General features: G+C 45.3%; 8 protein-coding genes across 20 annotated transcripts; 4 read left to right on the top strand and 4 right to left on the bottom strand.

Moving 5' to 3' along the window:
• The first annotated feature begins 14,528 nt into the window (after positions 1-14,528).
• On the top strand, positions 14,529-34,129 carry LARP4 (La ribonucleoprotein 4). Of its 5 annotated transcripts, none has more exons than XM_075725099.1 (16): positions 14,529-14,557; positions 20,285-20,432; positions 22,048-22,206; positions 22,551-22,626; positions 23,174-23,310; positions 24,077-24,180; positions 25,219-25,329; positions 25,723-25,776; positions 26,431-26,640; positions 27,136-27,239; positions 30,920-31,153; positions 31,951-31,999; positions 32,198-32,356; positions 32,937-33,058; positions 33,342-33,510; positions 33,738-34,129. In XM_075725099.1, the coding sequence occupies exons 1-16, from the start codon at positions 14,540-14,542 to the stop codon at positions 34,071-34,073; spliced, it is 2,190 nt and encodes a 729-aa protein (XP_075581214.1). In that variant the 5' UTR covers positions 14,529-14,539; the 3' UTR covers positions 34,074-34,129. The 5 variants fall into 5 exon arrangements, with proteins under 5 accessions (XP_075581214.1, XP_075581216.1, XP_075581217.1 ...); XM_075725100.1 differs by lacking the exon at positions 14,529-14,557 and adding an exon at positions 20,027-20,085; XM_075725101.1 differs by lacking the exons at positions 32,937-33,058; positions 33,738-34,129 and having other exon boundaries at positions 33,342-33,402.
• A 43,578-nt stretch (positions 34,130-77,707) lies between these two features.
• DIP2B (disco interacting protein 2 homolog B) lies at positions 77,708-108,042 on the top strand. Of its 2 annotated transcripts, none has more exons than XM_075725098.1 (36): positions 77,708-77,844; positions 79,201-79,326; positions 81,025-81,237; positions 83,590-83,733; positions 84,553-84,672; positions 85,280-85,477; positions 85,723-85,814; positions 86,318-86,410; positions 87,902-88,025; positions 88,556-88,665; positions 89,409-89,511; positions 90,548-90,612; positions 90,885-90,978; positions 91,533-91,652; positions 92,450-92,564; positions 93,197-93,336; positions 93,554-93,690; positions 93,993-94,073; positions 94,543-94,670; positions 95,455-95,569; positions 96,553-96,754; positions 97,163-97,272; positions 97,413-97,493; positions 98,030-98,153; positions 99,209-99,330; positions 99,958-100,069; positions 100,541-100,650; positions 101,305-101,435; positions 102,021-102,189; positions 103,235-103,405; positions 103,937-103,998; positions 104,109-104,166; positions 104,771-104,845; positions 105,444-105,621; positions 105,806-105,929; positions 106,425-108,042. In XM_075725098.1, exons 1-36 carry the CDS (start codon positions 77,739-77,741, stop codon positions 106,675-106,677), a joined length of 4,506 nt encoding a protein of 1,501 aa, XP_075581213.1. In that variant the 5' UTR covers positions 77,708-77,738; the 3' UTR covers positions 106,678-108,042. The 2 variants fall into 2 exon arrangements, with proteins under 2 accessions (XP_075581213.1, XP_009490852.1); XM_009492577.2 differs by having other exon boundaries at positions 86,318-86,428.
• A 9,718-nt stretch (positions 108,043-117,760) lies between these two features.
• On the top strand, positions 117,761-128,451 carry ATF1 (activating transcription factor 1). Of its 4 annotated transcripts, XM_009482443.2 has the most exons (7): positions 117,761-118,030; positions 119,998-120,126; positions 121,882-121,982; positions 123,546-123,676; positions 124,578-124,757; positions 124,860-125,019; positions 125,417-128,451. In XM_009482443.2, the coding sequence occupies exons 1-7, from the start codon at positions 117,920-117,922 to the stop codon at positions 125,559-125,561; spliced, it is 957 nt and encodes a 318-aa protein (XP_009480718.1). In that variant the 5' UTR covers positions 117,761-117,919; the 3' UTR covers positions 125,562-128,451. The 4 variants fall into 4 exon arrangements, with proteins under 4 accessions (XP_009480718.1, XP_009480719.1, XP_075581031.1 ...); XM_009482444.2 differs by lacking the exon at positions 119,998-120,126; XM_075724916.1 differs by lacking the exons at positions 119,998-120,126; positions 124,578-124,757.
• A 686-nt stretch (positions 128,452-129,137) lies between these two features.
• On the bottom strand, positions 129,138-133,544 carry TMPRSS12 (transmembrane serine protease 12). The gene is made up of 5 exons (XM_075724892.1): positions 133,451-133,544; positions 132,771-132,969; positions 131,376-131,647; positions 130,436-130,578; positions 129,138-129,374 (listed from the first exon to the last, which is right to left on the bottom strand). The coding sequence occupies exons 1-5, from the start codon at positions 133,542-133,544 to the stop codon at positions 129,138-129,140; spliced, it is 945 nt and encodes a 314-aa protein (XP_075581007.1).
• An 819-nt stretch (positions 133,545-134,363) lies between these two features.
• On the bottom strand, positions 134,364-136,062 carry LOC104024148 (thiol S-methyltransferase TMT1A). Its single transcript, XM_009480355.1, has 2 exons — positions 135,559-136,062; positions 134,364-134,600 (listed from the first exon to the last, which is right to left on the bottom strand). The coding sequence occupies exons 1-2, from the start codon at positions 136,060-136,062 to the stop codon at positions 134,364-134,366; spliced, it is 741 nt and encodes a 246-aa protein (XP_009478630.1).
• Positions 136,063-138,307: 2,245 nt separating this feature from the next.
• LOC104026892 (thiol S-methyltransferase TMT1A-like) lies at positions 138,308-140,696 on the bottom strand. The gene is given in 3 exon segments (XM_009480356.2): positions 138,308-138,544; positions 140,203-140,339; positions 140,342-140,696. Coding segments are annotated over 3 exon segments (729 nt in total).
• Positions 140,697-155,273: 14,577 nt separating this feature from the next.
• On the top strand, positions 155,274-200,027 carry SCN8A (sodium voltage-gated channel alpha subunit 8). Of its 5 annotated transcripts, none has more exons than XM_009491699.2 (26): positions 155,274-155,549; positions 163,238-163,356; positions 164,840-164,929; positions 165,146-165,274; positions 167,481-167,572; positions 171,491-171,712; positions 172,472-172,535; positions 173,195-173,336; positions 174,033-174,239; positions 174,817-175,104; positions 175,496-175,855; positions 177,679-177,814; positions 179,765-180,003; positions 180,399-180,572; positions 181,494-181,850; positions 183,000-183,470; positions 183,862-183,979; positions 184,662-184,816; positions 185,794-185,967; positions 190,010-190,132; positions 193,468-193,752; positions 194,872-194,925; positions 195,902-196,039; positions 196,750-196,854; positions 197,659-197,929; positions 198,854-200,027. In XM_009491699.2, exons 1-26 carry the CDS (start codon positions 155,274-155,276, stop codon positions 199,999-200,001), a joined length of 5,937 nt encoding a protein of 1,978 aa, XP_009489974.2. In that variant the 3' UTR covers positions 200,002-200,027. The 5 variants fall into 5 exon arrangements, with proteins under 5 accessions (XP_009489974.2, XP_075581121.1, XP_009489975.2 ...); XM_075725006.1 differs by having other exon boundaries at positions 175,496-175,888; XM_009491700.2 differs by lacking the exon at positions 167,481-167,572 and adding an exon at positions 167,252-167,343.
• A 7,485-nt stretch (positions 200,028-207,512) lies between these two features.
• Positions 207,513-208,196, bottom strand: TMDD1 (transmembrane and death domain 1). Its single transcript, XM_075724908.1, has one exon. It carries the CDS (start codon positions 208,194-208,196, stop codon positions 207,513-207,515), a length of 684 nt encoding a protein of 227 aa, XP_075581023.1.
• Positions 208,197-214,721: the final 6,525 nt, after the last annotated feature.

The following is a 214,721-nucleotide window of genomic DNA, read 5'->3' as shown; positions in this document are numbered from 1 at the left end:
TAAGACAACTTGATATAAACAGTCAATCAAATGTAGGAAAGACCACGTTTCTGAAAACCTCACAGGCATATAATGCAACTGCTTAAACATGACAAAGACTCAGGATTCTGCAACGCCTCAGCCCAAAAGAATCCAGCTGCAGCAAGCGGAGCCTCACTGATTTTGAGTTGCAAGTCTCAGCAATTTCCAGAGCTGCAAGGGGAGCTCTGGGTCTGTGAAGTGCCCAGTTGGTGCTGGAACCAGAGGAACCTCTAGTGCTGCACCCTGCCACTGTGTAGAAATAAACAGGCAGCAGATGAACACGTTGCCATCTTGGTGGATATAGTCAGGAAGAACGGGACTTTCTCTAACATTCACCTGATGTAATGGAGAGAATGGCACACCGTGCCAGTACATGTTTTTTCAAGATAGTGATTTAGATGGTGCTTTTAGATGTACAGGTTGAACTATGGTGGCAAACTAGAAAAGTTATGCTATTGTTGTCGTGATGTTGAAACACACTGAAACTACTTATCAATGTTTCATTTCCAGTTGCAGCTTATTGCGGCTTCAGACTCCCATCTCCCACTTAAGGCAGTCTCTGAAATGCATCCATTGCCCCTTCCAACTGGCAAGAGAAACTCAGACTGCAGAGTTACTGTCTGAAATTGATGCTTTCTTGAAAACATTCTGCATCTCCAAGTCACCCTCTTCTGTGAACTGCGAGGTGGGGGAGTCCCCATCCCTGGAGGGGTTCAAAAAACGGGCAGAGGTGGCACTTTGGGACATGGTTTAGTGGGCACGGTGGTGTTGGCATGACAGTTGGGCTGATGATCTTAGAGATCCTTTCCAACCTTAATGATTCCTGGTTTTTACTTTCATTAAAAAATAATCCAGCCGCCAAGCCAGGAAAGATGAAATTAATTATTACTCTACCCTTAATTGGTTTAGTGGTGGACTTGGTAGTGTAGGTTAATGGTTGGACTGGATGATCTTAAAGGTCTTTTCCAACCTAAACGATTCGATGAACTTTTGTCCACACTGGACTAAGAGAAGGATACTCTCCATTTGGCTGGCTTAAAAATTATTACCAGTCTTTATCAACTGCACAAATGATCATCCACAAAGAAAAAGGATTTAATTAGAATATAAAAGGAGCGCTCGATTTTCTCCCTTTTTAAAAAGCATATTGCACATGCAAATAAATAAACATTTTGGTGATTACAGGATGTAGCCCCTAGTGTCGATGCCCAGTAGCAAACATTTAGCATACAGATTTAATAAAGCCACAGAATACATATACAGAGATTATAGATATAATTTACTCCTGAAAAATATAAGCCCACGTTAAAAAAGAATTCTGAATCAGCCATGCAATGCTACAGTTTAAACTTTGTTTTATGATTACTCTTGAGCCAAAAGGAGATCACCTGAAGCCCCCCTTCGCAGTTTAAATTGCCTTTCACAGAACAGAGTCGGTTTTGCCCAGGAAACAGTAGCAGGGCATTCACTGGAAGCCTCCCTTGGCAGAGCAACAGGTTGCTCACTGACACACACCTTACACAGAAGGACAGGTTCAGTAAAATACCAAGAAAACAAAATCTAGTTTAATTGTGCAGAAAATAAGCCCAGTTGTGCTGCCCAAGCATTCCATGGCACCTTGCAGTGATCCCTGTTTGTGGGTGCATTTTCTGTTGGGTTTTTGTTCCGTTTCCCTACCATTTTCTCCATTAAAGCCACAGGTACATGAAGGCAATCAGGCCTGTTTTAGTAAAAATCTCTTTATAAAGGCAGTAGCTACTGCTAGGATGTTCAAATGGAAAGTTAAGAAGCATATTTGGAATCTCAGTTGCTAGAAAAGACATAAAACAGAACACTAAGATGTCCTGAAACTTGCACTCCTACATTTTTAATGCTGTTCCACATTCTTAGCACTTTCCCATACATTTATAGTTTCGTCGTGTTCAACTTTTTTGCTGCTCCTTCTGAATAATTTACTCCAAGTCATTTCAGGAAATAGTCCTTTACTGTACGTATTAAAATTTAAACGAGATTGTGAGCATTCTGCACATTGCAGTAGACGGGTTATGCTGAAGATAGCATGGCGTCCGGAGGAGGGCACAGGGAATCTGGAGTTAAGGAAGGGAAGGACTGTGATTTAGCCACTGTAATGCACCACATCTCCCTCCAACAACTTGAACTAGGACTTTTAACAGCAGAATAAAAATCCGTGTGTCTGGAAAGGTCCCGAAAGATAAACTTTTTATTAACACCCGCCCCAACGTAGAACTGGTTGACTTATGGATGGTTACAGAGCGTCTGCGGAACGGGGCACCTGCTGAAACGGCGCCGTGGTGAAGAGCAGCTCGGGCACCGGAGCCGGACACGGAGCCGGCGCCAGCGGGCAGGCAGGGACCGGGGCAGGGGCCGGGGCTGGGGCCGGGGCAGGGGCCGGGGCAGGGGCCGGGGCTGGGACCGGGGCAGGGGCCGGGGCTGGGACCGGGGCTGGGACCGGGGCAGGGGCCGGGGCAGGGGCCGGGGCTGGGACCGGGGCAGGGGCCGGGGCTGGGACCGGGGCAGGGGCCGGGGCTGGGACCGGGGCAGGGGCCGGGGCTGGGACCGGGGCAGGGGCCGGGGCTGGGGCCGGGGCTGGGGCAGGGGCCGGGGCTGGGGCAGGGGCCGGGGCAGGGGCCGGGGCCCGGGCAGGGACAGGGCCCGGGGCAGGGACAGGGCCCGGGGCCGGGGCCGGGGCAGCGGCGGGCGCGCACCCCTGGCCCCGGGGCCCCCGCCGCCCCCCGCAGGCGCCCCGAAACACCTTTTCCCGAGCAGAACCCGCGCCAAGCCGGGCGGCAGCGGCGTGGCAGGGCAGGGCTGCTCCCGCCCCCCGCCCCGCAGCAGGCGCCGGGCTGAGCGGCGCAGCCCCCGCCGGCCCGGGACACCCCGCCGGCAGCGTGCCGCCGCCAGCCCAGCCCCCGCGGCCGCAGAGCGTGCGAGCCCGCAGAGCCCTGCTGCCCGCCGCGGGCGCTGCCGGGCACCGGAGGGGCGCGCTCAAGCCCGCCTCTGGGGCGGGTAACGGGCTCCCGGCAGCGGCGCGGCGCGGCCCCGCACGGCTCGCACCCCGCCGCCGGGCTGCCGCGGCCCAGCGCCCGGCAGAGCCCCCCGCAGCGCGTCCCGCTCTGGGCAGCCCCGGCGCCGCTGGCGGCAGCGCGCCCCCCGCCGGCCCGGCGGTCCTGCCCCCCCCTCCCACCGCCCCACGCACCTGCGGCGGCCGGGAGGCGGGTCCCGCGCGCACACCTGTCGCGGCTGAGGCGGCGACTGCACCTCCGCGCCGCGGCGGCGCCGGGCAGCCGCGCCGGCCACGCCCCCCGACCCGCCCCCGTCTCGGGCCACGCCCCCGCCTCGGGCCACGCCCCCTCGCCGGGGGTCTTCCCCAGCGCATGCGCAGGGGGCTTCGCGCCTTTTGGTGCTGAGGGCGGCGGGTGCGGGCGGCTGCTCGATGGCCTCCTCCCGTGTGAGGGAGCGGGGCCTTGTGCCCTTCCCGGCCCCCGCTCTGGGCTGCTCCCCGCGCAGGTGTGCCCTGGCGGGCGGTATGTACAGCCCCGAGCGCCGCAAGGGCGCGTTGGGGCTCTGGGGGCCCACGGGCTCCTCCTGAGCCTGGGGAGGCCAGGGTGGAACGAAGGGCCTCAAGCCACGGCTTGCCACCTCTTCCAGAAACGAGCCCGTGCTGCGTGGTCACTGGTGGCTGGAAGGCGCCAGGTTGTAAGCAAGCTGTGTGCCGAGAGGAAGGAGTGCCTGCGCGAAGCGCTGGGGTCTGCCACAGACACGGTTTGTTTCAAGAAAAAGGGTTTCCAGCAGCCAAACTAGATAACCCGCATTCCTGAGATACTGGGAAGTTTCTGTATCTTCTTTAGCATGACACAAGTGCCCGCTCTCTAGCCAGCGCAGCGGCAGCAGCTCCTCAAGATGTACTTTCAGGAATAGCTTTAGGTGTTTCTTTCTTTTTCTGTCCATGTTATTCTTCGTAATGTGTAAAGTACTGAATTTCTGAGTTAAAAAAAAAAAAAAGTATGTAATTAGTGCTAGCAGTCTCCTCACTGCTGCTGTGAATCAGGCTGAGAGTTTAACATGGCCTTTGTCATACCCACAATTTGCTTTCACTTTAAGCTGTCCCAAATTCCCAGTCGTCTTGTTCTGTGCTTGCGGAGCAGCTCGTGAGCCTCCACCGGATCTGCTGACCATTAAGACAGGAAGTGACTAGTTAAAATTAATGTGCTGGTATTACTTTTAGGGTAATCTCAGCATTGACACATGAAATTTACTCATTCCAGTAAAAAAGCCTGAATTATGGCCCAGAAAATACATACGCTTCATAAATTACAGGCTTCATAGCTGAAACAAACAGCGATCTGCGTACTGGAGGGCTGAAGGTATGTCCAGGTGGAGCAGATGTGACACTGTTGTTAGAGCATGTCAGATAAACTTATATGTGCTGTTATTAAATGCATGACTTGTACAGGAAATTGCATGTTTATCTAGGTTATGTGAGCAGGACCTTCCAAGCTTGATTCAGTTGCCTACGCAGAGGTATCTGCTGCCATTTCGGACATTTCGGACGGGGCTGGCTGGTGCGACACAGCACCACTGCAGGCTCGTACCCTCTGGCCTGGCTTCTCCCCTTCTACGGGTGATGGGCAGGCCGAGGGGCATCTCAAATGACACCGGACGCCAATGTTTAGGCACTTTTAGCAAGCCATTCCCGCTTTACCGATGTGCAGCCTCATCCATAGAAATGCTGTAGGGATTTGTTTTGACTAAGGGTTATACAGAAAATATTATTTCAATAGGCTTAAGAAAGATTTTCAAAGTGAGACGTCGTCATCCTTGATGAATGCGTACTTACAAAACTGGTCATTTAAAGAGTTGCATGCATACGATGGAGTAGTTCTTTGGAAACGTTGAGAGTACGAAATATACTGCGGTAGTGCCTGTAAGTTTAATTAACCAAGTATCAAGGATAAAATGATGCATCTTGCTACTTAGGTACATTACAGCAGCTCGCTGAGTGCTAATCAAAATTAGTGATGAATAATAACATAGAAAAAAAAAGTCAAACTGTGTATCAAAGATAGTCTGAAGCCTCAGCTGCGGTGCGTACGCCACACGTGCAGGTCCCTCTCCCCAGCAGCATCTGGCTGTGCTGGTTTCAGGAGAGCTCTGTGTGGCAAAGGGCTCTGCCCGGAGGATTAGCGTCTAAATGAGGCCACGCTGTAACGTGAGGCGTTGCACACAACAGCAAGGATGGGCTGAGAGGCAGATGGGAGTAGCAGTTAGAAGACACCACGTTGCCTTAATTAATTGTGTGTAAGGTTTTCGGGATTTAATTTAGGATGTTAAAAACATCCTCCTGGTCCAGACCAGTGACACCTCTAGCCCAGTAGCCTGTCTCCAGTGGTGGCAACAGGAGATGCTGTTTGGGCAAGCATGTGAGCCAGCGGATTTGCTGCTGTCCATTTCCCTCTTCAGCATCCCGAATGTACTAGAGATGTTCCAGGGTGCGTCTTTGCTCTCTTAGCAGCCATTTATGGACCTGTTGCTTGTGAATTTATGTAATCGCTTTTAAACTTGTTGAAATTGCCTCCGTAGTCTTCTGTCATGCCAGGTCCCAGACTTGTGTCAAAAAATACTTTATTCTGTTTTAAACTAATCTTGTAGTTTCAAAGTGTGCCTCCTTGTTCTTCTGTAGCAGGATTCCGTGAATGTCAAGCCTGCATTCACTTCTTCTACCACCTTCATGACTTTGTAAACCTCACTGAGATCCTTCTCAGCTGCCTTCTCCATTGAAGTGTCCCAGCCTTCTTGGTTGCTCCTTATTAGGGCAGCTCATCCCTCCCCTCCTCTGGACCCTCTGTAACTCCATCACATGCTTCTTGAGCAGTTGAGGCTGGAACTGCACTCCAGATGCAAGTGCACTGAGGATTTCTGTAACAGCAAACAGAGGGCTTTGGCCTCACCTCAGTTTTCTTCCTGAAAGCAGCCAACGTTCAGCTGGCTTTTTTGGCTGCTGTTGTGCCCTGAGCCAGCGGCTTCAGAGAACTGTCAATGATGATGCTGTGATCTCTTTCCTGAGTTGCAGCTGACAGCTCTGAGCTCAGCATTGATTTAAAATGTGTTTTCTGGTGTTTTGGTGGTTTGGTGAGAGGTGGTTGTGAGCTGCAGGTATAAAGGGTGACAAGTCAATAAGTTACGAACTACCTGTTCTGGGAAAATAATCTCAGGTGTAATTATTAACACATTTATGGTGCTTGTTTCTTTCCAGGGATGGCATCTTTCCTAGTGTTACTCTTAGAGCAGTAGAATGCAACTCTGCTAGTAGATTTATGCCGGGGAGGAGAATCCAAAGAATTATTTTCTGTCTTCTCGGTCCTCCCTTTTTGATATTTCATTTAAGTGTCTAGCTTTTGGTGTAGCAGCACTTCCTGAGGGAGTCTGCATTCTCTGACTGATTCTCTGATTGCTGGGGCTGCCAAACTTTCTACAGAAGGGGCGCAGCGCTAGCAGATAGGGCGAGGCAGCTGCTGAAGAAACGCTCAGTGGTATGGACAATGCTCAGACACCCACATGGCTTTTTTGTGTGGTTTTGAGATCTCCACCCAAACAGTGAACTTCATGTGACCCCTCCCAACAGCCCCACTGGTTTGTTTAATCAGTGATTAAACTGGAATTTTACTTCCATTTCCAAACATACTCTGTCAGTCCTTACATTCCCTTTTTGTTTTTTAATAAAGCCAAGGCACTACAAAAATACAACAATCATTAAAATACCATGGCATAACTTTACTAAGGAGGCATCACACATCTGTATTGGATGTGATGACTTTAGGGCTGAAGAGCAGGAGCTTTAAGCCCTACAGAAAGCTGCCATTGCAGAAAGTGAGAAGATATGACCTAGTATCTCTTAAACCTAAGCTACTGTACAAGTGCCCCTGTCAGGTCCTGAAGCCCCTTCTAAGCTCACGTTCGGGCAGAGAGTTTAGTTCTCCAGGATTGCTTCTTCCAATAGTGCGTGTGTCACCTCAGCCAAGAGGAGCAAACCTTAACTCTGCGAGTGAAATACAATAGAAAAATAAGTGTGGTGATATCCTACAAGATCAGCACATGTTTTTTCCGTGTTGTGTTCCTTTTTAAAATTACTTCTTGTTTTCTAACCATCAGTGAATGCAGAGCTGAATACCCCATAATGATTCCCTGAGCTCTTTCTTGAGTGGGAATAGCTAACTTAGACCTGCATCATTGTCTAATTATAGTTAGGCTTGCTTTGCCCCTGCATCCTCGTATTTGTCAGCATTTTGGTTTGCCTGCAGTTTGAATGCCCGCGTACTTGGTGTCGTGAGATCCTTCTCTGGTCTTTCCAGTCGGTTTGGATATCCCAAATAATTTTGTATTGTTGGTAAACTTTGACACTTTATTACTTACCTCTTTTTTCCAGCTCATTGATGCCTATATTGTACAATTCAGGTCTCAGCACAGATGCATGCTTTATTATAGCACTACACATCGGAGGCTTATAAAGCAAAAGCTGCTGTTACTTCACGGTGAAAGAATCCCAACCTCCCTCCAGTAGAGCAGCACCATTTCCTAGCAGTACCAACAGGACTGCCTCATCTCTCCCCCCGTGTGGTGCAAGCCCCTGTTTGTCTGCAGGTAACTGAAACCACGCAGTTGCTTACTGTGAGCTCTTTCATTCTCGGGCACTCACAGTTGCTTCTTTTTCTTGAATTACAGAATTCATTCTCACTCAGCCCTCTCGGGGACTGAGAAAGATATTGGATCTACCTGATGAACACAGTTATGGATTTCTTCCCTTTTGTACACATTTCAGGTTGTTGCAAAGGCAACGAATAGAAGGGATGAATAAATTCCCTGCAGGATGTACGTTCTCAGTGGGACAAAGCCAGAACTGCTGAACGGTTCTTGTAGAGCCCTTTCCTGGCAGCTTGCGGCTGTTCTTGGCATCAGCGGTTGGAGCGCTAGCCTTTGGAGCACGTAAACCTGGGTTCCATCCGAGAGGCTCCACTAAGCAGTCCTCTAACAAGTGAGTATTTCATAGCCACTAATCTAGTGATTTGGTTTTGGATCTTCCTAATTAGCACTCATTAGGTGACTCTTGCATTAATAGAAGTGCAGGAAGCACTTTACAATGGGCGAAGTGAGGAACAGGAATCTGAAAAGGCTATTGAGTAGCCAGTACCAGAGCTGGGACTAAAGCCTGGGGTCCTAGCCCAACCTTTTAGGCATTATATGCTCTTTCTTACCGAGACAGTCATGTAAAGATTTAAATGCCCTTGGGAAGAAGAATGAGAGATGGAGAAGGAGAGGAGAGCAAAAAGGCGGGCAGCTCTGCAGTGCTCCTTTGGAGATCACTGACAACAGTATTTCCCAAACAACTAATGAGCTTTTCCTTATTTATGGTGTCAATCTATCTTCCTGAGTTGGTGTTCTCAGTGAAGTGCAGGGCTAGGGAGATGAACTGGTTAATGCCATTGGTTTTATCCATGTCTTTCCTGGAGCTTATCAGATGTTGTGAGGCCCTTTGGACTTAATTGCCATTTGAAAGGCACGATTGCTGACCTGACTGCTGAGGTACTGTCACCAGCACAGCTCCTGGTGAAGCAAAATGTCTCCTGCCAGAAGCCGATGAGTCTCAGATGGCTTTTGCTAAATAGGGGACTTTTGGTGGAGTTAAACATTAACATCCTTCATGGCTCCCATCTGTTCAAGGTTCAAGAGGGAAGCCATGCTGAGTCAGCCTGGCAGCTGTATTTCCTATTCCAGCTCTCTCCTCCTTCTGCATGATTCACTTGTTCCTCCTCTGCCAGGAAGTCTTAGTCCTGGATGAGACAATAAGAAGGCGGCAGAGGGATACATCAGCTATCTTGCACCACATCATTGGAGATCAGCTCCCGATAACTTGATACCCTGGTGGGTTTCATGGCTGGCCTACAAGTAATCTTGGTGCAGCAGGAAGGGAGACCCTTCGGTGCCAAAAGACCCCCCTGAGCTGCAGAAGAATTTCCTTCAGGTGTTAGCAACGCCACACTCGTGGCACACAGCAGGGCCGTGCTCCTTCCAGGCAGCGCTGGACAATGGGCTGGGAATTCATGGGGCAGCTTATTCTTGCCTTGCTGTTCCCTGCATGGATTGCTTTTGTACGGGCACTTTAAATAAAAAGGTAAATCCTTTTAACTGTGGCAGTTTCAAGAGAGTGGCCTGGTAGCAGGGAAGGAGGGTAGGCAGCTGAGAAGAGCTGGTTTATTTAATATTATTGCCACAGTATATACACTCCAGCACTGCCAAGTCTTTGGGCGTAGCCAGCGTCTGACATGGGAAATTGATTGTTCAGCGCTGTTGCCTGGCTGCCTCTTGGAGCTGGAGCTCTGTGCCGTTTGCTTCGCGCTGAAGTGTGTTGGAATAAAACCTGGCAATTGCTGCTTATCAGCTCAGAGGCTGCCCGAGGCACCTATCCTGTGCTGGTGGGACTTAGTTTTGCCTGGAAAGCAAATCATTTACTTCAGCATCGATGAAAGTTTGTGAAAATGCAACTGCACAATCTCTGCTGAGCTCAGACCTAGAAACGGAGCCAGAAGTCTCGCTGGCTTTGGATAAAACTTCGCTGTGGTTACAGGCGTCATGGGATCATGTGATGGTGCAGCTGATCTTTCCAACATCCAGTGTTCTTGCTTTAGGCTTCTTTTCCCACACAATAACATATTTAGAGTTCAAAACATCATCTCCTTGCTAGGGTCGTCATTTATCGATACCAGAATTATTGGTCAAGAGTTGTTGAGAAAACTCCTCTGCCTGTGCTTGTGTTCCTGATTCTCCCAGGCCTCTTCCCAGCGTGCCAGCCCATCCACAGATCCTTCAGCATCCTCAGCTAAGGGATTTCTAAATAGCCACAGCTTCTCCCTCCAGCACAAAGGCACTCTCTTTCCTACTCAGGACAGCATGCCACGTCTATCTGCTCCTCAAGTGCTTGGGTTCTCAGTCCAGTGAATTAAGGGGGAAACCACGTCTGAGCTGGACTCTGAGCCCCTCTGAGACATGTTGACAGGGAAATGTATGCCTTGAAACAACTTGAAAAGAACTCTAGGGAGGGAGAAGAGCAGGAAAGTGTCAGTTGTGAGCTGCCGCCCTCTCCTGAGATCTCTCCTCCTGCGAAGAGCGTGGCCCTGGCTCTTCTGTGACCTCTTTCTTCCTGCCGGATAATGCAGGGTAATGGCAGGCAGAAAGTCAGCTGCTCTGCCACAGGGTTAGTCCTCCGGATAGATGAAAGGAAAGTGGTTTGGTGTCCAAATGAATGTCATGGCTTTAAAGAAGAATTAAAGCCAGATGTTTCCAACAGGCCTGCTGAGACCAGCCTTTTCTGACATATTTACCAAGCCACCAAGGAGGCCCAGCCAGTGTCTGCAGAGCTCCATGTTGGGAACACCCTGTAATCCCAAAGGCTCCTCTGCAGTTGCTGGAGGCACCCTGGCTGTCTGGAGGGACGGCACACAAGAGCTGAGGCAGAGATAGTGCTGCCAGCTCAATGTTTATTCCGTGTTTAAAAATATTTCTTCCTCGTTGATAATGGTGATGGTAGCAAGGGTATAGTAACCAGATCAGATTCAGCACCTTTGGACAAAACACCGGGGCCAAAAGGTGATCTAGCTGTGCTGGCATCAGTTCCAGCTGTGGGCTTGCAGGCACAAGGCAGTGTGTCGTGGTTTACGGAGTCTGGAACATTATCCCTGTCCCAGGGACTGACCTCGGACCCCCTCGGACAGGCTGGTGTTCAGCCGAACGGGCAGGTAAAGCTTTTGATGTGCAGGGACTTCATCAGAACTGGGGAAAATGCATTTTATTCTTGCATCATACTCGTGGTGTTTGTATTCAGTTGTGACTGAAGCTAAGGATCCATTCCAGTGTGGGTAGAACAGAGGTAAAATACTAGGAAAAAGGAAACTGAACCCTTGCCTCAGTGCAATCAGGGAGAGAGCAGCGTTTCCCAGTTTGCTAGGGAGTAGCCAAAACCTCAGGACTGCTGGGTGCACGGTTCCAACTCGCACCCAAAAGTAATTAATCTTTTTGCCAGCATAGCTGCTCCAGGCTTCTGACTACAATAGGTATTGCTCTTTTGCATTTGCCAGTGCCTGGTGGTTATAACATTCAACTTCTGGCCTCTTAAGGACAAATTCCTGATGCTGTGCCCTCAGCGCTACCTCGAGGTGGAGTTTCCTCTTGCGAAATCAGCGGGTGCTGAAAATGTCCGGTTGGCTCTGATGACTGGGAAAAGCTTAGCTTGCTGTTTCAGATGTACGTGTCACGGTCCTAATCTTCCTCCTGCCCCATTCCAACTGCTGGGATTCTTACTGCTCTAGAAGAGCAGGTGAGAGACCCTTGAGATCCAGTGTGCCACTGGATCACTGTCTTTTGCTGGGGAATAAATGCTAAATTCAGAAGGTGAACCCAAAGCAAGCAAAATTAAGTAGAGCAGAGGAAAGTTAGGTGGCAGGAAATCCCGTTTTTTACTGGCACCCGTTCATATCAGATAATTTGACCTATAAAAAAATAAATCCCTCTGTAGTCCAATTCCACAACACTGGGCAAATGACTGCCATAAAAAAAGGAGCTTTCTGCCATGCCCTTCATTTGTTTTCACGATATGACATCTCATTTCAGTGCGTGTGTCAATTCATTCCGCTCTGTAACATCATGGACAGAAGGCACAATTGTTTCTGCTGTGATTCCAAAACCAACTGTCGAGAGACGGCCTTTGGGAGGAGAGCAGTGAGCCGGACAGCAGGCTCCCTGGCAGCGCTGGATGGAGTTCAAGGAAAATTGTTTGCCTCGCCACCCTGCTGTAAGTTAACAGTAGATGGTGACTAACAGGAAAGAAACTTCGCTGTGGTGTAAACACAGAAGTGTTTGCATTTGCCTTCCAGATAAGTATTAATGTTATCTGATTGTAGCGTGTTCTGTTTCTTGAATTGTGTTGCTTCTGCATCACTCCCTTAGAAGACAGAGAATTATTGTTACAAAGCTTGAATTATTTACTAGCTCTATAGACTGGGCCTGTTTTTCCACCCCATCTGCACTTAAAGCCAATGAGGTTGTAAGTGTGTAAGGACTTTGCCAAAACGGGAACTGCCTTGACTGACGTTTGTGGCACTGACCACTCTACCAGCCGGGCGTTTCAATTAAATGGGGAGATCTTGTGGGAGTAGGGCAGAACCCACTTCAGGAAAATGATCTAATCTGAGCATTGCCGATAATTTACATGCTGTCAAGGCCTGGTTTCAGTATCCTGAGCTCCTGTAGGATATGCAGGTACTCAGCAGGCTTGAAAATGAGGCTCAGAACTATTTTGTGCTGCAATTTCTCTGTTGCTTTGGTATCTCGGTTTAAAGCGATGAGCGCACTAAAAATTAATGAGCAGATTTGGAGATAAAGAGGTCTGTAAAACAGGGATAATACTTAACGGCTTCACAGGGGGCATAAGGATTAATGAGTTAATGTTTGCAAAGTGCTTTGAAGATGAAAAGTGCTAAGTCTGATTACATCTGGTGGGTGAAGTAGATGAGAATGAAGAAGAGGTTCTCAATTCCATCGTGTAACTATGAGGTCTCGCTAAATGTCATAATAAATAACGATCTGAAGATGGTTTGCTCTCGTGCTGTCCCCAGCGGTTTGTAGTCGGGTAGCCCCTGGCAGGCGGTGCATTTCCAGAATGGATTCCACAGTCTGTAAATAGTCCCTTCTCATTTATTCTGCTCGAGGTTACTTAGTCGCTTCCTGCTACTTCAGCTTGCTTTTCTGTCATTCGTGCGTGTCTCGGAGATGCTGGTCAGTGAAAAGCCCGCAGAACCTGCCAGCTGGACCGTCAATTTGCGGTACAGCTTGTGCTTCCGTTTCTAATCTCTTCAACGGACCCTGATTATGTCGCTGGCTCTAACTTCACCCCCCCGATTTGCTAGACCATAATTGCAGGTAATCGTGTTAAGCGGGGTCTGGGTTCCCTCGCAGGGCAAGCGGCAGCGACCCGTGGCAACACCCGACCCACGAGGACCCCGAGGGCTGAAAACTGGCCTTCCGCCACAGCAAACCCACTGCAGGATGTACTCATGCTTTCACAGAATACTCCTTGATCACCTAAGACCCCAACACAACCCTTGTTCCCCTAAATCGGCTGGCGTAAGTTTTGTGGATCTTTCCCTGTTGCTCTCAAGCCAAATGGTTGCAAAGTTTGTTTCTCTCTGCAGGAATCCCCTCCGTGGCATCGCTCTCTGCTGCTGCCCGCCGTGGGTCTGCGTAATGCCAGTGAGCTGAGGCGCGCGCCAGCGGGATTCTGGTGTTCGGGGCTTTCAGAGGTGAGACCTGGCCCTTCCTCTGTCCGCCCGATGCTCCGGTCTCGCGTGCGTCACCTCTGCGATTGTGAACATTAAACGCGCAACGCAGGGAATGAACCATTTGGGCTGCGCTGGGCTCAGCCGAGTCCTTCCCGCGGGGATGGACCGATACCATGGCCTAGCCTTACACAGACGCCGCAGTGGGTTTCTGCCCTTTCTATATCGGTGCTGTCTGGAGGAAATCCTGTGTCCTGTGACGCTTTTCACAGGAGCCAAGGCTTCTCTGCTCTGCCCAGCATCTCCCCGCCCGCTCCCGGCGCTGGAAGCGCTGCCAGCCGCCCCGGCCCCAGGCGGGCGCCTGGTCTGTAAGCAGGCGGGGGGCGAGGGGTGCGCTGTGGCTGCTGGAGGGGGGCCAGCCCGGCCCTGGGTGCGCTGGCCAGGGGCTTGGCCACCGAAATCTTCGCCGCCCTTGCCTCACCTGCGGCCCGCGGCCGGGGGCGGTGCGAGGCGCGGGCTGCCGGGGGCAGCGCCGGGCGCTGGCCGGTTCCGCAGTGACCCCTACGGGCTGCCGCGGGGCCGGCCCCGGGAGGAGAAACCGGGGAGGGGGAACCGAAACGACCCCAAAACCCAAGCGCCGGCGCCGGGGGGGCGGCGGGCTCTGCTGCGGGGAGACCCGGCCCGCCGCTGGGCGGGGGCCCCGCCATCGTTTTGTGGAAGAAAATTTTGGGTTCTTCATTTTGGGTTCTTTCATTTCAAAAAAAAAAAAACCCCAAACAACAGCCAAACCTGGGCATTTGTTTAACCCCGCTCCCATCCCCCTCCCCCGCTGGGCCCCGGCGGAGCGGGCCAGCCCATTGCCCCCGCGGGGGCGCCCCCCCTCCCCGCGCCGTCCTGCAGCCGCCGCGCCCCCTGGCGGAGTGGTTCCGCCTTCCTTGCCCCCCCCCGCGCAGGGAATGGGCCGGGCCGGGCCGGCTCCGCCCGTGCCCCGGAAGCGCTCGGCGCGCTCCGGAAGAGGCGGTGGGCGGCGGAGGGAGGGAGGGGGCTGGGCCCTGGCGGCAGCAGCCGGAGGCGGAGCCCGGGCGTCCTTATCGCTGGCGCTGGCGCGGCCGCCGCCGGGCAGCGGGGAGCGCGGCGCGGATCACGGGCCCGCCGGCCTGGGCGCGGGCGGCAGGATGCTGCTCTTCGTGGAGGTGAGGCGCGGCGGGGCGGCGCGGGGCCGGGCCATGTGGCGGGAGGCCGCGCACGCCGCTCCGCGCCGCCGGCCGCGCCGGGGGGAGGGGACGGGGCTGACACAGCAAATCCGGGGGTGGCGGCGGCGGCGGCGGCCGTGGGCCCGGCGGGCGGGGGGGGCGGTGGGCCCGGCGCTCTGGAAGGTTCCGCCGGTGCCGGGGCCTCCGCGTGGGGGGTGAAAGGCACCGCCGTGACCTTCCGGGGGAGCCGCCGCGCCGCGGCCTGCCGTGAAGGTTACGCGCGGCGCGGGCCCTGGGGCGGCCGGGGCCGCCGCGCCGGCTCCGCTCGGCGGCGGGCGGGACTCGCGGGGCCTCCTGCGCCTCGGGGGGGCGGCGGGGAGCGGAGCGGCCCTGGCCCCGGCGGCGCGGGCCCGGCCCGGCGCCCCTCGGTAGCACACGGCCGGGCTGCACGCCGGCGCTTTCGACTGGGCCCGGGAGCGGCGGCGCGGCCGGTGCGCGGCGTCTGCGTTGCACGCGTTAATTAAATACCAGGGGTTGGTGATGGGGGGGGCGGTGATTAATGGCCGGCGGCGCGGCCCTGCCGTTCCCGAGCGCGCCGGGCCAGGGGCCGTGTGGGGGCGAGGAGCCGGGCTGCGAGCGCGGTCGGGCCGTCCCCAGGCGTGGAGGTCACCGGGGAGGGCGCGGGGGGGGGCGGAGGCGCCGGTGGGTCCCTCCCTGCGCCGCCCGGGCGCCCGGCGCGGTGGGCAGCGCCTCGGCCCGGGCCTGGGTCTGCGGCCCGGGCCGGGGCTTCGCCTCTTTTCACGGGATCCGGTGAAGCGGTTGCAGCGGTTGCAGCGGTTGCCGGACAAACGCAGGCAACTGCGCTGCCTCTTTAAACTTTGCAGTAAGTTTTGGCCCAAACGTGTACAAAGCCAACAGCTGCTGGGTTAATTAAGAAATGACTGAGGGAAGCCAGTCAATTGCTAACGGTGTATTCGGTTCAAGTGTGGTGGTGGTGGTCTTTCACACGAATACCGACATATATTCCGCTGTTACGAACCTCTAAATAAAAAGGTTTGGGAAACATCTTTTCTTTCTTAAACTAATTGTCTCAGTTCTGAACTGAATGGTACTTCCGCCGAGAGGAAAAAAAGATGTCACGAATGCAGAATGACAGCTCTTAAGATTCTGGTTTTACAGTATTTAACTTGAAGAGGAACTGTTAAGCTAATCGGAGCTGCAGCCCAATGACTGCAGCCAGGAGCTGCGAGCAGCCAACCTCATCCGAGGCTGAGTGTGCCAGAGAGGAGCTGAGCCTGCGAGCCGGAGGTGGCCCCTCCGAGCAGCGGGCGTGAGAGGCAGGTTCTGGAACCCGCAGCGGTGACCCGGAGCGGTTGTGTTGTGGATGGGGCTCAGGCTGCTCAAAGGGAGCTGAAGCAAATCGGGAGCCTGCGAAGCCAGGCAGCGTGCATCTGGGTGTTCAGTGAATCCTTTTAAAGCGCAAACTTGCCTTTGGTTGCTTTGTTTGATCTCCTCCTTTCTCTTCTGCTGATAGTGTTGTGAGTTAGTTTCTGTGATCTTCATTCGGGAAGCATCAATAATGTTTAATTTTGAGCTCTTGAGGACAATCTGGACTTTCTGAAGGAGCCTTTTCACTGCCAGGACAGGGAACTTCAGCTCTTAACCAGGTGCTCTGAAACACTGTAGTTGAATGCTTGAAAGCAGGCAGCAGCTTTTACCTCAGGATCTTTGGGGTTGCCTGAAAAATAAGGTGCAGAACAGGATTGCGTTAGAAGTCCTGAAGCTTTGGAGAGGATTAGCTGACTTGCTTTAGCTGTCAGTATTATATTTTAGACTTAACTGAAGCGTGCACGTGGTGATTGTGAATTGATTCCTTCACAGTGTGCACGGTGGAATTCTGTTCTCCTCGAATATCTTCTAGCTCAAAAAGACTTGCAGCAGTGAGGGAATGGTGTAAGGCTCATGCTATTTTTCATGCGTTAATGTTCAGGAGAGGTCTTGTTTTTCACTTGCAGTCAGGGCCAGCATGCTGTTAACAATAGATAACTAAAGAGCATTGGGAATATTGTTAAATGCATTGTGAAAAATGTAATTGATAACAACTTGCTGTGCCTGCTTTGGGTTTTGGTTAGTTGGGTACATGTTCTTAATTCAATATCTTAGTAATTTATTGGGAAGATTGAAATCTGTGCGTTTCAGGCGGGTGAAATGCTGCCCTAATTGTTGCCTGCGGTGTTTTCTAGCTAGAAAACCAGGACTGTGTGAAGCACTGAGTATTGCTGGCCCTCTTTTTTAGCAGGTGAGGCTTCCTGCTTCTCTCTAGGTGACAAACCCCCTGAGTTGTCACAGTTCACACAGAAGTGATGGACACCGTTGACGCAGATGAGGGTGGTACCATCTTCATACGGCACAACCATGCGTTTGCTTTCCCGAGGGATAAAGGAGGCACCCCTAGTTCTGGGGTGCTCGTACTGGCTAATGAAAAAGCCATGCTGCTTTTGGTGGAAGGAACTCTCTTGTGACCATTAAAGTTAATGTGTGGTTTGAGAATCACCTGGGACATTCAGAGTACTGAACTGCTGTTACGTGATATCCTGCAGTCAGTTCCAAAGGAGTTCTGCGTGTTGCGTTTGGTGTCACACCAGCTTTTTCTCTTTTTTTGGTTTGCTTCGCAGCCTGGATAAGCTTTGGAAAGGTGACAGGTAACGACGCCGGCATGTGTCAGAGTCCACTGCAGATGCGTGTTTCCCTACCTGTCATGTACCCCAGCCAGCACAAGGCTTCTCTTTGCCAATCTCCCATAGGTTTGCTGACCTTCGGGTTTTTTTCCCTCTGCTTACTTTTCCACTTCTGGAAAATGTTTAGCGTCTCACCTCGCAAGTTTTATTAAATTCTCTTCTAGATTTTTCACTTAGATTCCCTTTTAGAGAGTCTGTCTGCTCTGGGAAATCTGTCACAAGCTCAGTGTTAATATTTTGGTTGCAGGGTAATTAGAATTAATATCCAAGTAGAATGCTTTAACAGAAAATCTGAGTGCTTTCATTTTTGTTGGCTTAATTGAATCTGTTAAATGTAACTTAGACTGTTACAATAAGAAAAATATTCTTTGCCATCCTTTCAAAGTGAGATAGATGCTTCGATCCTCAGTTTCGAGGAATTGCTGGAGGAGAATCTTGGATCCACGTTTGCTGAAAGTAAGATAAACTAGAAGGCAGCTCTGCTGAGGAGGACAGCTTTGTCAGCTCATGGATACCAGCGAGTGTTCCTAACCTTTGTAACTCTGTAAAGCTTTAACCTCATCATGAAAGTTCCCGATAGCAGCTGGGAGGATTGTTGTGCAGCCAATCAAATGGGCTCAGTATTTGTTAGCCTCAGTTAAATAAGCAAGAATTGATATTTTGGCCTCCTCTTCAGGAGAGCTGCTTGCCAGACTGGAGTGGCGCTGCTCCTGGAGCACAGCAAGACTGTATTTTCAAAAAGCTTATGTAAATTAGGGACTTTTTATCCTCTCGGAGTCCATGGTGTCTTGCTATTAAGATGCATGACATCAGGACCAGGTCTTGCAGAATTGCATTACATGTCATTAAGTGTTTCTAGAACAAAGAGGAAGTAGCCCACGCTCTGTTTCAGGTATGTATTTCAGCCATTGTGTTAACAGGTCCCTTCATCACTTTAACAGCCTGAATCTATTTAGTTTCTTAGCACTTTTCGCTTGGACCTGTGATTTCTGAACTTGCGTGTTACCACGTGTCTTTCAGTCTTTGCCAAAGTGAGTAACATCATCTGCCATACTCAGAGCTGCTTTTTACTTCTGATCATCTCCAGAAGTGTAGTAATCTCCCTAAAGTGTTTCAGTTTCACTTTGTCATACTTATTCCTTAAAATTACTTTCAGCTTGAGCTAAATGCTAACCTCAAGATGCAAGGCAGTGTTTATTTTTATAAAATAATGAATCATCTCTGGGATGTTTTGTCTTTTTTACTTGGATGAAAAGTAAATTCAAGGAAATGGGATCTGCCAGTTTTCGGTTCTTGAGCAGGTGCCCACGCTGACAGGTACGCTGCTTCACGGGATGACCAGCAGTTGAGCTGAGCTTTGAACTTGCTGAACTGCACTGACAGTGAGAGTATGTGGGTGCAACAGGTTACCGGGTTTTTCTTCTAAGGTTGTTTTGTTGGAGAACAGCTACTCTGAAAACTAAGAAGGGAAATGCACATGTGTCCTTTCACGCTGAACTATTTCTAGCTCTTCTTTCTGTTTCCAGCTACGTTCTTCTGCTAAGATTAATGAAAGGGGGAAAACTCAGTTGCTGTGTGGATTAAATCAGTTGTGCATGGGGGATTTTGAATCCCAGAGGGCCTTGCAAAAATTGTGATCTTCGTTTTTCCTTCTCTCGTGATTGTCTTGAACCTCTCTGGTGTTTGAAGGCTTTTTGTTACTGAATTTGGGTTTGTCCTCACAGCAAATAGCTTTGGAACTAGATGTGACCTTGGCAGAGGAATTATCTCTAAAGCTATTGCAACTGCTTCCTTATCCTTTTGCTTTATGTTTGAGACCTAGTAGTAAGCCACTCCTTAATTTCAGAATCCAGGAGGCTGGCCTCTGAAATATCAAACTTCCTTATTCGTGAATTTGTGAGATATGAGCTAGGATTAGTGGTTTTCGCCTTTTAAATTCAAGCAGATGGCACGAATGAAGAGGACTATCGTTCAAGGTCTGAAGGAACCCATTTGGAGGAAACTGTATTAGTTGCTTGTAGGGTGTTAGGAATTCTTGGGAGGAGAATTTTTGCAAAAGCATAGTTTTCTTGTCTTCGTGGAAAGAGTTAGTTTTATCATGGTAGAGCAAAAGCCGTTACAATGCTTATCCTCTCTGCTGTTGCTGGATTATTGGACTCCTTACCCAAATGCCTTTGAGCTCACAGCTCTCAGAAAGGGACCTTGGAGGGCACCGTCTTTTGCCATAGAAATAAGCGTTTAGCTATGTCAGGTTCCAGGTTGGAATCCAGCAGTTTCTCGTCTGTCTCATTTTCTACCCTCTGACTCTAATTGTGGTCCTTGTTGCCCAGTCTCAAAGTGCGACGATCCTGTTGCCCCCTCCCAGCAGGCTGTGATGGTGTGTATGTTTGTCTTGGCACTTCAAAAACTTTAATCTCCTTAGTTACAGAAATTATTAGCGTATATTGACATATATAAGATGTAGGTAAACTCGTGGGGGAATCGGGTAGTACTCGGGTAAGTTCATGAGGAATCCTGGCATAGCATAGGTGGTGCTTGGTTAGTATAGATGTCACTGATTTAGGAAGTCATTAGTTTCTTCTCCTTGAAATATGTTTTTTTACCTTCCTTTCTAGGAAGGGGTCTGGAGGAGGGAAAATTTCCCTTTCTGGTGAAAGGGGACTGGAGCATTATGACAGTCAAGTCTTTAAAAGCTTATGAGTTACCAGAGTCCTTGACGGCTAGCCGCGTCCTCTGCTGACGTTGTCGGATGTCAATAAAGAGAGGTTGAAGGCAACACTTCTAATGGAGGTAGAAATGAAATACTTGGAAAATACCAAGGATTTTCCTGTTTTGATTAATGAAAAATCACATAGGTGTTTAATAGCTGGTTAGACACTTGAGATGTGGAACTCTATAGAAAATCACTAAATTCACCTATATTGTCTGGCTTGATTTCTAAAGCATTGTTGGATTATTTTTCCTAATAAAAGTGTTCTGGTCTCTTCAGCAGGTAACATCGAAAGGTGCTGGCTTAAACCCTAATGCAAAGGTGTGGCAAGAAGTACCCCAAGGGAGTGGCGAGGCTGTGCCACCAACAAATGGCGCAGAGCACTCGTGGCAAGAAACAGCGGCTGCGCAAGGGACTCCTACTGAGGGTGAGGTGTCACGGGCCCGTGTTTGAACGCTAGCCGTGATAACGTGCCTGGCTAGGCAGTGCTGAGGGGTCTCTGTAAGAGTTCAGCCGTGAGAAGCAACCTCTTGCTCTTGTCCTTGAGGTTGTTAGTGCTGATGTAGCAACAAGTATGAAATGAACGTGAGAAAGCAGTAGACAGTTTATAGAGATTATAGGTCTGACCAGTGAGCTTTGGTTTAGGGATTCAAGAAGGTGTCCAGAGCTGCGCTAGGACAGAATACTTCAGCAGGCAGCAGGATCCAAGGGGCCCAGTGATGACTGAGTAACGCGCTAAGAGGGAAGCAAGATGCTAAACGTGTAGAAATGGATTCATGACTTGTCTTGTTTGCCGTTGCTGCACTTTAGCATACGCTTGTCCCTGTGAACAGGAAGATAAGATCTGAGGGCCACCTACAATCCTGGTAGGTTGCTGAGGTGCTGCCAAGAACTGTTAGACAGTAGCGGTTGTACTGGAGTAGAAACTGCAAAGCATCTATGGTTAGCTCCCTTCAGGTTAGTCTGCATTCTGTTTCAGTCCCTGTTTTCCATCCTTACCACGTGGTAAGTCCTGCTGTCCAGAACTAAATATTCAAATGGTTTAACTCTTCTGATTTGGCTTAGAGTTGATACAAAGCCAATTGTATAGTTGAGGTTACTCAAAATACAGCAGAGGCCTGTTAAGTAGGAAGCAGAAGATTCCCTGAAAGAAGGTTTAGGAAAACTTAGGGATAAACAAGGGAGAGGATTCAGTTTGTGCGGCCCTGTCAAAAGTTTCTGGTAAGTCAAAAGCGAAGAGAGAGTACTGGGTTTGTGCATTGGCTGAGAGAAACTCATTTGTCTCTTCATAACAATATGAAGCAATCATGGCAGTGTTATGCTGCTGGAAAATTAAAGGCAATTTTTCCAAATACATTGTTCTTGCTTTTCAGCAATTCCTACTGTAAGTAGTTGAATAGTATCCCTTCTCAAAGTATATTTTTTAGCGGATTCATCATCAGTGTGGAAAAGATCTAGCGGAGTAGTTGATTTTTTTTTTTTTTTGAACAATCTCCTTTGCCCGACTGTCAGATTAAACCAAAATTGCGCTTGTTTCTATCTCAAGCAGCTGTGGTGAAGACTAAGCTGAGGTGTCCCAAACAAGAGATCAGCCAATTTCAATGTCATTCCACTGTGTTTTATAACAATCACTAGATGCTCCCGAGTCCTTTATATAAGTAAGAATCATGTGATGCATTGATGTGAGCTACTTTAGTGCTTTGTTTTTAGGAACCTCGTTTAAATATTTTAAATTTCAGGTGGAAAGCCTGATTTTTAGATCCTCTGCTGCTTCTGGGGATCTTACAATTTCACGATCCTGTTGTTTACTTCTCCCTGAGACCCTAGTGCAAACCAGAAGATCTTTCTGAAACTGGAGAGGTAGAAAGTGCTATCCAATACCAAGTAAATGCTGAAAGCCTAAGAAACATGGACTAACTCTAGACACTTTAGTTACGGCGTTCTTGAGTATTTGTTTTAATGTCGGTAGCCAAAATTTTTCAAATTAAAAATATTCTGAAGCTTATAGTAGGTTTTCTGTTGATGATGTGTTCTTTTGCCAGGTAACATAGAGATTTCAGAGGATAGCTGCAAGCAATATGAAGTGATGTATTCCCCGTCTTGTGAAGCCACAAGAAATGGCACAGGAGTTGATGAAGCATCTGCAAATGGAATTGTCCTAGCAACTGAAGATCTCGGATACCAAATCTATGAAGTGTCTGGTGAGTATTCAAGTCAGAACGCCACTGTCAGTATCTGTAGTCCTCTGAGGTCTGCTGCAGTTATTGTGTGACTTGTACATTCAGAGTAGGAACTTTGGAATGTTCCATTCAGTGCATGTTCAAGTAGATCCAAGCCAGCCATAGCGCTTGGCCAAGTAGTGAAAACTGTGGAATCTAAGTAATTTTGAGAATGTGTAGTATGGCGGCCTTTAAGCATGTCTCATGACCTTTTCCTCCTGGTCTTACGCAGAAGGATTCATTCTCTTATTGTACAATGAAACGTGTTCTTGCATTGTATTCTTACCATGAAGCTGAGATCTGATGGTGAATGTTGTAACTTTTAGGTGAAGGCAGCTCCACTGTGTCCACAGAAGACATTAGAGAATGTTTGAAAAAACAACTTGAATTCTGCTTTTCACGGTACAGTACAGTTAATTCAACTTTGTATAAACCCTTTATTAAAATAGTTGACACATTTTCCCCTTTTTTGGCTTGATGTGTGCTGTCATCTTCATAAAAATGTTAACTGTGAATGAGAGAGTTGGTTGTGATATGAAACAAGATTTGCTAAAATGCTGTAGAAACCCTGTGGCACCTTTCAGCTGTTTCAGTCCTGTCCATGCACCCTTGTCCTTTAATGAGAATTGAGTATGACTTCTGTGCTTCACAGTTGGAAGATGTTGAGATAATTTAGCTGTGTATTACCAGAAGAGGTCTCTTTGGCAATACCCTTTTTGCAGACTAACACGCAGAGCACTGTAACTTTCATTAAGCTATTTAATTATCTTCTCCTTTGTGTTGATCTGCTAGGATTTTTTTCCAGGAGAGAAAACCTGAGTATGTTTTGGCTAGAGTTTGCTGTGAATGGTATCAGTGAATATTTAAGCCTCCAGTTATCCTGTTGTTTTGAGGCTTCTGTAAGTAAAGTTCAGGACTTTTATAAAATAGTGAACTTCTGTCTTTTTAGTGAGAATCTTTCAAAGGATCTCTACCTGATGTCTCAAATGGATAGTGATCAGTTTGTTCCCATATGGACAATTGCCAACATGGAAGGTATTAAGAAGCTGACAACTGACATGGACCTTATTCTTGAAGTTTTGAGATGTAAGTCTGGGCGTTTGGTGTGTGTATTAGTAGAACAAAGAATCCTTCCTTGCTTTAGAGAAATGTATTAGTCTCCTAGCTGGTTATGGTGTATTGTTCTGGCAGATGGTGATGGGAACCTTGTTCTGCAGAGATGTTTGAATAGGTGGCTGTTCCAGACTCCTGAATTCTAGTTATCCTTTATAATAATCTGCCTAAATCTGCCCCTGGAGCAAGAGGCTACTCTAAGATACTGCTAGCGGTACAAGTCTTATTCTGGGAGTAAACCTAGTCTTCTGATTCAGTGCGAGAGTTTACTAGCAATGATAAAACTTGAAAAAGCTTATTAGAAAAAGTTCTTCTGACATACTGTCCTGTGCTGATTCTGCACATGGCTTCTTGTGGAAACAGTTGTAAGTGAACTTTTGAAGTCTTTATTCCGACTTGATTTCCTTCCTCTTATTTGAACTTTTCCTGTTAGGGCTCTGTCTAGGAATGGTTTATATCCTCTTACCGGAATTTGAGCTGGGAGAGAATTGAATTTGGGACTGAGCTTTTTAGATACCTGAGCTGTAGATGGAGGCAACATCAGGCAAACAGCTAAAATGTACTGAAATCTAATAGACCATAGCCAATAAAACAGTCCTTTACCCCGAACTCAAGAAATCTGGTTAAGCAGTCCATCACAGTTCTTTGTTACAAGTTGGATAATGGAGCCTAGTACTGCTGAGATGTTTTGCAGTGCACGATGTCCACTATTAAGCCGACTTTTGTATTTTAATTTTAGCTTCTCCTATGGTACAAGTGGATGAGAGGGGGGAGAAAGTTAGACCAAACCACAAACGATGTATTATCATTCTCCGTGAGATCCCTGAAACAACACCTATAGAGGTAAATAAATAGAAAAGCAAGAAATAAAAGCCCGTTGGTGTTTTTGGAAGGTACCTTCAACAGTGCTTCAAACAGCAACAGGAAGTGTTGCTTAAAAGGTCAACTGGTATTTAGTTTGATTAAACACAGATATTTTTCTTATAAACCATATAAGTAATTTTTTCTGCCTGGATGTATTGTCAAAAAAGCCAAAGGAAAAACTTACTGTCATTGTTGTCCCTTCCCATTATTTACTAATGTATTAAAATGCTCTTAAGTAAACTTTTTTCCACCAAAAACTGAGCTAGCTAGGCTTTTCTGGAAGGAAGTTTGAACAAGTCTCTTTCAGATCCAAAAATAAAATCAGTCCAGGGCATAGCTTGGAATTCAGGCTGAATTTCTGTCACAGCGGTAACTTTACTTGAAGTCAGATGGTTGTTTGGCAGCAAGAAACGTTACTAAACATTTCTCATTCATTGTGACCCAGTGTGAGCTGAGCTCATTATGTTCAGAGAAGGGAGGATAATAAAATTCCTACTGATATTTGGCTAACAGAATGATTTAGTTCTTTGTTTTTTAAAGTTGTAACACAGGGTGTTTGTCTACTAGCATTTTTAATTAGTTCTTTTAATGCAAACGCTGAAGAGCTGCTCTGCCCTCTCTTTAAAATCTGACTATTGCAAAGCTGTCAGGTTGCCTTGATTTAGAAATATTTCTTAGAATCATTCTTATCTAGATGACTTCTGATCTAAAACCATGGTTTTGCTACCTCTTTCATATAGAAATATCACCAGTTCTACACTCATCGTGATTTTCTTACCAGATGGGCCTGCTACTTTTTATTTGGGGAGCTCAGTCGGCTGGGCTGGTATTTTTGGGTTCAGAAACAGGTAGAGGATAATTTGGTGTCTGGCAGACCTGTCGAGGGAATAACAGAACATCCCTGACCAAGGGAAAATTGCAGCTGAGGAGCTGGAGTGTAAACTTTTGTTGCTTTAGTGTTCAGTTTACAGCTTAGAGCTAGGTCCCCTTAACTGCCTGACTTCTTCTCTCCCCTAGGAGGTTAAGGCTCTCTTTAAAAATGAAAACTGCCCCAAAGTGATAAGCTGTGAGTTTGCTCACAACAACAACTGGTACGTTACATTCCAGTCAGATACAGATGCGCAACAGGTAAGGCTGCCTTCAACTGTTAATGATGTCTCAATTTTGTTATTAATACTTTCCCTGCTCAGGAGAGTTGCACGCATGCTTCCTGCAGCTAAAAGAAATAAGAAATGTTTATTTACTGATCCCCCTTTTGTTATTTTAAGAGGTTATTGGCAAATTCTAGTTAATAGAGAAAAAAGCTGAGAGGTTGTATGGTTATAATTCCCTTGTCTGCCTCTTGCCTCAGTACTCTCTGGCCACAACTGACATCTTGTATCCTGAATTTGAAGTGTTAATGAATTTAGCTGGGCTAGCGGGGAAGCACATTGCTACGCATTCATGTTAAATCATGTAATATCCTTTGAGAAATACAATTTTATCAAGATATTCTAATGTTAATCTTTTTTGTATCCGCAGGCGTTTAAATACTTAAGGGAAGAAGTGAAAACCTTTCAGGGCAAGCCAGTAATGGTAAGGCTGCTTTATATGGCGTTTCTGTTTGAATTGAATTATATATTGTTTCTATTTGAATGATAGCGTGCATTTATGGGGGGGAACTAAGGAATTAGCAGTGAGATAGTTCATAACACTTGCTCTGTAGGCTGTTAATTTGAACGAGGTCATGGGTAGCTTTGCAAAATTACAGTTGAGTGGCTGCTGGTTATTCACAGTGCTGCTTCCCATGAGGTGTGAAATGCGTTCCTCTTTCCTCTTTCCTTCTCCAATTTCCCCAGAATCTGGGTCTGCAGAGCTCGGGAGAGGGACTCTTGCCATCATGCGTCTCTAGCTTGAGTTAGCTGCTCTACAAACAAGGCTGAAGCAAGCTGTCTGTACTGTGAGAGGAACTGTCAAAATCAGAGTCTGGGCAGTTACTGCTGTAGAAAGCAGCGTTTGTCTTAAACTTGACAGATTCTCTAGCTAAAGCAGCGTGTGTGCGCTTCCCTTTAGCACGCTGTAAGAATGTAATCTGTATTGATTTTTATCAGAGTTTTTATTTGTGAGCAGTAATCAACCTACTTCCTCTTCACATCCCTTCTGTTAGCATTTCAGTAGGCAAGAAAGATTTCATGTTCTGCTTCTCCTTTTCTCCCAACTAATGTCTGTGATGTGATTTGATACTTGCAGGCAAGGATAAAAGCCATCAACACATTTTTTGCTAAGAATGGTTATCGGGTAGTGGATTCCAGTGTCTACACTCAGCCAGTTCAAACACAAGCACAGTTTGCCTCGCCACTGTTTATGCAGCCTGTATATAGTCCTCAGCAGTACTCTATTTACAGCATTGTGCCTCAGACGTGGTCTCCAAATCCTGCACCTTACTTCGAAACACCACTGGTAAGTAACAGCTGATGAAAATGAGGGGAGGTAGCCCAAAACATCAGTAATAATTTGGTTAACAAATCGATAAGGTTAGTGGGCTTTTCAGCTGTCAAATGCACAGGTTTTCTAGTCAGATCCCTCTGTTCTATGATACTTCAGGCTATGTCATGGGCCTGATAAAGCAAGACTGTCAGAGAGGCTGCATGTCTCGCCATTGGCTGCCATTTATTTTAAGAAATTTTGGTGTGAAATTCCCTTATCCAGTAGCTAGTGTTACTGGAAGAGCTTTGTAGCTCTTCGGGAACGGGAGGACTCTGATGCTGAAGTAGGTGTGCAGACTGTTAACCTGGTGGGGCTTTCTCTTTAGCAGTGAGTTTACAACATACTAGGTATGGTAGCCCAGCATAAAAATACAAACAGACTAGATGAGTAACTGCCAAAGATGATCTCATAAAACTGCAAACGTTTTTCTTTTTAGTTCAGCCATTGAGACTGTTCTGTCTGTTGCAGGCCCCCTTTCCTAACGGTGGATTTGTGAATGGCTTTAATACACCAGGATCATATAAAACAAACGCTGCTTCTTTGAGTATAGGTCGCCCATTCCATAGAAATCGGTAAGATAGCTCTGTCAGTTGTTTGCTCTCTGAGAACTTACAGTATTGAGATCCTGAAGTGTTCCTTGCACTTGCAAAATGCAGTGCTTTCTGATGGGACTAGGTTACTTATTTTGTTTGTCGAGTATGTATGGTGTTTTTCAACTTGATTTATAAAATAAAATCAAGGTGGCAGCTTAAGATCCTAAAATAATGGACATATGTGCTGGAGAGAGCAAAGGTAACTCCTTTAACAGCCTCAGAGGAATTTCTGCAGACAAATAAATAACTTCCTCTTAAGGTAATACTTCTAATTATGTTTGTTATACACAGATTATAAACTCCTGCAGCACAAACGTAAGCTTTTCCTGTTGTGTGATTAGTCTTGCAGAGAGCCATTCAGTTTATGCAGCTGAGAGTTGCATGCCCTGACTGCTGTATGCTAAACCTGCTTGATGCTGAGTCTGTTACTGTAATCTATTTGCTTTATCCCCATCTTTCCTGATAACTGTAAGGACAAAGATTTAAACACTGGGGAGGAGGACACAGCTTTATATTTGCTGGAACAGTGCTCTCTGAATACAATGGAGTAGTAATCTGTTTGCGTGGGTGGAAATTGTTTTATTTGCAAGCTCTTTCACTGTATTCAGCATGTGGGCTGGTAGCATGGGAATTGCTTTTTATACTGTTTGAGAAATCGGTTGACGACTGCCAGTACCATAAGTGGTTTTGTGATGCAGTTAAGGTTTGTGGCTGTTGGCAGAAGGTGAACTTCGGAATCTGGTCTGCGGTGACTCGGCAGAGTCTTAATACAGGCTGTGGAGCTGGTAGTGTGACTCAACTTGGAAGACAGGGCAGCTGATTCAGTTACAGCCACTCAGCTCTCGACTAAGATCTTTTTATAAAGGGTTTGGTTCCCCCTCCCCCCCCCCCCCCGCCCCTCCCTTAAATTGTGCCCAAATTTAAAGCCTGTAAAACTCTTCACATGTATGGATCCTCTCAGAAGTATGGATGCTGAAGCTGTATGAGAATTGTATGGATCCAAAGATTAATATCTTGAAATGCCCACACGTTCACTGCTGCCTTCTAGAAAACATCTGTATAATCCTTCAGCTTTTAAAACTCTTTTGCTTATGTTAAGACTTTCATTTCTGAAACTTCGGTCGTTGTGAAGTTACAGCTTTAGGGTCAAGTGTGTACAGGTTCTGCTGGTCTGTCTCGGTTGTCTTATCTTTCCTGCCAATCTTGCTCAGCTGTTGTGCTAGTACAAAGCTCTGGTTTTGCGGTAATAAATGTTCATATTCTGGAAGCAGACATTAGTTATGCTTCAGCAGGATTCCTTTGCAAACAGGAGGCTGCTAAGGTAACAGTGAGGCACAGACTTGAAGGTTTGGCCCAGTGATGATCAAGTATCGCGCTAAGAGAGAACAGGTCTGACAGTCGATTGTCTGGGCAGCCTGCACTTCATGCTTTTCCTTCTTTTTGCTCTCTTACATCATCTCTCCTTCTCTCTGCTTTTTTTTCTTCCTTATCTTTCTTTGTCTTTTCTGCTTTGCTCTTCTGCCCAGACAAGATTGTGGCCTTCTCAATGACGGGTAAGATTATGAGATCTGAGGGCTGAATAATGACTTGAGAATCTTCCATTTTAGGAACAAATTGAACAAAATGGAAGAATTTAGTCAGCTTACCTCCTCGTCCCTATGGTCTTTTGCTGGTGAAAAACTTAACCTTAGTGGTGCCTTAAAACTGGTTCTTAATGCTTTTTGAAGCTGTGAAGTATGAATTCATCTTTGTTCAGCGTATCTTCTCTTGAACTGCAGAAGAGTTTGTTCGGAGAGGTTCATCCAGCTGCTGCTTTTGGGTTTCTGTCCTGGCTCATTAAACTTGGATTTGTTTTGTCATACAGGCAGTTAATAGTTAAGTATTGGATTTTTCTCTGTAGCTAAACATTTGTTTAAGCCCGTCATATTTATTTTGCCCTGATTTGTTGCGACATCCTTGTGAGAAAGGAGGATTGAGTCTTTGTAACAGAGAATCCTCAGTGCTAATATTGGTTAAATTGATATTTTTCTATCCAGCCATCTAAAATGTAACTTAAAATGTCTTTGGTAAAGCAGATTAATTTGACCGCGCAAAACTGGGCTGTTAAAAGGTGATTTTTGTTTTGCTTTCCGGTTACATATGAAATGCTGCAAAACTTCCAGCTGTAGCAAGGCTATGGAGAAGTCCATCAGATAGTGATGGAGTTGATTTTTAAATAGCACAGGATGATGGCTGAGCAGAGGGACGAATCTCCTGCTGCTACAGCCACATCACTTACTGCTGTTAGGATTTAGTGCTAACAAATAATAATTTATCATTCGTTGAATTCTCCTATTCTGCTTTCTTTTCCTCCCAACGTAAATTCTCTGGCCAAGTGGGAGAGAAGAAGTTTATTGGTGGAAGCTGGAAGGAAACTACCTCTTTGTTAGGCAGTCTAGGGACTGTGGCATCCACAACATGCCTTTCCATATTCGCTTAGCTTAGAGAAACCAAAAGCTGCATGATTTACGGTCTGTTGAAAGAAAGGACCCTTTTTCAGGCGGCAGGCTGCTCCTCGATTACTCTGTAAGAGACCATGTAGTCAAGTTAACTTCTCCTCCCGGACTGGAATAATACTTTGGCTGGCAGTGAGAGAATTTATTCTGATTGCATGGAATGTTATCATGAGATTGTTTTAAGAACAGTAAGCATGCAAAATCCTCCTTCTGTCCTGAAACTATGAGATGTGCAGGGTTGACCAGAGGAGAAAGATATAGTTTAAGGCGCTTGCCGAAGCTGGTTGGTGCTGCGTGGAAAAGACAGCAAGGTGCAGAAGTGGAAAATAGTCTAAGGCACCTGAATGCTGCTCCAGAAAACTGTTCCGTGTTATGGTAGGTCAGAGTTTTTCCTGGGTAATTCTGCATTTAAGACCCTGAGCCATAACTGGCAGAAACACTGAGCATGCACAGATGCATCTACGTTCAAAGGAAATAACAGCTTTAATGCTGAATAATCAGTAACTGGGTAAAATGTCTGGGGTGTTGTGAACTGCAGAGTCAGTCTTTGACAGCAGGCACAGTGAGGCTGAGATCCTGGCTTTTCAAGCTCCTGGGGGGGTGGGCTCAGCTACCCTAGCCTGATCTCCCTTGTTCTCTTCAGCCAATGTAGTCATCTTCTGCTCCTGGCTTCTTGTTTCAGTTCGGTTTTTTTGCCTGTGGCCAGATGAGTTTGTTCCTCAGGTTTGGCTTAGTTCTCCAGATCACTTTCCAGTACCCTGTGTCCATGCTGCAGGCCCAGACAAATGAAGAATCCCTCTTTGGGTCCTTGTGGCTCTTCTACCACCCTTAGGTTTTGGGGGTTTTCTGTTGGTCGGTCTGGCGTTTTTTTCCCCCTGCCCCTTTGGTATCCACTGGGCAGTGATCTCGATGTTTTCTTCAAATGGCAACACTTGACAGGAGGGGAGGTTGCAAGAAAACTAGAACAAAAGGAATAGATGGAGGTAAGGAAGAACAATTTCTTTGTTCTTGACAAACGTGTGTAGGAAACAGCTTCTCTGATGGAGTTCCAGTACTTACTGACCTCCTCCTTTCTTGTCAGCTACGAACTCACTGTAGTTGGTGGTAGTTTTGCATCTCGTTCTTTAAACTCTGGTTACACAGCTGCTGCTCTGTGTCCCGCAGCGTGAAGCCTCACTTCCGATCGGCTAACAGCTCGGAACACGGCGTGGAGGGGCCAGCTGCCGTCAGCACCATGCCAATGGGGGATGGACCACTGAACAGAACCAACTCAAGGAATTTTGTTATGGAGCGACATAACAGTACGTTAACTGGGCACCAAGACCAAGGTTATTCCCAGAAGGATTCTCCTACCGCACAGATGGAGCAGAACGGAGATTATGGCATTGGCAGGGGCAGGTAAAGAACTGTGTGTGCTGCTTTTTGCTGTAATGCAACAATGCAGTTGGGACATGGTGTTGGAGGTTCAAATGACTTGTGTGAGCCAAGCATCATCAACCGTTGGCACGATACATATTTCTGTAAAGACAGACCAGGAGAAAACTGACATTTAAATAAACCAGGTGTGATAAATACTTAAATGGAAGCATGAATACTGCCTGCTTGACTGTGCAGCTATTAGTTATTCTGACAAACACCTTGCAGTAAGATCGTGAGGTGTCTTTATTTCAAAATACCTGCCTGATTTGTCCCTAGAATTAAACAGTTGCTGAGGTAAAGTTGGTATTTGTATTGCTGTAGATAATTTAAGCAAGTCCTCGGTGGGGGAATTTGATGATCCTAAACATTGTAAGATCAACTGGTTTTACCTTTTGTCTGTTAATTCTGGGTGTAGACACTTAAAAATAAGTGACCAAGACAGATATGTGAGAAATCAGATGAATAAGTTTATTACTATAAAATTATAGGATACTATTCTATAATATTATAGTCTAATTGTCACTGTACTTGTTCAGATACAATGCTCTAGGGTACCTCCTCCACAGGAGAGAAAAGAGAAATTGTTTCCCGTATTGGCTATGTTCCAAGAGTGTAAGAGCTTTGACCCCTCCTGAAGATGGAGAACATCCCAGAACTGTATCTTGAGAAACATCAGTAGGCTGCTGTAAATCCCCTGCCGCAGGCTCCCCTTTGTGCAGATGAGTGTGCACTTCAGCGAGATGAATGCACTTACTGACTTTTTTTTGCCTTTAAAGGAGGAACGTTTTCCGAGGTCGGAGGAGACGAGAAGATGACCGGGTTTCAGTAAGTTTCACTTCCCTTATTGCAGGGAGTTGCACAGTGCAATGTGTTGCCTGCGCGTTTATTGGAGGAATGGCACAGTCCTTAAATTCTCAGATTACGTTGTGGGTATTCAGTGTTTCTAGGAAATTCCCTGACACTTGCTCAATGCTTTTAATGCTAGGTGTTACGGCTCTATTAACGGGTATTTTCCTTCTCTAGAGACCTCAGCCTTCAGCAGAAACAAAGACTCAGACACCAAAGTTTGACTTGCTAGCATCAAATTTCCCACCTTTGCCTGGCAGCACAGCAAAAATACCAGGAGAGCCTGTGCTGGAGAGCAGGATGTCCGATATCGTTAAAGGAGTCTGCAAAGAAAAGGTACCCCCTCTTTCTCTGGCATGCACACAGGAGCGTGCGTATGCTGCGTCTCCCTTCTTCCCTGCTTAAAGAATCCGTTTGTAGAGCTGCACGTTAGAATGGTTTAAGCCCGAACATCGCACTGTGTTTGTTAATACAATAGTGCATTTTCTGTCTTTCTGTTCATGGATTTCCTTGGCTTTTTGCGGGTATTTAGCTGAAGCTTCCGTAATTACACTATTGTAAGCTTGGTACTGTTTTGGAATGAGCAGGCAAATGAGGAGTGTTGGCTGTGGAAGGAGGAACAGTTTGTGTGTAGTGTAGGCAAGGGCCTTTTCCAGATGAATCGAGCCGGTGGGACTGCATTGATAACCTGGGTGATACAGCCTTACCTCTCGCTTTATCCGCTATTTCTTTTACCCATGTAAAGGATGATTTGCTTTAGAGGCGATGCTCCAAAAGAAGTAGAATTCCTGTAATCGGTACTTGAGCAGCTTTTGGAAATATCCCACTTTTCAGTTGTCTTGAACTGGCATATTGAGGAGCAATTTAAGCACATCTGCAATCTTTCCATATTTTGCAACTTATGCTTTCTGTACAGGAAAGCAAAGATTTGCTGCCCAGCTGTCCAGCTCCTGCTCAGGAAGAACAAACGCACAGCACTGTCCAAGAGCCTGTGACCAGTGTGGGTTCACCAAGTGAGACTGAAGCTGTGGTGTTAAGGTATGTGGATGGCTTGAATCAAGAATACTAAAATTTGCACGTTCTAGCAAAGACTCTAGCTGGCGTCCGGCAAGGTGGCAATAATGTTTGTTGTTTCTTCTCTGTCTGCGGTAGGCAGCTTCTCTAGAGGCCACTAGATGGAAATAACAAATTGTGGTGGCAACGGCTGTACCATCGTGTTCTGCAAAAAACACAGCTGTGACTTCAAAGAAAGAAAATACTTTCTCAAACGTTAATTTCTACGTTAGTAGGTTTTGATGTTAAATTGTTCTTGATTTAACAGCACAGTTCAGCCAGAGAGTAAAGCGGAAGAAGTGTCTGCTCAGAAAGATGTCACAAGCCACGCTTCCCCACCGGCGTCTGTCTCTCCTGTCAGCGCCGCGAAGCCGCCAAGGACAAATACCACTTCACCTTCGGCTAATGCAAGCGCAGCTCCTGCTTTGCTGCTGCAGGTAAGGCGCAGAGCGGGCAGTGAGCGGGGAGCACGGGGAGCTTTCTCTCGGATGTGCTGATGTAGCACCCGGGACCTTCTCGTGTGCAGTTTGCCACAGCTGCGGTGTAGTGGCTCGCTGTACGTGTTCTTGCTGTTGGGCCTTGACATTGTGCCTGGGATAGTCTGGAAGGGCACGGTGTGGTTACTCCGGTGTGTAAACCTTGCTCTTCTCCCTTGGTCCCAAAGGAGCCACGCAAGCTAAGTTATGCTGAAGTTTGCCAGAAGCCCCCAAAGGAGCCTCCTCCAGTCCCTGTTCAGCCTCTTAGGGAACATCGCACCAACATAGTTCCCCCTGCCAAAAATGAAGAAAACGGCACACCTGAGAAGGCTCCGGAGAAGGCTCATGACAAGGTTGAAGGTCGAATGAAGGATTATTCTGGGTTCCGAGGCAACGGGCCTCCCAGGGGAGCTGCTGGGAAAATCAGGGAACAGAGGCGCCAATTTGGACGCAGATCATCGCCTCAGGGAGCACCTCGACGTATCGGCAAGGAGCAGTACGTGCCACCCCGGTCACCAAAGTAACACTTGTCCAGCCAATTATTCTCTATTTAATTTGAGCTGTGGACTAATAAGCAGCAAAGGAGACTGTGAGGAAGAAGTATTCGTGAAGGGGAATACTGAACTGGAGCGTGGCTTGTGTGGAGAAGTTGTGGAGGGTCCCAAAATTCATCTCTAAAAGTGATTTCACAAATGCTGGAGGATTCCAATCAATATAAATATAGAGATTATAATTTTTGTATTTTTGTTTTTAATTTGCAGAGGGTTTCCTGCTTGAAATCAGTTTTGGGGTTGTGAACTAGCATTTTGACAAAGTGAAAGAATATGAATTGACAAATTAACCTGTCCCTCAGTGTAGGAGGAAAAGGATAAGAGAATATTATTTTTGAAAAAATGAGCATTTCTGTAAAATTAGAACTTTTTTTAACCTATTTAACATTTGGCTTGTCGGATGATGTGTCTGCCATTGATGGCCTTGCATTGCAGAGCACGTCTGCGGCTGAGGTGCTTGGTCGGCGTGTGAGTGGAGTGAGTGCAGCCAGATACTGTTGTCATGACTTAGTCACTGATGATAAAAACTGAATGTACTACTGTAGTAAACTTTGTGTTTCCAGCTTGAAGTGTAGTCTCTTGACCTTACTAATAATTCACTCAGCAAGCTTTTTAAACTATAGTTTTTACAGGATACTGGATTGTAGATCAGAGCACACGGACAGCAAAAATTGTCTTCTAGACGCAATGGGAAGGAGGCAGAAGGGAGCACGTCAGAATTTTTAATTTGCCCTTTTTCCTCGCCTCCTTTTGAGGGCAACTTCTTAGGTTTGTGGTTTGGTTTGGGTTTTTTTTTTTTCCCCCCCTTGTTTGTTACTTTCTCTAATCTCTTTATTACAGACTCTTGTGCGTTTCTCTTGGTATGTTTTCCCGAGGCAGGCCCCGTATAGGATCGGCGGGTGGCTACACAGTACGTGATGTTAGCTTTGCAGGTAAAGAGTCTGGAATTGCAGTTGCAGACATGGAATTCTGCCTTGCAGGAGGGAACTCTGGGCACGGAGTTCTGCGTGCCCCCCCAGGGTTAAAGCGATGCCTCCCCGAGTGGCTAGCAAATCGGAGGTGTGGCTGGGTTTTCTGTATGCTGACCTGTCTTTGTGTTCTGGAGTAGGGTATTGGATGCTGTATACTAGAAATCAGGGTTTATATCTACTGGGAACTCATTGTTTACAGCTGATGTAGTAGCAACTGACTGTTTTTAACTGTTTAAAGTGGAAGTAAAGGTAAAGAGTTAAACAAAGCCCCTCATGTTCGGAGAAGCTACTCGAAAGGTAGCGGCTTGCCTAGCTGTATGCTGACTAAATTCGCAACACTATTGTGTAGTAAGTGGTTATGCTTCAAGGTGATTACCATAATGACCGAAATAGGAAATTTCAGTGCATTAATCTGCCAAAATCAGCATGCCAGGGTTCAAAGTTCTGTATAAAGTGTTAGGGAAAAGTAGCTTCCAGCAGTAAGAATCACACCTCTTTTTTTCTTCTTTTTTTAGTGAATAGCAAGTGTACAAATTTAAAGTCGTAAGTTGTGAACACTGGAAAACTCAATTGTGATATATACCGTAAACATCTTAGTAATATATGCTAGTGTTGCCATTAGAATGAATGTAAGTGGCAGTTAAAATAACTGTGAAAATTTTCATCTTCTGATTTCTTAGCCAGATAGCCCGTGACGACTTCTTACTCAGTAGGCATTCTCTATCAACTGCTTTGAGAACACTCATATCTATTTTTATAAATATATATATAAAGCCAGAGTTGTCATTTCTCTAACTTATTATTCAGCTTGGCAATTGCTTTGATTTGATTCATAACACAATATAATGTATTTATGCAGTTAACTGTTCATTTCTACGCATGTTATATATATATACATATATATATAAAAAAAAAAACCCAAAATCATTATTCATTTTAAACTACCTGTACTGGGTTTGGGAGGGGTTTTTTTAATTTAGTAAAAAAAAATCGTTCATCACATCCACAGTTTAGGGATGCTTACAGAACCCTTCTCCATCTGTTTCAGTAATGCTACATTTGTTGGAATGATAGAGAAGTTTAAACATTTAAAAGCGTTAAAGTTCTGAAATGAAGTTAATTCAAAGTTAATTTTTAATCATTTTAAAGGCTATAAACAATAACTGCAGTCAAACTGGAAAAAACCAAACCCGTATGATGGTCACAGATATTCAGGCTAGGTGTGCACTGCCGTTGCGAAGCTGGGTAAGCGTGGGGATGCCAGGCGCTGCATTGCAAAGTTGAGTAAGCGTGGGGATGCCAGGCGCTGCCGTGTGCTGCTCCTGTTCAGAGGAAGAGTTCTTTGGGAAGAGGCTTGCGCAGCTCTGGATCTCTCTCCGTGGTAATTCTGACTGCGCTAATTCTGACCCGGCGTGCTAATTCTGACCCGCGCGGGCATCCGCTTTGTGCCGTGCATAAATAACCTTGGAGTGCTGAAAGCACTGACTTTGTAACAGCTGTGAAATGTAATTTCTTCATTTATTGGATGTGGAGAAAAAAAAAAGATAACTGCAGTTCAATCTTTCTTGTAAGGCGATTGGAAAAACTTGACCGTGGAAAGGATGCTTTGTACGTCCTGGGTGTGCGTTTCCCAGCAGCGGATTACGGCTTTTGCATAGTGTGTGCAAATAAGTCTAGAAACCTGTTGGCTTTTTCCAGCATATTCGAACTTTTATCAGATTAGGGCGCTCATTATTTATTTAATACCTGCGTGCAAGGATTTAAGGTTAGCATTACCCTTCTCCCCCTTCCCCCACTGCCATTTATAACTGCGGGTTTGGGGTTTTTTTTTTCCCTTTCTATTTTTTTGGGGTGTGGGGAATAACCAGTAAATCTAAAGGCTGTGAAAACCATAGTTTTGTGTGCGAGTTCTCCTGCAGTACTTGTATTGCATGCAAACACCTAACTTAGAGAGGCTAGCTGCTGCGTTCTCACCCCCGTAGCGGACTCGTGTCTACCCGCCGAGTTTGCCTGTCGCGACGGACTGGGGGAAGCGGGGACAAAGCGGTCGTTCGGGAGTCGGCCCCGCTGCTGGTGCAGCTCATGGATTTCCTTTGAGCTTTGTCATTTTGTCAGCAGAGGCGAAACTGTCCCTTGCTCACCAGCGATGCTCAGCGTGCACCTGAAGTGACAAGTAGCAGTTCTCCGTGGTAGCTTACCACAGGACGTAAAGACAAGTTTTCCTACTCTGCTGATACTAAATACCAGAAGGTGCAAATCACACCTAACTTTTGGTTTTATGAACTGTGACTTGTTTTTGGAATTGTTGACTTTGGTTAGCTACAGAAGTATATACGTCCCCAGTTAAGTTCTTTTCCAAATTATTGTGCATGGAGAAGATCGGGCCGCTCTCTTGTACTTCTGCTGGGGAGTGAAAAGAGAAGTAATTATTTGCATGTGATAGTAAAAAGTGCAAAAAGTTTTTTTTTCTTTTGATTTCTAAAATTAAGTTAGTTTTATAGTATCTTACATTCCTGCTATCTTTGTTTTTTTTAAAAAAAAGTTAGCCTGGCACAGTATGATGGTGCAGTTTTAGCAGTAGGTTTAAAAAAAAAAAAAAAAAAAAAAAGAAGAAAAAAAAAAAAGTAACCCACTATTAACCAGAAGAGAAAGTTGATACTGTGGCAGATCAGTAGCAAATAAGTGACTTAATCAATGCTTTACTGTAGTTAAATAGCTATGGCCTTACTACTTTGTCAATATCAGCTTAATTGTCTTGAAAATGTCCGCTATTTTTACTGTCACCCAAGTGAGTGTTCACCTGGGGTAAAATATCTGGTATGTACAGATGATATTTTAAATTTGTAAAATGCGCCATTGTATTACAGACGATGCAACAGAAATGCACTTCGGGGGGAAATTGCTTCTGATAAGTTTTTTTGTAAATCCTTGATTACTACAGATATGCAATAGAATTTTTGTTTCTAATTTTGATATTTCCTTCTGAAACATAAGATTGTTGCCATTAATCTGAATGATTTATCATGCTCTTCTTTGTGTGTATATATTACATATAGTCCGAGCTTCCTTTAGGATGGTACATAATTTTGGTTTGTTGTAGTATTTTAGTTGGCTCTTCTCTTGAGTGCCTTTAGCATAGGCACTTCAAGAGGTTGAGTCTGTTTTTAATGTACAGTTGGGAGGACTTGAAATGGAGTTAAAGCAACTTATTTCTGAAAAATCCATCTGCAAACTAACCTGTAACAACTTTAAAATTTTATATTTAAGAACCAGAGGTTTATTTTTATGGAGCTTCAGTTATGGATACAGTTTCCAAAAAAGCAACTTCAAATGTAAACAGACTGTGCATAAATGGGTTTTGTTCTAATTTTTATAGAATACAAAATATTCAGATAATATATTGAGCTCAAGTTACTACAGACATCTTGTTCCTCCCGGATGAATCCAGCTTCCCCTTGGCATTTATGATCTCTCTTCAAAGTGGTAGGGCTTCAGTGAAAGGAGAAAAAAGAGAAAAAAAAAAAAAAAAAAAACAACCTATCTGGCTTCTATACTTTGTCTGTTCTGGTATATTCCTGTTGTCAAAACTGTCCAAAACAAAATTTGTGTAAAGTAGGTTCATGCTTTAAATGTTAAAATGATAATACATGTATTTGTATTTGTTTTTGACATTGCCAAGGTGCTATGGGAAATTGAAATAACAGTTAGAAAAATAAAGCTGATTTAAAAGGAAAAAAAAAAAAAAAACAAAAAACACCCAACAAAAAAAAAATTCCGTTCGTTGCTGCTGTGCTGTTCCACCGGCGCTCCCCTCCCTGGCCCCCCCGTGCAGGGGCTGTAGCCGGCACCCGTTGTTGCCCCCCGTGCAGGGGCTGTAGCCGGCACCCCTTGTTGCCCCCGGTGCAGGGGCTGTAGCCGGCACCCGTTGTTGCCCCCGGTGCAGGGGCTGTAGCCGGCACCCCTTGTTGCCCCCGGTGCAGGGGCTGTAGCCGGCACCCGTTGTTGCCCCCCGTGCAGGGGCTGTAGCCGGCACCCGTTGTTGCCCCCCGTGCAGGGGCTGTAGCCGGCACCCGTTGTTGCCCCCCGTGCAGGGGCTGTAGCCGGCACCCGTTGTTGCCCCCCGTGCAGGGGCTGTAGCCGGCACCCCTTGTTGCCCCCGGTGCAGGGGCTGTAGCCGCCCCCCGCGGCGCTGCCCAGCCCTGTCCCGCGGGGCTTTGCCGCCGGCGGTGCCCGCTCGAGGGGGGAGCGCGGGGGGGGGGGGGGGGGCCGGCGGTCGCCCCCCTGCCCTGGGCCCGCGCGGGGGGGGCCGGGGCCGCGGCAAACCTTCCCGGGGGGGCGCGGGCGCGACGCTTCCGTGGGCGCGTTTGTGTTTCCAGCCGCACCTGGCCGGGGGCTGCGCCCCTCCCCCCCCCCCGCGGGGCGCCTGAGGGGACGCGGCTCGCGCCGGGGGCACGCGGGAAGCGGCGGCCTCCCCTGAGGGGAGCAGGGGCGCGCGCGGTCCCGCTGGGGGGCTCCGGGCGGTGGGGAGGGGTCCCGGGCCGTCGGGAGGGGAGGGGGTCCCGGTCCGTGGGGAGGGGGGTCCCGGGCGGTGGGGTGGGGAGGGGTCCCGGGCCGTGGGAGGGGTCCCGGGCGGGGTCCCGGGCGGTGGGGAGGGGGGTCCCGGTCCGTGAGGAGAGGAGGGGGTCCCGGGCCGTGGGGAGGGGAGGGGGGTCCCGGTCCGTGGGGAGGGGGGTCCCGGGCGGTGGGAGGGGGGTCCCGGGCCGTGGGGAGGGGAGGGGAGGGGAGGGGTCCCGGGCGGGATCCCGGGCGGTGGGGAGGGGGGTCCCGGTCCGTGAGGAGAGGAGGGGGTCCCGGGCCGTGGGGAGGGGGTCCCGGTCCGTGAGGAGAGGAGGGGGTCCCGGGCCGTGGGGAGGGGAGGGGAGGGGAGGGGCGGGGAGGGGAGGGGGGTCCCGGTCCGTGAGGAGAGGAGGGGGGTCCCGGGCCGTGGGGAGGGGAGGGGCGGGGAGGGGAGGGGCGGGGAGGGGAGGGGTCCCGGGCGGGGCCGCGGGGCTGCGGCGCGGGGCCGGGCCGCGGGGGGGCGCTCGGCGGCGGTGAGGCGCGGCGGGCGCCCCGCCCCGTCACGTGACGGCGGCGCTGGGGCTCAGCATGGCGGAGGTGGCGGCCGCTCCTGCTGCGCCCGCGATCCGGAGCCCCCGGCGCTGAGCCGGAGCGGGAGCCGCGCCGAGCCGCCGGCCGGGCCTGCCTCCCCCCACCCCCCCCCCCCTCCTCCCCTCCCCTCCGCCCGCCATGGCCGAGCCGGCGGCCGCGGGCGTCTCCTCGCTGCCCCGCGAGGTCCGCGAGCAGCTGGCCGAGCTGGAGCTGGAGCTCTCCGAAGGTGAGGAGCGCCGGGCCGCGCCGGGACCCCGCCTGCCCTCAGGAGCACCGGGCCGCGCCGGGCCCCCGCCGGGCCCCCGCCTGCCCTGCCCTGCCCTGCCCTGCCCTGCCCTGCCCTGCCCTCGGGGCGCCGGCCCGGCCGCCGCGGCCTCCCGCAGCCCGGGGGGGGGCAGCCCCCGTGTGAGGGGCTGGGGGGGGCGGCAGGAGCGAGGCCTGCGCTGGGTTCGCGGGAGAGGAGGCCCGGGGCGGGGGGGCTGCGAGGGAGGCTCCCTGCGAGGGGGCCGGCAGCGTGTGTCTGCGTGAGGGGCTTCGAGGGGCTCCGTGCGGGGGGCCCCGTGCGGCGGGGCGGGGGGGGAGGACGGGCCCTGCCTGCGGCGGGGGTGCCTGGGGGCAGCGAGCGCGGGGCGCTTCGTGCGTGCGGGGACCCCGCCTCGGCCCGGCGGGACCCTCTGCCCGGCGGCGGGGATCCCCTCGGGAGCGCTTCCCTTGGGGCTTCTTTTCCGCAGTTCCCGAGCTGAGGGCGTGCGGTGGGAGGCAGGGACTGGGGACAGCCGGGTCCTGGGCTGCGGGAGGCGAAGCAACTTTGCGTGCATGATCAAGACGCACCCGCAGTTCTTTCGACTTTCTGGTTAAGTTCTTGTGCGTAGCCGTACTCGGGACAGAGCATGCGCTTCTTTTTGTTTCCTTTTTTGTACGGCTATGTCTTTGTTTCCTAGTGCTTAAAACGCTGTTCTCCATGCAGCCGTGCGGTAAAGTTCCCTTGCGAAGCGAGGGCGAGGGCCGAATCCGAGGTAGACGGCGAAGGTTGCAGAGCAGGTAGCTCTGGTTTGCATCTCTTTAAACTTCTTCCCTCCATCAGGGTATGGACCTTGATGCCAGGATCGGCGGCTTCTCAGGAGGGCTTACTGGACAGTTGCAATAATCTCATAGTATTAAAACTTACGGAAAATCAGGTTTCAGTGACGTCTTTTTAGTCTCTCGCTTTGTCCCGGAACACGCAGTGTATAAAGGAGACCTATTTGCTATTTGGAAGATGAGGAGTTCATTCGCCGCGCTGGTGCTGTCAGCCCCCACTGCCCCATTGCTGCGCTGCGCTCAATATTTTGCCCGATGAAAAGGCCGTGCTAGTGCTGCCTTAGCATGACTTGTTTGTAGTTAAACTTCTCACGTTAGCTGGTTTTGGGTGTTTTTTTCTTTTTGTCAAATGTTTTTCAGATACGCTTTCTGTAAACATTTAACTGAAGTGATAATGCTATCTGGTGTTTGGTTTTGGGTACTCCATGATAACAAAGAATTGAAGAACATTCTCTTGTATTGCTCAAAATGTAATATGAAATAATATTTTAAAGTTTTTTAAGAATTTGCTGAATGTTTTAAGCATTTGCTTGTATTTTCTGAAACTTGTTTCTTGTGATACTGAAAGCCCATTATAGTTCGGCCCTGTAACATATAGTACTGCAGACTTAAAAAAATTAAATCCCTTTGCTAGAATGGCTGGCTGTGACATCGTGCTAATCTTTAACAAGCTTCTGTAATAGCTTAAACTTCAGTGTTATAGAGTGAACTTCCTATGTTAGGTAAGTAATTATCTGAATATTAAATCCACTGTCCCTTTGTGGATTTAGTACTCGAATTTCTTAATATGCATATTATGGATTTGTGTGTGCAAATCGCTTTTTCTATCAAAAAGCATGAGCACAAAGAATGTTGTGTGACTGTGTCCCCAAGCTCTTGGAAATGTATTTCACGGTGTCTTGTTGCTGAGATAACTGAGGTCTGACCCGTAAAGGAGCCGAGTGAGTCAGTGAGGTAATGTCATTGTATAGTTTTTGAAAAATACGCCCTAGTTTGAGGCTTAAGCTTGAAGATTTTAAGGCGTATGTGTGCATTGTTCAACTGAACATAACTATGGACTGTTTACTATAAACAATATTGAATAGAAGCATTCTGTTAAAAATGGCAGTAATGCTTCATGTGTAACTGATTAGTTGTTGCTCCGATAAGAACACTTGATCTATTTTTTTCCCACCCCCTTGTTGCAGCTTTATTCGTCTCTAGGCTTGGCTGTTTGCTATGTAAACGTTTCCGTCAGGTTTTCTGGGTAAGAGCACCTCGCCCGTGGAACGGGAGAGGAACCGCACTTGCAGTGGGTTCGTACAGGTAGCGCGGGGTCCTTGACAGCAGGAACTGGGAGATGGCTCTGTCCTTGGCAGCCGATCTCGGGGCAGGGAGTACCTGCGCGCTGTTCGGAATATGGCTTCGGGTGCAGGGGGCTGCAGGCTGGGAGCATAAACAAGTTGTGCGCTGAGCCTCGCGGTGAGCTTTACACAGGGCTGCGTTACCATTAACCGCCACGGCGCAGAGAGTTTATAACAATACGGGGGGAGTGTAGTATTAAAATCTTATCTGGCCTTATGCTTGTGGAAGATGCTGTGTCAGCAACTAGGATGCAAAGTGGAGCAGGATTAGTTTAATGTATGCTTAAAATAGAAATCATAGTTTGCAATGATGAGCCATGAGACTTTCTTCAGGAACAATCTGTGCGGACAGAGCAAGAGCACTAATTATACCTCTGCCAGCCCTGGATTATTCCTTACTGAGCCTTGTGGTCAGCGCGGAAGTAACAGTAGTCCCATTCCTGAGTACGCTTAAAATGTCTAAGCAAAATAGTGGAATGAGTTTCAGGACACAGTAATTGTTTATTAATCAACAGAAATTGCATTTATTTCTTTTTTTAGTCTTTTATTGTGTGTCTTTATTTGGCCTCAGTAATTGATTTGAGTCTAACTCATTTATTTCTCAGTGTAGATAAGGATTCAGTTGTCTTCTATCAACGTGAAGTATATTATAGCCAAATCTGAAACACCACACTGTACGGAGACATCTCATTCCCTTACAGAAGGGATCAGTGTCATTGCCTCTAAGTGAAAATGTTAAAATACCAATAACTGTATATAAGCATTTAATTGGGTCATGGAAGTGTGTGACACCTGGAACCTGCTCATTACTCATGTTTTCCTTCTTTTCTTGCTTTTGGGTTGGTTTTTTTTTTTTTTCTTTCTAGTGCTTTTCTTCATCTGTCAGTAACACCCACATTATGCATCACCAATGATGGGAAGGGCTGTCTTGGTATTTGCATATGCCTCTTTTTCATGAGTAAAAGTGCCAGGGATGTTAACTTTAAAGAAGACTTTTACCCTCGTTTTCCCATTTCTGTAAGCACAGGAGCTCAGTTTTACGCCTTTGGGGTTGAACTGCAGCTGTGTGCGAAGGTGACTTTGCATCTGCTACATGATGCTGTTTCTTAAAATGTTTGCAGTGTGTGCTGACGAGTTCACAGAACAAAGTAAATGCCTGAATTTGTCCCACATTCAGCCGAAAATGTTAGTATTAAAGCCCTTCAGCACTCGGCTTGGGGATGTCTGCTACGCTTTGGGTGACATTTTCAGGCAGCTCCTCTCACGTTAGCCTCGTCACAGCTCTGTTAATAGAGCTGAGAAACTCTGGAATAGCCAGATTCGAAGGTTCTAGTTAAGCACGTTCAGTGGATTTGTTTCGGACGGTGCACGTTGTGAGCCTGTTGTGCTGCTTGTGTGGTGAGGCTTGTCCCGGTGCGACGAGAGCTGCGGGACAGCTCTCCGACGACGACGGACGTAGGACAGCCGTCTCCCGGGCCGTGCCGCGCGGGACAGCTTGGCTCCGAGAGGGCTAAGGGCTCTCGGGAAGAGCTTTGGCTGCTGGTTTTCTGTTTGACTGTGGTTTCTGTCCTGTCTGATGTTTTTAGCTAGTAGAGGGATGTTAGCGGAGCGCGTGTCGGCTTGTGATATCTATGAAAGCATGAGGTAAGGGGTGGGGAGCTCCGCCTCGGAACGAGGAGTTGCCCTGTGAGCAGTTCAGGCCTTGAACACAATTCCAGCCGTTTCTGGGTTATTTGGCGGGGTTATCCTGTCATTGCTCTTGCCTCATGTACAGAAGGAGCTGGTTTCTGTTTACTTTTCTGGTTAAACATACATGTGGCTGTCTGGTTTATGATGTTGTGTGGGTGTTTCTGTGAATGGCTTCGTCCACCTGTGTGTGTTCCTTTTAAAGCTGATTGTCTCTTACTGAAGAATTGAGGCTCTGTCTGCAGAGGAAAGTTTCGTATTAGGATTTCCAGAAGCTGAAGAAATAGCAAGGATGGTGGCATGTGTGGAAAAAGTAATATCAGCAAAACAGTTGAAACCCAGGGCTGAAGGCCAGCCAAATAGGATAGAACCTTACTGGAAGAAAACATGTTGACTCAAGGAAGTGGGTAGAGTCTTTATTTTGTTTGGCTTGAAAATTTCCTACGGAATCATGGTATTTTTCTGTTCTTTCAAAAATTGTGCGTTTCGGTTTTCATTCTTTTGATTGCCACGTGCCTATCAAAGTAGGTGAGGATCTTTTTTTATAGATTAAGTAGCTGAAGCATAGAATTTAAATAGAATAGAGAAGAGTCAAAGGAAGTAATTGTCCAAGTAAGGACTGGCTGTGTGGATTTTGCTGAGTGAGGAGAAAGGTTTCACTTCAGTCTCTTCCCTGCCATTCAGAGGGGAACTGTGGCTGTAGCACAAAAAAGGCTGAAGAAGAGCTTATGAACATAAGCAAGTCAGATCTGATCATCTTGTAGCTAACAGGACTTACAGGTGGGTTTTGTGCATTTATGCAGCATCTCGCCCATAAGTCTTGCATTAGGCAAAACTAGTAATGGGAAAGCTTTTATGTTGCTTCCTTAATTTACCTGCAGGACTGACAACTGATGGGTACCAAATCTGCTGAGAAATCTGTGTATGGCTTTGACACAGGCTTTCTGTATGCAGCGCCAACAAAGGTACAGTTCTGAGGCAGTGCTTTGAAATGCATAAAAAACCTTTTGGAGCGTGTCATAGGGAGCTCTTTACGCACATTCAGGGATGATCATTCCTGCCTTGTTTGGCTTTGCAAAGATTCTGATTAGAGCCTTCACTTCAGGTGATATTGTATGTTCTTAAGCCTTACAACTCAGGAAAAAGTGATGCAAGCATGGTAGCACGTGGATTCCTTGCAATATCTGTGTCTCGCAGGAAAAGGAAACGCAGCTCAAGTCATGACCAAGAGGAGCAAAGTAACAAACCTGTCACCTGTGCGTCAAACAGAAGGTCCATAAGATGGTCACAAGTTTCTACTATGCAGATGGTCAAAGCAGAATGCTTTAAATGCTTAATGGCTTGGAGAGAGCGAGTTAAATGCAAATACCAAAAGAAGTATTGTGGCTGCTGTGAGTGGGAGTAGATTTTACTGTTGGTACATGATTGAAGCATGTAAATGTGGTGAAGACAAGGAAGGGTTTTGGAGCAGCCAGGCTGGTATAATGAAGAATAACCAGGAGAGGTAAAGAATGTGCATATTTTTGTGTCGTCCCTTTTCTATTTGGGAAATGAGGAGCGAGTTTGGGACTATTTTTAAAAGCTGCAGCTCTGACCCTTTGCCTTGGGGAGAGGAGGAAATTAGAGGCTTTAAAGAGAGTTCTCCACCTCCTCCCTGATTGCTTCTCTGAAGCTTTGCTAGAGTTAGAACCAGTTTCCCTCAGTTGGGTGGAGGGGACATCAGTGATTCCCTGTTTGTCTTTTGTGATTCTTACTACTTCTAGTAGGGGTGGCATCTGCAGTTTCGGCTGGATGCTTAGGCTGGAAATGGTAATCAGACCTGTTAGCCTGACACATCTGCAGCAAAGCCGTGTTTGGTGTTCTTTTTGTGGTGTCCTAGATAACTGATCTTCAGTTTTCTATTTTAAATTCTGTAGCATGAAATATTAAGTAGTAAATGTGACGGATGGTAGCATAACTGCATGGAGCTGGACTGCTGGCCTTTCAAACGTGCATCTGACTGGACAATACTTGGAGCTCCATAGGAAAGTATGCATGCAGAGGACCCCTCGTGTTTCTAGTTCATTAGTAATGTTGTGGAAAGGGTGATGGGTTCCTTCCTGATTCCCTCTATCTGATTAGTTTTTGTCATGAAGCTTTCTATTCATTGGATTTATCATGTTTATTCAGTGGCAAGTTTCAGAAGCCAAAGAGTGAACTAATGGTGAGGAGTCCCAGAGGTGCAGGCAGAAGCTGAATAGTATCCTGTTTTCATTTGTTTCAAATACAATGTTCAGATAATTTCTTAAAATGGTTTTCTTTAAACTGTATGTCTCAAAGTTACAAAAAGCATTTCCTGAATCTCTCAGTGAGTTGCTCAGCTGCTTTTTGGACCTGGATTAATAGAGAGAGGAATTGAAGCATTCCTCTGTTGAGGTTGATTCAATCCAAAAATTTTTCTTAGAGCTTATGAAATCAGGGAAGAGTCATCAGGCCAGGATGTCTCATTCTATTAATTAGAATGGAAGACTCTTAAATTTGCACCATGTGTGAGGAAACAGTGATTTATAGCTAACGGATGCTCTGCAGGCAGCACTATTCCATCTGCTACACGAATTTTCCCATTACATTTTGATGAAAAGTCTTGGGAAAAGCATCACACCTGTATTTCTCATTCTGAATAATGTTTGCCAATGCTGGGTCGCTACTCTCGCCTGGATATTTTTTTTGAGTAAAATGCTTATTTCTATCAGCTTGCATTTTTTTCAGACTTCAAAGCTGAGAGTTTCTGAAACACTACTTAGAATAAACACAGGCAGGAGAGATTATGCTTATACCATAGATAGTCAGTGTAATAGTAACTTAACTTTCCTTGCTGCTCTTGTGAGCAAACACCTTGTTTTATCTGGTGTAACTTAAGCCAATTAAAAGAAAAAGAAAAAAAAAAAAGCTTGCTTAAAGTTTTAGTACTTCTCTGCCAACATAAACTTTTTCTAATTCTTGTTGACTCGAGAATTGCTGATACAAACTAGGTCTTTCTGGACTTTGAATTCCGTGGGGATGGGAGCCCACGGAGCCTACAGGGCATGCATTAATATATTTTTGGGAACCCAGGATGTGAGTTACTGCCTCAGTGATCAGCAACTGAGCCTCTCAGAATTGTTCCCCAGCAGTCAGGCAACCTGCTTTCACCAGCTCCGTGTCCCTAGGGAGCAAAAACAACCAGGAGAATTGTATCCCTGCCTGATAAAATTAGGTCTTCTGTAATCTCTCTCAGAACAGCCGGATGGCTAGCTGCCTTGAAAAACATATGTTTTAATGCAGGAATAATGCATTCCATTTAGGATGGCTCTAGCCGTGGGAGCTGGTTGACTTAGTGGATAAAGCACTCCCATTTTGCCTCTGGGATCAGGACTAATGTCAAACATCAGGTCTGAAGTGCAGCGGTGGAAGAGAATTGTTTGGGATGTTTTTCCTGTCTTTCGCTCTTAGCAGGGATATCGTTCCTGTACCTTAGTCCTAAAGGAGTTTGAAAACTAAATCGTCCAATTATTGGAAATAAAGTGTAAATTGCAAAGAGGAGGAGTTAGCACGTGTATTTTTAGATTTTAGCTCACTCTGCCTTAAGAAAACTTACTTAGGAATAGCAATATTGGTGTTCCTCTCATACACGTTTATAAAAAATTTCTCCGAGAGCTAGATGTAGGTGACTTGCTGGAGGAAGTTCTGCTTTACGCCTGCCTCTCCTGCCAGAGCTGCCCTGCACAGAGGGAAGACACCGCTCTCGTTGCAGCCGCACGCAGCTCCCTAGCGCAGACAAAGCCCGCTGCTCTGTTGGGAACCGGTCGTCATGTGGTACTTCCAGCTCCTCCTCCCGAGCTGCTGAATTTCATTACAGGAAGCTAAGAATACGTCTTTTCCCACTAATAATTTTCCATACGAGCCATCGCCGTAGCTGCCGCCGGGACGGGCTGCGGGTGGCTGGCGCGGTGGCGAGCTGCGCCGCCGGCCGCGGGAAGGGGTGGCCAGGAAGAGAAGCTGTTTGCGCGGGGCACCCGTGGGAGGCTGTGGAAGCGCTAAGTTTGGAACGTACGAACAAAACCAGTCGTGACGGGGCATTTGGTTGGCCATAAATGGGAAAGATGTGAGCTAAAGTAGGAACGGTACAGCAGATAACGCACCAGATTGGGAGATGAAAGATTTGGTTTCAGGCCTCATTCCGTGGCTGTACAGCCGCTGTTCCAGAAAGGGTGGTCAGGTGAGGATGTGTTAAAGAAGGTTTTGTGTTGCCTGCTGTCCCACCTGTACCTGTAATGCATCAACTCTTCATTTAGAGTGCTGATTAATGCTTGACATGAAGAGCCGTTTCAATATGAAGCGCATTTTCTGGAAATACTGTAATTTGCTCACCGAGAACAGCAGCGAATGCATGTATGTCAGTATGGATGTCCTGATAAGAGTGTTTTCTTTGCCTGGTGGTTGCGTCTTCATCATCACCTCTCACTGTAATTACCTGCTGTGGAAGCTTTCCGTGCTTCTCTGGGAACAGTGATCACGTAGATAAGCTGACCAGCCAACAGAAACCCTAAGGAGGGGAAAGAGGCTTTGAAGTTTTCTGCTTACTTTCTAGAAAGAGGTACGAGCAAAGTTAACAAACAGTTGTAAAAGGTCACTCTTTGCCTTTCTGTCAAGAAGGCAAGATACGTAGCTAGCGCGGTTTTGTGCTGCACAGCAGCAGCTGACGTTCCTGCTCGCAATGTGCGTTGTCACTGTGGTAAGGAGGACGAGAGTTCCTCCGAAGTGACATGGCAAATTCCAGCCTGTGATTATTCACCGTGCGATGGAGAGCCGAGTCAGGTGATCCGAGCAGGAGATAAAAGGTCCTTGATCCTCAGCGGTTCTGGTAGAGGAATAAACAATCTGCAGCTTATTAAACTGGGCTGTCTTTTTTTTTTTCTTTCCTTAATTGAACATAAGCAGAAAATGCCTATTAAAGGTGTTCCATTTCTGGCATCAAAAAAAAAAAAAAAGATGGTTACGTGTCCCATAGGGGTGGTTCTAGCAAGGTACCGATGGCGTTTGGTTAGCTAAATGCAGGGCTTCTTGCAGCGCTGTTTGTGTATGTGAAAGGAGAAGGGTGTTGCTGAAAAGTTTGCTTCAGACGACTCCTTACTGTGTCTCCAAGCTGGGGAAAAGCACGTGCATCCCTACGGCGTGTCCTCAAGAACCACAGTCCTGCTTTCGCAACAAAGCCTTTGGCAGCAGTATTGGCTCAAGATCCTCTCACCTCGTAGCACCTTACTCTTTCCCTTCTCTGAGAGCACAGGCGCCTCAGCTCTGCGTTTTGTAAAGCCGTGAACTTTGCAAACTGCGGAGGGCAATTGATTAAACTCTTAGGAACGTGAGTTTTGTTTCTTAAAAAATACTGACCCATTTACTTCATTTCATGAGCAGTGAAAGCATTTGTAGGTAACCAAATTACATATTACTTTGATACAGGTTTTTTAAGCTTTTGTGACAGTCCTGAAAAAAATACCAAACACCGCAAGACTGAAGCCTGTCTTGTATTAGCAAAAAAGCAGATCTCGTAATAGTAAAGTGCTCAAGTCAATGTTTTTTGAGACCGAGACCTGTGTTTATTCTTAGGGCAGAAACTTTAAGTGATCCCTTGTGGATTAAAAAAAAAAAGAACAATTCTTATTGTAATTGGAATGAAAACCTCCGTACTTACGCAGTTTTGGATTGGAAGTTGCTGCAGTGAAAAGGGGGAAGTATTGTTATTTTCGGGCTGCAGACAGGAAGCTGAGATGCGTGGAGCTGAGGTGAGTTGCTCAGTCACACAAACCAGCAGCAGAGCCAGGCGCAGATCTGAGATCTTCTGACACTCAGTCCTCTGCTCCATAGATGAGGGGGCATTATCACTTACAAGGGAAGAGACTTTGAAATGTGCAGTCTGGTAACTACTAAATGGGTATCTGTACGGTGTGCTGGCAGTTTGCATGTTCTACGCGTTCAGGTAATCCGAAGTTTAGCTATGACAGTGATAGTATGTCTTGGTTGAACACATATTGATATAAACCAACTGTATTTGTGGAATTTCTTCTCTCTGCTTTAAATTCTGGAGTCCCTCTTGAAAATGTCCCGAATTTAAGAAGTCCTACGGTGCAGAAAAAAGTAAATTATTGAGCCCCAAACAGGGAGAATCATGGATGAAGACAAAGCAAATGAGTCAGATATAAATAATCCTATTATGTCTTGGCTGCAGCCACACCTAGAAACCTTGAACAAACATTGCTGTTCTGTTTAGTTATTCCCGTGTTTGATACACTTTACTTGTTAAGTCCTGTTTTAAAATTGCAGCATGTAAAAATTGTGTAGGGCTAGTCGCCATTGGTGTTAAAGACTTACAAATGTTGTTTTAGTAATTTTGATCAGGGACGTGGATGCCCGTGCTAGAGCATATTTAATTTGCTCTCGTATTTCCCCAAAATCAGAAAAATACAAAACCTTGGTGTTGCCTTGGAAGGCTTTCAAGGCAATTCTTTTTGCAGTAGGCCTTTAAAAAAAAGTCTGGCTAGAACAGCAAACAGGAAGATGTAATTACCCTTTGGCTTTTGTGTATCAAAACATTGTTCATTGTACAAAGCTTCGGTAAAACACTTTTAGTAGTATTATAGGTTATAGCATGGAAGCCATAAAGAAAAGCATTTGGATCTAGCAGAATCATACTTGGTGTATTATGATTACTGTCATGTATCTTACTAGGCAATTACGTACCTAATAGCATGTGTCTCTCTCTTCCCTCTTTCACGGTGGATAAGCTGATTTTTAATAAATCTGAATGAAGCTGTTTTTCAGATGAGGCTTACAGAAAAAAGAAAGGCTGGACCCTTCTTCTCCCTCCCTCCTCTGATTCTAATTCTTCTGTTGTAGGTCTGGTAAAGGGGGGCCTAAATTCTTGTCTGTTAAGCGTGGCTGTCACTAATTCCGAGGGGTTTTTAACAGAGGTTGGGGTTTGGTTTTTGGTTCTTGTCCAAACATGTACCCTTCGCTTTGCATTCGTCTCTTGTACTGACTGCTATCGTTTGGGCTTTGTATGTGGCCTATGAAACGTGATCCTCTGGCTCAAGAGAGTTGTAGAGATTTGTCTTACGCACGCTTACCTGCAGTAATCCTTCTCAGTTTATCAGTGTTGCAGTGTGACAACTCCTGATACTCAACCCGTTCGTTTCCCTGGGACGAGAAGGTAATTTCTTGTGTTGAACCTGATGGGGAAAGCCAAATAGAAATAAAGGTTTGTGTACTGGCAGCTCTTCGGGGGCTTATTTCTGGAGGCTCACTCTCATGTATGTTGAGTCTGTAGCAAAGGTGACACTTTCTTTTTTTCACGTTTTAGAGATTTAAATGGATTCAGCAAAGCAACAAGGGAGGGGGGCACGAAGTAAGGTAGCTGATGGTAACAAAGTTCTCCATGCCGTGCAGGATGCTGTAAGTTGGCCTCTTCTCTTAGGAAAATAATTGCTTGTTATGTTCTCTTGTTTAAAGTTAGAGAATACCTTCCTGTGAACAATAAAATGGTGTGAAAGACACAGACACGTTGTACGGCACTGCAGGCACACTCCTCTTCCAGCAGAGATGGAACTATTTGGGCAGAAGGATGAAAGGAAAGACTTGGCATGGAGAACTGGGGAAGGAGTAAATAGTCTTCTATTAGAATTGAGTTTGGCTTCAGGTTATAAAGATCTGGCAACGGTACAGCCTAGAGCGTGTTTGCTGCTTTCTGTTGCTCTTGCCTTGCAGTGACAACCTCTCGGTTGTGCTGGTTGGTACAGCTGCTCATGGGTCTGTCTTGGAATCTGGACTGAGGAGCTGACAGGCTCAAAAAAATTAACAGCGTTGCTGTTGAATACTTGACATCGTGATAGGCTAGCCTGCAGAATAGTCCAAGAAAGGAAGAATGAAAGGAACTAGTGAAGTGGAGAGATCTGAGAGATGTAAGAGCTGGGGTTTTTTCTGTAATTCTGCTCTCAAGAATAGCTATTTAAGAATAGCTTAAATTTTCTGTGGGTGAAATGTGACAAAAAGTCTCCAAGAGTTATTGTCACATTGGAGTAAGCTAGCAGTTGTTGGATTGTTTCCACGTTTTAAAGGGATCGTTTGAAGCTGTTTCATAGATTCCTAGTTGAAAGGTAGATTTCTGCTCCTTCAGCACATTCTGCCCCAAGCAATTGCAGACAGCATCTCTCTTCTTGACTCACTAAACCAGTTAATGTTTGAGCTTTGAACATATTGTCTGCTCTTTGAGTGTTACATACTGTTAGATACGTAAATGAAAAAGACTGTGCTGGTTGTTCCAGGGAGTTACCTCATGGAGGGGAAAAGCTGACTTGGGCTTCCTGTGATATCCTTTACCTCTGATTGTGCAGGGTGCACGTTCAAAGCCCTGCCTTATCTATGGATGGAGGCACATATGAAAAGGAAGAAGGCAGCTAGGCTAGGGCAGCCTGCCAATTGCTTAAAGCCTTTGTTAGAGACTAAAGGAAACCTGCGCCCATTTAGGCACTAGTACAGCCTCGGGGGCTTTCTTGGCCTCGTATGTAAAGAAGATGAAGGCGGCCGCATGGAAATGATTGCACGCTTTTGCATGTCGGTCTACATTAGCTCTTAGGCCCGGGTTGTTGTGTTTGAATGCGAAGATCTTGTGCTTAATTCTCAGGATTTTCATCCTGTGGGTCTGTCAGTATAGCACTTAACCCATCTGTTGAAACTAAACCATGAGGAAAGTGTCTTGTGCGCAAGAACGCTTGTGAAACCGGTCTCTTATTGAGCCGCTCCGAGCCCGTGTGTGACTTCATTCCGATCACAAGGAAGGAGATGTCTCCAGCGGTCAGGCTTTGCCGCGTTCCCTCTGGGAAGGGTGTCTGCCTCTGTGATGACTGGTTTCTCCGTATGATAAATTCCCTATTCTCAGCTTGCTGTGTGCTGAAATAAAAAGAAGAGACAAACGCAAGCATCAAAATAAATGTCAATTTTAAACCAGTGCAACCAAACAAATTTGAAACGGGGACACTTTCGCTCTCGAGTCTGTGCTGTCCCTTGTCTCCGCATGAAAAGAAGATTTTGGAGTGATTTATAGCTGATATGCCAGTCTCATCAGGACTGCTAGGTGCAGTACTGTGCGCTGTAGTGGAGTGGTTGACTTCTGCAGACTGCGTTTCTGGGCTAGGGCTTTTTTTTCCTTTTAGAGCTTTTAACATGAAATAATCGTATCTGCGCACAGCACGACCGATGCAGGTATCACGCTTCAGAGAACTGTGGTGAGGGTGTCGGGGTGCGAGCACGTCCTGTGTTTGTGGCTTCTATGTGTTTGTATATTTTCATGGAGATGGTAGCTACCTGCATGTGACTTTGGGGTTCCAGGAGACATTTTGTTGTGTCTTCCTCCAGCAGAGTTAGCTGGGGCTAGAAGGGACACCTCTCCAGAGTTTCCTCAATAGTCTGAGGTACTACAGCCTACCAGGTGTTTTTTATGGATGCTCCAGATTGGCTGTCCCTGAAAAGGCAGGTCAGCTTTGCATTTGGTAGGAAGATCAAAGCTGGGATACCCCAAGGAATTTATTTTGTTTCTGTATTTTTTGTACAGTACTGTCTTATGCTTCTAGAATGCCCAGTGTTTAAGAAGAAATGATCCTGTTGTATAAGGGATATTGAAGAGAAGTGGTTGCTTTATTTCCCAAACATCATCATTTCTCTTCAGAGACTATTACGTAGCATGGCACAAATTTTACTTATATGAAACACATGGAGTCAGCAGACAAGTCTTACTGAACAAATTGGAGGGCAGCAATCCAAACCGATGCCTGTTGTCTACAGTCCTCCGTTTTCAGAGTTTTTGCTTATTTGCAAGCTTTCTATTTGGACTTTAATTCATTAGTTTCTCTTTCTTGGCAGAATATCTTGTCTTAAATTATTGCTGTCAACGCGTCCTTAGCCCTTCCTGCCCGCCCCCCCCCCATTCCCCTAAATTGTGTAGTACTGTCTGTGGTGCTTCAGATTGCTATAAAAAGGCCATTATGTTTGTAGTTGAAAGCAAAGCCTGCTGTGAATATAATATTTTATCAAAAAGACACAAGCACGTCCCTGTTAATAATATTACATTGACACACTGGTTTTATAAACATTTTAATGTTCTTTGAAATGGTTGATATCTAGTGATTATGGCTCCATTCGGCATGGTAACAGATGCTTCATATACAAGTACTCTTCATGTTGTCATCTATAGCAGAAAGAGTGAAATGCAAGGGAATGTTAAATTTTCACCCAATTTACCAATTTGGTAAGACTGGGAAGTTAGTGTGTGGTGCGGTGGAGGATCTGGTATTAATGTAAGATTGTGTGATCTAGGAGGAAGCCGACTAATACCTGAATGATGCAGAATAGACTGCAGAGGGATAACGAATCGTGCTGGAGCCAGGCAGGAGAGAGCACGAATCCTGGAAGGGATTGTAAGCCAGTGGAGCAAGACTGCAAGTAGGATGATCTCCGGGTGCGTAGACCACAGTACTCCGTAGGATTTCCAGATTTTAGAAGAGGTAGGACTCCTGCAGTTCCTGAGTTAGAGGGAGAGGCCTGGAAAGTGCCTGCCTTCTTTGCCAGCCAAAATAAAGGTGGAATTAGGCCATGGACATCGGATAACTTGGCCAAGGTCGTACTGTGGAGCTGAAGCAGCAGCTTGGCCAAACATCTGCATCTGCCCTATGCACCTGCATTCATTTGTGGCTTCCATCAAGTTTTTTTCGACAGGCATGATGAGGAATTGCAGACCTCTGTGTCTCCACAAATGACTCCGAGATAGTCTAATTTAAATGCCCTCTGCAATCCTTAGCTTGGTTTTTCAGGTGATGCTTTTGTTAAGTTTTGTCTTGGTTTTTTTGGTTTGTTGGTTTGGTTTTTTTCTGGACATCTGAGAGTTGTGTATTCTTAAATTTTGCTCTGTTCATGCCTAGAGAGAAATTAGCTAGCGCTTCAGGGTTTTTTCCTGCAAGAACCAGAGAGTTCAAAGTTTTGGGCTTCTGTTTTAGATGAGTAAGTCAGAGGGCTTACATGGTTTTTTGCATAGTAATAAAAACAGGCTAGTACTGCTAGAATTAAGTGCTAGTGGGAAATAAAGCAATAACGATTAGTTTGTTATTTAAAGTAATTCTGCTTACACCTTTGAGGAGGGTTGGCTATTGCTAAGAGAAACTGCACAGTCACCTTTGCTTTAAATTTATTGCAGAATGAAAAATTAAAATATGATCTCACTCTTATTAAAATTAAGTAATTGATGTCCTCATTCAATTAAAATATTTTTTGGGAGCTTTTGGCAAGTCATTCCAGGTTGGTTTTAAGACCAGACCAACCAAGCATCCTTACATTGGAGGGAATGGGGGATAGTTCTCTGTTAAATAACTGAAAGACGAGGGAGCAGCTCAACAAAATACATAACTAGCCAAACCAGCCACCCCAACCAACCTCACTACTGTAGGGCACTGCTACCAGTGTGCTTCAGGGAGATTTCTGTCATGAGGTTAGTTAGAGTCAAAGCACAATTCTGAAGTGAAGTTGAATATATTCCTCTTAACGCGCTTGTCTCTCCAGGTACCTAGCTTGACGTTGAGCGTTCTGAATATGCACGTGCATCAAAAGTGGGACTTTGAAGGGAGCGCTTCTAACTTTATCGTCAGCACGAGTTTTTCTCCTCACTAAACATAACTGTGAGGCCAGTGCAGTATTGGTAACCTGTTGTCTCTGCTTTTCGTTAGCTGGCATTATAACAAGTAACTGCTGTTACTAGTTTACCATGAATGCGTTTTGCTGGTTGTTGCTTTTTCAGACAGCTTGCAGTTCCCAACCTGTACACCTATCGCTTGGTTTTGTTTCTGTTTTATTCATAATTCCATCTAGGCATCGCTGTTTGCAAGAAATCTTTCATCTCTAGCTCTGGGCTATACAGAACTGGAGTGGCAAAGGAGACTGGTGGTTTTGTGCTGGCTTCATCATTTTCAGAATATTAATATTTAATTTAGGCTTTTTAAAGCTTTTAGCAGATTTGTCAGGCTTTCTTCCCTGTGGTAGTGTACGTAAGGACAACTTGAGAGAGCATTCTGATTAACTTACAATATGGAAAGTGGGTTTATTTATTTTGATTTATGACTGAAATACTTTTAAGAAGCTCATCCTGTTCTGTAAGTAACTTTGCCATGAACTTAACCATAAAATAGATCCAGCAGTTTTTCCTTTTCTCCAGCTAGAGCCCAGCCAAGCAAATACTGTATCGCATCCAAGTAACATTTTTCTTGCCCATAAAGGCCAGTCTGTGTTGTCACTCTCCAGTGAAAAAAAAAAAGATATTTTCTTCAAGTGAAGAGCCCGTGCCGTGAGGGCAGATCTGGTGCAGGTAGGCCGCCTTTCAGTGCTCGAGGTAATTCTGCCTGCAAAACATCTGGAGCCAGTTTAGAGATGGATCGTTTTTCTTTTTTCTGACTGTGCAGCTGCCTTCAGTGCAGCAGCTCACAGCTGTTCGCGTCGCGTCGAGCTCCTCGTCAGGCCTGCGCAAGAGTTCGTGCTTTTCGGCTGAGAGCCCTCTGAGCTGGGCCCGAGTCCCACTCTGAGCCTCCTGAAACCTGGTGTTGGGGGCTGGAGATGGAAGCCACGAAGGGGGGAGGCAGTCGGCATTCCGGCCCCCGGCAGAGGCCGGTCTTGTTTGCCAGTCAGCGTCCCTCTCCAGCTGGCCGGTGCTTGCTGGGCCAGCCGGTCTGCTCTCCAAAGGGACTTGTTTACAGCTAACTCTGTCTTTTCATACTTTAATGCTGGATCTACCAACAGGAGTTCTTCATTTACCTGCTGAAAGCTCATTTCTAGAGGAACGTGTTTGTTTTTCTTCCCTTTTTATTATAAATAAACCACAGTGAGTTTATTTCCGCTGTATCAAACCTCGCAGGAGCAGAGCGCAGAAGTGTCAAAATCAAACAGAACAATTTGGAGACTAATCGTATTTAGGTGCTTGCTTATCTAGCAAGGCAGTACTTGCTTGCTGTTACCACACGCCAGGTGCCCGATGTAAAACTCGCTTCCTTTTCCATTGATATTCAGCTCTTGCGTGTAGGTAGAGGGCCGGCTCATTAATATTACGTATTGTGCCGGCTCATTAATATTACAAGTGTCGTACGTATTGTGTTGGGGCCGGTCCCTGTTTTGCACTCCTCTGAAGTGGAGGCAGTGTCGCTGGAAGCGCTCCAATTTGTGCTTCACGAGGCTTCTGTCGGTGAGAGTATTAGGCTTTAATCTGTCTCATGGCGATAGCTTTGCCTTTCCAGGAGGGAGCCACTTCTGTGGGTAGACCAGACCGCGCCAGAACCGGGCATTGGCCTGTTGCGAGGTTGCCCGCTGTAATCTCGCCGCTCAGAGAGGAGCGAGCGCGGTCAGATTTTCCGAGCAATTCAGAATACCGAAGCAGCTTTACAGAAACACTGGCCTAGGCAGGCCGGGGCTAGGGAGGAATTCAATTAGAGGTTTTCGCAGCCTCTCTATCTAGACTGCTGCGGAGATTGGAGCTTTTGTGCAGACAAAGCAGTGATTGTCCAGAGCTTTGTGTCATCCTCTGGTTTTTGTTTTATCGAGCGCCTCGATTCCCCACTCACTGAGAATTTCTAGCAAGGTGTTTTGGAGTCGCTTGTTGTGATTGCTCCGCTGTTATCATCTGCTTTATTTTTCGCTAATGAAAAATTAACAAGATAGACATTTTCTCATGTAGAGTTTGGTTATGTGAATGTTTGATGGGAAAATGTGATCTCTCAGCTTTTTAACAAGGTTGCAGTGACAAATTTTGTAATAAACACACAGTATTTTGGAAGCGTATTGTAAATAATTCCTGTATTCGTTTGCTGTCAGAGACTTTAAGTTTTCAAAGTAAATCACATCTGTAACTGCAATATCTTTTTTTGTAAGCTCTTTTGTTCATTTTGTTTGCGTTCTTTTTCTTTTTGTCAAGCTGCTGACTGCGTGCTCTTAAATAATCCTACTGATTTCTCCACACTTTCTTCCCTCTACAAGTAAGACGCTTGAGAATTCAGTTTATTTAAATCGGAAAAGGAAATATTGCGCCCTTAGAGAGGCCACAGTAGGAAAACTCACTGTAAGTAGTAATTGTGGTTTTGGAGACAGCTTGTTGAATAAGATCTTTCTTACTTTTAAGCCTGTTTGTTTAGGTCCAAGGTCCACTGGTGTCAATATAGAAAGGATATTTGTCCTCATGGTTTTGTGAATGTGTATTATGACAGCGGTGACGTACTGATACAAGGCAAGAAAAATCCATGCGTTAGGATCTTGCCATTTTGGAACAACAGAAGTATCTGTCTGATATTGCAATATCCTGCATAACAAGGCCAGCAATTTGAGATTGACCATTCCTTCTCTTTATGACAATAGCATGTTTTTTCTATTTAAAGGCAGACAGAGCGAGGGCCATGTTGTACCAAAAATTGCATGTCATTCTCTTTAAAGAGCTATTCGCGTACAGAATTAGGAGGAATCGATGGGAGAGGTGTGTATTTTCCCTACGTTCAGTAACTTCAGCTACGTTCAGTAACTTTGTGGGGGATTTGCAAGATGCAGCTGGATTGTTGAGGCTTCTCGTGTTTGCTGCTAGCGTACGTTTTGCCCATTATTTTGATCTTCCACGCAGCTTGAAGGCTGTCGCGTAAGAAGGATCTTGCCACATCCTGCTATCCAGCCTCTGAACAAAGTGCTTCTGAAGCAGACACTGCCTCTTCTTTAGCATGCCGAAAGAGCCCTGAACAGAAGTCATTCCTTGCATGATCTTTCTTGCATTGCAGCTGACAGAATAATGGGTTTTCTTAGGCTTGCTGGTGACATGCCAACATGGTTTCCTTAGCAGTGAAATTCCTCAAGAAGCCATGGTTGCTGATGTAAACATAGCTGAAAGCTTAACACAGCCGGTACTGAGCTCAGGGCCTGAAGTCTGCTGCTTATGCCACGCTGTACAGTGCGTTTTTCTTCTGCTCTTTCTGTTTAAATCTGGTTTCCCAAGCTTGTAACCAACTTGAATGGGTTGTACTCTTCAGTCCGGAAAAGATGGCCTGCTCTCTGCATGGAGGAGCCGGTACAGACTCCGGGGCTCGTGCGCAGCAAGTATCGCTCCACGCAGCAGCCTCCCATTTGCTTGAATACAGCCCTGGTTTTGTAGAACTGTGTCTGGGAGGGAGGTGGCGTTATTTTAAATTACCACGTGCAGGGCAGGTTTAAGGCTATTTAACAAAGTGCTTTGGATCCCACTAGTCAGGCTTAGGAGAAATGACTAGCAAAACCAAGAACAGTTTGGGATCTGCTCGCTGAGTCTGCTTCCTGTCTTTTTGTCAGGTACGCTTCTGGAATTTGGTGGGAGTTTCCGCAAGTCAAATTACTGGTGTTGCGCACTAATTGGAGGCTGGGTAAAAGATTAATAATTGTATTGCTTTAACTTTAAGTAGTGGAATCCTGCTATGGTGACTAATACTGTTTAATAGTAACTACCCTAGAGTAAGTACTTGTTAGTGCTGTAAAATGACTGTGGTTTGTGTTTCAGATTTCAGTGCTTTGGGAAAAACAATGTTTTTTTGCTCTCTTGAGCAGCCATCATTTCCTCTGCTGCTTTTTTTCTGCGAAATGGGAGTGACATCCTTATGAGTACACAGTTGGTACTACCTCTTTGGGAAAGCCACGGCAGGAGGCATGTGGGAAAACAAGTCGCAATAGATGTCTCGCCTCTTTAGTTTGGAAAAATTCATTCTAATTTTTTTTTTCAGCTGATTTTTGTTTGGGGAATAATCTTTTAAGTGCTAATGCTTTCATCAAGATATCTCTCTTTGTTTCATCATGCATAATCATCGAGCTCATCACACTATGATTTGGAATAGCATTTTCCCATCTGGAAATACATAATTATTGTGCTGCCGTGCAGTATGACATGCCAACTAGGTTAGTGCTCTGTTAACGCTGTGTTCAAAGGAAGGTCAGAGTTGCTATTTCCATACCTGAATACTTCGTGTGAGCGGCGCTGTGTTTGATCAATAGATAGGGGAATAGTTGCTCTTAACTTCTTTCTTCTCCCATTCTTGCATCTTATTCAAGAATCTAGAATTTAATTACGAAAAGTAACTTCAGGTACAGTTGGACTGAAGTGGGCTGATATCCAAACTGCTTTTCGGGATGGTTTGGCAAGGTGTCGGCTATGGCATCAGATTTGGAGGAGAGTTACCAGCAAGGAGTACCTGTGGCAGTTGGCTTATGTTAGAAAAATTGAAGCCCGTTTCAAGAGAATTATTAAATACTGGCATCCGCGAGGCATGAAAGAGTAGGCGGTAGGAATTGCGCGCAGGATTAAAACCCACAGTAACTTATATTTTAGTCTTATCCCAGGTGGATCCACTGTGGTAATATTCTGATGTTTTTGTGTGGCCACGTTAGCTGCTGGAAAAAAAAAATGCTGAAAAAATATGATCAGATTTCTGTGCGAGAGCTGAGAGGGAAACAGCCTTGGCGAGGGCCCGTCCTCCCCTGGTACTGAGGTGCGGAATAAATGCCAGGGACTGTTCGGCTTCGCTGAATACCTCGGACTGGGAACCGCGGTGTCGCCGATGGCTGCGGGTGGGGTAAAAGCTTCGTACATCTGACTTCAGTCAACCTCGGCGTTTGTCAGAGCCACGGACTGTCGCTGGGTGCCGCTTCCTGCAGGCTGTGGTGAACCCAAGGGAAGATATCGTTTGGCTTTCGAATTGTGGGTGGCTGTCTGCGCGAGCCTTACGTGTTTTGCAGCAAGAGTTCTCCTTGGGTACCTGTGTGGTTTTGGTTTTATTTTTATTCCTGGGCTAAAACCAGGCTTGATTTAGAAACTGATCCGTCCACGCCGGTCTGTCTTGTGGAGAAAGTGCGCGCTGTTTGGAATAGGGCAGGAGTTTACATGCGTGCGATCCTTTGTAGCTGGACGGACAGCTTCTAGGAGCAGGTTATCGGCACTCACTGGTCTAATAATTCAGTTTTACCTTAAGGAAGCGATGTACCTGCCTACTGAATAAGTGCTGAATCACAGGGTTGGTGCTCCTGCATCAAGTTGAGTCATTTCCTGAGCAACTTTTGTTTTCAGCCTAGCGGCAGAGGGCTGGGTCTGCCGGTTGTGCTGGGGACCACACGCGTGTGAACGTCTGCGAGTGCCGGTGACCAGGAGGTTGCTCAGCAGAGAGTACCGTTTGGGGCAGAACCGCTTCATCTGGCTGTTTTAAAGGCGTTGTGAGCTGTCTTGCTTTACTCGGCTCAGCCTGTGAGTATAGCTAGTTCTTGCGTACGTGTGACGCTTTCTGTTTCTCCTCATTTAAATGCATTGTTCTGATGCCGGACCAGCATTACAAACGGTTAAGCGCTCCTACATCTAAACTCGCATTCTTCTCATTGACTACGTATTAAAAATAGATGAAAACGTTTCTCTTGAACAGATTTTGTAAAATCCTATTTGTGACAAATCCTTGGGTTTGTGCCCTTGATAGCATTCAGAAGGGAAAATGCATTTTTTCCTTATGACAAGTTGTAACTATTTAAAAGACTCCCCCCCGCCCAGGATGGGGTTACATGCAAGATTTATTATTTGTATATGGGATTAAGCTATTTATGTGCATGTGCTGGTTTTATGGATAACATGTAAAATTTATATGGCTGCACTTTGCAACGTAATATCTTGTATAAAGTTGACTCCAGTGATTGCATTTTGCAGATGTTTTTTAGAGGCAGTGGGCAGAGCCTGTATTTAGTAGGGTTATCAGGGTTAACAGAATTCAGTGATGTATTTAAAGGTTTTAAGGGGTTATCTTCAAGAGTTTTTGGAACCTTTTTAAAAGCATTTTACCTTTTACTGCACATTTGGAGCGTGATTTGAGTTGCTGATGCACCAGTGCATCGTGCATCCTTTTGGCATAGGTTAGGACTGAAAGGCAAAGTATTTCTGGCCTTTTACTTCTTGCATACAAATGAACTAGAGGTATGGCTTGAAGCTGGGCATCGTGGTCATTTGAGCAGCTTACCTGGGGAAGTCCTTTAAATAAACTAACCGCTGAGAATACTGGGGTCACGTTGATGCCGTGTAAACCGTGCACGCGGCCACGTGTAAGAATGCTCTTATGTCTGCTGCAAAGCGAAGAATCAACACCAGTGTAGTGCATCTAGAAGAGGCTCTTTTATTTACAGTGGTAAGCTTCCAAGCATTTTTCAGTGTCCCAGTCTTGTGAAGCCTTTGAGAACTCATTTTGCTGACCCTGGGTAGTGCCATTTTCAGCAGAAATGGTAATGATAAGTTACTATATGTGTCTGGTTTTTTTTTTTTGTGGGGAAGGGAGGGTCTTCAGCTGAAGTTGATCCGGTGACACCTCCTTTTTCTTGGTCACCCCCTGCGTAGACACACAAAGCAAGGTGAACTCTGTCCTTAGCTCACCCGGTTTGGTGATGCATCACATATGGCATCCAAGATTACTACTCAGAATACATGGGCCCAGACGGGTGAATCGAGGACAGTGGGTCATCTGGAACTCTGAAATGCTGTTGTAAGGTAAAGAGCTTCTTCGGTACAGTTTCAGTAGTTGGATTGATTGTTTAAAGGTAAAACAACAACAACAGCAACAAAAAAAGGCTTAAGGCACGTAGTAAGTGACTTGTAGTAAAGTGCACCTTGTGACCTTAAATGACACAGAGCCAGACCTCTGCAGTGTGGGTCTGGGAATGGCCGTGTACACGGGGTGGACCATGCCACATTCTTTTGCGATAATAAACGTTGATACTAAAATAGTTTTAATTTGGTAAAGCAACATTCATAAGCCTTTAGAAAAGATTTGTGAAACTGTGGAACAGAGTCCCCACAGTGCTGGAGCCAAGTGGACTTGTACTGTGTGTATAAATTAATCTGGAGCTGATCTGTCTGTGAAACTTTCAGTACTGAAACTGCAGCAGTATAATGCTTGCGCTTAACAAACGCAGCTTTGTAAGGCTTGCTGGTTCGGTCAGTAGCCTATTCATGTTCCTAATGGGAGCAGAATAGTGCTGTTAAAGGGAAACTGCTAAGCACAAACCTGTTCTGTTTGTTTTTCTTACTGTTGGTTTTGTGGGTTCTTTTGGGGGGGGGACAACATATGGAGTGAGTAAGGCTTTATTTCTTTCAAGAAATCAGTGACTTTTTTCTGGAAGACGGTATAGTTCGCAGACCTTAGTATTGTCTTCAAGGAGGAAACCTGATATACAGCTTCACCAGAAGGAAGGAGGGGGGAATCTTTGAAGCTGCATCGTCATTTGGCCTCAAACAGAAAGAGGCAATTGTCTAAACTTGTTTCAAACATAGTTTTTGTGCTGAAGTTATAGCCAGAGTGTTAGGAGTGCAAGACAGGTATAGTGTGTTTGACACACAGCCTTAGAAAAAAGGTTTAAATGTTGTCTTTGGGGTTGCTGAAGCCTGGCATTGAGGACATCCTAGCTTTAAGCAAGCCTTGGTAAAACCATCAGGGGTGGGGTTGTCTAGAAGTTGCCAGTCCGCCAGGAAGAAAGATGATATCTAGCTGCAAAATAAATAAATGAGTGGTGACAACATTTCTTACTGAAGTGCTGAACTGATTGGTTTGTTACCTGTTTTCTTCCTAGTCCATAGCTGAGACACTCTTAAGTGCTGAAGTGCATACCGTCCTCATTTTGGATTTCTCAAGCATGCCACCCAACACTTCCAGACACACTTGAAAGACCTTATCTGGAAGTGGCATGCAACAAAAGAACACTTTGGACTTTCAGCTACACTTCTGGGTTTCAGTATCTCCAGTTTGGTCAAGGACAGGAAATCCAAAATCAAGCTCTGCAAAACCAGGCTTTCTGTTGTTTTCTTTCAGCGTAAGTTTGAGATGATAAAACTACAGGGAGGCATTGCCTGTCATATGCGCCTGGAGATCAAGCAGGGGGAGTAGGCAAGAAAGGCAGAGTCATCAAGGTCATCTATAGGGATGAGACCTGAAAAGCAGATGCAGTGGTGATAATAGAATTTATGTCCTTATTTTTGTTATAATCTTGTTACAGTATTTGCTGTTAAACAGAGTAGCTATCTGTGTTTGGGGGCTAATTTCCAGGATTCTCTGTTAACATAAGCTGCTAGAAACTTCAACTTTTTTTTTTTGTAAAAGCATACAACACATTTTTTAAAAATGCATACAAAGTGCTTTCAAATTTGAATCTTTTGCTTGATACAGTCAAGTGTTTGGAGGCTTTGTTGGGGAGATGCTGTGCACTACGTGATCCTTTTCCTTAATTTCTCCACTGTAGTAATTATGGTTTTGTTAGACAGTAAATGATTCAGTGTTCTCATTCCATGGGGGGAAGGGGAGCAAGGATGTTGAAAGAGGAGTATTGTCTGAGCGTAGCAGGATTAGCTGGTGTTACCACCTTGCACTGATTGAGCACCACTGTTCAGAATAGATCATCAACTCTAATTGCTAAAAAGCAGCCTGGCGTCACAGGGCGGTGTGACTCCTGAAGTTTCAGGCTTCCCTGTTGCATGATTTGAATATAGGTGTAACATCTAGGCCGATCGGTTGTAGTTCACTGGACTTCTCTGTGGAAGCCCGTACCCCTCTGTTTTCTGTCACTGCTGAGTTTGTCTTTTCTCTTGCACTCTCAATGGTCAGAACATCCAGACTGGATTTGCATGGTGAGGATCAGTTCTAATTTCCTCTCAAGAAATTAGGAGAATCATATGAAAAAGGAATTTCAGAACCCATTTTTTGCATTTTTCTAGGGAATTCTGTTTCTCAGATGTACGCTTCCTTAATTGCAAACGAGCAGGGCCTCTTGGATTTCATCACGGAGGTGTCTGCAGTCAGGATTATTATCCAGGTGTTCCAAGTGAGGGAAAATTGTTGCTCCTTGGTCAAACTTGTCTTGTTTCTGCAAACCATAAATCTAGAGTTCTTTCCTACTCTGAATCCACAGGAGGGCATCTCTTGTGTATTTGCAAGACCTGCTGTGTCTTGAAAAGTAGGCTTTCTTTAAATTCTTCTTTTAAAACTGTCAGAAGAGTGAAAAGATTAAATGGACGAGAGGGTTAAAAGAGGGGAACAGTATTGTGATATATAGCAAGATGAGGAGTTACCGAAGCAGTGCGATGGTAGTGCCGGCGTCCTGCCAGAGAGCCTGTTCCGTGGAGCTGGCTGGGGCTGGTCCATCAAATGCTCTGCGAAGGAGCAGGAAAACTGAGCTGGTGGCTCTGCAGGAGAAAATTCCTCGTCTGTTGGGATGAGTTAACCTTTGTGAGTAGTGCAGGCGGTAGCAGAGCTTTGCATTGCTTGGGGTGGAAAAATGAGTTTGGGTAGCATAGTGAGGCAAATGGTAGTGTGTGGTGCTGATGAACTGGGTTGTGGTGGTGGAGGGCTGTGTTTACACTTCAGTCTGTTCTAGCATACCGGTTACCTGTGGGGGGTGCAGACATCACCGCGCCTGAGCTGATGGTTGCCGTCACTGCAGCAGAAGTGTCAAGGAGAGCATGTTCCTCCACTGTATTGGTGATCAGCAGCTTAGCTCACTCTCATGTGTCATAGAATCATCAAATCGTTTAGGTTGGAAAAGACCTTTAAGATCATCCAGTCCAACCATTAACTTACACTACCAAGTCTACTCTAAACCAATCAAGGGTAGACCAGACTAAACCATGTCCCCAAGTGCCACCTCTGCCCGTTTTTTGAACACTTCCAGGGATGGGGACTCCACCACCTCTCTGGGCAGCCTGTTCCAATTCTTGACCACCCTTTCCGTAAAGAAATTTTTCCTAATTTCCAACCTAAACCTCCCCTGGCGCAGCTTGAGCCCATTGCCTCTCGTCCTATCGCTGACTACTTGGGAGAAGAGACCAACACCCCCCTCACTACAACCTCCTTTTTAAAAAAAAAAAAAAAAAAACAACAAACCCAACAACAACAAAAAAACCCACCCAGAGATTCCTGACATCACATTTTGAGACGCTAGGAAAGATCACAGCATACAAGAATCTTATGGTTGTTTATGGCAGAAGGGTCTTGGCTGAGAAGGAGCTGAAGCTTTGCCTTCTTCTGACAAGAATCCCATTTCCTGAGCAGGGCCTCCTCGGCATGTGGAGGCACAACCATGGCTAGCTTAGGATATAGATAAATATAGACTACAACTGAACAGGAACAGTTGTAGCTGGGAGAGGGCCAAAAGAATGTCTCAGCAGTAAGTGTTTTTGTTTGTAATTTCTTTCCGAGGAATGAACAAACACTAGCACCATTTTAAAGCTAAATTGTCAGCTCTCATTTGCTTTGCTAATGTTTTCTTTGTAGTTCTGTGTCTTGCATCTGTGTAGAGAGGGGTTGCGGTTCTTGGGTTGTTTTTTCAGCTAGCGGGAAGAATTTAGCACACCAAATGTCACAAAGTGGTGAATTTATGGAAGCGGGTTGATGATTTACCAGGTTTATGTGGTAGGAGTGAATGGTTCTTGAGATTGCAGTCCTATTGTCTTGGTTCTCTTCCTGTTGCTGTAATTTATGATATTTGGTGAGGAAGTCCGCATTTATGTTCGGATCTAGCCATTTCCATTTCCTGTAGATCAGCAGAAAAGGAATAGGGTGAAAGAAAGTTTCTCTCTTAGTGAATCTTTGGTTTCTGTCTCAGTGGATTGATACCAAATTTGGACCATGTGTGACCAGAGAGAAGAGGCTTTATACAATAAATTCATTCCAGTCGTGCAGCGTATTAAAGGGACACTTGCTTCCAAGACTTGAGATGTCAATTTGGGCATAACTATTGTGGTTGTAGTAATTGGACGGTAATTTTATTGCGATGACTTTACACCTGTCACCCGTGCCTACACACAAGCTTTTTTTCCAAAGAGCCTTAGTCCCCGTGTCTTGCTGGAGCTTTATTTCAGATCATAGCATTCTGTTTCTAACCTGCATGGATGACTATGCTTAAATAAAGAACTCTAATTTATCTGTTTCTTCTAACCTTTCCAGTCCCTACTGCCTAGTTCCACTTCAGTGGTCTAAAAATGTAAGCGTTAACACTGTCTAATCCTGTAGGCAGGTGCCTGAGACTGTGAGCCTGTTTGTCGAAATCATGGTTACTTGGGGCTGGGTTTGGGTTTTGTGTTTGTGGGTTTTGTTTTTTTTTTTAACCAAACTCTGCTTGGAAATTCAGCAGTGGGAAGACACAGTGCTGCAGGGAAGTCCCAGGCATTTATCACCCTTATTTCTGTTGCTTGAATTTTGCTAGTTGGAACTTTCCTGCTCTTGCCAAACAGCATTAGGCTTTTTATGTTTTTGTTAGCTTATGCCCGGACAATCCTTTTTTCCAAGCAATAATGTAAATGATCTGCATCGTGTGGTAGTTAAGGTTGCAAATAGTATTTTGGCCTGAGTTACCTTCTTGTTTTTCAGTAGTATCTCACCTCAACTTCAAATTTCCAAATGCAAATCTGTGAACCATAAGCCTTGCATTCATGTGAGGATAGGTTGGTTTATTGGTAGGATATTAGTGTGGAGCAAGTGCTTAGAGAGAATTCTTTGCTTCCCAGTACGTAAAACAGAATGTGATACTTAAATTGAGTGCTGCTATTTGTTCATAATGTACTGGTGTTCCTTAGTAATTCAAACAATTTTCTGTGGCAAATGTTTCATTATATGTAGTGTGTAACCAGCAATGTCAAGAGTCCAATTAAATCTTGTGGAGAAATTAATCACAAAATAACAAGCTACAAACAAATCTGTGGGTTGGCTTATAAGGAAAAATCCCTCCCCTTTGTGCGCAGGTTGGTTTTTCCTGAAGTGGCAGTCACCCTGGTCTATTTGCTACCCAAATGAACATGTGCGGAATTAAAACCGCCTCCGAAAACGGAGAGGCCAATCTCAGAAAAGCTGGTGGATTTTGTAGCTCATGCAGTGGATCAAAATGTTATCCTTTTGGTGTACGGTCTTTGTCTAGCTCTTTTTTGAAGGTGTACTTTCTTACACTGGCAGCATACCTTTCTTGTGAGCTGGATTAATTTAACTGAACTCTGTATTGCAATCAAGCATTAAAATTAACGCTTTGGTTGGCATTTCAGTGCTTCATGGACATTCTAATTTTCAGCTGTTGGATTTGTTTGGTCTTGTTGGGGCCTGACTCAAACACAGTGCTAGAGGGGCGAGAGAAAATTTTGTGTGCAAATGCGCACCCTCCGCTAAGCAGCGTAAGTACCCATTCCAGCTTCGAAAGTCTTAGTCTAGGCGTTTGACTGTGCAGCGCAAAGGAGTGAAATCCATTCCCTTTCCAAGCATGTCAGTGCTGCAAAATCGCCTTTATAACCAAAATGGCCTGTTGGCTGGAATGTTTTAGCAGAGACGCTGGTTGCGTTGGGAGGCTTAGAGCCTAAACCCTCTAATCACCTTTTCTGCTGTGGCCTCCAGATCCGGCTGGAAGTGTCTGGCGGAAGGCTGCTGGAAGGCAGCAGATGCAGTGGCCTGTGCTGCTCCATGTCTAATACTGGTGCCTTGCAATAACCAGGCTCACAGAAAGAAAACATGCTGTTTGCAATCACCGGTTTCTTCTTGTAATACAAACGTGGGCTTAATTTTTGCTTGAGAAGTAATACCAAATAATTCTGTTTTCTTATTGCTATGTGTTTGCTTTCAATCTTTCGGCACCAAGAGATAAGAGGTTACAAGTGCAGGTCAGGCTACAAAAAGGCTTGAAATGCTGCAGGGCTTTTTGCTTTAATCCCTTCAAGGTTTCCGTCTTTCTTGTGGTTCTGATGTAATGTGAGAATTTAAAACAAAGACAGCAGCCAGATGGTACATCTCCAGGATCAGACAGATTAGCTTTTTTAAAAAAGGGAAAAGTTTACTAATACTTGTTGTCTTCTGGAGTTTTTGCTTCTGTGGAGCTCAAGCATCCATCTTCTGCATGCTTCTGCCAGTAGCCAAACAGTGGAATTGCAGCTACTGCCGTGTTAAAAAAACCGCAACCCCCTAGCTTGCTTCCACTGAATACCAAATAGACGTGGTTAAAAGTCTGGCTTTCGGGATCATAGGGTGTGCTTGCTGGGCAGTGGTCTAGAAGTTGACTCTGTTCATCCTTGCCTCACTTTTCGGAGGTGCCCTAAACAGCTCCTGCAGTGGGCTTGCTTTATTTCCTAAAAGCTGTTCTCAGTTTGATTAGTTTAAGATGAGGCTCTGAATTTGCACTTTCCCTTTGCCCTGTTGTTTGGGAATTATTTCATTTTGTTAGCCTAAGTTGGTTTTGTGGTTACAGAATATTTTCATGCACTCTGAGTTTCCCTTTTTAGGTTTTCTTTGCTTTGATATTCCGTTTAGATAGCTGTTCTGATTCAAATGACTGCATTTAAATAGTGTGTAGTGTATATCTCTGATCCCAAGGGAAACTACAGAAGTTCTGTAATATGGAGGCTTTGAAATCATAACGTGCTCGCATTTATTTGGTTTCACATTTTCTTCAGCATATGCATTGCCGTGTTCAGGTGAAACCTTCATGTCACTGAAAAGAAAAGCCAACAGACCTCAAACTGAAAAATGAGGACATGGTTAAACGAGTTTTCTTTCCTTGATTTTAGGGGACATCACACAAAAGGGGTATGAGAAGAAGAGAGCAAAGCTTCTGGCTCCGTACGTTCCACAAACCCAAGGTAGGTACTTGTTTCAGCTGGCATAAGGATTTTGCATAGCCTTGACATTAAAGGGATCCGTGGAATGGCTGTGGAGAGGAGCGCTGAAATTTCATTTGCCAGCTCTGAACTATTCTGTTTCAGATGCGTTTCCTTAGCTATCTAATAATTACGCTGTGGAGGTTGCGTGGATGCCGTGAAGTCATGGGCAGTATTTTGCCTCTAGGTCACTTGTTCATCTTGAACTCCAGGCATTCCTGGTAGTTCCAGAGCTGTTTGGGTCTCTGAGGAGCGCTGAGTACTTCAACACTTTGTACGCCCTGTCTTTATCTCTCACGTACATAAGTTGCGTCCTACTCCCTTGTCAGCTGAGAACTCAGGGGCCTTGAATCAATCATGAAGTGTGAAGTCCTCAAGAATCGTTCTTGAAACCTTGTTAAAAATGGCTTAACTGCAGAGCTGGTCTGTACTGCGTCCTTCTTTCAGCCATCTTAATTCCTTGCTGGAGAAACATTTGAATTGTCATAATTTGTTGGTTTATTTTACCAGAGTAGCTGAATTCATGTACTTCGTTTACGTCTGTTTCTTTTGGTTCAAAGATCCTTAGCAGTAGAGCTGATTGTATGTAGGGTAATTATATATAATTGTAAACTGAAGGACACGGCTGAAAGTATGCCTAATAATTATTATGGGGATGCTTACCCAAAATAATTGCACTACTGATATGCTGAGATGCTTAACCATTAAAAACTAATGTGTCTGGCTCTTAGCAGTTTGGGGAGTGAATGGGTATGACAGGCAGTCATGACTGGACTTACTGTAATTTACTGAGACTGAACTACTGCCAGAAAAATGAAAGTGTGAAGGCTAAAAGTGCATTTATTGACCGTCAGCACTGCATCCATTGGGGAAAGATTGTATAGGGTTTTTTCTGCTGAAATTACAGCAGTTCACTCCAGGCAATTGAGGAACATGAAAGGGCTCTGCCGCTGTCTTGTGGGAGCTTCTCGACTCTGCCACTCCGAAGCACTTGACGGTTGCATTCCTGCTCTCCTCCATCCCGGCTGTTTCCCAACTTTGCTTTGTTTGCGCATTCAAGCAAAGCTGGTGCCCGTTCTCGTGCCTGAGACTGACTGCCGTAGTGGGTGCTTTATGCACAAAAGAACAGCGTATTCTGTCTGAGCTGACGTACTGGAGGTAGCCAGGCGAGCAAAAATCGGGGTTTAGCCTTCAAATTTGAGATTTTGTTACCAACAGCTCTCTGAGCACCAAGAACTGCCTCCCTGACCAGGATGCGATAGGAATCTCTGGCAGCTTGGTTGCTACCTTTGTATCCAATCTGTTTCTGTTATTTAAAGAAACCAAAAAGTAATACACATGACTAATCCCTGTTTATGGTCTTTGTAAGTAGCTATTTGTTGAGCAGGTTTTACAGTCTCTCAGCCCAACCTGTATACCAGCGGGGATCTCGAGCCTCAGAAGGACACGTGGGCTCCTTTCGGATCCGTCTTGGCAGACTGGCTTTTGTCCTGGAGTCCGGTGGAGGCTGAAGCTCTGCGAGTTGCTCTTCATCTGTGACGTGATCTCGTGCCCCTCGTGCCTGTCACTTTGCACACGTTTGCTTTGTTTCAGAAAATGTGGTTTAATTAGGAGGGGAGAAGAAAAAAAAAAAAAAAAAGCGTTTGGCAAGACTGTGGCCCTGCTATTTTAATTGTTGTGCTTTTGAAAGCTGCAGAATGAGCCAAAGTTCAGGAAGAGACGCAGGCTGATAGGAGGTCACCAATTAAGATAGCATTTTGACTGCTGTTCTGGCTCAACCCTCCAGCTTTTTATATATTATCTTATATCCAGCTGCCCCTACATCTAGGAATCTCCTGTTGTAAAAATCCTGTTGAAGTCACGCATGAGGGATTCAAAATCAGCTCGCCTTGTTAATGAGGAGAAAATTAATTTAGTCCATAACACACCAACAAAAAAAATATTTACTCCTGGCATTTAGTGCGTTACATTTCTCAAAGCACCTTCCTGATCTTAGCTAATGTATCGTCTCCATTTCAGAGATGTGCAGTGAGATGAAGGTAGGTGTGATGACATGTCAGGGCATGTCAGCATTATAATTTGGGAGATTCTTATTGCTAGATCTGTGCTCCGTTCACATTGCCTCTGGGAGCTTGCCTCATTATTTTGGAGTTAAGGCAACAATGTTAATTACCTAAAGATACAAGTTTTCCTGGTGCAGCATCCATTTTTGTAAATGGGACGTACAGAGGTGATGGGGCTGTGATACCAGAGTTGCTGCTCCCCTGTTATGTGCCGGCTGCTGCGCAGAAGGCTTTGAAGAAAGCATTTGGAGCAGCTTCCCAGGTTGCGCGTGTGGAGTAATGCTGCTGATTTCACTGTTGCCTGAACCAAAACAGGCAGGACAGGCATGCTTATTCCGTGCTACACTACTGACTAACCACCCGCGAAAATAAAGAAAGGCCGCCCTGCTGTCATCTCATCCTTAGTGTCTTTCTGAATGTGTATAACTAGCTAACCGTAAGTTCCCTTCTGAAACGGACTGCAGTCTCAGTGCTTTGAGATGTTGCTTTTCTTGGAGCAACGCTGACATTCTCAAGTCACCCTCAGTCATTTGTTAGGGCTGAATATTTTTATGCCTGTTTTAAAAGATGCGATACAATGCTATTTTTGCTATTTTGAAAAAATGCTTTCTGGGTGGACAGGTGAACTGCTCTGCTACTAAGAGACGGTATAGTAACTCACCACCTCTTGAAACTAGTTTTTAAAATCATGGAATCGTTTAGGTTGGAAAAGCCCTTTGAGATCATCCAGTCCAACCATTAACCTAACACTACCAAGTCCACACTAAACCAGTTAAGGGTAGAGTAGCAATTTCATGTTTCCTGGCTTGGGGGCTGGATTATTTTTTAATGAAAGTAAAAACCAGGAATCACTAAGGTTGGAAAGGATCTCTAAGATCAGCAGCCCAACCATCAACCCAACACCCCCATGCCCACTAAACCATGTCCCCAAGTGCCACCTCTGCCCGTTTTTTGAACCCCTCCAGAGCTGGGGACTCCCCCACCTCTCTGGGCAGCCTGTTCCAACGCTTGACCACTCTTTCCATGAAGAAATTTTTCCCAATATCCAATCTAAACCTCCCCTGACACAGCTTGAGCCCATTTCCTCTCATCCTATCGCTGGTTCCTTGGGAGAAGAGACCAAGACCCCCTCCCTGCCCCCTCCTTTCAGGCAGTTGGAGAGAGCGATGAGGTCTCCCCTCAGCCTCCTCTCTCCAGGCTGAACACCCCCAGCTGCCCCCCACCAGCCCTGTGCTCCAGACCCCTCCCCAGCTCCACTGCCCTTTTGCTGCAGACTACAGGCAAACTTCTGCCTAGGGAAAGAGCTCCTGGCCGTGCTAGTTGCTGCAAATCTGCAAAAGCATTTACAACTCTTTAGCTCAAACAATGCAGACGCAGGAATGCCTTCTGCCAAAATTAGCAGCCCTTGCACATAGACTGTTGGCAGAGTACGTTTTCTTGCTATTTAAGATAATGCATTCGGTTCCTCTGCTAATGTGTAAAGGCAATTATATTCATTAAGCACTGATTCACTGTCAGAACCTTTTTATGTAACTGCTAGAGTGCTCTTGCTCCTATTTTCTGTTTTCATGATGATGAAAAAACAGAAAAAAATTAAAAATTTTAAACAAGCAAAGAGAACATTGAAGTAGTTACTGTTTTTATTGAAAAGGTAAGATGGATGTGATCCGGTGGTTTTTGTATGCAGTACCACAGGGAAAGGTGTTGGAAGACAGGAGTAATATGCTTATAAACCTGTTGAGATTGATAACATTTGAAGCTGGTTTAATTGATCTGTGAATTTTAGCTGTTAATGGATGTTTTGTTGTTTTTTCTGCTTCATGTTATTCATGGATAGCACAAGGTGGGAACACTGTAGATTCTGTTACTTTAGGGTTTCATTTCTTTGAAATTGTGGCGCTTTGGAAAAGAAGCATTTCTTCTTTGCTTTCGGAGTGGGCTGTCATGTATTTCCTGTCTCAGAGAGTTCTTCCTGCCACCCTGTGTGTCATGGACTGCCAGTAAGCCAGCAGAACTCTACTGTTAAGTTTTGCTTATTTTTTTTTTCTTCCCCCTCCCCCGTCTTTCAGCATCATGTTATTTCAAATGGGAGCTAATGTGGAATTGTAACCAGCGACAGAACAGCTTTGTCTAAACCTGTAAATCATGCACACGCGCCCCAGCTTAGTGTTGTTTAGAGAGTTTCACCAGTTTACAAGATCTGACTTGCAGCTACCACAAATGGGGAATTATTTTCTTCCTTTTTCAGTCTGAGGGGTATCGTCATTTCAAATAAAGCTTATCACTTGATGCTAGGAAATATATTTCTCCATCTTTGAAATAATATCTAGGACTAAAACAATGGAGCACCCAAATTCTTCCTTCATGTCTTGTACAAGGCAGAATTAAGATCTGTCTAGCTAGTAACACCTGCAAAAGTCTCCGGATCTCCTAATCTGGTGAGTTCTCCGTGCTGGGAGACAGCAGGGATCACGCTAAGCTTACGCAGCCGTGCCCGCTGCTGGGCGAGGCGGTCCCCTGTGTGCTCTTGGGGGCTCTTGGGGAAGTGCTCCTGGGGCTGACTTGTACACCCAGGATGCTCGAGTTTATTCACGTGGTTTTTACAGGCATGTAGCTTGAAAAAAATAATCTCGTTTTAAGGAATAGCCAGTCCAACGCTAGCACTTCTGTTCAATTCTGTATGTAAAACGGGAGAATAACACGTTTGCCTGCTGCTTTGCTTCTGTCAGCTGAATCTAGCACTTACTGTCCTTATTGTTAATGTAAACATCTATCCTTGTTGATCATACATGTTGTTTATAATGATTCTTTTAATCTAAAAATCTTTTTATGAAAAAAAATCTCTGAATCATTGAACCTCTTCAGCAAAATGCAGGGATCGGAAGCAGTCAATTCTGCTTAAAAACTAAGGACAATTTAAAAATCCATAGCATCCTTCAAAAACAAATCTAAAATAATTTATTTTTCATGTCTCTGGATTCGGATCCTGCCAGCAGAAACTGCAGCTATAGCAGGATTATTCTAAAGGGAATGCTACGTAAGTCACCTATCACCTGCCAGGCTTAGCTCACTTATGCTCTTTGTTGTAGAACCGTTTGCGATTTACTGTAGCTGTATACTTTTTCCCTCGTGTGTGCTTGAATGCTTTGTTAGGCTACTGTAACATGTTATTATGTCATAGCAAAGTATTTAAACAAAGAGCTTGCTCTTGGTGTGTCATGTCACTTACAGACACGTTTGATCCCTTTGCAAATGGAACGTCATGTTTGCCTTGTGATGCCCCGCGGAGCAGATGCGATGCTTTTGCAAGGCTTATGAGAGGGAACTGAATATGAATTTAATAATTCATTTAAAATAGTGTTAAATCTGCTGCTGACATCTAGTGGGTACTTGAATTCGTAAATACTCGAATGATCAGAAGGCATTAAGCTTTTCTTCTCAGTCTGGGAAGTTGTCTTTGGGTGGAAATAAAACTCTCGTTTTTGATGAAGGCACATGATGAAGGCTACAAAGGTGCTCAACTAGTTCTCAGTGAAACGCGTTACAGAATGACAGGAAGGGGACACAAACACTGTTTCTTTTGGATGTGGGTAAACTGAGACTTTGAATTGAAAATCTTGCTCTGAAGTCCAGGTCTTCCGATTAGCAGATCCTGCACTGAAACCACAGAAGTCTCTTTCCCTTTTCCATTCTACTTTTTGTGCTGCTGGCATCTTTGTAGAGGTGATGGTTATGTTTTGATAAGCGAATACAGAACTGTGTGCTCTATGTTATGATATCCAAAAAATACCAGTGAAAATGGGGAATAGTTGTTTGTCCCCCTAATATGGATTGAGAATTTCTGGCTAGCAGGGTACGTTCTTTTTAACTAGAAATAAAAGTTCTGATTTTTTGGCATGGTGGTTTAAAGAATCATTAATACTTAAGCTCGGTAGCTTGCTTCCATTGACTGTTGATTTTGCAAACGGAACTACTAAAAATTTGAGTAAGAGGTGAAAAGTTTTGAAAAGGTTCCCAGGCCAAATAGTAATGCTAGGGCTTGAGAGAGAAATTCTTCCAGGAGTGCATTGCCCCCGTATTCTGGAATTTTTTCCAAAGCATATAATGCTGGGCTAAGCGGATGGTTAGTTTGGTGTAACGTTCAATTAATATTCTGCTCTGTAGGATGTTGGAAGGTATAGGAGATGGTTGAAGATTTCTGTAACTAGTTAGGTGTGATTTGCTGGTATTGTAAGCTCCCTGAGCTTGAGGCGCTTGCCTTAAGTTGTTTACCTAAAACCACACACTAAGAAAGTGGTATAACTGGAATTGGATTCCAGGATTTGTGGTTTCCTCTTCATTTCTCTAATCCTTTGGTAGTTTGTGAGAATTCATAAGCAGCGCATATTTAGGTGACACAGCTGCTCTTCTTTTTGCATGACTTCGGGTGACAACCTGAAGGTAATTACAGCTATATGACCTTTAGTTTTTAAAAAGTTCCCACTGACGCACAATTCGTTTTAGAATTGAAACTCCAGTAGCCACAATTCCTAGCGTCCCTTGCTGAATTACGTAAAATGATAATTTCTTATCAGATTATCTATTTAGCTCCTTGTATTCATGGGAGGAACAAACTTTCCAGGATGATGAAGCTACTCATTTCTTGACATGCTGAAAGGAACCAGAACCTGGACAGCTGGAGCCTGCTCGGTTTTGTAATTAATGTGAACAGCAAAGGCTCTTGCCGCTGGTGTGTTACTGGTTTTCCTGTCAGTAACGCACAGTGGTCAGTGGAACACTGAGTAACAAACCCGGCTTCTCAACATATTTTTCTCTGGGTTTGCTGCTCTTTACAACTCAAACTGATTTTGGGATAATGACTTACCGCAGCAGTCAAACCCCTTTACTCGTTGTGCCCATAGTAGTGGTGTCTACGAGGAGGCTGGTGTAAATGACTGCTCTCTAAAAGCAGTTTACATACATCGCTTTACCACGAGTTAAACTGCTAATTCTCTTCCGTCTTAATGCAATAACGAGAGTATGGTGCCGTCCTGCTCCCACTGAAAACATGGCAAAATAGGGAGCAAACCGTACAGATGCTAAATCACAAAACATTGACGTTCATTGCAAATGGCCCTATTAAGTGAGTGGAAGTGTAGGACTTAGCTGCCTTATCTACTATTTCATTTATCAAGATTTATCTGAATCTTATCACCTTTGCTTTTGTATTTTGTAATGAATTCTTTAAAGGTGACTTCATCTCCCTTTATCACTAATAGGTTACTTGAATTATGTGGAATTGTGTATTATGTCACCTGCTTCAGATTTGCTGTAAATTGTCTCTTCAAGTCCCTAACAACTCCTTAAAAAGAAAAAAGCTGGAAAGAACTCTTAAGAGTAAGGTCAAAGAAGGGACAGGTGTATGTTAACTGATTAGGGTACAATTGGACAGATGTATTAATATACTAATTAGAGCCACTTCACTACAAATAAAAGTGTGTGTGGGGGTGATTATATGGTAAAAGAGAAAAGTATGGTCAAAAAAGGCTACTTTTATTTCCTGCTCTCAGAGACTTGTGGACTGTTTTCCAGGGGTTGATCCAGCATTACAGAAGGAATCCAGAACTCAGATGCCCGTTCCATCTGCAACTCCAGCCGCAGCATCAACATCATCATCCTCATCCAAATTTCACCGAGCTCGCTCAGGGGGAGCCAGAGATGAACGCTATCGATCTGGTAAGGGCAGGAGCAGGGGTTCACCTGGGATTTCTGTTAGTGAGGAAGAACGTACCGTGTCCTCTCAAGGAGTCAAGCTTACTATTTGTCCACTGATGGAAAGTCCTACCTTGGTGGTTCTGTATAAAGAAACATCAGACTTGCTGCTGAATCAAAAAGAATGCTAAGTAGAAAAAGCAAACAACTTTTTGCCACCTTGATTTTCTGGCTTGAATGCAACTATTCAATGCAAGTCATTCACAGGATGGAAAACCTATTTTAATCACGTCTGTAGGTAACCAGATTCAGTGAAGTGACAGGTAATAATTTGTTCCTGGAACTGGTGATTGCTGTGTATATCTGCTCTAGGAGCTTGGAGAATGAGAGCTGGCTTTCTCTATCTGCGCTTAAAGTATTTCCAAAGAGGCTGACAGCACCCTGCTGATTTCCTTCTCTGCTTAAGGCAAGGAGAAGGTGGCAGCACCTATTTTTTGTTTCCACCTGGTTTTGTTTTTCACTTTGCATTAACAAGATTGAAGTTTTCTTCTCAACAGGGGCAAATAAAGTCTATCAAATACTTCTTCTCCAGTAACACTGCTAGCATATACCACCATTTCATAAAGCATTAGAAGAGCCTAGTTTTCTGGGTTTTGGAAAAGCATAATTAAAATACAATAATCTGAGAAATTCATGTAGATGAGCTCTCCCTTGTCATAGCAGTTTTTTAATCAGTTGTCTTCTCATCACAAGTGATGAGTCTTCCTTTAAAGAGTTCTGGACGTTTGTGGGGGGATGGAAGCCTCACGTCCTAGCCTGTTTCAGTTACTAATCAAGCATGCATTTACAGCCGCAGTTAGCAACTTTCAAGATTTACATGAAATCTGCATCCATTCAGGTTTTTGAACATAAGGTTTGAACATCAGACAACTGGCTCAGAATTTGTCAGTTTATAGACCAGTGTTGCACCTGGGGCTGTACACACTGTTAGCTTAAGTGCGTATTTTAAATTATGCACAAACGTATTTTAGGATAATCTTTGGTTGAGGGAAACAATCTGATGGGGTTGGGGTTTCTATAAAAGTTGCTAGAGACACCAGAATATAATGACTAATCCAGAAGATTCCAGACTAAAAAAACTGGCCCTGCTATATAGCTTGCTAACTTTAGAAACCTCAGTTAGTTTCCCTGATTTTTTTGTTTTTTTTAAAAAGATGTTACTCATGAGAAGGCAAAATGTAGTTGTTTGGAAAGGTACTGTAAAATGGAGAGTTGCATAAATATAGATGGCTAGCAATAGTTGCACATGTGTAAGCCTTGTGTGTTTTTAATTCCTCCTCTACTGTTGCAAAACTGAGTATCTGAACTTCCATTTTGTAGACATCCACACGGAAGCAGTTCAAGCAGCACTGGCCAAACACAAAGAACAGAAGATGGCCCTGCCCATGCCAACGAAAAGACGGTCTACGTTTGTTCAGTCTCCAGCCGATGCCTGCACTCCCCCAGGTTAGGTTCTTACAGTGTGGGTGTCTGTGTGGATGTTAAGGTACGCATTAGTAACAGTTTCCAAATCAAGAGGCTGCAATTGTCAAAATAGTCAAACTCTTCAGCGCGTTTGTAGGTAGTCTGTTACTCCTGTAGCTCTCTTGCTACATTTGAGCAGCTGCTTGTTTTCACGGAGCTGCTGTTAGGGCTGTGAAAATGATTCCTCTTCCGGGAGCTTTTAAAGAATCAATTGGCAAGAGCTGAGTAGGCTGTCTGGACTGAGGCTTCATCTTTTGCTTCCCTCACACCTATTTCGGTTGCATAATTCACATTTTGATTTTGTTAAGGTTTAATACTCAACATACAGGAAAAGGATTTGCAGCGATACACGTTTCTGGGCAAGGACCTTGGAGGGCGTCCTGTGGGATTCCATGACTTGCAGGACTTTTCCTTCCTAACCCCTCCCATGTAATGGCTGCGGCAAAATACCTCAGATAACATGGTGTACGTGCATCAGAAATTAATAAACCTCTCTGTTTTCAAGCAGCTATATGCACTGGCTTAAAAATGAATATGTGTAATTTTCGGCAGTGACTTTTATGTTGTCTTTCATTGTGCAGAAGCATCACAGTCATTTGGATTGATGAAGTCATCTGAATGTTATGAATTCCTATCTCATTGTGAATTCATATCTCAAACTCCTCTGCTAGGCCACTTCACTCATACCTATTCTTTTACCTCCTTTTTTCTTCATCCTTCCTTTTTTCTTTTCCTTTCTCCTGGGGGCCAGTGCATGTTCCTGGTGTCTGCTTGGGTCTCAGCTCTGTACTAACTTGTCCAGGACCGCAGCACATGCTGAGCTGTGGGTCCTACACAGACAAAGAATCAGCCTTTTTCTTCAGCTCGTAACTGCATTCTACTTTGGCAAGTAGGTAGAACGTGATTTAAGAGTTTGATTTACAACTGGAGTATAGGCAGGCAATCACTCTGAAGAACACCCAGATTTTGGGCCAAAGCCTAGCTGAATGTTTATAATGTAGCGCTGTACAACTTAAGCACTCATAACTTGATATCTTTCTTCATGATAAATAAATAATTAGTTCACAGCTTTAGGACAGGCAAGGTATCTGTTCTCTCAGAAATGCAGGATGCAGTTCCTTGTTGTAGTTTTCTCTGTTTTGTTTTGGTTTGGGGTTGGGTTTTTTGTTTGTTTTCTGCAATTGAAAGGGACCCATTTAGAATACCAGACAAAAGCATCTTCTGCGTGTGGCCTTGGCACATTTGTCTCCCAGTGCCTGCATTCTGCTTTGTTCCTGTGAATTTTCAGTTCTTGACAATGATACTGACCCCTCGCTTTCCATTTCAGAATTACCAAAGTTAGGCAATACAGCATCTGATATTATAGAATGTGAATGGAAAAGTAATGAGAGATAAGTTAATAAACTTGGAGAACCCAGGGGAAGGATACGTGGCTGAGGAGGTGAATCTTTTGTGTGCTTTTAACGGGGGCAAAACACCAGGGGTAAATGTGTTCACATCGGAGATGTCTGCTGCTTTACCTTCTGTTTTGGCCAGCGTAACCTTGTTTGACACAGCCTGTGGAAAAAAGATCTTCGTATTACAAGCCTGTGCCGTTGATATGTGAATTGGAAAGAGAGCATGTTCAGTGCAATGTGCTTTTCCCTAAGCAGCTAGATTTTCTTTTCTGCTTCCACACAGACACGTCTTCCGCATCCGAGGATGAGGGGTCGCTAAGGCGCCAAGCTGCTCTTTCTGCTGCATTGTATCAGAGCTTACAGAATGCTGAGTCTTGGATCAACCGATCTATTCAGGGGTCATCCACATCTTCATCAGCATCTTCTACACTTTCCCATGGAGAAGGCAAAGGGACCAGTGGGTCACTAGCTGATGTATTTGCCAATGCTCGAATAGGTAGGAGATGGGTATGAACAGAAAAATTGCTTCAAGTTCAGATTGTATTAATAAAGCTGGAGTTGTCCATTGCATAAGGGAAATTCGGATCGAGAGTTTAGTTAGTTTTGATGGAACTTGCTAGCATTTGTTGGAGTTGCACCATCACGATGTTTTTTTCCTTAAGAATTTCGGAATATTGAGTTGGTTGAAAAAGGGGAAGCGGGGAGCAGGAGCTTAGCAGAGTAGAAAAGACGCCAGGGTGTGATGACAGTATTGACAGCATCAGTAGGCACAACTTCCTTTCTGTACATGGTGTTGCTTATGTCTACAGCTATCTGAGGCTACTGTCTGTACAAAGCTACCGTATGCAAGTAGCATTTGGCATCTGTGTCCTGATGAATACCAGAGGGGTGTCTTTGCCTATTGAGTGGGGGAAATGCTGTGTTTTAACATTCTCATTTTGCTATAAGCCCTCATGGTTTATTGTTTGTGTTAGATTAAAAAAACCAAACAAAAAAAACCCAAAAAACCTAGCCATATGTGAACAAATGAGCATGTCGTTGGAAAAAAATGGTTTTAGCAGAGTAAAGATTTAGCACAGATCTTTCATGACTAGTCTGAGAAATAATCAGAGCATCCAGATATTGAGAAGACGGAGCGAAATCTACAGATCTGGATACCCCAGGCTCAGTTTTTTGAGGCTCTGAGGTGCTCCTTGCTGCTGATGCTTCTGTATGAAATTGCAAAGTTTGTTTTTGCTCTCTGTGTTTGTCTTTTTTTATCTGCTGATAAGAGTATTACTGCATTTTAGGAGGTGTCTGTATTTTGTGTGCTCTCTGCTTTTGCTTAACTGGTTTGGGGCAAGCAGTGCATAGAAGTGCTGGTGGTTTTAACTGTTTCAATTTTTTTTTTATTGCTGTTATTTTTATTTGTTTATTTGCTGGAATGCAACTTGTTTTCTGAAACGGAAAACTGGGGAAATTGCCCATAAAATGTAGTCAATATAATTAATGTGTCTTCAAAGCAGAGAGGCTGTTTTTAATTGGAGCATACAGAAAGCCACGTTACCTTTTGTAATGAATTAAGGTAATATAGCTTTTTACCTACTATCTAATATAATTAGTACTTCATGTGAAATAGAAGTTTTAAATCTTTGTTGGAATTATATTTGCCATGTAGATGCCACATTCATCCTGTGTTAACACCCGATTTAAATGAATAGGAACTCTCACATATGAAATTTCATACATCTCTTTGGGGAGAGCAATAAAAAGTCCTGCAAATGTTTGGAGTTGTACAAAATCTAGGTCCTTCCTAGTGATCTTAGAAGTTCAATACCTGAGAAATATTCCTTGCCACTGTACCTCCAAAGGTATGCAGAAATGGATTTTTTTTTTTTCTCCTTAGAAAGAGGGGCACAGAGAATCAACCGCAAAAAGCTTTCTGTGGGAATTATTCAGTATCTGACTTCCTTCAGATTCTCTCTGTGCAAGCCAACATACAGTTTCAAAATTGCTGGGTTTTTTCCTCCGTAAGCAAGGGTTGCTGGTTCTATTAAGCTAGAATAGAATATTCTTGCCCTATCAGATGATTGAACCTACTGTGTTGTATAAAGAAATCCCATGCAAGCAAAAATCGCTTATTTAAGAGAAAGTTAATGAGAGAATTGCTGAAGTATGCAGAGTTACTTGCAGTTTTGAAGCTCACAGACTCATCTGAAAAGCAGAACGGTGTCTTGCAACTTAAAACAAAAGTAAGACCCAGCTTGCTCTGTTCATTAGATTTTAAGTTTATTTAACTGCTGGACAGGCTCATACTGCTTAGCCACCGAACTGGAAGAAATTTAAACCCAACATGATTTTTTTGCTGATCTGCTTTAGTCAATAGCCTACCACGTGCTTTGTTTTAGAAAGCTCTTACTGACAAAAAAGTTAAATAGTATAATTCTAGCAAGAGCGATTACTGCATAGGTGATGTAGGGTTTTGTTCTGGGGCTTTGAATATTTCAGAGCTCATGTGGATCTCAAACTTTTTGTTTTTTTTAAGCAGTACTGAATGTCAAGAGATTGAGCTTGATTTGAAGGTTAGAAACCAAGAATAGGAATTCTGTTTTGCTGAACCACTTTCCTGACATGGACAGAGCCACTCATCTTGTGCCTTTGTTTTCTGTTTTCCAGAACAGATAATGTGCACCTCCTAGAGCTACTTAATATTTAGGAAGCGGTGTGTTTAGCATTAATAAGAGCTCCCATGCATTCAACCCATTAAATTCTTAAGATTGTTGGTAACAGGTAACTAACACTTTGCTTGTTCCATCTGATAATAAAAGGTATATGTTAACTGCCATCTCAATTTTCTCCCTTTTTTTAGAAAATTTCTCAGTTCCCCCAGATGTCACAGCAACTACCTCCTCTTCCTCAGCACGCCCAGCAGCGATTGACCTTCCTCCTTCAGGGATCGTGAAAGGCATGCACAAGGGATCTAATCGGTCTAGTCTCATGGATACTGCTGATGGTACGAAACCTTTGAGAGTACCCAGAAATGAGAATGGTGTTAAGGAAGGACTTAACTCGCATGATTCATTCTCCCAACTCAAGTTTACCCCATTTAAGCACTGCACAAATTTGAAATGGTTATGGCATTAGCATTAACGCGTTCCTATGCCGCAGTTGTGACGTTGGCATTAACACATTCCCATGCCGCAGCAACTACCTACCATGTACTGAACTGGAGAAAATCACAGGAGAGATAATAGGCTTTTCTCTTCTCTACCAGGAAATTACAAATGCATAGGTAGGCTAATTGTTTTTAAAAGCTTTTGTCCTAGAATCCCCAAAAGGAAAGGTAAGAGGAATGAAATAATGTAATTTTTAAGTATAATTAAGCTCCCATGAAGCTGCTAATACTCACTCTAAGCCGGTTGGCACACACTTTTGTGCAGAGGGGTGGCTTTAATGCTGCGGCTCTGGTTGTGTCCTCCCTCTGCTGGCAGTCTCGCGCTGCAGCTGACTGATGCTGCAGGCAGGCGCAGATCTGCAGGCTGTGTTTTACAGCAAGTACGGTGTGTCAGAGACAGATAGAAATCGGGCTTTGGGAGGGACTAAATGCTTTCAAAATTAATTTCTATTACTAGCATTTTCTGACCACTGAGTTAATACAGAACTGATATAATGCTTCCTAATGTCATCCTGCGCTGGCACAGCCTTTAATAATGGAAGCCGGGAGTTGAATGAGTGGGTGCGCCAAGAGAAGTATCCTCTGGTGGAAGGAGGTAAGATGTAAATGTTAATAGATACGATGAACACGTTTATTAGACAAAATGTTTCCCTCCAGGTGTTCCTGTGAGTAGTAGAGTCTCCACGAAAATTCAGCAGTTGCTTAACACCTTGAAAAGACCTAAAAGACCACCCCTGAAAGAATTTTTTGTGGATGATTTTGAAGAAATTGTGGAAGGTAATAGCACCAAGTAATGGTTGTTATTAATCATTTGTTATAAGTATGCAGCCATGCGCAGCGCTGAATTTATTTATGCCATTGTTTTCGAAGTTGACTCTGATTCGGTAACTGCAGCTAGCAGCAGCCTTCATGTGTAGTCTGATACAAAACCAGTGTTTTAAGTAATTTACTGTACTGCTGAGCTTTGGGTGGCCTCCTCAACGCTAAACTTCTTACAGTTAGCTAAAACTTATTAACAAAAAACTTTAAATAGATTTTTAAAACCCCTTCGTTTGCTTAGGTTACTCTAATTAATTTCCCCAAGGGGATTGTCTTTACTGGTAATTTCATCGCAACCTTATTTTGTAAGATTGTTTGCCTTTTCTCCAATTCTGTGTTACTTTCCTCACTGTTATATTGATTACCTTTTAATAGCACCTTAGGATAAGACTATGTTCATGATGCTTTGTTTTGTGCAGGGCTTCCTAGGAAATGAAATGCGATAGGCGTTGTTAAACCTAAATGCGATGAGGAAGAGCGTTTGTTCTCAGTGCATCTTTCCAGCTTAACTGTCTGGTAACAAACGGGCAAAGATGTATTGGAAACATTATTGAATTTTCTTCAGTTCCGCAGCCTGACCCAAATCAGCCCAAGCCAGAGGGCCGCCAGATGACACCGGTGAAGGGAGAGCCCCTGGGAGTTGTTTGTAACTGGCCTCCTGCCTTAGAAGCAGCACTGCAGCGCTGGGGAACCACGCAAGCCAAATGCCCCTGTCTGACAGCACTGGATGTTACAGGAAAACCAGTTTATACCCTCACGTATGGTGAGCTGAGCCCTGGCTTCCATTGCTAAACTGCTCCGAAAGAGCAGTAGTGGATAGAGCGCGGGGTTGTTGGTCTTAGGAAGCTATTTGCAAATACCTTCCTGGGTTTTGAGAGCTTTGTAGACAAAGCAGTAACTGAAACGGAGGACGTGACTGTAGACGGTAAAAGAAGTCAAGAATTGAAATATTCTCTTGTATGCTGGATTGATTTAGAGTTGTGCAAGTCTCTCTTCTTTGTGTTCTAGGCAAATTGTGGAGCAGAAGTCTCAAGCTGGCCTACACGCTGCTTAATAAACTGGGGACCAAAAATGAACCCGTGTTAAAACCTGGAGATAGGGTAATGAGTTTGGGACTGTCTGGTTCTCCCTCTGAAATAAAAAGAAGGTTTTGGGGGTCTGCAGCTTACCGCAGACGCTATAATCTTATTCTTTTAATAGCAAGACTATTATCCCAGGGACAGGCTGTTTGGGAAAGAATCTTTTGTGATTTTTCAGTCCTGCTGGCTGCTCTGTAAACAACTTCTTGGCTCTGGACTTTGAAATATATCTAAGGAAGAGCATTGCACCTCTGAGAGAAATACGGAGTTTTAGATCTCTGTGTTCTGGCTGTGTGTGCATCTTCGCGTGTGTGGGCACACGGGGAATGCTGACATTACTGTGTGAGGAACTCGGGCACATACCAGATATTCCGTGGAAGAAAGAGTGTGTAAAGGTGCCCTGTGAAAAATCCTGTGATAGAATGTGAAAGAACACAAAGTTTTCTGACTTTTAGTCACTATAGATCTGAACTTGGCAATTTTTCCTTGTATTTCAACTAACAAAACATTTTTGTGAATTGTAGGTAGCCCTTGTTTATCCCAACAATGACCCCGTCATGTTTATGGTGGCATTTTACGGCTGTCTCCTAGCAGAAGTCATACCAGTGCCTATAGAGGTACCTCTTACCAGAAAGGTAACGTTGATGGAACTTAGAGGAGTGATAGGCTGATGTGGGATGAAAACCAAGTCAGACCGTCAACCTCTGAAAGCGTTTCACAGCATCCAGCTGCTGCCTTAGCAGCTCCATGTCAACGCAATGTGCAAGACCTTTGTGAACCTGGAACAGCTGTTTGAAAATGGAAAAACATACTGACCAGAGAGCTGTGCCGAGTAGCTGGAAATGGTCGATTCACCTAAACGCTGTAGTCTTTACTCTGTTACTGAAAATAATTTATACAGTACAGAGAATACTGTGAATCTGCCCTCTGATGTGAAGGGGGTCTCATTTCCAGCCATGCTTAGCATCTGCCAGTCTTTTGACTTTGTGGAGACTGGAGGTGCTAAGTATTTCTGAAGACTTCGAGGCACATTTTGTAAATTATTTGCTCAACAAAGTGTTTTCTTTACCCTTACCAGATTTTTTGCAATATTGCCATATTATTGCCATGTCAAGAACTGTCTAAAGCTATAGAATTTCATAGGAGGAAACAAAAGAAAGAGGATAATGGCAAACATATGGCAAGAGAGGTGGTAATGAAATGGTAAGCTAGCCTGGTAATACTATGGGAGTCGCAGAGCTTTGCTTTCATTTGCCTGCAACGTGACAACTGCTATAGCAACCAAATACAAAATGAAAACTTCTCCCAGTATTTGCCCAATCGGATTTCTTAGTGAGGTACCTCATTTCAGTGCTTTTATCATTGTGCAATAGAAATTAGTTCCTGGGGAAAGAGGCCGTGTTATTTCAGTGTAATTATACGTTTTGCTTTTTTTGCCTCATGATTCCTCTTTGAAGCATCTGGGCTTCCATTATTGAAAATAAATGGTGTGTGCTCGATGCCTAGATGCTGGGTATGAGCGCTTGTTTTCTGTGGATTTCACATCCAATGCGTTTCAGTCTTGCCAATGTAATGCTTGGTTTATGTAGAAAGAGTTCCCTTTGAGAATCACCAAATTTCCCTGCAGTCTGTCCCCAGTTACATAATCGTTTCATTTTTTAATAAAATGAATTGAAAAGAGCAGACTTGGTATGCAGAAGATTAAGTAGCCCTTCCGCATTTTTGTGGCGGCTTATCATTTTCCTGTGGACTTTGATTGGCTTGTAGGTATGTCTCCGTTTTCACCCAGCAGGCCGTTGTGCTGGACATATATCATCTTCCCAAATGTGTTGTAACGTAAGCTTAGAAGCGCTTGTATTCATCCCTGCCAGACAGTGGTTGTCATTTGAGTTTCAAACCATTGCCAGACATCGGATGTAGGTGGAGGAGGGCAAACCAAAGGGAAGAGTGTTTGTGGGCATGGGTTGTTTCTTCCCTTTCCTCCCCGTGTCATCCATAATGTTACCATCCAGTTACCAGAGCATTACCAAACCTTGGATTTTGGTAAGGGGAAAGTTGACTTACGTTGTCTTTAAACAGGAATGACTCTTTTCCCCCTCTTCCTTCAGGATGCTGGTGGTCAGCAGATTGGTTTTCTGCTGGGAAGCTGTGGTATTGCTTTGGCCCTCACCACTGAAGTTTGTCTGAAAGGCCTTCCAAAAACCCAAAATGGAGAAATTGTGCAGTTTAAAGGTGAGATCGGTTACATACTCGCTTTTGACTGTACTTTTGCTAGAGCTGAACTGTCTGAAAGTGGTTGTCAGAAGTCTGAATGCATTGGGGGGGGGCAAAGTGAGCAACTTTTCTGATAGCATCGCTTAACTGTTGTAGGTTCTATGCATGTGGTGTAGATTGATCCATGTGTCTGACAGAATTGCTTTGTTGTTCTGGAAGTCGCAATAAATCCACCTTACAAGCCAGGGTTGTCCTCAGATCCCTTCAGTGGCATTTGGCAGGTTCAAAAGCAGTTTTATTAATGATACAAGCAGCTATATTTAGAAATACTGCAGGGATCTTTCCTGAGTAGAGGAAGTGCCTTGTTGCCCACTGATCTCCCTGATGAGAAATGAGATGAACCTTCTGGCTAGTAGCTTGGCTTGGATTGGTATTTTGCTTGTGTAACTGAACTTGGACAAATGATGGGGTTTTAGTGTATTCTTGCAGAATACAAATCCCTCAATAAATAAACTGATATTAATATTCTACTTTAATTTTGGCTCTAGGTTGGCCCAGGCTTAAATGGGTTGTGACAGATTCAAAATATCTCTCCAAATCTCCTAAGGACTGGCAGCCCAACATCTCAGCTGCAGGAACTGAGCCAGCATATATTGAGGTAAGTAGTGAATGGGGAATAGAAAGTAGTTTCCGTGAGCTGAATTTAATGTTCGAATCACCAGAGAGATAATACTTTCACCTCACTACCTTAAACTTTCAGTTTCTAGCCACTGAAACAAGTCTTTCACTGCTCTACAACCTGCTGTGGAGCTTATTTTAGTTTTGAATATCTTTGTGGCCTTGAGCGCTGCTCAAAATGAATTAGAGAACACTGTTCTTGTTCCAGACAGCTAGTTAATTGAGACAACTGAGCTCTCTATGATAGCGTACTTGATAACACAGATTCCTGAAACTACTTAAGCCAACAGCATTTTGAATTTTCTGTTCTTCCTAGCAGAGCTTATTTTTGTTTTTACACCCCAGTAAGGCAACTTCTAGGAAATGCAGTGGTTTAAGTAGTAAGAGTAATTTGGTTATTCTAAAATTACGAATTGGCTTTCAGTTTACTTATGGGAGCAGGAAGAGATGTTGCGAGAAGTAGTAATAGTGAAATAAACACAAACACATTCAATTGCCACCTTTATCGCATATCTCTCTGGAGTTAGTGGAACCTGTCTGCTACCTGAATAACTACATTTTCTGTAGTGAACCTTGCTGACGTCTTTCTACAAGCAGGTACTTTTTTGAGTATGTCTCAGCAGCTTTAGAGGAACAAAACTTTATTTAGTATGGATTCTGTCAATTAATTTCTTCCACATGTGGGATCCAGAGTCACACCCTGACTTTTTTTCTCTTCTGTAGTACAAGACGAGCAAAGAGGGCAGTGTTATGGGTGTTACAGTCTCTCGGATTGCCATGCTCTCTCACTGTCAAGCCCTGTCTCAGGCCTGCAACTATTCTGAAGGTAGGTGGTGTCACAGAAACATCAAAGGAATGAAGGTTAAGCGACATCATTTTCAGTGGTTGCCTCTCATATTTTTAACAGCTGTCTATGAGTAACCAATACACAATAGTATCTACTTTAAAAAAAAAAAAAAAAAATGTGCAGATTAATTCTCCCCCAGAAGCGAAGACTATCTGTAATCTTTTCCATCCAAAACTACATCATTTTCATTGCCATAGTGAAGAGGAATAAAAAGTGGCATTTGCATCATGTCTAGAAAGTTAACAAGTCTGTTCTGATGAATCAAAAGAGGAGCAGATGAATCAAAAGTGGAGCATTTTCCAACGAGCTTGAGTCTCCCTCTTGCTGTACTGATGGCCCATTAAAATGTCTTTCCAAACTTTTGTTCTTGGTAGTGCGGGTAAATGTCAAAGCACCTCTTGCATAAACTGGTTCCGTACGAGTCGCATGAGGCTTTTCGGCTAACCCAGAAATGGAGAGAGGAAATTGCTGGTGGGAGTACGGAGAGTTCTGCTACGGGATATGGTTTTAGTCTGGTCTACCTTGTAAATCAAGCTAATTTATATATCCATGACAAACTTTATTTTTAGAGCTGTATGTCATGGTACTTTAAAATGCGGAGTTGGTCTTTTGGAAGCCCTCACTTTTTAATTTCCATTGCTTCTGGGAGTCAGTGCTTGAATGATGTTCTCTGCTCTCTTCCCCTGCTACAGCTCATGCATAATGAGGTTAAGACCCTTTCTGTTCTACTGATGTACATTACAGGCTAGAATGTAATTTGCTTGCAACTTTCTGGGATGTGTTCCTTCTCTTAAATTGATGTTCAGTTGTGTTATTTTGCATAACAAGGAGCTCTGACTAGTAAAATGTATAATGAGACAAACAAGGCTCTGCACTTGCTTGCTACATGTGTACCTCTTGGAGCAGATCTGACGGATTCAAATGACAGATTCAAACGTATGCAGATTCTAGCATAAATAATGGTCACAGCTGTCCTGGCACATTTCACTTCAAAACTACAACTTTCTTTTCCCAGGTGAAACGATAGTGAATGTTCTGGATTTTAAGAAGGATGCAGGGCTGTGGCATGGCATTCTAACGGTGAGTTGAGCCTGTAAGGACTTTCTGAGGCATTTCATAACTCTCTATAATTGCAAGATTTGAGGAGATGGCTGAAGACCATTAGCTATTAAGTCAACCATTTCTCTCCCTGCTAGGTCTGCAATTCTCTGGAGGAAGTGTAGAAGCATCCTCAGTAAACTAATGGGAACTCATGGTGGGGTAGGGGTTGATCAGGAGTAAGGGTGACCCCTATTTCTGCTTCATAATAGGTTTTGTGAGCCCTTTTCTGAAAATCTTTTTCTACTTTTCAGAATGTAATGAACAAACTGCATACTATCAGTGTGCCCTATTCTGTGATGAAAACCTGTCCGCTCTCATGGGTGCAGAGAGTTCATGCCCACAAAGGTACCTGCATATGTTCCACAACTTCAGCTTGAAGTTCTCGGGATAAATGAGTGGGAGGTGTTAAAATCTCAAACGCTTTAGAGCCTGTCTTCTTGCTCTCCCATGACAAATCACAAGGGCCAAAACTTTAATTTATTTCTAAATATGCACAAAGTCCTAATGCCATGTGAATGTCAGCAAACTTGTTGGGGACCTCATGACCTGTGTACTTGAAGCCAGTGCCTTTTATGAGGCTAAGAAAATAGTTGAGCACAGCAAGATCCATCGATCCCCAGCCCTCACCACATTCAGGTAGTGATAATGACTTAGGCACTTTGGAGGAGGGGCTGCAATAGTGACAGACGCTGGCTCAGGTGGTGGGCAAATGGCCTGTGTGCCACAGCAGATGCTATTGTGTGTTGGGGTTTGCTGTTACTGCAGGCTCAATTAATTAAGGCTTGCTTGCTTTAGTGAGAATTTTCTCGTTTGGGAGTGTTGGAGTGTGTATTCATATGAAAATGACTCATGGAAAGCTTTTATTTGTCCTTATATGGATTTTTTGTGTTGGTTTGCAGCAAAAGTTGCTTTAGTCAAGTGTCGAGACTTGCACTGGGCCATGATGGCCCACCGAGACCAAAGAGACGTCAGTCTGAGTTCTCTGCGCATGCTGATTGTAACTGATGGTGCAAATCCTTGTGAGTATGCATGTCCTGCTGTTTTCAGGAGAGGTTTCTCAGCTAGTTGTCTCACAGGCTTGAGCTTAACTCCGTTTGTAGACACTACTGAGAAGATTTCAGTTAGGGCAGCTGTGTGGTAATACAGCTCTGTGGGCTGTGGCACTTGAGCACCAGGGCAAGGGGGTTTCTGTGCTCTCATCCTGTGAGTACGAGTTGTGAAAGATACTGCAAAGTAAGAAACAGTTGAGTGGGGAGCTCTTGTGTGCAAAACAGAATTCTGGTAGACACAGCGAGATTGGCTTTAAATTGCTCACAGGGTATAAGGTAAAGGCTTTTAAGACGAACTTTGAAGGGGAAAAATCCCCAGAAAAATCTGCAAGGAATGCTGTTAGTGAAAAGGTTTAAAGAATGTTTGTCTAGACGGCACCAACTGGAAGGGATACTTAGAGTACAATTAGGCCTGTTTTGATTATGCATGCTGCATGGAAACAGACCCTACATAAGTGCACTAACTGTTGGAGGTTTGGGAAGTATTTTCAGCCTGATGTTGCACCATGAGCATGTAACAACTCTGAAGCAAATTGGGGGAGAAAAGCAGACTTGTTCAAGAGAATATGCCTGTTCCCAAGTCACATTTGGTAGGCACTTAAGCTTCTTTGTGGCTGGTATTTTGGAAGATGCTACCTGAAGTTTTTTAGAAGCAATACAGTATATATACTCTGCAAATACACTGCACTTATTTCTAGGTTATTTTACAGACAATTTTTAAAATCAAATTATGTAAAGTCATAGTGGCATCTTTTCTTTCTCTCCAGGGTCTGTTTCCTCATGCGATGCCTTCCTGAGCTTGTTTCAGAGCCATGGGCTTAAACCAGAGGCAATTTGTCCATGTGCCACATCTCCAGAAGCGATGACTATTGCAATACGGAGGTAATGGGAGTACAGCATTGCAGTCTGTTTGCTAGATTAAGTGACCCAGGCTGAGGTTTGTTCACACGTCAATTGGTCATAGTTGACTTAAGCATGTAATAAGCTCCACTGACATTTGCTGTGTGTGCTCAGGTATTCAGGTAGCTAATTTGTTAAACATTTCTCCTAAGATACAAGTGCTTTTTTTCCTCTAAGATGTGTCTAAGCTCAACAGTGCCTGCAAGAACTATGCACTGCTTTTTCCTACTCTTGATTTACACAGCTAGCGTGGTATTCTTCAGTCTGAGATGAAATTTGATATCACTGGACAGTCATTTTCGTAGTCTGTTTCTGTCCATTGCTGCCTTCTGTAATAAATAGCCCTGTAATCATCTGGCCTGGGAGCTTGTGCTTAACACAGGGTAAGCTAAAGAGCTGGAAGAAGAGTTGTACTTGCCCAAGAGTATGGTTTCGCTTGTTGATCCATGTGGCTCTTCTGGGAGGCAATCTCTACTGCCATCTTACAGTTTTAAATTTGTTATGCAAAGAAGAGACGCTGAAGTACGCATATTTCTGTTGCTGTGATATCTTCATCCGAGTCTAATAATAGCCTGTATGCCTGATTTAGTGTATTGATTTTGTGTCCTTCAAAGGCCTGGGGTCCCCGGGGCGTCTTTGCCTGGAAGAGCCATCCTGTCCATGAACGGGCTGAGCTTTGGTGTGATTCGTGTCAACACTGAAGATAAAAACTCTGCTCTCACTGTCCAGGATGTAGGCCATGTGATGCCAGGAGGTAAAAATGTGCGGGAGGCCCCTGTAAGACCTTTTTGCGAACGGTCTAGAATGTTTTAGAAAAAGAACCGGTCAACGTTCTCTCCTGTATTCAGCCTCAGCATTCGGGGAGGTTAGGCAGTCCCCATACTGTGTTGTCATCTGTCATGGTTAAATGTGTCAGTTCTTACGCAAGGCAAATCTTGGGGACTACTTTAACGATGCATAATTTGTCCTAGGGATGATGTGTATAGTGAAACCTGATGGACCACCTCAGCTCTGTAAAACAGATGAGATTGGTGAAATCTGTGTTAGCTCCAGAGCGGGAGGAATGATGTATTATGGGCTGACAGGGTTGACAAAGAATACATTTGAGGTATGTATAGTAGAATGCACCTTTCTTTCCCTGTTTCCTGTGTAGAACCGATAACCTTGTATAATCTCTTGGCTTTGTAACTTAAGTGTTAATGTTGGGGTTTTTTTTAAAAAGATACACTGAAAAATTCATTACAGTTAGATATATTCAGCGTTCCCCTTTCTAAAGGGGATGAAAACGATGACTGTACCAAGGATTCCCTCCCCTCATCGCTTGCATATGGTGCAGTTCTTGATGTAGGGAATGTTTTTCTATCCTCAGGCAAATCCACTTTGCCTCCAATGTCCTCCCTTCTGTTGCAGGTTATCCCTGTGAACTCGGCTGGCTCTCCAGTGGGTGAGGTGCCATTTGTCCGTTCTGGCTTGCTGGGGTTTGTTGGACCTGTACGTAACACAGTTTTTGAGCTTACATTGCTGCATTCTTTTGTTCGTGCTAATAGCCTTCGATGTTTAAAAGAAAAGTGTTTGGGTACAGAAGTACACGTAAGGATAGCTTGCTGTGGGTAAGGCAGTTGAGAGTTAATGGGTTTGCCTGAGCCTTTACCTTGCCAGCATGCTGTCATTACAGTGCCATACTGTGTTGCTTGTTACATTTTTAGATTGCTAATTCTTCTAAAACCAAGCGTAAGAAGCTTTTTGTATGGCAGTTCTGCTGTGCGTGCTGGAGTGTCTTGTCTCACTGAGTGGCTAGAATGCTTCTCCTGGTTTAGTCGTAAATGATGTAATTTAAAGAGAAAGAAAACGTGCTGTGTACAAATTCCATTGATCTAGCCATAGTTATGAAATATGCAAGTCCTCAAAGACGTTTGAATATCTGCGCTATCTAAGTTACTGATACCTTTTTATCTTTCAGGGCAGTTTGGTGTTTGTGGTTGGAAAAATGGATGGATTGCTGACAGTTAGCGGACGTAGACATAATGCCGATGACATCGTAGCAACTGGATTGGCAGTGGAGTCGGTAAAAACAGTTTACAGAGGAAGGTTAGCAAAATAAACCTTGCCCCTCCCCATAAGCTTCTGCATGTAACATAGTGAAACAGGATCTTGAGTGTGATCTTCGATTTCTCTTCAGTAACTGCTTTGTTTGGGTAGCTCAGTTAAAGTAAATATGGTTTTGGTTTAGACAGTAATTGGCCTGATCCTGCCCAACACAGGTCTGTTTTCCCACTGTCCTGTCTGGCTTTTCATCAAGTCTGTGTACTTTAGGGGAAGGAATCAAGTAACAAGATAAGTCAGCCACATGGAGAATTTAATTTTCTGTCTCTGTAGAATTTACTTTTAAGTCTCTGTAGTAGTTAGCTGCTGGCTGATGCTCTGCAGCAAGGAAGAGTTTCATTAATGTCCAAAGATACTTAATTTCATTTAGCAGTGGTGGATATAATTTTCCAGATCCTCAGGCAGGGTTGGAGCTCATGTCTCTAAGACTTAACAGGAGTTTTTAAGCCCCCTACATCATGTAGATACCTTCAAAGCTTTTATTGCACTGGTGTTTTGCCACTGGTTGGAACAGAAGTGTGATAGCAGGTTGAGAGGACAGGGGACTATGCTGTGTAGAAATTTAATCGGAAGGTGGAATTAATCCCTTACGTACTTCACAAAGTCTTTCCTTTTTGACTCAATTTTAATTGTCTAATGTTTTTTTTTCTCTGTCTTTGCCCCATGGGGTTTTTTTTACAAGCTCTGTCCTTAGTCTGTTTCCTTGGCTTCCTCTTCCCAAGGAGCAGAACTAGAATTTGTGCCAATGTGGCTCTCCCCTTTTCCTTAGGATTGCTGTGTTCTCAGTATCTGTCTTCTATGATGAGAGGATTGTGGTGGTTGCAGAGCAGAGGCCAGATGCATCCGAAGAGGACAGTTTTCAGTGGATGAGTCGAGTGCTGCAGGTAAGCCCACTTACACAGGTGCACAAGGTGAGTTTGTGCAGTTTTTCAGTGTGTGGGCAGATAAGAGGTCATCGGCGGGCCCCAGATGGAAAGAGCACAGGCTCATGATCCCTCTTGGCACAAGGTATTTTTACAGGGTCACAAGCTGGGTACATCTGCTGTGTACAAGCTGTTCTGTTATGTCCTGAAGGTCCTGGGAAAGCGGCTGCCACACAGAATAGCGTAGGCTCTGACGAAGTGGTCAGCATTATGCTACCAAGATGGCTGTGTAGAAAAACACGGTTGCCTCTCAGCACTGCAAAACAGACCCAGGGCTCAAGCTTAGGAATTCTGCTTTTAGTCTTGGGTCACGCTGGTGCTCAAAGTTACGCTTTAAAGCTACCCTTATCTTTGGAGATTCATTTTCAGCAGAGAGACGGTAAGCAGAGAAAGGTTAAAACAGCTGAATGAGTGTAGTCCTAAGAAAGTAGAATGAGTAGCAAATACTTACTTTGAGAGCTGCCTGCATTGCATGTATGTCATTCTTGGGAATGATGTTTCAGGTTGTGAAGTATGCACACTGGGGAGAAAAATCAGGGAAGTGCCTGGTGGTCTGAATAATGTATTAGATGCCTGAATGCTGAGGCGGACAAAAAGGAGCGGAGCGTGATGGTTCAGAAGAGACAGATGGATAAAATCCTAAGATCAAAATCATATGATTCATCAAGCAACTGTGTATATTTTGGGATTTTGGTCATGAAAGATTTAAAAATGGATTTCTTGTATACGCGATGAACTATAAAGGCAGGGATGCTAACAAGCACTTAACTCTTGCCATAGGGCTCGCTGATGTTACAGAGGTGAAATGGAATGATGGTGACTGACTCGCTCCCCAGTACCTTATAAATGCAGGGATTTGTCTTGCAGTATGTCAGTGCAGCCAGTAACAGTAGACTGTCTCCAGCAGTACCAAGAATTCAAGTGACCATCTTTCCTTTCTCTAGGCAATTGACAGCATTCACCAAGTGGGTGTATATTGCCTTGCTCTTGTGCCAGCCAATACGTTGCCAAAAACTCCGCTGGGAGGGATCCATATCTCTCAAACTAAACAGCACTTTCTGGAGGGCTCTCTGCATCCGTGCAACATCCTCATGTGCCCACACACGTGTGTGACAAACTTGCCAAAACCCAGGCAGAAACAACCAGGTAACATGAGCCCCTTTGTTTAATGTTAGTAAACTGAAGTTCACAGTCTCAGACCTAGGAAGCTGTGTGATGCCTCCAACACTTAGTGTCCTACTTGCTGGGGTTTGTGAGATTGTCTTGTGGCCTGTGGCTGGGGTGTGTTTGAGGCCTCTCTTTGAGGTCAGGAATTTTGATTCCTACCTTGGAACTCATTGGGATTCTCTCTACTGATGAATAGGAGACTAGCAATGCCTTCTGAACTCTATCAGTGAGGTTTCATTACCTCTTTTCTTGCACGCGTGCCTAGGAGCAGTGGGATCCTACAGAGAATCTTTGTACCTTTGCTGTCCTGCAGATTGCACTTCTAGGCTAGCTTCTTCCCATTTGTGTTAAAAGTCCAGATTTCATGCGGCTGTTCTTTGTCAACAGGCGTTGGCCCTGCCTCTGTGATGGTGGGGAACCTGGTTGCTGGGAAGCGTATTGCTCAAGCCTCTGGAAGAGATCTTGGTCAAATAGAAGACATTGATTTAGTTAAAAAGGTAAATCAGTATTTGTTACAGCTAGAGAATGGGAAAAGAATTTACCCTACAGTTGAATGCAAAGCAGCAATGTGAAGTGGACTTAAGTAGTACCTCTGAAGTAGAAGCACTAGTGTTTAATTACTGCCTCTTTGTTTCAGCACCAGTTCATGTCAGAGGTATTACAGTGGAGAGCTCAAGCAACTCCTGACCACCCACTCTTCCTTTTATTGAATGCCAAGGTACAGTCGGTGCTGAGTTGTTGTTTTTTTAAGGTCCACAGCATGTTATTCGGTGCCGGTTTCAGACTGTGTTTAAAATCTTTTGCCCACTCCAGTGTCCTCTATTTAGTCTCTGTATTGGATTTTGCCCATAGATTTGTAACTTAAAATTTGAACCTGTGAACCTGTAGGTCACTTCATCTAAATGACTGTCATGGTTTTAAAACTGAGCATGTTTGTAGGTCTCACTGGTTCCTGTATCATTTAATGGTGTATCCCTGTTGAGTATATTCTGACAAGGTTCTGGTGCAAGAAGACCTGAACTGACTCCCTGGAAGGTAGAATTTTCTAGAGCAGATCTAACTCCATCTCTATCTTTTTGATATTGTAGTGGATAAATGGCTCATTGAATGCCAGCAGCCTATAGGTATAGATAACTAGTAGCTATAGACTGATGCAAGCAAGCAAGTTGGGTTTTTTTTTTTGCAGCAGCAGCTATTTTACTGACACATGTGTTGTTCCAGGCCTTGTTTAGAGCATTTTTGTCTCCTTTCAAGGGAACCACTGTATGCACAGCCACCTGCCTTCAGTTGCACAAAAAAGCTGAGAGAATTGCATCAGTTCTGTGTGACAAAGGACATCTCAATGCAGGAGACAATGTGGTGCTTCTTTATCCTCCTGGTAAGCAACTTTTAATAACGACTGCCTCCCACTGTGGAAAGGCAGCATGGTCTTTCTTTGCAATCTCATTGAGATCTGGAAATCTGAGAGAGATAATTGAAACAGCGATACCTTAGGGACTGCATAACTCACTGATCTAGTTTTGACTCCAGAGAGGGCTGTCCTAATGTCTTGCAGTATCAGGACTCAAACTTCAATTCTCTAGAGTTTTGGAAAAGCCAAGTTGTACCTTCTTGCTCCTGGCTAGATCTTGCTATGTCATGATGTTTAGAATAAAAACTTCAAAGACTTCTGTGGTTACCAAAGATCCTCTGGTATGATACGTTCACTGCAAAATTATTAGAAACTTGTGACTGCACTGCATGTGCTGGAGAATTGCCCTAGTCGCCCTACCAGAGGCTACTCAGCTCCCTGTCTATTCAGATCTTGTTTGTCTGAAGTCACATTGCCAGTTGGCAGCTTTTCTTCCAGGGAAGGCATGTAGTTTGCTATGAGAAATGGCAGGGTGGCTTCTGGTAGAGGCTGGTGCCATCGCCTTCAGCTGTGCAGAAAATGGGCGCTCCGTCTGCGACTGGGTGCCTTTTCTACAGCAGGAGGCTGGGAACAGTGGGAAGCGCAGTCCGCCTGCTGTGGCTGGTAGCACACAGCTTTATCACTTGGCGTGTGTAAGACGCTCACTGCTAGTGAGAGCTGCTCTCTGGTGTGTGTACTTCTTGCCCTGCCAGACAATTCTGTTTTGTCCTGACTGACTTTTGAGTCATTTGACGCTTGGAACATTCTTTTCCTGTAAGATGGATATGGTTTTCTGTGTGGTCGGTCTTCTCTATTTTCCCAGTCCCCTATCCCAAGCTTCCTCAGCTTCCTTGTTGTGCTGCCCTCGGCGTTTGAACTCTTTATGTTGCTCATCTGTGCTGTGGAAGTGACTAGTGTGTGTATTTTCTTCTAATGGAAAGTGTGACCGATGCTTGGAGGAAAAAGTACTTGGGGGAAAGGCTGGTGTCACCAGGGTGTCCATCCACCAGTGTCCTACACTACAGCCTATCGTGTCCTTGCAGGCATTGAGCTAATCACCGCGTTCTATGGCTGTTTGTATGCTGGCTGCATCCCCGTGACCGTGAGACCACCTCATGCTCAGAGCCTCACTGCTACTCTGCCCACTGTGCGAATGATCGTGGAAGTGAGTAACGGGGCTGGAGCTGAGAGCATGGCTGGAGCGCACTGGCGTCGGCCTCTCGGACTGGAGTGGTTAACACAGCTGTCCAAATGCCCATGCTGTTCACATGACAGCGGTGATTGAAGCACATCCTATAACTGAAGGACAGTGGCTGCATTCATAAAATGCGAGGGAGAACCATCTCTCCTTATGTGGCAAGACGAATTGCTGTGAAGCAGGTGGTTTCTGAGATACACTAATGTGATGTTAGCACTTAAAATTTCACACTGATGCTCCTTACTGCTGGGCGAGTGCAGATCCTGCTATTAGTTACTTTCCAAGCCCACGAAGCAGGAAGGGACGCCTCCCCATTACAACCATGGGGAGAAAGCTAGATGTAGACTGTGTAATGTTCTCACCTGCTCTAAAGGTCCTGACATGGTCATTTGCATTTTAGTCTGCCTTTGGGGTTTTAGTGAAGGAAGAGTAGAGAGCAGTGTTGTGAAAGCCAAAAAAATGAATGCAAGTTTGTTAGGGGAAGCTGGCTACAGGTGGTAAAATACACTCCCTTGAACATGAAATCTTGCAATGACAGTGCCGCTGGGACATGCTTTTGTCTGTCTCTTTTCTAGTAAGTGTTTATCTTTTTAGGTCAGCAAAGCTGCTTGTATTCTCACAACCCAGACATTAATGAGACTACTGAAATCCAGGGAGGCAGCTGCTGCTGTAGATGTGAAAACCTGGCCAACCATCATTGACACAGGTGCGGTCCATGGGCTAAAAGGCTTTTTGAAGTTCTATGTAGGTGTTACCATTGACTTCCAAAGGGACTGTCCCCTGTTCCAGATGCTAACTGGATAGCTCTTAAGAATTTGTTTGAATATTTAGAAGAACAATCCAAGATATAAGCTAGGTCTGACCTTGTTCACTGACATCTCTTCTGCATTTGTTGAGCTATGCATGGAAAATAATTTTACTGAAAAGCTGTGTTGCAGTCCACTGTTAATTTCCTTAAGACAAGAGCACGTTGGTCTCTCCTCCCTTTTCCTGAGAATAAATAATTTTCTACATGGGAACTTTGGCAAGAATCTTGTCATATACTAGTCTGTCTCTTTTGGAAAGAGAATTAATAGAAAGCTTTATCGTCCATCTGGGGCTTTTTGAAAGTTGTGTTCTCTTTCAAATACCATTTCCGTAATCAGAGATTAACCGTGTTTGTTCCTTTCTTGTACAGATGACTTGCCCAGGAAGCGGCTGTCTCAGATCTATAAGCCACCTACACCTGAAATGTTAGCATATCTAGATTTTAGTGTTTCCACAACAGGCATGCTTACAGGAGTAAAGGTACAGTAAAATGGTTTTAGAAGATGGGGGGTTTGGTGTCTTGTCTTTGGCTGATACTCTGAGCCACCTCTCCCCCCTGACCTCCACCAAAGCTGGCTCTTGTAGCTTAAATAAAGACCATGCTTTTCTTCCAGTAAGGCTGTGGATTCACTGCAGACGCTGCAGTGTGCCTTTGTGCAGAAGAATCAGTTCTGCAATGTAGGAAGACAGGTCTCTACAGTGGGCATCAGGAATTCTGCTGCTGCCTCCCACTGGAGAGCTGCCTGTTAGGAGAGCAGAGAGCGATGCGAGAAGCAGGGCTGTGAGCTGCTGCTTTCCCCCCTGCTAAGAGCAGAATACGAATGCAGTTGATGGAGAAGATAAGAAACTAAAAAATTAAAGCCTTAGATTGTCATTAATGATGAGCTGTGTTTGAAGTCTGAAATGCCTAAAGTGTTTAAGCAATAGCTGTTGGTATCACTATTTCTGGTTTACGGTGGCTCAGAGGCTTCTGCAACGCTCTGCCTCTGCTTTATGGAAGATAAAGGAAGCAGCAGCATAGTTTATAGAGAAGTGTTATCAAAGCAAACCTGTCTCTGTTCTTACCTGTCTTGATGAAGTCCTATTTTGATGTCCTTGTATTTCAGCAGAGTTTCTCTGTCTCTTGTGTTGCAGATGTCCCACACAGCAGTGAGTGGCCTTTGCAGGGCAATCAAGCTTCAGTGTGAGCTCTACTCCTCTCGGCAGATTGCAATTTGTCTTGACCCCTATTGTGGACTAGGTTTTGTGCTGTGGTGCCTTTGCAGGTATGACTTTTGAGGAGAAAAAGGAAAAGGTTAACTCTTGGCTGGTTAGAAATGGGAAATGGCAGTCCATGTCTTTATCTGACATAATTACAGACAGATTATGTTGATATTACCAAAATGACTAATTTACAGTAAGGGAAGAATTTGTCTTTGAACTGACAATAACATGTTCCCTTTTCCTGCAGATTAGCAAGATGTTATCCTATCTTGATTATGCATATTTGTGCTGCCAAATATTACTGGCTCCAGAATGTTTCTCTTGCCTTTCTTCCTTGATTATATGTTGCAGTAAGGGAGTTTTCATTCTGTAAACTGTGTGGTTGAGCCAGTTCTCTTCCTTCACTCTGACAGTGCGTGTGCACATTTGTGCGTGTATAAATTGTTATTCTTGTACAGTAAGCTGTATTTTTAAAATGATTTTGCTACAGAAGGTGGCATTGGAGCTATTATCAGTTTGCCTCAGATGCAGAGTCCCACAATCTGCTTTTGGTCTAGCAGGAATGTCACATGAAAATAGAGTAAATATTAATTTAAAGATAACTACATGCTACACAAAAATGTTTTCTTCCTTTGTGTTCTTCACAGTGTGTATTCTGGACACCAGTCAATTTTAATTCCTCCTATGGAGCTGGAATCCAATCTTTTTCTCTGGTTATCTACTGTCAGCCAGTATAAAATAAGGGACACTTTCTGTTCCTATTCAGTCATGGAACTGTGCACAAAGGGACTTGGAAACCAAGTTGAAATGTTAAAGGTAAGAAATGTTTCCTGAATGTTACCTTCCATAAATTAAGGAAACTGTGGTAGTAAAGCAAAGCGATGCGATTGTTAAACACAACAGTTTTCATGGTGCTCAAGTCCCCAGTCCACAGTTTGCTCAAAAAGCAAAAGGAAAAAAAGCGTTTGCAGCCCCAGGAAAGTAAAAGGATTGAAATTGCGTAGGGTGTATGTGTGGCAGTGTAGGTAGCGCGTTGCCAGTGAGTGTCAGGGACTGCTGGGCAAACCCTGAGCAGAGGATGCCAGCAGCAGAATGCTGTGCAGAAGAACTGCTTGTGTAACAGTCTGCAGTGAAGGCTCAGACCAGCACATGCTGTAAAGCCCACGGTAGGCGATCTGCTAACAGAGGTCTTTTCTCCTTGGAGATGAGGAAGGAAAAAAAATAGCTACATAAAACGCTTGAGGTGGCTTTTTGCACAGGGTTTACTGAAATAGCGTACTTCCATCTATGAGATTAAGGGTCTGTCTTGTTCTGCTGGTGGCAGAGTTCCGAAGGTGTCTACTTTGGGGTGTGTCACCAGCTAAACAGAACAGTACACAGGTTCAAACAGCTGGCTAGTGCTGTTCAGTGCACTCATGGCCCTGTCTGGAAATAATAATGGATTCTGATCCTAGTTTTGTTGAAGACTCAGTGTAATCCCAGTAAATGACTTTACTCTCACTTGATTTGGTTTCCATCATTATAAATAGTGAATGAGAGATGTAATCGTAGCTGAAAAGCACTGCAGAAGCATGTGATGCTACGTTCTGTGGCAGAGGAAGAAGCACTGTTAATGCATATTTTGTTCTAGCAGTATCTCTGGGCTCTGGTCAGGCACATTTTATAATTACAAATAGAAGCTGAAAAGAGGAAATAACTTGAATACAAGAACAGGGTTTGTCCTGCATTTCTTCCGTGATTTCTTTGGGATTCCAGGGATAAAAAGCAAATGTCACTTCTTGTGGGGGGAGAGATCTTGGTGCAGTGTGGCAGGCGTAATTTAACACACACAGTACTTTGCACTCATTTGTGTCTTTTCCAGGCACGAGGAATTAATCTGTCCTGTGTCCGGACTTGTGTGGTAGTTGCAGAGGAACGGCCGCGAGTTTCTCTCACTCATTCCTTCTCCAAACTCTTCAAAGACATTGGCCTGTCGTCTCGTGCTGTAAGCACCACCTTCGGATCAAGAGTCAACGTTGCTATCTGCTTACAGGTAACGCGAGTGCTTTCTAGTGCGTGTGTTGTCTCTGGCGTCAGATTGCCAGGTTCAGTTGTATTCTGAATCGGCGAACTTCCTAATCTGCGCACACTTCTGTGTTGTTAGCGTAGCCCAACATCTGCTTTGCAGAGAACAGCTGGCACAAGATTTAAGCAGCTTCTCTTGTTTTCAGCTGCCAGATTATATCACAGGGGCTCAAAACAACTGAAACATGACATTGGAGAACTGTTTATTTCCATGTAAACAGTGACTAGTTGCCCTGGGGCTGATAGCTGAGACTGCTTGGGCTGTCTCCATAGCAGCTCCCCGGAGATGCATCCCACACTGGTGTTACACTCGGTATAGAGAGAAGATAGCCTGTTCACCGAAGTGTTTCCCTTAGTGCAACTGCAAAGGTGGGGAAATGTGAATATGAATTTTGCTGCCAGTAAGAAACCCCTGGAAACATTTATGAGCTCAGGCAGAAGTTACCCTAACTTCTGTAGATACATTAATTTTTTTTTTTTTTAAATGTTAACTCTTCAGGGAACATCTGGGCCTGATCCCACCACGGTGTATGTAGATCTGAAATCCTTGAGACATGACAGGTACAGTAAGTTTACTTGAACTTATTTAATAACTCTATATAAAATGTTGTAACGTTACTGAGCTCTTGCACCTCTCGGTAGATTTCAGCTCTTTTTTTCTTTACCTTCAGAGTACGTCTAGTGGAACGGGGAGCTCCACAAAGCCTGCTGCTTTCAGAATCTGGGAAGGTAATTTCACGTTACTGCCTGGCATGGCACACAGCACCTGATGAGCACCCATTTGTGTTTATGCCCCTTATGATGTGGGTGTGTAGCTAGGAAAGGTAGTCTTGGGCATGGCGTGAGAAGAGGCGATAGCTGGTTACACTGTTCCTCTGGAAAGTTAGTCTGATTTATGATAAAGTATCTGTTGATTTAGGAGCATCCTTTGCTGAAACAATTGGGAGAATTGGTTCTGTTTACAGTAAACGAACCATATCAAAAATGTCTGTTGTATCCTGGAAATCAGAGATTTACCGTAGCTCTTATTCCCTTTTTTAAATGGGTTAACAAAAAGATGTTTCCTGGTAGTTTTTAACACTGAGTTCTTCAAAATCAAGGTCTAGCAACATTTACAGGCCTAGAATCCCTTACCTGTGTGGCGCCTGAGTCACAAAATACATCCATACCGTTAGTGTACCTCAGTGTACACGTCCTAGCACGTTTTATACCTGTTTGTAATTCCTGCGGGTGAAAGCATGCCCTTCTGGGGGTGAATGAACAGCCTTTGTATTGTAGTAGCGCGTGAAGATAATTCACGTACGGATTGCATATTCCTTCTTGTGATCTTTAGATTTTACCTGGAGTCAAAGTAGTCATTGTTAATCCCGAGACAAAAGGGCCTCTTGGAGATTCTCATCTTGGGGAGGTAAGCACAGATTTCGCTATTTGGGTAGCTTCTCCTGTTCTCTGCTTCTTGAGCTATATTCTCTCTGTTCAATTATGTAAGTTGCTGGGTGACAGTTTGTGAGTGGTAATACTTGCAGGCCTTTTTAAGCTGAATTCCTGGAGTGTTCAGAGTTTGGGTGTGTTATTTTACTGTCAAGTTTAAAGAAAAAGAAAGCCTACTAGAAAGGAAGGCTTATTCCGCTCTAAATCTTGCATAACGGGCTTCCAAATAATCTAATTTACATTTTGCTTTCCTTATCTTGATTACACACCAGTATATTTGATCTGTGTTGATAGATTACTATGAATTTTGGATTTCACATGTTATAAAAATCTGCGGTTTATTTACTCAGTTAATCCTCAGCTTACGGTTATTAGCAGAGTAGATCTGCAAGACACGTTTTTAAGATTCTACAGGATATTGGGAGGTTTGAGCTAAATGCAAAACATTTTTGGATCTGGAAAATCTTAGATAAGAACGTGCTTGTTACCGTTTATGACCTGCTTTGTTTTAATGCTCAACAGATGCTCTGGTTTTGTAGTATGTGGATCTGACTGTTGTTCCACTTCCTGTACAGATTTGGGTCAACAGTCCACACACGGCCAGTGGCTACTATACTATCTATGACAATGAAACCCTTCAAGCTGATCATTTCAACACTCGTCTGAGCTTTGGTGATGCTGCTCAGACGCTTTGGGCTCGGACTGGATACCTTGGTTTTGTTCGTCGGACAGAGCTCACAGCTGCCAGCGGAGGTATGGCAGAAATTAGTCTCTATCTTTTAAATGAAGACTTTTCTTTCATACTATGCACCGACTAAGACGTGATCCACGTGTCTGGATACAAGAGACACTTTGTTTTATCTAAATTCCATTTACTGTCTGCCATTTTCTGTTTTCATAGTATGCGCACGCTTCATTTCCCATCTCTCCTCTCTAGAGCGCCACGATGCACTGTATGTTGTTGGAGCACTGGATGAAACTTTGGAACTGAGGGGACTGCGTTACCATCCAATTGATATTGAGACTTCTGTATCTCGAACACACAGAAGCATTGCTGAATGGTAAAACAGCCGTGAAAAATGAATTCATCCTAACCTAGCTGAAATGTAGTGATGTTTATGCAAAGATGCAGGATTTGATAGAAAAAAAAAAATACAGAAAGCAAATTCAGATACTTTTTTGTGTTACCATCAGCAAGTCACGCACCTCATTTCCCATCTGTAGATCAGAATAATACTGGGCTGACTGACTCAGTGTTTTCTCACGAGCCTCAATTCAAAATAGAAATGATGATTTCCTGCTCTGTGGTGTAAAATACCATTTAGATTTGAGTCAGTGAAAGCAGCATTGAGTTTATGTTACACTAGGTAGTACCGAGACGTGTTTGAACTGATCTTTGACACGTCGGGACTAGGTCTTGGAGTTAGGTCGCTTGGACATGCGGCCCAAAGCAGGCAGTAAACTCCATCTGAGGATAAAGAATTGTAAACTCTGGATCTTTGTGTTTGTGAAAATAACTAGGGTTTCTGTTTGGTTTTTTTCTTTTGAACTTTTAGTGCTGTATTCACATGGACCAACTTGCTGGTGGTTGTTGTGGAGCTGTGTGGCTGTGAACAGGAAGCCCTGGATTTAGTTCCTCTAGTCACGAACGTGGTCCTGGAAGAACACTACCTGATTGTGGGGGTGGTGGTGGTGGTGGATCCTGGCGTTATTCCTATCAACTCCAGAGGAGAGAAACAACGAATGCATCTCCGCGACAGTTTTCTAGCCGATCAGTTAGACCCCATATACGTAGCCTATAACATGTAACGTGTATGGGGGAAGGCACGTTCAGAAACTTTGCGGGACCACTAAATGACAAAGGGTGGCTATAGAAACGAAGCTGGTGAAAATTACTAATACTTGATATAAAGTTTGAGATTGCTGCCATATTCCCTTCATCTCATCCTGTGGTATTAAGATCGCGTTAACTACCAACGGACAAAAGGAAATGTGGTAGACAATGGAAAACATTTGTAACGGTTTACTGAAATATTAGCTTTATAGAAAATGCAAAGTTGACAAGTGTGTGAGCTACAAAATTCCTAAGGCCTTTACAGTAGTGCTACTTTTTTCATCTGTTGTACATATTTGTATTTTTATCTAATACTGTTTTAGGATTCTATAAGGGGAGGGTTTATTTAGTTAAGATAGTAAACTATTAAGAAAAGGGTCATCAGAGTTCTGCAGTTCCCTACTATATAATGTACTTTGCATCTGTACTGTAGCTATTCATTCCGTGGGATCACGCGACTTATTTAAATTTGTGCCATGACCAAATCAATAACTTACGGAATCTAAGAGTTACTTATTCATATAGATATTTCTTGAATTAAAAAAGAATTTTGCCTATATTTTAAATATGTAAATATTATTATACATAATTCACTTAGAAAATTAACTTGGATAACGATGACAGCTGAAGGTAGAAATTTTTAAGGACAAGTAACTTTTGTGGTCCTTAGCATAATTACATTTGGTTAGACAACTAATGTGAGATACACACACCTTTCACAAGTTTTCTTATTTCAGTGTGTAGTCTTATTGCTGGCCAGAAGTGTGTCATAGCGTGTAGAAACCTATGATTTTAAGGCACATCTTTCTAAAAGAGGCTGAATTTAAACAGTAACCTGGAATTTGGTAGAAATCGCAGTGCAAGCCCAAAATGCTTAACTGAAATGATGCTCCCGAGCGACAGCCTCTGCCTCCGCTCTCTCTGACACCTTGTGTTTTAAAGGGGGGAAAAAGAAAATCCTTCAGCTTGACACACAGTTCAATTCACTGTTTGTGCGATTCGGTCATTATTCTGTTCAGTTTCCTGCAGGTAGAGCAAGAAATACTGTAAATAGGCTTTTATGTAAACTGGGAGGCAAGAACCCAGTTTTCCTCAAAGCACTCAGTAGAAAGAATTAGATAATTCCGGGTTTTCAGTTGAATGCCATTTTTCTTTTACAGGAGGAGGCACAAAAATGAGAGCGCGCAATTCTGGTAAACACATCGTTAAATAACTTCGTGAAAGTTAATATCCCAGCTTTCAAAATACTGTGTCAGTTTTCACATTAGTAAATGTAAAGAAACAGATGCCTTAGAGTCGCGGGTATAAGCTCTTGCTGTTAGGAAGCGTTTGCACACCGGGCTGAGGGAGAGACGGTGTTTAAGCTTTGACTCAGAATTACCTTTCTTTCGTCTAATACTTAACAATCTTTTAAGGACAATTAAATTCCTATGGGTGTTAAGAAAATAGGATTTTTGGAAGCAATGAGAGCTGATACCAGATACTGCAACAGGGTTTTTTGAGTCAAATGTGGTATACAGTGTAAATAAACTTGTTATTAAAATGTTCCAGATTACCTCATTCAAAGTTTTTAGGCAGTTTTTAAAAGGTTTATAGTATGAATTCTGAAGATCCTGTGGCAGTTACCAGGGCAGAACCGAGTGTATCTGTAAGCAAACCCCAGTTTTGTCCTTGAAAAACTCCTGATGCATTCTGTTAGCTCTTCACTGAAGAGTATTAAAATTCAGATAAGAAGTTCTGAATGTTATTTTTAAAAAATATTTGGTGGGGGAATAGATTTAGAAACTGGAAGTTGCTATGGCGAGTCTAGACCTAAGAGTTCTTTGCAAACGCTTCAGTTTACAGGTGCACATTTTTGAACAATTTCTGTACCTACCGTGGTAATAAGATGACACCGCAGACGCAGTTTTCATGGTCTTGCGCTGCTGCCTGGGTGCGAAAGGTTGCTCCGTTAGCAGCAGGGATGCTGGTTTCTTAAGAGGTGCATCCTAAAATACCTGTGCATGAAGTCTTTAATATATTTAGTTTTAACAAGTTGGCCACAAAGTGAGGAAAGTGACAGGTGGAACTGTGACTAATGCAGCTGGTACCGCCACTTATTTAGGGTATAAAGTGCACAAAAGTTGTCCTCCCTTTTCAGCCAGCAGTCTTGTTATTACATGTTACGCATCACTCTATTTTTCTTGTTTTCTTGCACAGCAAAGTGCCTTGCCGTGCAGCTTCACTTCATTGTTGCCCATTTCAGAAAAAAAATTCTGATGGTCTTGACCTTTTTCTTACTCGAATTAAAGCTTTAGATAAATTGTTTCAACGAATACTTTATTTGTCTCTTGAAGTGGATTTTACGTACAATTCTAGGATTGTCTTTTATTTTTACTTGTGATTTTTCAGAAATAAAAAATTGATTGGCGATTCCCAGTATGTGGCAGATTGACCTTCTGAAATGGCATTTTTGAATGACATACTGGATTCTTTTGATTCTTTTTTTTTTTTCCCCCTTGGTTTTTATTTGGCTAGGTGTATTGATAGTTTCTTAACAGTTTGGGGGTTTATCTTGCAAGTTTACTGCGTACTCATAATCTTCACTTGATTCATTCATTGTTACATTTCTCTGTGTTGGAGAACTGTGAGTTTACAGTGCTGCCCATAGAATGAGGTGACATTCCATTCCTGATCGCCAGTAAGTGACGTACAGCAGCTGGCCAGTTTTGACTTTATTGAATGCTTTTGTCCGTGTTTGTCCAGCGGAAAGCGACGTACTGGAGAGGAGGAAGTATGGAGCTGTGAATCTGGAAACCCCCATTTCTAACTCCAGCTCTGCTCGTGACTTGCCACAAGACCTTCAGCAGGTCATTTCACTCCTTCGGTTTCTTCATCTGTAGATGAGGGTATTATCTAATCCTTGCAACATCCCTGTGAGGTAACTAACTGTACAGCACTAAGTGCTAAGTATTTTTCATTGCTAGCCTCTTTGAGGTTGGGGTCAGTTTGTTCTTCCAAACTGAAAAATGATGATTTGGTTGTCACGGGAGGGCTGTGAAAAGACGTGACCGTTCTGCATTACGACGGTTGCTTGGTATCATTCCATAGGAGAGCAGACTGAGCTACTTCACTTCAGAAAATTGGCAGGGCCGCTGATGTTGTGTGTTCAGGTTCGGAGTCGGGTGCTTTTCCGGAACTGCTGAATCAAGCGTTGAGTCCCAAGAAGCAGACTCTCCATGCCAGTTTGACTTTGCAGCTTAGCCAGTTGCAGAAGGCAAATTATTTCCTGCTGTTGTCCATCAGATTCCAAGCTAACAGCTGCAGTGAAACTTAAAAACTAGGAATTCTTAACACTTTGAACTAAAATATTTTGTATGTCTTACTGTTTATGAATATTCCCTAAGCAAAATATGTGGGTATAGGTAATTTCAAGTCCTGTTTTGTTAAAATTTGCACTGCATTTCTGATTTAAATAAATGTAATTAAGATGTGTCATACTAACTGTCCTAAAAATAAGGTTGTAAAAACAAGATGAATTTTAGCCCTAAATGAAATTTGTCTTTAATTTCTGTCAACCTATTTACCATTGTCAAATTCAGACTACAGCATTATGTAATTATGTATAAAGTTTTTATTTATTTAAAATTAGATTAGATATACATTTTTAAATTTAACATCTGGCTGGACAGTGTTCCATTAACGCATTGATTGTGTTTCCTTTGTCTTGTGTTAATAAATATTGATGCCTGATTGCTTGTTTAGTTCTTCATCTGCTGTTTCTCCGAAGGAATTTTTTTTTTTTAAGGAAGCAAACGTTGGCTAGCATTTTTCCTGGTGAAAGGGAGACCTTGGAAGTATTTTTGCAAATTTGTTATGCCACTTGTATCTAGAAATGTAGGAGACCTGAAGCTGTGAAGGGCCGAGCTCCCTGCGCTGCCGTGGCCAGTTGTACCCGCAGCAGCAGGCCCTCGCGCTTTTGAAATGGGAGTTGGGCTGAGCTCGCTCGCCGAGGCTGAACTAGACACAGTTTTAAGCGTGACCTACCTATATTTAAGACTTCACTGTAGTATAAAATATTCTTTATTCAGCTTCTGGTTAGGATTCGGGACTGGTCTGTTTCATTTCGAACTGGAATTCCGCGAGACTCCTACCGTTGCGGTTCCCAGCGAGGTGGGGGGGTTTGGCCTCCGGAGGGCTGGAGCGGCCGTGTAAGGCTTTGCATGCGCTGAGGAAGCAGAAGCTGTGGTGGCATTTGAGACTGAACACTGGATAATCTCTGCTGTCCACAACTCACCGTGGAGTTTTTATGAAGATTTATTTTAAATATTCCTAAGTGTTCAGATACAGCTTAGTACCAGTGAGGATGTAATTAATATTCTAACACCAGCTACCATCTATGCGTGTGCCTGTTATTGGTTGTGTTTCTGGTTTAGAATATACTTAGCCACATTATTTCCTACAAATGAAGAGCAGCAATTTTACCGTGGTTTCTTTTGAAAAGATTTCATTTTCAGTAAATCTTTCGTGTATTCTAAAATTACTTGCTTAATATTGGGAAAACCTTTTTAAAAAAAAAAAAAAAGTAGCTAACTTTGAATTGTTATATTAACCAAGTAAATTGAAATATCCAATAAATCTTTCCATAAATACATTTAGAATTGAGTGATCAAGTTTCCCAGGTGTCTGAAGAGTCTTGTTCTCGCTGTCACAGCTCCAGCCCAGGCACATTCTCTGGTGTCGTAATTCATTACGCAGTGTGACCTTAATCCTAACTGGGTAGGTAAAACTTTGCATAATTCTCAGGAAGAAAAACCTTGAGAACGTTGAAGCTGTGGGAGGTACTGTCAGGGGAACAGAAAGCATACTTGGGCTTTGTTGGAAATAAACGATTCATCTGCTAACGCTGTTTGACTTTACAGAGCTGAAGGGCTTGGTAAGCCAAGTCAGAACTAGGGGGATGTCAGGAAAGTAAAACTAGAAGAAAACAAACATTGAAAACTGCAAAGGAAATAACCTGAGAGTTCTGTGCAGCAGCAAGGAAAAAAAAAAAAAAGGAAGTATATTACACTCAAGCTTTAATCAAACCCCTTTGTAATACAATCTTTTACAGCTTGTGTTAGGACAGCAGTCACGAGATGCTGAACATCATGGGAAAGGCTTCCCTCGCACTGGCCATTACCTGGAATCACAGGAAACAGTGACTCTCCCTGCTGTGGGAACACTGGGAAGAGGGGCTGGTGCCTTGCTGCTGCCACTTACACTCTTCGTTAACTTCTAATTTAGAGACAAAATCATCAGTGGGCCCTGCCTGCCGGTGAGGAAGGGCAGCCAGAACCCTCCCCTCTCCCTTTGCGGCTCTGAGCTTGTTCGGTCCAGAGCGGTCGGGGCGCGATGCCCGCGGCTCCTCTGCGCTCTTCCGACGGTTAAAGGCAAAGCAGCTGGCGCTGACGGAGCGCCCGTCCTGCCCCCGCGCTGCGGGCCACGACGGGCCTGCTGCGGGGCTAAGGGCCAGGACGGGCCTGCTGCGGGGCTAAGGGCCACGACGGGCCTGCTGCGGGCCAGGACGGGCCTGCTGCGGGGCTAAGGGCCACGACGGGCCTGCTGCGGGGCTAAGGGCCACGACGGGCCTGCTGCGGGCCAGGACGGGCCTGCTGCGGGGCTTTCGCTGCTCCCTGGCCGTTGCTCCACGCGTGGCCGCGGCCGCCCGCGCCCGGCTGCGCACAACGGGGCGCATTCGCGCTCCCCGGGCCCGGCCGGCCCCAGGCCGAGGCCTGCGCGCCCGGCGCTGCGCGGGCCGCCAGAGGCACCTTCCCGCTCTGGGGCCGGCGGCGGCGCTCTACCGCCGCCTCTCTATGGTACCCGCGGTTGGAAACCGCCGGGCGGAGGCGGGGCCGGGGCGGCCGCTCTAGCCTCCCGCCCGGGGCTCTATGCTTGGGAACTCTATGGTGGGGATTTCTAGGCGAGGCCTCCGCGGGGACTCTATGGTCGCAGCCCGCCCACCCCGAGCGTCCCGCGCGGGCCCGCCGTGTTTACGATGCCGTCGGCGCCGGTTTCCTGAGGCGGAGACGGGCGCGGCGGCGGCGGCGGCTCTCCCCACGCGCGGCCAGCGGCGGGGCCCGGCGGGCCTCTGAGGTAAGAGCGGCCGCCGCCGAGGCGCGGGCGGGCGGGGGAGGCCGCCCCTCTCCCCCTCGGCCCGCCCGCCCCTTCCCCCCCCCACCCCCCCCCCCGCGCCGGCCCCGGAGCGGCCGCTCCCGCCGCCCCCGCCGGCCGCGGGCTTAGGCCAGGCCAGGCCCGGCCAGGCCGCGCCGCTCCCCTCAGCGCCCGGCGCCCTCCCTCGCCGCGGCCCGCGAGGGAATGGCCGCGTCCCGCCACAGGCCGGGGACCGAGCTGCGGCGCGGCCGCTTCCCTCAGCCGGGGCCCGCCTCGCCCCTGCCCGGCGGGCGGCCGCTGCGGAGGACCCCCGGGGAGCTCCCGCCCCGCCGCCCCAGCCAGGTGCGCCGGGCCCGAGGCGTCGCGGCCTGGGGCTGCCCGCCCGGCGCCGGGAGAGGCTGCCGGCGGCCCCGCGTCCCCGCCGCGGCCCGGCTGCCGGCCTCCCCCCGGCTCTCGGGGCTGGGGCGGCGCCGCGGAGGCGGCTCCGGGGCCGCGGGGCGCTGGGGGGGGGGCGGGGGGGCGGGGGGGGCCGGGCTCCGGCGCGGAGCGCTCGGGCTCGGCGAGTTCGGCCCTGCTCGGCCCGGCCTGGAGCAGAGGGGCGGCGGCGGCGGCGGGCTCCGCTCCGGAGACCCTCGCCACCGCCCGATAAAAGCCAGAGCGGCCGCCTGCCGATGGCAGCGATTGCCTTTTTTGCCATTAATTTTGGCCGAGCACCGTTTTTGGGAGCCGTGCCTCCAGCACTCCCGGCAACGAGTATCGGGTTGATTCAAGGCAGCTGGATGCAAATTGTTTGTAAATGATCTCACTGATATTTTCCTCTCGCAAATATCGAGATCGCTGATGCCAATATACCGCATAGGTTTTTAGGCTGCAGGCTTTTATTCCCGAAGCTGCTCGTCATGGCAGTGCTCACGAAGCCGCGTTTCGCTGTAGCAGGCTGGGGCGGGGGGGAAGTGGAAGAAAACGCATATGGAAAGTACTGCTGGAGTTGAAGGAGTGTTCGTGTGTGTATGTGTAGAGTGGGATCCAAAACTCTGACTGGGTACGTTGACTCAGGTCTCCTCACTTGCTTTCTGGCATGAACTGGTAGGATGTGCTGTCCTTTGCCTCTGTCTTTCACTGATTCCTGGAAAAAACTGGAGTTCTGTCAGTCTTGGATGAAAAAACTTTCCCCGAGTGTCTTAATTGCAAAATTAAGTAAATACTGTTTTAACTGCTGTAGCTGGTGAAGACAGCTTGTTTTGAGACACTAAAGAATCCCAAATTTCACCAGATTACTTGAGTATAATTTCACCAAACGTTTAAAATCACTTTCTGTAATTTGTCTATGTCAGTATTTGACTCTTGTCACTTAGTATTGGAGAATAAAATTCGGTGTCCGGTATTCTTTGATTTCTGACTTTATAAAAGTCTTCTAAAAAAGTCAACTGCCTCTTACAGCGTGTCAGTACTGAAACAGCATTCAGGCCTTTCTTCTGCTAGATTTAAAAGGGCAAACCAGAACTTGGTTTCTTCCTTTGGTGCTCGTGTGCTACAGCTTGCTTCTCCTTGCCTTGATGTGCAGCTTTTCTACTCCGTTATCTTATTCTTTGCTTCCTGATTATGCTTTGAAGCTTCATCTGAGGTGGTGAATCCATGGTTTTAGTCATTTTATGAGCGTTTCACTAGAGACAATTGCGCGCTCAGGTAATCTGCGTTGTAAACAGGCAAAACCAAAACAGCAGGGACAAGAGAGCGGCCCGCTGTTCATGGGACGCTGAAGTAGAGAGCGATTCAGAGCAAAATCTTGTGGCGATCGTTACCGCACAGGCACAGTACGTCTGCAAGGGGACCGTCTCTCTAGCATTTCAGGATATTTTTGAAATTGAGCGTTGCGGGAATGGGTTTTTCTTGTTTGTTTATTTGTTCTTTTTTAATTGGTACTCCTCGGCCATTTATGGGTTTTTTTAGTGGTTCTCGAGTGGTGGTTCAAACTAAGGGACGCGGTGTTAGGAGGTACTTACGAACTTTGGGATAATAAATTAAACTTCCCTACAATGAAATGCAACATTCCTGTTTCAGCTCAAAAGGAAGATATGCCTGAGACTCAAACTCGCATTTAGAGTGAGATGAGTTTCTTTGGCTGGAGAGAGCCCATTCTCAGAAGTTTAAGTCTGTCAAAACAAAATTCGTAATGCTGCTGTTGCAGAATCCTTTCATTTAAATTAAATTACTTTTGAGGTGTAGCTGCGCAGAGGCATTGTTTTTATTCTGAAAAGCATCATCCTTACCTTTCTGATTATAAAAACATGGGTTTCATACAGATTGGAACAGTATTTTCTGGCTAATAACACATCGGGTGTTGCTTTTATGAATTCCCTCCTGTCCGTACTCTGTGACACGTAAAACTCTTCCTTCACCCCAAACAGTGCAGCTGGTTTCAGCTAAAGGTATATTCCGTTGGTGGAAGTTGTTTTAACCGTGGTGTAAAAAGCTGAAACCCTGATATATTTTCCATCTTTGGTACTTCTTTTCAAAGCTTGAGGACTTGCAGGTCGAGGTTTTTCATTGGAACTGTCTTTCTAAAAGCCGATAGATGGTAATCGCTGTTTCAGTGTTCACTGAAGGCCATTCCAATGGAAAATTCGTGGGGTTTCCAGCTGAATAAGTTGTTTGAACAAGATAGAGGCATGTGAATCTTCTTGTGAGACAGTCGTGCAAGGCCAGATAGCGTATCGCGCCTCCTTTCTCCAGCGGAGGATATTAGATGCAGTAATTTTCACCTTGTTAAAATGGCTTGCTAGATCTTTGTTTATTAATATTGTTTTACTAAGATTCATGGATGTTGGATGTCTATTTAGTTAAATACTGCAGAGCGAGCAGAGATGAAGTTAACTTGAAAAATCATATTTATAATGGGAAATACTTTATCTTTTTTTCCTGTAAGTAGGACTTCACACCTATGAGAGAAAGAGCAGCAAAACCCTTTGTGCTTTCTCCCCGGTTTGTTTATTTTGGGTGGGTTTGTGTCTATCAGTTTCATTGTTTCTCGCAGTCTATTTTGCTGCTGTTGTGAGTCTTTCATGGGACAATAAGGCAGAGAAAAACAGTAAAAGAGAGAGCGAGGGAGACAGAATGTGGTTTAGCACTACAGAAATGAATTGGGTATTTCTGTAGCACTGGAAATTTATTTTAATTTTTGCTGTTGACTGGATTTCAGTTTGACAGTGCCCTGTTTACTTGTGACACTTAGTATGCCTCCCTTTGCAGGGGTACAAAATGTAGAGTTTTCTTTATAAAAACCCTAAAACTACATTAGAGGGTATATAAAGTTGCATCCCTTACACATGCTTGTCGTTAATTCTGCTCTTCATTTTTTTTATAGCTTCAAGATACTTAAATTACTTCCATTCTCAATTTTCTTTCCTTATTTAAAAAAAGGGAAAAAAAAAAAAAAAAAAAGCCCAAATAGTCTTTCTGACTTTCAGGCAAGCTCTGCAGCAGTAGCAACTGAAAAAAGTAAATCTCCGAATTGCCTTGCTCCACTCCTGCGCCCGGGCTGGTTTCCTGCAGGCACGAGCAGCGTGAGGTCGAGCAGGGTGTCAGTCGGGATCCTCGTCTCCGATTCACACTCCTGCCGACACGAGGGGAGAGCACTGTTGCAGCAGCAGCAGCGACGTGATAATCTTAGCAAAGGCGGCCGGGGTAGTTTTGATTAGCTGAAGGTTTCCAGAAGCTGGGAACAGCTGAAGCACTGCCCTTCTCCCGTGAGCTTTTTATTCCAGAGCGAAGCCTTCGCTTTGCTGCTTCAGCTTAAACTATGGATGAATTGTTTTATGTTTATAGACATAGGTATCTTGGGAAGCTCTATCATACATTAGAGAACGTTTGTTCCGTGCCGTAAAGGATACGGTTTCATGTATCGCCCAACCATCGGTTTTCTCTCCACAAAGTCCTGTTTTAGTAACGTATTGGAGGAGCTCGGCAGCGGGACTCCTCAGATGAGCAAGGATTGCAAGAGCAAGATTCTGGTCTGGTGCACATTGACTTTTTACCCTCTAAGTATACGTCAGGCTGCAAGAGCTGTGGTTTATCTCAGTAGGGAAAAATCAATGACTCACATTTCCACAGAAAGAAATGTAATTTCCAGTCTCATAGCAACTGTCCTTTCAACAGTTTCAAACCTTCTGTGACAAAATGTTTAACACTCACCGATCATCTTTTAATGCTCTAGGCTGGTCCACCCACTCACCCCACGTAAAAGCATGCATTTTTACATCACTAATTCCCCCAATATTGGAGGGGGGATGCTGTCAAGACACGCTGAGCAGTTAAATATAAAGCCTTAGAAATGAGAGAAGTGTTACTGGCTGTATTATATGGAGACGGAGTGACTTTTGCAGGGTTTAAAATTCAAAACCGTGTTCTCTATACTTTTATTTTGAACCCCTGTTTTGTTTTTATACACCTTCAGATGCTTTAAAATAGGTTTGGCTGGTAGCTTGGGTAGAATATTTTGGAAAATTATTTTACTTAGAGCAAGATATTCTTTAGTGTAAATGCTTCATCGTGGTTTTCTTTCTAGATCTCATGACTTGACTTGTTTTTTTCACGAAAAGCCAGGAAGTTCAGTAAATACATTTGACAGTAAACTTCAGCGGGGGGTAGGTCTGAACCGGTGCTGACCGACGGTTGGGCTGCAGGTGTTGTCAGGGCGAAACGGGACTGGTCTCCTGTTCCGAAACGGGGGCTGGTGCTGCTCCGGGCTCCGAGGCCGCGAGGGGCGGCGTGCCGGGTGCTGTGCTCGAGCTGCCCGCACCTACGGGGCGAGTCCGTGGAAAGGCTCCCACCCTGGCTTTCCCCTCCTGTCCCCGTGAGAAGGCATAACAATGCTCGGGGCATTGGAGGGGAAGTGACAAAAAATGCCGTGCTATTCCATAATAGCAAGTGACACTGAAGGACAGAGAACTAATTAAAAATGTCCAAATAAGGCTAAAAGCATTATGCACTGAGATTCTCTAAAGTATCAGTGGAAGTTGGGCACCTGTCTGCTGTTCAAATTTATCATTAACTGAATTTAACTCGTTACTTTTCTTGTAGTTGATTATGGAGGAGGTGCACAAGAGCAGCAGTAACAGTTCAGTGACGCCTTCACAAACATCAGCTGTACAAGGTACAACACTACAGGCAGCTCAGCTCTCTCATATTGCTCAACAGGTAAAGCCTGGGCCAAATCTCAGCAAACATTTGAGGTAGTTAAGAGCCATTTTTTATGTACGACAAACTATATTCATTCTTGAGTTTTAGGAACACACAGAGAAGAAAAAACAAAAGAAGGTTGAGAAAAATGTACTTGTTTGTTGATGGACGACAGAAAATTAATAAAATGGCTTGTATTCAAAAGACCACAACTAAATTTCCTGCTCATACAATGCAAAAATGCAGCCCAGCATTTTTGCCAGATTGTACATCCTTCAAAATCGTCATCGACCTCACATACAGGAGCTGCTTAGTAATGAATCGAGGACCTAATTTTCTTGTCTTTCTTCAGAAAAAGCATTTACAGCTCCTTTTGTAGTAACGGCAATCCTGGGTGCTCAGCACCATGGAAACACTTGGATTTTAGCCCAACACGAATGTATTTAATGTAATAAATTATATGAAGTTGGAAATTTGGCATATTTAGTACAAGGTAACATCACTTTCAAAGCTTTATCCTGAATTCCTCATGATTCAGCTTTCTGCATCCGAAGGGCGTCTCTTTCTAGGTAAAGTCTTCCACCACAGCCACGTAGCCGTCCTGTGAAACAATGAAGTTTTGCAGCTCGTCCACTGTTTACCCTATGGAGGCGGCGTAGATTTTGATGCAAAATTTAGATAACTGCATGAGGCAAAGACAGGACAGAATATCAGCAAGCATCCTGTTGTTTACTTACAGGCTGGTTTTCTGATCTGTTTTTATATAAGATTGCCAATGTAACTTAATATTACGATGTACGGTATGAGAGTAGTATTAAATGAAAAGTTAGCTGAGTTCTAATGATCCCTTCATCTTTTCATATATTCCAGATTAATAAAAGTAGTGAAGAAATTTGGTGGGGAAACCGGTTATTTACTTAGCCATCTACATGTATAACTTTAATAAATTTTTAAGCGCAAAGGCTCATGCGAGTTCAACATCAAAAATACAAATCTGTTAGAATGTAAAAAGTATTTTATGTAGGAGTAGCAGTAGTAATTAACTTTTTGCCAAGTAAACCTAGATTCCAGCTACAACATCCATTGAAATGGATCCTTTTAAAACATTAAAGAACAGATGCCGTAATTTTTATTTGGAAAAATCTGCTCTTTGTTCTTCTTCCTTGTCCAGAGCTTGCATTCCTTGTCTCCTTCAGTTTTCTTTCTGGTCTGGTGCCTTTCATACAGCCCTTGCGCCTTGAACTTTCTACGTAGATTGGTCAGCTTTTGCTATACTTAACTCTTGTGATTTCTTCTCTGTGAAATCTTTGAACCATAGCCTCATATCGGTTGCTTAAAAAAAAAAAAATCCAAGAACACCAAATTTGTGCATTATTAGTGCTGCCTTCTGCATTACTTCAGTATTGTTAGTCTGATCTGTCCTAAGCCCTGAGTCTTGTTGATCATTTCATCTTGATTTAGATTCTAGTGCCCTAAACTCCTATTAACTTTAGTGAGAATTAAGGCTACTTATTAGGCACTTTTATTTCTGCTTATCTAAGTCTAAGGCACTCTTAAAATGGAATCAAAGCTTAAAAAAATGAACTGCCGCAAATGTGGGGCTTTATCTGTGCATGTGGATGGAATTACGCGAAAGCAGTCGTGCTCAGTTAGTCTCAGTGGTGTGATTCTGAAGGAGTCTGCTTCATTGAGGTTCATTTAGAACTGCATGTGTTTAAGTTACAGCATTTTAATCTTTTGCAGATAATGCTACATATTTGATCTTTTCCCTAGCCTAAGTCAAATAAGTAACTGTTTCATCCTTTTTTGTGTGGAGATACGTATCTCAAAAATGTGTATCTTTAAAAGATACCTCCTGTGACTTAATTAGACTTAAAAGAAGCTTCTGCTAATGCATGTTCTCCACCACTTTTCCTACGTGTTTATACACTTTCTGAATACTGTAGAACAAATGCTTTTGTTAATGATTCTCTGATTTGTTGTAGATGTCTCTAAGAGGTCCTGCTCCCCTGACAGTTGTTCAGCTTCCTGGAGAACAAGTCCAGGTCCAGGGAGTCATTCAGACAGCTCAGTCCTCTTCCGTAATCCACTCACCCCAGGTGCAAACAGTGCAGGTAACTACAGAACGTCTGTTCAACCCCCAAGAATCCTGTCGTATGTACGTGAAAAGACGTGTGAAGGCTTGTCTGACGCGGCTGACTCTGTCCCAGTGCGGCCTTTCCGGCCCTGCTGTACGAGATGACGAGCAACCCAGTATTTTGGGGATACATCGTTCTTTATGTTGAAATTATTTGTAGTGCAAAAGTTGCCTTTGGAGTTGAAATTGAACTATTTGACATTGCCTCGCTTTTAAAAAAAAAAACAAAAACAACAAAAAAACCCCATCAAACCACAACCCTTTAGTTGGTGCTCGTTAACAGCCATGCAGTCAGTGTGTTTTAATACCCAAATAAGGAGAGTATAAAATAACCCAATGCAGAAGAATGTGTGTTTGGAAAAGGCAGACCTGAGTGATGGTGGATGAACTGTTGATTGCTCACCTCACGTACGCTGTAACTCTGTTTCGGTGGTACCTAAGTGTTCTGCTGGTGTCTCTTATTCATTTGCCATGTGATTTTTGTACGAGCCGCTTCTGAGAGGTGCCGTGGGGAGTCTGCAGTCGAGTCTGTTACCACTTCATTCAGTTCTGGGCTGCCTTCTGGGCAGCATGGCGTTGGAGTCACGCCGTGAAATGACTGCACTAGTCAGCCAAATGACTGGAAGAACTGGGCTGAAAAGAATTAATTTGTCACTGATCCTTTGTACTGTGCTTATCTATTCATACGACATTACATTGATAAACCATGAAAAGTAAACCTATAATGCATTTTCAGCTACCATTGGTCCTGTAACATCAGATCATGGAAAAGAAAACACATTTCTCTTTCTGAAAACAGTTAAGCATCTGTTTTAGTAGGTTGTCTTTACTTGAGCCTCTGCTAATCCCTTTCCTATCATCGTGTTCTAGTTGCAGGGTCCCTGCTGGCCGTAGTCTTTCCTTTTTTTCTGTAATTTATGAACATTATGGCCTTGTTGCTCAAAGGTGGTGGGGGGGGGGGGAAGTAATGCACGAGCAGCTTTTTTAAAATGTTGATAGTAGGTTGTTCTTTTTGTCTCTGTAGCAGCAGTTAAGTGAGAAATGCTTTTCCCAGAGCTGTATGCATTTTTCTTGACTTTTTGTTGCTGGCACACAGATAAGTACAAATGAATGTTTTGTTGGCTTGTATTTACTAAGGAGCATCAGAGAAAAAAATAACACTTGCCAACTGGATGAGGACACAGTGGAATAAAGAGAAAATTATAGATAATACTTTGTGTATTTACTGCCTGATATGCTGCTGCCTGAAGTATTATTTTCGTTTGACTCTTAAAGTCTGACCAACAAAATACACTGCTCTTCTGTCTGCATAAAAGATTTCAAGTATTCTATATCTTCGTCTCTGTACATAAATGGTGTTCCTGTTTCTTTTCCCGCCACCTCCTTAGACAGTTATGTGTGGGAGGGGCTCATCATTTCGGCTAATAAGATGGTTAGGCTTGTATGGGGTTTATGAAAATAATAAACATTTGTATTTCTTCACACTGCTGTTTTAAAACTTCTGGATTGATCAGTCCTGCAGTTTAATCCAGCTAGAGCAGCTAGCTTCAGAGGGTGGATGTTTTTCAGCTTTTAATGTGATAAATAGTTTGGGAGAATCTCTTGAGCTTTTCTTTTTTGCATTTGTGTAGTTTTCATGCAGCTTTAGCTCATATACAATTAAAATGTGTGATCTCTTCTGAGTGTTTCTTCTGAAGCGTACCGGGTAACCACATGGCATGGTGTTTTTTAGGTATCTTCTTTGTCTGAGAGTGAAGATTCTCAGGATTCATCAGATAGCATAGGCTCTTCACAGAAAGCTCGAGGCATCTTAGCTCGTCGTCCATCTTACCGGTAAGTACTGTGTGTAATATATTTTGTATGTTTATTTGAAACAGAAATAGCAACTTCTTTCAATAGCTTCATATATTCTGTCAACCTCGAAGTTGTTTTCTTTCTCTCGGAACACACATTGGATCTGTTCACGCAGTAAACATTTTGAGGATGCCACGCTAGCTATCGTTTGCTACAAGGAAATTTTGACTTAACTGGAGATCAGCTTCAGCGTGATGTGGCATAGGGAAAATTGTTGATCAGCTGTAATTTTACTCAGTTATATCATTTTACTGAAATGAGGAGTGCAGTCAAATGCCACATGCTAGCTTTTCAAATAATAAATTTGTTAGAAACAACACAGAATTTAATATTTTTTACAATAACGCTCTGAAAAATTTAAACAGTTTATGAACCTACCTGATACTCGTGTCTGTGATTATTGTTCCCGCTTCTGCCGCTGCTTTTCATTTTTTTAATGTTTTAGCCACTCTTCTTAGTACTTTCTGATGGCTTTATCTCATCTTGAGTTATGTACCAGAACAAATAATTTAGGAGGGATTTTATTATTTTGCATGCAGTCAAAAACCGTGCTGGAAAAGAGCAATTCTGGCTCTTCAGTTAAAGTAGCCAGGATAGGAAAATACGAGCTGTAAGCATTGCTTCGGTGGGAGAGCTGTTTAGCCTGGCGGGTTTGGGATCAGGAGTTGTCAGTTCTGCTTTTCTCTTCATACAACTGCCACTAAGTCCTCATTTGGCCTGGGGGGAGATGCATAAAATTCAGGCTTCCTTTGGCTCTTTTAAATAGAGATGTGTCTGTTTTCATAGGGTATTGTTACATAGGACATGGGTTGTTTGAGAAGCTGTGCAAGAGCTAAATTAAATGCAGAAAAGAAACGTAAAGTCTTACTGTGTACTGAAAGAGCAAAATTTTTAAACTTTTCTGTCATAATCTACTCCTTTTTAGTTTATTCTGACACCAGACAGAGCAAACCGGTTTTAATTGGATATACAAAGCCTATTCTTGGGAGAATTAGAGGATCGAGTTGTAAATCAGAAAAATCTCTTAATAGGCCAGTTATCCCTGGAAAATGTTTATGGTGGAAACTCTGATGCAGCTTTTAGGGAAAGGAAATGATGCAGCTGCAGTGCTAGTTTTTAGCGCACCGGTTTTCTGGAGATTACTGAAATCTACTGTAGATGGTGCGGGTTTTCACTGCAGGCTTACCAGTCCGAACATCTAAGGCTTTTAGAGGATAATGATTGAAAATCTGGAATTCGTGCTGATTTGCACATACACATACTTTATAAATCAGTAGCTGACTTGAATTGCTTTTAGCTCGTAAAATGATTCAAGTATTTAATGAAAAGACCAGGCTATATAAACTACAGAAATGTAATTACAGAAGGAGTTTGAGGCAGTCACCTCATACAAAAGTCTGTTAATTCCAGCAGCTGTTGTACATCAAAACTTTAGCGTTTATTTCTATAATACAAAATAGGGATAGTAGTTTGTAACTGTCGTTGCAGTAATTTGTAGGGTTTGCCTATTATTAGAGCTGATAAAAACTCTTTTTTTTATAGAAAAATTTTGAAAGATCTTTCTTCTGAAGATACACGCGATAGAAAAGGAGATGAGGAGAGTCCTGGCGTCTCTACAGTTACATCTATGTCCGTTCCCACGCCTATCTACCAGACGAGCACGGGACAGTACAGTACGTTATACAAAATACGTGCCTAACTGGACACATTTTTTTATTCAACTTGCCTCAACATACAGATTTTCTTTGTTACATATTTGATAAGATGGAACTCAAAAGGTTTGGTTATTTATCTAACAGTTAATAAAGTGGGTACTGTTATTATATGGAAATAGACTGGTATCTAAAGAAAGATGCCAGATAAACTCAATGCTTCATTATCTTAATTTTTGCATATTAAGACAAGGCATTCAAAGGATGTCGTTATGAAATACGTAGCAGTCTTCCAGTGTTAGATTTAGTCCAAAACATGAGATCAGTGAAGATGCCATTACATACATCTCACAGGGCCACACCAAAAGGTGTTCCTGTGATATCAGGGAGGTAGCAAAAAAAAAAAAAAAAAAAAAAAAAGAGGATTTGTTCCTTTGATTTTATCACCAAGTATTCGTTGTGCTTGTGAACCAAAGCGCAGCCTGCTCCGGCACCTGGAGCACCTCCTCTCCGTCCTTCTCATCGCTGGGTGTCCACGCTGCTGTTTCTCGCTCCCTGCCACCCCGCGCTCCTTTGCCTCTCTGGATTTTTGCCCTTTCTTAAGTGTTTCCCCAGAGCAGCCACCAGCTGTGGCCAGCCCGGGTCCGCATGGAGCTGGTGTCTGGCTCGGGGCCGTCCCAGGCCTCTTCTCACAGCGGCCACCCCTGCAGCTCCGCTGCTCCCGACACCTCGCCACCGACACCGAGAGGGTTAGTAAGAGCCCAGCAGCAGGATCTGACAGTTGAAAGTGGCAGCAGAAAAAAGCCTTTCCGAACTGGCAGTATTTTCGGGAGTGGGAGCAGATGTACAGCCTGCAGATGTACCTTTGTATGTTGTAACGTACAGCTACAAAGGCTGTTGCGTGTGTTCCCTTTTCTTTCAGTTGCCATTGCTGCAAATGGATTGCAGCTGGCCAGCCCAGGTACAGATGGCGTGCAAGGTCTGCAGACGCTAGCAATGACAAACGCTGGCGGTACGCAGCCTGGGACAACAATACTGCAGTACGCACAAACGTCAGATGGGCAGCAGATACTCGTACCCAGCAACCAGGTGGTAGTGCAGAGTGAGTACGCCTTCTGGAAACCGTTAGAAATACCCATCGCTAACGCGAGTGTAACTTTCTAACGCTACCGTGTTTCGATGTCTTATGCTATTATCGCAACAGCTGCGTCGGGAGACATGCAGACTTATCAGATCCGCAGCACGCCAACCACCACGTCCCTTCCTCAGACTGTGGTGATGACATCTCCTGTCACTCTGACGTCGCAGACGAGTAAGACGGACGATCCGCAGTTGAAACGAGAAATAAGGCTGATGAAGAACAGGTACGTTAAGTGCACGTGGGCTGCTTTGATTTGCTAGTTTTATGTGCTGAAGTATATCTTCAAAGGACAAATTACGAGTCTTGCAAGGTAGCTTTACAGATTGTGCTGCATCCAGCGACTAAAAACGTTGGCAGTTCTGACCAAAACGCATTACGTGTTCTGTCTCACACAGTTTGGAGAAAAAAAGTTGGTTTTTCCCCGCTGATTGACTACCACGTGTGTTACCAGATACCGCCAAATTTCATGCTCTCCACCTATCGTGGCGTACTTTTCAGTTTGTTTTGTTCATGACTGCAGTGCCAGCTCTCTCCTCTCACACTGGTCAGAATCGTAACATTCATAAAACAGACACATCTCAAATCTAAAATGAACGGCTACTTCTGCTTGTCTGTTCCAGAGAAGCTGCTCGAGAATGCCGTAGAAAGAAGAAAGAGTACGTTAAATGCCTGGAAAATCGAGTTGCGGTCCTGGAAAATCAGAACAAAACTCTAATTGAAGAGTTAAAAACTTTGAAAGATCTTTACTGTCATAAAAGTGTGTAAGAAAAGAAGGTAAAACTTTTGTGGACTGTTTAAATTTCAGAGGATAATTTTTTTTTTTTTATACTGAATTTTTTAAACTAGATGAAAGGTCAAAAATGAAACTTTTCTACCTAGATTTCACAACTTAAAGACTATATAGATTTTATTTACAACATGTTGGTGACAAAGTACAAAAAGGAAACAAGAAAACCTCACCAAAATTCCTGCTGGCACAACTGGAAACTTTTTATAAAGTCAAGATTGCATCTACAATAAAAGGACAGTCACGTTTTACGAGGCAGGTGATTAGAATTTCTTTGAAAATATCTATAAATACCTCTTGTAATGGAGGCAATATTTGGTTACAATTAAAATGTGGATAAAATGGAATCCTTGCCATAGTTGACATTATTAGTAACATTTATAACCAGTATATGTTTTGATTTCTTACTCTTTTTCAATCCTTACTTTTTCTTTCAGTTACTTGTATGTAAATATTTTTATTTTAACCTGTAAGTTGTTATTTACAGGTGCAGATGATAAAGAAAGCTAATACTTTGCTAGAGGTATAAATTATGTTTACTCTTTCTCAGCTGACAGCTTGAGGTTTTGTTTCTTTTTTTTTTTTTTTCAATGTTTGCTGTGTTTATCAAATCTGGAAAGGATCTGCAGAAAGCAGTGAGAGGCCTAGTCCTGAAAATGTCTGAGGCACATGAAATACAGTGTTGACTTTTCTTAAGAGAATTCAACACGTCCAATTATTTTCAAGTACAGTGTGGTAGAACGAGTACTGGTGAACAAAAGTTTCTGAGGAATGATTTCACAATAGTTTGTTCTTAGTTGCTGGGCATGATAAACATCTATAATTGAAAAATAAATTGTGTGCTGATTATATATACAATTAAACATGCATTGTTTATTCTGTCTGGAGATTCTAGTGTGCTTTGGAACATTTAAACCAAATAGAAGAAGAAGGATAAAATTTTAAAAATGGAAGATATATACCAAAGGGTTAATGAGGTTCTAATATATGGTTTATATGCTGAAAGTAGTGCAAAATTTCCGGACTAATTTTGTAAGGTAGGCGATTATTTTGCAAAGTAATGGTATCTTTGTAAGAAAATACTCTATTGAAAACAGGTAGATGGTTGGTATATTTTGTAGCTAAATTGTGATCTTTACAAATTCTGAAATTGAGTTTATATACGTATTTTGACAGTTTATATATTTCATTTTAGAAAAACAAATGAAATATTTTGTGAACCAGATTTTCAAGCATATATTTTTATGGATAGTACAAAGTCAAATGAGATCGTCTTTGGTGTAGGAGATATTTGAATTAATTTTGTATGTCTGTAGGCAACTTGCAAAAAAATGGATCCTAAAGAGCATTGGGAAAAAAAGGAAAAAAAAAAAAAAAAGAGATCAGGGCTTTTTATTCCCCACAGTTGATATTATCTGCACATTAGATCTGATTGCTATCAGAGATTCTAGTTTGTATGATTTGAATTTGTTTCAGGTGAAAATTAAATGTTTGACGTGATCAGGACTCTTTCGGGTGCGGAATCTCCGTTCTTGGAGATACTCAAAAGCCGTCTGGACGTGGTCCTGGGCAGCCTGCTCTAGGTGCCCCCGCTTGAGCAGGGGGTTGGCCAAGGTGACCTCCAGAGGTCCCGTCCAGCCTCAACCACTCTGTGATTCTGTGATTCTGTGAAATAGAAAAATGTGTATGCAGTGCTTATTGCATGAATAATAAATACACTATTTTCCATAGTTAGGATTGAATCCTGCTTCCAGTTATGTCAGCGGGAATTGCACTATGGACTATGCTATTAAAAAGGTGTTAGAGCTACGTGTGTGTGTTGTGCTAGCTCAGATCCGGATGAAATTAAAAGATGTACTCACTCCCTAGATGTGTAATGCTTATCATATGGTCAGTCGACATTTTTTACTTTACTCATTTTTGAATTAATGGACTTCTTAGCAAGCAGAGCTCTTTGCAAATGGTATGAGAACAACTGCATTCCACAATCACATTGTTAGCAGGCTATAAAAATACGGTTTTTTTCTAAAGTTTCTAAATCTATGATTCTTACGGACATGATCCAGGATACGTTTCCTTCAGGCCAAACAGAAGTATACATTTGCATTCACGATCATGTCCAAGAAGTGTGCTTTTGTTGCACATCAAAAATAGCGAGCAAGGCTGAGAACGTCATTACGTTAGGGAACTGCTCCAAAAGAGGTGCTTGGTGCCTCCTATTTCTGTTGGTGGAATTTCAGGAAAAATGAACACCTTGGAACGTGCTTAGCACCTCCGGGAATTGGACCTTTTTGCTCGGTCTCCCATCGGGTGTGCGTACGCTGTTTGGCATATGTTTAAGAAGGTTTGACCTACAGTACTGAAACTAATTTGGTAACTCCTCTGTATGGTATTTTGATCCTCACTGTGTGCTGTTGTTCTTTACCTTCTTTTGTAATACGGAATAATAATAAAAAAACCTATCAAGTGTTAAGACTGTAAAAAAAAAAAAAAATGGTGGCCAATTCTTTCTGTATTCAGCAAGTGAAACAAATGTAGTGCTGCCAGCCATAACATTAGTAAATTTTTATCCTCTTAAAATAGTGTTTTGGAAAGAGCAGCTTATTTTTCATCATGGAAATATTAAACAGTAACATGAATTTGCTCTTTAAGTAATCACTTATCATGAAGTACTTATTTTGGAATTACTTCAAAATCTAGATTGTAAGAGAGTAAAATCTATATCCTGAGAGTAAGAGATGCAGTACCTAATACTGTTCTGCTGGTTATTTCCAAACAAAACTTGCTTTATATGAATTGTAAATATTTGTCAAAACAATTAGATGGTTGCAAATTTTGACCTTGGTAAATAAAGTCGCCAAAATATAATTCTCATGTTCCTTATTTGTTTTTAATTAACATAGTACTGCAGCGGTTCTGACCAAGTGTTGCATACTTGTGTGGTATCAGGTCTCTTACAGTGGCCAAGAATAAATATTTAGTCTATGAAACAGCACCCAGAGATCTTTTATTTGCTGTGTCCTTTCAGCAGTCAGAGTGCTAAGTTATTTGTGCATGAATTTTAGTTGTCACTAAAAATAATTAGTGGAGAATACCTTTTATCTTTCTGCAGGTTTTTTTTTTTCCTTTTTAGTTTTCAGTTAAGCTGAGCCACTGTTCACTAAAAACGTTTTGTGCTCTGCTGGTATTCACCCAGCAGAGGGAGCATCTGCCATCTACAAAATCGTGGTAGTATTACTGAGTAGTACTTAAGCTTCTGACAGCTGGAAAAGCATAGAAATAGGGTAGGAAAAAAGTATTGTCAGTTGGTAACATTTCTATATTCGATTTCATTATTAGGGTCAAGGTCGTTATCATTTCCTCCGCTGTTAGTATGGATATCAAAGGCAGAAAACAAAAAAGATAACACAGTTGCAAACACGACTTCTAAAAAATAAGTGTGTGTCCTTTGGCTCTTAGATTTATTCTGAAAGAGGAGTTAGCTCTTTTCAAAGTTGTAACAGGCAGACCAGACCTCTACGATGATGACGCAACGGTTTGTCCCTTTAGAAAGTCTACGCAAGTGCTGTAGGTATCACGGTCAGAAAGATGGTAAGTGTAACACTCACGGGATTCACAGCCTTGCTGCTCAACAGAAGTTCAGATTTTATCCATCTTCTGTATTGAGACAGACGGACGTAGATCCCAGGAAATTTTGCTTGGCCACAGCCAACTCCAAAACTAGCAATCCCTATGAGATAGTATTTGTTGGTACTAGGGTAATAGCACGCTAAAGGTCCACCGCTGTCTCCCTATAAATAAATTATATGAAAAACTAGTAACGTATGTCCCCTTCCAGGAGTCAATGTAGAATGAAGTCAGTAATGCATCCACTTTTTTCTTTAAACTTTTTTTAATAAGCTAACTGGACAATAATAATGACAGTAATACATGGATAGTAGTACACAGACAAGATAAAATTCGGTGGTGCTGGGTGATGCTACCTTGACTAGAATACCACACTTGCATTAGTTTCAGTGTCTTTAGCTAAAGTTCTGTTGTTTTTCTTTCTGCACCTTTTCAGGTTAAGGCTTGTCTCCCTAAACTTTCTCACTCGTAAGTTAATAGGAGAGTATGTTGTCCGCACAGCGTGTAAGTACCAAGCACACGGTAGTGACTACACAACCTGAATCTTTGCCCTATCACCTACTTAAAGGAAAACTGCTGAGGAAAGCAAGAAGTGGATCAAAGTACTTATGAATATGTTACGGTTTTTAATTATTAATGTCTCTGTATCACAACTGGTGCCCCAGCTTTTGCATACTAGTGTTTCTGACCTGAAAACTGTCTTTTCTGAGGAAGAGGTGCTGATTGCTCAGCATTTAAATAAAAATCTCGCCACATCACTGAACCGTATCACTTTCCAACGCTGCTACTCTCTTTCAAAAGCTAAGAACAGGGAAGATGCTCGTGTGCTTCACACAGACTGCAGATATACAGTGATACATGTGTGTGTATCCATACGTATGTTTGGGTAATGTCCTATCACTTACTGACATCTTTGTGGCAAGTGGTGTATAAATACAAAATACAAATGTGTTTGCTGTTTTTCTCCTTTCACTTTAACCTATTCTTGTCTTCTTCCGAGTATCACTGAATTCTTTGTGTGTTTCTGAGATGCGTTTTTTCTTTGGAATCACCATCTCGCCTCTCTTTCTATTTATGACGCTGCTTTTGCAGTTTGACATGTTTTCTGTTTAGTATTTCTGCCATTTTAATTAATTATGCTACAAGTGCTGGTCATCGTGACGCCCCTGGGACTCTGGCTTGGTGGCTTCCGTAGTGGCAGGTCAGGCACAATGTTCTTTCTTACCTGACAGGTGTCGGTGCCTCCCGATCGAGAGCCAGCACAAATCATGTTGTTGTTAACCAGGCCTCCATACGCATCAGAACTGTTACAGACGCTAGAAGGAATGATTTCCACTTGTGCTTCTTTTAACACAGCCGAAGTTTTACCTTTAATGGAAGACAGCATAGAAAGGTAAAATATGCTGTTGTGTGTAGCAATTCTTACTGTGCTCCTTTTTTCCCGTTTAGCTAGCTTGGGCATATTTCTGTACCTGTTTAGACATGTACGTAATACAGATTGTGCCTACCTCTAATGGAGTTAAACTTCAGTGGGTTAAGGATTTGCAGACTTGGATTTGATGTAGTTTTTGCAATTCTTATTCTGAAGAAACATCAATGATAACAATGCTGCTCACTAGCCTTGCTCAGAATGTCAGAGGTGACTTAGCAGCTAACAAGCTTGTACGATCCCCGGCTGTCTTTGAAATATCCACACAAGAAAGGTGCACACCACCAACTGACATCATGCCAAATTTGTGCTCATTGTGATTAAAGAGAGAATTTGAGGGAATGCAGCCATTTGTAAAATACATGGGGACCCTAAGTTCACAATGCACGGCATCAGAATTGTTGTTTTTCAATAAAAAAGCTATTTCTAGCAGACAGCATTGAGTAGCTGGACCATGAATCTGAACGTCAGGCTAGTTTATATTCCTTTTTTCGTGTTATACTTGGAAGAAAGGCTAGAAAGCTTATGCTACAGATGGTTACATCTGTAGATCTAGTCTGCTTTCAACGGAAAAAATAGTCAAAGCAGATACTCAATTGTGGAAGGATTTAATGACGTTGCGTGATGAGACTATAACCTGAACAAATTCAGCTCTCTCTGGGTGAGCTTGGGGGACTGGAACCCAGTATTAGTTATGTAGCTTAAAACTTGATCAACAACGCAAGCAAATTTTTACCTTTTTCTGCTGTATGTCCCCAGCCAGTAATAAAGCATTCTGTTTCATTGTCAGTGTATGGGTAGAGGTGTGCAGGAGGCAGGCAGATAGGCTGAATGTAGTCACTGTAGCGTACTGCGGCATCGAGTTCAAGTAATGCAATGTCATTTTCAAATGTTTCTCTCTTGAACTCTGGGTGCACAGTGATGCTTCTAATATTTCTTTTTGCTGTGTGTTCGCCATGTTTCCAAAGGTTATGCACGCCCAAAACAACTCTCCAGGAATACGGGCCCCTAAGAGAGAGTTCATGTATTTTTTACAATTATGTTAAAGTAATTTTGATGGCATTGTTTTAACCAATTGTTTTACTGTTGGCTTATGTGCCTTTAGGAATATACATTGAAAATTCTGTAGGAAATATTTTCTGGAACATACTTGGCTAAATACCATTTTGTCTGTTTTGAGCACTCGGTTTGCCTAACGCTGGTTATTTATGCCTAAAGCTGATACTTAGATTTTGCTTCCCACCCCATCTTGGCAGAGGCCACCCAGGAGATACTCTTTTGAAAAAGATAAACACATGGATTTATTTTGCAGAAAAGAAGCAGTCTTAATCTCAATTCAGAGATTATTACAGTTCAGTTTCCCTCAGCTCATGGTTATGGCAACACAGTCGATATGAACTCGCCTGAACTAGTGTGCAGATTTTGCAACCACAGAAAAGACAACAGTGATCAAATAGCTGAAATGCAGCAGAATTGCTGTAGGTACAATTAAGAGGCCTGTTCAAAGGAGTGTTTTTTACCATATTGTCAAAAAAAAAAGTAGGTAAGTGCCAAATTGTTGGGTCCGTTATACAGGAAAAAATGGAAACAGTGTTAAAGCTTAAAAATTGTAATGTTTCTAATCTAAATATTGCAACATTGTCTTTTTGCAGTGAGCTTTACTAGTTTAGAAAAATCTATTAATCAGAAAAATTAGAGCTCCATGAAAAAAAAAGCCCCCAACCTAACAAAACCATCACCTAGATCAAAAGCAAACGACCCTTTGTTCAGAATAACAAAGGTTGTTCTGGGCCAAGCCAGAAGTGTGTATCCAAGACTTCTCGATGTTGACTTACAAAGATGTACATTTGCATTCTATGCTGGGCTGGCGGCCGTCACCACACGCGACCATTACAGGAAAGGTGACAAAGGGGACGTTGGTCCTTGGTGCCACGACCGGCCCCTCCGACGGGCCGTATCAGTAAGCAGGAGCTGCATCGTTTGGGCTGCACATGGGTCTGCACTGTGAGAGCTCGGTCTGTGTATGTCCCCTTGATTTCCCTTTTGGTTAGAGATACCACAGGTGATGCTTTGCTGATCTACTACGCCCTCCTCGTACTTAATAAAAAGAAGTATTAGCAGGAATACGTACTCCCTTCCTGTAACGCAGTGGCCGGCGGTAAGTACTGAATTCTCATTAATTAAAACTCCACCACAAATGTGTGCAAACTGTACACCAGCTTGGTGAATCTGGAGGCTAACTGTCCACGGCCACGCTCCAGTTTGAGCGGCGTGCCCACCTACGATCCGGGATCCTAAGATGCTGTCTAAGAGCGGCCGTTGTCCGCACTCTGCAAAACAGAAGAGGCCGTTACAGCGTTCAAACTGGAAAACAGCTTTTGGTGCACTGGCAGCACCTGGGGGTTTGGTTTTGGGAGTTTTTTGGGGGTTTCTTTTTGGTTTTTCTTTTTTCTTTTTAACCTACAGTGTTACTTGCTGTGGGATTTTTGATGTTTGCAGCCGGAGCCCAGCTTCTGGAGATGCCGGGGCTGTTTTCTTAGGTTACATGAACTGTGTGTATTTCATCTGGTTACATATGTATTTCTTATGTATGGATTTATCGTGCGCATTGAGGGTAAGCGCGTTCCACTCGCTGCTGCTTTATGAATTCACCCGATTCAGGCCTAGATGAAGCTTGTTCGTGTGTGTGTGGGGAGCCATGGGGCCACCGCAGCCCACCCCGCTTCGCCCCCTCCCCGCCTGCCCTCTCAAGCCCTTAAACTGCCCGCCACGGCCCTTCCCACACCCGCCCCTCCGGTGCAGCCACGGTACCCTCAGCGGAAGCCCGCGGGGCCACCACGGCGGGCAGGGAGCTGGCCAGGAGCAGCAGCAGCCGCAGGCCGCCGCCGGGCCGGCCCCGCCGCATCCTCCCTCGACGGGCACAAAATGGCGGCGGGGCGGGCGCGGCGCGCGGGGGCGCCGCCAACGGCCGCTGAGGCGGCGGCGGCTCCGGACCGAGCCGCGGCACCGCGCAGAGAAACTTCCCGAGCGCGTAACGTTAAACACGAGTGTTTAATGCTCTGCTGGCGAGCAGCGTCGGACCCGGTTACCGCGCGGGGCGGGCAGCCAGCCAAGTGCCAGAGAGGCGTCGGTAAGTGTTACTGTGGGGAGGCTGGAGTGTGCCTGCTCCCCCCCGCCTTTTGTAAATAAGTACTTGCGCCTGAGCTAAAGTTAGGTGTTAAGCGTTCGCATCTGACTGCTTGTTCCGTGAACATGAACATGAACATGAACACGAACAGCTGCGGCAGCGCCTGGGGAGAGGGGAGCGGGTCGAGCCCAGCACCGGCGCAGGCAGCTCACCGAGCCCTGGCTGCTTCCCAGCGTGGGGAACACCTGAGGGAATCCCCTCCCAGAATTAACCAGACGTAGGCAGAAGTTCCCTTGAGTTAATACTTTTTTTTTTTTTTTTTTTTGCCTTCTGGGCTGTTTTGCATTCTCTTGCAGCCTCCTCCTGGGATCCACAATGGCTGCGCCGGGCTCTGGGGAGGCACGGTCAGCAGCGCCAGCGCTTCAGTGGTGTTTCGAAAACTGCCCCTCTCTTCTTATTTGATGCTTGAACTTAATGAAAGTCCTTCACCGTGTTACCTAGATTCGGATGTCTGGATTAGCCTGTGCCGTGTTGTTCGTGTTGGTTATGTCAAGGAGTTTCTGTGGGGACGGGGGAGGCGGCGGCGGGCGGCGTGAGTTACTTCACAGCGTACCCGATGATGTGAGGCTGAATGGGCATCCAGGGCAGCGCGACGCTTATGTGTTGTAACTTCAGCTCCGAGAAGTTGGCCTGTTCGAGATTCTTCCATATCTCTCTCGTTAGGCAGCATCCAGCAAAGATGAGTTTCCAAGTCGGGTAGAAGATCTGCTGCCAAAAATACATCCAGCTGGAACGATCGGCAGCCACGTGCTCTACGAAATAGAAAGCACCTCCCTGGGAAAAACAGAGAGAGCTGCAGCAGGTGCTGGGGTTACGCCGAACTTCTCCCTCCATCCCACCTCCTCCCAAATACAGGCCAGTGCCTGCGCAGCTTGCTTGCTCATCGGTATTCTCCCACCCCTTCCCTGCCCGCTTTTTGCTTTTGTGGTGTCAGTTGGAATTAATGTAAGCAGGAAACGTGCGGAGTTTCAAAACGCCTGTTCAAAAAGGATGAAGGATTTACTTAGTTGATCCCTCTTTTATTATAGCAATAGTTTGTTGTCTTTTTGTTTCAATTACAGTTGCTAGCATGTCAATTTTTTGAAGGAAACTAAGACAAATGTATAAATCCTACTCAAACTCATCAGTTTTTGACAACCCAGAGGACTGTCTCGAAAATGCCATTTTAAAGGCTGGAAGTCTATTGCAAAAATACCCCAACAAAACAGCTTTTTTTTAATCTTTAGCTTCATTAGTATACTACAGGCAATGAAGGCATTTAATTAGACTGTTTTAGTCATACAGGTAGATCAGCCCTACTTCTAAGAAGCTAAAGCTGTTAATTTAAAATGCAGACTTTCAGCCTTGATCAGAGAGCTTCCCACCCAAAGAAAATCTGGTGTGTGTTGGGAGAGACACAACACCACAGGAACCGGTTCTGCTTTAAATGATACGCTGTAATTGCTTATAAAATTACTGGCAGTTCCAGTTACCAGACTGTGTTACTTGTAGGGTTTTACTTTTAAGAATAGGGCAGACTGTCCAGCATGTTGCTACTGCTTTGCACCATTTAGCAGTGCAGAGTCGTCGTAAATCTGATTTAACTAGGGAAATAAACTGGGTCTGGTTTGTAAGCTCAAACCCAACTTTTTTTTCCTTTTTTTTCTTTTTTCTTTTTTTTCATTTCTTTTGGTGCAGTGCCTCTGGAATAGATCATAAAGGTAATTACAAAACTTTTTAGTCAGATACTCACTGGTCTGAGCACTCGCAGTACCTCCTTCAGGGTGCCATTCACACTGTGCACAGAGCAGAGGACCAAGGTGCAGATGACAGCATCCACGGAACCGCTGGGCACCTGGTGCAGGTCTTCTCCTGCCGCTACTAGGAAACGCTCGTAGTGGACGTGCTGGTTCTTGTTCATGCTTCTCAAAAGGGCTTGCTGGAAGTTGGTGTTTATGTCCGTGCACGTAACTTTGCAGCCTGGTGGGTAGAACTGGAAGTTAGCACCGCAGCCGGTCCCGAGCTCCAGCAGTTTCAGTTCTCCTGAGGGGCTCGCGAAGTCAGGTAGATTACGAAACAGCTCCTGTTTCTGCTTCTTTGCTTTCCTCTCGTGAACTGCAGAAAGCTTCTCTAAGAAGTAAGGAAAAAATATCTTCTTACAGAAAGGCTCCCATATGCCCAGGAACGATAGCAGGTAGATGGGCATGGCGAGCAGCGCGAGGCAGGCACGGAAGAAGAGGACGCTGGCCTCTGTCATTTCGAGTGTGGGGCAGAGGATCTGTACTCAGCAAAACTAGTTCTTCTGTGAATTAGAGCCTTTGAAGTTCAGACCGAGCTGCATTCACGTACTTGCCGTGTTCCTCTTGAAGTATATTCAGCTCCTTGGATTGATCTGCTAGACTTTTCTCTAAAGCTGATTTTAAAGTCCGGTCACAGGCAAGGAAGAGAAAGAGGACTGCGTGCTGAACAGTTGCGGTCCCAGCTCTGGGGGAAGAGGAGCTGCCAGCCCGGTTACGTAACTGGGATAAACTGGGCAGTACAACTTTGTGTGTAACCACTGGCAAAATGTCATGAGATGCCCTAATTTGGCGTTCGGCAGTTTCAGGTTACAGTTGGTATCTCTTAAAGCAACCGTATGTTGTCTTTAGTGAGCTGAAGGAAATTCATCTGAACTCTGGATTTGCTGTTGGCGTTTCGTTAGGAGTTTGATTAATGTTTCATTTAGAACGTGTTTGTTTAAGAGTTAATTTACCACCCCATTGTAAGTAGCTGGATGAGCTAATCAGCTACTTGCTCTGTGCTCTCTCTGCAACAGCAGTTTGCAGTCCTTCCACTTTGTGGACACCTGAAATACTTTGGTATGCGATATGGGCTCCTTTCCAGTGAATGACCTTGCTTCTCTTCATTATCTTTCAGACCTTTGATGGGAACCATGGAACGGAGAGAAAACAATCTATCAACTCAGTAATCACTGCACACAGTATATGACATGGTTTATTAACCTTATCAGCTTGAGTCAACAACTAATGGTCCATTCTATGCTAGATGTGTTCTGTAAAGCTTCAACTTTGCAGTCGGCAGTGCTTTCTTGAAGGACTTGGTAGCAATGTAGATTAGCCACTAGCATTTAGTTGTCCCACTCCAGGTGAGCCTACTATAGGGAAAGGAGGACTTCAGGTCCCTAATAAAGGCAGTTCTGTTGTGAATTGCACTGGAGAATTCTGTTTTCCTATTGAGCGATAGGTAGTCCCGTCGTCCGATGAGTTACCTCCTCCCTCTAGTGGTAATAAAGCAAATAGAAAATCCAGCATACGGCGGCATCGTTACTAGACTGCTTTATTAACGAACTCTGTTGCCATACCTTTGTACCTCCACCTTGTGGCAACTACATTAGAGAAACAAATTTGAACAATGGGAATTACTTGCTGTGTAGACTAGCTGGATGTGTATGGAGCACAAAACAGAGACATTAATGCATTGTTTCTTATAATCTGCACCAGGTTTTAACTCCTTGCTGCTATACTGCAGGAAATGATAGAAAAAGTTAAAGAGTGGTCAAGAGAGCAGCACCTTCTCTTGGTGTCCTAGGGGAGTTTAACTGGGCAACATTGCTAATGCAACTCCTGGCTTTTAAAAGAGACTTCTTTACGGCGCGATCTAATTTGGAGGGAGAGTAGAAAATGAAGAGTTTAAGCAGAGGTGAAACATGTTAGTAGAGCATGACAAAAGGGCTCTAAGGACATGGCTGATCTAGTAACAGCATTTTACAGCGGAGATGAGATTTCTGCCATCTGACTTAACAAATGCCAATTTTCTCCCAGCGTAAAGAGAAGTTCCGTTTTTTGCTTTGTAGGTGGCTGTTTCAGGTTAAACCTGCGCTGATAACATTAGCATCTGATGGCCAGTGAGAACCATGCCTAGTGAACTGGTGCTGTAATGAGCACTTCCCTGAATAAACAAAAGTCCTGTCCGGGAGGACTGTACTGGCACGGGCAAGCAAATGCCTGCTCGTAAGTATATTCATAATGGGAAGAGTGAAATGAAAATGCTCGTACTGATGCCGTATCTATTATGCATGTGTCCTGTATCGGAAACGTTAGAGGTTGGGCATTATTCTCTGCCCTTAGAAAAACGTTAGCCCTCTGTACTTGCTTGCATGTATCTTCTGTTCCCTTTCTTCCCTCTCCCCCTTCTCAGCTCTCTGGTGCTGACTCCTCCTTTATTCTGTATCGGACTGAAACGTGGCGTCTAGCCTTCTGTCCAGTTTGCCTGGTGCCTGTGCAGCAGCTCTATTTCAGAGCTCCATCCAGAAAGCCTATCTAACAAATGGAAGAATGTGATTCCCAGTTTGAATGGGCTGTGGATTCCCAGGAAGTTTTCCGTACTGTTATTCTGCGTAGCCAGCTGCTGTGTATGGGCTGACTGTAAGGGTGAAAAACCTTCTATAAAGCACGAAAGGAGTACTGAAGGGAGGGCCTGTGTCCCGCAGTGCTCACGGTCATTTATTTTACTGCATACCCAATGATATGAGGACTAGTAGGAATCCAGTAAGGTGCGACATGAATGCGCCTCAAATTCAGTTCCGAGAAATTAGTTTTCTCCAGCTCCTTCTCTGTCTCTCTGCTCAAGGAACACCCATCTCCGAAATACTTCCAGACTGGGTCACAGACCTTTTGCCAAAAGTAGGTCCAACTGGAACGATCTGCAGCCACGTGCTCCAAGAAGTAGAAAGCTCCACCCTGGAAAACAGTGCCATAAAAAAAACTTTGAAGGACTTAGGGCTGTTCACCTCTGTACACAGAATTTTATCTTTTGTATATTGGTAACCATGCTGCCTTTTATCACCTCGCTGAAAACCACCCTCCTTTCCTAGATGTTATGCATGCTAGAGTCATGTTTGGTTTGAACTGTGAAGTCCCTAAAAGTGTCTCCCATTCCGTTTTCGTTGAAGATAGTGGTTATTGCTGCTCGACTACACGTTTACGGATAGGTGCAACTTAGGGTTGTGCAAGAGGCAGTACGGTCTGATGGCAGGAACTGCTGCCACCGGGGTTTTGTCTCTGCCTTGGATGATCTCGGACAAACCGCTTTAACTTCCTTGTGTTTCAGTTTTTCTCATCTGAGAAATGTGAACAAACAATTTGCTTACCCTGCATACCAGCAAGGAAAAGAGTTTATTTTATGTTTATAAACATGTGAAAGAGCTTTTGCAAGCAGAAATCTAGTGCCCCAAGCTACGGTCAGTGTATTAGTTTTGTCATTGTCAGTCTTGTGAATCCTACCAATGTTTAATTGTGTCTTTGACCATGTCTGGTCAATGTTTTCGTGTTTATAAATAACAGATAAAAAGCAAATCTGCTATTGTAAGCAAACCTTTCCTGTAAAATTTGTTCAGTGGAGCCAAACAGAGAAGTCAGGGGTTCAGAGCTGATATTTCCTTCCTCTTCTTAGTGGAGCGTGCTCGGTATGACCTTATTCCCTCTTCCCTAGTTTTTCTTTGTAGGAGTGCACAAGATTGCCTTCAGGAATTAATTAGGTTTTCAGGCACATGCAGGGCCAAAGTCTCATTTACACATGGAGGCTCTGGCCAGTTACACAGATTGAGCTCACCTGTGTGGACAGGATTTGTGTTAAGTTTAATTTAAACTCTTCCCCAGTTATTCTAACTGGAGAAAAAAGCCTGGACAAGCAATATGTGAATGTGGCATTTTACAAGTGTCACCTTAGATTAAAATGAAAATACCTGCTTAGGTGGCTAAGTTTTAAAGATAAGAGAGAGAATCGCTAGAGAGTACACATGGCGACTATGAACTGAAATTGTTGGGATAATTTACCCGTTTTACAATGCACATCCCTTCCTGCTTCCCTCCCCTTAGTCCACCCTTGTGCTGCGGTAACTCTCCTTATCCAGTACAGCTCTGCTCCTCCTCCTCCTAGCTCCCAGCACCTCCTGGGTTGTTTTGGGGGGGGGGGGGGGGGGGGGGGGGTTGCATTTTCTTCTTTTTCTTTCTGAAACAGCTTTGCCCTTGGAGTTTTTGCAGGTTGCCCAGCTGCAAGTGCAGGAGCCAGGCTGCTCGGATTGAGTAGCTGTGTCTCTGCCTTGGCCGGGCAATCGGCACCGCCTTGCAGGTACTCCGGACCTTGCGCATGCGTGCGGCACACCAGTCGTGCCGAGGAGGGAGAGGAGAAGCAGGCTGAGCTGGTTCCTTCACCTGCAGGTGAAGCAGCGCAAAAGAAAATTACTTCAGTGGATAAGTGGGTACGATGGTTGGTTTTAAACTCTTTCTTGGCCTGGTGCAGGCGATTGCATTTATCCTAAATGTAGGTCAGTACGTACAACTTGGCTTATCACGACACAGATCGGCATCCCAATCTCCCTCGCGCTGCCGCAGCTTACCAGCCTGAGCACTCGCAAAACCTCCGTCAGGACTTTCTTGACGTTGGTCACGGAGCACAGCACTAAGGTGCACACCACCACGTCCACGGTGCCGTCCGGTATTTGATGCAGTTCCTCGCCAGAAGCAACACCAAATGTTCAAGCTTAAGGTGCTGGTTCTCCGAGAGGCTCTTGAGGAGGAACTTTCTGAAATTGGGACTAGGGTCGGTGCACATCAGCTGGCAGCCTGGTGGGTAGAACTGGAAATTGGTGCCGGTGCCCGTGCTGATTTCCAGCAACGTGAGCTGGCCCGAAGGACCTGCAAATTTTCTTAAGTTGCTGAACAGCTCTTGTTTCTGCTTGTAGACCTTACGGTTGTAGATGGGTGCCACCTTGGCCATGATATATGGAAAGACTTTCTTATAGAAGGAGTCCCATAAGCCCAGGCAGGCGAGTACGTGGATGGGCAGGAGGAGCAGCTGGAGGCATCGCTGCAGGCAGGAGGCGAGCAGCATGCTCGGGGGCACGCACACCCTGCCCGCTGCTGCCAGGGCCGGCCCCGACCCGGATGTGTATGTCTGTCCGTCCCGTCTGTCTGGCCGCGCGCCAAGTGCCCTCTTATAGCGGCAGCGCTTGTGGGTGTGCAGAGCCGCTGGGAGTGGGAACACCGGGCCGGGGCGGGGGGAGCTGGCCCAGCCCGGCAGCCGGGCCTCAGCCAGCGGGCGTGCAGGGCTGTACCTGCTTGTTAATGTCCAAGCTGTTTCGAATGCGTCGCCTGTACGTAAGCGTTTAACTGGATTGAGCCTGAGAGCTCGCGTCCTGCCTGCTTTGAGCCTGTGATCCGGGAGAAACAGCCGCCCCAAAGCCCATGAGTGTTCTGCTCTTCAGTTTTGTGGCTGCTGTATCATCGCACCTCTGACCGGCTCCCGAGCGGCTGCGACAGGGTGTGCGGTGCACGCTCACCGTACCTCTCGCCTCTCCCAGCAGCTCGCGGGTTTAGGTGCTAGCTCATCTCACAGACGCAGAGCTTGCTTAAGAACCTCGTGCGCTTGTGTAACAAAAGGATTGCACCCGCGGTACAGGAGAAGTCCACAGCAATCTCTCTGGCCACCCACATGTAACAACCTGTTTACATTACATAGCCATTCCAGCTCTGAACTTCGGTTAGCTTCAGCCAGCTTGCGCGGTGTCCGTTCCAGCAAAGATGCACGGTCACCTGGCTGTTATTACAGCAGACACCCTGCGTGCTGTGCAGAGGCGTGTGTATGACATGTCCCTGTCCACAAAGCCTGGGAACGGACGAGGCAATTCAGAGGTCACTACGCAGAAGGTGAAGGGAGAAGTGAGGGCTGTAATGATGAAATAAGGAAAAGGCAGTATCCTTATGAAGCAATTTTTTTTTTTTTTTTTTTTTTTCCACTGAGCAGCTGTGTGCTCCTTAAAGAGACAGCACAGTGCCAGGTAGTTATTGTTCAGATTGAGAATTACAGAATTTTCTTAGTTCTGTTGCCTAAGTTCTGGGTAGTTCTGTCCTCTTTTAACCCAAGGAGGGGTTTTATGGGTTTTATTAGCTTTACTCTTCTGATTACAGGCAAGCAAAGCCCATTAGCTGGAGTTGTAATATTTATCTGCTTTACAAGGCAGCATGATTTTGGAAATACATTCAAACTGTGAGTATGCGCGTTTCCTGAGGATTATCTTTCGACCCGGATCGGGATAGGGGACTGGACGGTCCTGCCGGCTGTTCCGAAGGGTGGATGGGGCAGTCTGTGGAAGTACAACTCTGTACAGTGATTATGCTGAACTTCGTGCCCCTTGTCGACAGAGTCTCTCCTAGCCTGTGCCAGGATCGCTTAGGTCAATTAGGAACTCTTTTTTTTGTTATCACTGTTCAACCTCTGAGGGCATTGACCTATTTATTTCTTTAAGTGCCTTGCTTAAAGATATCTTACACAAACTGTAATAACGCCCTTGGGGCCCTGGAATGTCCTTGAAGTATTTCTGGTGCGTGGCCCGCCCCAAAGGGACCCGTGTGCCCACGGTTCCCAGCAGCTCTGTGGGTGCCCTAGTTGGAAGCCGGGGGGTGCTCCTGCAGTTCCATCCAGGGCTGGGCTTGGCTTGCCCGGCTGCAGCACTCTGCTTCAAGCTGCTGGCACCGTTAGCTATGTAGAGAAGGGGCTTTTTTTCTTACGTTATGTGACTTAACTCTCATGTTTGGACACTTAAACTCTCTATATTTGGGAGATGCTATCCTGTTTCTCAGGAGTTTGTTATCAGTGGATTTCTTCCTATAGTTCAGTGTTTTTATTTGCACCTATGCCACATCTGCTGGAAATTTAAGCCTTAGTGAGAACCAAGCTATGGAAGGTCCAGTTTGGACTGAAAATTTCTCAGAATCTGTAGCTTTCTGGAGCACCTTAACACATGTGTAAGTGCTTTTGATTAGTTATGGCTTGAGATACCTACTTTTTTTAGGTTGCGTCTGCCCTTGCGTTACAGTAGGGTAGTCCCATAAAAGTCAGCGATGTAAAGTGAGGGCAGATTTAGTTCCTCTGTAATTTCTAAAGCAAGATAAACGAGTTCTCCACACAGCGCTGTGTCCTGCTACCTTGTCTGCTCAGCACACAACTCCAGCTCTGCTCAGAGGACAAAGATTTAAAAATTCTGTGAAGAGGACGTTTGTGCCAGGTGGATTCTTTTTCTTTTCTAAACCAGCAACCTAATACTGTTTTCCTGTGTTTCAGGTTGTTCGTTCAGCAACACAGGCACAGTCTTATTGAGAACAAGAACTACGTTAAAAATTGATCCTAAAATTGCAGTCATAAATTATAGGCGTAACATTATAGGCGCAAATTCTATGTATAAAGGAGGACGGGTTGTCTCTCAGCTGAGGAAAGGTAACTTGGGTCAATTATTAGCACTCTCTTATTCACTATTTTACTGGAAAAACCAGAGATCTGCGTGTGTGACGGGGCTGTAGCTGAGGACAGCATTCCGTAGTAGGCTTCCAGCTCTTCAGCGAGCTGCTGGGCATTGAGGCGCTCCGCAGCTCCCCGGGAAACCTGCCCGGTGCTGAGGAAGGGCCTGTGAGGGGAGAGCCGATCGCCCCGGGCGCAGGCAGAAGGAAGGAGCCCATGCGGTGCCTGGATCTACCGGACCGAGAGCATCACTGCGTACGTGATGGAAATGTCATTTTGGCACTTTTTCATTTCCTTTGTAAAATCTCACTGTTCCCAGGTAGTCCAGGGATGAGGTCAGGGAGTTGCTCTTGGTGATGCAATGTGCGACGCGCGTGGCCATTTGAAGTTTTAGCTTATCCTGAAGCTGTAAAAAAAGAAAGAAAAAAGAAGAAAAGCGTTTGGCTGACAAAGTGTCCCTTTGGCTCTGTTGAGGACATCTGTCACAGCGCGCTCTGCGCGTGTTTGTCGCGGGACTTTTGCACTTATTTCTGAGGTCTGCTCTGCGCGGGTACCAAATGAGGCTGGGGTGGAATACTGGCCAAACACGAAGTTTGGCTCCCATGGTCAGAAATCGCTGTTCTTGAGCCGCATTCGTGCCCGGGCTGTCTGCACGGCCGCCGGCTGCTCGGGCGCGCTGAGCTCCTCCAGCACCGGGGTTTTTTTCTGCTGGAACCGCGACGGTTCCCGCTCCTTGGGATGATGGCGGCGGGGGCGGATGCCGGGAGCCGTGTCCGCGCTCCGTGGCACCGGTACCGGCCGGGCAGCCCCCGAGCAAAAGCTCAGCTTAACCCGGCCTCGAGCTGCGCCCTGAAGCCGGCGGCAGCGCTGCGGGCGGGGAGCGCCGGGGCCGCCTCGCCCCCCTCCCCGGGCAGGGCTGGGCTCCGCCGGCGCTCGGGGAAGGCGGCTCCTCTCCGGGGCAGCGGGCTGCCGCCGGGGTGTCCCGGCTCCCCGGGGCCGGGCGGGGGGTTCCCCGCGCCGTGCGGGCGGCGGGAGTTTTGCCACGCTCCCTAAGCCCTCTGCCGGCAGGCAGCGGCTGGGCAGGGCCGGCCGCGCCGCGCGGGGGGGGCAGCGCCGGCAGCGCACCAAGATGGCGACAACCGCAGTTCCTCCTGCAGCTCCCCCACCTCCGCAGTCCAGCAACGCCTTGCGGGAGACGCGCTAGTGCAGCGGCCACAGTAAGTTGCAGCCCCGGCGCCGGGACCCCGCGGGGGGCGCCCGGGGTCTCTCAGCCTTTGCTCCCCCGGATTTTTTTTTTTTCCCCCCCTCAAATTCATGCCCCCCCCCCTCCCCCCCGGCAGCTCACACTCTCTCCCTGCCCTCCCCCCCCCCCCGGCGGGGGCTTTGCCGCAGAGCGATTTTCCGGCAGCTCTTGGCTCGCACGGGGGGCGATCTCTGGTGCAGGCGGGAGCCCGGGGTAGCCCCTGCCCCAAATCCGCTCCTTCGGCGGCGGCGGCTGCAGGGAGGGGGTGCCCGGAGCCTTGCCCCCTCCACCCTTCGGAGGAGAGCTCGCCCGGGGGATGCCCGTTCGCTCGGGGAGGGGGTGCCGGGTGCCCCGCTTCTCTCCCCACCCAGCACCGCCCTCCACGCCCCAGCAGCAGCCGGGATCCCTGGGGCTCCCGGGGCAGCCCCTGCCCTAGCCGGGGGAAGGGCCACCCACCCTCGTCCCGCTGCGGCCTGAGGCCCCGTGGGTGCCGGCCCTGCGGCCCCGGGTCAGCCGTCCCCCGGCTGGGAGGCCGGGGCTGGGGGGCCGGGGCTGGGGGGGGGCAGTGGCCCCCTGCGCCCACCCAGCAGCGGGAGCTCCGCTGGGGCCGCCTTCTGCATCCCCCCCGCAGCGCGGGGAGCCCGCGGGGCCCTTCTCGCAGGGCCCTAAATTGGGGGCTGTGCTCTTTGTCTGCGTTGTGGGGAGGGAGAGAGGAGGGGTGATTGGAGTTCTCGGTATCCCTTCCCCCCTCAGCCCTAGCTGCAGAGCTGCTACATCCCCCCACCCCCCTTCTGCTGCCCGGGGAGGGGGAGAACTTGGAGGACAGGGGCAGCTTTGAGGTTCCAGCCTGACCCAGATGTTGGCATCATGGTTTGCGCTCAGGCTTCCTTCTGCCACACAGATTTTGGGGGAATGGTGAGGGCAGATTTATTTTATTTTTTCCTTCCGGAGGGGGTGAGAGGGAGGGGGAATTGCACGTTCACAAGCTTTTTCTATTAAAAATCTGGGTGTCTTCTTCCCCTCCCCCCCTCCTTTCTGGTGCAAATTATGCCCAGCTGATGTGGGGGTGGGGAAGCTGGAAGAGATGCTCCATGGCAGTAGCTGCAGATGATCCGAGGTAAAGTCTACAAGTCTGACGGGAAGGGGAGCGTGTGTGAGCAGAAAGGCTGCGCGTGAGGGCCAGCACAGCTGGAGCTAGTCTTCTGTAAGGGGCCTGAGCTGAATTTTGGAGGGGGATCCCAGGTGTGGTAGGTTCATCCACCGCTGGCTTTCCACACGTGCCGTGTTGCTGGGGATCGGCATGAGATCCTTGAGGACTTGGACAGGTGGGGTCGGTTTGTGGGGCGCTGGTTGTGTTTCTGCTGTGTGTAGGCATGTAACCTGGTCCTCGTAACACTGCAGCATTCCACCCCCACTGGGAACCCATGACCCGTATGTCCTCATTTCACACTGGGGAAGATTTAATTGTGAGGAAGGAGGGTGTTCTAGGAGCCCAATTGCCCCTTCCTCCCGGTATCTTTAGGGGCAAAAAGGGGAGAAAGCATTACATCAGTGGTTTTCTCACAGGTGATGGCTGGCAGTCCTGTTTTGGAGGGAGGGGGCCTGGAAATACTCTTGCATAGAGCGTTTATTTTTCTGTGTTCGTGATGGATGCTCTTCTGAAAAGAGATCACGATACAGGCCAGGCGGCCTGCGGGAGGTAACCCCAATGGTGGCTGCCGTGGAGCGCTGCCTTCCACGGGGAGCAGCACTTCGGGGGTGAGTTCCTCTCGCAGTCGCCCGGTGTTTCCTGTAAGAGCGTCGTGTGCGATGCTGGAGGTGCCGGTGGAACCCGTGTTGGGCTGGGGTGGCCAGCTCCCGGGGGCGGCAGGGCCCTCACGGAACCGGGGTCCCACCTGGGGCTCCTCACCGCCCGTGGTATCTCGCTGTTTCTGGGGGTGCTGTTATGTAAAGTTCGTGAAGCTGTTTGTAATCTATAAATAGCCTCTGGTGCTGTAAAGCAACGGGAGAGGAGTTAATGCGTTTTAGAGTAATAAACAAATGGTCAGTGCTCACAGCAGTGCTCCGTGATGCAATTTTCCGTACAAGTAAAATGCGAGGCCTCTCAGAGCTTGGCTGGTTGTGTTTTCCATCTGCTGTGTGTTCAGGAAGTCCCCATTCTTAGCTTCAGGGATGTTTAAATAAAACAATTAACAACGTGACCGAAGGGCTGCTTGATCCTTTTTTACGTGTTTCAACACTTCTACGCTGTCATTCATCCCGGGTGAAAGGACCTGCACCTATTACAAATAATTTAACCAGTTATAGAAGCTCATACATGTGGCTTGTGTCTAGATTGTGGTATAGATATTGTACTGCTCGGTGGAACAAGTATCATTATGTGAATATTTTGCGAATGGAGGTGGAAAGCTAGGTTTCTAATAAACAGGAGAGAGAGTGATTGCATGTTGCAAGAAATTGAGCATGGATGTACTTCCATTCTCAGCTAAAGGAGGTGAAATAGAAACAAAGTCAGCGCTGAGTGAAAACAAAGTAGCTTGAAAACCTAAATCATGGTATCATCTTCCTCTTTTTTGTTATGTCTGCATTCATTTGTGGGTTTGCTTGGCTTGTTGAGCATGCTTTTTCATTAAAATGAACTGATACGGCTTTACATATCAATTGATCCTTACTATTTTTTGATGACTAGAGAGGAGATTGGCCCCCGGGCCGTATGTGACTCGGGGGCATGCTGTGTTCATGCAGTCACATGATTTCCATTCACTATCGATTGCCTTCCTCCCGAAGCGCCTGCAACTGCCATTGACATCAACAAACACACCAGAATCAATAATTTATTGTTGTGCTCAAAGAAATGGTTTGGATTAAAGAAGGTGTGGTAAAATAACAAAACAAAAGCACTAGAGTTGAGAACAGGCACCGGGAAAATAACTGAAGAAACCACGGAGAGGAGATTGCATGTGATGGCTTGTGTTAGCGGTAGTGGGGTGGAGCACTTGTCATCGTTGGACTGTTGGCTTGAATCTAGTGGGGTTCGGAAATAACCAAATGCTCAGACTTTCCCCCTTACATGCCCTGTTATTCCACTTTTGTGTGGAGCGGACAGTCGCTAAGCTGGAGAATACAAGTAAAGAAGAGGTGGCTTACTGCTGCAGAAGCGTGTTAAAAATCCTCCTTGACGTTAGCTCAAGATCCAAGACTGGCTTTTACCACTTCGCATGAACTTGTCTTACGAAAGACTGTCTTTAGATGCTGTTCCAAAGTTAGAGGAACTTCTGCCTTCTCTTCTCTCAGTCTTGTCCTGCAACAAAGTATTATTCCTGCCTAATGGGGCGCAGCAGCATACAGGGTATTTTAAGTAGAAAGAGGAGCCAGCAGGAACTGGACTGTAGCAAAACTGTGAAATTGCTCCTTTCTGAAAACAGCCATTTCAAAACGCAAAAATCTTGCTAAGACCTTGAAGTCCCATTCCATGTTACACTGTTCCTGTGCTAGCAGAAAGGTATGAGGAGTTTATAGAGAAAGTATTCTGAGTAGTTAATTCCAGGATGATTTTTTTTTTTTTTTTTAAAATAAAGCAATAATGTTTTTCATTGCTGAATAGCATATAATGCATTGTGAACTTTACAGGTAATGGTCTTAAAGTTACATAAATAACTTTAAACATACCTACATAAACCTTCATTGCTAACAAAGTAGGGAGCAGAAAATATTGGAAATTACTAAAAGCCATCTCCTTTCTGTCTTTTTCTCTTGATACGTACACTGTTACTCATTTTTGCCAGAACTGCCCATATGAATTTTAAAACCAAATAAAACATACCTGCACGCAGTTACTCATTTCTGTATGTTTGGGCATGCTCTCAAACCGCTCGGCTTGGCTGCTGAGGGAGGAGGTGGTGCTTGCTTGGCATCAGAAGCTCCTGCAGCTTGGGGGCAACCTCAGCGGCATCTGGCTCTCTTTGGCCATTGAGATGATGTTTCTGGCATTGGGTTTTGAGGAAGGGTACTTGAAAACCAGAGCGGTTGAAGCTCATCACAAATAGCTTATGTATCTGTCCCCAGTGCTTCAACTTACCTAATTTTCTTTTCATGGCTAAGGGCATGCCCAGACATAAGCTAAATTGTTTCTATAACTAATGCTAGACAAGAATATTGTTATTCTGGCAACAAGAATAATAAAAAGTTGTCTTTATTTCCAGGCATGTTGAATTCCTGGCAGTTCTGTGGAAATCTGAGAGGTGACAATGTTCAATATCATTAAAAATCAGACTGCTTCTAAGGAGCCTAACTCTTAACTGAAGTATGTAACTTGTGTTATAGTTACGAAGTTGCAGGGCTGGATGCCTGATCCTTAGGCCCTTTGTGGATTTAGTCAACCTCAGTGATTTAATATGACTTCAGTGAGAGAGATATTTCACCTGAGTGGACAAGTACTCTAGAAACATGAGGTTGAACAACAAATGCTGCTATTCCAATGGCGTTTCCAGCAGGAGATGAACTTTTTTTTGACTGTCTGGTGAAATCAGTAGCAGGGTGGTAATGTTAAGACAACTAGGAATAGCTGCCATTAGGGGAGGGTGCTTTTTGTGTAATCGGATGAGATATGCAGGGAGTGATAAGAAAAGGTGAAGACAGCGTAACTCAGGCAGCCATAAGGCAACACCAGGCCTGCATGGGTTGTATTCCAGAACATTGCAGAAATTCCGAGATCTATGCTGTGTAAGAGCAGAGGACTAGAAGGGGGGATATTTATTCTCCTTCCCTTCGTATTTGTCCATATTTGTCCCATTTGTTATTGCACCATGTGTAATCACACCATCTGAGTGCTCCACCATGTTAAATGAATTCCTCCAAAAGTATTGGGTAGAATAACTGTTACCTTGCTCCTATTTTATGGGTCACCGATAGGCTGAATGAACTGAACAAGGAATTAAATTTGGGTTAGTGTCTTAACTATTACGCAGTAACTCTTTTGAACAATTCTTTGTTCAGAAGTTAGGCTTTAAAAAGGGGAAGTCGAAGTGCTGCACTTCAGCTTGCTTACTCTGCGTGAATCGCGCAGTCCCTGTGTGAGATGGTGATAAATGCAAGTCAGCTTTGAGTAATGGCGAGCGCAGGGACCTGGAGCGCTGGGGCTAGCCGTCTGTGGCTCTCGTAACTTACTGAGTGACACTACAGAATCATACTGCTACTGGTAGGCATTGAAAAAACCCACATTACTAGCTCTTTAGTTTCTCAGGTTTTTGTTAAAGCATCTTTAAATATTAATATGTTTTCTAACATTTTTCTGTTGCTTTTGGTTGCTACTGTGCTTCTCTCTCCTCCCTACATTTCTGTTCATTTTTTCACCTTTAGAGGTGTGTGTTCACGTTCGGTTCTGCCACTGCTGTTTCAAGAGCGTTAACTGCTTTCTTGCCCTGTCCGGAGTCTGCCCTTGAGCTCTGCTTGGAGATGAGTGCTCAGGGAACTTCTGCAATGTTTTACATAGGGTGGGGAAAATGACCAGCAACAAAACAATAAATATTGCTTGAAAGTGGAAAATATTTCCTTTTTCTTTGCTTTATAGCATCAAATGTGACATGAGAGCTTTTCTGAGGGAAAGGTTCCTCCTGCATCTCAGCCAGTTGTATTGCTGTACCTTTTCATTGATAAAATTGGCCTGTTCTAGACACACAGAATTTACTGCAGGTGGAGAAGATCGGCGAGTTCTTCTGAAGGCCATTTCCAGCCATGGAGTTTCTCAGGCATGGATATTTTGGTTTGGCTTGGAGCTTTTTAGGCTCTCATGCAGTAGAATTTGAGAGGGCTGTTCGTCCACACTATGTTTTCCTTTCTGCTCCAACCCTGCATGTTCAAATCAAAAGCCACGTGTGTCTGTGTGGGTTACATAAAAATTCATATAAAATTCCTTCTCTCAAAGGAACTGAAAGACATACTGTGAATGACTGAATCTTGCAAATTAATAAATGAAGAAATGTATTAAAGCAAATATATTGCCTCAAAAGTGTTTTTTAATTTATTTTGACAATCAGCTTGAATAATTTATTAGAATATTTCATAATGTACTGGTAAATGGACTGCTGGGAACGTTTAGAAAAAATAATTAAGTCTTAGCAACTGGCCACCTCAGTGCAACATTTTTTCCAGTGTAAAATCTTTGATCTTTGAAAAATGTGCATCTAAATATGCAATCTGGCCCCAGGGAGTTCTGCGCACCAAACTCCAAGTGCCTGGGACAAATTCCCGAGTCCCCCGAAGTCACTGGGATCCCCAGCAGCGCAGTGGCGTTCCTGATGCAGTTACCCATAGCTCGGTAAAGCACGTACCCCCTTCTCCGACTCTACCTGGATGGTGGGTCTTTGTCACAAGTTTCAAAATGTTTCTCTTGGTAGAGGTTGAGGAATCGCATGTGGAAAGTGTCAAACTAAATTCTAGCATTTATTCTTACCAATTTCTGTATATCCCAGCACGGCCATACTCACTTGTAAAATAAAATTTACAAGCCTTTTAGCCTAAAGAAGCTTGCCGTGCAGAACAGCCCAGGCTGTGCTTCAGCAGACCAGATGTGCCACTGTGAAGTGTCTTTATTGACAGACGAGGAGGAGCCACCCAGCTCTCCCAGAACACGCGTGGGCAACAGGACAGGTACTGGTGAGACAGGAGCTGTCTGACTCGCAGGTGCCGAGCTGGCTGCGCTGGGTGTAGGGAGACGGCTGTTATACATGGCCCATTAACAGGACTGGCGCCTGGGAGAGTCCCAGTGCTTGTGATCAACACCCACTTCTACCACTGATTTCCAGGTGACCTTGGACAAATTCTTTTCCCTTTCTATGTGTCTCTCTCTGCAGAGAAACTTTTCTTCTTAAATCCTGAGATCTTCAGGATGAAGATAGTTTAATATTTGTTCATTCAGTCAACACGTGGGTAAAAACTAATTTTGGTAAAGGTCTTTAAGTAGTAGTTTTATTTAAAAAAATCAAATAATTAGATAATACCTGATGTTTTTTGAATACCCTCTAGGAACTAATCTAAATACACAAAAAAGGGAAAGCTCACCCTCTTGGTTGTGCTTCCCACACAGGCTTCTACAGCAGAAAGTCTTACTGACATAGGCAGGCTGGAGCCTGGATTCACCCAAGAAGCAGATGTGCCGACGCCCTCGTTCTGTGTGGCTGGTTTGGGGGGGGTGTTGTTGTTTTTTTTTTTTTAGCAGATGTTCATGCACTCTAAACTCATTCTGTTCTTCCACTGAATACTGAAAAACCCCTCCCATGGTGAATGCTGACGGGAATATTATTGTATCCTCATGTAGAAGTTTTTGTTGTTGTTGAGGTTTTCTTTTCTTCCTACTGAGAAGAGTGGGACATTTTGAAAGTGGAAATCCTTGATAGTCTCACCATTTTTTGCTTCAATAACAAGTGGAATGCTCCACGCATCCCGTTTTGACCGCGGCTCCTTGCAGGCAGAAAGGGCTGCAGGTGTGTTGGTTGCATGACTCTGTACCTGCTTTGAACGATCACGTGAGCCTGGAGAACTTGGTGGGCTGCGTAACGGAGGCGTTTCAAACTGTTTGTCTGTATGTTTGGGGTTTTTTTTAAATAAAACTAGCTCTCTGAAGTGCCCTGGGTAGTTATGTGTGTGTATGCCGAGTAAAGGTAAAGATTAGGGGTTGGCTGTTGGAGCTGCAAAGCACGACTTGTCATCATAAGAACACATCATGTGCTATCAAAGATATAAAAACTGCTATATGGGTCTGATTTAAGCAGTTAAATAAACATTCCATTCCCATCCTTTCAGTTTACATCCTAGTTTTGTCCATTATCTTAATATGGGATAATTTACTGGGAAAACAAATGAAGTCAGGACAGGCAAGAACTTCCCAAGAAAGGAAAGCCCCAGGTCACTGTTGTGTATTGACAGCAAGCAGGTAACAGCCCTGTGAGTAAGTACCAAATGCTGAAACAAAAGCAATTGCTTCTTGTAACTTCAGCAGCAGAACAGTCTGCACCATGTGTGAACACGAGAACAAGTAGCGCGAGGCAAACTTGTAACCTGGTTTATCGGTATAGCATCAAAGCGTGTCTGGAGTTATTAATGGACAGGATCTTTGCAAAACCGCTGTGATGTGCAGTTGCGTACCAGATGCAGGAGGGATGGTTCAGGTTTTTTGTTGGTTTTGTTTGTTTGGTTTTTTTTTTTTAAATGGCCACTCTAGCAGATTAGTTGGTTGCTTCCAGTTGCTGGTTGTGTAATTGTGCATACAAATCAGGCATTCATTTGTGCCTTCATTTTTTTCCCTTTTTTATGCTGTGTCCCTGAGCTACTTTGGTTTCTAAATTCAGGCCTTACATATTTATCTGTGCCATTCAATTAGACCACATCCCCAATGCTGCTATATAGTTTCACAGTATGTGGGAAATTTGGTAATTAAATGCATGCAAATGCTGCAAGAATAGAATAAATTAATTTTTCCTTAATATCAGCAGGCTATTCTATGATGTTTCTAGAGATAGTGTGACCAAGATACTGGCTTTTCTTTCCCCCTCTTGCCATTTTTTTTGAGTCTTCATTGTTATTACTCTAGAAATACCTGATCAAGTTTATATGAAAAGAATCCCAGCCCAGGCTACGCTGTGTAGTTACATAAGGAGGGAGATCTATACTTCAGTTTTTTGGATCTCCTAATAAAAGCTGAGATGGAAACAGCATTTAAGTTCTACCCATGTGATGCAGCTTTAGATTTGCATGTGAATCAGAGCCTTCAGAAAGCGTGTAAATGGCAGTGTCACAGCTGGAGCGAGGCAGTTGCAAGGAATAACCTGAAATCGCTTGGAGGGCTACTTTGCACCAGATGTTCTGGCTTTTGGAAATACCCCAGGTACTATATTGAAGGCTGGGATCTCCAGGTGTTCTTAAAAAGAAGGACTCTGTTATTTCTGTGCTGTATTTATTCATGAAGTCCACTGCAATCCATAGAAAGTTGTGATTCTTGGTTTCGGAGCATGCCCATTGCTGAGGCTGGGCAGATGTGTCCCAGCCCGTCCTTACGGATGTCGCAGCTCATCCCTCCGTTTTGGTGATGTCTCTGGCCTCTGTGGACCCTTCCCACGTGCATACAGTACAGTCTTCAGAGCCAAGGCCTGTAAAGACCATTGGTGGCTAACATCATGCTAAAATAGCTGAATTTTAACCATTCCATCCTATATCATAGTTTTCAAGGAATTTGAAACATTCTTTCAGTGATTCCAAATTCAATATATATTTTGATGCTGTGTGCGTGTCAGCTTAAAAGATCTGACCTTACTGATGGTCTTTTTTCCTTACTTAAGGGCCCTTATCCTGCCTAGCTTTTGGATTCTCTGTGCCGTATACTCGTGGTTATTTTGCCTCTCCTCTTGAATTCATTGCCACTTCGGTGTTCGGGTTCCTCCCTGAAGTGCCAAGCCATGTCAGGGCTGGGTTGTATTCCAGCCTGCAGTACTGCAGTGCTGTTGCATCAGTGCAGGGTTTCTGTAATTCCTCTCCTGCCTTGGCCTCCTCCTGGAGTGTGAAAAGCTTGAAGAGGTACCAGTAGCTCAGAAATGCAATATATTCTTGTTGCTGGTTCTCGAGCAAGAGCTTGGCAAAAGGTGCAGAGCTGCAGAGGGTTTGTAGGCGGCTGGATTCAGATAAGCGAACTTCCTCGCAGCTCTTCTCTTTTGTAGGAGTGGGGGGAAGAGAGCGAGGTGCTCTTGGTAGGGACAGTGTAAAATCCTGTCAGAGGTCTGTGCTCCTTTGCAGGTTGGAAGCTCTGCGACGTCTTCCCCAGCTGTGCTTCTGTACCTCATCCGCTTCCCTTTTCTTTTTATCATGGAGAAGTGCTCGTTTGGGTTGCAAAGAAGGCTCTGTGTCTACCCCACGTATTACAGAAATTTAACTTTCAGAAATTACTGTTGTACTTGATGAAAGTCCTTTAAAATTATTTCATTCTTGGGGCCTGAAATGAGCAGAAACCCTGATAATTATGTTATATCTAAAATGAAAGGGTGAGATTTGACTTCCTGTAGCAGAGATGTAGCGTGCTCCGGAGTAGGAAGAGGTGAGCCCACGGAGGTCTTGCTCCTACCTAAGGAAGCGTTCAGAGTGCTCCCTGGCACGCCTATTCCAATGCATGCCCAAGTCATTAAGGAAACTTCTCCTTAACTGCAATAATATCTGATAGGACACGAAGGAGCATTTTTTCCAAAAGAGCTCAGCGTATGCTGTGCGTGTTGGCTGCTGCGCTCTCATAAACCCAGCCCCACGTTACTCCTCCCTTGTGTTGTATTGAGGGGAGTGCTTTGCTGAATGCCTTGTTAGCAGGGTGAGGAATGTGCCAATACCCAGCCCTTTTTAGACAAGGCTGAACACCTTGTCCTGACCATGGGGACAGAGCTGACTTGGAATTTTTGTCTAAGAATCAGGTTTTGTCTAATAGTGTGTTAGAGAGCAATGACTGGTAGAATAATTTTTGCAGGAAAATACCAGTTTTGATAAAGTTGCTTTTCAGAACGGTTTCTGTAGTCTAGAGTAGAGTTTGTGTTCCGGAGACGCCCAAATCAGGATAGCCGTCAGCGTGGCTGTTGGAGATCCAGGTCTGCGTGCCGCTTCTGCTTGTGTTGTAAAAGCTGGGTGAAGTAGCGCGGCGGGCAGGCACGGGCAGGTTCACCCAGCATCCAGCACTTGGTGTCCATCTGCCTGTAGCTTGCTTGGGACGGAAAAGCAGCAGGTCTGCTTGCCTCACTCTGTGAGGACCTGACGCCCGGAGTTGCCTTTGGATCTTCGATGCTATATGCTTGTCTGTGGTTTTGCCCTGACTGACTTTGTTCTGCCTGTGCTGTTTGCTCCCCTGCAGAGCTGACCTGTCCGGGGGAGCAACATAACTAAAGAAGCTGCTGCAGGATGAAAAGATGGCAGCACGGCTGCTCGCACCACCAGGCCCTGATAGTTTTAAACCCTTCACTCCGGAGTCTCTGGCTAACATTGAGAAACACATCGCAGAATTAAAAAAGAAGCAGCGTCCAAAGCAAGACAGCAGCCACCGGGATGACGATGAAGACAGCAAACCAAAACCAAACAGTGACCTTGAGGCGGGGAAGAATTTGCCTTTCATCTACGGGGACATCCCAAAAGGCCTGGTTGCTGTACCACTGGAGGACTTTGACCCTTATTATATGACCCAGAAAGTGAGTCTGCAAGAAAGAAGTCGCTAAACCACCTTTTTCTTAGGAAATTGCAGGTTTGGGTATGGTTTAAGTAGAAGACAAAGAATGGAGTCTTTGGATGGGGCTTGTTTGTTTTGTTATGTATTTTTCTTTGAGGTTTAATAGAGATCATATGATCAACCTTTAAGCACCTGCTTGGATGGAGTTAGGAGAACAAGGTCTGTAAACTAAAAATAGATAAAGTTGTGCTAATGTGCCAATTTTAATCATGAGGGCAATAAGAAGAATTTAATTGAGGGGTAACAGTTTTAAGTGTGCGTTTCATTACTTGCATGGAATTCCGTCTGAATTTGATTGTTACGAAGCAGTGGGATATAGAATCATGACAAAAAAGAAGTGAGATAAACTAATTAACTCACTCTCATCTTCATAATTTTTATTTTTAAAATATTTGTCTGTGGAATTAAGGTGATATGGCAGGAGGCATTTATGGGTGCCAAGATGTATTAAGAAATGAAGTGGTGCCATGAGGGAAGTGGTGAGTAAGCAAACACTATGCTGGAAATGGAGGGGAGGGATCTTCTGCTGGTGAAATAAGGAAGAGCATGATCACTGATTTTCCTAGAAGGCTAGATGACTTAAAACCAGGTTCTCTTCTACTGTTTAATTTCATTGCTTTCTTTGATAAAAATTTAATTTGAATAAGCCGAGGTAATTACCATCTGTAACTCAGGCTTAGCTGCGCCACTTGAGAAGCCGGAGGTTTGACCGTATATGTGACAACAGTTGTGATGTGACTGTTCAAAACTTGGATGGAATGGCTGTCACGTAAAATCAGTACGTTGTCATGGGTAACAAAATGGTTTATGAATTTGCATTGGGGCAGACATTTCTTGCCACACTCCGAAGTGATTCTGTGGCTGGCAGGACATTATTCACATGAAATCAACTGAATTTGCTGCTAACATTGGGTATAACTGATCATTCTTTTCTGCATTTACACTAGTGAATTTAATGTTTATTTGTTGTGTCAGTGGTGCTAGGAGTACAGGTACCAACTCAGAAGAGGGCTTCGAAATACGGTGATTTGTGTATGTGTTGAGTATCAGGCAGACTGGTGTTCAGGTGGATGTTGTACTTAAGGAAATGTATTGACAGCTGCTGTTGCTGGTGAGAACGTAGCTTACGTTATCCCTCAGAAATATTTTTCTCTTTTTTAAACAAATATTTTCCCTTTATTAAACAAATCTGGTGTTGCCTGGTTTTGGTGTGGCCAGGCTGTGAAAGAGAGACATGTAGCTGACGAGCAGTTCCCAGGATCTCTTTGGCTGTGTGTGGCCACTTGCACCCAACCAAAGCAGGTGTTAGGAAACGTCGCTGCAAATCCAAGCAGGAGTGTTTTGTGCCCTCTTTGCGTTCATGTAGTTGAACGGACGGTGTTGGGGGGAGAATTGGGCCGTGTTCTTCCTAGCTAAAATAGGAGAGCAGCGCTGAAAGGGTAGCGGGCACTGCCGTGTCCTGGAGCATTGGGCAAAGGCTTCTTGGTCGTCTCAATGTTCCACCAGAAGTAGGATGCAGAGGGGAACCCCGTTAGCCCTCACGCTTTATCAGTCTCCATATTCGCCTCCCAACACAATGCTATTAATAAATCTTTCATTTTTAGAGAAAAATAAGCCACATTCCCAATTTTGAAGGCATCTGTCGTGTCTTCAGAAGAGCACCGTACGTTTCTGCATGTAGCCGCTTTGCAGAGTTTCTGCTCGCTCAGTGTGCCTGCCATGCGGAGATGCAAGCTCTCCACAGAGCTGGAGCAGCTGCAGATGGAGGGGAAAGTTCTGGAGATGGGAGACAAACTCGCACAGCCTTGCCAACCTCGCACTTGCTGTTCTGTGAACAGAGCCTTGCTCTTCCCATAAACACTGGATTAACGTTTTACTGGCTCTGTTTCTTTTGCATCCACTTCAGTATGGCGATAGCTTAGGTGTGTGCTACTTCTTTGCTGCTTCAAATAGTCAGTGACTTCCCACAAAGCGGTTTTTTTAAGGCCATTAAAAAAGGCCCTTCTCTGAATCATCAGGAATTGCGAATCTGCTTGAATCATGGGAAGTTTTCCAAGATTTTTTTTTTTCCCTCTCCAGCATTTGCCAGAAGGCTTTGCATCATAGGTCTTTTCTTTTAAAGCTAGACGTACAGCATGCATAGGAACAAATCAGCTGGTTGCTTTTCCTTGCAGTAGGACACAGTGATCTTGGTTTATCTAAGGAAACTGAAGCTGCATTTTAACTGAGAAGCTGAACTTTCCAGTGGCCTGTTAACTGATATTTAAAGGAGAAACAGTGTGACCTAGAAACAGAACCATGGCACAGGGAGTCAAAACTCCTGGGTTTGGAGCCCAGCCCTGCAAGCAATGGTTTTGTCCGAGCTACTTCTCTTTTCTCTGCTCGGTTTCATTTTGCAGAATGGGAGTAATGACTCTTAGGAGAACCAGGAAAGTCCCTTTGCTCACAGGTAGCAGATTTTGGAGCTAGTTTAGCTCCTTTTTGTCTTCATACAAGTACCAGAGACAATCTTTTCATGATTCTTTGTTTTGCAAATAGTAATCACCTTCCAGTTCCTGTCCTGAAGCACATGGTAGAAGCAATACTTGCCCATGATATTCATTGTGGAAACCTGAAACATTTCAATTAAAAACACCCAAAAGGCAGGTACATGAACTTCTTTGTTCACATGTGCAAACAAAATTCAGGGAAGTTACCTGCGTTGAGCATCCCTAGCAATGAAAGCAAAGCAGCTGATTGCCTCATAGTCTAGTCTTCCTTCAGTGTTGCTTAAGCAAGAGGTAAGGGCCATCATCCTCCTTTATTTCCTCAACCTTATTATTATTTCTTTTTTTTAATGTTTTTCCATCTTTTAGGCCTCTCTTTCCTTCTTTTCCATTTACGGCCTAGGCTATCACTCCTACTAAACAACTCCTCGCCCTGTTCTTTCCCACTGAACGTGAGTTTTGCCAGGTTGTGGTCATTTTCCTCAAGTAACTTCCATTTCACTCAGTATGAATCTCATGCTTCTACAGAACAAGGTAAAGGTGCTAATGCTCCTGCAGTGGCTTTATTTATGAGGCAGTAGAAGATGCCTGAATATTCTGGGAATTGAGACCATGTATAAGCTTAGGTGGATTGAATTCAATGGAAAAATCAACCCTATAGAAGACCGTCGATACATCTGTGAACATCTGAGGCTAGAGTGGGATTGTCTGAGGTCACCTATAGCTTGCAGATGAGCACCTGAGGATCTTTCTAGTGCGTATGTGCCAGTGGAGTGACTTGCAACTTCATCAAATCACATGCACCGTTTGGAAATGGGCCCTCCGGTCCAGAATGTCACCTTGACTGCGTGGACCTGGGAAAATTACAGGGATGTGAGAGACCAGCTTGCGGGAGGCATGTCTGGCTCTAGCATGTGCTTCAAGGAGCCTTCGCTTACGACTCCCGTAGGGCAAGGTAAAGGGCCTGCCAGGTCACGATACCGTTAATGGGTTTTGCATTTCAGTGAAGTCACTGAAACAGAGGGAAGAGTCGGGACCATCTCAAAAATCAGCCTTTTATCCTTATTTCCAAAAGCTAATTACCTTTTCCAGGTCTTGCATGTTTAATGTTATTTTTTCTTCCGCTCCATCTCTGCAGTAGACTTAAAAGGAGCAGGAAAAGTAAGCGTGCCCTTCCCTAGCTATCCTCCCCGCTGTCATGGTGGAATGAAGAAAGGAGAGTGTAATCCCCATCGTGTGTCTTCTCCAGTCCTTTCTGGGTGTGGGATGGAAGGCAAAGTGTAACGGAGTTGTTTGCCGTTGCACAGCTTTTCATGAGACGACAGATAATGGTACTACTTGCATCCAGTCCCAAGTGTTGCCTTAGCAAGTAGAGCTTTCACGCTGTGATCAGGGTATGCCGAGTGTGGCGCGGACCAGGAGGCGAGAGAATCTCTGCTGCAAACACCTAAATTGCTGCAACCCACTGGTGATGAGTGGAAGGAAGGAGAGTCATTTCCACTTCTGAGGCAGAATGGATTTCCTTACATAGGCAGGTTGTGATGTTGTTAAAACTTAAATCCAGATCAGTTGCTCAGTGCTGCATGTTGAATAATATTTATTTTTTAAAATACAACTTTCAGGAATGTTTTATTTGATAAATTTTTAAAAATGTCAAGGGTTTTTCCTATGTTGGGCTTGAAACAAGAGATTAAAGCAAGAACAAAATGTGGCAGATACTTTTTTCCCCATAAGCTTTTCAGTGGTGAAGAATAAGTTACTGAGAAAGAATAAATTTGTCCCCTTGGGGGGGGAGTGGAAAAATTAATATTAAATCATGTGTTTTCCGTATTAGGAAGTACACCTCTTTGAGCCAAAACAGACTTGAAAAGTATTTTGCATTGACGTTTAATTCTGTATATACTTCTTCAGCCTACAGGGTGCCAGAGTTCCCTGTAAATTAATTTTGAAAATAGCTATGTTAAAGTAACTTGCTCAGGGTGTCATCAGAAAGTCGTCACTCTCTCTTGCTTAACATTGAGAGTAAGGCAGTCATCAGCTACCGCCGTAGGAATGTGGTTCCATATGTTCTTAGGCTGTTCATAAAGCTGTTTTCTTCTTAAATCCTCTGCCCACTCTTCCTCACTTTTCAGCCATTACAGAAATGCTTAATGTAAAACCCGCATGAAGCAAGAGTATTTTAAATCTTCATATAACTGGGATGCTTTTTGCCATCACTTGATCAATTCTGTCATGCTCTCCAGCATAGCTTCTTTAATGCGCTATTTTGCAAATTGATTTAGAGAAGACTTATCTTTTGTGATCTTACTTCTTTTTGTGAGAACTATTTCTAAGGTTTCTGTAAAGCGTAGATTCCAAGCCAACTTTAAGAAAACTAAAGTGGACAGCGCCTTTTTCACAACTCTCTAACAACAAACCGAGACTTCTGAAAGTTCGACCAGACTTCATCTCTTAGAAGACGACTGCAAAATGCCTTCTCCAGGTATCACTTTTCTCTGAGTTTTGAGCTTTGCCTCAGCAGATCTTAAAAGGGCTTAACGACGTTCTTGGACCTGAACCAGCAAACATTTTAAGAGCATGCAGCCATTTTGAAATTGAGTTTTAATATGTCAGCAGCATAAAGAAAAACTAAGATAAGGTTTTAAACTGCCAAACACTTTTTGGCTTTTGTGCTCTTCTTTCTGTTGACAAGGCCAAGCAGAGATTTACCCAGGATTTTATAAGATACACAAAGGAACTGGAGCTGTGGATCGTGGAACCACTGGAATCGATGAGCAGGCTGGAATGTACGGCACCTTATTTGTGTTATGGCTGTACTGGGAGGCCCAGTTATGATGGGCTGTATAGACAGGAATAAGTTTGACAGGCATTATGGTCTAAAAAGAGAAAGCTGGGCAGAGCGTGGAAGAGCAAACAAGGAGGTGCCTTGTCACGTAATAGATGAAGGACCAAGCTGGCAAGCGGAATGTGGAGTTCACATCTGGTAGGCGATTGCCCTGATCGCTGGATGAAACAGCTTATATTACAACAAGGAATGCCAAATTTTCTGGGTCGATCCTTGTGAAACAGCTGTTGAAAATGTATGTTCCCATGTAATCACTCCGGCAGGCCAAGGCAAACAGTCTCTGACCCCCCATCTGGAGCAGTTTACATCCCCTGGCCCCGACTGAGTCTTGCCGTGCTCTTCTAGCAGAGGTCTGAAGTCTGTGCGTTGGTTTACGTCTGTGAAGCAGCATGCACGTACCTGTGTCTCCATGTGAAGAGCGGTTTTACTTCTGGCTTGCTGAGCTCTATCTGAGCAAACCACAGGGCTCCTGCTCAGTGATTTTTCCCATGTAGAAATGGAGGCGTAATGAGACTGAGCTGCCTCACAGAGCCACTGCATGGGGTTTTGGGGGAATTTCTGTCTTTGTCCAGCTCACCTTGTGCCCACAGAATGTTCAGCAGAGTCACGTCAGAGATGTCATTGCTTAAAAGATGTGGTAGAGTTGAGAGCTCAGTGTTGTGCTAGGGACGCAGCTGAAGCCCGTGAGCATCCCAGCGTGATGGGTATCCTGCTCCGAAGCCTCTGCAGGGGACAGTGAAAAGATTTAAAAATGAATGGTATGTGAGTCTTGAAAAGTTTGTGGTGTCAGGGAAGGAGAGACAGCTGGTTCTTAAAATCAGGTGTCCCTTGACCACTCTGTAATCCGCAATTTTGAAAAACTTAGGGCCTTTTAGAATATTGTTACATGCCAAGGTAATCTGTTCATTAATTCTTGATTTAAGAGCTGTCCAGGGTTGTCTTTAAAGTGCTTTTGTTGGGAGATGCATTAGTGGTTATGCTAACTAATCTTTCTCACTCAGTGCTGAACCACAATCTGATTTTGATTTCCTTTTCAAATAATTTACTGCTCAATGGTCTAATTTAGCCAAATGAGCTAAAATACGTTGTTTCACTTACTAGGAGGGAAATGACAAATTTCATAAGAGTGAGTCTCCTGGGGAAGCACAGTGACTGCGTTGGCAGAAAGCCCTCGTGGATTCCCTTGTGTTGGACTCCGGGAGGCTCGGGGCTGTGCCAAACGGTGGGCTGGTGCCGGGGACCGAGCCTGCAGCGAGTCCGGCCTTGCTCCGTTCCCCTGCAGCGCTCTGGGGTTCATCCTGCCTCGCTGACGCTGCAGCATCCCGGAGGGAATGTAAAATGGGAAAATGGTGCCAGGGAAAGGGCTTTAGCTTTTCAGTGCACACAAATGGCTTTTTTTCCTTCAAGTTGAGCGGTAGGTGCATTGAGTGTGCTGGTATTAAGCAACCACAGTTCTAATTTTGCCTCTCCAGATGGCTGCGTGTGATTCTCCCAGCTTTTTGATATGCATGTTTGCTAGCGGGGAGATGAAATAGTGGGTCTGTATTTTAAGGCTGGTGATGGAGAGATGAGATCGATTCTGCCTCACGTTTACATGATTCATGCCACAGGTTCTGTATAAAGTAGCGAACCTTAACATCTCGCTAATTAAAGGCAATGAGAGCACATGACTGTGCCTGGAGTTGGTGCACCAACGTGGGATGTGCTCAAAATTGCCCATGAGTGGGGACGATGGGTATCTGACTTGTTGTGTCTGCTGGGGTGGGGGACTCTACCGTGACATTTTCTTTCTGCTTACCTGTCAATCTTTCTTTGCAGGTGAGGTGCTGTCTTGTAAAAACACGATTCGTTGTGGTAGCTGCTAGCGAGGTTTGGGAAGGAGGCACACGCTACACGAACACTGTGCCATAAAGATGGTCTTGTGCACTGGGCGATGGCGTGAAGCCTGGGTTCAGCAGCTAATTCTGCTCCTGAATGTGTGGTCCTTAGTTGCTTTGGGCCTCGGTTCTTGTCTATTAGCTAGGGATGATAGTGTTGTACCCTCGCGGGATGAAAATGTGCGCTCTTGGGTGGGAGATTTTGCTTCTGCTCTGAGGTCTCTGGTAAAATGGATGGAGTAGAATTATCCATGATGCACCGGTAGGTATGTTTTACCCTAATGAAAATTTCACAAAGGAGATTATTCTTTAAAAAAGCAGAAGATGCTAATTTTTACCATGGAAGTTGTTCGTCTTTTTTTGTACAATTCATGCTTTGATTTTCATGCATTAACACTCTCTCTCTCTCTCTCTGTTTCCTTCTTTCTTTGTTTCTCTACAGACCTTTGTAGTACTAAACAGAGGGAAAACACTCTTCCGATTTAGTGCCACACCTGCCTTGTACATTTTAAGTCCTTTTAATCTGTTTAGAAGAATAGCTATTAAAATTTTGATACATTCATATCCTTTTTATTACTGAGTTATTTTTGCCTTTGTATATTGGTTGAAAAATCTCTTGCCTATTGTCTTATTGCTCAGTTCAAATAGCGTCTATGAATTACGGCTCTGCACCTGGTGAAGTTGGATTGGCCTCAGAGCGTACACAAAAACATGCTTTTTTTGAATGAAGAAGCCTGGTCCTTTGGACATATGCAATCAAGTAAACTCTTTGTTTCTTTTCCCTGCTAAATTGTACCTGTCTGTGTCTGTTCTTCCATCAGTGCACAGACACTGATAAGTTTTGGAACAGATATGATTTAAGGTTATGCTTCACATGAAGAGGAGTTGAGCTTTAACTAGCTGCTAAAATGGTTAAATAGAATTAGTATCTGGAGAAGGAGCCAAAGTTACCTTATATGTAATTAGACGCTGACTAATTTCTTGCTCTTTTGGCATCTCTCGAACTTCCTTCTACTGGCAAGGCTATTCCAAAATGTTCCGCTGCAGGGCTTCAGACAGCTCTGATAGCTTAGGAAACAGCATCTGCATGTGTTATTGGGGGGGGGAAGTAGTATATTGGATGAGCTGCTTTGCCCTGTTTATTTATTTATTTTTGGAAAGTGACTCTGAAATGGAAACGCGTTCATTTGTTGGTTTAGAGGCTTCTATATCCTTACTTCCTGCATCTCATTTGAAGAAAAAGCTTTTCCATCTTTACAAAGTCGACTTGGGGTCTGAGGCTAGGAACGTTTTCTTTGGCTTGTGTGTTATTTCTTGTAGACTTTCCTCCCCTCTGGATGTGCTGGGACGCAGCTGAGGGATGCAGATCTCTCAGGTTGGGACCAAGATGCTGGCAGTGGATCTTGGGCCTTGATCTAAGATCCATTTGAGTCTGCTTAAACAGTTTTGGAAGTCAAACAGCTTTGGATCTGACCCTGGATTTCACCATTCTGCTAATAATTCAGTAGTTAAAATCCACTCAAATGTCTAACTCTGAAGTTGTGCTGTCCCTGTAACGCTCCTCGAATCAGTTAGTGCAGCACCTTCCATCTGCAAATGTGACACACAAGGTCCTGAACACACAGAGGGAGCAGAGATGTTTGGAAAGATTTGTAGGATTTTCTCCAAGCTAAATCCTGGGTGTCCATGGATTGCAATGCTGCTTTCCTGTTGGGTATATTAGCAGACAGTATATTTTGATGTTACTGAACGGACGGAATTATCTGGGGAGACATTTTCATTAAGGCATGTGATTTTTTAATTGTAAGACATACCAGAAAATATAAAATAAATTGAATGGTGATGTAAAAATACTATTTATATATAGTCACCCCTGGTCTTATTTCCCATGACTGCTGGAAGCACCTTGGCTCTTATTTTTAGTCCACAGAGAATAGACTGGAAATTGTTGTTGAATTTTATTGCAGTACAGTGATCTTTAGGGAGCTGTAAGCTGATGTAAAGAGCCCTGCTAGTGTCCCTTTGATCCTTGACTTTGTTCTACAGTATTTAGCATGATCATTATGTGCACTATTTTGACCAACTGTGTATTCATGACTTTTAGTAACCCACCTGAATGGTCGAAGAATGTGGAGTAAGTAACACTTCTTGTGTTTTTAAGAATCTCACAGAATGTTGTTTTTCTTCTTTTGAGAAATCTGTTCCTACTCACGTTTAAGTTAGCATGAATACAAGTCGTCTTTTATATCCACTTTGTTTAGACAAAAGTGTTTGTAATTCATCTTTTTTCATGACTAAAATGACATTTCTTCAAACTTCTCAGCGCGGCTCTCTTTCTTCCTCATAACAGGTATACATTCACTGGTATTTATACATTTGAATCACTTGTGAAAATTATTGCAAGAGGTTTCTGTATAGATGGCTTTACTTTCCTACGTGATCCATGGAACTGGCTAGATTTCAGTGTGATCATGATGGCGTAAGTTGTGTTTTCAGATTATTTCAGGTATTTGTGGCATACGGGAGGGGATGAGACCTTAGGAAGAGGGTGGGTGTGTAAGGGAAAAATAAATCAAGGAAAACTTAAGTGAATCCCCAAAAGATTTCTTTCTTGATTTTTCGGAAGAAAGCTTTAGGCTGACACGGAGTCACAGATCTACAATGCAACTCCCTGGAGTTAGTGGAGTTGCTGCTGCAAAAAATATTATTTTCTGAAGACTGCCTTTATTAATATAAGACTTTATAACAGTGCCTAGCATTTTAGCTTGCTCACATGCCAGAGTGGCAGCTTGTTCTGTTAAGCACAGGACTAGGAGCCAAGTATCTTTAAATTCTAGTCTCTACCGGTCCTTCCCTCCTTGGGCTTGCATGTTAAAATTTCCCAGGCTGCGACTTAAGGCTGAACAGTTATTAACCCATTTCCGATGAAGGTGCAGTGTCAGAAAAGGAGACCCTTTGTTTTCCTTCCTCATTCTTTTCTCTTGTGCCAGATCAGCTTACATTGGTCTGATAATGAGGATTCATGGGGATGTCTGAATTCACAGCTGAACCAGGAGATGCACGCTAGATTTCTGGTTTTTCCCTTACTGGCCTGCGTTGATCGTTGCTTAGGCTTAGTACTGCTGATGAAAACCAGGTGTATGTCACTGGTAGTCTGAGTTGCTGGTGGAAAAGATTTTTTTTTTTTCCTTTTACATTTGTTTTTGGAATATTGCACGTGTGCATGTTTGGGCTTCCGTATTCAACAATGAAAACTTGAGGGATCTAATTTTCAAGGGTTCAGAGCACTTGAATTTAATTGTAGTAAAATGCTTTAATCGTATAAAATGCCTTTTTTTTGGCTGGATTCTGCACCCAAGGTTGTTGATTTTCCTGAGTTTTTGCTCTTTTTCTACTTGCCTTTTAGTTGTGTATTTAAATTATATGCAAAGAGTTGGACATTATACACAAAAGACAAATAACCAGTAGCTCACTGACACTAGTTTTACTTCAGAATAGACGGGGATCTGCTGTGCACAGTGTAAACACGCCTGTGTGGCTGAGGCTCCCAGTTCTGCGCACACAGACCGAATTCAGCCTGTGAACTGGTTATTTCCTTTTTTTCTCGATAAATTAACAAGTAATGGCATACCAGCTTTAAAAGGCCCAATGCATTGGGCTTAAATAAATGTGCTAAATCTCTATCCAATCTAACTCTGTAACCTCCTTGTTTCCAGCGAGGTTGCCTGTAGACTTCAAATACAATCGTTTTATGTGTCAAAGGCTGGAGCAAGCCCGTGCGTTATTTAAATCCCACTAAGAAGGTCTAAATTTTATGACGCACTTCAGGCCTTTCTGCACCAGGAAGAATCTTGAATATTGTGCATTTCTTTGCTTTTTCATACCATGTTTCTCCCCAGACAGCACAGAGGAAATACTCTGTTCTAAGTTGTGGCACAATATAACTCTGTTAACCTTGCACTAAGCCTCTTATCCTCTGTGTATCTCAGGTTTATCCCCTTGTAAAATGGGGATAATCATACCTACCTGTGGCTCACAAGCAGGTAGTAAAGCATAAAGGATTAAACTGAAGGATGCTAATCAAAGCAAAAGATGATCATGCTTTATTAAATACATGAAGTGAAGCGAATATACCTGAAACCACTGAACTGAGGTGATGTCACCAAATCTCCTCGCATGTTTGACAGTTTTACAATTACCTCCTTCTGTAGAGATAGCGTTGAATTTTCAAGTCCTATATGGGCGAGAATGCAAGTATCTAACCGTGCACCTGGACAAGCTGGTTGCAGTGTGGAGAGACCTAAACTATGTTTTGGCTCTGAAATTTTCTGTCTCTTTCTCTTTTAAATGCCAATTCTAAAACATTTTAAATTACAAGCTGTTTCCTACAAACAGACAACTATATGAAAAGGAAGGTGACCCCAATGGTGCCATTAACTCTGGTTTAATTCTGCAGGTATATAACAGAGTTTGTAAACCTAGGCAATGTTTCAGCTCTGCGCACTTTCAGGGTTCTGAGAGCTTTGAAAACTATTTCTGTAATTCCAGGTAAGGCGGCCTCCGGTTGGTGTTAGCTGTTGGGTACAGGCCCCTGTGAGTGATGTATTGCTTTGTCTGTAGTTGTTGTTTTATTTTGGTGTGTGTATTGTCATTGTGTTTTTTGTGTGTGACCTCCCTCATTGCAGATATGTCACAGAGTTTGTGGACCTCGGGAATGTCTCAGCATTGAGAACTTTCAGAGTTCTCCGAGCTTTGAAAACTATCTCTGTTATTCCAGGTGAGAACCATTAAGCATTAAAGGCTGGTCTTGCGTGTATCTCTTTTCCATATCTCCCCTCCTGTCCTGCATTGCTTATTTCTCAGAAATGGCACTGGGATATTTTTGATGGGCTTTGCAGTCTGTATAAACAGAGTAGTTTGAAATTAACGCTTCTGGGCCAACAGATTATGGGTCGAACAGTCTGCTGTTCTGTACTACTTTATCCCTGTGTACGCATGTGGCTACCCGATCTCTGAAATGAAAGCCAAGCCTAAAGTGTAGTTCCAGGTGAATAAAGGATCAGGCACTCCCTTCCGCCTCAGGCTGAATGATTTCTTGCTCAGCGAGTCACCCCATTATCGTCAGTGTTTCTGGAGTTGTTAGGAATAAGTTTGTAAAGCAAGTGAGAAAAACCCAACCAAGATTAAAACCTTTCTGTGTGAGGCCACTTCAGTTACTTGGAGTCAGATGGGATTTGGGGCAGGTTGTCTTCTAGGTAATGACAATAAGCTTGCCTCCCCATCTTCGGAAAGGGTTGATGCTGCCATTCTGAGGTAGACTAAGCTAAATGGAGCATTGGCACTACCAGCTTTTGCATTTGTATGTTGTAGTGGAACTGGTTGTCAGCTGATAATGCAATAGCGCGTGGCCCAGAGCACTGACTGAGCTTTTAGTAAGCCAGAAGTCCTAATTCATGGACCTGCCCGTTTCACGTGCCACCCCGAGAGCTGGACTTTGCAGGACCATCACTTACAAAGCTACTTCTAGACTCTTAAAACTCAGTCTGGGTGTCAAAGGGTAAGCAATGGCCATTCCTTTATTGTAAGAGACCATGGAGGCATTGTGGACTGAGAATATGATTCTGATCCTGAATTCTTGTACAGAAAAGTCTCGTGCAAATGGTTTCTCAATAGTGTCCCTAATTCTAAGGTCAAGCTCAAGACTCAATTTTCTTAGGCACTGAAGCATCTATAGTTCTCCAGTTTTCGGGTGCTTGACCTATCTCAAGGTAGGCACCCTAAGTAATCATTTGATGAGTTTTGGTTTTCTAATTCTTTGTGTTTTGTTTCCTAATGCATTAACTGATAATGGTTCTTTTGCATTCTCAGGCTACGTTTGCATATACGTTTGCCAAAAAAGAGACTATGGAATTGTAGGGGCCCATCACTTTTGTCCCCATTCCAGACTGCTAAACCCATCAGATGTACATGGCTGTTGTGCATGATGTTCTTAAGTGGCACCTGCTTTCCTTGCACCGAATGAGAGTATGCTAGAATAATGTTCTTACGTAGCCTTCCTTAATGTTTGGCAGTGCACATACAAAGAGCAAAAGATATTTGGTAATTGCTGTTAGCAGTGCACTAGACGGATCTGAAGTGCAGCTGCGATTCTATCAGCCTGCTACAGGTATTAACTGGCTTGCTCAAAGAAAAGCATCGATGTTAAAATAAGTTTTGTGTGTTTTGCTTTCATAATCATAGGAAAGTGAAGATGATGCAACTTTAATGAGCTGGTTACTAAATGTGTGACAGCATGCCTTGTCTTCCTATGGAAAGGAGCAGAGCAGTTCAGTTTTGTATCATTCTCTCCATACTACTCTAAACTAACAGAGTTTTCCTTTTATTTCAAATGACAGCAAGGGAGGTGGATCTGAGCCCTTCTAAGTTCAGTGCAGCCGTACTTTTTGCTAAAGGGATGATATGCTGCACACTTTTATTAAAGAGATGATTTGCTTCACACTTTTATTAAAGGGATGATTTGCCGCACACGGCCGAGGGGCTCCTGTTTGAGTGTTGGGCACACTGAACACATCCATGGCTGGAACTGTAAATGGCAAAACTTTGTTATTTGTATCACTTGGGCTCCGGGGTAGGATTGCCCCAGCTGTGGTGCTGCAACACGTAGGTGAAGCACAAACCTTGCTCCCCTCTCGATTTTGTGACTGACAATGTGAGGAATGTAAAGCATTTGTGTAATTAGCCTTTTGGGTTATTTAATATGAACTTAGGCAGAGTGCTCTTTGTGAGTTTTAGTGCTATCATGTCTCAGGGCAGAAGTGATTTTTTTAGAATACACTTAATATTAAAATACGAAGGCGTTCCCCTTCTACTTCATCATGTGTAATGGAATGGAAATTCTAACTGCGGTGAGCTAATGAGAAAATTATCTTGCTGTTATGATGAGTGCTAACTACGTCTTCTGTCAATAACTGGAATTGTCTTCAGTGTGTTTAGATGAGATAAAAATGGGAAATATTACCAGAATATTACATGCCACCAGATAAAACTCCATGCAGGTAGAGGGTCTGTATAGATTTGTGTGACAGGAATAGACTGTGGCACCTATGAGCTAAAATATCAAAATATTGCTTTCATCTTATGGCTTGATAGACCATATAAACTCTGTAGTGGTCTAAATCTTTTTATTGGCACCTGAGTTATTGGTATTTTAATTTACTAATGCCATCAATCTCCGTGCATTGCCAGCCTGTGACACACCTACATTAAATAGGACCCGGGGGTAATCTGGATCTGCAGTATGTGAAGGCGATTGCTTCAGCTGAAAGTTGATGAAGTTGTATTTGTCCTGTGACTGGACTGGGAACACCCTTGCTGCCAGTTTATCTTCTTGGTTCAAAACCCCATTCTCCTTATACGCCTATGAGAGAGCAACATACAAACCAGAAACGCAACCGCTGGTGTAAATGGCTGCATGTGCAGAGTGGTGCATATTTGAGCAGTGGAGATGAGCATGCAAATGGGTGTTGTAATGGTTATTTGTCTGCCGGAACTAACAGCAAAAAACTGCTTTGTACTGGAGCAGGGCTTTGGCATTGATTGAAAGTTTTGAAGATTGAAGTAAAAGACATTTGCAAAAATTATTCCTTTTTACTTATGTATTTTTGAATCTTTATGTTCCTGGTACGGATCAAACCTCTGTTGGTATAGAAAGGTTTCTTGTCAAAGGTTTGTTATAGAATGTTCACGTGGCCTCAGCCAGAGACTTGGATCTGACTAGCCCCGAATTCAGGTGGATCTGCGATTCCTCCCCCCCTTCCTTCCTTCAGCCTCCTTCACTACTCATTTAGAAATGCAAGATCATCCTACTTAATATCAGAAAGGCTCATTAAAGGGCCCTAATACTGTATTGTTCCGGCATCCCAAATTCTTGCTTGTTTAGATCTGTCTCCTGAAAGCATTAGTGCTGCCTTCGTCCCCCAGGCCATGGATGGTTCCTCTTACAGACCAGGCTGGTTTGGAGAACCGGCAGGAATCTCGGCATATGCCTGAGCTTACCTTTAGTATTGAGCCTTGCCTATTAATGATCTTTACAGCCTTGGTAAAACCAAGCCAGCACGCTGGATGAAATCCTGCCCTACCCATGACAAACCCGACGATCTAACTGGAAGTTTCAGCTCCCACAAGGAAAGGGGAAGTGCTGAAACAGTTTAGTTAAGCAATAGAAACTTAAGATGTAGACAGTTCGAAAGGCATTTGATCTTTGTAAGTTGTTGTAGTTTGTGCCAATAAGCCAGGCTTAAACACAGCTAAATGTGTCCGCAGAGAGGTTTGTAGCAGCGTATCTTAATTTGACATCTCTGCTTAGACAAACCCTGCTTTCGTGGCAATGACTGCTGAGTACGCTTTGCATCCCCTGCTGCAAGGCTCAGATATTCTCAGGGATGAACGCTGGTATTTTGTTTTGTTCTAACTATTGCTAGTTCACCAGCGAAGCCAGTGAGCTTGGTTCATTCGTCACCTTTATTTTACTGTGTGGAAAAACCTGAATGTGAGCGGTGGTTCCCAGGAACCCAGCCATTTTATAGCAACCATTTTTTGCCACCATGTAGCGGTTGTAAGGTACTGTATGTATTTGAATTTTCAATGTCTTTTCATTCTACAGGAGTGATTTCTAGTCTTGTTTTCTTCTCTGCAGGCTTGAAGACCATTGTGGGTGCCCTAATTCAGTCTGTGAAGAAGCTGTCGGATGTAATGATCTTGACAGTATTTTGTCTCAGTGTCTTTGCTCTGATCGGGTTGCAGCTGTTTATGGGCAATTTAAGGAACAAGTGTGTGATATGGCCAATTAATGTGAATGAGACTTTACTGGATAACGGCTCTAGGGGCTTTGACTGGGAGGAATACACCAACAATATGTGTAGGTATTTCTGCAGTGATACTCCCTAAAACCTTCTTATTTGGCTTAATGCTGCTGACCAGGTTTTCTGAAGTGGCTTATAATGTGGTGTGTCCAGCTTTGCGCAGTAAAAACCCCTTGCTCAGATATTTTTCAGTTTTTAGAAAACTGGCCTTATTAAGGTGTTTCTAGTTGGGTTCGTCCTTTAGAAAGTGTTGGCTGTGCTCTTTTAACTAACTGTTTTGTCAAAAATGCATTTTTTTCTGTTTTGTTTCTGATTAAAACCTGCTTAAATATGGTAAACAGGAAGTAATTCTGCCCATTGAAATCCCTGGGCTGAATGTCAGGTCCTTCACTTAGTTTTGCTGAGTTCGTCAGAGAATGCACATGAAGTTGTTGGTACCTGTTTCTGCTTTGCAGCATCCTTCCATGCTGGCAGGATTTCAGAGCTGTAAATGATGCTGCGGATGATCAAGGAACCAGCCTCCAAGTTTTTGTAACTTAATTTCTTCCTCCCTTCTCGCTTTGAATTTCTTTCCTGTACAGTCAGCTAGTTTTAAATCTTTATTCAAAACGCTATACTAACTTCCAGAAAGGTGTTTAAACTCGGGCGCAGTTAGTGGGGCTAATGTTATTTAGACCTGAGTTAGTTTACTGATAAATTTATCAGTAGGGGATCTAGAGGGCTCTTAAGTGAAGGTTTTTATAGTGCTATAGTATGTTAAATCCTCTAACTCCATATGTGTGTGCATGTAATCTTTTCTTTTTCATCTTCTTCAGCAAATTTTTACATAATTCCTGGCGCCCCTGATCCTTTGCTCTGTGGTAACAGCTCAGATGCAGGGTGAGTGTTGAGCTTTATTAAAAGTAGACTACAACTCTTAATTACCATTGATGTTGGTTAATGATGGCAAAACCTTTGGAATATTACCTGTTGCTTCCTTTGTTGGTTCTGGTGTTATTTCACATGTAAAAGGTTTCAGGTTTCTTAATCTAATTATTAATCCATTGTTACTATCTGTTTGACTAATACAGTGTAAGCTGACATTTTTCATGTCATGTCAGGAGGCGGGTACGTCTAATGATGATGACTAGTGGCGTTATTTCCCTCTGTATCTAATCATAAGAATCATCAGAGAAGTAGGGGATGGAGGTTTAGAAATGGAAATTTTCCATGTGCTATTGCCTCCAATTGGTTTTTCACCCAGTCCTTCAGCTCTAAAGACACTTATGGCAAAAGCTAGTCCTTTTGGCTCATATTGGGTTAAAAGCCTCATATTGTCGCATCTTGTTTCCATAGGACAAAGATAACAGGGCTTTTCTGAAATCCTGTCTGTCAGTCCCCTTGTCTGCCATTCTTACTTGTCACGGAAAGCAAAATGCATGCCATTTGTTACGAGAGTTGTGAAAATCTCCGTAAGCATGGATAATGTGCATGTTGTCAACTTGCTCTATCCCTTTTATTGCCTCGATGCCCTGAAATGGCTGTCGTCTTCTTCACAGTCAATGTCCGGAGGGTTACACGTGCATGAAAGCAGGACGGAACCCGAACTATGGTTACACAAGCTTTGACACTTTCAGCTGGGCTTTTCTGGCTTTATTTCGCCTTATGACTCAGGACTTTTGGGAAAACTTGTATCAATTAGTAAGTAAACACTTTGCTTCGGTGTTATACAAGATATTGTACAAGGATACAAGGATTTGGAGACAGTACAGGAAAGGAAAACGTGACAAGCTTTATTTTATTCCCCCCTATCTGAAAGAGTAACTACAAGTGAAGCTGCACAATGGGATAGCGTGTGTTGAGGACCTGTAAGCAGGTGTTGTACTTCTAAGTCTGGAAGGGATGGTAGGTCCTCAGTGTGCGTACAGCTGAACTGTGAATTAATTCTGGAAGAACCCAACCACTGCTGCAGAAGATTGTGAGCAGTTCAGCTCTGCTCACAGAAGGTGCTCAGGCGCTTTTGGAGGGCAGAGTGTTTCCTTGTAACCTGAGGATGGTTTGGGGACCTTGCTGAAATGGCTTTTCTTCTATTTTGTTTTGTTTTAAGGGACTCTCAGCATTGAGTTTCACGCTGTACTTCTGAGTCATTCTCAGTTTGCATCCGTTGGATGTTCCCTTAAGAGAAGAAGAGGGATGTCACCTTTTGTGTTTATGGCTAATGAATGTGCAGTGTCTTAGTGCTTTGCAGTGGAAGTGCTGAGATGTTAAATATTTAGCACTGCTATATTTTCTAGAAGCATTCAGGTCAAGAAACTTGGGATCAGTTCACGTGTCGGGTGTCACTCTGAAATTGCTTTCCCTTTTCCTTTTCCCTCTACCATTCTTTTCTATTTCCAGACCTTACGAGCAGCAGGAAAAACCTACATGATCTTCTTTGTCTTGGTAATCTTTGTGGGATCGTTCTATCTGGTTAATCTGATTTTGGCTGTGGTGGCTATGGCTTATGAAGAGCAGAACCAGGCCACATTGGAGGAGGCAGAGCAGAAGGAGGCAGAATTTAAGGCCATGTTAGAACAATTGAAAAAGCAGCAGGAAGAAGCACAGGTGAGTGTTTTGATTCTGTATTTTTTGATGCATTTACATATTTTAAGATTTATTTGCCTGTTATTACAGAGCAGTGATGTATAATCAAAAAATGCAGCAGTGCCATGGCTGGCTTGCCCTGGCATCACATCCTCCGTTGACTGGGGTTGACATTGTGCACTATCTCTTCCCTGCTGCTGCTGGTTTTTCCTGAATTATATGCAAGCTTGCTGTGTTTATTTTGTACTGGAAAACTCCCTTCTATTAAGGAAATTTTAAATTTTCCCAGAGTTCCTAGTTAAGTGTGGGAATATCTTTGCAAGACAGACAAGATACATCTTTGTTGGTCCTTTATCAAATGCTTATAAACAAAGCTGAGGGACTGAGAGAGATTTTACTACCTGCAAAAGTAGAGTATAAAAATTTTTTACAAGTCCTGGCTGCAAGTTTCTTCCAAGAGGAAGAATAAGCATCTCAATCCTGCCCCAAAGACTTGTACTTACATGCATTAAGCCACACTCCTTCTTAAAGCAGAAAAAGGAGTATTAATCATGGTAAGATCTGATGTATTTTTCCCTTCTCTTGCCTACACCCTCAGGCTGCTGCTATGGTCACTTCGGCAGGGACAGTCTCTGAAGATGCTGTGGAAGATGATGGTGGGGGGAGGATGTCTCGGAGCTCTTCGGAGATTTCCAAACTCAGTTCCAAGAGTGCCAAGGAGCGTCGAAACAGGAGGAAAAAACGAAAGGACAAGGAACTGTCAGAAGGAGAGGAGAAGTGTGACAATGAAAAGGTGTTCAAATCTGAATCTGAGGATGGCATGAGGAGGAAAGCATTCAGGCTACCAGATAATAGGCTAGGAAGGAAATTCTCCATCATGAACCAGGTAGTTCTCATTTCCTTCGCTAATGTTCGTGCTTGCTTGTAGTCAGGATGCTATTCTAGTTTAGATCCTGATGAGCGTGTCAAAGGCCCACTGTCTTAAACTTGCAGTGGATCAGGAGGACACTTACGGCCCAAGTTTACAGCCCTTGCACACACTTACCCTGGCATAAATTGTTCCTGAGAGTAGTGAATCTAACCAGATAGCTTCTTCACTGACGTAGCTCAGCCAGCCAAGAGTGAACAACTCTTGAAGCGTAGCCGACAACTAAGTGGTGATGGTTTGCGTAGACCCGGAGAGGGAGCGAAACCACTTTAGCAGTACTTGACGGCACTGCAGTGCTTTGTTTCCGTACTATTCACACTGTTGTCATTCTTTCTTCTCTCCCTCCTAGTCTCTCCTCAGTATCCCAGGCTCCCCTTTTCTCTCCCGACACAATAGCAAGAGCAGCATCTTCAGCTACAAAGGCCGATTTCGTGACCCAGGTTCAGAGAACGAGTTTGCCGATGACGAGCACAGCACAGTGGAGGAAAGCGAAGGCAGGAGAGACTCCCTCTTCATCCCCATCCGTGGTCGTGATCGAAGGAGCAGCTACAGCGGCTACAGTGGCTACAGCCAAGGCAGCCGGTCCTCACGTATTTTCCCCAACCTCCGCCGAAACGTGAAGAGGAACAGCACGGTGGATTGTAACGGCGTGGTGTCCCTCATCGGTGGCCCACCTTCCAGCATGCCTGGGGGACGCCTTCTGCCTGAGGTGAAAATAGATAAGGCAGCTACCGATGACAGTGTAAGGAAGTCAATGAGTGGATAGCATAGGCATGGCGGTCTGTCCTCTTCTCCTCTCCTGTATGCCGCCCTTCGAGTGAACCAGACACGCTGGCAGAATGAGAGTCGGTCTGTCTGACCACAGGCGATAAACTCTGTATTGGATTAAACACCCTGTGCTTTAACTTCCCCTTTCTTTCCTTCTCAAACTCAATGACCCACCTCCTTCTCCCCCTGGCTTCCTGAGAAAAAAAGGCTTGGAATTGAGTCCTTAATTAAAGGACTAATAATAGTAGGAACCCTTGGTGTATGTCGGAGCAATTCATAAGGAGCTATTTAAAGCGTGGGAATAGGGAAACCAACCAAAGTTTGTTGCAAATGTTCTCCACAATAAGATAAAATATTTGGGGATTTATAGGGAAGTACAAACAATCTTTAGCCCTCACTAAACTTTGCAAGGGAAGCTGTTAGTAAAATAAGGATTTTTAAGAATAAATTTTTTAAATTTTTGCATTTTCCTTGACTGTGACTTCTTGTAATTAGTTGATTGAGTTGGTATTGAGTAACCTTTTTAGCAGATCAACATTTCAGAATGCAGGAGAGAAACGAAGATCAAAAAATAGAATATTAGTTAGCAGGGCATAGAAGAATCTGGATAAGATTGAAACAGCATCATTTGAGAGATACCTAAATCAATTGTTTCTGAGAAAAGTCTGGTTACGGTACCTATAAATTCCAAGCTATTTTTTTTTAGTTATTTCAATTCTTGCAACCTGTTTGACCTTATTTAGTCATGTTAAGCATCAGTTGCTACCTGGTTTTTTTCTTCCCTAGTTAGCATGTTAATACAATGTTTTGCTTCAGTATTTAATTCTCTTTCTAACACGGCATGAATGTGGTAGGAATAGTAATCTGCATGATGCATGCATAAAAGAGAAAGTATTACTTAGCAGTTATTTTGCTAACTCTGTGTGTAGCGAGAATTCAGTGTGCAACAAGCAATTGACTGTCATGGTGGGAGAGCTGCATGGGCTGTGCAGCGACTTTGGTTCACAAGCAGACAGTGACAAATTCCTGTAATGAGGAAAAAAAAAAAAAACAGTTATCTGTTAGTACAGGAGATTGTCTGTGCCTAAACAGGGACGGGCATTTCCAGAGCAATCTTAGGAGGGAACCAGTGAGCTGCCTTTAGCGATGCCAGCTCTTTGGCTTGAGGGGAGCAAGGTGATCCTTCGCAAGGTGAAATGGAGCCGTGGTTTCATGTCCCCGTTGTGTTAGAGAATCAGCCTCATAGTGGGCTGGAGCGGGAGAAATCCCCATTAGTTCTTGGACAGTGATGTGGCCAAGCTTCTTTTATCCTAATTTTCAGATGCAGATTTTGAAATAAATGTTGATACTGTCAAGTGCTTGGTTCCTAAACCTTACTCATTTGGGTGGCTGAAATGAGGCTCAGGTGGAGCTCATGCTCTGACCAGACACATTGTAAAGTGGGCCGGTTAAAAAAGTCCCTGCCTGTCTGTGCTGTTTGGTAGTAGTACAGGGTATAAACTCCTTTGTACTACAGCAGTCTTCATCAGAAATGTTCTTTAAAATACAGTCCTTAATTTGTCTGAGGCTGCAAAGTACTGGTACTAGCAGAAATGAGGGCTTGAGTTTTGGTTTGGCCACTTACATAATACAGGAAGGTGAGAAGGATAGCAGGAACAAAGATGTTTTTCTCTCTTGGGCATATGTGCCATATTTCTAGGCTGATAGCATGTAAAATACTGGGAAGATTAAGAGTTTATATTAATCAGCACATGAATTTTGCAGGGTACTACTGAAATCGAAATTAGAAAGAAACCTGGTGGGTCTCTCTTGGTCTCGATGGATCAGGTGAATGCATCCTATGGAAGAAAGGATCGAACCAACAGTGTCATGACCGGGTTGACAAATACCCTTGTTGAGGGTAGGTATGGCTTGAAGGTGTGCCTGTGATATTTTTCAGTATGTATGTATCGGTTGCCCTCTCGTGGTGTGTTGTAGGAAGACAGAGGACCCATCCACCTGGCAGCTGTAGGGTAGTTCCTCACACCACATCTGCCCTGGGTTCCCTGTGCAGGAGCCGCGCCGGCTGTCCCTCTGCATGGCCAGAGGTGTGGCCAGTCACAAAATACGGGTACGGACACACGTGTCTGCTCAGTTTGTCCAAGAGGATGCCGAATGGTAATCATGAGATGACTTCGTAGTGGCTTAGGGGCTTGGAGCGATGGCTGATCTCTAAGGGAGCTGGGTGAGGGGGGTAGGGTGGGGAGTACGGGCTCGGGTCAGGCCCCGTCTGTTGGGCAAGTGCTGCACAGCAGAGATCAGTTTTGAGCCTTGGGTACGGGACAGAGGACGTGCGTGCCCTTCAGATATACAGAATTTAGCTATCCCTGCTTTCGAGTAGTACGTATTCATGTGTTGGTTTTGCCTAAGCCTGCTTCTTTTGAGCCATTATTGACACAGAAGTATTTATTGGACTTTATTTTACTTGTGTTTGCGTCTGAATTACATAGATACAGAGGTAAAGACAACAAAGAGTTGTAATTTTACAATAATGAACATGCAGCGTGGAGATTATAGGAGTAAGACAATGTCTGATACAGGTGTTCTGTCTTCTGCCATCTCCCAAGGACTGGAGAGACCCTCCTTTGCTTACAGTCCACGGGAGAAAAAGATTTGAGCTACACTAAGAGCTGAAATGTGACAGCTGTCAAAAGAGAAAGGGACTTCTGCGTGACGGAAATTCTAAAATGGACAGCACACGGAGATGAGATTTCCAAATATGTTATGCAGGAGCCAGCAAGAATTTATGAACAGCAGCCATATGAGGTTGATGATCTCAAATTCCTGCTGTCTCCTGCAATAAAATTGTATGAAAACTAAATATACTTAGAAACAGAGCAAGGTTCTGCTGCTGCTTCCCTCCTGCGCAAACGCCTACAGGCTGCAGTGCTATGGTCCTCTTTTTTAACTTTAGAAATTCCAAGGCAACTAAATACTAAGCAACCAGAGAACCAATGAGAAAGAGAGCGCAGTGGTCCTTTCCCTACCCATAAAAAATCAAACTTCAGCATGAACAGCTGTATAGCCTGAATAGAACCATTGCAAATCAAAGAATAGAGGGGGGAACTTGTAATTTTTTTTTTTTTTTTTTCCCCTAAGCACTTGAAATAAGCCAGTTTAAAAAAATGGACACGGCACCATATTTGATTTCTGTAAATGGATGTGGTTTGTCTTAATCAGGTTATTCCTGTTTAAAATCCCTTGCAGCATTATGTCATATATTTCCTCTTTTAGACCGTGTCTGCATTCAGCACAGAATTCATTTAAGTTATTTAAAAACTGGCACAAGAGACAGTTTAGAATCTGTAACTTTGATTTAAACTGTTTTATCTTGATCAGTTCTGAGTTAAATGTATCCCTTCATTTAAAAGAATTTGGATTGAATCATAAGATCCACGCAGGGCTGTTGCACGGGTTTAGAACTGCACTTCCCGGTAACCTCAGGCAGATGTGATGTAGCTCTTGCATACGTACAAAGGAGAAGTCAGTGAAGCTCAGTACAAAGACTTGACTCTTCTGTCGTGGCGATCTGCATGACTGGCCATGGTCAGAAGGTTGGTGGCTTAGTAACTCTTTGTCTTAAGCTATTGCCAAGCATCCTGCAGTTCTTTTGTTTTGAGTGTTGTATGTACATACAGCAAAGCATGCCTTTGGCCTGAGAATATTGAATTGTTGTGCAAACAGGGAGACACAAGAGAGGTTCAGGACAGGCAAAATCAGACAATATTTTAGCTGTGCTGAGCATCAGACAGATGCAGCAGCCGTAGAGGTGAAGACTGAACTCTGTTGCTGTTTTGATTTGTAACTGTAGAGCTGGAGGAGTCCCAGAGGAAGTGTCCCCCTTGCTGGTACAAATTTGCCAACACGTTCTTGATCTGGGAATGCCACCCGTACTGGATCAAGCTGAAGGAGATAGTGAACTTAATTGTCATGGATCCTTTTGTTGACTTGGCCATCACCATCTGTATTGTGCTGAACACTTTGTTCATGGCAATGGAGCACCATCCTATGACCCCAGAGTTTGAACATGTGCTCTCTGTAGGAAATCTGGTAAGATAGTATTGGTAAATATTCCTTACATATCTGCTCCTACTGGGATACGTTGCTTGCTAATGTAGACTTGGACTGAAAGAACCGCTGTTCCAGACTCTAGAGGACACTGAGTGGCGTGAGCTTGCTCTCACTGCAGTCTGTGGCCGCTCAGAGATGTTTGCTAAGGGCGCACTTCTCCGGTTAGAATTTGTAACTACTTAAAAACCCATCTGTTAATTCCTGGTATGCCTGGGGAGAGAAGGCTGTTGTGGACAAGCACATGGCATTGCACAGACTGCATGTTTGAATTGGCGTGATGGCTTGCATTGTTTGATATTTAGCCTGAAGATCAGAAAAAGACCAAAAGTGAAACTTTGCCTGTTCTTTGTCTGTCTCTTTCCTTACTGCTCCAGGTTTTCACTGGAATTTTCACAGCAGAAATGTTCCTGAAGCTCATTGCCATGGATCCCTACTATTATTTCCAAGAAGGCTGGAACATCTTTGATGGATTTATTGTCTCCCTCAGTTTAATGGAACTGAGTCTAGCAGATGTGGAAGGACTTTCTGTGCTGCGATCTTTCCGATTGGTATTCCATATTCCAGTTCTTTTTGAATGTTACTATCTTGGAGCTACTAGAAAGCTTTTTATATAAGTAAAGGCAAAACCCACTTTTTTTTGGTTTTGGGGAGGACAGAGGTGGAATGGTGTAATTTTTGTGGTCTCTTCTTACTTCACAACTGCTGTTTATGAGATCTGAGCAACAGCTCATTGCATGTAGGCAGTGAAGGATGACTTGGGAGGTATCTTGGTGTAGAGTACTTACTATGGATGGAGATGGACCATGTTAGAATGTGCCTCAAATTTGGTAGGTTACAGTGTAGTAAAAGTGCTCAATACCTACAGCCTTCATGTGCTTTAACTTGCTCTGTCAGTGGTTAAGCTTTTGAAAATTAAATTATGAAAACCTCAAGGTTAGATTTTTGGTGCAAAGAACTACAACTGAGGTTGGATTTTCCAAGGAGCACGGTACTCAGATGCTCCCGCTTATATCCAGCTTGAGAAAGTCTGTCTCCAAATGAGACAAACTTTGATTGTGTGTTCTGGATATGCCAGGAAAAGAAGTCCTTTTTTCCAGAGGAAGATAAGAAGCATTCAGAAAAGAAAAAATAAATTTTTGTGACACATGCCCTTCTAATAAGTCTCCTGATTTCCTTAATGTTTCAAAGTTTGCCAAGGAAGATAGAAACTCCATACTTTTCCTTTGTAAAGGGAGATCACCATCTGGCAGATAGCTAAGTACAAAATACCGGAGGCCAAAATCAAAGAGAAGTTAAGCATTCCCTGCTCCCACTGACTTCAGTAGCAGAAGCATGGGCTTATGTTTACATAAAATACAAGATGGTTGATGTTTAGAAAGTTCTACCTGATTTCCCTCTTTGTTTAAGATGAAATTAAATTAAGTGTTGTTTTTCTGTTTTGTTTTTTGGTTGTTTTTTTTTTTTTGTAGTTGAGAGTCTTCAAACTGGCCAAGTCCTGGCCCACTCTGAACATGCTGATAAAAATCATCGGTAACTCAGTGGGTGCTTTGGGGAACTTGACCTTGGTGCTAGCCATCATCGTGTTCATCTTCGCTGTGGTGGGCATGCAGCTCTTCGGCAAAAGCTACAAGGAGTGTGTCTGCAAGATCAATCCGGAGTGTGTGCTACCCCGCTGGCACATGCACGATTTCTTCCACTCCTTCCTTATTGTCTTCCGTGTGTTGTGTGGGGAATGGATTGAGACCATGTGGGATTGTATGGAAGTAGCAGGACAGGCCATGTGCTTGATTGTCTTCATGATGGTCATGGTCATCGGAAATTTAGTGGTCAGTAAATGGTTACTGATGGTCTTTATTGGTTGCCTCTGGGTGGGGTAGAACATGGGGAGACCACAGGACTAGGGAGTAATGATTTCTGAGTCTGTTCCAGCTCTGTTGGTGTCCTTCATGGCCTTTGACATATGAACAGTCCTGTTGACTTTGGTAGCACAATATTAAGGATGCTTTGCTTGATTAGGGCCTTAAACAGTTGTCCACAAATAAAGCATCCAAGCACTTTGCAATAAAAGCTGGAGGTACGAAGCCCTTGGTCAAAGGGGCAGACCCACACCTTGCCTGAGGGGATAAAAGAAGCTTAAAAACAACAAAACCAGGCTTCTTAAATGCCAGGAGAGGAAATAATTCGGTACGCAGGGGAAGGTCCTGAAGTGTTAAAATCAGGTTGGAAATTTCTTCTAAAATCTGCCCACTAGCTCAATCATGAGGTATAGTTGTGTGCAAGAATCGGCTGGTGAAATTGCACGGCCTGTTGTGTGGGAGGTTAGACTAGATCATGATGTTTCCTTCTGGTCTTAAATTTTATGAAGAAAAGTCTTTGTGGAGGAAAATGTAAGCAAGAATGAAGTAGTGTAAACAGTTGCATATCTTAAAAGTAGTGTTGTGAGCTCTTTCTGAGAGAACTTGTCTTGCCAAGGGATTTTGACAAAATAAGTCTTGGGGACTATCACTGGATGTGGGGATGGAAATAGAGCTGGGAGCCATCACTCAAAATGCCTAGATTGGGCCCATTTCCTTTGAGCCAGAGATGGGACTAAACCAGTAACACTGAATTTAAATCCCTTGGATGGCTGCTGCTTAAATCCCGCTCTCTAACATCTGCAGTCTGGATCCTGCAAGGGGCTCTATGTCAGGGTCTCAGGGACCCTTGTACCTGCACCAAACCCCACTGACACCAGCGGAGTTGTGCGGCCCAGGGCTCCCCCGTTCGTGGAACGTGTTGCAGGATCAGTGTCTTGTTCCTTGAGTTCTCAATAGCTCGGTGGGGCACCAGTGCTGGTTCTCAGTGTGGTGTTTGGAGACTTAGCTCTGCAGCCCCTGTTAACATCAGCAGGACTTGGGTGGCTGAATACTGGTCTTCAGCTTGGAAATATAACCCTTGTGTGTCAGGTCTGCCAAGCGTGACCTCTTCTCCTTCAGGTGCTGAACCTGTTCTTGGCCTTGCTACTGAGCTCCTTCAGCGCAGACAACTTAGCAGCAACAGATGATGACGGGGAGATGAACAACCTGCAGATTTCTGTTATTCGCATCAAGAAGGGCATTGCCTGGATTAAGGCAAAAGTGCATGAGTTCATGCAGGCTCATTTCAAGCAGAGAGAGGCAGATGAGGTCAAACCCTTGGATGAATTGTACGACAAGAAGGTGAACTGCATCGCTAACCATACAGGGGCTGATATCAACAGAGACATTGATTATCAGAAGAATGGCAATGGCACGACGAGTGGAATTGGGAGCAGTGTGGAGAAGTACATAATAGATGAAGATCACATGTCCTTCATCAATAACCCCAATCTCACTGTCCGGGTACCTATTGCTGTAGGTGAATCAGATTTTGAAAATCTCAACACAGAAGATTTCAGCAGTGATACAGATCCTGATGGCAGCAAAGAGGTAGGGTGAAATGCTAAAAATTCATTCTAGTCATTTGACCCTTGTGTGAGTGCCTGGAAGCATCTTGGGAGGGAGAACTAGATAGTTCCAGCACAAAACTTCTGTTTATATTTTGATGTCGTCTTTGCACCAACACAGAAGTTTCTTGTGCTAGTTGCTCTATGGAGAGCCACAAATACTTATAAATATATATACTATAAATACTATAAATACTTAATACTGTTTGTCCTGTTAACATGAGATGTAAGCTGGGTCAGGATCTTAATGAGGTGAAGCGACGAAACAACTTTAGTTACAATAACTCTGGTGAACAAATTGCTGAGTCATCATGAAGTTTGATATTTCTTGGGAACTAATTATAGGTTGGATTGGGGTTTTTTTTGTGTTCAAGAAACTTGATGATACCAGCTCCTCTGAAGGTAGCACCATTGATATAAAGCCTGAAGTAGAAGAAGTGCCTGTGGAAGCACCAGAGGAGTATCTGGACCCAGATGCATGCTTCACAGAAGGTAAGCTGACTATGAGTATAGCAAGAAGCCTCCGAGCTGCTTCGGGGACCTGTCTGCTGTGAGCTTACCTTAAGGTTAGGTCTCAGTTTGGATCAGGGCTGGCTCTCAGCTTATTTTTAGACCCTTCTTGGACCCTGCATCACAGGTGAACTAGTTTAGAAGAATTTACAAGGTGAAGGCCTCGGAGATGTAGTTGCCATTGCAAGGATCTAGATGACCTATAGGTAGGGCAAGTTGATCATTTGTACAACTGATGCCTTGAGTACTTAGAAGAATCTGGCTTCTGGTCGAGTTTTTTTCCCTTCTGTCGCTGGCCTCAATGTCTTTCAGTAACTGATCCATTACAGGTATTCCCATGGCAAAGATATTTTAAATGGTTCAAGGTTATTTTATCAGCAAGTTTTCCATTCCTCTTCTGTCAAGTGCATGGATACCTTACCAAATATAATGAGCTTAATCTGTTCACGAATTGACGTTAATTCAGGTGCCGAGATACAGAAGTGGCGAAAGGAATCATAAAATCCTCAAGAAAGCAAGACTTCTAACTGAAACTGAGCATGCTTAATATTGTTGGCATCAAAATTGCTTCTAGACAATGACAATTTTATGTTCTTACATTATCTCATCTGTTACCTAACAACAGTTGGGCTCATAACTCCTTTGTGCACTACCCCCATTCCAGGTTGTACGCAGCGCTGTAAGTGTTGTCAGGTCAATATCGAGGAAGGGCTGGGGAAGTCTTGGTGGACCTTGAGAAAGACTTGTTTTCTGATTGTGGAACATAACTGGTTTGAGACTTTCATCATCTTTATGATCCTACTGAGCAGTGGTGCTCTGGTGAGTAAAATACAGAAGTATGTGTAGCTCAGTTCTGTTAAACTAGGGGACGTTCAATTGGGAAAGCTGTATAAAGGAAATTTGGTGAAAAAGAAAGCTGTGATGATTCTTACTTGGGAAACGACACAGCTCCATTGTGGCAGGTACTGTACAAAAGCCTTTATTAATCATTTTTGTTCAGTTTAAATTAAGAATGAAGACTGAAAGCCTGCAAATATGGGTTCTTATCATAGCTTGACTAGAAACATGAGGATTTTGGACAAAGTCAGTCTGTATCTATGTCTCATTTTTCCCATTACTGAACAAGAATAATTATATTTGCCTTTCTTCACTCTCATTTTTCCCATTACTGAACAAGAATAATTATATTTGCCTTTCTTCACTTTCCAGTCTTTGCAGACCTTCTTGACCTTGTGGTGTTACATAGACACAAATAATCACTGTATTTGTTTGTTTTCGCACAGTACACTGAGTGTTTAGTAGATAGGGTTGTATGATAAACAACTTCAAGCATGCGTTACTCACGAGTTTTAGGACAGAAGTCCACAACAATTTCTATCGCACAGCAGTAGCCTGGTTTTCTTTACATGCACAGCTTTCGTAGTAATTAACAGTCTGATTGCCAAAGAACTCGGCCCTTTTGGATGTGCTGAGCTGCAGAGAAAACCTGCCTCTGTGTGTTAGTGTAGTGATACCGGTTGCTGAACATGTAGATACAAAGGCTTGTACTCAGATCCCTAAAAGGCAGAGAAGTTCTTGTGTTATTTATTCAGGACTTTCCTGTTTTGGGTTTTTTTGGGGGGATGGGGGAGGGGGTGTTTGTTTGGTGTTGCAACTACTAGAGCAGATAAGGTGCACTGTATGAGAAATGTAATTCCACTGCTCATCTTAGTATCATTTGAATAAGCTTCTGGATAACGACATTGAACTATGGAATAAATCTGATATAATGACACGAGGACCTGGTTATTTCCCAGGCTTTTGAGGACATTTACATAGAACAGAGAAAAACCATCCGGACCATCCTGGAGTACGCAGACAAGGTCTTCACTTACATTTTCATCCTGGAGATGTTGCTGAAATGGTGTGCTTACGGATTTGTCAAATTCTTCACTAACGCCTGGTGCTGGCTGGATTTCCTCATTGTGGCTGTATGTATCCTCTCCTCCTTATTTCTGTTGGAAAAAAATGTTAGTCAGAAAAATGTAATGTTTTCTCCTGAGAAGTGTCCTAACTGAATCATATATTTAATGAGGATTCAATCCCAGATATCTGTAAGTTTCCAAAACAAGGATAAAACTCTTGAGCCCTTTGAGTATTGCTAGCGTTTCCTATGCAACTGTGGAATTTCTGCCCTGCAGGTCCTAATGAGCCTGCAGAGACAAAGGAGGGTTTTCCAGCCCTTGGCTCTTTTGCTCCACTGAAAATACTGTTTCTAAGAGGCCTGCCTGCATGTTGAGCTACTGGAAGGTGTTAACAGTGGGAGAACTTGTGCAGACATGGGATTCCTTGGTGACATCTTCTTTCTGTAATCATTTTCTTGCGTTATTAACAACGGGGGGATGATGAGGCAGGCAAAATCTTCCCATCCTGCCACCTAACGAGGTCTGTTGTTCTGAACATTGGGCGCATATATTTGTGAAAATCTGAGTACTTTGAAAGCTTATTATGCAAAGTGAAGTTCAACATCATCCTTCTTCTGTTAAAAAGATCTGATGCCCAGGAGAGAAAAAGCAGGACAGTATCAAACAACAAAGACAGTTTGCTGATAAGAGATCATAGCGTGAACAAGGGAAACAATCGGTCTGGACAGATCAGCACATGATCACCTTGGAATTCCCCTGCAGAACATCTTGGTAGGGAGAATAAATTTGAGAATTAAAAGGAGAAAGACAGTAGAGAGAAGTGTTAGCAATAAATTTTACTCTGAAGCACAGCAAGGGCATTTAAAATAATGGAATCTATGCGGTCAAAAGTGGTAGAAAATTATGGAATTCAATAGGACTTGAAGTCCAAAGAATTGCAAAAAAAGGAACTTCAGAATGCCAAGTGCTTGGATTCTTTTAAAACGTTTCATCACATCCAGTTGTGAATCAGTGTCCTTAGTGAATGCCCCAAGAGCAAGTATAAAAAAAAAAAAATTTTTTTTCCCAAGCTTCTTATTTGGAACATTTTGAATATGATTCAGTTACACCAAGTTGCTGTTCAGTGACATTATCACTCTGGAAATATTTCTGAGTAGGTGGAGGAACTATGCTTGGAATTCAGGGGCAGAAGTGACTCAAGATGTCTACATTTCCTGTGGAAAACTGAATTTTTAATTTTTTTTTTTTTTTTTTAAGAAGAAGTCCTCTCTGATCCCCTTAACACCTTTTCTTTTAACACACATCTTGAAGTAGTAACTCTTCTTTTCTGAAAATAACCCTGTATCTCTGTGCTAACATGGAAGCTAATGCGAGATGCCATCTATTCTTCTGTACTGCTTTGAGGAGAGTGTTTCAGCAAATGAAGTTCTTTGGGGTACTGTATTAAAAAGACGACCAGCAGCCGAGCACGAAAATAGCATTCGCAGTCCTTATGCTTCATGTTGTGAGTTGAATTCCAGCTGTTGGGAACAAGTGAAGTACAGTTGAATTGACAGATGTGTTACAAGTTTCGTTTGCTTCCCAAGTATCTGGCTGCTGGTGGAGTAAAGATAAGGAACTTCCCAGTCAGGTAACACATTTACAGGGAGTGAACAAGTGCATATGTACAAGGAACCTGAATTCACATGTTTTAGGAGAAATTTCTCTTTTCACTTGGTATCGTAGACAGGAGTGTTGCACATTTTTGTCTGCAAAAAATCTGAAATGTGAATTCGAGATGGCAAGATACTACTCGACGAAATCTCAGCTATCCATCGTGTCTTGTATCTGTTAAATCACTTTTTTTTTTTTCCCAAATTTTCTAATGTGACATAGATGGGGTTCGAGTAAAGTCAGGATGGCAGCTGTAACTAATAGAGAATAAGCCTTTGCATCATAACAACGCTCTTGAATGTTATTTTTCAGGTTTGATAGCATTGTCAAATAACCCTCCTCCTCTGATTCCCAAAGCTTGCTGGGTGTATTTGTGAAGACAAAGTCTTTTTCTGGGTAATAATGAAGGCTTCTGCTTTTCAGTCAATCTGGAATTTCTTTTGTCTGACATTGGTGCCTGCTGTGTCTTCTGTTGGAGTGTCCCGAGAGAATAATACTGAAAAGACCCCATGGAAGCTAAAACAGCCTTTAGACATTTTACTGCCGCTGTGTTAGTTTCCTCCTCGGGAGCGAGGCGTTATCCCGAGGGGAAAAGCTCTGAAAGTGAGGATTCAGTGAAGCCTGTACCCTGTGTTATGTTTACAGGGTAAAACGCTGTAGTTCTCTGTATATGGACCTTATAGCCCGTACCTCCAAATCCCATCCGTATTTTGTAATCTGGGACCAGGACTTTAATGTACCAGTGTTGCTGCGGGCTTGGTCCCATCCTGAGTAGGCTGATCGCAGAGGCTTTGTTGTAAACCTGCGGGACACCCCTGGCATGTTTGTAATCGGTGTAATTTTAAAATCGGAAAACCACACGGAAAAAACAAAGAGCCATGTTGCCATATATTGTGGCTACTTGTTTTGGGGCAGATATGAAGACAGCAAAAGCGTGAAGCATATGCACAAACAGTAAAATAGGATGAAATGTCTTAAGTTTTCCCACACATTCATGCATTTGAAATCTGGTCCTGAAATTTCCCTGTAATGTGTGGAGTAAGAATCGTCCTTGTAATTAATTTCACATTATTATCTTAATATCCCTTTCTTTAAAAGGAACGATGAGTAGGAAGTGTCCTATTCTGAGAATTAAGCTAAAAAACCCTGCCTGTTACAGGAGGAGGTCTCACGTTTTTCCATTATTTGTTACTGTATATTGATGTCTTTTTTTTTTTTTTTCCTTAAAAAAGGTTGCTATATCTGTTCTTATCTGTGTCTGTAATGTGATACTAGCCAAAAGTGGGAGATAGTGGGATGCTGATGAAATGGTGTCTGTAGATGTAGATTTACACATGGCCAAGTCATGTCTGATCTAATCTAACGAGTTTTCCGTTGGCTCGTGTGGGAATGGACTGCTGCCCTAAATGCATGTGCCGGGTCGAAAAGCAGATGGCCCCACGCTTTCGGGCTTTTGGTAATACAGGGCTTAATCCTGCGGGACCCTGAGCTGCTCTCGGTACCGGTTGGTTAAGAATATTCAATAATTCACAAGCATAGAGCCTGAATCTGGTTCCAAGCTGCTAAAGAAAATAGGTTGTCTTTGTGGTCACGGTGTTGAAAAATAGATATGAGAAACCTGTCCCCAGCTGTGTCATAGTGTCAGTGCACGAACCCGAGCAGCGATTGCCGCACGCCTCGCTTTGCCCGTCTCTAAGACGGACTTGCCCGTCCTCGTGTTCCCTCGGAGTCACTCACAAATGTCACGGCAACTTCAAGCAGGCAAATAAAGCACACGGCAGTTGCTCGGTGTTACAGGCAGAAAAAACACACCCATCCTTGGGCTGTCAGGCAGTGAAGTTGGAATGGGCTGCCTCAGCACCGTGTGTGACGGGGGCAGCGTTCACCTTTTCAGACTTGTTTTGGCAGAAGCAAGCTCAGGCGCACATCCCATCCCTGAGGGCCATGGCCACGGATGACGCACCACCGCTCTGCGCGAGCATGGTGGTTTGCTATGCAAGTTAAGCGCAGTTTGTGCAGTGTGTGTATTTATCTGTATTCTTTCTCATAGGTACCTTTAAAATTTGTCTGGCTTAAATTTAATGGGAGCCGCTGGGATCCTGCAGACAGTAAAGGGCGAGGGTAAGGTTTTTGTCATCGTTTGGGCTCTTCCTTCCAACAGACCCCTTCTCCGTCTGTGTGTCTCTGCCTCTCTCTCACTTATCTTTCCCCTATGTTCTTTTCTTATGCCTTTCTCAACCGCATTATTTCCTTCCAGGTCGTTTCAGTCAAGTGAAGTAGGCAGCTGGTGTCATGTCTTCGGTATTTATTATGGGGGCCGCCCAGGCTGGCAGTCTGGGCTGGGCAATCAGTGCTAGGGGATTCATTCTAACAGTCTGGAACCTTTTTTTTCTTTTTTTCTTTCTTTTTTTCTTTCTTTTTTTTTTTTTTTTTCTTTTTTCTATTTTCTGTGTAGGTCTCTTTAGTCAGCCTTATAGCTAATGCCCTGGGCTACTCGGAACTAGGTGCCATAAAGTCCCTTAGGACACTAAGAGCTTTGAGGCCTTTAAGAGCGTTGTCCCGATTTGAGGGGATGAGGGTAAGATGCCATTAGCAGCTGATCCTTCTGCATGCCTGTGGAGCGTTTTTTTTTAAGCATGCTAGAACTGATCAAAACTGGTGGAAAGAAAATTCCAAACAGAATCATGATGCAGCTGCTGACTCGATCACCTCTACCGTGGATGTCCCCTCACCCTGCCCACCGCTGCACCCTCCCCTCTTAAGAAAGGGAGATGCATTAAGCTGCCTCATTACATTAATTACTGGCCCAAACCACATGCCATTTGTAGACGATGTTAACACTTGGCTGTTCTCATTTAGCCTGGCTTCTACCTCTAGCATCCGAGGGGGCTTCTCAGCTGTAACTTTTTTTATCTAGGGAGAATCACCAGGTGCAAAGAAGCAGAATTGGAACCACCTCAGTGTCTCCAGCCCCTCTAGGTGTTGGCCGCTGGTGGAATTGGATTGAAAGACTATATCTGAGGGGTTTTTAAAAATGCAATCTGCCTGCAAGGGGGTAAAAGGCTGCTTCCTTTCTCGGATCACTCAGGCCTTCAGGAAGGGACTGGCGGGGAGCTCAGCTGTTTGAAAAAAAGGCTTTGGTTTAATTCCTCTTGTTGCACCTTGTTGTTCTCGGTCCAGTCTGGTGGTGACTGGAAGCCTTGTCTGATAGTGAAGCTTTTCCTTTCCACTCCCTCCCTTTTACCATGCTTTATGGTCCCCTGTCCTGTCACTGTGGAACTAGCAATGAAGCACAAGCAAAGCATTGAACTTAACAAGCTTTCCTCAAATTGTTAGATGGCACCACTGTCTGGGGGATTTGAAATTAATGCAGTGTCTCGTGACTTTGCCACTAATACTCTCCATTTTGGTGCTTTTTTTCCATTTGGGATTCGAATAGTCTTATAAGAACATGCAAAAAAATTGTATGTTTCTGTTAAGTAAAGGGTATGTTGTGTTAATGGGTTTCACAGTTGCTCTTAGAACAATAATGTAGGTCTTTTGTGCTAAATCCCGGTTAGCTCACAATTAGAGATATTACAAGAGATAAAATTACGTATTTAAAAAAAAAAAAAAAGGAATAGCAGTCGCGGTTTTACTTCAGGGTCTAACTGGCGCAATTCCACCTGGATCCTTCTGATCTCCTTTGAATTTGCTGTAGTGTAACGGAGCACAAAATACAGTGAGAGAGAGGCAATGAGCTGATCAGGAATCCTCAAATTCCATAGGAAGTGACAGAAATAAATGATACCATAACAAATCCAAAGCGGGTTGTTTCTTCCCTTATATGTTATCCTACTATTATTTCTTTGTGTCAGTTAGCTTAATTCTAAACTTTATTTTATAATACAGGCACAAGGATGAAAACTTTTCCATTGTCACAAAGCCAGAGCTTTTGCTGGGCTGGGTTCAGGTCCCACCTAAGAGTACGATCACAGAGGAAAAGACCTAGCGCTAAACCTGTAGATATTAAAAGCTATTTTTAAGCCGTGCTGGAGAGAGGCTGTGATTTCTAATGCACAATCAGGAAATTCTTGTGCTTAAAGTGGGGGATTTTCACCACAGCAAAATTGATAGTTATGGCTGCAGCCCTGTTAGTTACCTAAACCCAATTATTTTTCCTTTGTTTTGACTTGAAGACAAGTGTTGCTGCCTCATACAACCAGAACAATTCTTCTGAGCCAGGGAATAGAGATTTGAAATGCCTTTGCAAAGGAAACATAAAATGTAGTTCTTTGCTTTTCTCTACTCCATAGTAATCTGCATTTTCAAGAGCTTGCTCTGCTCTCAAATTATTCAGGAAGTTTGACAGTAATGCTATGAAACGTGCATGCATTTTTGTCAGTCTGCACACAAAAGCCATGTTCCTTCTCTCAGATCTTTTTGAATGCTGTATAAATTCAACGTACTGTAAGTGACCATACTTCAGGAAGATATGACACTTTTTTCGCTTCCCGTGACGAACTGGAATAAACCAGCGTATTGGTATCTGAAGGCTCTTAAATCAAGAAGGCGTACTGCTGTTGTGTTGGCGTTCAGCAGCAGAGCATCCTATTTGGACGAAGGGAGAATGAAAGCAGAGGCATCCTGTATAGAGCCTGTCTGGAGGCCCTGACTCTAACCTGTGTCTTTATACCTCACTGGGTACGCAGTGATGAATTCATGACATCACGTAACCGTTGTTGTAATGCTATTACTGCCTAGATCACTGTTGTCTTCAGTTTTCCTTCCTGCCTACTATGATGGAGGACAGGCGCTTGCTGCAGAGCTTATCGTGTGTGTGGTGGTTGCATCCAGCAAACAGATGTTGTAGGAGGAGAGGGGACGCTTGGCGGTGGCCGGCGCAGTTGCGGCTCAGGTGCTACTACTTGAGGACTCCCGAATCACCGTGTAATTGAGTAGTCTTTCAAAACTAAGGCAAAGGGGTAAAAACAGTTTAGATTCTGTTCATCTATTAAAGGAATCTAAATTAGGAGATCATAATAAAAGATTTAATATCCTGCTGACCTAACTCTATTAAAAGCCTGATAGCTTACATTTTGTCATGTGTTGGCCAGGGATGCTTAGGGACACAGTGCTCCCAAACTCTGAAAGGCTAAAATTAGGAGATGGTGGAAGATACGAGCTCTGACAAAACCCATTATCGCTTTCCGCTGTGTTTGCTGCAGTTTGGAGGAAGGAACATGGCTTTTCTGTCTTCTTGAGCCTGCATAGCTGCATGCTCAGCTGTCTGCCTGAGACAACATGATTGGCCTTGCTTAGTCACAAATATGATCTTGATGTTTCCAGCGACTCACTGCTTAGTCTTAACAGAGCAATGCCGGGCTTGGTCCTGTCCCCAGCGAAGTCAGTGCCACGCAGTTTGCTGGTGACCTCGGTGGGAGCAGGAGGCAGGCTTTGAAGTGATAACAGCCTTGTTTGAAAGTGGGGAATGGCCGTAAGGGCCACTGGCTGATAAGACCCATCAAATCCATGAGCAAAAGTGTCCTCAGACTTGGCTCTGAGAAAATTCTAGCTAGGAGCCTGTCTGTTACTAAGAAGAAAGTCTGAGCCTCACCTAGTAATGCCCCCCTCTCCCTTTTGGCAACTAAAATTATTTAAAATAATTTTAAAAAGTAACAATCCAAAATGAAATCCAGTAAATCTAACAACGTGGCCTGTTTTATTTTAAAAACAGAGCTTCAGTAGGTGGCTTTTAAGCAGAATTTTTTACCGCTTGGAATAAGTTCACTGCCAACTTCTGCGTGGAGTAAACGCCACAGATCTGTCAGTGGCCTTACCTCCTATTCCCCCCCCAAAAACAGCTGTATTGATGCTTGCTGTTTCCTGCCTTGTGTTTTATACTGAAACTTTTTCCCACCCCTTCCAACACAGGTGGTTGTCAACGCCTTGGTTGGCGCTATCCCTTCCATTATGAATGTGTTGTTGGTCTGCCTTATCTTCTGGCTGATTTTCAGCATTATGGGGGTTAACCTGTTTGCCGGGAAATATCATTACTGCTTTAATGAAACAGCTGAGATGCGCTTTGAAATAGAAGTGGTTAACAACAAGACAGACTGCGAAGCACTGATGCCACCCAACTCCACTGAGATTCGATGGAAAAATGTGAAAATTAACTTTGACAACGTTGGGGCAGGATATCTGGCTCTTCTGCAAGTTGTAAGTTTTGCTTTCACCGTCTCCCTAGTAGTGGTAAATGCAAGCTTCTTATAATGCATTTTGACTGTTTCCCTCTCTCCGTGAAATACAGCATCCCACTAATCCCGCTTGGGTTTGGGTCTGGAATAAAATTGCCATTTCATCTTTCATCCCTTTGCCTCGTATGGGTCTCCCAGCATAGCAGGTGGCCCCAACTCTACTCTTCAAAGAGTCTACCAAGCCTTCCAGGAGACAACAGTGAACCTGTTTAGATTCATTTATCACAGAATCATAGAATAGTTTGGGTTGGAAGGGACTTTCACAGGTCATCCAGTCCAACCCCCCTGCAGTGAGCAGGGACATCCCCAACTAGATCAGGCTGCCCAGAGCCCTGTCCAGTGTCCAAAACCTTGAATGTTTCCAGGGATGGGGCATCTACCACCTCTCTGGGCAACCTGTGCCAGTGTTTCACCACCCTCATTGTAAAAAATTTCTTCCCTATATCTAGTCTAAATCTACCCTCTGTTAGTTTAAAACCATTGCCCTTTGTCCTATCAGAACAGGCCCTGCTAAAAAGTTTTTCCCCATCTTTCCTGTAGGCCCCCTTTAAGTATTGAAAGGCCACAATAAGGTCTCCCTGGAGCCTTCTCTTCTCCAGGCTGAAAAACCCCAACTCTCTCAGCCTGTCCTCATAGGAGAGGGGTTCCAGCCCTCAGAGCATTTTTGTGACCTCCTCTGGACCCGCTCCAACAGCTCCATGTCTGTCCCATGCTGGGGACCGCAGAGCTGGACGCAGTGCTCCAAGCGGATTCTCACCAGTACCCCTAAGTCCTTCTCCACAGGGCTGCTCTCAATCCCTTCATCCCCCAGCCTGTATTGATATGGGGGGTTGCCCCGAGCCGTGTGCAGGACCTTGCACTTGGCCTTGTTGAACTTGATGAGGTTCACATGGGCCCACTTCTGGAGCGTGATTCATTTAATTTAAATTAAATGAAAAGAGAAATATTTAAGTAATATTAAAGCTCAGTATACAGGGCAATCAAGAGTGCCAGGTAATCCTTGACATAGCTGGCGCAAATCAGACCTGTTCTTCTACTTTAGGGGAATTCTGTCTAAGAGAACATGTGTTTTCTTTGCTAGGCTACCTTCAAGGGATGGATGGACATCATGTATGCAGCAGTAGATTCCAGAAAGGTAAAGTGCATGACTGCAAACTCACCTCCCAGTATTTCACTCTGCTATTTTGCTTTGGTAAAATCAAGAGGAAAAATTGTAGAACTACGCTTATACTATGTATTTAATGCTGTGATTGCTCCGTTAGTGTGCTAAGTTAAAAGATGCTCAAGAAAATCCCGCAAAGGGGAGGTTCTTCTGGTTGCTTTAGGGGCAGGGAAGCTCCTGCTGGAGTAGAAATACAGCGAAGAAAGGAATACAATGAAGTTATATATTTCATCATCAGAATAAATTAAGGGGAGGAACTAGCCAGAAGGTCCTCCATGAACCTTGCATGGGAGCCCAAGTGTCGGTTTGAATCCAGTTTTGAAATTATGTCTGGGTTGGAGTTTTTTCTTCAGGCACTTTTCTTGTTCTTGCATGCTGAAATCATGCAAATACCATTATTTCCTTTTTGCTTTCTATTTTTTTTTCCCTTTTCTTCTCTTGGTTTTAGATGAAAAGATTTTTAAATGGATTTTCTTGTCCTACACTGAATGCAGGGCTGCAAACAAGTAGTATGACTATGTCAGGACAGTGTAAACAATATTGTTCTCTTTTTGATCACCTGATGGTCTTACACGTCACTCTTCAAAAGAAAGAATGATGTCTTCATTTTGACAGTGCTTGTCATTAAAATGATCATTTCCTTTGTGATTTGCAAATTACTGTATATTTTATGGGCACTGACCTAATTTACAGTGAAAGTCAGTTTAAACTGTAGCATATTATATTTCTGAAAATTAGATCACCATCTTCCTGGTATATACATACAATATACATGCATATACTTTTGTTTTACTTTAAACAGTGTGAGCACCCGGTTTTCCATATGTAACTACAGCTTTATAAAGCAAGACTGCCTTACATGGGAATACTTGGAAACATGACCAATCTCATTTTGACTGTATTTGTATGACACCTTTGAAATGCCATTTATTTCTCTTGTCCCATTCAGCAAGAAGAGCAACCCAAGTATGAGGACAACATTTACATGTACATATATTTTGTTATCTTCATTATCTTTGGCTCCTTTTTCACCCTGAACTTGTTCATTGGTGTCATCATTGACAACTTCAATCAACAAAAGAAAAAGATAAGTGCTCTGTGTTTGCTGATTAGTAGGGGAGTTGAGACCTGTTAGAGGAATGTTGAGTCTTCAGGCTGATTCTGCAGAATATTCTGCAGAATAAAGGCCAAGGACCTTCAGTCTGGGGCACAAGCCTCCCCTCGTAGAGCTGTGGGCTGCAGAACGGTGATTCGCCTCACTCCCTACCCAGCCCCGCTGAGACTGGCTGAGCTGGCTCAGGGAGTACAAGAGGCAGCCCAAAGCTTTATGTGAAACTCTAGCCAGATTAGGCATTTTCCCTAGACTACATTTTCCTGCATTTCTGGGGTTTTTTGCCTTGACTAGAATATACAGACTGGAAGAAAGATGTCTTCCTTGTCTCTCCCTCTGTCTCCCTCTCATATACTGCTTTTCTTCTCTGTAAGTCATGCTGAGGATTTGCACGTATGCAGCACCTGCTAAATGGCCTGACGCCTCTGCTACCTGTTTATCACAAATGAGATAGAGGGGATGGGGAAGGGTCTAGTGCAACAAAGCAGCTTATTCATAGGAAAAATACTCCGTTTTCTTTAAAGGAAAATCAGTACGCCTTGGGTATTAGTATAAGTTATTTCTGTCTAAAATAGCTGCCACCAACTTCCCATATGGCAGGTATCCTCATGACTTAGCTAGGATGTTATTCCTTTCCCTTCTGGTGTGTGAGCTGATTGTAACCAGTTTTCCTTTTGCCCCTTTACTTTGGAGGTCAAGATATTTTCATGACAGAAGAACAAAAGAAGTACTATAATGCCATGAAAAAACTGGGCTCAAAGAAGCCTCAAAAACCTATTCCCCGCCCTCTGGTGAGTATGTTATAAAGGGAACTGAAGGAAAAAACCTGCCGAGTAGACTTTCAAAGGAGCTTCGGCTCCAAAAGCATCCTTTGTTCAAACGCATGCTGGACTCCACATCACCATGTTCATGTCATTATAATTCAGGTATCATGTGAGAAAGGTTAAAATGCTACAGCTGTGGTTGATGTTAATCCGCTGGCTCACTTGAATCAACAAAGCAATCTGAAAACCCTGTCTGGCTGAGAGGCTATAGATGAGAGTAGGAGGCCTCCTGGCATAAGTGAGCGGGATCTTGGACAATTAGACAGCCTTGTTGGTTGCATTGATTGAGACCTAAGCACATTTCCCTGCTTTCTGAAAGGCTTTGCGTGTGATATTGTGTGAGTCCCTTAGCTATTGCTGTGGATAAGGCATCCTGCTGCTGGAACTAGACCGCTGCCAGGGTGCAAGAGAGTTAGCTGAAATCTAGTTCAAGTACCCCACAGTCAGAGTCACCACTGCAAGGTAGACCTGGCTGCTTTCCCCAGTAGTGGATGGAAGTGCATCACCCTGCCTTTGGTCTCAACAAAGAGGAAGATATGCTGGTAATAGGGTTGTGGTAGCATGTTTGGGGTATAAATAATAGCATTTTCCAACCTTTGCCATAAACAGATTGAATTGCAGCTAGAGTTTGCCTTGAAAGCTTCATAAGATACTGAAAAAACTGTGTCCTCATCCCTGTTTCCACCAACAGTGAAATAATTTGTTGACTAATGGTAGATTTCTGTTCGGACGTGTTTGGTTCATTGTCTCTCTCTCTCTCCTGTTGCACAGAACCGCATTCAAGGAGCTGTCTTTGACTTTGTTACTCAGCAAGCATTTGATATAGTCATCATGATGCTCATTTGCCTCAACATGGTGACCATGATGGTGGAGACGGACACACAAAGCAAGCAGATGGAGGACATCCTTTACTGGATCAACCTGGTGTTTGTCATCTTCTTCACCTGTGAGTGTGTGCTGAAGATGTTCGCCTTGCGGCACTATTATTTCACCATCGGGTGGAACATTTTTGACTTCGTGGTTGTGATTCTGTCCATTGTGGGTAAGTGCGACACCAATTAGATAGAGGTCTGTGAGTGCTAGGCTGTCTTGGTGTTTGCAGAGTAGAGCACGTCCTTGTCTTTGAAGGGGATATATAGGTACCAGGACTTCTAGGTTCTCTTTTTAGCCTTGTGAAGAGACTGTGGCAGAATTTGGCAGCGTGAAGTCCTGACTAATGCACCCTCCTCCCTCTGTTCTGGCATTCATTTGTATGGAGTAAAACACTTGACAATTACTCTCCCTCTCTTTAAAAACAGAAATTTTACTCACCTCATCAGAGTGTTATAATGCTTACTAACCACTGAAAATAGCATTGCAGTGCTTCCTACATCAGCATGTGATTTGCACTCTTGTTTTCAGTTTGGTTGAATGTTGAATCAACCAGTCTCCTCCAGGTTTTGGGGTTTTAGCAGCTAATCTGTAAAATACGCATAACCTCACAAATACAACAGGGTCACTCAAAAAGCTTGGCTGGATGCAGCTCTGCCCAGGCATACTGACAAAACACCAACGTTTAGAGACTGTCCTGCAGTATAAAACTCAGATCCAGGTTTGTCTGCTGCTAGAAATACGATTTATCTTACATATTTTTAGCACCTTCAAAATAGAGTCCATAGCCTGACTCCCGTGGCAGAGTTGGGCACCAAGAGCTAGACACCTCCAAGAAACAACTCGTCCATCCTTATGCAGGTGGAACGGATCACTCTGCGGCTGTACCTCTCTCCCTCTCCATTTAGGAGAACTACTTAGGGAGCCAGAGCAGCTAGCTAAGACTTAGCTGCCCGAAGGTGAGGCCTTTTAATCTCAGATCCCCTTTGAAAATCTGCCCAGGATGTTCTGTGTTCCCAGCCCCTTGACTAGGTTCAGAAGCAGCAGCAGACTGCACGTCTCCATTGTCACACTTGTCCCTTCTCTTCTTCTTTAGGGATGTTCCTGGCTGAAATCATTGAGAAGTATTTTGTGTCACCCACTCTCTTCCGAGTCATCCGACTGGCTCGCATTGGACGTATCCTGCGTTTGATCAAAGGAGCCAAAGGAATTCGCACCTTGCTTTTTGCCTTAATGATGTCCTTGCCTGCCTTGTTCAACATTGGCCTCTTGCTGTTCTTGGTCATGTTCATCTTCTCCATCTTCGGCATGTCAAACTTTGCCTACGTCAAGCATGAGGCTGGCATAGATGATATGTTCAACTTTGAGACCTTTGGCAACAGCATGATCTGCTTGTTCCAGATCACCACATCAGCTGGTTGGGATGGCCTGCTGCTGCCAATCCTAAACCGGCCGCCAGACTGCGACCTAGACAAGGAGCACCCTGGGAGTGGTTTTAAGGGGGATTGCGGGAACCCTTCGGTGGGGATATTTTTCTTTGTGAGTTATATCATCATCTCCTTCCTGATCGTGGTCAACATGTATATTGCCATCATCCTGGAGAACTTCAGCGTGGCGACAGAGGAGAGTGCAGATCCACTAAGCGAGGACGACTTTGAGACCTTCTACGAGATCTGGGAGAAATTCGACCCCGATGCCACGCAGTTCATAGAGTACAGCAAGCTCGCAGACTTTGCTGATGCTTTGGAACACCCTCTCCGCGTCCCAAAACCCAACACCATTGAACTCATTGCCATGGACCTGCCTATGGTAAGTGGAGACAGGATCCACTGTTTAGACATCCTGTTTGCCTTCACCAAACGTGTCCTGGGGGACAGCGGAGAGCTGGATATACTGAGACAACAGATGGAGGAAAGATTTGTGGCATCCAACCCTTCCAAAGTGTCTTATGAGCCTATCACAACTACGCTCCGGCGTAAGCAGGAAGAAGTTTCAGCAGTGGTTATCCAGAGGGCTTACAGGGTGCGTTTAGCAAGACGGGGCTTTATTAGCCGAAGGCCTGTCTCCACAAAACTGGAAAATGGAGGAACAAACAGGGAGAAAAAAGAAGGCACCCCATCTACTGCATCCCTCCCATCATATGACAGTGTTACCAAACCCGAGAAGGAGAAACAGCAACGGGCGGAGGAAGGAAGGCGAGAAAGAGCGAAAAGACAAAAAGACGTCAGGGAATCCAAGTGTTGAGACAAAATAATAGAATTGTACAAATTAAAATATTTGCAAGTGAAAAGATTGTTTACAAACTTCATGAAATATATCAATACAGAACAGCTGTGGAGACACTTACCTGAAGATCTTATACCAAACATAGTCTGCTTACTGTGTGACAGCGTTGCATCTAAAGCAGTGACCTACCACCTGTTCAAAGGACCCTCGTAAACAAACATTTAAACACAAAAAAGGAAAAAAAATGGATTTTCTATTGTTTGGGCAGGTGGATACTGCATGTTCCACATCAGTCAATGCAACTTAGGACAACCAAGCAAAATAAAACACACACACGCGCGCGCGCGCACACACACACACACACACACAGAGAAACAAAACCCGCTGCTGGGATTCGTATATTTTCCAAAGCAGCCAAAAATGGATTTTATTTTCCCATTTTGTTGATTATTATTGAAAGAAAACCCAGAAGTCACAATGTTAAAGGGTTTGTTCATGCAAAACTAGATTTGCATTTAGTTAAGCAAAAAAAAAAAAAAAAAGAGAAAAAAAAAGAAAAAGGTTAAAACAAGTAAAACATAAAAAAAGGAAAAAAGAAACAAACCACCCATTTAGCCCATGCCATTTAATTGTCATAGTTTCTTTGATATTTATTATCTGCATTCTACTTTCTACATGGGCTTTACTTGGTTTGGGAGATGGGGTAATCGGGTACCTTCAGCCTGGAGACAGCTCAGGCTGATTCCCCCAAAAAAAAAAACGTGCTCGTTCAATGCATAGAAACGATTTGCATGATGGCATGCCGTGACCAGGAACCATGCATGAGGAACCATTAAACCACAAGACACTCAATAATCTGTCCACAGCAGTGTGTTAAGCCATAAATTCGAGGCACTCCACTGACTACCGTACACTGTATTTGGAGATAAACTTGAACAATAATCATGCCCTTCACCGGTACGTCCCAGTTCTTAGCGATCTTTCATAGACCCACCAGTAGGGGGGGGAAAAAAAACACCCAACAAAAAGAAACAAGCAGATGAAATAATTGTGTGTGTATGTTTAACAATTTGTCTTCTTCTTTTTTTTTTTTCCCCATCCAGCCATCTTTTTGCACACTGATATATAACAAAACTAAATGCTGCTCTGGACCTCGTCCGAGGGGAGATGATAAAAACCAAGAATGGCTTGTTATACTATGTCACTGTAAAACCAAAATCTAGGGCTTAAATACCAGTCAGTAAGTTCATTTGTATCCTGCAATATTTATCATTAATATTAATTATTATTCAGCCTCCATCCTGCAGTGTAGACACTTTTTTTTTTTTTTTTTTTAAAGAGATAAGTGCTAAAAAAAAGTGGCATTTTATCTCTACGGGTAGAAATTTGGGGAGTTTACCCAAAGCAATCCCACTAGCGAGGACGGGGACGTGACTCGCAGTGTTCAGCGGTCCCACGGCCGTCGGGATTCCTGCTCCGGGTGGGATGCTGAGGCGTGGGCGGCTTTCCGAAACCCTGAACCCTTCCTCCCTTGGTACCAGTTTTTGCAGCTCTGCACTTCGCTGCTACATGGGTTTTCTCGCGTCTGTAGCCACGAGGGTTTTCAACAAGACGCAGCACAGGAGCGGCCGCAGCCCGGGGTGGAGAGCCGGCTGTCGGGTGCCTTCACGTTCTTCCCGTTTCTTACACTTGCGTAGAGCGGCGACTAAAACGGCCCCGCAGGTTGGGTAGGAATCAGAGCTACCTCTTGCCTAGTCTTCTCGCTGCAGCAGCAAATAATGCCACCGAAACGTCACGAGCCAAGTCCAAACGTTTCTTTTTCTCAATGAGCAGACTCAGACATCCCCAGATCCTGTTTCGTGGTGTCCTCATGACTAAGCCAGCTCTCAGCCACTGCTCTGGTTGGGATGTTTTTTTCTTCAGGGCCAGCGTGGGTCTTCTTACAGGGTAGGACAGCAGCGCCGCGGCACGGGGGCTTTTCTGCCGGCAGTTGGAAGGAGAAGCGAGGGCTCGGCGCCGCTGCTCGCCTCGACCGGGAGGTGCTGAGGTTAAGTGTGGGCGTTTGACTGTGGACCAAATCAAGGGTACCCAGAATAGCAGGAAAAAAATAAAAAAACCCCAACCCCCAAGACAAGAGAACTTGATGGCAGGATGAATCTCGGTTTGCATAATCTCACAACCCAGAAAATTACAGGAGTCACTTACTTAAAAAAACAGAGCCAAGCAGGAAGCCATCCAGCAGCCACCGGCGCCGCGTCGCGGCCTCGCCATCGCCAGGTCAGTGGAGCAGTTCTGCTGCACCCAGGAACACAGCAAGGAACCTTTTCTATCCTGTCAGCTCTTGCCCCAGTTGCTCCTAGGATATGATGTATAGTAACAAAGAAAAACTACATACATATGTACAGGCTACATTGTAAACAGCACAAAAAAAAAAAAAAGAAAAAATAGCTGAAAAGTGTGGTTGAACTTTTTAAGAGAATATTATAAATACTGTAATATATCATTTTATTTTATCGGCATGCCTTTTTGTAAATACAAAGAACTACAAAAAATAATAGAATGGCTTCTGGCTTACGCCATTGTCCATGTTTATTTTTATTTTTTTAATATTTTTCTGTTTTCCTTAGACTTTAGATAGCCAGTAAACATCCCCTAAAGGAGAAAAAAAGAAAAAAAAAAAAAAAAAGGGCAAACAAAACCCTACCCCCCCCCAAACTAGATTTTAAAAAAAGCTTTATTGCAAGTGATCTTTGCAACAGCAAAAGTATATATTTTTGGGGTTCCAATGTGCAATAAGTTGACCACTTCTATGCAAGATTTGGCTAAACTTCATAATTGTTCTTAAGCTGGGCTATTGACTCGTAGGTGAAGCTTGGTACGTTCAGCGGTCGTGCTGGCAGTTTCATTAAGCTACTCAATTACTTTCAAATAAAAAGTCCCTTCAAACTATGTATATATATTTATTTTTTTAACATTAGATCTGTATTAAATGCAAGAGGCAAGTGGTATTGTCCGCCAGCATTGCTGAGAAAGAACAGGAACGAGTCGTTTCTTCAACTGTTCGTTGGCTGGAGTTGGTCCTTCTGCTCAAAAAGTTTCACGGGGGTTTTTTTGGTTTGTTTTTCTCTCTTAGTTTCCTCCCTAGGGCGGGTGTTTCCATCAGCCGCAGCGCACGGGCGCCGACAGCGACGGGTCTGCATTTCTGTACATCTTCACTGGGTGAAGCCAAGGACAGAGAGGAAGCGTTGGTCAAAGAGCGTCAGGGACACGCGTGTCGTACGCAAAGCTCCAAATTCAACCGCGTGCACGGAATTTATATTCCGGATTCAGGGTTGTGGGAATAAAGCAAGGGTGGTGGTGTCAATTAAAAAGACGTAGCCAAAAACCAAGACTCTAACAAGTAGCTCTCTTCCCTCCCCCACTTATGAAATCCTCCCTTTTGGGTTAAGTTGTGACTGTGTTCTTCAAAGAGCAGAGGGGAAGGGCGATAAATACCAATTCAAGCTGCTTTATTCACTTTTCCTGTTCACCTTTTTTTAAAAATATAGAAGCCAATGTTGAACAAAACAAACTAAAATAAAACCATGATGTTACATAGAGGCCACACCCGAGTTTGAATTATTTACTTTTCCGCCGCAAAAAAAATAAATAAAAAAAAAAAAATGTTAAAGCTGTAAAAGATCAATAGTGAAGATTAGTGTATTAGAAATTGCATGGTGGCTCATAATGATCTTACCCAACATGATTAACAATTACGTTACTATAAGCCAAAAGAAAATAAAATAAATGTTACCCTTTTCACTGTACAAGGTAAGGTTGTCTCGGTGTCCCACTTATTTGACCGGTTGCATTCTCCTTCCGCTCCGGCTCCTCCACACTTCCCTCAAGGCTGTTTCAGCGTGGCTTTAGCTAAAGCACGCCCAAGAGAGCGGAGGAAGCTGCAGGAGAAGCTGTTGGAAGGGAGTTTGCCGCGTTAGCCGGTGCCGGGGGCTCCGCGGGTGCCGGGGGCTCGGCCTCGCTCGCCGTCCCGCGCTGGGTCCATGGGGGCCGGCGCCGCGGGGCCCCCGTCTCGGGGGCAGGTGGGTGCCCTCCGGCACGTCGGGCTGCACCCGCGGCAGCGCGACCCGGGCATGGCCCTTGCTCCACGCGCGGAGGCCGGCGGTGCCCACGGTGCACCTGCCCCGCCGAGGGCGGCCTTCACCCTGCAGCGCTTCACGCTGCAGCCCCCGCCGCTTGCGCTCAGAGCCACTTGAAAAGACGAGCCGAAGCGGATCCCGAGTCGCCAGCGAGCCCTTCCCCGGCGGCCACCTGCCCTTGGTCACGCAAGGGCAGGTCGGGAGCCAGCAGCTCCCGCACACGGATGGTGCCGGGGGAGCTCCCGCTGCCACCCTCGCTTGGGCGCGTCCCTGCGCGACCACGCCTTCGCGTCCCTCTTCGCGGCTCGCTTTCTCCAGAATCAGTACGTACCCAGCGGCGTCCCACGTGCCGGGACGAGGACCCTGCCCACGCCGGCGGCGCAAGCCCACGTGCTCCCAGAGCAGGGGTCCTGCTGCCCAGTGCTGCTGAAGGGCCCTAAACCAGGGCTGCGGCAGCGACCGTGCGCCCGCAGCGCGCCATCACCCGTCATCCCGCCCGGCTTCTCCGGCTGCGGCCGAAGCGCTGAGCAGGGCACGAGCTCCGGGTAGCGCCTCGGCCGCGTTGGAGGGCAGGCTTCACCCTGGAGTTGTTGCAAGTCAAATAGCCAAGGTATCACCTTAAAATTATTTTTCCTATCAGAGTTTTGGCCCAATTTAGTCAACAAACGTGAGTTTTGCTGCTCGGTTAAAGCCCGCTGGCTTCGCAAACCACGGGCACTGCAAGACACGGCGCGTGGCCGTGCCATCCTGCACCTCGCCGGGTCAATGCGTCACACAAAGACAACACCGCTGGTTTGATTCTTTTTTTAAAACCCAGTAAAAGTTGAACAAAAATCATTTCCCCTTTGCCAGTTTGCTGCATAGTGTGATTTTATTGCGACGGGTGTGTGCATGCGGGGGGTCTCCCCCGGGGGAGCGCAGCCCCGGCGAGGTGCAGGGCACGGGGAAGGGCTCCCTGCCGTCCCAGCAATACCCGGCTGCGAACCCCTGCCTCACAGCGGTGTTGTGAGGCTCCATTAGCGACCGAGGGTCCCGGCCCCGAGGCGCGCGCAGCCGGACCCGGGCACCGGCGGGGTGCCAAAACCGCTGCTACAGCCATCCTGAACCGGCCCGGCTCCGGCCGCCCACCTCCCCATCGGGGCCGGAGCTGTCCCTCTGCTCCACGTAACTGGTCACAACATCGCTTTGTTCTGGGGTTTGCCCCCTGCGCTGTCCTTGCTCCCCACTTTCGCTCCGAGGTTTTATTCTCGGTTCTGTTTTACCTGGAGAAAGAGGGGGCTGGAGCTGGCTGGGGGAGGGAGGGAGGAGGAAGGTGCTGGACCGGCGGGCTGGGAGTTTGATGGCTGAACGTTGAGTTCCTTTGTACTGTACATCTTTTTACTTTGGAATTTGCAATAAAGAGGTACATCCACCTTGTTTTAACAACTTCTCATGGCTGCCCTGTCATTCTACCTTTGCGCAGCAGCAACCGCCCTCCCTGCACCCCGAAAGGCCACCGGCCTCAGCTCGGGGACGGCACCGCTGCTGGAGGAGCGGAAACCAAGAGCGGAGGCACCGAACAGCTCCTGCGGCCGTACAGAGCCAGGCTGGGCTGAGGCGCCGAGGTCCAGATCCAGCCCCTGCCCTGAGGGAGCACCCGGGCTCCTCATCTCGGGGGTAAGGCACAGCTTCGAAACCCGCACGGTCTCAACGCGACGCTCGTAGCAGCCCTCGCAGGGCGTATTCGGGCTTTTCATGCTTTAGGGAGGCCGGGTGCTAAATTGCATTAAGGGACCTATTCTGCCACAACCGCTCTGTGCGTGAGCCTTGCATTAGCCCTGCAAACGCACACCGCTCCAGGGAGATCTGCAACCCCTGAGCGGCATCTGTGCCTCTCAGCGGACCGTCCCTCCTTCTGCTCCAGAGTAAACGCCGCTGCCCCTTACAGCTCTAACACCGTCAGACACGCAGCATCCTCTGAGCCCCGATCCCCGCGTCCCACCAGCACCGGGCTACGAGCGGCTCCTCGGGCTCCCCGTGGCCAAGGCAGACGCGCGGCAGATGGCAAAACAGCCTTTCCCCCCGGGAGCTGCGATTCCCACGCCGCGGCCGGCCGCAGCTCGAGCGGGGCGGCCGCTGAGCCCGAGCGGAGCATCCCTGTGCCAGGAACCGGCTGAGCTGGTGCTTCAGGAACCGGCACGCTCTAAGGGCAGGGGGTACAATTTCATTTAGAGAGAAAAAAAAAAAAATTACATAAATAGCTGTTTTGCTTGCCTTTTAAAACCGCACTCGGGGTTATTTGTCCTTCCCTTTCTTTACTGGTACTTGCATGCCACTGCTAGCTGGTCGGATTGATGCAAGCCATTTCTTGATACAAAATACAGGTTTTAATTCTGACCCCAGCAATGCAGATGGCTACAATCAGAGCCAAAGCCCTTTGGGTCCCCACACCCCCCCTTTTCACTGCGCTGATTTCGGAGGCAGAGAGGGGCTGCAGACGCTCCAGGACAGCGGAGATGCTGCGGGAGGGCCTGGGGACCCCCGCCAGGCACAGCCGGACCCGGCAGCATCACCTGGGGCCCTGCAGCTTTTGCGTTTTTAGGTCTGTGCCCACACAAAAAGCCAGCGAGGCGTCTCAGCGCCGCGTGCAAATGTTCAGGTGTTGGCGGTTTTCCTTGTGCGGCCGCTTTCTCCAGCGGGTCGCATCCTGCCCTCCCCGGCCCCGCCAGCGACACAAACCCCATCCGCGCCTCGCTCACGCACGCAGCCTGCGGGGTTTCGCTACTTCCTGGGAGTTCCTTGGCGGAGAAACGGAGAGAAAAAAACTCAACGCACAGCAAGAGGCAGACCAAGAAGGGAGCGAAGCCCCCAGCCCCTCAGCACACCCAGCTCCAGGCCTCAGGAAAGCCGAGGCTGTCATCCAGGACAACCCAAGCAGCACAAACACCTCTACCGCAACACCGAATCAGGTCACTGGCGTTATAATTAACCTCTCTCCCATGAATAATTAACCCCAGGTGCTGGCTCAGCATAACAACCCGGCAGAGAGCTTTTGTCCCCTCCCCGCCCGGAGCGGGGAGACCGGGCGGTGGGGAGGCCCCACGCTGGGGCACGGGGGGCTGCAGCCAGGACGCGGCCAAGGGGGCTCTGCCCGGCTCCGTCCCTGCCGCGGGGCACGCTGGCGGCCGGTGACAACCGGGGACATCTCCAGCGCTGCCGGGATGATGAGGATGCCTGGTAGACACCCAGCCCTGGGTGCTCCGGCAGGACCGGAGCCGAGGGTGGGACCCTCCCTGCCCGGGACAACACACGGGGTCGGTGTCTGGGTCTCAGCCCCTCCACGAAGTTTTATTGAGTCTCGTTTTGCCCCCAGCAGCTTCTGGGAGACACTCCAGTTTGGGCAACATCCCAATTTCAGGTGGCGTCCGAGCCCAGCGTCCAGCGGCAGGAGTACACGGCGGCCACGGCGAAGAGGACGGAGGCGAGGAAGCCCCCCAGGATGCCCGAGACCACGGGGCTGACCCAGCCCAGGAGGCTGCGGGTGTAGGGGGGGGGCGGCCGCCTCTCGAAGCGCAGGTCCCCCAGGTCCCCGGCCGGGGCCCTCCTGCCCCGCGCCCCGCCGTGCCGCTCGCCCTCCAGCAGCAGGGAGGAGGTGAGGCGCTGCACGGTGCGGCCGTACTCCTCCACGTTCCTCCGCAGCTCCAGGCTCCTGTCCTGGTTCAGGTTTTTCCCCAGCTCCTGGGCGATGTCAGGGCGCCCAATTTGGCGAAGGCCACGGACCAGCCGGTCCCAGGTCGTCACCTCTCCTGCCGTCCCCAGCCAGTCCCGTAGAGCGTCCGAGCATCCCACGGGGCTGCGGAGGCCCCGGCGGCGGCGGGTGCCGATGGGGTTGTTTTCCTCGGAGAGCCGCTCCAGCTCCCGCTCCCCCAGCTCCCCGTCAGGCCCCGCCAGCCGCCCCTGGAGCTGGCGGCACTCGGAGGGGGACAGCAGCTTGGCGATGCGGCTCATGGTGTGACGGCCCACGTTGGCCGCCACCGTGTCCTCGCACCAGCCGCCCACCGCCAGCAAGAGCAGGATGAGTCCCACGGGTGCCAGCATCGCTCGGGTGCCCCTGGGCACCAGGGTGGCCCAGGAGCGCAGCCAGCCTCCTGCCCCCGCCCCAATCTGACCTCACAAGCCGGCGCATTCCAGGGCTGCATCCCTCGTGCCCCCAGCGCATCGCCCCACATCACCCCCCCCAGCCCTCACCTCCAGCCTGGCACCCCCAGCATCCCTCCCCATCCCAGTCCAGCCCATCCGAGCCGTCCCTTTGGGCGCCAAACGCTCGCAGGACGGGCACACGGGACAGACTAAACGGTCCCTCGATTCCCAGCAGAGCCAAACCAAAGGGCTGGAATTTAATGCTGTCTGCGAGGGGCTTCAGGGCACCTTTCTCATTGGCAGTGATGTCCGTCTGTCCACCCCTCCGTCCATCCAGGCACAACAGTTTTGCTTCCTGCATCCTGCCTGTGCCTGTGGGACCCAGCTCGGTTGGGTCTGTCCGGGCTCGGCAGGCGCCGGCCCCATGTCCCTGCCAGCACTTTTGGAGGAGCGGGGCTGGGGGCTGCTCCCCGGGACGCCTCCACCGCCCTCCTCCCCTCTCCCGAAGGCCCCAGGGCAGAGGCAGCCGCTCCCCTTTCCCTCCCCGAGGAGGGGGTACGGGGCACCCCCCCGCGCACCCCGCTGGCAACCTGTGTTTTCCTCTCCCACCCCAAATCGATGGAGCGGAATCGGAGTTGAACCGAAGCGGTTCTCGCTCGGGGATCGGGTGAGGACCCCGTAACCACGAGGTGGCAATGCAGCCCCGGCCACGCAGCGCCAGCGCACCCGCTTTTTAATCAGGGTGGCCATAAAGCTGCGATTTCCCCAGATCACCCCGAAGAGCCCCAGCGCGGAGGCTCGGCCCATGGGGCCCTACCGGGGCCGGAGAAAGCGGCCGGGAGCAAAGAGCAGGAGAAGGAGCGATTCCCCAACGGGCTCACGCTGCGGGGCTCCATCCTCCGCCGTTGCGTCTCCCAGCGCCGTGAGGCATCTGCTGCCTCCAAGCATCCTCCAAGCAGCAAAGCTGCCGGACGTGCTGGTGCCCGAGGGCCTCATCCTGCCACGAGGAATTTTAGGACCCTGATCAAGATGATTGCGATGGGCAGCCCTGCTCTGGGGCGGGGGAAAGCCACGGCACCGCAGCTCCAAAAAGCATCCCATCTCCCCAGGAGGGCTAAAGGGGACGGAGGGAAGGGGCCTGTGCAGCTCCTTTGGGAGCATAAATACGGAGAAGATGGGAAACCGCAGCTGCGGACCCCCAAACCCGCCGAGCAAACGCCTCCCGCTGCAGCCGCCTCGCCGGGGTGGGGTTTTGGGGTGAGGATGGGTCCTTCTCCCCTGCGCCGGGGTCTCAGCCCCCTGCCCTGACCCCGCTCCGCAGGGACTCACGGGAGGGTTTTCCAGGCGTTTCTGCCTTGTTGAGAGCTGAACCGTGGCATCAAATGGGCTCAGAGCCGCCCCGTTTCCCTCGTAAGCTCCCTGCCTACGAGCCAGGCACCCAACCCAAAAATGAACAAATTCTGCATGAAAACACCAAGCCCAGCCAGGGACAGCGGCCGTCACATGGGCTTTTCTAGCGAGACCGCTTTTCCCTTGATACCCTTATTAAATCTTGCTGCAGAAGGGAACTCAAACACGCAACGCCCTGCTCGCTGCTCCACTCCTGCCACCGCGCGACGGTGGGCTCCTCCTGCTGCAGCCCTGATGGGAGAAGCAGCGCCGAGCACACGGTCCCGGCTGGCTTCTGCCAGACCTGGCCCTGGGATGCTCAATTTTGCACCAGTGACGGGGAGTTTTTTCCCCTAAGGATGCCGGATTTCAGGACTAACACCGCTGCTGCCACCCCTGGAAATGCTCTTCCCCGTCCTCGCTGCCAAAAGATTCGGGAGCGTCTCTCGGGGAGGTCCAGGCAGCGCCAGGATGGTCCGCAGAGGAGCCAGGACCATCCCCCGGGTCTCCCCAGGAGGAAAACGCAGCTGGGGCAGATGTACCAGGCCGACGGGGCAGGAGGAAACACTTGTGCGTGTCCCACCAGCCCGGTGAAGAGGACAGCGGGCGAGCAGCACACGTGGCCGGGCTGGGGAGGAATGCCAGGAATGCCGGCACCATTAGCCCAGCGTGTCCCGCACAGGACTCGGCCTGGGTTTGGGGAGAGCAGGCAGGTTTCACAAGTTTTGTGGAATTGAGTCTCCAAAAGGTCAGAATCCAGCTGCAAATTCATTTTGGTGACCTGAGGTGCCGGGAAGCGTCTGCCTCGTGTCCCTGTGCCGGCGCGTCCCAGCTAGGGCCAGCCCGCGGCCGAGCCTGGCACTTGCCGTGGCCGGACACCGTTATCCCAGGCGGGATAACCAGCTCGGCCGCCGCAGCGCAGCCCCGGCGAGGGGGTCCCCGTCCCCATCCCCACCTCCCCATCCCACTGCCACCAACGGAGACCCTGCGCCCGCTGCCACCGGGCTCGGTGTCAAAAACAAACGCCGCCGGCCGCGGCCGAGCCAGGAATCCCTCAAAGCCGAGACTGGCCCGGTGCTGGCCGCGGCAAACCCCGAACCCCAGCCCGGCACCGCGGGGCCGGACAAAGCAAAGTGTCGAAGCGCGAAGGGCATCTGCGAGGCTTGGGAGCGGGGATGCGCAGAGCGTCCCTTGCAGCAGGTGGAGAGGAGCCGAGCCTCCCTTTGCCGGAGGAGGAGGAGGGAGCCTTCCTCCCGTTTTCCCAGCTCGTGACTCCACAGCCAATCCACCAAGTAATTTATTCATAGCGCAGTAACCTCAGGGGTCCCGATAAAAGGCCAGAGCTGCCGCATTGTTCCGGATGCGCCAGCACCGGCACAAAGGCTCCGGGCACCTCCCGGCCACCGGCCAGAGATGCCACTGCGTCCCCGCCCGTCCGGGGGCTCCGGCGCCCGATCCCTCGCCCTCCCACCCGCTGAAACACCCCGAAGCTGCCGCGTTAATTGCCATAATTAGGTGTGCTCGGGGCCGCAGGGCCCCTCTCCGGCGGGCTGCGCGCCTGCTATTGCTAATGAGCTTAACTCCTGGCTGCGGGGCCAGAACCCGGGGGGCCGGGGGGCACGGGGGGCCCTCAGCCTGGCCCAGAAAACACACAAACAGGCAGCCGCGGGCTGGGAGCCGCTTTTCCCCTTACTTCCATTAATTACAGCAGCAAAGGGTGAAAAATCCATCCCTGCGCATGGCCAGGGTCCCGCAGGGATGGAGGGAGGGGGGTCCGGTCCCACGCAGCCACCATGGACGAGCGTCCCCTCCCTCGGGGTCTCAGCGGCACTGGGGGACGGGGCTCGGGTCAGGGCTGGCGTTCACGGCCACCGGCCGCAGCGAAGCGTCTCCAGTTATCGACATGCGGAGCCCGGCCATCGACTGGGCGCCCCGATCCACGCCCGCGGCGGAGCTGGAGGGGACACAAGCACGCTCGGATCGCCGGGAACGTCGACGCAGGGACCCCTCCCCATGGCGCCCGGGGAAAGGGGCGGCCGCGGAGATCGGCAGGGCAGGGCTGGCACCTGCAACGGGGGGCACCTGCAGGGATCCCCCATTGCACGCTCACAGCGACGCCGAAATCGCAGCCTTCGCCGCAGCCGCGCAGTTCCCCAGCGGAGCCAAGCGCTGCCCGGCTTGCTCGGCATCGCGCCTACGACTCGGGAGCTGCCCTGGACATGGGGGAACTGAGCGACTGAATGAACTGATTGCAGGACACAAAATTGTCCAAGCACGTAGCTTAACACAGAACAGCCCCCCAGGATAAGGATGTCACAAGCCTCCGGACAAACAAACACCGCATAATTCAGTTTTATGAAACGTTGAGAAATAAATGGGGGAGGAGCAGCAGCGCTCAACGCAAGTAATTCAGCTCAAAATAGCTAAAAATCCGACCCAAGTGACAAAATTAACCCAGGTCCAAAGCCCAGCCAGCCCAGACCCCGCAGCCAGGCGGCACAGGTGAGCCCCCTCCTCCCAGCCCCGCTCCTCGTGCCCCCCAGCCCCCCACCTCGCACCCCCCAGCCCCCCCGTACCTGCAGGCACTGGGTGGGCCCTCGGCGCAGCAGCCAAAGCTGCCTCAGCCCCCCAGGACCCAGGGGGGCCTTTCAACAGGGACCCCCCCCTCAGCACCCACTGCCCCAGCCAGCAACTGCACCCCTACCAGGGGCACACCCAGGACCCCCCCATCACCCTAACGAGGGCAGGGGCACACCCAGGACCCCCCATCACCCCTAATATGGGGAGGGGCACACCCAGACCCCATCACCCTAATGAGGGCAGGGGCACACCCAGGACCCCCCATCACCCTAACGAGGGCAGGGGCACACCCAGGACCCCCCATCACCCTAATGAGGGGAGGGGCACACCCAGACCCCCCCATCACCCTAACAAGGGCAGGGGCACACCCAGGACCCCCCCATCACCCCTAATATGGGGAGGGGCACAGCTGGACCCCATCACCCTAACGAGGGCAGGGGCACACCCAGGACCCCCCATCACCCTAATGAGGGGAGGGGCACACCCAGGACCCCCCCATCACCCTAACGAGGGCAGGGGCACACCCAGACCCCCCCATCACCCCAACGGAGGGGGGGGGGGGGGGGCTGAGGCTGTGCCCTTCCCCTGGCTGCAATGCCCCCCCCCAATGCCCCCTCCCCACACCCCTGCAATGTCCCCCCCGTGCCCCTCCTGTCCCCTGCAACCCCCCCGGAGCCACCCCCCAGGTACCAGCACCCCCAAACCAGCACCCCCGAACCAGCACCCACCCCAGGGGGGGCGAGGGCCGGGAGAAGGCACCGTGGGCTCTCAGCCGGGCGTTCATGTAATCTCTTTAATACTGTGTAATACTTTTCTTTTTAAAATACAGCATTTCTTGAGGTAGACCATTACAGTTCAAAAGCATTTCTTTCTCAGACATTAATAAGACATGAATTAAATACTTTCATGTACAATATGTTGCAAAATGAGGTAGAAATGGTTACAGAGAGTGTACAAAGTCAAATATGATAATAATAATAATAAAAAGTCTTCAGGAACTCAGTACCACTTTTTGGAGGAAGGGGAGGGAGGCGTCTGCCCCGGTGATGCCCTTCGCACGCGGGCAGCTGCCTGCACGCGCCTGCGCACACTGAGATGGGAAACTGCAAAAAAAAAAACTTGGGAAAACATCCCGAAGCCGGCAGACGCCTCGCTCCTGCAACGCAGACCCTGAGGTTATGGGGGGGCTGCTCGGAGCAGCGGCCGGTGCCGGTGGGCGGCAGCGGAGCAGCTGCCTCCCCCAGTACAATATATAGCTCTAAAACAAGCAAACAAAAAATAATTAATTTTTTTTTTTTTTTTTTTAATTGGGGAAAAAAAAAATCGCCACCCAGCGATGCGAGGCGGATGGGGGGGTCGGGCGGGCGCGCAGCAGGTTCACGCTCCGTGCAACGCAGCTTTGCAGCCGCCGGTGCTCAGCGAGAGCGGGGGGAGCCGGGACCCCCGGGACGGAGCGGGGGCAAACAGCGCCCGGGCAAAACCCCGTGGCTCCCACTCGGCCCTGCTCGACTTCTTTTTTTGGGGGGACAAAGCCATTTCCCCAGATTTTGCGGCCACCGCCAGCCTCTGCTGGGGCTTCGGGGGTGGCGACCGCGGTGGGAAGCCGAAAATCCCTGATTTGCGGTGAAAAGGGAGCGCGGCGCCCTCGCAGCGGCGGCGTCACCGGCGTCCTCCCCGGCAAAGCCCGGGCGGCCCCCACAGCCCCATCCCCAGTGCAAAAATGAGACCGGGAGGAGGATCCCCCCCGCCGGCCCCAGCCCTGCACGGGGCGGGTGCCCCCCGCGCCCCCGGCCCCGACGCGGCGGGCGATGCTGGAGGGTGACGGACCCAGCCTGGTCCAAAAAGTGGTGCTAGCGACAGTTTCCGAACTACGGCACTAATACTCTTTCCATTGAAGACACGTTACTCCACCAAACGCTACAATAACAATGTTAAAAAAAAAAAAAAAAACAACAACAAAAAAATTAAAATAAAATTATGGCATAATATACGTGAAAAGCACCCGAAATACATTCAACTTTCATCTTTGTAACAGCTTCAAGTTTTTTTTTTTTCTTTCTTCCTTCTTTCTGTCACCCTTTTTGGAAGCAAACGCACGAGGCAGCTTTGTCCCAGGTCTGAAAACTCTTAAAAATCTCTTTTTCCTTTTCTGAGAAGATAAAAAGAGTTTTTTAAAAACACATTCTTTTTTTTTTATTTTTTCTGAGGTAATTCTTTTCCTGAGTAGTTAAAAAGAAAAAACAAAAAAATACTACATACCTTACAAAAATAAAAACCCAAGTCTAGTATATTAAACAATCTACAGCATTTTACTCCAAAACCCCCTGGTTTTGTGTGTGTCCCCCCCGCTCCCCCCCCTCCCCGCTCAAGGACATCGCCGCCGGGCTGCTTGCGCCACGTGCGAGGGGGCTGCTTTGCTCCAAAGACGCCCGAGGTATTTCTGTTAGGAACAATAAAAGCAATCGGAAAAAAAAAATAATAATAATAATAATCGAGCCTCTGGATAGACAGGGG

The sequence above is a fragment of the Pelecanus crispus genome, chromosome 26 (genome assembly GCF_030463565.1).
Source record: "Pelecanus crispus isolate bPelCri1 chromosome 26, bPelCri1.pri, whole genome shotgun sequence".
NCBI lineage: Eukaryota > Metazoa > Chordata > Aves > Pelecaniformes > Pelecanidae > Pelecanus > Pelecanus crispus.
Note: the sequence above shows the minus strand (reverse complement) of the source record. Positions and strands in the feature narration are given on the sequence as shown.

Bases quoted from the DNA above. Each gene is read 5' to 3' on its own strand.
- LARP4 (XM_075725099.1), top strand. The intron at 20,433-22,047 runs GTGAGGTGTCAC...TTCTTTTGCCAG, and splicing joins GCAAGGGACTCCTACTGAGG to GTAACATAGAGATTTCAGAG. The intron at 24,181-25,218 runs GTAAATAAATAG...TCTCTCCCCTAG, and splicing joins CTGAAACAACACCTATAGAG to GAGGTTAAGGCTCTCTTTAA.
- DIP2B (XM_009492577.2), top strand. From the start codon at position 77,739: ATGCCCGTTCCATCTGCAACTCCAGCCGCAGCATCAACATCATCATCC. The intron at 88,666-89,408 runs GTAAGTAGTGAA...TCTCTTCTGTAG, and splicing joins CTGAGCCAGCATATATTGAG to TACAAGACGAGCAAAGAGGG. The intron at 101,436-102,020 runs GTATGACTTTTG...TGTTCTTCACAG, and splicing joins GTGCTGTGGTGCCTTTGCAG to TGTGTATTCTGGACACCAGT.
- ATF1 (XM_009482443.2), top strand. From the start codon at position 117,920: ATGGAGGAGGTGCACAAGAGCAGCAGTAACAGTTCAGTGACGCCTTCA. The intron at 123,677-124,577 runs GTACGTTATACA...CTTTTCTTTCAG, and splicing joins GACGAGCACGGGACAGTACA to TTGCCATTGCTGCAAATGGA. The intron at 125,020-125,416 runs GTACGTTAAGTG...TGTCTGTTCCAG, and splicing joins ATAAGGCTGATGAAGAACAG to AGAAGCTGCTCGAGAATGCC.
- TMPRSS12 (XM_075724892.1), bottom strand. From the start codon at position 133,544: ATGCGGCGGGGCCGGCCCGGCGGCGGCCTGCGGCTGCTGCTGCTCCTG. The intron at 132,970-133,450 runs GTACCGTGGCTG...TCTGTTTTGCAG, and splicing joins CCCGCGGGCTTCCGCTGAGG to AGTGCGGACAACGGCCGCTC. The intron at 129,375-130,435 runs GTAAGAAAGAAC...ATTTATTTATAG, and splicing joins GAGGCACCGACACCTGTCAG to GGAGACAGCGGTGGACCTTT.
- LOC104024148 (XM_009480355.1), bottom strand. From the start codon at position 136,062: ATGACAGAGGCCAGCGTCCTCTTCTTCCGTGCCTGCCTCGCGCTGCTC. The intron at 134,601-135,558 runs GTGAGTATCTGA...TGTTTTTCCCAG, and splicing joins TACTGCGAGTGCTCAGACCA to GGAGGTGCTTTCTATTTCGT.
- SCN8A (XM_075725006.1), top strand. From the start codon at position 155,274: ATGGCAGCACGGCTGCTCGCACCACCAGGCCCTGATAGTTTTAAACCC. The intron at 172,536-173,194 runs GTGAGTGTTGAG...TCTTCTTCACAG, and splicing joins GGTAACAGCTCAGATGCAGG to TCAATGTCCGGAGGGTTACA. The intron at 190,133-193,467 runs GTAAGATGCCAT...CTTCCAACACAG, and splicing joins CCCGATTTGAGGGGATGAGG to GTGGTTGTCAACGCCTTGGT.
- TMDD1 (XM_075724908.1), bottom strand. From the start codon at position 208,196: ATGCTGGCACCCGTGGGACTCATCCTGCTCTTGCTGGCGGTGGGCGGC.